At 41.6% G+C, this 209,874-nt stretch overlaps 1 protein-coding gene and 1 non-coding gene across 7 annotated transcripts; one reads left to right on the top strand and one right to left on the bottom strand.

Annotated features, from left to right (window-relative positions):
* Positions 1–23,232: 23,232 nt before the first annotated feature.
* adck1 (aarF domain containing kinase 1) lies at positions 23,233–188,477 on the bottom strand. Of its 6 annotated transcripts, XM_088087142.1 has the most exons (12): positions 188,349–188,462; positions 182,944–183,083; positions 170,424–170,507; positions 119,609–119,812; positions 93,092–93,250; positions 86,560–86,718; positions 68,159–68,275; positions 65,637–65,786; positions 56,733–56,930; positions 44,343–44,536; positions 40,166–40,242; positions 23,233–23,930 (listed from the first exon to the last, which is right to left on the bottom strand). In XM_088087142.1, the coding sequence occupies exons 2-12, from the start codon at positions 183,073–183,075 to the stop codon at positions 23,824–23,826; spliced, it is 1,581 nt and encodes a 526-aa protein (XP_087943268.1). In that variant the 5' UTR covers positions 183,076–183,083; positions 188,349–188,462; the 3' UTR covers positions 23,233–23,823. The 6 variants fall into 6 exon arrangements, with proteins under 6 accessions (XP_087943268.1, XP_042357431.1, XP_042357434.1 ...); XM_042501497.2 differs by lacking the exon at positions 40,166–40,242 and having other exon boundaries at positions 188,353–188,477; XM_042501500.2 differs by lacking the exon at positions 40,166–40,242.
* LOC121954168 (5.8S ribosomal RNA) lies at positions 117,596–117,749 on the top strand. Its single transcript, XR_006106544.1, has one exon. It is a non-coding gene; the product is annotated as a 5.8S ribosomal RNA (ribosomal RNA).
* Positions 188,478–209,874: the final 21,397 nt, after the last annotated feature.

The raw sequence follows: 209,874 nt of genomic DNA on the forward strand, positions 1-209,874 counted from the left end.
AACTATTCTTTGAAAAGTACATTTTTCCATCCTCCAAAAAGATCCACTCAGGGTTCTAAGTTCATGTAACGGCTTAGTTTATTACTGTAGCTGCATCAGCATGTACATGTGCAGATAATTGAAATGGAAGATAGGGTTAGAAAGAGAATGAGAGGAAGAAGATCTGTGTGAAGATATTAGATAGATGTCAAAAAAATATCTGATAACCCATCCTTTCCCTAAATTAAGTATTTCCTATTAAATTACGGCGGTAATTTGTGGTACACCTTAGAATTGTGCAACCACTTTTGTGTTTTTTTTAAAAATATAATTAGCTGGACAGTAATTTTCTGTTATTTACATAGCCTAATATTATTTGTACAGTATTTTATTTTTCATGTATATTATGGAGGAAAGTATTAAGTGTTACCAGCACCCAGGTGGAACATTGGTTATGGGAGCGTTGCACCCCATTTTGTCATGTGGGGGGAAGCTTCCGTCCACACCCCAGATGCGATCGGTTGATGCTAGAATGGATCGTCCAGAGGAAGGGGGTACGGGAACTCCGCTGCATGTCATCAAATGCTCACAGCGGAGTCAACCAATCACTGCAGCGTGTAGTTTCTGGCAGATTTTTTAACATGGAGGATGTTATCAGAGTCAGATAGCTCAGTAGTTCTGCGTGCACACCCAGTGCTAGTCAGTCTTGGTCGTGACTGGAACTCTGCATGAGGAGAAAAACTTTATTAATACTTCCCACACACAAGCATCACATGACACTTACAGTGCATCCTATTGGCTTTCATCATTGTCCATCACAAAATATCTGTATGAACTTCAAATTTTGCCTGGCAACATAAAACAAGGCTCATCTTTCACAGCTGAGAGCACGTTTTTCCATATATGTTAACAGAGGACTTTGACTTTATCTGACTGCACTGATTCATACAGTAACTACATAGACTGCACTTGCACAAATCAAATGTTTAAATATTCACCCTGAATGTCTAGACCTCCTTTTAAATCAGCTCAAATGTGGTTACAACATCAACGTTTCACAAAACATACATTTGTTTAACCACTTCAGTCATTTGTTCAGTTGAAGTTGAGTTAGTTACAATTTGAGATAGCTTTACTGGGGTTATTCCATTGGAATGACCCCAGTAAAGCTACATTATACTTCTACTCCATTATACTTCTACTTCATTACATTTCAGTGGGAAATATTGTACTTTCTACAACAGATTTATTTGACATTAATTTAGCTACTTTTCATGGAGATTTAAGTCGGCAGAGTAATCAAATTTCTAAAAAGAGAGTGCAGTCAGATAACCTAAAGTTAACCAAAAACACTGTAGCTGACATGACGTTTCCTGGCTTATATCTAATGTTAGCTATCAATAAATAATTTTTTCACTGTTAATTTCTTTCCTTTGTCACTGTAATGCCGCTACATACTGTGAGTAATAAACTCTTTCTCCACTTCTTTAATGAAAGAATCTAACTCTGCGAAGTTATCACACTTATGAATGGGAATGATGCAGACAGATTATAGACTGTATGTAAGAGACAGATATTGTGTACAGTCTATAAGACTGATAAACCGAAAAATCAGAAACTACACACTGCTGTGATTGGTTGATTCTGCTGTGAGCATTTTATGACATACAGCGAAGATCCCGCCCCCCTCCCTCCGGATGATCCATTCTAGGATCAACCGATGTGATCTGGATGATGAACTGAACATACTGTATCTTCATTGCTGCTGCATCCTGCCTGTATTTCACAGGTCAATAGTTGATGTAAGTACCAATTTAAACTTCAAAATGTGTAACTTCAATTTTGCAAATGTTACTGAGGTGTTTTGAGATAGTTTTAAGCATTTTTGTCGAACTTTAGAAACTGTGAAATACGGCCATTGTGTGAGGTCAGCAGGTTCACAGGTGAAGTAATGTGTCCTAAAACTTGGAAGTCTGTTAGCCTTTCTGCACTTCTGGTTCCCTTGTGTCAAAGTCTATGGGTTTTTTGAATAGGTTTTTGGTAAAGTGTGTTAAATAAGGTCTGTGGTTTACCTAGGCTAAAGATACTTAGATGTTTTGTTCTGCAACATAAAATACGTTCGTACAACCCCAATTTTTGAACTTTTAAGGTTTTATGCATCTTAAAAAGAGGTGGTGCCCCCGTTTTTATCGGGGATCCCAGCTCACCTTTGCCGCGCCCTAGCTCCACCTCACCGGCGTAAGCGGTGAGGTGGAGCTAGGGCGCGGCCAACTGGTGAGGCTGAAGGCCTGCATGGCGCGTTCTTCTACGGCTTCCTGGACCCCGTTTGGAGCATTGCCTCGCGTCTTTGCTTCTTGGCGCCTGCTGGACTCTGGCGACTCCTGGCTGGTACCTGTTGTCGGCCCGGATGAGGTGTTCCAGTCCCGCGCCCCCTGCTCTCCCCGTCCCCGCCGGTGCGGAGTGAATCTGTGTAACCTGCGGCCTCTGAGTCGGGCTCCCCGGACAGCTGACGCCGCGGAGCCGCCGGTTCCTGTCAGGATTGGCCTGGTAAACGCTAGATCGCTAGCGAATAAAACTTTTGTTCTTCAAGATTTCTTCACGTCCCGAGGATTGGACTTTCTCTGTGTGACTGAGACCTGGCTGAGTGTTGGTGAGTCCAGCGCTTTCACTGAACTTTTACCCCAGAACTGCTGCTATTTTAACTCCCCGCGGACGTCGGGCCGAGGTGGAAGGAACTGCCACTGTTTTTAAGAATCACTATAAATGTAAGCAGCTATCGTTTCCATCCTCGTTCACCAGCTTTGAACTGAGCCTGTTTGAAGTTTGTCGCTCTCACACTGTGTTGTGTGCAGTGGTCTATCGGCCTCCCAAATACAATAAGGACTTTTTAACTGAGTTCCCTGATTTCCTGGCTGAAATCATGCTTAAATATGACCGTGTCCTTATTGTTGGGGATTTTAATGTTCATGTGTGTTGTCCTGATAAGCCAATGGCAAAGGACTTTTTAATCCTCATTGAGTCTTTTAATCTTGTGCAGTCTGTGTCTGGTCCGACACAAGAACGCGGACACACACTTGATCTTGTTTTATCTTTTGGTTTACCTGTTTTTAACTTAGAGGTTTGTGACGCAGTGTTTTCTGATCATATGCCTGTAGTATTTGAGGTTGCTCTTGCCTGTAATACAGTTAAACCTCGCGCTGCTGCCCGACGCTGTCGCATTATTAACCCTTCCACTGCTGTTCAGTTCTCTGCCGTTTTTAGTCAGACTCATAACTGTGTCACTGAGTGTCTGGACAACGATACGGAGGAGCTCAGCTCATGGTTTCATTCCACCTGCCAATCCGTTTTAGACACCGTGGCTCCGTTAAAAAACAGGCAGTCTAGGATTAAATCTGAACCCTGGCTGAATGACACAACCCGTGCTGTCAGACGCGTGTGCCGTAGAGCTGAACGAAAGTGGAAAAGGGACAAACTGCAGGTGTCATTTCAAATTTTAAGAGACTGCTGGCGTCATTATCAAACAACTGTGAAAGATGCTGAAAGAAATCATTTTTCTGATATTATTCTGTCAAACTGTCATAAGCCTCGTGTCTTGTTTAAGACCATTGACTCTGTTCTTAATGCCACACTGACTGTCTGTATGGAGTCCTCCCCTGCTGTGTGTGAAAACTTTCTTCACTTTTTCATTGATAAGGTTGCCTCCACTAGGGCTTTAATCTCATCCTCTGCGTATGACACTTCAGTCTCTGTATCCTGCTCTGCTGTCTTTGACAGGTTTGAACCCATGACTCTGTCCTTGTTACAGAAGACTGTTGGTCAGTTGAAGCCCTCAGGTTCTCCAAATGATGTGGTCCCACCTCGACTTTTTAAAGAGGCTCTCCCCACAATAGGGTCCTCTGTCCTGACACTTATCAATAGTAGTTTGTCCTCAGGGGTGGTCCCTAAAAATTTCAAACATGCAGTAGTACAACCTTTGATTAAAAAACCACGACTAGATACTTATGTTCTTTCAAATTACAGGCCTATCTCTAAATTGCCTTTTATGTCAAAAATCCTTGAGAAGATAGTTTGCAGCCAATTAATGGTTTTTCTGGAAGAGCACAAAATACTTGAGGTCTTCCAATCTGGTTTTAAAACCTTGCACAGCACCGAATCAGCTCTTTTAAGAGTTTTTAATGATATCTTTTTAGCCACTGACTCTGGTGACTGTGTTATTCTTGTGCTTTTAGATTTAACTGCTGCATTTGACACAGTGGACCATGAGGTTTTGATCTCTCGTTTGAAACAGTGGGTGGGTATCAGGAGCGTAGCACTGGACTGGTTCAGGTCATACTTGGCTGATCGAACCTTTTGTGTCAGCATTGGTGACTCTGTGTCCCCCTCTCCTCGTCTCTCATGTGGGGTCCCACAGGGCTCAGTTTTAGGGCCTCTTCTCTTCTCGCTCTACTTGCTTCCACTTGGTTCCATACTGAGGAAGCATGGTATTTCCTTCCACTGTTACGCGGATGACAGTCAGATTTATGTCCCTCTCAAAAAGAAAGATTCCTATTCTGTCAAACCGCTACTCAGGTGTCTTGATGACATAAAGGCATGGATGGCTTTAAACTTTTTAAATTTTAATGAGAAAAAGACAGAGGTGATGGTTTTTGGTGGCACCACTGGGCCCCCCCCCCTGTAGATCTGGGTTCCTTGGCCCATTTCATTAAGCCAACCGTCACAAATCTTGGGTTTAAAGTGGATGCTGATCTCAAGCTTGATTGTCAAATCAGTTCGGTTGTTAAGTCGAGCTTCTTCCAGTTGAGGCAACTTGCCAAAATTAAACCAATTCTTTCAAGGCAGCACTTTGAAACAGTAATCCACGCCTTTGTGACCACTAGGCTGGATTACTGTAATGCACTTTATGTGGGGGTTAGTGGGTCCTCTGTTGCTAGTCTTCAGATGGTGCAAAATGCTGCGGCACGTCTTTTAACTGGCACACTTAAGCACGAGCACATTTCCCCCATTTTAGCCTTACTTCACTGGTTGCCCATACATTTTAGGATCAGCTTTAAAATTCTTTTATTTACTTTTAAATCCCTAAATGGTCTCGCTCCCCCTACCTCTCCGAACTGCTGCAGCCTTACACACCCCTCCGCTCTCTCAGGTCAGCTGATCAGCTGCTCCTGAGTGTACCTAAAACTAAGCGTAAGCTCAGAGGTGACCGTGCTTTTGCTGTAGCAGCTCCTAAACTATGGAATGATCTGCCTCTACACATCAGACAGGCCTCCTCTCTGTCTGTTTTTAAATCCCATCTCTTCACCCTGGCTTTTTAACATCATGTGAGATGTTGAATGTATTGTTATTTTTTTTTTTTTTTTTTTGCTCATTTTATTTATTTATATGTATGTATATATGTATGTATATGTATATGTATGTGTATGTATGTGCACGTGTGTATAGATATATTTGTTCTTGTTTTATGTCTTTTAATCTGTCTTGTATTTTACTTCTGTACAGCACTTTGGCCCACTGTGGTTGTTTTAAAGTGCTTTATAAATAAAGTTGGTATGGTATGGTAACCCACTCACCTGCCTTTACAGCTTTATAGCAACAGTCACACTTGAACTAGTAGATTTTTGTTTAAAATCTTTTTACAGTGAAGTTGAATGATTCCGGGTGGTGACGTTTAAGACGTGCAACCACGATGTAATTCGTTTATAGCCTAACAATAGCTTTTTGCTTCTGGCTATTTCATTTATGTTTCAAAACATACGAAAGTTGTGTTCATCTGTGAAGATTGTCATGCCGAACAAATGTGCAAGTATCATAAAGTTGTGTTTGTCACAGAGCTTATTTTTGGCGATAATCGAAAATACCAAAAGGTTTTTGACGAGGGAACCAGTGTGATGCTATCTTTCTGGTTGGCCTACAAAAATACGTCACCACTTCACCACTCTTTTAATAAAATATTTTATTTGGGCTCTGACACAAAGTAGAAAAAAATGTTTTGAAGTAAATGTGGTTAATAATAATAATTCCCTTAAAGTTTGAAATAGTTTATTGTTTAAGAGGTACACATGTTTATAGAAAATGTTAATATTGTCATTTGTACATTTTAAAGGCACAGTATGTGTTGATGATGAGTAGTGCCTTATCGGTTTTATATTAAAAGTATTTTGTATTCTCCTGTGATAGTTATTTTCAAAGTGTCTATGTCCAGAGTAATTGCATGATGCATGTGATTAGTACAGTGGAGTATTGCTGTAATTTACACTGTTGTATTATAGTGGCTGTGGTTCTCTGATACAAAGGTGATAATAACTATTAGGATTTTTTTTGAAGTAGAATACTGAAATGAGATGTTTAAGACAACTGGATTTATGGACTGTTTTATGCACTTGAAATATGGACTGAAGCAGACACTGACATTCAGGGAAAATGTTTTGATTGATCAGCCGAGAATCAACACTGTGCCACAGCTCAGTCCAGTGCCCAGGACTGAGCTGTGGCTGCTTTAACTACTGTGCATATTGTTTTTCACACATTATCAGACTATAATCAAATGTAATAAAAGGATGTTTCACAGCCTCTAGTGGCAGCTGTAGACTGAGAAAAAAATATAATTTAATTAACTGGGCTGACTGTCTGCAACTTTTAAGTTGGAACATTTACTTGTAATGTTACTCAATGCATGAGATGGCAACCTGAATCCCTCAGCACACCTTGAATTTAAATATGACTTTCACCATTCCATCTGTTTTGTCTCTCTTGGATGACATACACTTTCAGTTAGGTAGAAGAAGGTAGAAGGTAGAATGAAACAATATTTTATATAATTATGTAGTAGTAGTAGTAGTAGTAGTTATGATTAAATTCTAATCCTCACTTGGAGAAAATAATGTGTTGGACTGTTGGAGCTTTGTTCAGTGTGCTCCTGCAAAACTAAACCCCCACTCCTTCTTGACATGGAGTCAATGCACAAACCTGCATATATCCATATCCATATCCATATCCATATCCATATTGCATAGCCCACTGAGAGAGACTATCACTGCAGCCTGCAGCCCTGTTCTATGGACGATAACAGTCCAAGCCGGGTCAGCCTCACCCTGATGCCGGCTCTGCTCCCTCTCTTCATCTGGGGTCCGTTTCACAAAGCAGGTTCAACAAACTCTGAGTGTAACCCTGAACTCTGAGTTGATCTACTTTGAGATAGGAAACTCTGAGTTTCCGGTTCCAGAACAGCTGATTTGAGTTGGTTTAATCAACTCGGAGTAGTTTCACCTGGAGTTAAGCGCGTGCACCACAACTATAAAAAGCAATCAATGGAGCCCTGATTCGACGAGTCACCATGGCAACGGGGAAGCAGAGGGCTGCATTCTTCACCCCACTCGAATTTGAAATTTAATGCGCTCATATGCGGAGTTTGAACACGTTTTTAGAAAGAAGTGCAACACCGCTGCAGCTGCAAAAGAGAGGGAGATGGCGTGGGAGAACATTGCTGCCCGGGTCTGTCACGATCCCTGCCTTCTCCTCCCTCCAGTATTTTTCCACTCACTCTCCCTCTGCTCACTCTACCTGCTGGCCACACCCACCTACTCTGCCTGCTCTGCTCTCTCACCTCACAGCTGCAGCTCATCAGTAATCAACCCAGGATATAAGCCTCCTCCACACACACACTCATCGCCAGATTGTTCTTCAGTGACATGCAAGACTTTCCAGCGTTTTCCTGTCTGATCTTCCAAAGCCGACCCTGCCTGTCCCCGACCTGCTCTCTTCGCCTGATCCCCGGAAAACCTACCTGCCTTCTGTCCCAGACCACGTGTTCTGATTCGGCGTTCCTGATCTGCTCCGCTGGTAAAGACTTCTCCGCCTGGCTCCGACGATTCTGCTGTTTAATCCCCACTGGTACCGCTGCATTCTCGGACTGCTCCTCTGGCTTCGAAACCTCCGCCTGTCCCCGACCACTCTTCCGCCATCTCCTCGACGGTACCTCCACACGTGCTGTCAAGCCGTCGGACAACGGGGTTTCCTCCTCACCCACGCCGAGTGCAGTAAGCTTCGTCTCTTCGCATCGTTCGCCCTCCATAGACTTTGTTTGGGGTTCCGACCCGAAGAACGAACTTTGTGCCGAACTGCTTCTCCTTGCTGCCTGTTTGATTTGTGCTGGGTTTAATAAACGTCATTACCAACTACTCCAGTTTACCGGTGTACTGCATCTGGGTCCACACAGCACCCGTTACAGTACAATCTGGCCAAACATGGACCCAGCAGATAACGCCGCTCTCCATTCCCGTCTTGCCCGCGTTGAGGGGATGCTACAGCAGCATGAAGCTCAGCTCACCTCCAACGCAGCTGAGGCTCGCCAATCGGCTTCGGCGCTGGAACAAGCGCTAACTCTGTTAGCCACCCAAGTGCAGCAGATGGCTTCCTCACTGACCCAGCACGCTTCGCCGCCACCGGCCCAGATGCCAACGCCTGGTCCGGTATCCGAACCCCGGGTGGGGGTTCCAGAACGATACGCCGGGGATCCTGAGGGCTGTAATCCATTTTTGACGAACTGTTCAATCCTGTTTGCCCTGCAGCCCCAAACCTTCGCCACAGAGGGAGCCAGAGTCGCCTTCACCATAAACCACCTCACCGGCAGGGCACGTTTATGGGGGACAGCGGAGTGGGAGAGAGGCACGCCTGCTTGCGCCTCCTTCCAGACCTTCGCGGAGGAGCTACGAAAGGTTTTCGGACCCGTTCCAGCAGGACCTGACGCCACTGGGGGTCTCCTGAGCCAAAGACAGGGGAACCGGACGGTAGCCGACTTCGCCATAGACTTCAGAACCCGGGCCCGGCTGAGCGATTGGAACATGGCAGCTCAGTGTGACGCCTTCCTCAATGGGCTGGCCCCGTACATTAAAGACGAGTTGGTCTCGTTCGACCTTCCCAGTTCTTTGGATGGGCTCATTGAACTGACTTCAAGATTGGACAGACGAATTCAGGCCAGAAGGAGAGAGCAACGGTTGGAGGGAACTGATCTTCGGACCTCCATCCGTCGGAATGGGCCGCCTGCTACTCCTGGTCCTCATTCCGATGCCACCCCGGGAGCGGAGCCGATGCAGGTGGGTCGCACTGGTCTGTCCCCCGAGGAACGAGAGAGAAGGCGTCGAGGTAATCTTTGCCTCTACTGTGGCCAGGCCGGCCATTTTGTATCACGGTGTCCAGCAAAAGGGAGGGCTCAGCGGTAGACGGGGGCATCCTGCTGAGCCAATCACTGAACTCTGTCCCCAATCAAAGACCACTGTTTCACGTCCAGCTTCTGTTGGCAGAGGGGTCCCACACCCTCGCCACCTTTATAGACTCTGGAGCCGATGTTAATCTCATCGATGAGGAACTCGCCCGGCAGCTGGAGATCGAGCTGGATCCTCTGCCCCGTCCCATTCCGGCCAGCGCATTAGACGGTCACCTCCTGGGAAGAGTCACCCACCAGACCACGCCCATCTCCATGCTCCTGTCGGGCACGCATCTCGAGACCATCAGCTTTTTTGTGTTGAGATCTCCTAACCTCCCCCTGATCCTTGGTTATCCCTGGCTGCGCCGTCATAATCCCCACATTGACTGGTCCACGGGGTCCATTTTGGGTTGGAGCCCCTCCTGTCACCAGATCTGCCTTCAACAGACTGTCACGCCCTTGTCACCTGCCAGTTCCTGCTCTACTCCAGATCTCTCCAAGGTACCTCCTGAATATCATGACTTCCGGGAGGTGTTCAACAAGACAAGGGCCACGTCACTGCCTCCACATCGACCCTACGACTGCGCCATTGACCTCCTTCCCGGCTCTGTTCCGCCTAAGGGGCGCCTTTACTCCCTGTCTGCACCTGAGAGGGAGGCGATGGACATGTACATTAAGGACGCCCTGGCATCCGGCATCATTAAATCCCTCCTCGTCTCCCTTGGTGAGGTTTTTCTTCGTTGGTAAAAAGGATGGTTCCCTGAGGCCCTGCATTGATTATCGGGGTCTTAATGACATCACCATCAAGAACCGCTACCCCCTGCCTCTCATGGCTTCAGCCTTTGAACTGCTCCAAGGGTCCACCATCTATACTAAACTGGATCTTCGCAACGCCTACCACCTGGTCCGGATCCGGGAGGGGGACGAATGGAAGACGGCTTTCAACACGCCTACAGGACACTACGAATACTTGGTGATGCCTTTCGGGCTAACCAATGCTCCAGCCGTGTTCCAGGCCCTCATCAATGACGTGCTCAGAGACTTGCTTAACAAATACGTGTTCGTGTACCTGGATGATATATTGATCTTCTCCCGCTCGAAGCAAGAGCACGTACACCACGTCCAGACTGTCCTGCAACGCCTGCTAAAGAACTCTCTCTTCGTCAAGGCAGAGAAATGCGAGTTCCATGCCTCATCTGTATCCTTCCTGGGCTACATCATCGGCCATAATCATATGGAGATGGACCCTGCCAAAGTTTCAGCGGTTACCTCATGGCCCGTTCCTGACTCCCGCAAGCAGCTGCAACGCTTCCTGGGCTTCGCTAATTTCTACAGGCGATTCATCCGGGGTTACAGTGCGGTGGCGGCACCTCTCACGGCTCTCACCTCCTGCAAGATCCCCTTCCGATGGTCCCCGGCAGCAGAGGAGGCGTTCCAACTCCTCAAACGACGCTTCAGTTCGGCCCCCATCCTCCTGATCCCGGACCCTGAAAGACAATTCGTGGTGGAGGTGGATGCCTCCGATGTTGGGGTGGGGGCTGTCCTCTCTCAACGCTCCGCTGAGGACCAGAAGCTTCATCCCTGTGCCTTCTTCTCTCGACGCCTTTCTCCAGCTGAGAGAAACTATGATATTGGCAACCGCGAACTGTTGGCGGTTAAATTGGCGTTGGAGGAATGGAGGCACTGGTTAGAGGGAACCAAAACCCCCTTCCTCGTCTGGACAGATCATAAAAACCTCGAGTACATCCGCTCAGCCAAGAGACTCAACTCCCGTCAAGCCCGGTGGGCCCTGTTTTTTGCAAGATTCACATTCACCCTGTCATACCGACCTGGTTCCCGCAACATCAAACCTGACGCTCTGTCCCGTCAGTTTCTGGTTGGGGAAGAGGACTCCTCCAACCAGGACAGTATAGTTCCTGCCTCTCGTCTCCTGGCCGCCCTCACCTGGGAGATTGAGGAACGGGTTAAGGCAGCAGCGGAGGATCAGCCGGGCCCCAGCTCATGCCCTCCGAACCGGCTCTTCGTTCCTCAAGGACTAAGATCCGAGGTCCTACAGTGGGCTCACAGTTCTCGTCTCTCCTGTCATCCAGGAATCGCCCGGACCAAGGAGGTGGTGCAACGGCGGTTTTGGTGGGCCACCATGGACGAAGACATCACTGGCTTTGTCAACGCCTGCCCAGTCTGCAGCCAAAACAAGACTCCACGGGGGGCTCCTGCCGGATATCTTCAGCCACTACCAGTACCTCATCGCCCCTGGTCCCACATCTCCTTGGACTTTGTAACCGGTCTGCCACTGTCAGGAGGCAACACCACAATCCTGACAGTGGTAGATCGGTTCAGTAAGATGGCTCACTTCGTGCCACTGCCCAAACTCCCGTCTGCCAAAGAGACTGCTGAGTTGCTCCTGGAGCATGTGTTCCGACTCCATGGCCTTCCTTCTGATGTGGTCTCGGACCGGGGTCCTCAGTTCACCTCATCATTTTGGAGGGAATTCTGCCGTCTCCTGGGTGCTTCCACCAGCCTGTCCTCCGGGTACCATCCTCAGTCCAACGGTCAGACAGAGAGGAAGAACCAGCAGATGGAGACGGTACTTCGATGTATGGCTTCTAAACACCCTGCCTCCTGGTCCTCACAACTGTTGTGGGTGGAATACGCTCACAACACTCTCACCAGCTCAGCTACTGGCCTGTCCCCATTTCAGTGTGCTTATGGGTTTCAACCCCCCCTGTTCCCGGACCAAGAAAAAGAGACTGCCTATCCTTCGGTGGAGGCCTTCATCCGTCGCTGTCGTCAGACTTGGACCCAGGCCAGGTCCGCACTACTGGGGTCCGCCGAAAGATACGCTGCAGCTGCTAACCGTCGCCGTTCCCGAGCCCCCGTCTACCAGGTGGGGCAGAAGGTATGGCTGTCGACCCGGGACCTTCCCCTGCGGGAGGACTCCAAGAAATTGGCCCCCAAGTTCGTCGGACCGTTCCCCATCGACAAGGTGATCAACCCGGTGGCGGTCCGCCTACGACTGCCCCGAACCATGCGGGTCCACCCCACCTTTCACGTCTCACGACTCAAGCCATTCCGAGAGAGCCCTCTGCAACCTCCGTCCCGACCTCCTCCTCCTCCCCGCATCATAGATGGGACCCCGGCCTATACGGTGCATCGCCTGCTGCGCTCTCGTCGCCGTGGGAGGGGCCTTCAATACCTCGTTGATTGGGAGGGGTACGGTCCGGAGGAGCGGTCCTGGGTCCCGGCGCGCCAGATCCTGGATGGCGACCTCGTGGCGGAGTTCCATCGGCGGCATCCCGACCAACCCTCCGGACCCGCCTCGGCACGTGGGGGATCCGGTTCTGCTTCCCGTCCTGTTCCTGTGTCCACGCCGCCCGGGGATGACGACGTGGGTTCTGCCTCGGAGTCCGGTGGTGCCCTCTCGGACGACGGGGGGAGTGTGTCTGGGGTCTCCGAGGAGTTCTGACCCTCCTCCGGGCCCCGCCGCCCGCCCTGCTTCGGTGGTTCGTTGTGGGACGTCGTGGGCCGTCCCTTGGGGGGGGGGTTCTGTCACGATCCCTGCCTTCTCCTCCCTCCAGTATTTTTCCACTCACTCTCCCTCTGCTCACTCTACCTGCTGGCCACACCCACCTACTCTGCCTGCTCTGCTCTCTCACCTCTCAGCTGCAGCTCATCAGTAATCAACCCAGGATATAAGCCTCCTCCACACACACACTCATCGCCAGATTGTTCTTCAGTGACATGCAAGACTTTCCAGCGTTTTCCTGTCTGATCTTCCAAAGCCGACCCTGCCTGTCCCCGACCTGCTCTCTTTTCGCCTGATCCCCGGAAAACCTACCTGCCTTCTGTCCCAGACCACGTGTTCTGATTCGGCGTTCCTGATCTGCTCCGCTGGTAAAGACTTCTCCGCCTGGCTCCGACGATTCTGCTGTTTAATCCCCACTGGTACCGCTGCATTCTCGGACTGCTCCTCTGGCTTCGAAACCTCCGCCTGTCCCCGACCACTCTTCCGCCATCTCCTCGACGGTACCTCCACACGTGCTGTCAAGCCGTCGGACAACGGGGTTTCCTCCTCACCCACGCCGAGTGCAGTAAGCTTCGTCTCTTCGCATCGTTCGCCCTCCATAGACTTTGTTTGGGGTTCCGACCCGAAGAACAAACTTTGTGCCGAACTGCTTCTCCTTGCTGCATGTTTGATTTGTGCTGGGTTTAATAAACGTCATTACCAACTACTCCAGTTTACCGGTGTACTGCATCTGGGTCCACACAGCACCCGTTACAGGGTCAATGCGTAAGTTTAAATGTAGTCCTTTGCAATCACAATACTATTACAGGGGAAAACTGTTCGAATGGTAGCGTATTAATTTATTTCATTTTATTTCATTTAGGTGCAGTCCCGCGGGGGAGAAGCGCACGTGGCAGCAGCTTAAAAGAAATATAAAAACATTGCTCAAACAGGTAAGACCTCGGCACAATCTCATGGAGGTACCTCATTTTGATCATGTTTTACATTGTAAAGTAGCCTAAATATTAAGTGGCTGTAATCCCACACATAGCCTAAATGTCTTCATCCATATAATGTTTTGTTAAATAATTAAGTCTATTTTAACTAACACAGACTTCTACTCAGCCAACAGAAAGAAAGCAGATGCTCGTAAAACGGGTGGTGGCCCAGCACCTCCACCTCTAACAGAGGCAGAGGAGCTGGCCCTAAGCCAGAATTTTGGAAGGCCAGTGGCTGAGGGAATCCCTGGAGGGAGTTCCTCCTCTGAGACCACCCCTTGTCTTTCATGTCTTTTTTTTTCTTTTGGCCCAACAGATTCTGATGGTGCTATCTGCCTGGTGGAGCCCCTTCACGCCACAACTGGCCTTGTAACTGTAAGTAGGCAATACTCCAAAGATTTTGCCAAATGGTAGTTTAAGTATACTGAAACATATCACTCATCTAGGATGAAGAGGATGAAACTGTGTCTGCTGCCTTTACACAGGGGGATTCAGAAAGGCATACAGAGGTATGTTACTAATAGTTCTCTTCCCATTCACATTTCTTAACATTCTGGTGGAATATAGAGTGTGACATTTAGCCTACACTGAAGTATTGCACATTCTCATCCTTTTTAACAGAGCATCGCTGGGCAACAGCAGGACGGTCCCTCAACTTCCACTGCACAGATGGACACAGTGAGATGGATGTTCAGTAAACACCAGAGGTTCATTCTGTGGAATTCATGTGCAACTGTATAATTTAATGTTGTCTATGTATTTCCAGTTACCAGTAAAAGAGATATACAAAATACACTTGCTGAAAAAAATCCAGAAAACAGATAAAGAAATACAATACTTGGACCGCCAGATTAGGAGGGCCGATCTGGAAATTGAAATACTGGAGCACAAGTTAGAGGTGGGTGCATGGTCACAGATGAATTATGTTAACTATTGGAACATTAACTAAAGTAGCTCTTTTATTAGCAAGAAATAAAGAAGACCAAATTAAATGTGTATCATGTCTTTATTTGACTGCTGTGGTGGTGATGATGGTGACTTAAACTCTGAAGTGATTATGGCATATGGTGTCTCTGACTGCTCCGCCGTCCTGGATAGCTAGCAGGTGGATGGGGTCATCATCTGGGTCTTCAATTTGTAGGGCAGGGTGTTGCTCTCCTCGAATAGTGGCAATATTATGAAGAACAACACATGCCACAATAATATCACAGGCCCTCTCAGGGGTCACCCTGAGGTGATGCAGGCACTGGAAACGGGCTTTCAGCAGGCCTATGGTCATCTCCACCCGGGCTCTTGTCCTGTAGTGAGCCCAGTTGAAGTTCTGTTGGGGGCCTGGTTCAGGGTCAGGGTATGGGGTCATCAGCCTAGGTTGGCATGGGTAACCCCTGTCACCCAGCAGAAGGCCATCAAACTCTCCTGTAACATATAGTGGATACATTAGAGTATATTAAAGGAGGGAGACAAGTGAATTATATTTTGAAAATCTTTAGGCTGCTTACCACGTTGCAGTCTGTTGCTCAGGTTAGACTCACGATAAATCCTTGAGTCATGAACAGATCCAGGCCACTTGGCCTCCACATTGGAAATGATATGTGCAGCATCACATACGATCTTGACAGTGCAGAGAATGACAGATGTTGAACTATGATGCAGTCTTTAACATTTTGAAACAGTAGTCAATCTACCTGTAGCCTACCTGCACATTTATGCTGTGAATGGACTTTCTATTCACATAATCGGCTTCATTGTGTGAGGGAGCTGTGATGGGGATGTGTGTGCCATCTATGCAGCCAATCACACTGGGAAAGCCTAAAAGAAATTAAAATTACTAATCCCAGTCAGAGGTTGCAGCACAATGTCATTAACGGAATATGATTCAAAATTAATTTAACAGATCTCTACATCATTCACCTGCAATCCTGTGGAACTCCTCCTTGATGGCTCTGACAGGTTTATGTCCAGGGAAAACGACAAAGATGTGTAGAAGTCGTTTCAGGGCCAGGCACACTTTTCTGACCGCCCTTCATACAGTTGCCTTGCTTAAATGCTCTGCATCTCCGACATTATACAAGAAACTGCCATTTGCAAAGAACCGCAGCGCAACACACAATATCTGATGGGATATGAGAGCATGACTGCAGTTGGTAATGTTGCAAATGTAAGGACTGATTAGGTTGTGTATGTATAATATGGATTGTGATGTGAAACGGTACCGCTCAAAAAGATAACTGTCCGGAAATGCGAGATCATCTATCCGCAGTCTGAAAACAATCTCCCGACGAATATTTAGGCCTAATTCTCTGCGCAGTAATGCTGCTCCTTCATCCACTGGATCATTAATGAAAAGGCATGCCATTTTGACAGACGGCAGAACTATACTCCGACACTCGCGTGCTGACTGAATGAATGAATGAGGAAATCAAATAGCGTATGTGGCTGAAAGAGGGCGGAGACTGAGAGAAACTTGAGGTTCATTGACAAAAACCTGGTCCCGACCAGGTTAGGTTCATAGAGTCTGTTACTATGGTAACTGACCGAGAGCTTAAGTTACCCCTCTCTGTGAAACAGGCTAGAGTTACACTTCTTTCTCCGGTTTGAGTTACCTCCCTTTTTGAAACGGAAAACTCAGAGTTTCCCTCATTTCAGGGTTAACAGACTCAGAGTTTTCACTAAACCTGCTTTGTGAAATGGACCTCTGGTGCTTTCAGCTGAGTGGTCTGCTGCATTCAGTCCAAAACCCACACAACTTTTCCGACGTTGATAGTGCTTCTCTATTGTCGAAAAGCCATGCTTCAGCAGAAGGGGCCATGGAGTTGAAAAATTAGAAAAATAAAGCAAAAAAGTAGCAAGGAGCTACTGCTGCATCTATATGTGCTGCCATTGTCATAGGAAAAAGAACATATAACTTTTTTATGAGTCAAAAGAGAATCATCTATGAGTCAAAGAGAACTTTCTGGGAGTCAGTTGTACCAGGCAGGCTAAAAACATTGACATCCTATAGAATCTGTTTCTAAGTCTTTCATTTAAGACTTTAAAACATTTAATAACACCAGCCCCTTGAGTTTCAAGCCATTCTGCAACAAATTCCAGGCTGAGGGTGCAGAATACCCAAAAGCCCTTTTTGTGATGATTGGTGCAACAGCTCCGAAGTTATGTCCATGTTGAGCCATGCCCCCTCTAAAGTTTATTGGTCATCAACTTCAAAAGGCCTGCTTTTTTTTTTTACTAAATAATTTCTGTAGCACTGATTATTACTTATCAGTGCATTTAAAAGTGTATATTGTTGACGATGAAATAGAATGATGAATATTTGGTTTGTGTTGGACCAGGAGAGGTATTATGGATAGGGTCGCTAAAATTTCAGGAGCATAGACAGAGCTGTTAGTTGTGTGTACAGAGCCGTGCTGATGTGGCCTCCTGACCTCTCCAGTACTGTTTAGTTTTTCCTTCTGATGTATATATTGACAGTTTAGCTTCTCCTCTGAGAAAATGTAGTAGCTGCAACTTCATTAATTTTTTTTTTGTACAACCTACTCTCAAAATACTATGCATACTACATGTGCAGTTATGTAAAACTGACATTGACAGAAAATGTTTAAAAGAATGCAATACATAAAAACAAAATACATATCAACAATAATAACAAAACAATAATAATATCAGTGGGCGGGAATTGTGTGTGTGTCTACGGAAGCCCTAAGCTACGGAAGCCCTAAGCGGACGTGTGTTTTTTTTTTTTTTACAAGCCGTTTTCTCAATATAACGAGATATTATCTCGTTATAACAAGATATTATCTCGTTATCTCGAGAAAACGAACTTTGTTTTCCTGAGACATTATCTCGTTATCTCGAGAAAACGGAGTTTGTTTTCCTGAGATATTATCTCGTTATCTCGAGAAAACGAACTTTGTTTTCCTGAGATATTAAGTCGTTATCTCGAGAAAACGAACTTTGTTTTTTGGATTGTTTTTTTAAACTTTATTGAATGAACGTCAGAAGAAGAAGTGGCGAGTGGATGATGTGACAGCAGGTGCCGTGCGGTGTTCAGCGCGGACAAATGCGCAAGGTAAGATGATTATTACAGGAACACATCACCCCAAATTCATCAGTAATCATAACTAGATTATTATACTGTTGCTCCGGTGCTTTTTGGTACGTGCAGACGAACTGTCTAACTGGCTAAGTTGTGCAGGGCTGTCGGTCCACCCTCAAAACGGTGAAGCGGTGGAAAGTTCACAAAACTGTGCATGGAATAGATGGCAGAGATGTGTCTCGACTCTGTCACGTAGCCTCGTTTTAACCTGTGGCAGTTTTAGGCACAGATGAAGCGGCCAGCCGGGGGGGCTGCATGAAGCTAGGAAAAGTTGGTCGGATGTTTAATATCCAATAAGCGTTGTAGCCTATTGACTGCCCGTCCCAGGCAGACCTCCAGCGGCTCTTTGTCTCTCCCCACAGACGGGAGCTCCACATCTCCGCAGACTGCCTCCACACCCCCACTTTCATAGATTCGCAAGCGGTGGCGGCTCGGCCACGGGGAAGGCGAGCACCGCCTCCTGCTAGTCCGGTAGTGGCAAATGCCTCGGTTTGAGGCAATATAGCCATGGCAAATGTCGGTCGCTAGTGTTTTTTCCCCTATACATTTAGAGATGTGATGTGATTGGGCTAATTAATTAATGATTAATGCTGTCACACGCACACGTGCACCCACACAGACACACATACACAAATGTTTATAATAGCCCTCAAGACCCTCAGAAGCTGGGAAGGTGATCCTGATGAGGATTCTCCAGCGGAACTTTTCACTTTTTTTTCTAAAAAAATGGACTATGAGAAGTTCTGCACAGCACTTATGGATGAGAGAAATTACAAAGTTTTTGCCAGATTTGAGGAGTAAGACTGATTAATCACTGTGGACCCATGCAGCGGTCTTAACAAAATCTTGCTGTGAAGATAAATTTAAGTGCAAAGCTTAACAGTAAACTGGGTTTGAAATTATTTATACTTTGAATATTTTATTATTTGGGTTTAAAGAGAGAACATGCAACATTGTTTGTGGCCTGTAATAAAGGTTACATAAAGGTTAATAAAAAACCACCACCACCATGCCTTGCTCCTTCAGATCACCGATAAAATATGAAACGTGCATTTCTTCAGATTGATGGTTGATGGATGGATGGAGACAGACAGACAGACAGATAGATAGATAGATAGATAGATAGATAGATAGATAGACTTGATAAAGGAATAGCTGATGTCGGTTTTGGTGATGGTCACAGCCACAGGTGCTTTGTACAGCTATTTCAGAAACAGAGAAACAATCACACTGGTTAAATTATATTTACTTGGCCCTAGTACAATAGGCTGAAGCCACGAAAAGGGAAAGAGATAAACAAGAATATGGCTCCTTCTTCAGAGTGAGAAGCAAATAACATAACGTTTCATCAATTGTTCATTTTTTACCCTGATAGTGCTTAGTGTATTCTGTGTCGTATTTACATCATGCTAGTGGTTCAGAACAATGTGTGTCAATTGTCAACTTAAAGCAGATGTGGCTATTAAATATACTGGTATATTAGTTAAACTATGACAACCCTTTTGTTTTTCCAGTTAATGAAGAGCCAGCAGTTTAAAGGTGACAGCTTTTTACAGCTGCTAAGAAGTATGATTTATAACTTGGTTTTTGAAAATCTACAGATGGACCAGTTTCTGTCAGCCTTGAGAGAAAGGGGAGTTCCAGAGGAATGCCTAAAACAAATGGCAGAGGACAAGGTAAACAACAAAAAAATGAGTATATTTAAAGACATTGCATGCTGATATGATTATTCAGAAATACCTTTCACACACACTACTGAAATGTTGTGCTCTCCCACACACTACTGAAACGGTCTCATACACACTACTAAGATTTCAGTGTAACAGGAACATGTGCAAAGAATAATGAAACATTATCTGACATTAAACCTTTTTTGTGTTTTAGATTGATCAAAATGTTGTGAAGTTCCTTGAAGAAGATAAGCTCTCTATGTATATTCCACGATATGGAGACCGTGTTTTTGCCAAAAACTGGAAGGAGTTATCCTCAAGTGAATCGGAGGATACAGAGCAAAGGAAAAGAAAGTTAATCAATAACTTAAGAGAGAAGATGAAACTTCCATCAGCCGCCTCAGTCACTGCAACCACCAGCAGTCAATCAAGGTTTGCACTCTGTGGAAACAGGAATGCTTCAAAAAAGACAAGGAAAGTTGAATTTGGCTGGTTGAACTACCAAGACACTGTGTATAAACAAGTAAGAAGGGCTACTGGGGGTGGAACATGAGAAATTATTGTAAATAAAGATGAGAGGGTATCCACTATTCTGGAAAGAGGAAAGACACTTTTTTTCCCTGGTGGCACATCAGTTAAAGGGAAATTAGAGGACTCAATCAGCAATCTCCTGTTCTCCTGACATTGTGTGGTGAGTCTCTCCTATCCTTTCAAAGGCACCTCAGAAGGACTGAAAATCCCACAACCTGTGGATCTCTTGTTGACCAAATGGAGCTAAAATAGAAGAAAGGAAGCAGGACAAAGGACAGTTCATGATTAATGCTGCCAGACTAAAATAATTGTAAACAAAAATGTTGGGCACTTGAGATTGCAATAAATATGTTTGATCTTGAGAAAGCACTTTGTAAAAAATAAAAATGGTATCAGCAAATTTTGACCTGTAGTAGGCAGAAGCCTACCATTGCAAACTAAAGCAAACAGAATGAGAAAAGGTGTTATTATTGAGCATTTTTGACAATTGATTTTATCCAATTTCCCCAAAATGCAAGATATTAACACATTTTGACCTGTTGCCAACTACTACAGCAACCAGAATGAAAAAAAAAAACATCTTTTATTTAATTTATGCTTATTTGTCATACATTTGTCACCCTGGGGTGTATAACTTGTAGACGATCCCCAACATAGACTGTACTAGGGAAATCAAGCGTCGTTATAACCGTAATGGGAGGCCCGGTTTACAGTGAAATGGTTCGGAATGAAGCCGCATCATCTAGATAAACATTGAGCTCCACCAGAACTGTTTAAAAATCGGATTTCAGAAGCTAAAACTTTATTTTGGAAATTAATCAGAACACACAATTAAAGAAATCACCAGCGCGCTCGCTCTCGACATAATTTAAAAAGCAATAGGAGACGATTGAAGCCCACAGTACTCAGTTTCCACCGCTTCACCGTTTTGAGGGTGGACCGACAGCCCTGCACAACTTAGCCAGTTAGATAGTTCGTCTGCATGTACCAAAAAGCACTGGAGCAACAGTTTTCTCGAGATAACGAGATAATATCTCAGGAAAACAAACTCCGTTTTCTCGAGATAACGAGATAATATCTCAGGAAAACAAACTCCGTTTTCTCGAGATAACGAGATAATATCTTGTTATAACGAGATAATATCTCGTTATATCGAGAAAACGGCTTGTAAAAAAAAAAAAAACACGTCCGCTTAGGGCTTCCGTAGTGTGTGGCAAAAGGTTGAGGGCGAAGAAGAATTCCCTGTCTTAAAGGAGCCACCCCGACATAAAAGTGTGCATCCTTTATACAACGTGGAGTCATACGGCGACTGGAGACCATCGTCATGTCAGCGCTGGCTGTCCCGAAGAAGAAGCTGAGTGATCTGCAGATGCAGCTGAGCCATGAGATCCAGAGCGACCTGCTCACCATCAACCCAGGAAGAAAGAGCTGGCCCAGATGCTGCTGCAGAGGCTGCTGGCCTATAAGGGAGCAGGAGAGTCGTAACTGGGGGGAGCCGGTAGCCTTCAGAGTAGGTGTGTGGTTTTAGTTAGAGTGACTGGTGTTTTTTTTTTTATATAGCTGGGCATGTAAACACCTAAGAAACTGTACAGAGATGGTGAGCTAAATGCCTGGCTGAACCGCTTCATGCATGCATAGCATATGTGACGTTTTGCAGGTAGCACATCGGTTCAGCACGTGGAGATCCAAAATGTGTCAGAACTCGTCCATCTTGGGAATCAGGAAGCATGCAGAATAAAACCACTTCTGTCTCTCATGAGCAGGATGACAGACACAGCCTGTTACAGGTCCTGGATCTCTGTTAAGAGGTCATCTATCTCCTCCTGCCAGGATAAATTTATCTCCTTGATGCCCATGAACAGAGTGGCAAGGCAAAACTGGAGAAAACAGCTCAGTCTCAGCATCTTGTCCACACATTCTATTAATGCATAATCGCAACATCATTCTGTGTAAAACTTGGTCAGAAGACGAGCAGCCAGTTGCAAGGCAGCAGCTAAAAAGCTTATTGTTTCTGTCTGGAAGTCAGGCAATAATTAGGATTTTTCACTCATTCTGTGAGCAACTCGGATCTGATTTTACGCTGTACATGGCATGATTCTGCAGAGAAAAAGGCACAGTAAAAAGAACTGGTTTCCTCACTAAGTAGGTATGCATCCTGTCTGTAACAACTCACTGTGGCTGCTGCTGACAAGTTCCATTACTCATTATTCATTATTTTGAGCTGATCTGCTGTAAAAAAAAAAAAAAATAATAAAAAATGCTGAAAATGACTGTGAAAGTAGCAGTAGAACTAATCTCACCAACAAACACATTGCATTTCCTGTGACTACCTCATAATAAAAGTCAACCCATGTTTTACCAGTTAAATACTTTCAATGTGAAGTTGCAACTACAAGAAATGTTTGTATGCATCAGCAGTAAACTTACTGCTATGCAAGAGTTCCCCCGACACAGTTCATAAAACTGCAAATATATCTAAAAGGCAGTACTTTAATCAGTGGTCGTCGTGGGCTATCACGTTTGTGTTAACTCATCTGTGGGCAGATAGTATCTTAACAAGCATTTATTGAAATGAAAATGTTTGAGATGTATACTTTATGTCCTATCATCTGGATGGAAATTGAGAGAAAAATCTTTAATGTTTGCCAGCTGCGGGGCAACAGCTAAAAAGCTTTGACATGCTGTCTCAACCCTCTCCATCATCGTAACTTCCACAAATGGAAGGCTGTCCGATAGGTCATTAGCTACTTTTCCACTCTTTACTTTGCACTCTTTACTTTGGTAGCAGACCAAAGACATCACAGAAAGTGTTTTTATGTGAAATATTCATATTACTGTTTCATGTCATACCATGGGATGTATTTGAGTTCATAACCAGCTTCATAGTACCGGCTATGCAGAGCCAGCGTCAGTGAATTCTTTTGACATTATGCCCAACTACCCTTAACACTGCTTTCTAATGTGGCCAACCTTGAAATAATATTGCAGGTAGGCCTATAGCTAATGGACACTTTTTTTAAGTGACTGACAGGATGATTCCAGGCAGCGCCGACCAAACAAGCACACTTATATAACATGCCCTCTAATTTGTCACTTTGCTATTCTGTACTCATCCCTTTTTGAAAGCAACACGACATGCTATCAAGCAACAGACTTTTGACTACAAGTATCAAGTTAAACCTCCAATGGTAATGAAAGGGCTAATTAGCTGCCCACTATAAATGCAAAATAAAAAAATAAGAGACTTAGCCAGAGAGTGGTGACAATTTCTGATCAGTGCTTAAGTGAATAATACATATCACGAATAATATGACAGGAACACAAACAATTAGTTATGACAATAAACAGACTTAAACCATTTGTGTTCAGTGCATTCTGCATCACCAAATTCTGTGACTTGATGCAAAGGTCATTCTGAGGTATTTTGTTGAGTCCAACATCAGCTCTAGCTATAACACAGGTTGTCAGGTATGGCAAGTGAGCACAGTAACTGTATACAGTAAATAAGAAAATTATTCCAGACAATTTAAAGTTTATGGGAAAAATCATCGGGAAATAATGGCCTTGAATTAGGCAAGAGTAAAATAAAAAATAAAGAGTTATCAACACTGCTGACTGGACAGTACAGTTAATTTTAAAAAAATTGTGAGAACTGTGTGTGTGTGTGTGTGCATGCGTGCGTGTGTGCGCATGCGTGTTAACACATATTCAAAATGTGTCAACATGCAATGTATTTTAAACCTATTGAGGGCCAGTAGTTGCAGCCTGTTATTAATGTCCTCCTGTGATGTCCAGATTTGGCAAAAATGCCAGCAGAGCAGTGAGCCAGTGTCCCAACATGGAGCTCCTCACCCACAGAAACAGCTGGTACATATTGAGTCTCCACAGGTTGAGAGATTCTGCCAGTGTGATCTGCAGTTGCTTCCTCCTGGATTGAGCCTTACTTCTCTTGTGCCTGTCGGACAGAGTAACACAGAAAGGAAAGGCTCAAAGGTTGGGAAAACAACAATTTTCTAATGATCCCTAGGTCAAGACACACTCCACAACTTCAGTATGACAAGGATGCATGGTCATCAGTTTGAACAAATCAATTTTTCCAAATTGAAAAAGCTGAGAAGGCGTGGATAAGACTTTTGGAGTGTGAAATAAATACATCTTAAGATGTTATAGAAAATGCATTTTGAAAATGCAGACACAGAATTGATCAAGAGCAAAAATTCCCAAAGGTGTGTATTATTTAAATCCTTTGTACTTAGGCGTGGAAGCATCAATAGGATATTCTGCAACTATTACAATCAATCCAATGTTTGTCTTCTATAGATAAGATGTTTATAAAAATACTCACTGATAAAAGGGGGACTGCAAACTGCAGAGGGTTTGTCCTCTGGGAACACAGATATGTTCTGTATATTTCAGTAGAGCAAAAGTCAGCGAGCCGCTGAAATAGTAGGATTCATCCTCTCAGGAACAAGAACACCAATAGTAATTCTATGCCTATATAGCTATCAGTTTAAAACCATGCTGAGAGCATGTGTCTAGACATGGCCATGTCAGTCTAACCCTTTTGAAATGTTATACTGGCATTCACAGTGCCAAGGGGATATGGCCCTCTGACTTTGGTGATCCTTGAGTTTTCCTCTAGCACCAACCACAGGTTCATATATATATACATCTGAATGCTTTGGGGCGCCTGGTGGCTCAGTGGATAGAGTGGTGCCCCATGTGCAGAGGCTGTGTCCTCGCTGCAGATGCCACAGGTTCAAATTTGGCCTCGGCCCTTTGCTGCATGTCTCCCCCTTTCTCTCTCTCCCCCTTTAACGCTCACACTGTCCTGTAAATTAAATGCAATAAAAGTCAAAAAAATTATCTTTAAAAAAATATAAAAAATAAAAATACACCTGAATGCTGTTTGTTCACTTCAGCTCAGCATTCAGCACAATCTCTCCCATGAAGCTGACTGAAAAATTGAACACTCTGGACTTCAGTGTGTGCTCAGCCCCCTCCTGTTCACACCGTACACCCATGACTGCACTCCCAGACAACAGGAGAACTGTATTGTGAAGTATGCGGATGACACTACCATCATCATGCTACAACAAGGAGAGTTCATACTGGGAGGAAATCAACAATCTTGCAGAGTGGTGCGCAAAGAACAACCTACTGCTCAATATCAGTAAAACCAAGGACATGATTGTTGACACACACCCCTGTCTATATCAGTGGAGCTGAGGTGGAGCAGGTGAACAGCTATAGGTTCCTTGGAATTACTATCACTGAGACTCTATCTTGGTCATCACACATCACCACTCAGGTTAAAAAAGCACAGAAAAAAGGCTCTACTTTCTACAGAAACTTAGGAAGGCTAAATTCAAGAGCAAGATCTAGTTAACTTCTACAGAGGAGCAACAGAAAGCATATTGACTGGAAACATCATGAACTGGCATGGTTTGTGCATGGCCCAGGACAGGAAGGCTCCACAGCAGATGATTAAAACTGCCCAGAACATCACTGGTTCCCATCTACAGAGCATCAGTGACCTCGGTGAAGTGAGGCGTCTGCACAGAGCCCAACGGATACTGAAAGACAGCAGCCATCCCAGCCACAGTCTATTGACCCTGCTGCCATCTAGAAAAAGATACAGAAGTATCCACTGCCGAACCACCAGACTAAGGAGCAGCTTCTTTCCTCAGGCTGTGAGACTCCTCAACTCCTCCTTTGACACCAAAAAGATGTAGCAGGATTTAGGGTCAACTTTGATTTAATGTCTTCTTAAACCAATTTAATAAAAATGACAAATAAATCTACCTTTTACCTTGTACCTTGTATTTTTGGTTTGCAGTGAAAGTCTCAGTAAATAATAATTTGCCACAAAATTGGGTTTAAAGACATGGAGGGTCCTTTCTGGATACGTTGTAATTACATACCACCATCATCAGGTCAAGCTTTTTTTGATGTGGTGAGGATGATCCAACAATGTAAAGTGATGTGGTTCACTGAAGAAAAAAACAACAACACACAAGTTTCTTATATTTTTTTTGTATATTTTTTCTAAAATTTGTGTTTTTTTCTCGCAAATGTATGACTTAAAAATCTCACAGAATATCCAGGTTGTTATCTCGTGAATTTGCAACTTTATTCATAGAAATTCTGTGGGTTTTTTCTTTTTCCCTGTCCCCAAGCTCTGTATTTTATTTATTTATTTTTACCTACAATGGTCCTGATACACCAGCATATGATACAGACTGAGTCAATGAGGAAACAAACAATATGTCCTGCTCTGTAAGAGGGATGAAGAGAAACTCCGGATTTGTGGAAGAAAATCTGCCAGCAAGCAGGTTAGGTTTGAATGCCACATTTTTTTTCATAGAATAGCATACAGGTAGATTAATGGTTATAATGTGGGAAATAAGAACATAAATAAATCTACTTTGAAGAATATTTGTTTAATATTATTAATTGTTGACACTGAATCTCCAGTTTTTCCTAATAAACAAATGCATATGGCGAATTATGCAGGATGACATTAAACGTTCCTGTGCGACTAAGTAGGCTAGGCTGTCAGAAACTGGTGGTCGAATAGGCTTACTTAATCTATCACTCTCTTTCACTTTTCATTTTTCCTCCTGTATAGTCCCATGTATTGTAACATCCCATGCAGTATCACAGTATCGCAGACCATTCTCAATAACAGCAGGATCTTGCATTGTCTTGACATAAGGATGAAGTACAGCTTAATCATGTCCATCATGAAATTAAAACTGTGTGACTGCCATAGGCAAATTTGCAAATCCCAGGAAAGTGAAGAAATGACCCACCATACTCTCCCTGTAAATCTCTCCTATGTAAGAGGACATTAATATCTGTTAGATTTCTGAACAACTTGTCTAAAAATGTTGCATTTCACTGGTAAAATGTATGAAACATATCAAATGCAGTATAATTATCTCTCCTGTTACACAAAATAGTGGGCACATGAAATTCCCTATGGTAATTCTTGACCTAAATCTGCTCTTTTTGTTTTTCCACACAAGGTTGTATGAAGAATGAATCAAGAGCCAAGTCCTCCATCATGCATGACTGACCATCCTGGCCTCAAACCAAATTGAATGTCCACAAAACATCCACAGCACACACAGAGCAGACTGTGGATGTGTGAGGAGAACAGAGGAAGAGTATGTTTTTCTTGTCATAAAGGTTGTGTGGTACTACGTGGAATAATTCATTTTCCTGTACAAACACATGATCCCCAATGTCAATACAAAAAAAATCACACCAATCAAGAAAAAAAAAATTATTTATGATATAATGTGCACTTTATCCATAAGAACAATGAAAAAGAAAAAAAAATAAACAAATGTGGTCAATAGTTGTGTTCTTTTGAACTTTCTCAAGCAGTGGTGAGCAAGTAAATTTTGAAATGTAATGCATTACATATTACTGTTAATTGTCATTTTAAAGGGAAATTTCTTTGCAATATTACTTCCTGTGCAGAGTAATGCATAACATTACTTTTGCATTACTTTCACCAAAACAACAGCAGAAGTCCACCAAGGTGTAAAAAAATGTCACAGGGTCAAAAAATGCTGAGAAAATATCAATACTTTCTATCAGGTGGTAATGCGTTACTGGATGCAGTAGTATTACCACAAATCTGTTCTACAGTTAAATTACTCAATTACTGCTTAAAAGTAATGTATTACTCTAACACGTCAATTTTAATGCCCCCCCAAAAAAAAAAACAAACAAAAAACACTGTTCATAGGTCATACTTGTCTTTATCTGTGAATTGGATTGAACTGGATTCAGCAAAATCCATAGAACAGAAGACTTATTGTTTTGTATAATGATGATGTCCTCTCTGTGTTGTATGCCAGATATGATGTCTTGTCTTGAAATGACCTCTTCCTTTTTTTAACTAATGGGATTGTCCCTTAGTTAAAAAATATATGTACTGTCTTCTACTAAATTAACAAAGATGCAATTTTTCATGTTTTTTGTTCACAAAACTGTTAGAACTGTTAAAATTCTGTCCTGCTAAAACTGTGGAGGAGGATATATCCCTGTTTTCCATATGCAAACCTATGCAGCTTTTTGTGTTACAGATCATGGAGAGCTAAAGCATACGTACAATCTTTGGACTATGGGTGGAAATGAACGAAGCCACAAGAACAACAAACTGCACACAGACAGGCTCTGGTAGGCTGACATATAATCACCTTTATCAACTTTATCTTGCATTCAGAAACATCAGGAACATAAGATATAAAAGTGCTACATGCCTATCAGGGGTTTGTGTTGACTGCTGACAGCATATGAGCATAGTAGAAAAGGTCCTCCTGGCTGCCAGTTCCACTTTATCAGCTGAAACTGCAAGGGCCTTAACCAGGCTGTAAAAAGTTATCTCCCACCATCAGAACCTCAACGTGAATATTGCATTTCTCCAGGAAAGGCATTTAAAGATCTCAGACAACCTAAAACTTAAAACTCAGTGGATGGGTGAGGTGTATTATTCCCAATTCAACGAAAAGGTTTGGGGTGCAGTCATACTTATTTACAGATCTACAAACTTTGTTGTTTGTCAGGTTAGTGCAGACCGCAATGGTTGATACAATATGGTATCTGGCTCACTGTATAATGCTCCTTTAACTCTTGTCAACATTTATGCACCGAACTGGTCTGACTGTAAATTTTTAATGAACTTTTCTTATCTTTACCTTGTATTGAGGGTTACCACTTGATAATAGGAAGGAGACATGAATTGCGTTTTAGACTCTAAGTTCGACCCCAGCTGCCAAAATGTGCTCTGGCACTCCAGTCACATTTGGAAACACTTGGAGCAGTGGATGTATGGCGACTCCTCTTGCCATTAACCAGGCAGTACTCTTTCTTTTCCCCTGTGCCGCAGTCCTACTCTGCATTGATTACTTTTTATATTCATCTGTTCAGTCAGTTTATTATATTGACAAACGTCTTCTCCTGATGGTTAAAACTTGCACATACACTTCTATAGTCATATTAGATCATTGCCCTGTGCTCTTTGAGCTGCATCTTAAAACTCATCTTTCTTCAATTATCTACTGTCAGATGAAGCCTTTGCTAAATATATTTAATCTAAAATTGATTTATTCCTGGAAATTAATGTACATAAAGATGTAAGATGGAGTACTATTTGGCAAAGTCTGAAAGCACATATTCGTGGAAAAATAATCTCTTACAGCTCCTTCAAGAACAAACAAAGAAGAACACGCTTGCTAGAGTTGTCTGATATGATTTTAAACCTAGATCAGCAACACTGACAGAATTGAATCTTATTTCTAAAAAACTGACTGAACAGATGATTTTGAAATCTAAAAGGCTGAGTTGTGAGCATGGCGAAAGAGCATCTAGAATCCTTGCTCACCAGTTGCAGCACTCAGAAAATTTGCAATTAATATCCCAAATTAGAAATGAATCTGGCCACCTGACTCATGACTGGGGATGAGTGAGTACACCACTATCAATATCTGTATCTCGTGGATGTAGGCAGGGCCTCATTCATTCCTAAGAGAGCTGCTCAGTGGCGCATGAAGCAGAAAAAACTCTTTTTCTGGGTTTAGAAAAGTGTAAAATACCCGGATCTACTGGCCCAAAGAGCATGCGTAGAAGTGCTTAACGACAGCCGAAAGCGGTCGAGTGCGGCCGAGTGTACCCGAGCATTGACTCCGACTCACTGGCTCGCTCACACAAGTTACCTGAGTCGAGTGCTCGAAGCGAACAGCGTTCATTCACGAGCATTCCTCTCGTAGTAGCTTAGCTTATTAGCAACAGCCGCTAGTCGGCGATATAACGACAGCGGTGCTGTCAGTTTTAATATTTACGTGATAATCAAATAATGGTATATTTATCTCTCTCTCTCTCTACACACACACACACACACACACACACACATACACAAATATACATACAACTTATCAGGGAATCATATTGTAATCACGAGTGGAGAAATAAAAAAAAAAATCCATCAAAATCAAAAAGTGTTGTGCCCACAAAAATATAATACAAGGCGGTGCCTTGTAATATTGCCCCGTGTATTAATACACAGCTAAACTTTAAGTAAATATTACGTTCAGTACCTTTTAGTAACTGTCACTAGTGCTCCGCACTGCTCACTGATAATCGGTAGTTTGAATACAGACCGTAGACTGTATATACGGTCTCTGATACAGACACGGTAAGACGTCCATATTACAGCTTTACAGCCAACAGCATATGGATGTGTTGTAAAATGGTAAAAATTATGAATTATGATTCAAAAATATCCATTACTACGGCCGGCACAGGGACTCTGAGAGTTACATGCGCGTTCACGTGGTAGAGTCCCACGGGGCCCATGTGCATTCATTTTATGACTGGAGAAATACCGAATTCCAAATCTTGATTCGGAAAATTGCACATTTTACATCTTTAGGACTTCATATTTTTAATAATGGCTATAAAAAAATGCATTCTGAAAAGTCAACATGTCTTAAGAATAATTATCCAGTGATTTAAGGAGGTCTCTTTCCCAATATTAAGCAAATGGGGAAAAGTCTTTCTGGGCCAGTGTGCATCACGTGACGCTGTACTTCCACTTTTTTCAGAGGGTGGCGCACTTCCTGGAGGCTTGCTGTATCTGTATCTGAGTGGGAGGGGGTTATACCGGAATTTGGTGCTACTTAATCGGAAATGGGCGGGGCTTGGCCGGAAGATGTTATTTTAAGCCTGAAATTGATAAAGGTTGATCAGAAATTGCCATATTTATTGTTTATTAGAAAACAATATACAGAACAGCCTAAGAATTGAGCTTCAGATCAATGTTTTTGATCACAATGGCAAGAACTATTTACAGAACAAGTTTTTATAAACATAGAACATGAATAAACTTAAGTGCAGAGTGGTGAGGTAATGAGTCCTAAAACACGGAAATCCGTTAGCCTTTAGCACCTCCGGTTCCCTCGTCTTAAAGTCGATTGGTTTTGTGAATGGGCTATCAGTAAAATACCTTAAATAAGGTCTGTGGTTAACACAGGCTAATTATATTTAGACATTTTGTTCTGCAATATAAAATACAGCCGCTTAAACCTGATTTTTGAACTTTTAAGGTTTTACTCGTCTTAAAAAAAGGCAATTGCTAACAATTGGATAATTGGGACTACAATGTTTGTTGGAGATGTTATGTCATCACACCGGGTACAGAAACTCATTAAACCCACTTGTCCGCCTTTACAGCTTTACAGACTCGCACTCAAACTTGTAGATTTATCTGTTTATAATATCTTTCGATCGTGTTTTAACGTTTTTTTTACATTGTTTGTAGTTGTGACATTTAGTTGTGTGACTGCAATGTAGTTCATGTATAGCCTAACAATAGCTTTTTGCTTCTGGCGATTTCATTCACTATTCAAAACACACAAAAGTAGTGTTCATCTGTGAAGATTCTCATGCTAAACAAAATGTGTAAGTCTTACAAACTTGTGTTCGTCACAGAGCTTATTTTTGCTGATAACCAAAAATCCCATTCAAAAATCCCATAAGGTTTTTGACAAGGGAACCAGTGCGTTGCTTACTTCCTGGTTGGCCAACAAAAATACGTCATCCCTTCACCACTCTATAAATACAACACATACAGTAGGCAATTATGAACTACTAAGTAAAATGTATGATCAAGAGTTTTCATACTCAACAAAACTTTTTTTTTTTTTTTGTTGTTTTTTTTAATTTATTTATTTATTTATTTTTAATACCAAGTGCTCTTGTCAGGTTTTTTTTGTATTTCCACACAAAGTTAAACATAACTGATTGTAGTTGATTATGGTTTGTGTGTGTGTGTGTGTGTGTGTGTGTGTGTGTGTGTGTGTGTGTGTGTGTTTGTGCGTGAGTGAGAGAGAGAGAAAGAGGGAAGGGGAAAGACAGTGTGTGTGTGTGTGCGTGTGTGTGTCTGTGTGTGTGGTCTAACACGTAGGCTATGTAAAGCTTAGGTATAAAAATGCCTCTATATATTCAAAGCTTAATTTGTAATATATATACCACCAAGGTAAGAGCAAGCAGATGATACAAAAACCCGACTGGTGTAAAGGCAGCGAGCGACGTGACGCGAGCCGCATTCAGCCCTGTCTTGTCAAAAGCACCGCGTCCGTTACGAATCAAGTTTTTTTCACCAAGTAACTCTACTGACAATAAATACCGAGGTAGGAGCGTGCTGAAGAAAACCTAATGGGATTCTATAGTCATATTAGAGACGTTGTCTCTGTGTTGTGTGTGTAAGTAGAGCAGTGAAGGAAGAATGGAGGAGTGCAGTGAGTAGGGGAGGGGCGCTGTGTGTGACTGGCCTATCATAGAACGTGGACACAGTCAGCTACCCAATGAGGATTGTCCTTCATCACAAGCACAGATATCGATTCAATTTACTCGTATGATACTCGTGCTCATCAAAAATGCTTTATCCACCGGTTGAAACGAGTATCCGGCTCAACCCTACTCCTGTCTTTGGTGAAATCGACAAAACATTTTGTAATTTTTATTGTAAACTATGAATCCGAAGGCTGTCAGAATACAGAGCTACTTGATAATTTTTTGATGGAATTTATATCCCTAACATCAGTAATGAGGCTAGGAAACAACTACACAACAACAAACAAATTTCAGCAACTGAAATTGAAAATGCAATTAAAATAATGCAAGTAGGCAAATTTCCAGAGCCAGATGGCCTCCCAGTTGAGTTTTATAGAACCTTCAGCAAAAATCTCACTCCTGTTCTAAAAGTAATGTATGATGAATCCTTAATTTCCAGTGCGCTGCCTCCGACCCGAAATGAAGCTACGGTATCCTTGTTACTGAAGCCAAACAAAGAACCATTAGAACCTTCATCATACTGCCAAATCTCGGTATTAAATGTAGATTTCGAAATATTATCCAAATGCCTTGCTAAACGCCTAGAAAAACTGTTACCCATATTAATATCACAAGATCAAACTGGATTTCTTAAAAGTAGGTTTTTTTTTTTATGTACAAAGACTGTTTCACATTTTATATACTCCCACCCCCTCCCAGCCTGAAATCATGTTTCCCTTGATGCTGAAAAAGCTTTTGACTGGGTAGAATGGAATTACTTACACTACACTCTTACTAAATTAGGATTAGGTGAAAACTACACATCACAGATAAAATTATTATACTTGTCCCCAACGACACAAGTGCAGACCAACAAGGACAAGTCTAATAATTTCCCACTTCACTGCAGTACAGTTTTGACCAGGGTCCACTCATCTATTTGCGCTTGACACGGACTCATATAGTTTAAAATTCACCATCAACTTCACCACAGTGTAATTATCCAAGATCTCTACTAATGTAAATCTCATGTGTGTTAGATGAAAAAATCAAATAGTGTCTCTTGTCCACACTTTTTGGACCTGCCCTCGACTTAGCAAATACTGGGGAGATCTGTTCAAAACCTAACCTAACCTTCCAAAGTATAAATTAAAGGCTACCGCCTTTGCATATCTGATTGCTAGATGTTTAATTCTTCTTTAGTGGAAGCATGAGACACCACCTACCCACACTCACTGGATCAGAGATGTAATGCAGCTTTTGCAACTTGAGAAAGTCAGGTCCACTTTGAGAGGATCTTCTGACAAATGCTATAAGACCTGATTCATCTCGCATGTTGAGAACTGTAAACTGGATGTGACACAATAACCAAGTATGGACTTGAGTGTTGTTGGACTGTGCAACAAAATGTTTCTGTTTCACTTTGCTTCTCCTGCTCCTTTTATTTCATATTATTAAGGTAATTTAATTTATCCTACGGAAGCCCTAAGCCTACGGAAGCCCTAAGCAGACGTGTTTTTTTTTTTTTTTACAAGCCGTTTTCTCGATATAACGAGATATTATCTCGTTATAACGAGATATTATCTCGTTGTCTCGAGAAAACGAACTTTGTTTTCCTGAGATATTAAGTCGTTATCTCGAGAAAACGAACTTTGTTTTTTGGTTTGTTTTTTTAAACTTTATTGAATGAACGTCAGAAGAAGAAGTGGTGGGTGGATGATGTGACAGCAGGTGCCGTGCGGTGTTCAGCGCGGACAAATGCGTGCAGGTTCTCGCCCCTGCATGTACCAAAAAGCACCGGAGCAACAGTATAATAATCTAGTTATGATTACTGATGAATTTGGGTGATGTGTTCCTGTAATAATCATCTTACCACAAGAGAGGGGACAGCACACATGTGCACAGCACAGCACACAGGAACTGATCTGATCTCATCTGATCCTGCTCCTGCTCCTGCTATTCTTTTAAAAGTGTTTTAATTTAACTCAAGATCTTAAAAATTTTTAAACAACTTAATTTAAGACGCTACTTTTTACGTTACATCAAGTGAAAAGAGGTGGATGACCTTCTGATGCAGTGATTTTTGGTGGATCTCCTCTCGGCCTACTACACTTGCTGAATCTCAAGCCTGTGTTGTGGACCTCATTACACCATGCCACCTAAGGCCCAAAACAATGGAGAAGAGGCTGTGTCGCTTTCTCAGGTACGAGATCTACTGAATCAACAGAAGGATTGGTTCATGCAACTTTTACAGCAGCAGGAAAGTCATTTCAAGACGGTTGTGGATATACTGGTGAATAATGTGAACAAACGGATTGATCAACTGACCAAAGACACACAGGAACTGAAATGCAGCCTGCAATTTTCTCAGAGAGATATTGAAGATCTTATAAAGAATAATGAGAGGATTGAGTTGGAGAGTAAATCTGCCCGTACTGACATCAAGACTATGTGTGAGACCATGATAAAAATAACTGATAAAGCTGAATATCTGGAGGGTCAATCAAAAAGGAACAACGTTGTTGTGGACGGCATTCCTGAGACACAAAATGAGAGCTGGAAGGAGACTGAGGACAAAGTCAGGAGTGTGATCACTGAGAAACTTCATCTGGACTGTAGTCGGATGGAGATTGAACGTGCACACAGGTCTGGCAATCCATCTGGCTACTCTGGTAAGAGGCCTAGGCCTATTGTGATTAAATTTCTCAGTCATAAAGATAAAATAGCTGTGCTGGGAAAAGCCAAGGAACTCAAAGGCACCAGTATCTACATGAATGAAGATTATTCTGAGGGTGTCAAACAAAAGCGCAGGGAACTTATCCCTGCCATGAAAGCGGCCAGAGAAAGAGGTGATATAGCCTATATTCGATATGACAAGCTCATTGTTCATCCCCCTACCCAGAAGCAAGGGAATGGAGTTAGAGCCTAGTTTTCTGTCCTGTTTGTTTGTTTGCTTGTTCATTTTTGACTGTTTTATTTTAGATTACTATGGATTGTACCAAACCATTGACAAGATAATCTCACTATGAACTTACCTAAAGGTTTAATTCTAGCTCATTTAAACATTTGCAGTTTGAGGAATAAAATACATGAACTTGAAACACTTCTAAAAAACAACTCGATTCATATTATGGCTGTAACTGAAACACATCTTGATGGTTCATTTGATGATTCTCTAATATCTATTGATGGTTTTTCTGCATTTCGCAAGGACAGAAACAGGTTCGGTGGAGGCATAGCAATTTACATACAGAATCACCTACCAGTAAAGCTTAGATATGACTTAATGAACAAAAATATTGAAGCTCTCTGGATACAAGTGCATTTACCACATATTAAACCAATAGTGGTTGGCTGCTGCTATAAGCCTCCGGATACCAACATGGAATATCTGAATGACATTTGCATAATGATTGATAGAGTGACTGATGAAAACAAAGAAACATACTTGTTGGGTGATTTTAATGTAAATTGGCTGTCAGACAATTGCTCCATGAAGAACAGATTACTGTTTATGTCCAGAACTTGCAATTTAACACAAATAGTGTCTGTACCTACAAGGGTGAGTGTTAGTAAGGAAGGTGTTTTATCAGCCTCTTGTATAGATCACATATATACTAATGTGCCTAACATATGTTCAAAAGCAGTGTCCTTCCCAGTTGGTTGTAGTGACCACAATCTGATAGGGGTGTCTAGAAGATCCAAAGTACCTAAAGCCAGAATGAAAATAATTAGTGCTAGGTCTTATAAAAATTTTTGTGAGGATGCCTTTCTGGAAGACATAAAAAAGGCGAAGTGGTCTAATGTTAGAGATGAATCTGACCCGGAAATTGCTTTGAAAATTTTCATGGAATATTTTGAGAACATAGCTAATACACATGCACCAATAAGGAAATTTACTGTAAGATCTAATGGTGCTCCCTGGATAGATAAGGATTTGACTATTTTAATGAAACAAAGAGACCAAGCAAAAAAGACTTATATGGCCTCTAGCTCAGTGAGTGACAAAAAAGAATATTGTACTCTACGAAATCGAGTTACTAAGATGAACAGAGAGAAAAAGAAGATGTACTATCAACAACGAATAAAGGGGGTCCAACATGATGGCAAAAAGCTGTGGAATGTGTTAAACAATATAATGGGTAGACAGTCCAAGGGGAATTTATCCTACATTCAATCTGATGGAGTGTTTATAACCAAACCATTGGAAATGGCCAATTATTTCAATAACTACTTTGTTGAAAAAGTTAATAAACTACAGCATAAAATGGATATGGAGTATAATTGTAAATCATGTACTTTAATTGATAATCACATTATGAGAAATAAAAATTGTAAGTTTGAGTTCAAATTGGTGAAAATAGAGGAGGTTGAGAATTTGTTAAGGACCATTTCTGTGGAAAATTGTGCTGGTACGGACTGTCTTGATGGTAAATTATTAAGAACAGCTGCCATTCACATATCTAATACTGTATGTCACTTATTCAATGTCTGTCTGTTGAGTGGAATTTGTCCAAATCTCTGGAAAGAAGGTAAAATACTGCCAATAATAAAAGACTCTAAATTCCCTATGGATGGTCAGAATAGCAGACCAATTACGATCTTATCAATTCTAAGTAAACTGCTTGAAAAGATTGTATTCAAACAGATTCAAGATTATTTTACGTCAAATAATTTGATGGATAATTCGCAACATGGCTATAGAGTTGGACATTCCACATGTACAGCACTAGTTAAAATGACTGATGACTGGCTTATGGGAATTGACAAGAGCTTGCTATCAGGTGCAATTTTATTGGATTTTACTTCTGCTTTTGATCTAATAGATCATGAATTGCTGATTGATAAACTGAGATGTTATGGTTTTGGTTTAATGGCTGTCTCATGGTTTGAAAGCTATTTAGATAACAGAAGTCAACGTGTATATTTAAATAGTACACTTTCCAACAGCAAAATCTTAAGCTGTGGGGTGCCGCAAGGCAGTTGTTTGGGTCCTCTTTTATTTTCTATTTTCATAAATGATCTTTCACTTGTAATTAAAAAATCCAATTTGGTATTATATGCTGATGACAGTACACTATATTTCTCTGCACCTACAATAAGTGAAGTCAATTCTGTCCTTTCAAGGGACTTGAATGCAGTGTCTGATTGGGTTACAAGTAATAGACTGGTTCTGAATATTTTAAAAACTAAAAGTATTGTTTTTGGTACACATCATAGTCTAGCTAAAAATCCTACACTTGACCTACAAATCTCAGGACAATCTATCAAACAAGATGATAAAGTCAGGCTTTTGGGAATTATCATTAGTAACACACTTTCGTGGTCTGACCATATTAATCAGATTGTCACCAAGATGGGTAGAAGTATTGCTGCTGTTAGGAAATGTGCTCATTATTTAACTCCTGAAATTCGTAGACAGGTAGTACAGACACTGGTGTTATGTCACCTTGATTATTGTTCAGTTATCTGGGTGTCTGCACCCAAGTCTGAGCTGATAAAATTACAAACTGCTCAAAATAGGGCAGCTAGACTTGTTCTTAATTGTTCTTATAGATGTAGCATTGACAGAATGCATTCTTGTCTTAGTTGGCTGAAGGTGAATCATAGGTTATCTACCAGTTTATTGTTATTTATTCGAAACATTATTCATAGTAGGCTCTCCACTGCCTTCTCAAATCAGATTGGTTATAATTCAGATGTTCATCATTACAGTACCAGAGCTTCAACTCAGCGTCAACTTACATTACCAAGACCTAGAACTAACTCAATGAAAAACACTGTTGTTTATAGAGCAATTTCATTATGGAACACTCTACCTTTAAATATTAGGACCATTACTAACAAAAAAGCATTCAAAAAACATGTAAATTCATTTTTTAGACTTGAGAGCTAATAGCATATCATTTTGGAAACGTTATATTTTCTTTTTTTTCTTTTTTTTTCTTCTTTTCTTCTCTTTTGATTGTATTTGAATCTGTGTATATATCGTATTTGGATTTGTATATTGTCGTGTATTGTTTGTATTGTACTTTTTAAATAGGACCCCAGGAAGACTAGCCTGGCGTTTGTGCGTCGGCTAATGGGGATCCTCAATAAACATAAACATAAACATAAACCTTGCGCATTTGTCCGCACTGAACACCGCACGGCACCTGCTGTCACATCATCCACCCGCCACTCGTACCTGAGAAAGCGACACAGCCTCTTCTCCATTGTTTTGGGCCTTAGGTGGCATGGTGTAATGAGGTCCACAACACAGGCTTGAGATTCAGCAAGTGTAGTAGGCCGAGAGGAGATCCACCAAAAATCACTGCATCAGAAGGTCATCCACCTCTTTTCACTTGATGTAACGTAAAAAGTAGCGTCTTAAATTAAGTTGTTTAAAAATTTTTAAGATCTTGAGTTAAATTAAAACACTTTTAAAAGAATAGCAGGAGCAGGAGCAGGATCAGATGAGATCAGATCAGTTCCTGTGTGCTGTGCTGTGCACATGTGTGCTGTCCCCTCTCTTGTGGTAAGATGATTATTACAGGAACACATCACCCAAATTCATCAGTAATCATAACTAGATTATTATACTGTTGCTCCGGTGCTTTTTGGTACATGCAGGGGCGAGAACCTGCACGCATTTGTCCGCGCTGAACACCGCACGGCACCTGCTGTCACATCATCCACCCACCACTTCTTCTTCTGACGTTCATTCAATAAAGTTTAAAAAAACAAACCAAAAAACAAAGTTCGTTTTCTCGAGATAACGACTTAATATCTCAGGAAAACAAAGTTCGTTTTCTCGAGATAACGAGATAATATCTCAGGAAAACAAACTCCGTTTTCTCGAGATAACGAGATAATATCTTGTTATAATGAGATAATATCTCGTTATATCGAGAAAACGGCTTGTAAAAAAAACAAAAAAAAAACACGTCCGCTTAGAGCTTCCGTATTATCCATTCATTTCATTCTTGTTTTATTTTTTGGTTTTGCTTATTTGCTTTTTCTTTGTTTTATTTATGTCCTTAATTTTCTTTTATGAGGGTAAGTGAGGGTGGTATGGGGGTATTTGATCTATTGTTTTGTTTTGTAAGTTTAGAAGATATGTTCATTGTTAGATCACTTGAGCACATTGCACTATTAAACTAAATATGTGTATCTGTTTCTTTTGTCTTAAGATAAAAAATCTGGGACATGAGGTGGGAATGAGGAGGCACTACAGTAGGTTAATATTGTATGAGAAATGCTTATCCAGACAAGCTCTACCACTGTAAGGAGTAAAGCATCAAGCAAAGCAGAGAGAGAGAGAGAGAGAGAGAGAGAGAGAGAGAGAGAGAGTGTATGTGTGTGCCCAAAGCCCTGTCCTTTAGCCATCCGCTGAGAGCTGAATGGCAGCCCACATTTCTCCTCTCTCAGTCTACAGTGGCACATTTCCCTTTTTCAAATTAGTTTTTCTTTGGAATGGCAGTTTTTTCCTGTGCACCATTTCGCTACGTATTAATCAGGTTCATAATGTCCCAGTGCAACCTCCATTCAAAATCTTTGAGGAGTTGATAAATTATACATTTTAGAAATCTAAAAACCAATCTTTCCATTTTTTCCCCCAAGTCTCTGTGCAGGACATCATGGACTTTCAAAATGGTGACCACCCATACCTTGTTTTTATCTGGATCCTGGGCTGCTCTCGAATACCTCTTTTTGCTTGAAAAGGTTCCTAAATGAGTGAGATGACCTGGAAGTATGTAAGTGGCTGCCATGATAAGAGCTTTCTCCTCATGTTAAGGAAAGGTGCATCATTGCTTCCTTCATAATCTCCTTTAGCATAGGATACACTGGAGCATACTTTACCAAAGGAAAGGAGAGAGTCTGTCCCACAATTCATTGCAGCAGCAACATTTGAAGTGACTCGCCACATTGGCTGCTCCCTGGGGAATCAGCAGTTTATTACACATTGATAGTTTGTATGAGCTGAAACAACTTTAAAACACAATCACGTCAACATGAAGCCATTTACTGATCTGTGTGCTGGTTCTTAAACTTGTATATATTCAAGCTTATAGTCAGATCTTTGCCCTGAATTTAGGCTATATATTTTTCAAAACATATTTGTTAGTGCTTCTTACATGCTCATTTTCTTATTATATTTTATTCTGTTTTATGGGTGTTTAATATTTACCATTAACAGTTTTCTTGTACATATCTTCTAGCAAAAAAATATTTCATGTGACTGTACTTCTGTAACTGGAGTGACAATAAATATCTTTATAAGATCGTAATCGAGAACAGGAGGGAATGTTTTAAGATAGACAATGTTTTTTATTCAACGTGCTTGACATATGAGAATGCTCATATGTACTGTAGTGGGTCTAACACATGGTACATATTTTACATTCTTTTATTCTTTTATTCTTTTCTTTCATAAAATCATATTTGGATTATTGTATATATATGTTGGGAATATGAGGGGAAAGGAGGGTGAGTGTGAGTGACCATCTCATGTGACAATATTACATTTAACTTCTGGGAGGTTGTATTACTTCTATTTTAATTCTCTGCTAGGTAATTATATATATATATACTGTTTAAAAATTTCTTGTCTCTCAGATTCCCCTTTGGGCATTTCTTCTTTCAAGCTTGGGTCCTCTACCAGAGGCCTGGGAGCTTGAGGGTCGCAGTATGTTTTCAGCTGTTCCTAGGACTGCACTATTCTGGACTGAGATCTCAGATGGTGTTCCTAGATTCTGTTGGAGCCACTGTCCCAGTTTTAGGGTTACTGCCTCGAGTGCTCTAATCACCACTGGTACCACTGCTGCCTTCACCTCCCACACCTTCTCTAGATCATCTTGGTATTTCTTGAGCTTCTCGTGTTCCTTCTTCCTCATGTGGCAATCATTCGGGATTGCCACATCTATCACTACTGCCTTCTTCTGTCCCATGTATATATTGATAGTGGAGGCATGACTCATAATAAAGCGGGTCGTCTTCTAATCGGAAGGTCAGCGGTTCGATTCCTGGCTCCTTCAGGCAACATGTCGAAGTGTCCCTGGGCAAGATACTGAACCCCACCAGTGATAAACCAAATGACTGTGGTGTCTTCGGAGCATTTTATAATGTTAGTATTGGTCTGGGAGGCCACACAGTAATATATGAAGAGTGTAAACAGAAGGGGGCTCCGCACACAGCCCTGGGGATCCCTGTGACAGTTCTTATGCCTGAGGTACAGTTTCCAACTCTGGCATTGTCAGATATGTCTTTGCACATTAAATGTGTGAGGGCTGTATGGATGGTGACACTGCATCATCAGTCAATCCCTCTATTGTATTTCCACAATAGAGGGAGGCTCGATGTTATATGTTATTTTTTGTGCTGTTTTTACGTTTGTTGTTTCTGTTTTCTTTTCTTTTTCTAGTTGGATATCAAAATGAGGCCATTTGTCCATTATATGGAAACATGTATTTATGTATGGATGCTTCACAATAAAGATATTTGAAACATCAGATGATAAACAAAGGGTCCAATGTGGCTTGGATGGCCTTTCTGATATGGGTCATGACTATCCTTCCAAAACACTTCATCACAGTTGGGGCAGATGTAACATGATGATAGTTGTTTAAGCAGGAAACATTTTTTTTCTTTGGGAGAGGCGCAGTGATGGTGGACTGGAAGCAGGCGGGCACAGAGGCCTTAGCGAGGGACAGATTACAAATGTTTGTAGACACACCAGTTCTCCTCAGAGTCGCAGGCACCTTTGGGGATGACACCGAGAGTGGTGTGTCCTGTGTGCCCTCTATGGCCAGAATCTCTCTCAGGTGGTTTGAGGGTTAGGATTAGCCTCAAAGCGAGTATAGAACTTGCTCAGCTCACGTGGCAGTGTGAATTGGTTACTTGAAACATTAGCTCTCATCAGCTCCTGTGCTGGTAATCTATGATGTGTTGCAGACCTTGCCACATCTTGCCACAGCTTTAGTCTGCACCGTCTCTTGGCCTGACTAATTGATTTACACTGGTCATATCTAGCCTTTTTGTAGTCCACAGCATCACCTGAGACAAATGCAGTGGAGCGAACATGTACCATGGATTGTACTTCACAGTTAATCATGGTATATATATATGTATATATATATATATATATATATAAAGATTCATTTGTATATGTCTTATTTATTAACGATTCCAAAAATGTTATCAATCCCCAAGAAATTTGAACAAAAGTATACCGCCCCAATTCCAAAAAAGTTGGGAATTTGGTAAAACCAAAATAAAAACAGAATGCATGATTCAACTATCCATTTTCTAACCATATTCAGTTGAATACACTACAACAATACATTACAATAAAAATTTATGAACTGATAAACTTATTGTTTTTTGTAAATATACACTTAAGCCAGATTCACATTGGACGCGGAAGCAGTGTGTGATGACAACCTCACTGAACTACAGCATGTTTTAATGCACGTTTGTGTCAACAACTGAAGGGATTCTCTCAACAGAGATGTTGTCAGAGGACGTTTATTTTGAAACGGAAACAGGGAAGTTTGAGTAAAACAGACATATTTGTATTTCCTCATCTCTGTGACAAATAAAGACATTAAATCTGTAATAGAAAGTAATAAAGAGTCAATATAATTATCAAAACACCATTTTCACTGTCTATTTCTGCTGACAACCGCGAGCGGCACGCAAAAAAAATCAGTAGGCCACTGTTTCTCTAGATGTGCCACGGCTGGCAGGCAGCTGAGATGTGGCTGACAATGCTCTTAGTTGTCAACATGAGCGCCAAAAAAAAAAAACCAACTGGTTCTGCGACACTCACACACTGTGTGAATCTGAAATTGATGCCTGAGACACATTCTAAAAAATTTGGGTCAGGAGAAACCAAAGACTGAGAAAGTTGTGGAATGCTCACAAAGCACCTGTTTGGAACATTCCACAGGTAAACAGGTTAATTAGTAGCAGTATCATGATTGGGTATGAAAAGGACATCCTCAAAAGGCTCCGTTATCGCAAGGACAGCTGAGATTCACCACTTTGTGAAAAACTGGGCAGGCAAACAGTCCAACAGTTTAAGAACATTTGTCATTGCACAGTTGCAAGGATTTTAGGGATTTCACCATCTACAATCCACAATAGCATCAAAAGATTACGAGAGCATACATGTAAAAACAGGTTTTGGAGCATCATAAGGTGCTATCCAGACCACGTCTTTTCAAGGATGTCCCTGCTTGTTTCTAAAATCTGCAACAGAATAATAACCAAATGATGTCAAAAAAATATGCTGAGAAAAAAACTACTGACCTTACTTGTCTGTCACAAGTTAGTAGTGTCTTATGTGTTAAAACTACCAGTCGTGCTAAAGTAAGATATTTCAAAAATTTAAAGAAACTGATGAAGAGGACTATGTAACTTAGAGTGGAAAAAAAATAATAGTTCATACTTTAATCTCTTCATTTTCCAACAAAGTGATTAAGCTTCTTTTTTGTTGGCTAATCTTGAACAATCTGCTACTGCTAGATTCCAAGCTATTTTTAACCTCTTAAATTGCCGTGCAGGTCCTACTAATTCCAACGTCCACAGTTTGAAATACATAAAAACCATTGTGAGACCTACATTTTCACTTTTTCTATTTTTTGTGAAATTCTGGTGGTAAAAAAACCCAAACAAACAAAAAACACAATACATTTAAAATAGTCTGTATTCACTCGTCTTTGTGTAGCTTACAGCACCCTGCTTTTGTTCACCATATGGTTTCAGTTATGCAAATTCCACTCCCAGACAAACAAAATGCAGACTCCAAAATATAAAGTTGTGAAGCAACAGAAGGATTAACCTGTCTTTGCTTCTACAAGGCTCGGTTTAGAAAATGCCACAATATTTGTAGACTGAATGGATGGCTCACTGCATAGTGTTTCAGTGTCACTCCTGGTGTGAATTTAAATTATTTAGATAAAATGTACAAAATGTCTCATGATTACAAAATAAACAACAACAACAAAAATACCTGTATGAGTATAATATTTCTTACCTGGCAAGGGCACGTATGCAGCAGCGCGACATGTTGATAAAAGATGATGAAGAGGCTCTGGTCTGTAGGGTGGTCTCAATGCCCCTCAGTAGGTCATTGGTCTTTAACAACAGCAGCATCTGTCGAGGCACTCGATTCAACAGCTCGCTGATCTGGGGCAGGTATAGAGCTGCATTGGTCCGTATCTCAATGTCCTGCCAAGGGAGAAAGACAGGAAGACAAGCTTTCTCTTTACTGGTTAGATTATGTACAAGTCAGAGACTCCATGCACCTTCACTGATGTTAAAAACTGATTTTTACTGAATAGATCTCTTCTGGGTGGATGCACAGGGCAGGACAACATACTGTTTGCCTTTATGCTTTTTGTTACTGTGTAGTGATCAGTGTGGGGCAGTGGCAGATGAAGTACCTGAAAGCAATGCTAAAGTAAAAGTAAAAGTCACCTATTAGAATAATAGTTTATATTGTTAATATTAATAGTATCTTAAATTTACTGTGCTTATGAATCAAAAGAAAATTATGAAATTAAAAGTAATTAATTATTGAAAGTAAAAGTACAGGTAAAGGCGGGGGCCCTTCTGTGCGGAGTTTGCATGTTCTCCCCGTGTGTGCGTGGGTTCTCTCCAGGGTCGCCGGCTCCCTCCCACAGTCCAAATGCAGGCAGGTCAGGTTGATTGGTGACTCTAAATTGCCCGTAGGTGTGACTGTGTGTGTGTAAGGTTGTCTGTCTGTATGTGTCGGCCCTGCGATAGTCTGGCAACTTGTCCAGGGTGTACCCTGCCTCCGCCCGATGACAGCTGGGATTGGCTCCAACCCCCCACGACCTTTACGAGGACAAGCGGTTATGGAAAATGAATGAATGAATGAATGAGTACAGGTAAAGTCTGGAAATAAAGCAGGCGGTCAGAATTCTGAGGAATATGAAGTTTATTCTTCCTAACATGTAGGCCTACACCACCTTAAAAATGGAGCGCATGTTGTATACTCTTTGTATCCATGGCAATGGGCTACATGAAAATGTTTGAGTACAGCCTGTAGTGTTAGCAACAAAGTTTACCACAGCTTATCTACACATACTACCTTTACTGATTTGATATAATGCTGGTTGATAATCAATAAAGTATCTCTGTAATTGTGAAAATGCACTAGTAACAGCAGCAGGAAGCTCTGCAGCAACACCACAGCAACAACACTGCCTGTGTGAACACTGCAAGCATGTGAGCTGTAGCAATTCAATGAGGTAGCCATTGTGTGTGTGTGTGTGTGTGTGTGTGTGTGTGTGTGTGTGTGTGTGCGCTTTAATGCATTCATTACCTTAATAGTAATATTCCAATTTGAAATGTGTGGACGTAAGACTTAAACATCTCTCCTCTGTCTCCCACTTTTGCTGAGATGAAAGCTTTCCCATCAATTTAGGACACACACACACACACACACACACAGCATTAGGCAGACAGAGTTAAGACATTTTGAGACATGTCTTTTGCCACAGCCATTTGTCTGCTTTTCTTTGTCTCTGTTATCTCTTGTGACATTTCCTCTTTTGGTTCTTCATTGTCCTCTCTCTCTTCTTTTCCCCTCCCTGTCCACTCTCTTCTGCATGAATCATTTTTAAGTCCTGCTTTTAACAACTGATGATGCATTCCATTAGTAATAATGCAATCACATGCACTAAGGAAAACTTGAGTGCTTTTAGAGCTTTGGCTTTTTGCTGCCATTTGTTCCACATTCAGGGATAGTTATGTTTATCTTTAATAAATCTTTCTCTACTAAACATTAAAAACAAAGCAATTAGTCAAAATGTAACCAGGTGGTGTTTTGACAACACCAGCATATTCTGTCATATGCTTTCTGATCTGCTTCTGTTACTGTTAATCCAAGCACCGTTAGTATGTATTTTTATGATTATGCATCCTCCATAGTTAGTTCAAGACTACTCTACCTTAAGGAAATACCTACCCATATATGGCAAAGTCTTGGTGCCTACAAGTTATGTTTGACCATGGATACCTGAACTGGACCAGTGCCAGTGAATTAAGCAACACAAATGCATGCCTCATTCCTTAAAGGAAGTCTAGTACCTGACATGTTAGTAATTGATATCTACCATCTATGTCACAGCATTGTATAAATACTACTGCCTTTCTATGTGATCAGTGTCAGTCAGCTTTCTGTGTTCTATGTCAGTTAGTCAGCGTTTAGTCTTGATTCTGTCTGGGCTGACCCGAGCGCTCGTCTTTATTGTACTTGTCCTCATTTGTAGTCTTCATTTTAGTTTGTCTTTGTACTCATCTTCATTTATGTTGTACTTGTTTATTGTACTCATGTTGTTGCAATTGTAATTATAATTGTATACTCATACTTAAACTCATATTAAATGTGTGCTGATTGAAGCTTTAACAGGTGTCTCCATCCTTCAGAAGTCATCAAAGAAAACTCATACTATCAAGCACGATACTTCCTCCATGTTTATTTGTTGTTGAAACATTAAGGATAAAATAATTCCCGTTTCTTATGAGTGTTTTGCATTCAAAGGTCCAGTTAGTAGGATTTAGGGGGATATAATATAATAAGTATGTTTTCTTAAGAGCATAATCACCTGAAAATAAGAGATGCTGTGTCACATTACCTTAGAATAAGCTGTTCATATCTATGTAGTGGGTCCTCGATTATGGAGATCACCTTGTTACACCGCCATGATTCTACAGTAGCCTAAAATAGACAAACCAAACACTGGCTCCAGTTAGCTCAATTTGTGGTCTTGCCTTGGCCACCTTAGTTAAAAATATATCGGCAATGAACAGCACTGGAGTTTTGTTGATTTTTTATGTGAAACTGCGTTATTCAGTGTTTTACTAGTTTTAATCACCTTTTTTCTTTGTTTTGGACAGGATGCCAGAGAATTTGGCTTCGGCCAAAAAACCCCTGGATCTTAAATTACCCAAGAAAAAAGTAATGCACACATTAGCAAGGTGGACGAGTGGCCCTCATCTACATGCCACACAGCATCAGAGCTACAGAGATTTCCAACATGAAACTGCTTAATACTGTGTTTTTTTCTGGTTTAAAACCCTGGATCTGTAAGTTTTGGAGAGGAGGAGACCTTTGTGGATAATGCAGCACATGGTGAAAACCTCCTGAACAATGAACACTGAAGGAATTCAAGCTGGGAGAAGTTTTAGCTGGTTGCAGTCTGCAGTTAATGACTAGATGCCACCGAATCTCATTACCTCTTACACACTTCAGTTTTAAAGCAAATTTCCAGCAGATCAAGTATATAATCCCTCTGTTTTTGATGGATTTTTAATATAAAACATCTGCAGAGAGTGCTGTGTTTCACCAGCAATAGCTTAACACTGATAAGAGACGAGCAAAGTAGAAGCAAGTAGAATTTAGTACTTACTGAAATAAGAAATTTTGATAAGAAACAAAACCTAAGTAGCACAGTTACTATAATTACCCATTTCCAACTACTGTAGCAAATACCATACCTGTCAACATCCAAGTCATAATTATATTGAAACAAACTTTTGTCTCAAGGCTCCAACAAATGTGGCTTGTCGAAACACAAAAAACATGGGCACTCCATATCAAGTCTGTCATGATCATGCACACTATTTTTTAACCCTCACTTAAACAGTTGTCTTGAGAGGTCCAATGATATGAACCCTTGCTAGTCATAAACCTAGGAATTTATCACCACCAGCCCATCCCATAAGACATGGAAGAAGTGAGTGCTGTGGAAATGTACATTATGATCAGTTTACATTAAGCCATGATAAAGGTAACACTGTCTTCTTAACAAATATTAGTCTATGCAATTTATGTGTCTCTCAGTCCCACAAGGCCGTGTAATAAATTTGGTGCTGATGAAGTGAAAATTAAGAGAGGTCTTTTCATTTTACTGTTTTTCCCATTATGCAAATTAGCAAAAACTCCATTATAATGAACTTTTATGGTCCAGAGGTTTTTTTGTAGATCACGTTGAGCTGGATATGTGTCCAAAATTAAAAGTCAATCACATCCACTGTGTTAGGGGGATGGCCCCTCAAAATTCGCAATTTGGGGCATTAATTACAGTGCCACTATATGGCCAATCTAAGTCATATTTCTTGAGAAGCATTTGCAAATCTTTTCTAGTTATTGGGCAAAGTTTCAAGTTTCCAGCTCATTTCATCACACAACACTTTGAGCAGAGGAGCAGGTCTTAACCCTAATAAACTGGCACAAAATCAATAAGGTTCTGCCCCTAGGAATCTGAGCCCACATGAGACTGCAAGACAGACATAGCACACTAATATCAAAGAACTAACAGCAACAGAGCCCCAACATTGACCGACGCGTGACCAATAGCTTTTCTGTGGCAAGGTCTTTTAATTTAATGTTCTTTTCTGAGAGACCTGCCCCATTAATTATCGAGCAGAACATTCTCCTTCACTCTCACCCCATAACCAAAAGAAACATTCACTTTACTGACATTACCTCACACATTTGTGAGAGAAGAATGTGAATTTGTTAAGCACATTCATTTACTGCCCTGACTACAGATGCATTTGCCTTATCTGCAGAGTAAAAATGGCACCAGTGATGGCTGTTCTTATACTATATCCTGAAATTCTTTTTTCTAATGTCCTCTATATGCAATCATCCTGCCAACTCTTTTATACATTGCATTGTCTTTGCCTTTTGCAATGGCCTATTATTGCACCACTCACAATACAATATGTCCTTATTGAAGCTTTCACATGCAAATGAGAGCACTGTTGCCTTCTATGTGCCCTGCTGACAGCTGTGAATCTGCTAACCAACCTCCTATAATTGCTGCTAATTATTATTCCCCAAGCAGGACATAGCAGAGCTTTTCAGAACACGCAGCCCCCTTTAATTTGAGGAGGGGGGTTGGGGTATTATGTTGTGGGTTTAGGTCTTTACTCTGGTAACATTTGTTTTTAGCTTGTTTGTTTTTCAGTTACATAAAAAAGGTGGAAAGTAACCATGGTAGCTGTTCTGCATTTGCTAGTTGTGTTTAAGGGTAATGCTCACACATATACAGGAGGTACTATCACATTCATATGGAGCATTTTACAGTAAGACCCACATTAAGGGTAAGGAGCACTACATTTGCTGGAGAATGAAGCCAGTGAGACATACTGTCCACTACTGTTGAAAGCTGATACATGGTAGCTTCAACAAATCCTGGCTCTAACTGACTCCCATCCAACGGCAACTCATCTCCATAAATGCTGAGCCGATAAATGTTTTCCTATGGTCTTAAACACAGGTGGTCCATTATTATTCTTTCAAGGCATACAATAGGCTTTTTTGTCTTCCAAATGGATGTTGTAACAGCAGTGATTGACAGTTAATTCACTGGATGCTCTCTGCAGCTTCAGGACTCACACTGGACTTTCTGACCATCTAGATGCTGTTTGTTTGCTGCATTAGTGTTGTTTGTACACATCACTTCCTGTTGGCATGATGCAGAGACAGGGAGCAGAGACAGTTTATCTGTGTCAGGACTAGCTGTCTGTCTCTCTCTGGGGCTGCAGCTTTCTATTTATCTGGTGTGACAGCTCTAACAATGCTGCTGTCACACAAACGTGCACATACTTGGAGTTAAGAGAAATTCATTCACAGGGTTATGAAAACGTTTGGACACATCTTGTTTCTTCACACATTGTTGCGTTATAAAATCACCTCAATATTAAAATATGGGACTTAAATAATAGATTATAAATATAATTGTTCTTGACAGATAATATATGACAGATAATATAGGGGCCCTATTATGCTCATTTCCGGGATCATATTTGTATTTTGGGGCTCAACTATAATAGGTCATCATGCTTTAATATTCAAAAAACACATCATGGTTTTCATACTGCTCTCTGCTGCAGCACGTCTGTCTGAAACTGTCTGTCTGAGTTTATGCCCTGCTTCCAGAGAAGCCCAGTCTGCTCTGATTGGTCAGCTGGCTCTCTCTATGCACATTCAAAGCACATTCTATTCTATTTGTTAAAATGCTACATAAAACAATAAAGAAAAAGGAAAAAAAAGATAAAAGGGAAGCTAAGGAAATCCACTTTAAAATTATTCATGATACATATCCTTCTGAAGAAATTCTGAGACGTTGTTTTAGTCTGGATCATGACAACTGTTCATTTTGTAATGAACACATTGAAACGGCAGAACATTTGTTTTATGACTGTAAAATTTAGCAAAACCTTTTGGGAAGACTTACATTACTGAATGTTTACAAAGTTTGAACATTTCTCTGAACCTAAGAAACATGATGTAATTTCTGGTTTGTTTTTTAAAAATGCATCACATGACTAGGCAATCAACACAAAATATTGTTCCTTATTTAATTTGATCTATTTTGGGTTATTTTATTTAATTTCTTTTCAATTTAGATCCCTCCCTGCTAACTGTATGTGTACTTTGTTTCTTGCTTGTCTGACATCTTGATATGAAGATTTGTCACTGTACAAGGCCACCTATGTTTGTACAAATTGATTTGTTTCAATCAATTTGAAAAGTTAAAAAAAAAATCTGTAAACCCTCTCTGATTGGTCAGATCTTGACCCTGTTGTGTTCACTGACAATGCAAAATTACAACACTGCCATTTTCTTAGGTGACAATATCGGCTCGAAGTGAAAATTATTCAGGGCTAAAGATGCCTGTGTTTGGCATTGGTAGGGCAGGATGCACATTTTGGTGGGCAGTCTATGGGAATGAAGTCCAACCTTCACCTGTTTGACTAACTATAGCTACCTCTATAATGAATGATCCTGCTGCTTCCTCTAATACTACTACTACTACTGATGCTACCAGTGCTACGTTGCACTACTTCTACCTTCCTATTACATATTACAACTGTATCCATTGGTATTTTTACAATTCAAGTCTGAAGGACTTTATACCCTATTGCAGGATTCAGCAGGTAAGTTTGGCCTTGGGCCAATTTTTTCTAAACAATTGGATGATGGGGCAGAACATTATCATAGGCTAATTTAAGAAATTGATTGATAAAAAAAAAAATCCAACTGAAATTTGCGATAGACCGCCTGATAGGCCACACGTGTGTGGGATATGCAGAGAATGGATAAAAATAACTCAAGAAGTAACAGAGGACATGGATAGACCCATTATGAAATTTAATCATGAATTCGTATATAGAATTGAGTCATTAAATGCTCTTGATGAGCTTGGTTTTATTTCCGCTTTTCATATGGCAATATAAAATAGTGAATAATAAATATGTATTATTTAATTTTGAAAATGACTGTATCTTTTTTACACACAAAACATCACCACTTGGACTAACCATGTAGCAGAGCCTAGCTCATTAGGGTGCCTGCAGGAACCTATAACTATTTGGCGCAACACCCCACAGTGCAGGCACATGCATTAGTACACACTAAACGCGTATACTAGTACCCCCAGACCGTCCCACTGCAGGGCCAATTGTGGTGCAGCAAAGTCAGCCGTCGTTATCTGTTATTCGTTATACTTATTTTCCTTATACTTATTAGTGTGGATGCTTCAGCAGCCACACTATTGTTCTTCTTTTCTTTATTAGTGTGGATGCTTATGCACCCTTCCTTTTGAGGTGCACTGAGCCAGCTGTGTTGGGTTGTCAGCTTTCAAACCTACCTTTTCAAGTAGGTTTTCCTATGTTCGGATGTACAAATTGTGTATGAAGACTTAAACTGTGGGCAGCAGAAGACTTTGTTTGAGAAATTTTTGTGAAAGAGCAGAGACAGAGATATCTAGAGTGCGGGAGCTCATTAGTGATGTCATGTGCTCTGACCTCCAACATTCTGTCTCCATTTAATTCCATTATAAACGCATAATCATCTGAAAAGAGCATTAAACTTAAATCAGCCAAACTCAAAACTGTAAAAGATACAAAAGAGCTGAATCATACCAGAAGAGCTGAAGGCCTTGTGACCCATTAAACGGTTAAATGGAGTCTCTAGCTGAAAGTATGCGGAAGCAGTAGACTTTGAAAGTGGAGAGGGTTGAAGAGAATTTGAAAAATTTACCCATTCATTTATATGGGGAAAAAGTTTTTAAAAGAAAAGAAATGAAATGAGAAAAGTCATAGCAATACTGTCCTGAACGAGCTAACCATTCTGATAGTTGAATGGTTTAAATGGCACAAAGTATGCAGAACTAGTTAGCGGACAAAAAACGTACAGAGGGTGAAATAAGAATAAAGATTTGGATAAGTATCCACACTAATAAAGAAAAGAAGAACAATAGATTGGCTGCTGAAGCATCCACACCAATAAGTATGACAAATAACAGGTAGCGACGGCTGTTGGCACATCAGTGCAAAAAAAATCATATCAAATATCACATTTTAGGACTTCTGATGTGTGTGCTAAGTTTGGTGAGTTTTGGTGCATGCCTTGCCTCTCAAAAAGTGCTTCCATTTTTATGGCGAATAATGCGTAACTTTGGCAACAGCGTTTGATGAAAACTCAAAAGTGTAATTTCTGTGCATCATGAAGGAATTTACAGTATTCTAATTAGATATGAGGTCAGTTAAGTTAACCTACAAGAGGGGGAAAATCAAAGACTAAAAAAAGTAACTTCCTGTTACCAATAGGTGGTGCTATGAGTAAGATTCAAAATTGCACTTCAGATGTCTTTAGGCCTGGACTCGAATCAAATCTGTGAAATATTGTAAAGATCTGACCATCTGGAGCCAAGTTACAACAGTTTCTGATGTCATGTCGAAACATTGAAATTGTCCACCCAACTTCTGTAATGCCTTTCAATGAAAACTCTCAATATTCATTTTCAAGCATCATCAATGTCTTAAAGATTTGTTGAGACCATTTTGAGATCCATTGAGTCAACCTGCTCGGAGCTGGACATCTTCCTGTAAAACTCTGCCTTTCTTGTGCCAATAGGTGGCGCTCTCATTGTCGCTTAAAATTGTCATATAGATGTGTTCAGGGCTGGACTCCTATCAAACATGAAGTTTGGGTCATATTGGACCATTTACAGCAGCGTTACATACCACTTCCTGTTTACTTACTGGTTCATGGCAGAACATGCAAATTAGATGCCTCATACAGATCACACGGTGTGATGAAAACTCATGATTTGAATAACTTTTGCTGTCAAAGGTCTTATGAAGGTAGCCATAACATTTGACATCAATCTGATGAAAGCTCTAGGACAAGTTCTCAAGTTTACGACCCCTGAAAATGGCCAAAAATACACCAAAATTACAACTTCAAATCAAAATGGCTGACTTCCTGTTGGATTTACGATATGGCCTCAAGAGACTTTTTTTGTGGGTATTGGGGTGTTGCACAGGCCTCCAAAGTTTCACAGCTCTCGGTAAAACATGCTGCGGGGTTGCTTTGAAAATCAGTAGGGGGCGCACCTGATACATTTCCTCCCACCCATGCACAAGACCATTAAAATATCACATTTTTCACCAGACCTGATAAGTCTGCAAAGATTCATGACTTTTTGAATATGTTAAAGCCCTCAAAAAGGCAATTCATTTGACAGAAAAAAAAAAATAAATAAATAAATAATAATAATAATAATTCCTTCAGTTTCAAGAGGGTCCTCGCACCGTTCGTTGCCCGGGCGGATGATTTGTGGCAAACCAATCGATTCTTTATTCCTGCCTCTACCTCTTGTCAAGTGGTCAGTGTAGCAGCCTTTTTTTCAAGTCATGTGATGCAAAATTTACATAGTGGCCAAAAGTGGAATTACACCATTTGAGTCACATGATGCACACTGGCCCAGAAAGACTTTTCCCCTAACATGCTAACATGGAGAAAGAGACATCTGTAAATCAGTAAATACATTTTGTGAGGATCAAAACCCCCTTTATCTTTTATCTTTTATCCCTGTCTAGATGTAAACCATCCAGTTTGATAACATTTAAAAAGTCTATAAAAGCCACAAGATTACATTTTTTAGCCATTCAAACTAGCCATTCAAACTAACCGAGGCGCTAATCTGGAAGTCAGTCGTTCCGCCAGCAGGAGTTAACTGCTCGGCCGCGCTCGTCTGCGCTCGGCAGCATTCAGCTTTTTTTCTAAACCTGAAAAAGAAACTTTCTCTGTTTTAATGCACCACTGAGCAGCTCTTATACGAATGAAGGAGGCCATGTCCTCACGGCTGTATCCAAATTTATAATAGAGCCATGTGGCAGTGCAGCACTCTAGGGGATCCATCTGGAAACAAATGCCACACGTATGTGTTCTGCCTTTCGCATCGGTGTGATATCGCAATTTTTATCATTGCATAATTTTTGTTCAGAGTGGGAGGGCCACAGGGGGATCCATGTTCAGTGTTACATGGGCACTGGCCTCTGTTAGTCCCTCACCAGAACCGCCATTGCTGCAGACAATCACTCCGCTACATAGTATAGTAGATAAAGCACATGCTATTTATCTGTATAACAATATTTATCTCACGGCTCACAAAGTTGATTGGATTATTGATTACACCAGCAGCAATGTGTTAATGATTTTACTTCTACTGACCAAGATGCTTGGCAGAACAATAAGTTAAGCACATGGCACATCTCAACATGACTTTTGGGAATTACAAGGTCAGCAGTTCCAATTATATGTTATATAATATGTTACGCATTTTAAAAAGCAGTCATCTTTTGTTGCCCAGTGGTTTAAATCTTGTCATTTATGTGTCATTTATGTATCCAAAGATACTGAGTCTGGTGGAGGCATGGTCACCAAATTTAGCAAAATTGTACAAATGAGGATGCTGAACATGTCTGTATTTGATACAATTTCACCTGTAGATGGTGCTTAAATCTTTAAAAAGTTGCTCTAGCAGCAACAGACTGCAGCTGGCAGCAGCTGGTAGCAGCTGCCAGCTGCTGGAGCTGAAAGAAGCAGCAGCTAACAGTTTCTAGCTTTAAACTGGCATTTTCTGTAGGAAATGCACACATTAGTCTCCACTCTTTGAGTCTATATTCTTCCAAATTGTGCACATATTGTAACTACATTGATTGTGCTGATTGCTACTTTTCACAGCACATCCAGTTTTGACAAGAATACCTTGTTAGTATTTTTTTAAACCATTCAAGACTTTATACATGGGATGAAAATTCATATATCTAGGTTTTTTTTTGTTCATCTTAGGGGCCGTCCACACCAAGAATGATATTATAGCTATAGCTATAACTTTAAAAAGATGGCGGTGGAGTACAAACTACAACTAAAAAGACAAAAAAAGTGTTGAAGTATTTCGTTTGGATCACTCCTACAGCAATTTCATGAACAATGAAATTGTAACAGTCAGTCAAAATCTGTGTTATTTAGAGGTCACATCCAACATAGATCCTAATATCTAAACTGCTTTTATGATGAAAAAGATGTATGACACTATGGACTATTTTACAGTTTTGTTTCTATTCCTTTGAATTTAGTCTTCAGTAACTGATTAGTCTCCCTGGCTATATCTGGCCAGTAGATAATGATGTATACTCAAAAAAATACCAAGTGTTGATTAAAAAACATGTGCTTGATATGATGATCCAAATCCTCTGAATTTTAAGTGTTTTTAAAGATATTGGATGTCTTCAGTACATTTTAAGGACATTTTTCTACAAAATAAAGTTTCAAGAGTGCTTACAACATCGGCTTCTTAACTGCAGCTTATCTCTCTTTAACATTTTTTAATGTTAAAGAGAAATTCATTAAATTGTTTAATGAATTACTCAGTCACGGCTATTAAATACTATATGACCTATTATCTGGCTGCAGATGAGAGAAAAGTAATTTTTCCTTGAAACATGACACCAAATGGTCTCTGGCACTGATGGGGGTCTCTGAAGTTGTTGTTTTGTTTTTTTTTTACTGATGTCCTCTTTCACCATCGCCACAATGTCAGCAAACTGAAGTTGACTCATACCAAAGGATGAATGAAACTCATCTTCAAAAGATGACGGCTTTCGTAATAGAGGGTTTGATTGTCCCAGTTCCTGTTGTCTTTGGAGAATATCATGAACTCATATCCTTCTAGTTTTCTGTTTGTTTCTCTTCAGTCTCCTTGCAGCATATGGTAGTAGCAGCTCATCAATATCTATTTTTGTGGAGTGTATAGTGCGTGGTCTGTGCTGCTGTTCACAGAACATTATCCTTAATGAGTGTGAAATGCTCATATCATTATCATTACAGTTATGGCTACAGTTAAAGTGCTTGGTTTGGACGGCCTTTCAACCTTGTTTATGTGTCTAATGTTTTGCTGTTAAAATGTTGTTTTGATTTAGATATTGGTGTTTAATATAGTGCCTGACTCTCTTTTTGAACCTCTGTGAAGCACTTTATAATCTAAACAAAGCTTGTAATTTAAATGCTGGGTAAATGTGAATGAACTCATACCTCAGAGTGTGTGACAGGTACAGAGCTGATGCCAGAGTTGATGGCAGTCCAGGAGCGAGCGGTGAGCACGCAGGCAAACAACGGGTAAAGATCTCCAGCACCCAGTCTGAGGCTGTAACGCTCTACCCCAGACATGTCACCTTTAATCAGAGCCTGCCACAGCCGACAGTAGTCCAACCTAAAGTCTGAATGTAGAACCTGGAGGGGAGAGGATGAGATGTCTTTTATTAGGATTTCATATACTTTCATATGCTAATTAAGGTTAATTTCAGTTATTAATTTACTTATTAATCAGACTTCCCAATTGATAATTTGGTATATTTATGAGACATTTATGATATTTTATTAATTGGCTTTAATTGGCTCGTTTTTCCCTTTTCAAGGAATGGTGCCCAACAAATTGATTTAATGTACATAACATCATATTATTTAAAAATAATTAGAAATAATCGATAATTATTAATAATTATTATTGATAGCCGTTTTGATACTTACTATGAACTATGAATTCAGAACAACTGGTGAATCGAAACATTTCCCTGTCCCTTTCTTGTAGTGTTAAATCACCTCATCAAGGTCTGAGCAAAAACAGAAATGCGGAGACTTCTAAAATAATACTATAATTATCTATACACATAAAGGACATTTCTACATCATCAGCAACATCTTGGGATGCTCAAAGAGAAGAGATCTCAACAATACAACTTAAGCATTTTTTACTTTTCATGGGTTTTTCAAGTGGTACGTCTATGTGCCATCTTTAAGTCCACTGGCAAAGCCTTAGCACTTTCATGCCCTGGATTCAGACACTCAGCAGATTCTGACTGAGTGGCCATCGCTTTCTGCCTGTTGTTGATTAGTACATCGCTCTTAAGCTCTTTTTGGGACCTCCTTCACACATACAAACACACACATACACACACACACACACACTATTTATGAAAATGTATGCTTCTTAAAGTGCAAAGTATTTTCAGCCTTTCAGTTAAAAACTTCTGGGGTCGTGGCAGAATTTTGATGAATACATCATGTATTTAGATAAATATCTTTACTTTAAGTTTTTGTAAAGTTTGAAAAAGCATGAAAATGTATTGACAGAAACCATAAAATTGTGTGTTCATTGCCAAAATATATGGGATTTTGTATAATAACATGATTTAGATACAATAGAAATGCTCTTTTAAATTAGTCATACAGTCATACCTGAGATGGAGCCCTGAGTACCCACCCTCCCTCCAACCCCAGCTATACACATGACATTTGGTCTCGCTCTTTTGGTTTTGATTGGTTTCATTTTTAAGGAAGTGTCATGTCAAGGAAGTTGTGTTGATTTGCTTTTTGTCTTGTGTCTATGTTGTCTTGTGATTTCCTGTTTTATTTTGAAACCCTAACTCTCCTCTCGTTTCAGGTCACTTACTTCCTCCCTTTGTGTGTTTTCCCGCCAGTGTGATTGTCCTTGCCCTTATTGTCTCCACCTGTTTCCCCTTACCTTGTGTATATATAGTCAGCGTCTCCCTTTGTCCTGTGCCAGTTTGTCTTGTCTTGTCAGTCAGAAAACCAGTGCCATTTCCATGCTCAAGTCATGTTTTGTTTGTTGCTCGCTCCTTCATATTGATCAGGTTAAGTACCTAGTTTTGTTTGATACTTTGTTGGACTCTTGTTTTATTCATACCTCGTCAGAGTGATTTTTTTTGTTGTTACTTTTGCTTCTTCATCAGAGGGATTTTTTGTTACTTTTGCTGCCTCTTCGGAGTGATTTTGATTTTGCCTTCTTGTGAAAGACTATTTTCTTTGCCTTTAATAAAATGTATATTTTTTTATACTTTTGATCTCGTGTGTCGTGCATTTGGGTTCATCTCCTAGTTCAGTCTTGTCAGGAAGCATGGTGATTAATGCCATCAATAATTAGTATTAGAATGTCCTGCAGGGTGAAGAATAACTCGCCTGTTTTGAGATTAACATTTTTCGAAAGATTACATGGCGGTAAAATTCACAAGGCTTGTTTCAGAGACGTGTTTCAAATGAAGGCAGTTCATGTGATTCAGAAGACAGTGACAATGTTTATCAGCCATCTCATTTAGGATCACCATAAGTGACCCAATGAACTTGAGCAGAATACAAAATATTCATGTGACTCTGAAAATACTGCTTACATTTATTCAAATTTTCCAGCATCAGAGTGCCAAAATTATTGCAGTCCCTGAGAACCCAGAGGGTTTTAATCAATTTCAGCTTCCACCTTTAGTACAGTTTAGCTTGTGTATATTCTTTCAGTGTCTTAGCTCAGTTCAGTTGCAGTTCAGCTTCTTACTCTGTCAGTTTTACAATTTAGATTCCACTTGTTTCAGGGGCTGGCTGAAGAGTGTCTGGTGGCAGGGCCTGGATTAGTCATTTGGGATCAGCCCAGAAAATCTACATGAAGCCACCACCCTGAGAACCCACCACACACAGGGATTAGGTATTTGTCACAGTCTGCTCTCCCCCTCTCCTGCTCTGCTGTTCAGCCACACCAAGCCAGTATATATGCAGCTTCACTCCGCTCACTCTTTGCCAGATTGTCTTCGCTCTCATGCCTGACTCTCCAGCACTTGTTCCTGGACTACTTACCTGGTATCGACCCAACTCGCCTCTGACCTTTGCTTCACGTCTCAGCCTCGACAAATCCACCAGCCTTCTGTCCCCAACTACGAGTTTTGCCTGCCTGCTTTCTGTTCCTCGTCTTCCTGTGGCTGGTTGGGACTCAGCCTGTTCCTGCTCAGCCCAAAGACCCACTGTGTCACCTCGCCAGCTCCTCTCCTCTGGTGCCGTCAGCCGCGCCAACTCCATCTCAAGGTCCGGATCCACTCCCTCACTCCTCATCTGAACCACTTTCCAGGAAAACTTCGATCTGCAGTGAGTTTGTGCTATTTCCCGTCCACCACACTCGTTGAGCCTATTGAGATCTTTTGGACAATTACCTGCTCACGAGTCCCACGCATTCCCTGCCTGCCCTGTTGGTCTTGTGGTAACTTGCCTGTCTGCAACATGGCAGACCCGGATTTGAATCCTGCCATACCCGCCTGCTCTACTCTGATGCATCTTGTGTTGATAGCTGTGTTCCTGCATTAACCTGCTGAATAAAGACTGTTAATTCAACAAACCTGGTTCATTTGTGCTGCAATTTACAGTTACAGTATTGGCGTAAGGTGCACTGTGTACCAGGCAGCAGACAGGAGCAGTGACCGGGGTGTGCTGGTCCCTGGCATTGCAGACTGGCTTAAGTGACATGAAACAACACCAACAAAAAACTCTTTTCCATGAGTGACCTGGCCAAGAGGGCAGCTTAAAACAAAGTTACAACAATAAATACAGACAGACAAATACAACTATCACACAATACAAAGAGTAAGCACAATCTCCAGTTAAAACGCCAAACATGCATTTATCAAATTTCAGTTGTCATTGGAGTAACAGTCACATTGACCAACAGTGCTATTTTCTCGACCTTAAAAGTGACTTAAATTCCCCATAGTGATCAGTTCAGCAGTTGTGGCGGTTGCCAAAGCAAAAGGAAAAACGGGATGTTGGAGGAGTTCGGGGAGGCTATGGAGAAGGCCTTTCGATTGACCTGAAAGAGGTTCAGCAAACTATTAGATGCCTTGGGGTGGGAAAGCAGTGCTTGTCTGGCTTGATCAGCAGTTGAGGAAAACTGCCAACCCAGATGAGGGATATTGCTTAGCGGTTGAAAAAAACACAGATAAACTCCTGAACACAGGCTTAAAATCCTTAGTGGAGGAATTTAGAGTCTGAATACTTGGGGAAACCCTCATCCATATCCCTGCCAAAGGTTGCTGAGATAATCAAAAAGTTCTTTGGCAGCAAGGGGCCGGGCGTGAATGAGTTACAGTGGTCGGTTACAGTGCTTGTGGAATGCTGGGCCAGGATGGTGGCTCCCATTTTTAAAAAAGGGGGGCGAAAGCCAAGTGTGCTCCAGTTATTGAGGTATCACACTGCTCAGCCTCCCTGGAAAAGTTTGTGCCAGGGTGCAGGAAAGGAAGCTCTGAGATACTGTCGAAGCTCAGACTCAGGAGGAGCAATGCAGATTCCATCCAAGCCCTTCACCCTTGCAGGGCTGCTGGAGGGGTCATTGAGTTTGCCTATCCAATCCACATCGCAAGTGTTATGTGGACTTGTGATCTTAAGGAGTACCGCTGCAATACTGGGCACTAGGGTTTTTGCTATAGGCCATCCAGTGCCTGTATAACCAAAGAGAGAGCTGTGTCCTATAGTGTGTTAGTTTGAGTTTGTAAAATTCCATGATCTCATTGCCTGGCTCTGAAAGTCCCAGAGTGTGTTTGGTTATGTTCATTTTAGATTTAATTATGGATTGTTGTAACGGGTGAGTGTTGGACCCAGATGCAGTACTCGGATGCTCAGGGACGGTTGGTAATAAACTTTATTTAACCCAACACAATCAAAGTCAATAATGCTCAGAGTCAATGGTGTGGAAAGTTCGTTCTTCGGGCTGGGAGCCCAAACACAGTCCTTGGGAATCCCACGAAGAGATGACACGAACCTTGCAGTTGCTGCAGCTGGAGAGCAGGAGACCCCGTAGCCCGTTGAGCCGACAACACGTGGTGACTGAGTGTCGTCGATTGAGCACAGGGATAGTCGAGGGCAGGCAGGAGTTCCGTAACCGTGAAGGCAGTCCGAGAAGGCAGCAGCACCGATGAGGAGAGAGCAAATGGATCGTCGAAGCCAGGCGGAGGAGACGTAACCAGGAGAGCAGTCAGGATTCCGAAGCGCCGAAACAGAGCACGTGGTCAGGGACGGAAGGCAGGTAGGTACACGAGGAGTCAGGCGAGGAGGGAATGTCGGGGACAGGCAGAGTCGGCGTCGGAAGATCTGGCAGAATATCGCTGGAGAGTCTCGCATAGTGCTGAAGAACAATCTGGCAGAGAGTGAGTGTGCTGGAGTGGCTTATATGCATGGTTGATTGGTGATCAGTTGCAGCTGTGTGGTGAGCAGGCTGAGGAGGTGGGCGTGGTTTGCAGGTGGAGTGAGCAGAGGGAGGGTGAGTGGAAAAATACTGGCAGCAGAGGAGGAGGAGAGGGCAGGCAGGCATACACCATGACAGATTGTAATCATTGGTAATAGATGAACTGGTCTCTCCAAAACCCATACTTCTGGATTAAATCGTTAAATTATACAAACTGGTTGTTTTGGAATAGTTGATGAAGATGAGCATTTCCCTTTTTTTTTTTTTTTTTACCATGATGCAGAGTTAACAGGGGCGTTCTGCAGTTGAAAGTCTGGGTCAGGTCAATTTGGGGTCTATCGACACGATACTAATGATAATTTAGTGATTTTGTTTGTTTTCCACCAGACTGTCAGAGTTGAGGAATTTGTGTTATTCTTACAGTAATTAAGTGTTCTGATTAATTTTGGGAAAAAGGAAAGGCCTGTAGTTATGGGGGATTTTATGGTGATTGTGTTGTAATGCTACCCATGAGTAGCTGAAATTGTGTCTTTGGGTCCATTTGAATTGGTTTTGTAGTTAATTTCACAAATACTTTTAGGATGCCTTGTGATGTTCCTTCTTTTTCAATGTTGAAAATAAGACCCTTTTGTTGTTTTTTTTTTTTCTACTTAAAATAACTTGTTAATGAATTAAGTGTTTTTAATCATTTGTCAGTGGGTGTGGTGGAATGCACTGTAAATAAAGAATTAATCTTTAGTTAAGTCTCTCATTTCTTTTCTTCTTAATTTTTTGTAGCCATTCATCAGGTGAGATTAAGGGAAGCTTGTTGGGATTTGAAATGATCCTCTATTTTGTTTGTCGGTTGTTGTTGTTGTTGTCATAGTTTTATTCAGGTCGAAGAGCTCTGATAGCCTTGAAAAAATATTAATGCCTAAATATTCTATCTTGCCAGTGTAAAGTGAAAGGGGGGAATCTTTGGTGTAGTTGATTTTTCTAGTTTTTAGTGTAGTGAAAGATTGTGGAAAAATTGTTGACGATATTGAATGTTTCCTGTAGCGTAAATAGTAATTTGATATTGTGAACTGCCGTCTATAATTCCTTTGATATTATCGTTCTGCGGTATTGCTCCTGCAAGTGGTTCTATGAAAATGGCAAACAGGAATCGTGAAAGTGGGTATCTTTGTCTAATACCCCAATAAAGTATAAAGCTCAGTGAGGTGACCCTGTTCGTGATTATTGTGCATGTGCATCCCCGTGTGTGAGTGTATATGCACTTCATGCTTGTGTTTCGATATGTCCACATTAATTGGATAATACTGGTCATCCTTATAACATAAACTACAAAATACACACATGTATTTGTTTTTTGTTTTTTTAATTCACGATGAATAATTTTAAAGTATACGAGGAGTTGTTTTTCTTGAAAAAGAAACAAGCATCCAAATAATTGCAGTTTGCTTTGACCTGGCTCAATGCTAGTCAAGGCACCAGTTGTGGATGAGATTTTCCCTGAGATGCTGAAGGTTTTGGACATCATTGGGATACGCCTTTTCAGAGTCGCGTGGAGGTCGGGTATGGTGCGTGTGAAGTGTCAGACCAGGGTGGTGGTTCCCATTTTCTAAAATGGGACTGTAGGGTGTTTTCCAATTATTGGGGTAATACACTGCTTTTCTCATTGGGAAAGTTTACTTCAGGGCGATTCGACCGATTGTCGAACCTTGGATTCAGGAGGAACAATGCGGGTTCTATCCCTAGTCGTGGAACAGCGGACCAGCTCTTGACGCTTGTGAGGCTGCTGGAGGGGTTGTGGGAGTTTGCCCATTTGGTTTACATGTGTTTTGTGGACTTGAAAAAGACCTGTGGGCACTGGGGTGGTTTGCAGCAGAGTGTGAAATGGTCGGGATAAGAGTCAGCACCTCCAAATCTGAGGCCATGGTTCTCTGCCAGAAAACGGCAAATTGTCTCCTCTGAGTGGGGAGAGAGTTGCTGCCCCAAGCAAAGGAGATCAAGTATCCCGGGGTCTTGTTCAAAAGTGAGGGTAGAATGGAGCGTGACAGGGACATGTGGTCTGGTATGGCATCTGCAGTGATACGGGCACTCTGCCAGACCATGGGGTCAAGAAGGAGCTGAGCCAGAAGGCAAAGCTCTCGATTTACCAGTCCATTAATGTTCCCACCTTCACCTCTCATGAGCTCTGGGTAGAGACCGAAAGAATGAGATTGCGGATGCAATGAGTTTCCTCTGTAGGGTGGCAGGGTTCAGTCTTAGAGATAGGGTGAGGAGCTCAGACATCCGGGGGGAGCTAGGAGTAGAGCTGCTGCTCCTTCATTTCGAAAGGGGCCAGCTGAGGTAGCCCAGGCATCTGAAAAGGATGCCTCCTGGGTGCCTACCATTCTGGGCACATTTAACTGGTAGGAGGCTTGGGGCAGACCCAGAACATGCTGTAGGGGTTACATATCTTGTCTGGCCTGGGAACACCTCAGGGTCCCCCAGGGGGAGCTTGAAATTGTGTCGCTGGGAAAAGGGATGTCTGGAGTGCTTTACTTAGCTTGCTGCCCCTGCAACCCAGCCCCGGATAAATGAAAGAAAATGGATGGATGAATATATATAACATACACATCCCAAATATCCCTGCCAAATTCTATACCTTTGTTCCCTCAATTAATGGTTATAAACACTACAACAACCTAGCTTCAACATTGCTGGATTAGTAGGTGATAGCTGGCAAAACAAAGTCACTGCAGATGACATGTCACTTCTCCCATATCTTCTCACACCCATTCTCTGATGGTAAAGGGATCTGCAGTTGTATGGTGCCTTTTTAGACGTTCGACCTTTGAGTCACACTACTTGTCACATTCACCCATTCACCTTGGAGGTTGAGGCTTCCATACAAGGTGCCACCTGCTACTTAATTGTTGTTTTTTCAATATTCATACACATTCACAAAACAGTTGAAAAACCATCAGGAGAAATTGGGGGGGTTAGTATTTTCCCTTAGGATACTTCAACATGCAAACTGGGATCAAACTGCCAGCCTTTAGATAGCAGACGAGTCTGTTCTACCTGCTGAGCCACAGCAGCCCAAAGGGATGACAATGAGAACGTCATAGTTCTCCCCTAACATCACTGGTCATGGCATTGGTTCATGGCAAAATAAGTGACGATCAACAAAATTGGCTGCCTTGCTAGCAAGGTCAAGTAAGCTTTAATAACCCTTCGTACACAAAAACAGGCATACTGAACTTCTGGTTAAAAATCACACAACCACATGCATCTTGTCCTGTATGACCGTTTTCAACCACCACAGTATGTATGTGTGTGTGTGTGTGTGTGCACATTAGGTGTGGATTCATATTATATTCCAAAATGACAGCTGAAATCAGAAATCATTAGGAATAATTGGTGCCATTATGGTCAGAGGGAAGTCTTGGTGTGTGTTGCATGTGTCAAAAATGAAGGAGTTCCATATTTTCACTAAATTCTCTTCATAAATATAGGAACAAGCAGTAAACAAACTTATGTTAGACCTCTGAATGTCCCTTGCAGCCTGACGGTGTTTGTAAGAGCAAGTGTGTTAACAATCAAAGATACTGTGTGTGTGTGTGTGTGTGTGTGTGTGTGTGTGTGTTCACCACGAGAGTGCACATGTACACCTGTATGATTAAGGCTGTGCTGCACCAATTCAAACACAGCATACTGCACTCTGCTAAGAACAACATCAAATGAGTTGTTTATCAAAAAGCTTTTATCCTGCTGTAGCAAATAAAGGTATGCGTCTGCCTGTGAAAGTGTGTGTGGGTTCCATGTTTTCATGTGCATCTTGACAGTGTATTTTATGCTCTACCCATGTACTAAAGGTTTAAGCCAGCAGCATAAAAATAACTGGAATGTTAGAACAAATGATGTTTTCTTTATGTGCAGGCAGTCTAGAGATTTCCCACCTGATAAAGACCATGATCAAGGAGGACGATCTCAGTCCTCTTGCTCTGGGCACACTTTCGGACCAACACGTTCCCTGGGTGCGGGTCACAGTGAACAAAGCCATGGACAAAGATCATTTCACTGTACATTTTACCCAGGTTCTCTGAGATCTGTTGAAGACGTAACAGAAAAGAAACAGGAAATTGAATGAAATTCAGAGGACAACAGAGCTTACAACTATATGTGCTATGGTGGTGATGTTTGATCTATTTGCTGTGGTCTCACCTTTAGTAAATGTGACATAAAGGGTTTATTATTGTTATCATTCGTAATGATTAATAAGCAGTGGTAGAAATATATTTGAACTGAAAGACTATGATTTGAGCATTGTCATGACTTTTTTAGTTCTTCCTGGGAGGAGGCTATGGGTGTATGGAGGTATGGTTAGACCTGACTCCCATGGTTAATATGGATGAGCGGTTTTGACCTAGGGTTACGTATTGTTTTGCCTCCTTCTTGGTGGCATGTTTATATATGATTCTGCATGATGTAAGACAAAATGTATAAAGCTGAGCAAATGTAATGTTACTTAAGATTTTTGGTATGTTTGTAGCTATGCACACTTTACCAGGATCTTCTGTCTTCTCATATTTTGATCTCACTTTCTCACATTGGGTCTCTGTTAGTGCCAGCAGGACATAGCGTGCTGGTTGACCTTAATCCTACATTTTGAGGTTGATAAAATCTATCCAAATTCAAGGATATATAGAATATTATTAGATATTATTATCCCTTATTATTATCTTACATTGCATTGTCTGCTGTGACAGCAGAGACTGTATTCATGTCAACGACAATGATGCTTTACCTTCCGGGGGATGCACCATGTTTGTTTATCCCCGACAATGTTACGTAGTACATAATGTGGGCTACTGATCAATACTGTATTGACTCATATTGATAATGACCCAATGATGTTTACTGTCCCCCTTGAAAACAGAGTGATGTTTGGTCTTAACATCTAAGACCTCTTTTCACCCTCTTCTAAACCAGGTAAAATGCAGTTGCAACATCAGCCTGTCACAATCACAAATTTGTTTAATGATACTGATAATTGTTCAGTTGTAGGTTAAAAGAGAGACAAGATTAGGAAAGGTCTGAAGATAATGTTCCAAAGTGGTATGCACTAGCAGGTAAAATGTGGTCTACAAGAAGATGTAATTTTAACGCATTTAATGTTTTATAAAAAATATCGGTCATTTTTTTACAGGTCTTTTCAAAGGAAAAATGCTCATTGGATTATATCTCATGCAAGACAAGTTTCTTTTTTATTTATAGTTTCAATAAGTAAAAGGAAAACATAATAACTCTACTCAGAAGGGAAAATTAACATATTTCTTTAACCATTAAATTTAAACAAATGCTTATTTAGGCTAATTCTTTTCTTATCGACAGACTAGTAAGGAGTTTTTTGTTTTTTTTTTGTTGTTGTTTTTTTACATTGACATGTTTCGACTGCTGTCTTCCTGCAGTCTTCCTCAGAAGAGTCACATGATTTTGTTGTGACGTGCCTTGTCCTGTCAGGTTTGACATTGCATTGCAATTTTCATTAGCAACGTCATTAGCATGTTGATTTTCATATGCAGCTGACAAAAAATAAAGAAAGGCACTGTGATTTTGCTGCTTGAAATATCACTGAGATAAAGTTGAAAATGTTTTATGTTTTGTCACAGATTTTAAAAAGGTCTGATTAATAGGTACAATCCCTTCAGGGCATGCAGTCATATTTTAAATCTTACCAACAGGGTTCAAAACAACAGCAAAACAAAGCACTATTCGATTCTGGTCACGTCCAAGTCCAGAATAAGGTGCATTTGGGCCCTCATCCATCTCGTGATTACAGACACAGGGTCCAGCATGCACCATTGCCACCTAATAACTCTATCTATCCTATTGCTTTGCTTTGCTTTTTGTGTGTGCGTATTTTATTATGCCCTCCAACCATGTTATAAGCTGTTATATAATGCTTATCATCCCTGCTTAATAGTCAGTGGTCACTCAGACAGTGGGCACTAAACTCTTTTTCGATCCTGTTATTTATATGTATTGCTTGCTTTGCAATGTCGTACATATGTCACTACCCCTTATAGTGTTTTTAACATTTGTATATCCTTTTCCAGTTTAAATTGCATGTCTTATCTCAGTATTTTTTTGTTTTGTTTTTCTCTGTGTTTAAAGAAGTATTTTAAACAGTATGCCTTTGTTCTTCTGCTTTTGCTCTTTATTCCTTGGCCATGGGCCTCCAGACTAAAATAGACGCCTGGCTAATTCTGTCTCTTTTTAAATAAACTAAACCTAGACCTATGTATGTGGATCTTGTCTATCATGACCGTTTTCAACCACCAGTGTGTGTGTGTGTGTGTGTGTGTGTGTGTGTGTGTGTGTGTGTGTGTGTGTGTGTGTGTTTGAATACGTGATAGCAAACAGACACACACACACACGTTGACTTTTGACAGACAGGAGGCAGGTCAATAGGCAGTACCTCATTGACACTGATGCCATGTTTCTTCATGTAATCCCTGTCATTCACCTGCCCCCCCTCAGCAAAGTCCATGGTCAGGATTCTCTTTGTAGACAGATCCCAATGGATCATAGGAATCTGTAGGGCAGGGCAAGGCAAGTTTATTTATATGGCAAATTTCAGCAACAAGGCAATTGAAAGTACATAAAAGTCTACATAAAACATCAAAAGCTCCTTCTTCCAGATATGTGGTACATAAAAACTTAACACTGATTAAGACACTCTGGAGACACAAAGCACACCTGTCCTAGATGACCAATGACGTTTACTGTATATCATACCAGAAGGTCAGAAATGTATAGGACATGAACTATTTAGTGCTTCAACAAACAGTAGCATTTTGAAATTGATTCTCTGACAGACTGGAAGAAAAACGTAAAGACTACAGGATTTGCATTCTGAATCTACTGCAGCTGCCTGATTGATCTTTTAGGGAGACCTGTGAAGACACCACTGTGTCACTACTGTGACATTAGTCCCTTTATTCTTGGTATGCAATGTTCTTAAGGCGATAGTAGGCTGACTTTGTATTTGTCTTAATGTAGCTGTTGAAATTCAGGTTTGAGTCCATGACTACATCGATATTTTTGGCTTGGTACTTGTTTTTAACATTGCAAAATTAAGTTGAGCACTGACTTCCTTCTGGCTCTGTATTAATATACATTGGTTTTGTCCTTTTTAACCGAAGAAAGTTTTGGCACATCCAGTCATTGATTTGTTCTAAGTGGATGAATGTAGATGTTAAACAGAAAAGGCCCCAGAATTGATCCTTTCACTTTCAGATGTATGTACCTGTAGACACAAATTAGTCCCAGTGCAAGGCGCTGTAAAAGATAAACATTTTTTTCTGTTTTTTCAGTAGGAAACTGATGTTTGGTGCATTTCATTTTGCCAGCCTACCAAGGTAAAAACAGTGCAAATATTTACATAAGTGAAAAAACGGTTAAAAAATGTGAAAAGCAAAAAAAAAAAACACTATGTACAAGATCACAAAAAACCCACAGCACTGAGTGAAGTTATCTTTATTATTATTTATTTTCTTTATTATTCTGGCCAAAAATTTAAATTTTACTATAATTTGAGAAGGACACATTCTTCCATATGTTTGGGTAGTATCCCACATAATTAATAATAACTCCAAAAATGTAATTATTTCTTACTTTAAGCAATGGCCTTCATTCTGACCACTCTATTATAAAGCACATCTCTGTGGAATGTTCGGTTGTTAGGAGAGCTCTTTGCTCTTCATGGTGCTATATGCTTGGTGGTAAACCTTATTTAGTGGTGCTCTACACTCTGCGACCTTTCAGAACAGGTGAAGAATGTGCAACACTTTTGCACACAGGTGGACTTTATTTAAAACTAGATATACCATCATGCAGTTGTATGCCTCCATACACCAGTTAAGTTGCATATATACAGTTTACATCCATGTCTGTGAAAACGTACATGCCCCCACAGCAGCACAGCCTATTGGTAAAGCTTTCTATGAAGCTCATGTCTATAATGTATTATAACTCCATTATAACACAATATAATTCATCTATTGTGCTGTATAATCACTGATATAAGCACTAATGATGATTTATAATGATGCGTGATAACACACATTATAGACATGGGCTTCATAGAAAGTGTTACCAGAATATCATTACAATCAGCAGCACAGTTTGGAGGTGGGCACCCAATGTTCTTGAGGTATGGGCAAAAACATTTTATGAGGTCATCATGACTTTGACCTTTTACATTCAACCACCAGATTCTAATCAGTTCATTCTTGAGTCCAAGTGGACATTTATACCAACTTTGAGGAAACTACCTTAAGGCCACATTGGTATATTGCTTTCACAAAAATGATACAGATACAAGGTCATAGTGACCTTGACCTTTGAACACCAAACTGGAGTCATGGCATCATTCAATTCCTGCAGTGCATTTTTTAAATTTGCATCAGAGTCCTGTATCCTGTTCTGTCCGAACATGGTCCGCCCATACAGTGCAATAGCCTGGTCCGGGATATTAGGGGTTAACCATCTCTCTTCGAAGGTGTGTGCAGAGCAATCTCTGATTTCTTGTTGCTGAGTGAGCCTCAATCGCATCTCATCCACTCTACTCTCATGCGACCGCACATTAGCCAGAAGAAGGCCTGGTGGAGGAACAGCTCTCGGTCCAAGACCGGTCAGCCTGCCCCGATGCCAGCTCTCCTCCCTCACTTTCGGTTTCATTTCTCCCCTCCAGTCTGAGTAGCCGCTCGGTGCACGCTGCTGGTGTGGATCCTCTTAGGGTCTGTTGCATTCAGTCCATACTGCACACAACTTTTCCCAATGTTGATGATAAGTGCTTCTCTATCATAGGCCGTGGAGTTGAAAAAACAGAAAAATGTAGCATAAAGGTAGCAAGAATTTGAGGAGCTACCGGCTGATGCATCTACATGTAGTGCCGTTTAATGCAATATCAGCATGACATTGACTTTTGGCAACCAAATTCTAATTGGCTCAGCAGGAGTGAATGTTTATGTCAAATTTGATTTTAAAAAAAAGAAGAAGAAGAAAAGAAAAACCATCAAGGTTTTCTAAAGATATTGCATTCTTAAGAATTAAACTAGGAGGTCTAGACTTTAATCTTAAAACTATGACCACAAAAATATAATCAACTGTTTTAAAACCATTTATTCAAAGATTTGACTGAAAAACAGGAGGTTTCATACGTGATGTGCCTAGAGTACTCTTTTGTAATAGTGGCTTGATGACTGCAGTTTTCAGGGACTGGGAAGACACCTGAGATTAGAGTGGTATATGTATATGTAGAATCTGAAGCCGTATATTTTAAAACACTTTTGAAGTCTGTTGGTAGAATATTAAGGCAGCAAGAGGACAGTTTCAGATGGCAAGGGTTTTTATTCAACAAAAATCTAGGTGCTGAGTGCATTTTGTTCATATTGGTGGTCAATTCACTGTGCATACTTAGTGTTTCGGGGTATCGCAAGGTTCTTTGCTTGGACCAGTCCTTTTCACTTTATATGTGCTTCCCCTAGGCAACATTATTAGAAATCACTCCATAAATTTCCATTGGTATGACGATGATACCAACTGTATTTGCCTTTGCCTAGCCCTTTTTGGATTTGTTTGCCGTGCGTCTGATCACTTGTGTACTGGACCTGTTTTTTTTCTGATTAAAAACCTTTTAATCACTCACCTGATCTGCCTCTGAGTCATGCATGTGGGTCTTTTCCCTGTGAACCTGATAGTATGAACTGGCCACAGCACAGACAAAGCTGACTCCACCTTGACGGAAGCCGCTCTCCCTTCTCAAGGCTTGCTTCTCAATCAGCATGAAGAACAGCTGAGCCTCATTTGCCTCGGCCTCCAGGAGATCATACCCATCATGAGGGACTCCAGACTTTGCTCTCAAACCAAGTGAGTGCTCTCACCAATGAGATGCAGCAGCTTTCAGTCCAGTTGCCTGTCCGTTAAAAGCTCTTCAATTTATCCTCATATTTTGGGCTGCCCTTGGTTATCTTTGCACAACTGTTAAGTTATCTGGTCAAAAGGGGAGACAATGGGCAAGGGTAGAAATGTTAGAATGATCGTTTCCCATCCATGTGCTCAGATTACCCAGACCTCTCTTGGGTTCCCCTGTGTTATTTTATCCTAAGAAGGTATTTAATAAGGCACACACCAGCTCTTATGCCTCACAAAGACTATGACTGTGCTGTTGACTTGCTCTCTGGAGCTTCTCCCCCGAAGTGTCTGCTGTATTTCCTGTCTGCTAAGGAACATGAGGCCACGGACACATATATTTCATCCTCCTTGTAGGCTGGGATCATCCAGTCCTCTTCATCTCCACAGCATTTGAATTCTACAGGGTGAACTCTACATATGATTGTTCATTTGGACTTGTGAGTTCCTTCTTCAAAATGGCTGATATTGTCTTCTTCTTCCTAACTATTTGAACTCAACTTCCCAGAGTGCCTCATGTTTTGACACCTAAGTGTTAGATTCTCCCCTAGGATGTCACCAAGCTGAGAAGAGAAGCACCTGCTATCATTTGGATCTCGCTCCCAAACCTCCTCCGAGGAAGGTTGCAGGTCTGGAGGACCTGCTCTGCCCTTCCACCGTCCACACCTAAGCTCACAGCAAGAGCTGCAGCCTTGCCTTGGCTCTACTTTCCATGTCTGAGAAGTCCTTCGAGAAGTAAGAAAACTGCAGCTAACTTCTCGAGCCACAAGGAGAACAGAACCAAAATAGCACTGAAATGCTATCTCCGGAAGGATGCCAGGACCGGCCAGCCTCCTCCTGGATCCTTGGAACTGTACAACGAGGACTGAACCGGGACCCCCTTTTTCATCAACTAGCAACCCAAAGAACTCTTCTCCCACTCCTGGATTGGCTAGTAGCATCTGGGCATAGCATTAGGACATGAGCAAAGGCTGAGCAAAACTGTTTACTTTGTCTTAAGTCACATCACGTGTATTGATGTAATGCTATTGATGAGTAACTGTTTTGATCTGTTTGTAATTAGGTTATTGGTTATTTCGGAATTTTGCTTTACACGGACATAAGGTCCAGCATGCAACTAAACATTCTTTTTACTAACCAAGACATCTTTTATACATATTAGATCCATACATACACTCAGGAATTGGCTCTCAATGGAACCACACAGAGAAGGAACTTAAAGTTCTCGCCTTTTCTTTGTTCTTTTGTCTGAACAACCACATGGTCAGCTAAGGCCTATATATACTTGTATATATTAGTAGTTAGGATATATTGTGTGTTTTGTTTGCTTTATTTCTTTTTGACTAAATGTATTTTGGAATCATACTTGCTGTCTGTTTGATGTTGTACAAAAGTGAGTAAATTGCCAACTACGATGTCAAGAGCTCCAAAATCCTTTACCATTTACTATCTATGTGGTAATTCTGGTTATAATTATTAATTTAATTATTAATCAGAGTTCCAAATTGATAGTTAAATGTATTTTGAGACTGATGTTATTGATCAGCCATTATTTTTCCCTTTCCGGGAATGGTGCCCCACAAAGGGAATTTAATGTAAATTAAGTCACATTCTTTCACATAATTAATTATTATTATCAATAATGATTAAATATGTCTGATAGCCATACTTTAACAATTTGTGATCCTTGCGTGAAGCCTAATCACATAAAGGGTTGCCCCTTGTTTAAGCCAAATCCCTAAACCAGGTTAGACCAAAGAAACGCTTAACACTTTAGAATTAGGGCGTGGAAACTGCCTTGAATACACTCAGTGGCCATTTTGAATATCTAATGATTCCCTTTGGCCCGACTAACGCCCCTTACTAGTTTGGTTTTGTTTTTTTGTTTCCCATTATAGGGTTTTTTGGTTTAGTCGATGTGAGGGTCTAAGGACAGAGGGATGTCCTATGCTGTAAAGGTCCAGGTCAGAAGTGAGCTCAGAAAGATCAGGACAAGGAAGGCCAGGGAGAGCGCTGCTGCTGTGGAAGACTTCCTGTTTGGTGCCAGTTCAGAGGAAAAGGTCAGCAAACCAGGAAGACTTCAACAACTACACTGGACACTGACCTCACATCTGATGAAGACCCTGAAGAAGCTGGTCCTTGTCCATCTTCGCCCCCAAGTCACCTCATCAATGGACCCACTCCAGTTTGCCTACCAACCTGGCATCGGAGTGGATGACAAAGTCGTCTTCCTCCTAGATAAAGCTCTTTCTCACCATGAGAATGTTGAAAGCACTGTGAGAATCATGTTCTTTGATTTCTCCAGTGCTTTCAACACCATACAGCCTGTGCTTCTGAGAGACTAAAGCTGGAGCACACAGGGCTGGACCCCCACCTCTCATCTTGGATACTGGACTACCTCACCAACCAACCACAGTACGTGAGGGCTCGGGACTGTGTGTCTCCTCCAGTGTTGAGCACTAATGTAAAGGAGGCGTGACTACCAATTACAACTCTCTGGGGTCTGCATATGAGGACGTCTAGAATCCAGTTGCAGAGTGTTATATTGAAGCCCAGAGTGTTAAGTTTTCCTATCAGCTTCATGGGAGAGATTGTGTTGAATGCTGAGCTGAAGTCAACAAACAGCATCCTGATATAGCTGTTCTTATTCTCCAGGTGAGTGAAGACTGAGTGAAGAGCAGTAGATATGGAATCCTCTGTAGATCTGTTGGTTCTGAAAGCATACTGGTGAGGGTCCAGGCTGGTAGGGATGTTGCCTTTGATGTGCTGAAGAACCAGTTTCTCAAAGCACTTCATCAGGATGGGGGCCAAAGGGTGGTAGTCATTAAGACTAGACACAGCAGATTTTTTAGGTACAGGGACGATGATGGCTGTCTTGAGGCAGGAGGGAACAGTCTCTTGTGAGAGTGGGATGTTAAAAATATCAGTTGTAACATCAACAAGCTGGTCAGCACAACTTTTTAGTACACATCCAGGAATGTTGCCGGGGCTGGTGGACTTGTTTATATTCACTCTCACCAGGAGTGACTGGTCCTCTGGACCTCTGGAGTAGACTTTACAGCTGAATCCTTATTGAGGAGGTCAAAGCGAGCATAGAATGTGTTGAGCTCGTCCGGCAGCATGGCCTCACATATGATGGGGGCGCTCCTGCTTTTGTAACCTGTGACATTTTGAATCGCCTGCCACACATCTTAAGTGCTGTCTGCTGTGTCTCCTCTTAGCCTCTTTGATGCTCTGGCGATGATCTATGCCTCCTTGTCCCCTGACTGAAAGGCAGCTTTTTTGCTATGAGAAGAGCCTTCACCTCCCCATTCATCCAGGCTTTCTGGTTGGGCAATGATCTCACCATCTTTGTGATCACGTTATCATTTGCTGATACATGATGTCACAGAAGATGCATATTCTTCAAGATTGATCTTGTTATATTGAGTGGCAGCATCTTTAAACATTTGCCAATCTGTGCACTCAAAACAGTCCTGTAGAGCTGCTGTGAGTTCATCTGTCCACACTTTAACAGTTTTAACTGTTGGCCTGAGCCTTTTTATCAGCTGACATTATGTCCACGGAAGGAGCAGAGAAATATGATCTCACAGGCCAAAGTGAGGGGGCGTTAGGGGGAAGGGGAAAGGTTTTTTGGCTGTCAGGAATATTATAAACATGGTCCAGGATATTTCTTCCTCTGGACATGCTGGTTTAGGTAAGACAGATCTGAGGTCTGTTTTATTATAGTCACCAGCTACTATTAAGATTCCATCCAGTTGCTTGGTGGTATTGCTGCTGATGGCATCATTTTATTCCTGCAGTGCAATTTTTGAATGTGCATCTGGGGGAATGTATACAGCAACAATAAAAACACTGGTAAATTCTCTGGGCAGATAATATGGATGACATCTTAGCACCAAAAACTCATCATCATCTGGTGAGCACAGTCCATCCACTTTAACTGCGTTTGAGCACCAAGCATAATTTATATAAACACAAAGCTCCCTCCTCCTCTCCTCTTTCCGGAGTCTCGCGACCTGTCTGCTCTGAACTAACCGTTAACCATGTCTCTGTGAAGATACGCGCAGAGCAATCTCTGATTTCTCGTTGCTGACTAAGCCTCAATTGCATCTCATCCATTTTATTCTCCTGCGACCGCACATTAGCCGGAAGAAGGCTTAGTAGAGGAACAGTTCTTGGTCCAAGGCGGGTCAGCCTCACCAGGCCGGCTCTCCTCCCTCTCTTTGTCCGGCGCTTTTGGTTTTATTTCTACCCTCTGGTCTGACTGGCAGCTCGGCAAATGCCGTTTGTGCAGATCCTCTCGCGGTCCGCTGCATTCAGTGTAGTGAAGCTAAAACTAATAATGTGATCTCCTATTCTGTCGGGTAGACAAAAAAAAAGTACATTGCAAAAGTCCTTATGTGAAAAGACAAATGCATGTGTCAATTTTTAGCATGCTCCAGGGAAAGGTAAGATCTAACTCTTGCAATGTTTCATAGGTGAAAGAAGGCAACCTTTGTAACATAGTTAATATGTGAAGTCCAGCTCAGAATCAATAATGATACTTTGGTTTTCTATTGCAGTCACTCTGTGTAGCCAGACTTCCCAGTCTACTTGAAATACTTTCTCTTTGTGCAGAGCTACCAATTATGAGAAATTCTGTCTTGTCTTCATTCAATTTTAGAAATTTTTCACCCATCCACAAGACAGACAATTTATCAAAGGAGTGAGAGCACTGGGCTCATTTGGTGCCACAGACAGATAAAACTGAGTCTCATCAGCAATAAAAAGGAAAACTAATACCATGCTCATGCATAATTTTTCCAAGTAGCAGCATGTACAGGCAGAATAGTAAAGGACCAAGGATGGAACCCTGTGGAATACCAGAAATTATGTCATGTTTGTTAGAGACGTGGTTAGCAAGAGTAACAAAATAACTTCTGCCAGAGAGATATGTATAAAGCCATGATAGGGCTGAGCCTGAAAGACCAATCCAGTTTTCAAGGTGGTCTAGAAGAATATTGTGATTGACTGTAATAAAAGCAGTCATTAGATCAAGGGGTTTAAGGATGGAAATGTTTTTATTATCTAAGCTCACTCTGAGATCGCTGACTACTTTTACAAGTGCTGTGGCCTATCCTGAAACCAGACTGAAATTTATCATGACTCTCATTCTCACAAAAAAACACAACCAGGTGTTTATATACTACCTTTTCCCAAATCTTACCAAGAAAAGGCAGGTTTGACAGCACTGAAGGGTCAAGATTATTCTTTTTCAGTAAGGGCTTGACTATAGCTGATGTGAATCAGGGAAAACACCTGATTCCAGAGAACAATTAACAATATATAATACATCATCAAGCAATCTATCTAAAGCCTCCTTAAAGAAGGCAGTGGGGATTGCATCCAGCGAGCAGGTCAATGACTTCATTTACAAGATGGTTTTACAAAGTTCGGCCTTACTAATTTTACAAAATGAAATTATATTTCTCTGAGAGTGATTAACAGTTAGGCTAATTTGATTAACAATGTTGTTCACAATACCAGCTCGGATATTAAGGATTTTGTTGTCAAAGAATGATGCAAAATCATATTTTGCATCATTTTTAAGGAACAATATTTAAGGAACAAATGAGGCTGTTTGCTTTGGAGGCCAATAAATAGTTTATCAGACATACAGAAGAATGACTTTACAGTAAAATAGCCTGATACTCAAAGGATGCAAAAGTGCCTAGAAGTAGCCCCTTACATTACATTTATCAGAGAAAAAAGCTGCCTCTCCTCCTCTCTTTCCTTCCCGTATCGTGTGGATAAAGCTGTAGTTTGAAGGAGAGGCTTCGGCTAGAAGGGTGGTGCCAGTGTTGGGAGGGGGCCACTGATAAAAACAGATTTCCCAAAGTTTTTTAAAAGGCTGAAAAGGTCATTAAAGTCCCTTTAAGTCAACTCAGACTGTGGATGGGATGTGTCATTGGACCCAATGTGAACTATAATCCTGTTAATGGAAGACAGGAGTGCAAACAGTAGACCAGGGAGATTTTGACAATGGCTCCCAGAAAACAGTGAGTGACTGCACTGAACAGGTGAATGTTCCTCATTATGGAATTGCCCACCAGTAATGTACTTGGAGAGAAGATGGGATGTGAAGATGGGGACTGTGCATTCCCACCATGTGTGTGGGTGTGCCAAACTGCAGGTCAGAGCACAGATGCTGCTGGGAGGCAGCAGAAGTGGAGCTGGGAGGAATCACTGCCGGCTCAGGGTGAGGGGAACCCCAGAGCATCATAGCACAACCTCCTGAAGAGGATGGATAATCGTGGCCGGTGACTTCTGCAGCAAAGAGGTGGCATCCACCTTAGCGGAGAGGGTCATCATCGTCTCTGTGGGTGGCTGCAGCGAGGAGGCGGTGTCCTGCATCAGTAAGGGATTCCCTGCTGTCACTGTTGAGATGACACCTCCTGAGATTCTCCTGTTTACAGCGTCCTGTTGTAACCTGCATCAGGAGGCAGATGAGTATGTAGCTGCTGGAAGGTGCTGTTCTGATTTACCATGCCAGCTTGGCAGATCTTCCGCTCTGTGTTGTGATGTGAAGAAGAAGAGACAGCAGTGGCAGAAGGTGAGACATCCTAGACAGGCGAGAGTGGAGCCACAAGAGCGTCTGATGGGTGAGCTGAAGCCTCAACAGGTAAAGCAGCATAGCGGTTTGAAAGTTTCAGGTGAGGCTGAGATGAAGCTGCCTCTGAGTAGCTCCTGCCACCACTCCACACCTCTGACCAGGAAGGATAAGCCCAAGTGTTGGTCCAGATTGGTGTTGAGGTTAGAGCTGGAGCCTTGGGTCCGGCTCCCGTTCAAGCCCACTCAGCAGCCGGCCACGGAAGTCGGCAGAAGGACAACTGTCATACTCGGCCCAGTCGCTCTGGCTCCAGCTTCATTCCCATCGCATGACCGTTTATTTACCAATGCCACAGGACTTCCTTCTTGGCCACCTGCTTCGATACCAGCTCTGGAACTGATTGAAGTCAGCCAGGGAAGAGTGGTGGCAGTGTCCAAAACCAGCAGTTGTAGAAGCTGGGAGAAGTGCGACGGTGAAAGGGAGGCCTGCATATAGGATATATGCTTGGACCGGGTTAAGGTGATCCATATAAGATCATCGATCAACTTTTCCTTATCCTGGATATCTTGCTCAAGGATTTTAGAAATAAAGGGGAGATTAGATATCAGTCTATAGTTAGCTAAAATCTCAGGATCGAGAGTGGGCTTCTTAAGAGGTTTAATGACAGCTACTTTAAAGGACTGTGGTACGTAGCCCGTTAATAAAGATGCATTGATTATATCTAATAAAGAATTGTCTAATAAGGGTAAAGCTTCCTTAAGTAGTCTAGTTGGGATGGGGTCTAGCAGGCATGTTGATGGCTTAGATGCAGAAATCAAAGTAGTGAGTCTGCAAAGGCCAATGGGGGAAAAACGGTCCAAATAAATTCCAGGCCTTGCTGCCACATCCAAGCTACCTGAGCCCGGGGTCAAGTCAGTTAAGTGTAAGAGCTGATGGATTCTATCTCGAAAAGTCATAAAGTTGTCACTACTTATGGCCGAATGAATACAAGGCTCTATGGAGCTGTGACTCTGAGTCAGCCTGTCTACAGTGTTGAAAAGACACCTGGGATTGTTTTTATTTTCCTCAATTAATGATGAGTAATAGTCCTTTCTCCTTGGGTCTTTAATGGCCTGATACCCTGAACACCAGCGACTAATTTTTTTTCTTCTTTCCTCCTTTTATTACATTTTATTTTTTGCTTGTTTTTTATTTACACTTATTTACTTTTTCAATGTATTTATTTTTCTCATTGTTTCTGCTTATTGTTGCCAGGTACCACCTTTACTAATATTCTACCTGAGATCATTATACTTTGTTTGGTTTTGTTGTTTTCTTATTTTTGCTGTGAGTTTCTGCTGTTTCATGAATCCACTGGCAACTGTGGGATGGGATGAGGTTGTGCTGAATGAGGTTTGTAGTTGGGGTTCTGTTAAGTCTTTCTCGAAAAATAAATAAAAATAAAATACATTACTTTGGTTCCCTTTCATTTGTTTAATTTAATTTATATGCCATATCCATTCCTCTATTTACTACTTTATTTATTATTTTATTAGCTTAAATAAAATATTTCATTTATCGCCAAGTCATTGTCTGTGGACATTATGTCATGAGAGAAACTAGATCCCCTCCCTGAGCTACCACCTTATCGTGGTGGAGGGGTTTGTGTATCCCAGTGATCCCAGGAGCTCAGTTGTCGGGGGCTTTATGCCCCTGGTAGAGTCACCCATGGCAAACAGGTCCTCGGGGAGGGACCAGACAAAGTGTAGCTCACCGGACCCCTTCTGATGAAAACGAAAAATGGTTCCCCCCCCGGCGTCAGGCCTGGGGGTGGGGCTCGATGGCAATCGCCTGGTGGCCCGGGCCAGGCACAGCCCGAAGAGTAATGTGGGACCTCCTTCCCGTGGGCTCACCACCCATAGGAGGGGCCAAAGGGGTCGGATGCTGTGTGAGTTGGGTGGCAGCCGAAGGCGGGGACTTTGGCGGTTCGATCCTTGGCTGCAGAAGCTAGCTCTGGGGACGTGGAATGTCACCTCTCTGGTGGGGAAGGAGCCTGAGTAGGTACGCGAGGTTGAGAAGTTCCGACTAGATATAGTCGGCCTCACCTGGACACACAGCATGGGCTCCGGAACCAGTCTTCTCGAGAGGGGTTGGACTCTCTTCCACTTTGGAGTTGCTACTGGTGAGAGGCACCGGGAAGGGGTGGCAATACTTATTGCCCCCCGGCGCGGTGCCTGTATGTTGGAGTTTACCCAACATAGTGCTTCTTCTGGGCACTCCATCGTTCTGCTGGGGGACTTCAACACTCACGTTGGCAACAACAGGGAGGAATGGCTCCCCCGATCTGAACCCGAGTGGTGTTTTGTTATTAGACTTCTGTGCTTGCCACAGATTGTCCATAACAAACACCATGTTCAAGCATAAGGGTGTCCATTTGCGCACTTGGCATCAGGACACCCTAGGCCGCAGTTCGATGATTGACTTTGTAGTCGTATCGTCGGATTTGCGAATGTATGTCTCGGGTGAAGAGAGGGGTGGAGCTGTCAACCGATCACCACCTGGTGGTGAGTTGGCTCCGATGGTGAGGGAGGACGCCAGTCAGACCAGGCAGACCCAAACACATTGTGAGGGTCTGCTGGGAATGTCTGCCAGAGTCTCCCATCAGAAGCAGCTTCAATTCCTACCTCCGGGAGAGCTTCAACCATGTCCCAGGGGAGGCGGGGGATATTGAGTCCGAGTGGGCCATGTTCCGTGCCTCCGTCACTGAGGCAGCCGACTGATGCTGTGGCCGTAAGGTGGTCGGTGGTCCCTCTTTTTAAGAAAGGGGACTGGAGGGTGTGTTCCAACTATAGGGGGATCACACTCCTCAGCCTCCCTGGTAAGGTCTATTCAGGGGTACTAGAGAGGAGGGTCTGCCGGACAGTCGAACCCCAGATTCAGGAGGAGCAATGCGGTTTTCGTCCTGGTCGTGGAACTGTGGACCAGCTCTGGACCCTTGGCAGGATCCTTGAGGGTGCATGGGAGGTTGCCCAACCAGTCCACATGTGCTTTGTGGACTTGGAGAAGGCATTCGAATGTGTCCCTCGGGGAGTCCTGTTGGGGGTTCTCCAGGAATATGGGGTATTGGACCCCCTGATACAGGCCGTCCGTTCCCTGTATGACTGTTGCCAGAGCTTGGTCCGCATTGCCGGCAGTAAGTCGGACTCGTTTCCAGTGAGGATTAGACTCTGCCAGGGCTTTGTCACCAATTCTGTTCATAACTTTTAAGGACAGAATTTCTAGGCGCAACCAGGGTGTTAAGGGTTCTGGTTTGGTGACCTCAGGATTGAGTCCCTGCTTTTTGCAGATGATGTGGTTTAACGAGTGCAAAATCCAAATTCTAATGTAGTTATTAATAACAAAACAAACCAAAAAAAAACTTTTGGTTTCATTCCTTTAATGATCATTGACAGTGATAATGATACTACTGACATGTTAAGCCACATATATTAAGTCGCTGGCTGTCGAAATGGTGTCCAGCAAACAATGAGGGCATCACATACAATTGGCAAACTTCCGGGGGAAATCTGGTCTTAATAGAGGTTGGCAACCGACGTCATCACGTAGTGCATTGTGGTTGCTGTTTGGGTTGGAACCGCCATATTGTGTGGCCACCCAGCAAATGAATAGCTAACAGGTAATAGGTAACAGATAGCGGCATTTGTGATATTATGCTCAGTTTTCACTCAGTGTGCTGAAAAAAGTAGTTCAAACGACAGTGGAATGTACAGGAAAAAAATTTTACCTGACACAAAAAAACTGCCAGATCAGCTGGAGTGGTGAGACCGAGGAGCTCCCGCAGTTATTTCAGAATCACGTGCTTTATATCAGTACAGAAGAAGTAATAACTTCAAGCAAAGGATCTTGTTCTGGAATTTAGCCTTCCTAAACTACGTTTAAGAAGAAATGACATTTTAAGGTGATCCTAAATCCTGCTAAATCTTTTGGCGCCGCAGGAGGAGTTGAGGAGTCTCACAGCCTGGGGAAAGAAGCTGCTCCGTGGTCTGGTGGTTCGGCAGCGGATACTTCTGAATCTTTTTCCAGATGGCAGCAGGGTGAACAGACTGTGCTGGGCTGGCTGCTGTCATCAGTATCCTTTGTGCTCTGTGCAAACACCTCACTTCACTGAGGTCACTCTGGGCAGTTTTAATCACCCACGGTAGAGCCTTCCTGTCCAAGGCCATGCGCGAACTATGCCAGTTCATGATGATTCAAGTCAGTATGCTTTCTATCGCTCCTCTTTAGAAGTTAACCAGGATCTTGTTCTGGAATTTAGCCTTCCTAAGTTACAGTGGGAAGTAGAGCCTTTTCTGTGCTTTTTCAACCTGGGTGGCAATGTGCGATGACCAAGATGGGTTCTTAGTGATAGTATTTCCAAGGAACCTATAGCTGTTCACCTGCTCCTCCTCAACTCTCCTCATTTTTAATACGGCCAATCATGGTAGTGTTGTTCGTATACTTCGCATACAAACAGGAGAGGGTTGAGCACACAGCCCTGGGGGGCTCTGGTGTTGAGCACTAATGTAGAGAAGATAAGACTGCAATTCCTATCTCTCTGGGGTCTGCATATAAGGAAGTCCAGTATCCAGTTGCATGTAATCACAGCTGTGATGATATACAGTGCAACATCACAACCTCGAGTGTGATGTTGCTTTTATACGACAGTTCTACAAGCGTGTTTTATTAACAGTAATAAGCGACACCAGATTATGATTTGTTTGTTTATTTACTGATTGTTTTGGCTCCACCAACACAAATAGTTACGCAACCACTGGAAGTGACAGTTGTTGCCTGGCAACACATAAACATTTTCTTTCACGCTGCTTGCTAATCTGTGGAAGCTTGGTCTTCATATTATGCACAGACCAGATGCTTGGTATCATGAACATTTATCTCTGTTTTCAGTGAAATAAGAGTCTATTAACAGACACAGGATGCCTGTGTGATTCAGATGAGATAGTTTGATCAAACAGTAGACACTCCAGTGTGTGTCCACTTACTGCCATGATCTCTGTCACTTCGAGTTCCGTAACAGACACTGTGTCTGTGTGTGTAGGTGTTAGACTGTGGGTGGTGTCAGACGAGTTTGTGCCTCACTGCACATCCATGTAACATCTGACAGCTGATTCACTCCCAGTACCAGTCAGACGGGATTTCCTCACTCTCAGGGACACAGCAGACTCTGATGGCGCGCACCTCTGCCCGCTGCATGGCTAGTGCTCTCTCGTGCACCGCACAAACAAATCCTCCTACGGCTGGGTCATCGGTATGCCCTGCATGCAGCCCTCGGTCATCACCTCCATCTAGCATCCGCCTTTTTAGTATCCTGCAACAATCCAGAGTGAGAGCTTTCATCTCCGAACCCGTCCCGACTCTCAGCTGAGGGAGCACGGTGCTGTTTTTATTAACAATTTAAATCTTTAATGGAAACAAAGGGAATCTGTGATGGCCTCCATCTGAATCTTCAGGGTGCATTGCTGCTTTCCTCCAACATAAACTTCACCATTTCACACCATACAAACAATCAGCATGCTGCAAACCACCTTTGCTTATCACCATTGTCATCATCCAGAGCAACCCATCACGTAATTGACTACCAACCTCACATGACCCAGGTACACTCTCTACTATCCTCAATAGCACCACCAACTCCCCCTGCAGTAAACCAACATCCAGTGACTGTTCAATAATCCCTGTCATAATCACCACCAGACAAAACACAAAAAGATTAAATGGAATGAATTTTAATCACCTCATACCTGTATATGCACACAAACCACCTGCTAAACCCCAACACAAGAAAACGTCACCACTGACAGTGAATATGGCACTTTTAAATATGAGATTACTTTTAAACAAATATTTTAATGTAAATGACTTAGACAATAATCTTGTATGTTTTTAACTGAGACATGGCTCAGCACAGATGGACCAACTACTCTCATAGAAACTTCACTGCAATATTACAGCTTTTCATTCTCCTCCAGGTCAGGCAGAAAAGAGGGAGGTACAGCAACCATCCTCTCAGCGTCACTTGGTTTTAAACACATTACATTTGATGATTACACATCTTTTGAATATCATTCCATTGTTTTAAGAAACCCCCCCAAAAATGTGTATGTGTGTCTATAGGCCGCCAAAACGATGCACTTCTTTTACTTTCTTTCAGATTTTTCAGATCTTCTATCAACTATCCACACCAATTACAACAGAGTGATTATTTTCGGTGATTTTAATTTGCATGTAAACAATCGATCAGACGTTTTAGCCTTGGAATTTTTAAATTCGCTTAATTGCATGAATTCTATCCAACACGTAACTCACCCCATACATAACAAAGGCCACACATTAGATCTCATAATAACTTCCGGCCTGTCTGCACAGATATCTTCAGTTGTCAACACCCACAATATTATCATAGAGTGCATTTAATAATTTCGCACCTCTTGTTAATGTAATATGACATGCATCTGTTTCCATTATTGCTGTGCATCTCTCCCCCTCTCTCCCTCTCTCTTTCTCTTTCCTTTTTGTCATGATTGTATTTCAACTGTTATTTACGACATCTATTGTTCATCTGTCCTCCTGGAAGAGGAATCCCTCATCATCCTCTGCCGCTCTTCCTGAGGTTTCTTCCGTGTTTTTTTTCCCCGTTACAGGGGTTCTTTTTTGGGAGTTCTTCCTTAGGTGATGTGAGGGTCTAAGGGTAGAGGGATGCCGTAAACTGTAAAGCCCTCTGAGGTAAACCTTGTTTTGTGAAAATGGGCTTTATAAATAAAATTTACTTGACTCCATCATGGGAAAGTGTCAGACCTAATATACATAGGTCTTGGTTAAAATATTTAAATGTGCTACAAAAAGTTTAAACTTTAAGACCTGTAGAATGACCAGCTCTCACTTTAGAAATAAATGAGTCATATAATAAGTAGATTATATTAACTTGTGCATTCACACAATTAGGAATTTTCTGCCCCCATTCCTCTCTTGCACTAACTGAAGCAACAGTGTAGCTTTTTACGGTAATACTTTTTAAATATCCTTCAAAGCATTATGCAATGGATCATTTTTAGAGTCAGATGACGCATTTTATGTGAACGTACATGCAGATGGAAGCAGAAAGCCTGGGTTAACAGAGTTTCTAACCAACTACGCGGTACCTGTTATCTCTGACTGAGGCTTTAGCCTTTGTTGAGCCAGTTCATAGAGTTTGGCTCTGTTGAACTGGCTTCTTGGGACAGCCCCCTGGCCCATTTTGGGCCAGTCACAACAATTCACAGTATCTATTGCGTGTCAGGTTTGATGAGATGACTGACCAGTTGAAAAAACCTTTGTGCTTAGTGCAAAATGCCTGATTAAGTCATTTTTGGCCAATGCACCCTCACACCATGGACACAACAGTGGGCATAAACCAAACTAAGTAAAGGTAACAAGTTCTCTTCCCAAATTGTCACATATTGCAGCTTTGTCAATGGACTTCCATGTCTAAATATTATGTTTTAGGTATCCTGCACCTGCTATTGACGTCCAGGGATGCTGCTATAGTGATGTCTACAAGCACATGGTGGGATGATGCTGCACATGGTTATGTTTAGGCAATCCCACCATGTGAAAACCAACGCTGGGATGTCAACAAATACACATGCTGGCATGGATGGTAAGGATTGCACAACAAAGCCACGGATGGTTAGGATGAGGGGAAGGAGGCGCATGTTAAGGTGTAGAAACAAAACATCACATTCTGACAGAAAGCGAACAACAGACTCTCGCATCAAAGTCTGGGTTCAACTTAACCACCTCCCCTCCCACCCCCCTACAGGCACCCTTGTGCTCCTTGTACTGCGTCATTACCAGCAGTGTTTCAGCCTGACACCATCCTGCTTTATTTCAAGCAAAAAGCATGAAATGCCAAAAGCACTGAAGAAGTGGCACTATTATAATAGTTTGGAATGAGAACAGGCTTAAAGAGGATCTGCACTGAGGCATTGTCAAAAAAAACCAAGATGGCTGCAGATGTTGTGAAACATTCTGTTGAAGTGCTATTGACAAATTCTGATAGCAAAAACAGCAACACTTGTTCACAGACATATTGATGATGCTTTACCATAACAGTTAATATCTGCACGTTGTAGCCTGTTTACATGCTCATCAATACATAATATGTTCCATTGCTTTAAATAGTTGTAGATCTATCCATCTGCAGCTGTTGGTAACACCCATTGGAATTAAAAGATTAAATGAGAAGTAGCTAATTTTCATTTTCATATTGGTCTGGTGATACATAACTATATGTTTACCTTGAGAAAGGGGAAGTGGGAAAGCATGTTGGCCGTCCTCTCAGCATTTTGTCCTTCATGAAGGAAGTCCAGCTCTAATGGCATGTTTTTCTTTGCCTCTTCCACCAGCCACATGAAGGAAAAGTCTGGGAAGAGCCAATGGACCATCCTCAACAGCACCTTCAAATCACAAATCAGAATTAGTCTCACTGTCAAGTACGATAAAAAAGGCATGTACATATGATGTTCTGTCAATGGCTAACATTGTATGCCATTTTATACCAGAATAATAGCAATGGATGGGTTTCTGTACTGAAAGGTAATTTCTGGGTAATTCAAGTCCAGTGTTGTAATTACATTACTTAACAAGTAACAAAGTAAGTAAGGCTTTACAATTTCCAAAACAGTAATTTTATTACAGTTACTTATCCAAATGTAATGTGTTTTTTCTTGTCAGATTACATTTATATGCAATCCTCAGCAGATTATGTCATCGACATGCATGCGCGAGCCGGCAGGTCAGAGCGAGGTCATGTTGGCTACTAGCCAAAAAGCATGGAGGGTGAGGATGAGAAGTACGCATTCAGTAGCTGGAGTTATTGTCATTATTTTGAGTTTGCCTCAGTCAAAGATGCACAGAACATTGCTGTCCGTTATAAACTACGTGGGGGGTGCAAAACATTTGCAACCGCAACAAATACAACATCTAATTTGATGAAGCTTCTGACATGGCAACATGACAATGTGGAACTTGTCCCAAAAAAAACAGCGCTATCAGGGAAGCCTCTGCCACTGCCAGTGATGGGTGTACTCTGCAAAACAACAAAAAACTGGATCTAAAATCAAGGAAAACATCCCCCGTGAGTGGAGAAGGTCTGAAGAAGCTTGTAGCTGGGTATATCGTCAAGGAGATGTTACCTATTTCCATGGTTGACTCTTCCTCATTTTCGATGTATCATAGAGAAATTACCCACAAAGAACAATGTCAAACTGCCACAGAGAAAGACATTTTCTGGCTACCTGGAGACAGAATATGCGATGATGGAAGCTAATTTGAAGGCCACACTTGGAGAGATAGACTTTGTTTCCACCACAGCTGACATCTCGACAGCTAACAACAGAAGCTATATGGGTGTCACAGTTCACTGGATTAGCAGATCCACTTTGGAGTTCAACAAGGCCACCTTAGCATGTAAGAGAATCAGAGGCAGGTACATCCCACCACACCCCCAGAGGTGTGCATCTCATACAATGAAATTATTTTCCACAGGTGACGCTGAAAAATACTTAACTTCCAGTGCAGACACCAAGGCTGTGTGTAGGAGGGGTATCGCAAAATGCACAGCTCTTTGGACAAAGGCAAGTTGATCTTCCACAAGGTGGAATTCCTTCTTTGAGGCTGTTTCCAGAATCACAGATTCCCATGAATGACCTGAATAGCATCTGTGTCAAACTGGGAATCAAGTGCCTCAGTGACAAGGAGCCTCAATGACAAGGAGCCCCAACTCCTGCGAGAGTACTGCATCATTATGAGGCCACTTACGGCAGCACTGGACATCTTACAAGGGGATAACTTTTTTTATGGGACTACTTTGTGAATAACAACGAAATATACAGCACAAAACCGACAACGTGGAACAGTACAAGTGCGGGAACAAGGGGATATTAGAAAGATAACCTGGTCCATAAGCATATGAGTGATATGTATGTGTGTGTGTGTGCGCGCGCGTGTTAGTGGGTAGAAGGACTATCCTTCGAACATATCTATGAAGGAGAACAAGTCAAGTCAAGTACATTTTATTTATAAAGCCCATTATCACAAAACATGATTTGCCTCAGAGGGCTTTACAGCATATGACATCCCTCTGCCCTTAGACCCTTACATTGCCCAAGGACCACAGCAACGGCAAAACCAAGACCACAATCAGGGCGAGCCGGTGGTACAGTATCAGTGCAACCACAGCAAGAGCACGACCAACAGCAGGGTCACAGCACCAGCACAGCTATCACCACTATCAGGCAAAGCCAAGATTGCAGCCAGGATTTGGGAAAACTAGGAAATAAGGGAGCAGGAATGCTCCAGAGAGGCGAAAACACTGTTGATGCTTGATTGTCTGACTGAGAAATGGGTGGTCTGATAAAAGTGTATTATTGCACGGTGATTGTTCTGTATCTAACCAGATGGTGTCAAGATTGGAGGGATTGAGCCATTTTAAAAGATATTTCAAGTGATTTGCCAAATGATAGAGCTCAAAATTTGGGGCTTCTAAACAATCTGTGTATCACTAGTTCAATTAATATTCAATTGAGAATTGAAAAAAAATGATAAATTAAATAATGGGTCGTTTTCTGTTTTTCCTTTTTGAAATGAAAACAAATAAATGAAAATTAGTATTTTTTTACATTATCCCATTTGTTAGTCAGAATCAAATAAAGGAAAGTTGAAATACGGGCCACGGCCGAATTTGATTTTATTATTTAATTTGTCTGATCTGCGTGACCCGGAAGTTCATATATTTTGTCGGCAAAGTTAGAAACTAAGAGGAGAAATGTGACTGGGCAGTTTAGTTTAACACCATGGCCACATTGGGGCCGCGCACATATATTATTAAGGAGCTGTTTGTAGCTGGCAAAACACACTCAGAAATTTCTTCCACACTGCAGCAGATGGGTATCCAGCGATGCCCCAAAATGAGCGTCAGAAGGTTCTGTGCTCAGCACGGACCCAAGCGAAAGGGGCACATATCGGACAGAGAGCTGGAGAGGGCAGTGTATGGCTCAATATGTGAGGTAAGTTTTCTTTTTTGTTTAAGTCTACAGTTAATCAGCTGGCCTGATGTGGCCTGATGTTTTGTCATTTCAAAAAGGAAAAAACGGAAAACGACCTGTTATTTAATTTATTGTTTTTTGATTCTCAATGGAATATTAATTGAATGAATGATACACAGATTCTAAACCCATGTGGAATATTGGTTTTTGGAGAGTGGTGAGTTTTATCCTTGCTGTTTTGTTTTGCCAGTAAAATTTTGAAATGGCTGAGTTTAGGGATATAAACTGGGAGGGGGTGGGAAAGATGGGCATCATTGAAAATAGTTTATTTTTGGTAGAACTGACAATTTGATAGTTGCTATTGTTTCAGAGAGAGAAAGGGAGATTATTCCAGTGAGTTAAATCGACTTGTATTGATTTGAGAAGTGGTGTGAAATTTAGGTTGAACAACTCTGTCAGCTTGGGAGATATATTGCTGTCTAAATATTTAATATTGCTTGTTGGGATGTGATAAGGGGACACTAGGGCTAGCACATCCCTTTCATTCATACCAGTGGGTAAGATGATAGATTTAGACCAGTTCACTGAGTAGCAGGAGATTTTTGAAAAACAATTCATGACTGAAAAGCATTCTAAGCAAACAAACGAATCAATAAATAGTGTAGTAGCTATACAACTATAATAAATGGATCAAATTGTATTTTTTCAGGCCATACAGATGTGTTTTACTGGTGTACTGGAAAGGAAAGATGCACTTCTTGCAGCTGCCAGTTGTCCGAAGATCAAACTCCAATGGCTAAGAGATGAGAATAGGAGAGAGCAAGTGAGAGAGCTTCTGATGGCAGTGTGGCACATTTGCACCTGCAGAGGCCCCTGCTGCCACTGCCAGTATGCCTGCTGCCACTGCCAGTATGCCTGCTACCACGACGGATGGTATTTCCTGCTTGGAATATGTGGCACTGGAAATGACCTATGGTGGTAATGCTAGAGAACACACACTTATTATACATTGGGCTGCTGCATATTGTTAAAACCAAAACATGTAAATTTCATGTTACAACAAATTAAAACAGCTTACTGTGTTATATCAAAACACTAAAATTTGCCGCCCCACCACTGAAACGCTGTTAACAGTCTTCGCAATAAAGCCTAATCAAATCTTAAGGCTTTTTGACATAAATGTGTGGTGGACTTGGTAGGAAAATTGAATAAAAGTATAAAAACTGTCATTTCCAATTGTCAGTAGATGGCACTAGTTTAACTACACATGGGCATGTTGACGTCATCAGGCCTGGGCTTTTATCCAGCATGTGAAATTTGGGGTAACAATCCTCAAAATAAAGGATCATCAAGGTCTTAAGGCTTCCTGTCCAAAAACAACATTTTTATAGCAATTATTGAGTCCCAAACATTTTGATCTATATAAGCAGTTGATTACAATCAGCTTTCACTGTACTTGCAGATGAGAATACAGTAAACTTTGTGAAAACCGCTGCATCTGGTAGTATGTTTTAGTTGTCCGTATTTTGAAAGTGACTGTATTTCGCCCCTAATTTATGAAGCCATGCAACCGTATTGTCAACAATACGGTTATGCAAATGTTTCACAATAAAAAGCATTGTGTTAACGACTTAGAAGGATTCTGTCGACAGAAAAATGAACAGGAAATGTTTAGCAAAACAAATATACAGTATGTGTATTTACTCATGCCTGCGACAGATATAGACATTGAATCTGCAGTAAGAGGTGGTGTAATGTCAATATGATTATTAAAAGACCATTTTACTGTACATTTTACTAAAGCTGTGCTGCAGCTGATCAGCAGTCTAGCCACTCCTGAACAGAGATTCTACTGCTCTTGACAGTTCACATGGATGCCGGAAAAAAATTAACAGGTTCCACAACCCACACACACTGCTCACACAAGCAGTGTACCGGGCCTCAGACTTCTCTGTTTCTCTGTGGGGCGACTGAATCCCCCAAATGAAATACAAATCTGCAGCTTTAAATGTAATAATCCCACAAATTTAATAACGTAATAGCAGTTGCTTACTGCAAACGTAATACAAAATTTCCCACAAATGTAATAACTATTACATTTGCAGGGATTTGTTACATTTGTGGAAAGTTGAAAATCTTTAACTTTCAAAATTGTAATAACTTCCCACAAATGTAATATGAAAATGAAAACTGATCTTTGTGGTCATTGTTGTTCGTTTATTAACTCATACACCTGCCAATGGGTTTGAGTCAGTTCATTAGGAAATATTACAGGTACGTGCAATATAGGCTGTGCATTAACAAGTCTACCTTCTACCTTCCCTTGGTTCTCTAGGTTCTTGAATGTTTAGACTGATTAAGCGTTGACGTAATGAAAGCCCATCACATCACCTGCTAACTTTTTTGCTAGCAATCTTCAATCAATCAAACAATTTTCAATCTGTAGAAAGAGTAAAAGATTATAATGTCTAGATGAGTGTATTGGTCCAAAAGAAAGTGATTTAATAATCTGTGAAACATTAAAGTAAAATGTCTCTATATTAAAAAGCAAAAACTTGAATATTTATTCATAACAGTCATTCTTTTTTTGAAATAATGAAAACAAAACATTTCTCGGGATTTAAGACAGTCTGACAACTGAAAATTAAAGGCTTGCAAACATTTAAGATTGACATGAAGCTAATCTAAACTGATGTCAATGAATGCAGGCCAGAATCTGATTTCCCCTTTACCTAACTGAAAAATTTTCCAGACAAAAGAAAATACTATATTATATATGTTACAATTACTTTTAATAAAAGTCTTTAAGTTAAGTGTCATCCAAATTCTCATCCTATAAAGCCTTTTAGCCTTTTAGTAGTGCATAGATGCTGAGCCGAGGGCACGTTGCAGTCTTCAACTGCTATGCTAGCTTTAGCCGCCATTGTCTAATTTGGCCCGCCATAATCTCAGTGGAGCGGGACTGTTAATAAAGAGCCTTATTAAATTACTGTTGGATTATTTTTAGTAGAGGCAGAGATATGCAGCAGAACATCAGACACAAAAAGTGAAACTGAACTATTCATTCTGCTGGGCCTAAAACTCTCTTTCACTTACAAAAATCTGCAAATACCTCCTCATCTATTGAGTGACACCACAAATACAGTGATACAAACCCCCGCCACAGATAAACTGGCAATCTGTGGGAAACACTGCTATTATATATATTGCTCCTATGAATTACACAACTAAAACATAAAACAAAGTCATGTATAACTCTTAAGTTTTGATGAATTAGCTGCATTGCCTCCCACTCAAGCTGCCATCGCTGCTACCCGCATCACATGACTCTCCATCTATCTTTATTTTTATCATATTATTTTTGACACTGAGAATTTTGTTGTTTTTGTTTATTATGGACAAACAACTTCTAACTCTTTTTTGGTCCTGGAAGTGGGATCCCTCCTCAGTTGCTCTCCCTGAGGTTTCTTTCATTTTTCCCCATTAAAGGGTTATTTAGGGGGAGTTTTTCCTTTTCTAAATCAAGGGTCTAAAGAGAGAGGATGTAATTTGCTGTAAGAATTGTAAAGCCACTTGAGGCAAATATGTGACTTGTGATATTGGGCTACATAAATAAAATAGATTTTTTTATGTCTTCATTTTTCTTGTGTTGCATTTTTGCCAGTTGCATGTTAGGTTATTGAGAGAGAATGACGTACATCATATCTGAGGCCAGTAAGTCACAAGTCTGTGTCTCAGACACAAAAACACTTATTTCTAAGTATTTTAACAGACACAGACTCACCTCCATCACCACTATGTCCCTGGAGCTCTGTCTCTGGACTTTGGGGTGTTGGACCTTGATTGCCACTGTCCTCCCATCAAGCAGCATTGCCTTGTGGACCTGGGCTAAGGAGGCTGCACCCTGAGGCTTCTCCTCAAAGGAGATAAATAACTCTGAAAGCTGCAGAAGAGACAGAGATGCAGAAGAGTGGGATAAATCATAGGGTAAACAGAATAAAAAATGTTAGGGAAAAGGATGTGGAGTTGGGAATTCAATCATCAATCTAACCATCTCTACTTACAAGCTCCTATAGGTTTCTACACAACTGAGGAAGGCTACCCATATTAGATCAATCAATCAATCAATCAATCAATCAATCAATCAATCAATCAATCAAGCAGTCAGTCAGTCAGTCAATCAATCAATAATGTATTCATTACATGGAATTATAAACTTTTGCATTGTAAGCTTTATTATAAGACTGCATTATCTCATCTATCAAATTCATCAAAGAGAATCACACAGCGGTGATGTCAGAGTTGTAACGGCATGGCTGCAAAATGAAAGGAACGTTTGATATTGAAGTCAACTGTCTACAGTCATATTGTGGCTGGTCTACCAATAGAAAATAAAACCTAAAAATTTGACAAGTTTTTATAGCGGGCCTGGGTAATGAGAATAAAACTGTTGATTCAGCACGTCTAATTAGGAGAGGAGGCTGGTAAAGGTGAAATGTGTAGAGACAAAATTGTCCTTTACCTTATAGTATATTAAAATGAATCACCTTATATGTCTCACTGGCACCAAAACTCCTGTCTACATCTCAACACTAAAAAAAACTGTATGCATGTTTTCTCTCAGCAGCCAGCAGAGGGCCAGCAACCATTTGTTTTAGTCAATGGAGAGAGACTGGATGTGGTGGAACAGTTTAAGTATCTTGGTGTAGTCTTTCATTCATATCTTAAATTTAAGGAACATGTACAAAAATTTTAGTTTAGTTTAGTTAAACCTGTCAAAGATAAAGTCTCTATTCAAGAATACACTCAAAATTTTAGATAGGAAACCTTTACATTTTCATTACTACAACATCCAAAGTAAGTATAACATTTTAGATATCGATAGTTATCAGACATTCTTGGATGTCTGATTTGTTTTTAAGGTTTTGAATGGGCTTGCCCCCCCACTATTAAATGATTTAATGTAGAAAAAAAAAGAATGAACACTAGGGCGCTAACTAGGGGAAACTGTAATATACTGAGGCGTAGGACTAAATTTAGTCAAGTGGTGGTGTCTGTTATAGGCGCACATTCATGAAATAAGATACCAGCACATATTAGGGACTGTGACAACTGACAAAAGTCTAGCCACTGTAACAAAAAACACAAAACCCCAAGACATAGGTTGAAAACAAACCGTTCATGTACCCATACATAATAGCTTTCTCCTCTGTTGCCTGTTCCCCAGGACTTTTTGTGGGGGGTGGGCAAATGTGTCCGTTTGTGATGTGTTGAGTGTGTTGACTGTTCTATGACCTGTCTGTGTAACTGTTTTTTGTGGTGGACTACGAATGAAATTTAGCAATTGCGCTAATTCCAGCGTATTTACATTGATGCTTACTGCTGATATGTTGATTAATGCGCACGGTCCTAACTCAGAGAACTTAATAAATAAAATAAAATATATAAATACATAGTAACAGACCATGATTTAAATTTGCAAAGTTGCAGTTACTTTCACATCAAGTGGGAATGACAATCCCCCACATTAAAACTACACCAGCTTGCTTCTCATTTTCAGTATCTGGTAGATTGGGTTTGAAAATATCCAGATTCTGTCTGGTTAGATATTTAAGCATTCAATCTGAGTAAACCTTGCTAGCTAGTCACCCTTTTATCCTTAATTGGAAAAAAAGATAGGTTAGACATAGATTCAACATGAATCATTCCAATACAAAAAAATCTTTTCTACCAGGGATGACAGATATATATAAAGATGCAGGTATTAAAATTTTTAATGTAGGGTGCATGTTATGACATTCTAAGGCTAGACAGGATGTAAATATGAAGATGCAACAGAAATCATTACATTCCCCTTACACCTTCAAGATGGAAGTCCCCAGCAGTGTTAATTTGGTTAACGAAAACTATGATGAAAATTATTCGTCAACAACCTTTTTTCCCATGACAAAAATGAGACGATGATGAGCTAAAAATAGATCTTAATAATAAAAACTATGACAAAATCTAAGTTTTATTGTCGTTGATGAGATGAAAATGTTAGTGGCTTATTGTCAGACATTCAAAATGAGAGGAGAGGAGAACAGAATGGCCAACAACAGCTGTGCGTGCAATTGTTTTCTGATGCAGCATGAGCAACAGTATGAATGGAGTGGTGGCGGGCTGGACACTCCAGTAAATAGTCAGCACCAGAAGGTTTGGTCAGGCTGCAAACACTCACACTGGACCAGCCAGCTGTTGGTGCTAGTTGTGAGGCTTAGTTCAGCAGTAAAAAAGTAGCCGTGTGTGTCTGACTACGGATGATGGAGCTGTTATCTGTATCTCTGGAGTTTGTTAGCTGTAGCAGAGGCTGTTAACATTTAGCGCCATTAGTTAGCCGGTGAACCCCTGCAGGGTGAGCAGCAGCCAGCCGCTGTCCTCTCTACATATCTGTTCTCTGCACATCGTCTGACAGGTAGGAGGCTCGTTATCTGAGAGTAGCTCTGCTGTATATAAACCATCGGAACTTTCTTTGACAGCTCCGAAGTTTCATTTTAATCAGCGATTCTGTGAGAGGACCTGAGTGTCAACATCCAAACTAACATTCTGCAGATTTAGAAAAAAAATCAGGCTGTAATAAAGTTACTTTTCTGCCTCTTAACAGTTACACCAATAAGTCAGAGTTTACAGTTAATCTGGGTAATCCCAGTTGTCTGAAATTAGTTATTTGTTCGTATCAAAATGTTTGAGGCCATAAATAATGATTTTGAGCTTTTCAAATGATGATCAGTGACTGGTGCCTGTAAATCATCCTTTAAACCTGTGAAAAACTCTGATGGAGAAATGCAAGTTGTGTAGAAATTATTTATAGTTGTATTTAAAAAAACAACATTTAAATGACATTTTTATACAACCTGTCACCTTGATTATTATTCATGGGACCTGTATTAGACTGGCTGGATAAGTTTAAATAGAAAAATGACACCTTGAATAAAACTTGACTAAAATGTCATTAATTTTTGTCGACTAAAATGTCATGAATTTTCATCGACTTAAACTAGACTAACACTATGAAGGATAAAAATGACTAAAACTAATAAGCATTTTCGTCACAAGACTAAAACTAAAACTAAATCTAAAATAGCCGCCAAAATTAACACTGGTCCCCAGGCAAATCATACCCAGCATCATTTCTTCCTGTTGAGCACATTGCGGGAAGATGTGTAGTAAACTGTGCATCTTTGCAAGAAAGTTGAAAAGATAACTGTAGTCATGCCACTTGCCTCATGCCACTACATGGTTTTTAAGAGTTAGGATAGTGTACTAAGCTCCTTATGGCCAAGACTGAAGAGGTGGTGTATGTATGAACAAAAGTGTATGAAAGAGTTGAAACAAAATTAAGACTGCAAGCAGCGATGAAAGTACCATCGCACCCCCATCCCCATGCATGTCGGGGCTCCTTGCGGTAAGGTATGATTATGCATGCAGAGAGTTTGGACCCTGGGGTGAAATATTTCACATGGTGTAGTATTTCCAGCGGCCACTAGGTGGCAGCAGAGGGGACACAATTTATAAGTCATCTTGGTGTCCATCGTTTATCAACCAAACCATATAAATATCATGTAAATCCAATGACAATTGTTCCTCAAGGCTTACTTCCTGTTGCGATTTGGTGGCGCTATTACAACTAATGAAAATTGTCATACAGATGTGTTCAGGGTGGGACGCTTATCAAACCTATGAAGTTTCAAGCAGATTGGACAACGTACACCAAAGTTACAACAATTTCCTGTTGTATGGCGAGATATCAAAATTGTACACCATGTAACGGAAAACCGTAAAAGTTTTGAACAGATTGCAATAACTCTTCATCACCAAGGGTTTGAGAATAAACACACCAATTCTTAAGTCAATCAGATTAATCCTGTAGGACAGGATGGCAAAAGAGGCCAAAAATTGCCAAAAATGAGCACATAATACAAGATGGCCGACTTCCTGTTGGGTTTGGGGGATGGGTCCAAGAGGCTTTTTTGTGCATTTTGGCATGATACATAAGTATACCAAATTTTGTTGATGTAGATATAACTTTATGTGAACTTACCATACACGTGAGGTGGTGCTGTGGAGCCTTTTGCCACACCCGTTTTCCGAAAACACCAAAATACGAAATTTTTCACCAGGCTGGAGGTGCGTACCAAGATTCAGGATTTTTTTGTGCATGTTTAGACCTCTAAATATGCAATTCTTTTGGCGGAAAAATAATAATAATAATTAAAGCTGCAAACAGCGATGAACCCCCACGAAAGTTGGGCTACTAGCAGGACTCAGAGTGACGCGATCGTTCATTCGGAGAACGAAGTCGGAGAAAGTACGCAGAGAGTTTGGACCCTTAAGTGAGATATTTCACATGGTGTAGTACTTCCTGTGGCCACTAGGTGGCGATGGATGCCACACAAAATCTACGTCAGCTTGGTCTACAAATGATGTAGACCAAGCTATGTAAATTTCATGTAAATCAAAGGATATTTATGTTACAAAGCTTACTTCCTGTTGCCAGCAGGTGGCGCAGTGAGTATCACAATGACATGTTGATGTGATCAGGGCTGCATCTTGATTGCACCTGTAAAATTTGGGACCAATCGGTTGATGCAAAATGAAGTTAGAACAACTTCCTGTTTGGTGGTGGAGACCATGTTGCCATGGCAACAATGTTCATGACAAACCTGTGACATTGCAAGGACGCATCATCAAGGTCTCAAAGCTTTTCTTACTAAGTTTGAGTTGAATAGGGTCAACCTGTAAGGAGGTGCACGTAAAAAAAAAACCAACATATAACTCCCTATCTTCAGTAGGTGGTGCTGTGATGATTACTCAATTGAGCCATGCAGCTTACTCCCATCAAGCGTGAGAAGTTTGGGGCAGATCGGATGATGTTTGGCTGAGTTACAACAACTTCCTGTTTCATGGAAACATCAAAATTAGAAAACCAAGCCACGCCCACATGGTGTGACGAAAAACTCAATTTTTTAAATCAGTTGTTATGTCACATGTCTTAAGGTCTTAGACACCACATTTGAAGTCAATTGGGTTAAATCTGTAGAAGATATACATCAAAGAAGAACACGTGATTTTCACGTCATTTCCTGTAACCAGCAGGAGGCACCATAAGAAATGGTAATGCTCATCATGTAGGTGTTCAGCTTCATCTAACAGGTGAGGTTTGGTGAAGATTGGACCATGTCCCTCAGAGTTATAAACTACTTCCTGTTTACTTCCTGGTTCATGGCAAGACATGAAATTGTTTGGCCCATTAACACCTACAGGGTGTGATGAAAGCTCACGGATGTAGTAATTTTTGATGTCCCAGGCCTTCTGAGAGGATGTTTAAATTTTGAAGTCAATCTGATTAAATCTGTAGAACTAGTTTAAAAGATTATGAGCCCTCTGAAAGGCCAAAAATACACCAAAATTCCAACTTTAAATTAAAATGGCCAACTTCCTGTTAGTTTTATGGTATGGCCCCAAGAGACTTTTTTGCAGGTATTGGGGTGTTGCACACACCTCCAAAGCTTCACAGCTCGAGGTAAAATGTGCTGCGCGGGCTGCTTCGTTGAAAATCAGTAGGGGGCGCAACTGAAATCCTCCCACCCACACCAAGACCAATAAAATATCAAATTTTTCACCAGACCTGATAAGTCTGCAAAGTTCCATGACTTTTTGAATAAATTAAGGCCCTCAAAAAGGCAATTCATTTGAGAAAATAAAATAATAATAATAATAATAATAATAATAATAATAATAACAACAACAATAATAATAATAATAACAGTAAGAAAAAGAAGAAGAATTCCTTCAGTTTCAAAAGGAGCCTTGTACCATTCAGTGCTTGGGCCAGAATAATAATAATAAGAAGAAGAATTCCCAAGATTTCAAGAGGGTCCTCGCACCATTCAGTGCTCGGGCCCTAATTAAAGCTGCAAGCAGCGGTGAATGGGCCCTCGCACCCCCACGCAACTCGGGGTAACTGGTGTGACTCCAACTGCCCCGATCTTTAACTGCAGTGAAAGTCAGAAAAGTATCACATGTTGATCTGTTTTGGGCCGCAACCTGTTAACACCTGTAAAATTTGGAGCCAATCGGTTATTGCAAACTGAAGTTAAAGAAGCTTCCTTTGGTGGTAAATACTGCATTGCCACAGCAAATGCGTCCATTTAAAACATATGATCTTCACAAGGAGGCATCATGAAGGTCTTACACCAGCTTTTGTTACCAAGTTTGAGTTGAATGTGGTCAACCTGTAAGGGTATGCAACTAAAAATGTAAATCATGTAAATTTCTGGTTCCAGTAGGTGGCGGTATGGCTACAAGTCAAGTGAGCCATGCGGATGTGTTCAACTCTGTACTCTTATCAAGCATGAAAAATTTGGGGAAGATTGGACAATGTCTGGCTGAGTTACAACAACTTCCTGTTTCATGGCAAAGTTAGATATTTCATGTGGAGTAATACTTCCTGTGGCCACAAGGTGGAGCTAGAGACCACACAAAATGTAAGTCATCTTGGTCTACATAATTTGCACACCAAACCATGTAAATGTCATGTAAATTAAAGTACAGTTGTGTTAAGAGGCTTACTTCCTTTTTCCAGTTGGTGGCGCTATGATTATCATACTTAATTGACATGTTGATGTTTTCAGGGCTGCACCTTGATCACACCTGTAAAATTTGGGGCCAATCGGTTGATGCAAAGTGAAGTTACAGCAACTTCCTGATTGGCGGCGAAGACCATGTTGCCATGGCAATGATGTTCATGACAAACCTTTGACGTGATTTTCATGTCATTTCCTGTGGCCAGTAGGAGGCGTTAAAAGAAATGGTAATGCTTATCATGTAGATGTGTTCAGGGTGGGACTGTCATCCAACAGGTGAGGTTTGGTGAAGATTGGACCATGTCCCTCAGAGTTACTTCCTGTTTACTTCCTGGTTCATGGTGAGACATGGAAATGTTTGGCATATAAACGCCCATACGGTGTGACAAAAACTCACGTATCTAACTTTTGATGTCCCAGGCCTTCTGAGAGGATGTTTAAATTTTGAAGTCAATCGGATGAAATCTGTAGGACTAGTTCGAAAAGTAATGACCCCTCTGAAAAGCCAAAACTGCACCAAAATTGCACTTTAAATTCAAAATGGCTGACTTCGTGTTGGGTTTACAATATGGCTCCAAGAGACTTTTTCATTTGTCTTGGCGTGTGCCGGCCAATTTTTGTAGTTGTAGATGAAATGGCCTTTGGGGGCTCCTCCGTAGAAAGTGTCTAGGGGGCGCTCATAAGCCATTTTTATAGGTCCAAGCCTGAGACCTATATAGACCTAAATATTGACAAGTTCATCACTTTTGACAAGGCTGCAAAGTTTCATGAGTTTTGGCGCATATTAAAGCCCTCTGAAAGCAAATTTATTTCAAGGAATAACAATAATAATAATTAATGCTGCAAGCAGCGGTGAACGGGCCCTTGCACCCCAATGCAAGTCGAGGCTACTGGCAGGACTCTGAGGACTCTGAGTGATGCAATCATCCATTTTAGTGAAAGTCTGAAAAAGTATACAGAAAGTTTGGACCCTTGAGTGAGATATTTTACATGGTAAATTACTTCCTTTGGACACACAAAATCGACGCCATCTTGGTCTACATCATTTGTAGACCAAACAATGTAAATTTCATGAAAATCAAAAGATACTTGTGGTACGAGGCATACTTCCTGTTGCCAGTAGGTGGCAACAGGTAGTGAGTATGATAATTCAATGACTTCTTGATGTGCTAAGGGCTGCAGCCTGACCACAACTGTGAAATCTGGGGCCAATCGGTCGATGCAAAGTGAAGTTATAACAACTTCCTCTTTGGCGGCAACCACTGGGTCTCCATGGCAACAACATTCATGGTAAACCTAAAGCATGTAATTTCCATGACATTTCATGTTGCCAGTAGGGGGCACTATAAATAATGGTAACAGTTGTCATGTAGATGTGTTCAGGGCAAGACTGTCATCATACGTGAAGTTTGGTGCAGATTGGACCATGTCCCTCAGTTATAAACTACTTCCTGGTTAATGGCGAGACATGGAAATGTTTGGCTCAGTGACGGCCACACAATGTGACGAAAACTTTTGATGTCCAGGGCCTTCTGAGAGGATGTATAGATTTTGAAGTCAATCGGATGAAATCTGTAGGAGAAGGTCCTAAAATTGTGACCCCTGAAAATGGCCAAAAATACATCAAAATTGCACATTCAGTTCAAAAGTGCGGACTTCCTGTTGGGTTTAGGGTATGTTTTTGTAGGTCTTGGGCTGTTACACATGCCTCCCAAGTTTTGTAGCTCTAGGTGAAATGTACCACAGGGGCTGCTTCGTTGAAATCTCTACGGTGCGCTACAAAACCATTTTAGCACACGTGCAAAAAGAATTACATCAGATATCACATTTTAGGACTTCTGAGTGTGTGTGCCACATTTGCCCCTTACAAAGTGCTTCCAGTTTTATGGCGATTAATGCGTAACTTTGGCAATGACGTTTGATGAAAACTCAAAAGTTTAATTTCTGTGCATCATGAAGGTCTTTACAGTATTCTAATTGAATATGAGGTTAATTGAGTTAACCTGCTACAGGGGAAAAATCAAAGAGTAATAAAAGTAACTTCCTGCTACCAATTGGTGGCACTATGACTAAGATTCAAAATTGCATTGCAGATGTCTTCAGGCATGGACTCTTATCAAATCTGTCAAATTTTGTAAAGATCTGACCATCTGGGGCGATGTTACAACAGTTTTTGACGTCATGTTGAAACATCGAAAATGTCCACCCCACCGTGGGAACGTCTTTCAATGAAAACTCATAATTTTCATTTTTAAGCACCATCAACATCTTAAGGAGTTTTTGAAAACATTTTAAGATCAATCGAGTCAACCTGCTAGGAGCTGGACGTCTTAGTGCAAAACCTTGTCTTTCCTGTACTAATAGGTGGCGCTCTCATTATTGCTTAAAATTGTTATATAGATGTGTTCAGGGACTCCTATCAAACGTGAAGTTTGGGTCATATTGGACCCTTTACAGCAAAGTTACATACCACTTCCTGTTTACTTCCTGGTTCATGGTAGAACATGCAAATTAGATGCCTCATACGGATCACACGGTGTGATGAAAACTCATGACTTGAACAACTTTTGCTGTCAAAGGTCTTATGAAGGTAGCCATAACATTTGAAGTCAATCTGATGAAAGCTCTAGGACAAGTTCTCAAGATAACGACCCCTGAAAATGGCCAAAAATACACCAACATTACAACTTCAAATCAAAATGGCTGATTTCCTGTTGGTTTTACAGTATGGTCCCAAGAGACTTTTTTTGTAGGTACTGGGGTGTTGCACTGGCCTCCAAAGTTTCACAGTACGGTGCTCGGGCCCTAATAATTCCTAATAACAATAATAATTAAAGCTGCAAGCAGCGATGAACAGGCCCTCGCCCCTCCGCACACATTGGGGCTACTTGCTAGACGACGACTGATGCGTCTGTGTCTCTCTGAGAAACGGCAACACTCGCACAGCAGTGATTTAGTGTTTCCTCCATGTAGTGCTAAGGCTGGAGATGAGCTAATTCACTTTAGCAGGTGTGTGTGTGTGTTGTGTGTGTATGCGTTGTGATTTGCCATTGCTGCTTTAATATAACGTCCCTAGGAGGGTCTGAAAAACTGCTAAATACAATAAAGTCAGCTGGTTGGTAGTGCTCTCCTGTACCCTAGAACCTGAAGTCATCTTGTACGTTTGCAGAAAGATGAGGCCATTGTTTTTAAACATAACAGTATGTATTTCAATGTTGCTTACTGTAAAAACACTCTGAGTGACTGCACCGCTGTCCACTATTCTGCAGCGCTCTCTGTCACAATGTCCTGAGAGTAGTATAACAATGGAGAGCGCACTCTGACTTTGTCTCTCTCTGACTCTTTCTCTCTCTGCCATAGGTGTAAAACAAAGAGGCAGACAGCCTGTGTGATTGAAGGAGGCTGAAGTTGCTCTAATCTGCTGCTTTCACAGAGCAGAGAGGAGGGTCAACAATTGAGTAAGAGCTCTATCTGCTGGACAACTTTAGAATGCAACTGTTTCTAAAACACTGCTGCCTTATATGGTCTGTGAAGTCTGTGAGTTTTCCTATCAGCGCATATGGGAAAAAATATTAGCCGAGGCTGATTTGCTGTATTTTGTCTGTATAAGGCCTATATCGGGGGTAATACTGGTACACTGAAAAATCAGTCGGGCTCTAGCAGAAATGGCAAAAAATTGCCCAAAATTTTTTAAAAAATTAAAATTGGTGGACTTTCTGTTGCGTTTAGGGCATGGCTCCAAGAGGCTTTTTTGTAGGTCTTGGGCTTTTACACATGTTTTCCAAGTTTTGTCGTTCTAGGTTAAACGGTTTGCAGGGGCTGCTTCATTGAAAATTAGTAGGTGGCGCTACAGAGCACATTTTGGCACATCACAGCCAAAAAGATCATATCAAATATCACAATTTAGGACTTTTGATATGTATTCCACATTTTGGTGAGTTTTTAACCATCCTTAGCACCTCAAACACAACTTCCTGTTTCATATAGAGACGGGGGAGAACGGTAACAGCGTTTGATGAAATCAAAAACTGGTCACAATATAACGTCACCAACTTTAGGAAGTACTATGGTCCGAATGTGAAGTCGATCAAAGGAAATCTGTAGGACTTGATCGTTTTTGAAAGGAGGCTAAAATTACAAAAAAAAATATCAAAATTTTAATTAAAATGGCGGACTTCATGTTGGGGTTAGGGCATGGCTCCAAGAGGCTTCTTTGTAGGTCTTGGTCTTGTACACATATTTCCCAAGTTTCATTGCTCTAGGTTTATCGGTCCACGGGTACGGCTTCATTTAAATTTTTGTAGGGGCCGCTGGAGAACCATTCTCAATGGAACTTCAATTAAAAAAAAATTAAAAAATCATATCAGATATCACATTTGAGGATTTCTGATGGATCTAAAAAAAATTGGTGTGTTTTCATGCATGCCTTGCCCTTCTTAAAGTGTTTTCTTTTTTACGGCGAATAGTATGTTACTATGGCAACAGCGTGTGATGAAATCACAAAAGTATTTTTTCACTGTATCATGAAAATCTTTGCAGTATTTTGAGATGAGGTCGCTGGGGGTAATCTGCTCTCGGGGAAACATCAAAGAACACAAATACATCAAAAAAGTAACTTCCTGTGACCACTCGGTGGTGCTATAACTGTGATTCATAATTCCACTGCAGGTGTCTTTAGGCTTGGACTCTCATAAAATGTGCGAAATTTTGTTAAGATCTGACCATCTGGGGTCAAGTTATGACAGTTTTTGATGACATGTTGCAACATCAAAATTTGCCATGGCACTGCAGTACGCCATTCAGTGAAAATGGACAATATTACTTTTACAACATCACCAACATCTTTATGATTTTTTGACACAATTTTGAGAGCAATCAAGTCAACCTGCTAGGAGCTGGACCTCTTCGTGTAAAACTTTGTCTTTTCTGTGCCAATAGGTGGCACTCTCATTGGGGCTGGCATTTAGGGGGCGCTACTAAGCTCATATTTTGAAAACTATACACGACACCTATAAAATACAAAAAATTTAATTAGTAAGCATGCCAAATTTCATGAGTTTTTGAGTATGATAAAGCCCTCAACAAAGCGATTCATTTGACGAAATAATAATAATAATAATAATAATAATAATAATAATAATAATAATAATAAACTAACCAATTACAATAGGGTCCTCACTCCATTTGATGCTCGGGCCCCAATAATAATTCCTTGCATTCCAAGAGAGTCCTCACATCGTTAAGTGCTTGAGCCCTAATAATAATTCCAAAAATTTCAATAGGGTGCTCCCACCCGTTCAGGGCTCGGGCCCTTATAATTCCTTCAGTTTCAAGAGGGCCTTCGTCTAATATTAATAATTAAAGCTGCAAGCAGCGATGAACAGGCCCTCGCACCCTAACGTATGTCGGGGTTCTGGTGGGACTCCAGCTAATGCGCTCGTTCATTTCTGTGAAAGTCGGACAATATATGCAAAGAGTTTGGACCCTAGAGTTAGCTACTTCACATGGTGTAGTACTTCCAACAGCCAGTAGGTGGCAGCGGAGGAGAGACAAATTCCACATCATCTTTGCCTACGTCATTTGCTGAAACCATGAAAATATCATGAAAATACAATGATAATTGTCTCTCAAGGCGTATTTCCTGACAGTAGGTGGCACTATGACTCGTAAGTATTGTCATATAGATGTGTTCAGGGCAGGACCCTAATAAATCTCTTGAGGTTTCAGGCAGATCGGACAATGTACACCAAAGTTACAACAACGTTCTGTTTTCTTGCGAAATATCAAAGTTTTACGCCAGATAACAGGAAAACCTTGCATGAACCACTGATAACTTTCAATCAAGAAGGTCTTGAGATCATACAGAAAAAACTTCAACTGGATCCCATTAATTGAGTAGGCCAACTTAATAAAAGTTTTAAAAAAAAAGTTATTTCCTGTGGCCACTAAGTGGTGCTATCACGACTAGTGAATATTGTTATACAGATCTGTTCAGGGCGGGACCCTCGTCAAACCTATGAAGTTTCAGGCAGATTGGACAATGTACACCAAAATTACAACAATTTCCTGTTGTATGGCGAGACATTAAAATTGTACGCCACATAACAGTAAAACAGTAGAAGTTTTGAGTGGACCTGTGATAACTTTTCATCACTAAGGGGTTGAGAATGGACAAACCAAATCTGAAGTCATTCAAATGAATGATGTAGGACAAGATACCAAAAGTACGAGGCCCGAAATCGCCAAAAATCAGCACATAATTCATAATGGCCGACTTCCTGTTGGGTTTAGGGGGTGGGTCCAACAGGCTTTTTTGTGCGTCTAGGCATGATACATACGTGTGCCAAATTTTGTAATTGTAGATGAAACCAGCCATTGGGGCTACATGTTAGGGGGCGCGGTGGAGCCATTTTGCCATGCCCATTTCTGAAACCACCAAAATATGAAAATTTTTGCTGGGCTGGATGAGCTGAATGTGGTTAACCTGTAAGGAGGTGCACATCAAAATATAAAACATATAACTCCCTGTCTCCAGTAGGTGGCGCTATAATGGTAACTCAATTGAGCCATTCATGACAAAACATCAAAGTTGGAAACTGAGCCACGCCCACATGGTGTAACGAAACTCAATTTTTTAAATCAGTTTTTATGTCACCCGTCTTCAGTCCTCACGGAAAGTCAATTGGGTGAAATTTGTAGGAGATATACATCAAAGAAGAACACATGATTTTCATGTAATTTCCTGTGGCCAGTAGGAGGTGCTATAAGAAATGGTAAGAGTTATCATGTAGTTCTGTTCAGGATGGGACTTTCATCCAACATGTGAAGTTTGGGGAAGATTGGACCATGTCCCTCAGAGTTATAAACTACTTCATATTTGAAACTGTATCATGTGGGGAATTCCCCTGCTGTTTGTAAAACATAAAAAGAGGCTAATTTGAACACGATGTTGACCCATCAGATAGAGGCTGAACATGAGCCCTGAAGAGGATGCCATGGGATAATAAATCATGGTGCACAGAATCCTGTGTGGGAACAGCTGAGCTATTCATTATGCAAATATGCTAAACGGAATGAAATTTCACCACTGTCTACCTACTGTGACGATGCACATCCAAGGGGATCTGACATGAGAAGTGCTTCCATGGGCTGAGGAAATGTGATTTATGAGATGGTCATGTTTAGCATACTAATTCACCTTAATTCCCCTTAAATGTCTCTCCAAGGGTTATCCAAATTAAATTGAAAGTTGTTCTTGTCTCATTTTTAATACACATAAATGCATTATCCTATTTTAAAGGTAAAATTCTTACAATTTTCCCCAACAGTCAGAATCACTGGAAGTGCTGTCATTGAGTTATATCAGTTTAAACACACTGAAACTGAATATTTCCTTTAAAAAAACATGCTGCGAATGACTAGAACTGGGAGGTATTATCTCGAAAAAATAATGGGGCCATAGTATGAAGCTGTTGCTGCAGCTCCTATTTTGTTGTTTTATTGAAATTTTTCTTTGTGGTGCTAATTGTCTGAATTACTGCCATGGTTTCCACCCACTTTTTTGACTTTTTTATGGTCCTGTTTTTTTCATCACTTTTTGTGACTGGGGGTCGTGCTGAACGGGGAGGACCAGGACTCAGGATGCCAATGCACTGCAGGACTGCTTTGAATGTATGGACTGTGAACCACATGGGGAAGATATCAACAGCACCACAGACTGCGTCACAGACTACATCAACTTCAGCAAGGATACCACTATTCCAACTGACACAAGCTGGAGAGCAAACTCAAGCAAAAACACACCGAGGAGTTGTGGAGGGGCATGAAGATGATAACTGGCTTTTATATCAAAGACCAATAGCAGGGGGGCAGCCTAGACAGGGCCGATGAGTTGAATGTTTTTTTTAACAGGTTCAGCACAGGACCCCCTGCTGGCCAATCAACCCCGGCCTTTGCCCCTCCCACCCCTGCTGAGCACCCTGGATCACTACCCACACTTCAACTCCAACCTCCTCAGGGACCACACCACCCCACATGATGGTCAGGTAAGGAGACAGCTGGATAGACTTCACCAGAGCAAGGCTGCAGGCTCTGATGGCATCAGTCCCACGGTCCTGAAGTCCTGCGCACCCCTGCTGTCTGGAATCCTGCAACATACTGTATCTACAACCTGAGTCTGTTGCAGGAAAGGGTACTAGTGCTATGAAAAATATCATGTATAGTACCGGTATCGAAGAAAGCCACCTCATCTGGCCTCAGTGACTTCGGCCCTGTCGCTTTCGCGTCACGTCATGAAGGTACTGGCCACCTCACAATGCCACCACTCACCTTGATGTGAGTGGTGGCATTGTGAGGATTATGTTTTTATATTTCTCTAGTGCCCTCAATACCATTCAACCGGACCTGTTGAGTGGGAAGCTGCTCAGGATGGGTGTCAGTTCATCTGCTGTCTCCTGCATCTCTGACTACCTGTCAGACAGACCCGCTTTGTGCGTCTGGGGAGCTTTCTGTCTGATGTGGTGAGTAGCACAGTTGCACCTCAGGGGACTGTTCTGTTGCCATTCCTGTTCAGTTTGTACACCTCTGATTTTCAGTAGAATTCTGAATCATGCCGCCTGCAAAAGTTCTCTAATGACAGGAATCATCTGCTCCTGAATGTTACAAAGACCAAGGAAATGGCGGTCGACTTCAGGGGGACCAGAACCACGATGACGCCCATCAAGATCCTGAATGAGGAGGTTGATCTCGTAGAGAACTACATGTACTTAGGTGTCCACTTGAACCACAGACTGGACTGGAGTATCCATACTGATGCTGAGTACAAGAAAGGGATGAGCCGACTCTATTTCCTAAGGAAGCTCAAATCTTTCAATGTATTCAGCAAGATGCTGGAGATCTTCTACCAGTCTGTTGTGGTGAGTGCCATCTTTTGTGCTGTAGTCTGCTGGGGGAGCAGCATCAGTGCCAGGGACGCCGGCAGGTTGAAAAAAACTGATCCGCAAGGCTGGATCTCTCATTGGCCACAACATGGACACCTTCCAGACAGTGACAAACAGGCGGTCTATCATGGACAATCCATCCCATCCCCTTCATGACACTATTCAGAGACAGTGGAGCTTGTTTTCAGACTCCTTCAGCTCCGCTGTCACAAAGAATGGTTGAAACAATCATTTATTGCTCTTTTTAATCTTTTTGGCTTGTTGTATGTTTGTTTGTTTGTTTGTTTGTTCTCTGTACATACTGTACATATCTTTATTATTATTATTATTATTTTATTTGATTTCATTCTATTCTATTTTATTCTATGTTAAGGGCCTTCCTTGTTATATATATATATTTGCATTTTTTGCCCTTTTTAAAAAATATTTCATTCAGCTGCTGCTCTCTTATTTGCTGCAGCAATAAAACAATTTCCCACACAGGACTAAGTATTTAAGTATAAGGATAAGTATTTCTATTCTATTCTCACATAGTCCAAATTCCAGAAAATAAACATTGGAAAAAGTTTTTTTCCAGGCGCTTTCTAAAAAGCGAGGGTAAAAAATGGGTTACAAAAATGTCTATTTAGCTTAAGCTTTACTTGTACAAGAGAATCTCATAAAAAATAATACATCTGCTGTCAAAGAGCATCAAAACAGGGAATTAAATGTGAACTTTTGAACATTATAGCCCTATCATCTAAAGCTCATTTAGTCACTGATTTAATATTGGATAACCATATTGATTTATTTTGCCTCACAAAGACCTGGCTGTGTCCTGATGAGTATAAAGGCTGAATGAATCCACTCCTCCTGGGCATATAAATAGTCACGTTGGTCGAGACACTGGCTGATTCAAACTTAGCAATTCATCCTAAAACTAAGCTACAGTATAGTTCATTTGAAAGCATTTTTCTTAGTCTTTCTTACCCATTCTGGAAAACTCTACAGCTCATTCTAGTTGTTATAGTTTACCGCACCCCCGGCCCATACTCTGAATTTTTATCCAACTTCTCAGAGTTTATATCAAGTTTAGTGCTTAACTCAAAGTAATTCAAAGTAATTATCGTAGGTGATTTTAACTTCCATGTGGATATTAATAATGGTAGTCTTAGTGCTGCATTCTCCACACTTTTGGATTTAATTGGCTTCAGTCAGTGTGTACATAAATCCACCCACCGCTACAACCAGACCCTAGATCTTGTCCTTGCATGCGGCATCGAAATTGAAGATTTAATAGTCTTCCCTGAGAATACCGCTCTGTCAGACCATTATTTAATAACTTTTTTTTAAATAACTAGATTTTTTTTTATTACCCGATTACACGCCTCTCAGCAAGAGTTACTATGCTAGATGTCTGTCGGATGGTGCGGAAGCTAAGTTTAGGGAACTGATTCTTTCTGCACTGACCATTACCATGTCTCACAGTGACTGAAAACGCTTTTACTAATTGAAGTCATTCTCAAATTGATTGTCTCGTTGATAGTGCTACTGGCTCACTGTGATCAGCTCTTGACCTTTCAAAAAGAAAATAATGAAACAAATAAACTTAGCTCCATGGTTTAACCCCCAGATCTGCAAATTTAACAAACGTCACGAAAATTTGAAAGAAATTGGCGTTCAACCAACCTTGAAGAGTCCCGTTTAGTCTGGCAGGACTATCTTAAAACGTATAGAAAGCCCCCGGCCATGCCAGAGCAAACTATTACTCTACTTATTGAGGAAAATAAAAACAATCCCAGGTTTCTTTCAACACTGTAGCCAGGCTGACTCACAGCTGTATAGAACCTTGTATTCCTTTGGCCCTCAGCAGTGATTACTTTATGAGTTTCTTTAATGATAAAATCATAACTATTAGAGACAAAATCCATCACCTCTTGCCCTTAACCGATCTGACCTCAGACACAGGTAGCTTGGATATTGCAGCATGGCCTGGAATTTATTTGGACCTTTTTCCCTCATTGACCTTTACCGACTCTCTACATTGATTTCTGTATCCAAGCCATCAACATACCTGTTAGACCCCATCCCAACCAGGCTACTTAAGGAAGTTTTACCCTTAATTTACTACTCTTTGTTAGATATAATCAATGAGTCTCTATTAACAGGCTATGTATCACAGTCCTTTAAAGTAGCTGTCATTAAACCCCTTCCAAAGACGCCCACTCTCGATCCAGAGGTTTTAGCAAACTATAGACTGATATCTAATATCCCTAATATCTATTTCTAAAATCCTTGAGAAAGTAGTTGCTAATCAATTTTGTGACTTTATCCATGATAATAGTTTATTCAACGACTTTCAGTCAGTTTTCAGAGTTCATCATAGCACAGAGACGACACTAGTAAAAATTACTAATGACTTATTGATTGCCTCCAATAAAGGTCTGGTCTCTGTTTTAATCCTATTAGCTCTCAGTGACCCATTTGACACCATTGACCATCAAATCTTACTGCACAGACTGGAACACTTAATTGGTCTTAAAGGAACGGCCCTAAGCTGGTTTAAATCATACTTACAAGATCGTTCCCAGTTTGTGCACATCAGTGATCAATTCTCCATGCATACTAAGGTCTGCTTCGGAGTGCCACAAGGTTCTGTGCTTGGACCAGTCCATGTTACTTTATATATGCTTCCTCTAGGCAACATAATTAGAAATCACTCTGTAAATTTGGGGCGGCTGTGGCTCAGAGGTAGAGCGGGTCGTCCTCTAATCAGAAGGTCAGCGGTTCGATCCCCAGCTCCTCTAGACACTAGACACACGCTTTGACACTGTTATAAGACTAGAAAAGCAAGTATACAAGTATAGTCCATTTACCATTATGTTATGCTGATGATATATACATCTACAATACAGAGTAATACAGATACACATATCTGTATTACTTTGGCCTCTAGCACAACTGTAAGGAACCTTAGAGTTTTATTCAATCAAGATCTATCTCTTGCCTCTCATACAAAACAAACTTCTAGGACTGCATTCTTTCACTTGTGTAACATTGCAAAAATTGGACATATCCTGTCCCAAACTAAAAGCTAAAAAATAAGTATACGCATTTGTTACTTCTAGGCTGGATTACTGTAACTCCCTATTATCCAGTTGCCCCAACAAATCTCTTAGGTCTCTCCAACTAGTGCAAATCGCTGCTGCACGCATTCAAGGGATCATATTTCTCTTGTTTTAGCTTCTTTGCACTGGCTCCCTGTAAAATCCAGAATTTGAATTTAAAATTCTCCTCCTTACTTACAAAACTCTAAATGGTCAGGCTCCATCCTATCTTTCACAGCTCATAGTTCCCTACCAACCTCAAGATCACTGCGCTATAAAAATGCAGGGTTACTTGTGGTTCCCAAAGTCTCCAAATATAGGATGGGAGCCAGAGCCTTTAGTTACAATGCTCCTCTTTTAAGCAACCATCTCCCAGTTTCGGTCAGGGAGGCAAACACTGTTTCCACTTTTAAGGGTAGACTTAAGACCTTCCTCTTTGATAAAGCTTATAATTAGGATTGGCTCACGTTGCCTGGACGTTTCTGTCTCTTGCTCCCTCCATTTTCAAACACTCATGTCTGTTTACTGCATTACGCTAACTCTGTTGCCTCTAGGGAGCATTACTGCTCCCTTGTTTCCTAGTTTTCCTGGATCCTGGCTGCAATATTGGCAGCGCCTGATTCTGTTGATAGCTGTGCTGGTACTGTGATCCTGCCTTTGGTCATGCTCATGCAGTGGCTGCACTGATACTATACCTCCGGCTTGCCCTGATCGTGGTCTTGGTTTTGCCATTACTGTGGTCCTGTCTAAAGCTACGCCTGTGTTGTGCTATGCCGTGATCCTGCTTGACGCGACCTTCAACTGCCTCACACCTCCACTATCAATATACGCATGGGACTTTTATCAACACCCACAATATTTGCACATAACATCCCATGCTATCATCAAGTGCATTTAGTAATTTTACATCTATCATTATTGTAATATGACGTGTTTGTTACCATTATTGCTGTGCATCTCTCCCTCTCTCTCGTCTCTCTTCCCCTCTCTCTTTCTCTTTCCTTTTTGTCATTATTGTAATTCACTTGTAATTTACAACATCTATCTATCCTACTGGAAGAGGGATCCCTCATCATCCTCGCTGTTCCTGAGGTTTTGAGGTTTCTTCAGCCTCCCTCACAACTTTTTATGAGTTTTTCCTTTGGCGATGTGAGGGTCTAAGGGCAAAGGGATATCATATGCTGTAAAGCCCTCTGAGGCAAAGTGTTTTGTGATAATGGGCTTTATTAATAAAATTGACTTAGATAGATAGATAAAACTTTATTGATCCCACATTGGGGAAATTTGTGCGTTACTGCAGCTCAGATACAGATGCCAGAAGGAAAACAGCAATTTAAAAAAGATATAAATAAGAAGAGTAGCATTATGTACAGCAATTTAAAAATAAAGATATCAAAGAAAAAAGACACAATATATACATCGTTAGCTTGACTTAGTGTATAGAAAGCACTTGAATAAGATAAATTTTCTTTCCTCTCAAAACAACATAGGAGACATTTGTTTATCATTTCTGTCCATGTGTAACAGTCTTTGGGGCCTGAAATGCCTTTCAAAGGTTTACTCAAGATCAGGAGTGTGGTGCGACGTGGTGGTGGTGGATGCATAATGCAATGATACATGATGTCCCAGGGGTGCTCGACTGGATTCAGGTCTTGTGAACAGGCGGGCCAGTCAATAGCATCTGCCTTCATCATCCAGGAACTGCTGACATACTCCAGCCACATGAGGCCAGGCATTGTCATGTACCAAAAGGAATCCAGGGCCCACTACACCACCATATGGTCTGACAGTGGGTCTGAGGATCTCATCCCGGTACCTAACAGCAGTCAGGGTACCTCTGGCTAGCACATGGAGGTCTGTGGGGCCCTCCAAGGATATGCCATCCCAGACCATCACCGACCCACCCTCAAACCGGTCATGCTGGAGAATGTCGTAGACAGCAGAATGTTCTCCGTGGCGTCTCCGGACTCTCTTATGTCTGTCACATGTGCTCAGTGTGAACTTGCCCTCATCTGTGAGGAGAACAGGGCACCAATGGCAAATCTGCCAAATCTGGTGTTCTCTGGCAAACTTGTGGATGTCAGGCCCTCATGCCACCCTCATGTATTCTGTTTCTGACAGTTTGGGCAGAAACATGCACACAAGTGGCCTGCTGTAGGTCATTTTGTAGGGCTCTGGCAGTGCTCCTCCTGTTCCTTTTTGCACAAAGGAGCAGATAGCGGTCCTGCTGCTGGGTTGTTGTCCTCCCATGGTCCCCTCCGCCTCTCCTGGTGTACTGGCCTGTCTCCTGATATCTCCTCCATGTTCTTGATACTGTGCTGGTAGACACAGCAAACCTTCTGGCCTTGGCGCATATGGCTGTGTCATCCTGGAGGAGCTGCACTACCTGAGCAACTTCTGTGGGCCGTGAGGGCACTGGAAAAATGCAAAACTAGCCAAGAATCAGCCAGAAAGGATGAGGAGAGGGGGACAGTCTGTGGCCACCACCTGCAAAAACGTTCCTTAATAGGAGTTGTAATTGCGTCTGCTTTCCACCCGTTGTCGGTCCCACTTGCACAACAGCAGGTGAACAGGTGATTGATTCACAATCATTATTGCTTCCTAGTTGGACAGGTTGATACCCCAGAAGTGTGATTGACTTGGAGTTACACTGTGATGATTATGTGTTCCCTTTATTTTTTTGTATTTTATTGTCATTGAAGCTACATTTTCAGTAAGATATCTTCAAATTTATATAGGGCCATTGTAAACACTGCTGCAGCTGCTGCTCAAAAAGCATTTATATCTGACACAGACATAAATTCTATATCGTCTGTGAATTCATCCTTTTTGAAACTATATTTTTCAAAAAACAATTATTCAGTATAAAAAGTATTAATAAGAGTATTGATATGATATTGCCTATTTCAAACTTGAACACTGCCTTTGGTTTTAGTCTTGACTCAGATTCAACTAGATTTGGTCTTTGATTTATATGGACTGGATTAAGTCAGTCTTGATTTACAGCCCTGCCCACCACCCAGTCACAGTTTATGTTAATCTCTGTTAATAGACATGGTAATGTATGAGCATGGGCCCTGCTCCCAGAAAGCAGACCTGCAGCGACATACGTTCCATGAAATGAGTTATGGCACAAACAAAATGGCCCCTGAGGCCTCACAGTTGGATGGCAACACATTGCTGTCCGTGTAAGCGTAGCAAGGTGGCCATTTGCTGCTGGCAGCTGGCCACAGCCCCAGCTGTATGAAGACACATGAATCGTTACCCCACAAAAGATAACAAATGAGAGAGATTGCTTTACTGAGGAGAAGAAATCAGTCTCCACTTTAACATCCCCATCCAACTGTCTTAATGGAGGGCACAGAGTCTGGTTAAAAAGGATGAATATGTGTATATACACACTGTAAATTGTCTAACTTTCATTGAACTCAACTTAACTAGACCTTAAGTTGAAACAGGCAACATTGCTGCTGCTGCTGTTGCTGCTCTAAAACTCTTTTGGGTTAGGGTAAACCATAGGTTTACGGAGGTGTTATCTCCATTTCCGTGGAAATACATGGACTCTGACTAATTACTGGAAATCATTCACTCATGTCAGTAGAATCCTATATGAAATGAAACACAGTTTACTACTTCAGCAAGTAGGTCAAACTTAGTAACGATCAGCAAACAGACACATTCTCTAGTCCCTCTTCAGTCCGCTGGCCAAATTGTGCTTACACTTTCAACTAAATAAATACACACAGATATAAATAGAAATGGTCAGCTTGCTCAGTCTTGTTATGACTAAGATATCTGCTGACAAAAAATAATCTTCCATATACAGATTTAGCTTACATCTGCAAACTGTACCTGTATTTAAGCTAGTAGGTCTGTGTCAAGGCACAGCTGATGGAGGATACCAGAAGATGGCAACATTTCCAAAAACTCAAGAGCAAGGTGAAGTCAAAATTATTGAACAAAGATAGAAGTATCTTCATATCTTCATTTCCTACATGTGTAACATGTGTAACAGTCCAAGACCTACAAAAAAGACTCTTAGACCTATACCCTAAACCCAACAGGAAGTTGGCCATTTTGAATTGAATGTGCAATTTTGGCGTTTTTTTTTTTTTCAGGGCTTGCAATTTTTCGATCTTCTCATACAGATTTCATCCGATTGACTTCAAAATGTAAAAATCCTGTCAGAAGGCCTGGGACATCAAAAGTTATTGCATTTGTTAGTTTTTGTCACACCATGTGGCTGTTACTGGGCCAAACATTTCCATGTATCACCATTAACCAGGAAGTAGTTTATAACTGAGGGACATGGTCAAATCTGCACCAAACTTTACATGTTTGATGACTGTCTTGCCCTGAACACATCTTCATGACAACTGTTACCATTATTTATAGCGCCCCCTACTGGCAACATGAAATGTCATGGAAATTGCATGCTTCCTTCTTTGATGGACTGCTCCTACAGATTTTATCCAATTGACATCAAAACTGGTGACAAAACCTTTAGGACCTTAATGATGCCTCCCTCTGAAGTATAGGTTTCCATGAACTCTGTTGCCATGGAGACCCAGTTGTGGCTGCCAAAATGGAAGTTGTTGTAACTTTACTTTACATCGACCAATTGGCCCAAGATTTCACAATTGTGGTCAGGCTGCAGCCCCTAACACATCAACATGTCCTTTAATATGATATTCACTGAGCCACCTACTGTCAAAAGGAAGGACGCCTCGCACCACAGCTATTCTTTAATTTTCATGAAGTTTACATGTTTTGTTCGACAAATGATGTAGACCAAGATGCCACAGATTTTGTGTGTCCAAAGGAAGTAATTCACCATGTGAAATATCTCCCTCAAGGGTCCAAAGTCTCTATATACTTTTTCCAAGTTTCACTGAAATGGATGATTGCATCATCCAGTCATTATTGTTATTGTTATAGGGGCTACCAGCGTTTATTCTAATGCAGGAAGTGCTGCCAATAACACAGAGCGATAGATACAGTAGGATTAGACCAATCACAGTGCAGTTTGCTTCAGATGACGTGTGGCTGTGAAGGTGGAAACAACGCGTCGGTCAGTCTTCCGATTGGACGACAAGACCTAAACAAACTTCTGACCTCTCCAAAGGAACTACGGGAAACCATTATGGTGTTTAGCATCGATGTTAATGTATTTTTATCATCAAAATATGATTAAAATATGGACGTAAGACACCCAATATTGGATCTATCATCACGGATTTATCGAACAACATCCCGTAAAAACACCCGATTTCCAGGGCTGAATAGAGAGGCTTCTAAAAGAGCTACGATGCATCAGAGACAGTAGCTTTCACTGCCCAAAAAAGTAAGACAATCCGACCTACGGTCGCAGTGTTAGACACTTTACATAAAGTGGAACACAGTTTAGTCGCCGGCAACTACGCCGGGCTCAGAGGGTTTAATCGCGGCGTGCGTCGCATGCCTCCGGGTACCCAACTCACCTCTCTCCACCAGAGGGAGGTGGGGGGTTCAATGTCTCCTTTAGCGTTCTTGCCCTCCGGGACCGTAACGGTGCGGAGAGCCCGGGGGTCAGAGTCAAACTTGTAAAAAATTCTGTGTCTGAGAACTCTGGCCTTTCCAAACAAATTAAAAATCTGACAACTCTTAGCGGTGGATCACTCGGCTCGTGCGTCAATGAAGAATGCGGCTAACTGCGAGAACTCATGTGAATTGCAGGACACACTGATCATTGACACTTCGAATGCACCTTGCGGCCCCGGGTTCCTCCTGGGGCGACACCTTTTGAAGTTTGCTTTGCCATCAATGAGAAACACACTGCGTTTCTATGGCTGGGGCAGTCGCAGGCTTCTCCCAGAGCCTTCGTCCCCCTAAGTGCAGACGGGGGGGTCACCTTGTCGGGCCTGCAGTGCGTGGGCGCAGCTGCCAGTGGACCCAGCGTCTCCATGCTGCCCGCATCTGTCGTGCCGTGGTATCGCTGGTGGGTAGAGCTCCAGCTGGGTTAGAGGGGTGCCGGCGGGGCTGCAGGGGCAGCCCACGAAGGGTGCAGCCTATCTGAAGCACGTGAGCCTCCTGCGGGGGAGCCACGAACAAAGCTCCTCTCTGGAGCTTAACCTCTTTCGACTACGACCTCAGATCAGACGAAACAACCCGCAAGTTATGTGAACTAATTATTTTTAGTAAAGACTACTAATGTTAACTTTGATATGTCTACTGCATCCACTTAAGGTTCTACGTCTAAACCTGTTTCGTTTTACCTTGTGTAAAAACTAAAACGGTTTAAGGCAATGGGTTTCCATGCGATTCTTTGGTAAATTCAACTAATTCAGCTAAGAGTGTGGCTCTGCCATGGGATCACCAGTGGCACCAAATGATGCCAATTTGTTTATGGGGAAATTTGAGTTGAATTTCATTTAAAATCATGATCCCTATTCTAAGATTATAAAAGCTTACTGGAGATATATTGATGATTTATTTTTTTATTTGAAGTGGTACAGCTGATTTAAAAGAGTTTAATGTCTTCATTAAATTCTAGGAAGGATAAAATTAAGTTCACATTATGCTTTGATTCTGAAACTATTTCTTATTTAGAGGTTTTGGTGAAAAAAGTCTCAACAGACTGGTGTATCACAAAGACATTGATAGAAACAATTTTTTTTACAGTATAGCAGTTATCAGTCACCAGCACTAAAAAGAAGTTTAGAGTACAGCCAGTTAGTCAGAATCAAACGCATTTGTAACGCTGACGTATCGAGGAACAAGCTAAAACAAATTGAATAAGGAGGTGGCCCAATTGGTTGACTGGGTGTGCTTAGTCCCCTTCCCAGCCCTGCCCATTTTTTAGACTTTTTTCACATTTCATGCAGGAGGTACTCAAGGCAAAACTGGGGGGTTTAGTTTCTCTTTAAGCCCCTATAGTAGCACACAGGGATACATTTAGACAGATATACCTCATTCCCAGCGCAATTAGCAGGTACACGCAGGTTTTTTAAACACGGGTAAACCCACTAAGTGGCTCTATTCCCACTGCCACTGAACGTACGTACCGCTGGAGAGCGAGTCGATCTGTAAGCTGGCGTGTGCGTGTGCATGCGTGCCTGCATGCGTATTGTTTATGTTTTGTTGATGTGTCCATGCAACATCACAGACAGGCAGGAGAACAGGTAAACAGTAGACAGCGGCAGAAGCAGAGGTCTTTGAAAACTTTTCAGTGGTTTCCTCTCTTTATTTTTCTCTTACTTATTAAGTGCCCCTTTCAAACTCAGCGCAGATGTATTTGGATCAGTGTTTAAGTGCTGCGTCAGAGGACGCAGACCATAATTACTGATGGTGCGTCATTGCATCTCGCCGGTTAAGGAGCTAAAATTAGCGCGTTCATCTGGGTATCACGTTCCTGTCAATGCTGATCGGAGCCAAGTGGTAAAACCCATGTCTACTGCAGAATTATTTGACCTGGATGTGAATGCCGATTGTCCGCATTCCCATTGCATTAAAAAGCCAGATGTTAGCGGGTGATTGTTGTGCAGTGGGAATGAGGTTATAATCACAATTATTTAGGGGGAAAGATTATCTAGAAACTGTTTTGTGTTCACCTGAATAATAAAAAATCCTTACCTTTACCATTATGTTGGAAACCCATTCAGTTTGGACTTACCTCCTTGCCGAGGTCTTCTCTGATGACCTGCTGAATCTCCTCTATGCTGCTCTGAGGGGCTTGGCTGTGGAGTACCTTCAGCGTGGATGTGTATTCCTCAGGCAGCAGGTAGTCAAGAGCACCAAGGTGCTGGCCCACCTTGATGAAAGTACCCCGGTTGGCACAGCACAAGTCTCGAAGACGCTCTGCTGACCGCAGATGCACCTATGGAAGAGAAAAAAAAGTCAGAAACAAGATACACAGTGCCAAGGACTGCTGGGGAATGGTGTGAGAGTCATATTTTCTTTTTTTTTTTTTTTTGAAGCATAAGTGCACAAAGCAGATGTCATGGCATTCTCACATAAAATATTTGATATGCAATTTTGATGTTTTGATCTGAGGATGGAGTGTCTATGCAAGGGTTTATCCTCTTGGACCATAAATGCTCTCAGGAATTTTCATTTAATCTGCCTAAGATAGCCCTCAAAGAAAAATAACGGCAATGGTAAATGGACTGCATTTAGATCACTCTTTTATAGTCTCAGCAACAACTCAAAGTGATTTACAATGCAAGCACCCATTCATATTCATACAAAGTGGAATCTGCTCATCAGATCAACATCCAGACAATGACATGTAGACTGCAGTGACCAGGGATCAAACCATTGACATTACAATTGGCAGATCACCTCCTAAGCCACAGCCCTCATAGTTATTTGTACAACCAGCTTACAGCAACTTATTATCACACATGCCTTGAAAGCAGATTGTCTGCTGTTCTGAAAAAGGTAAGTCCATCTGAAAATGCTCATGTCTGTTTACTGCTTTACGCTTGCTGAATTTTGCTAACTCTGTTGCCTCTCCAGAGCATTCCTGCTCCCTTGTCTCCTAGTTTTCCCGGATCCTGGAAGCAACCTTTGCTGCGCTTGATTGTGGTGAAAGCTGTGCTGGTGCTGTGATCCTGCCTTTGGTTGGGCTTGTGCTGTGGCTGCACTGATACTGTACCCCCTGGCTAGCCCTGACTGTGGCCTTGGTTTTGCCAGGTCTGAAGCTACGCCTGTGTTGTGGGTCCTGGTTGCGCCGATGCCGTAATCATGCTTGACGCAACCCTCTACTGCCTTCATTATGAGCCATGCCTCCACTATCAATATAGGCATGGGACTCTCAACACCCACAATATTATCATAGAGTGCATATAGTAATTTCACACCTTTCGTTAATGTAATATGACATGCATCTGTTTCCATTATTGCTGTTGCCCCCCCCCCCCTTTCTCTTTCCTTTTTGTCATGATTGTATTTCAACTGTTATTTATGACATCTATTGCTCGTCTGTCTGTCCTGGAAGAGGGATCCCTCATCATCATCTGCCGCTCTTCCTGAGGTTTCTTCCTCTTTTTTTTCCTCCATTACAGGGGTTCTTTTTCAGGAGTTTTTCCTTAGGTGATGTGAGGGTCTAGGGGTAAAGGGATGTCGTACGCTGTAAAGCCCTCTGAGGCAAACCATGTTTTGTGAAAATGGGCTTTATAAATAAAATTGACTTGACTTGACTTATTTTTCCTTACTCTAATATAGCAAAGATTTGAAATATATAGTCAGAAATTATGCAAACAGTATATTGTAGTCCTTCCATTAGGCTTGGGGGGGTATCAAGGTGTACCAGAATATTTAGAAATTCCTATGGTATGTTTTTCAATCCTGACATAAATACAGGGGCTCCGCTTTCTATTAATTTCTGTTTAACTGCTGAAGTTGTGTTCATTTATCTTCCTTAGTGCTATAATACAAGTTCCAGCACTAAGGAGGGAAGCTAAATCAAAAGACAATAATCTCCTTAACAGTGGGTGGTCCAGTAGTCCAAGAGCATTAAAAAAACCGGCCACTGAGAGGTATTTAAGTCTGGCATGCAGTCTGTAAAGTCAGGACACACAAACACTTAACCAAGTTGGAAAAGAAAACTATTGTCTAAAAGATCTTTGTATGCAGGACCATAAATGTTCATGTTAGAAATTACAAAGTTGTTGCAAAGAAAAATACAGCTACAATACTGACACAATACAATGTATATGTATGAAATACATGTAAATGAGCATGGAAAACAGACACAAAATCAAGTAAGAGACTATACTGATGAGGGGCCCTTGACAATGTCTCTGTGTGTGAGTGTGAGTCTGTGTGTGTGTGTGTTTGCAAGTGTAGTGGCCCCATCCCATCTGTCCCATTAGAACCGTCTGGAAGTGATAATGCTTATAGACAACTCCTCTCCTGAGACGAGTGCAAATAAAAAGCCGTGAAATTAGCTCCCCTTAACCCTTGTAACCCTAACTACACACATCATGAATAGCCCCAAGCACACACAGACACGCTGCACGTTCCCTATGGATCATTTGACATGAGTGCCATCTGGGCAATGATGACAAAGCAAAGACAGAAACAAGTCACCAGAGATTACCAGATGAGCCTTTTTTACTTAAAAATGCAGTTTTAGAAAAACAATCAACACCATCACAGCCATGTCCTTGTGTGTGACAGTATGGAACTGTAAAGGTAAAAGTTTTTACTGGCAGAATCATTGATGTGGTTTATCACACAAAAAACTGTTTAAATTATTTATATACACTAAATCATTGGGGTCAACCTTGAAATTCTACCAAAACTTTCTTTAAACCTTCTTTTAAACAAAACAACAGTGTCAACAAGAATAAGAATAATTCAAATAAGATTAGAATTAGAATACGGACAATTAAGTATGATTATTATTTTTTAGTTACAAGGTTAAAAAATTAAAAATGTTACTTTATAACTTCAGGGTTAGATGGGGAAAAGCAACTCCAGGTATTAGAAATTGCGAGAAAGTCATAATTTCAAATTTAATCTTGCAATGTTGGGAAAGATTGTATCACAAAATGTCAAAATCGTATGAACAGAGAAATAATTCTAACATTTAAAAACAATGGAACTTGGTCTCAGGAGTTTATATAATCAAAATTTACTTAATAAAATAGACTAATCTTTTATTCTAGTCTGACTGATTTTCATTCTGACAAAATAATCTATCTGATAATAGCTGGTTTGGGAGACTTCAGAGAATCAGAATCCGGTTTTATTGCAAAGTACATTGACATATACAACGAATTTGACTTGGTGGTCTGGTACAAAGCAATTAACATGGAGGAAGAATAAAAATAGTGAATTTAAATAGTATAAGACATTATATAAAAAATATAGAAGTAATTTAAATATATAAAATGAAAAAATAGAATTTAAATAACACAAAATGTATGTACGAAAGGTGCAATGGAAGGATTGTACAGATGTGCAGAAGTTGGAGTTACAGTGCACATATCTACAGTCTTAATAAATAAATTAACCTACAGTGTGCAGTGTAAACAGAGAAAGTCCAGTCCAGTGTATGTAAATGTAACACACAAAAATTGATTTAGCCTAACATTAATACAATGTTTTCAGACTCTGGGGCCGGATTAGAGCCTGTGTCATGTGGGTGTAGGGGGAGGGCCATAGTATTGTTCATGATGGTGAGAGTAGAGGGGAAGAAACTGTTCTTGAGGCGTGACGTTTTGGTCCTGATGGACCGTAGCCTCTTATCAGAGAGGAGGATCTTACTTAAGTAAGATTCGAGTTGCAAATTTGAGGACTTGAGATTTGCTTGACTATCATTAATATTAGCAACCTTGTCTTCTAAAAAATTTAAAATGATGTTTGTATGTTACTGAACTGCTTTCTTAATTACCTTGTTGTGGAAACCTAATCACTGCCTGGATTATGTTCAGAGACTACATTCATGTACCACAAAGGCTTCTCAAAGATGAGGACGGAGACAATGGCATGCATACAAAATGACTGTGACACCACATCCCCTGGATTCACATCTAGACTTCTGTTTTAGGTTTAGGCACCAAAAGCACTTAGGGTTAAGGTTCAAGTTAGGGAAAGTTAAATGTTAATTTAAAACAACTGAAAAATGTTGTAAGTGAACAATTTGCTGAAATGTTCTGTATCAACATTTTCGTGACTTGACGGGAATTTTTCTTTTTAAAGATTATTTTTGGGGGGATTTTATTGCCAAATGAGGGATGCTGATTAGAAAAAAAGAGCTGAAGTCTTGGTCAATCTTCATTTTGATAAATAATAAAATAAACTCAATGAACCACAGTTGATGTTACTTGAGTATGTGCTTAATACTAAACAGATCAGATCTGAGAAGCTTTTATAACTTTTTACATACTAACTATTTACTGAAACATATCTTTAGTGTTACTAATGAAAACACAAACTGTAGGCTTATGGTTCACTATAAACTTTTCAAATGGCATGATGCAACTGTTTTCTTGTTACTGTGGTGTTGCGAAAACTAAGCTAAGCTATAAAGTAAACTATACACAAACGCCACACGTGAAGATCATAAGACAGCAGCCTTATTCTGACTGCTGTCAGTTATGAGTTGCCTTTATTTATGACTGATGACCTTAAATTACGGTTGTATGAACAGTAGCAGACCAACTGAAATAATGTAGACCAGTACACCTTATTGTAACCACTTGGCATTACTCTTATGAGAATGGGCAAGATTAAAAGTTTGGAAACTTTGCTATATGCTTATATGAGGACGTTACACTTTTTGTTTTTTACGCATGTCATCATTACACTATCAAACAGTTTCATTACTGCAGTTAGTAAATCATGAAATTGTTGCTGCAGGTATGAACAAGAAACGGCTCAAGCTGTCAAGCAACACTAGTTCAGCACTGATGTTCATTTTATTCAAAATGTGTTCTCATCTTCATATTTTGTAAGAAAAAAGTGAATGAAATTGGTCTTTGAAAAAAGGCAAGATAATTTTAAACATCTCTCATACTTTAACATCATCTTTTAATCTAAAAATATACTCAAGGTAAAGCCCAAAGTCTTAACTTGATCTCACTGCTGGTCAGCATTCCTATCATACTGTGTTTAACACTTGTTTGTGATTCAAAATAATAGTTACCAACAAATTGTAATTAAAACCAAAAAAATGTTGTTTTTATTCTCTTTTTAGAGTTATATACATAGTGTTTTTATGTGATTTTGTGAACATTTGTCATTTTATTTAGTTGCAAAGCGGTCCAAGAGATAACAAAATTCATAATGAGACCAAACAGTATCTTGATAAAACTATTGCACCTTATCTTAACCTTAAAGTGGATGATACAACATTCTTGTAAAACTGTGTAGATAGATAAATTTAAGCAAACTCTGAACTTAGAAAGTGACTGCTTTTCTGCAGGGTTTTCTTCTTGAAAGTACCATTGTGATGATGAATATTATTAATAATATTATTACAACAATACTACTACTACTACTACTACTACTACTACTACTACTACTACTACTAATAATAATAATAATAATAATAATAATTATTATTATTATTATTATTATTATTATTATTGTTATTATTATTGTTAGATTGTTATTATTATTGTTGATTGGCTGGCCATTTTCAGCCTGTTGAATGTTATGTTTTTTAATTGAAGAGAAATTGTACAGTTGTTCCTTTATGCTCTCAGTCTTCAGGTTTTTGCACTTGTCCATAAGGCAAGTGAAAGGCTTCTTTGAGTATTGGTTTGTGAAGCGGTGGTTTTCTCAATAAATCTGTTTTTAAAATTATTCTAACTATGTCTAATCATCTCAGTCTGCTCAACAAATCAGTGATTTAAACTGAAAACAATAGCCTCTGACTTCAAACAGGCAGATGAACTGTAGTCATGTCAGAGCTGTTTGTGGCACAATGTGTTTGGATGCTGATTTGTGAGCTGATCAGAATGAATATCTTCAATCATCAGACTCATCATCACTCCTCTCCTCTCTTCCAGTAATCAGCATGCTTTGTCCGATGGAGGCGGGCTCACAGCTTGAGGATGACATCACTATGGCAGTGCTGCTCACTGACAGTCTGAGGGGCCCACTAGGCTGATGCTGGCCTCCACCCACCCACATTTGCCATCCAATCAAATCCACTAGCGAATTAGACACACAAGTTAATTTGTGGTGCAGCACAAAGGCAGAGAAGCTCAGTGCAGAATTCCTCTGGGTATCTCTGCACTCATCCTCTTCACACAGTTGACAAATACTGTACATAAAATGCTAGAGGAGTGTGTGTATGTGTGTGTGTGTGTGTGTGTGTGTGTGTGTGTGTGAAAGAATATGATAGAGATGAAAAGAAGGACTTGGAAAAGATAAAGCAAAATAGGAAGTGGGGAAAAGGAAATGGGGGTAAGGTGTAAGGGAAGCAAAACAGATGGGAAGGGGGGAAGGAAGGAACTATGACTGCATCAAGTATAGCCTTCATGCCAAAATAGCAATTTACTGTTAGATAGATATAGATAGATAGATTGATAGATAGATAGATAGATAGATAGATAGATAGATAGACTTTATTGATCTCAAAACTGAGAAATTGGGGTGTAGCAGCGCCATACAGTATGAACAAAGAGAATAAAGAGCAAACAATATTAGAAGAATATAAAAGGAATATGCTTAAAAAAAACTAAAAAACTAAGCTTGCAGAATTGCAGTTATGTGTTAACAGTGTGTTAACAAGTGGGTAAGAAAAACAGGCTTAATCACATGTGGTTTCAATGACTGGTAGGGCCGCAGCTAGCCATTATTTTTTTCTCCATTAATGTAACTATTTAATTTTTTTTCAAAATATAACTTTTTCTTTTAATTTAATGACTAATATATAGATTTCTTTTTTTTTTTAATTTTATTGCTCCATTAATATAACAATTAAAACTGCAGTTGGTAACATTCAAGAGAGAGAGACTGCTTGAAAATTTAAAAGGGAACAGCCTGCAGGTCCCTTCTCCTCGCTCTCTGCTGTTGCTCAGCCCTGCCTCCACACCGCCTCTATAGCATGGATCTATTATACAGCCATGAAGGGGGGGGGGGGCTCGTTCATTTCTATGAGAGCTGCTCAGTGGCGCATGAAGCAGAGAAAGCTATTTTTCCAGGTTTAGAAAAGTGTAAAATACCCGGATCTACTGGCCCATAGAGCATGCGTAGCAGTGGTTAACAACAGTCGAACGGGGCTGGGTGCAGCCGAGTGTACCCGAGCACTGACTCCAACTCATTGGCTCGCTCATACAAATGACACAGAGTGCTTGAAGCACCTCATCTGGCTCTTCTAAACGCGGAGGAGCAGTGGCTCTACTCCGAGCTCCTCTCGGATGACCAAATATCTCACCCTATCTCTAAGGGAGAGCCCAGCCATCCTATGGAGGAAGCTCATTTCAGCTGCTTGTACCCACAATCTTGTTTTTTCGGTCACTACCTTAAGCTTGTGACCATAGGTGAGGGTAGGAACGAAGATCGACCGGTAAATTGAGAGCTTTGCCTTACGGCTCAGCTCCCTCTTCACCACGACGGATCAGTGCAGAATCCACATTACGGCAGACGCAAATTAAATTAACAGAATCATAAAGTGTTGTGCCCACAAAAATATAATAAAAGGTGGTGTCTTGTAACATTGCCCTGTGTATTATTAAACAGCTCAACTTTAAGTAAATACTACGTTCAATACTGTTTAACAACTGTCACTAGTGCTCCCCGCTGCTTACTGAAAACCGGTTGTTTGAATTGGTACAGACACGGTAAGACATCCATATTACAGGCTTTACAGGCTTTATAGCCAACAGTGTATGGATGTGTTGTAAGATGATGAAAAATGATGAATTATGATTAAAAATGATGAATTACATTACTACAGCTGGCGCGATGCCTGTGTCAGGGACTCCAAGAGTTGCATATGCGCTTGCATGCGGTGCTCGATGCGCGTTCATTTTATGTCTGGATAAATACCTCTATATTCGGAAAATGACGCATTTTACGTGTTTAGGACTTAATGTTTTTTATAATGGCTATTTAAAAATTTGTTCTGAAAAGTTAATGTGTCTCAAAAAAATTATCCAGTGGTTTAAGGAGGTCTCTTTCCCACTATTAAGCAAATGGGGAAAAGTCTCTCTGGGCCAGTGTGCATCATGTGACAATGTAATTCCACTTTCGGCCACTATGTAAATTTTGCATCAGAATGTGATGCACTTCCTGGGGGCTTGCTTTACAGCCCCTCCCCTGCAGAGGAGGTAATCATGCACGCACAGGCATGTAACTACGCCAACCAATGCCACCAAAGAGACGACATGGCGAACACACCAGTAAGAGCGAAACACAAACAATAAAGCTAGAAATAACGTGTTTTAATATAACTGTTGCTGACTATATTTTAGCTAGAGACGTGCTCTTCATTACATGAGCTGTGTATTTATAAATAAACAGTCTGTGTGATGCCAGTAAAGTTACAGTGTTTCTGAAGTTGTGTCCCAATTCAGAGTCTGCATCCTTCAGAGGCTGCATTCGAAGGCGGATTATGCTGCGCGAAGGCTATCCCATTTGGTCACAGTTCGAAGGCTCCTTCTTATGCAGCCCACAAATGGGGCCTTCTTTTCCACCTATTTGGAGGACACATCGCTACTATCCTTCGCAGCCTTCCATTTCCCAAGATTCCTTGCGCGCCTGCAATCTTCAAAAAATAATTGTCATCATGGCGGCACAGAGCGGCGATCGTAGCGTTGATTTAACTTAATGTGGGTTTTTACTCATTTGAAAATAAAACACCAGATATGTTAAACTTAGAGGGACATTAAAATCTCATAATTTCCTTCATAATACGTGACGTTAGTAATGCTAACACGTAGCCACCTAGCATACTAGCTATGGGAAGGTAGAGCCAGCTTGGCACTGTAGCTACGCCTGCTGAGCAAGGCTCTACTGCCCGGAGATAAATCAGCTTCCGACACGGACAGAGGCACTTTTCTTCCTCCTCCAGCAAAACTGAAATAAAAATTTCCCTCTCCCCCTCTCTGTTAACAGTAAACAGCTTACATGTTGTCTTGATTATGATTTGGAGTTGATACAACTCATACAGACTGTGGATGTATAACATGACAAAATAGTTGATTTCCTGATGAATGGCCAATGTGGCACATTGCTTTAATTGTTGCCTGAGTAAGGAATTGTGGGACAGAATTCTTTCCTGGGTCATTCCCAGGGTCATTTCACTCAACAGAGTCATTTCACTCAACTGGGAACCTTCCTGAGAAAAAGGACCATTCAAAAGCACAGCCCCAGTCAGTCATCCCTCTCCTACGCATACAAAAGAACAAGAAAGAAACCAAGAGAGGCCCACACTTCAACAATGAACTAAGAGTGCGCTCTTGTGGACAGAATAGAACAATATCACATTACATAAGAAATGGCACATGTATTATAATGTCAGCACAGTTCATTCTGAGCTTTGAATGTCTGTTCTACTTACTGTAAAACCTAATTTAAAGGGTGATATAGCATACTCAGAGCATATGATTTAGAGTGTGAGCTGGGATTGCACACAGCTCGCAATGTGGAGGTGGCTGAGCCAGTTACCAGCAACTAATAGCGCTAACAGCACTAACAGCACTACTGGAACTGACCATGACAACAGTGCTGACAGAAATAACAGTAACATGAGGAAAACGTAGGGTTGGCGCTGTGCTTCCATGACATCACTGGGGGTCTAGACAGTGTTACCAGTTGTAATCATCACGTAAGCCGAGTGCAGAGTGGTAGAGACTAGTAAGTCAGTGGGATACACACACAGGGACTCACATGCACATTCATGCACTGCTGAAGGTCATCCATCACAAAAAACAGATACGTTTGTATTAGACCACACACATAGGCAGTGTGACTCAATTCTCTGCTCAGGATGCCATTACTCCACTATATCTTTGCAACCAGTAACTGGCTGCAATAGTAATGCTCTAATCTTAGTTTCACTGAGTGAAACACAATGCCTCATTATATAACTGATATCACAACGCCAGTGATATCAGTTATATAATGCAGTTAAATAAATAAATAACTTAAGATATTAATTTTATATGAGAGATGTCCAGTAAAACATTAGCCTAATAATGCGTATTCTCAGCCTACATGACTAAAATGATTTAAGGTCTGCTGCTGAGTTTATTTTATAACGGGAAGTTTTCTAATGTAGCAGAGTATATAGTCAGACAGGGGAAGACCAAGAAACAATTTTTTTTGTTGTTTTTGTTTTTGTTGTTTTCAAATATGAAGCTTATTTGGACAGACAGGGATATCATATGCTAATGTTAAGTGACAGATCTGTAATTGTGGGTGTCATTCTCTTTCACAAACTGATTTAATACTTCTCCACTCTCGAAACTTGAACAAAGCGTGTGAAAATGAAGTGTATGCACTAGAGCATGAAATAAGAGACAAATCACGTCCTGTTTTGATCCGATAAGGGGCCGTGCATTTTATGTCATTACAGGACAATCCGGTAATTAAACAGTATGGACTGCAGACATGGATTGTATATAGTCTGTGATGGTATCTTGTTCCTCTATGTAGGTAAACTGTACTGTTAGTTACAGAAACAATCTGCTTACGTTGCTTGTTCAACAATGTTGTTGAAGCTAAATGTTTAGCTTAGCCTGGTTGTTAGCATTGTTACAGACACGGACAGATGAACAGGAACTGGAGATCTGCAAGGACATTTTAGAACATGATAAATTAATGTTAGTTAAATATCTGTTAAAAAAAACAAAGTTGATTTGCTGAATTCAAGGTGAATTACTTTATTAAAGTACTGTCATTGGCATTAGCCACTGAGATGAGTATCCATAGAAAGTCAATGTGATGAACTAGCTTACTGTAAATAACGTTATTCCACTGGAAGTTGCACCCATAATCATTTCTACAGTAACGCCCTCAGGAATAAGGTGGACACAAGCAGTTATGTCTCGGACTGGTTTAATTTTTCATGGACATGATTTGCAAAAATATTTTTTTTTAATATTCAAACATGGTTCAAATTTATGTGTTTTTAAAAAGGATTGTTTTGACATATTTTTTGACCAATTTTGCTGCTCGACCACCCAGTAACATTCACCTCTATAATGATAAAGTGCTTTGAATGGCTGGTTAAGGATTTCATCTGCTATACACGAACCAGCACACTGGACCCACACAGGACATAACACCCTATCTCACCTGGTAAGGAAAGAGAGCTGTGTGAGATTGCTGTTCATTGACTACATTTCAGTGTTTGAAATCATAGTTCCCTCCAGGCTCGTCACAAAGCTCAGGGAGCTGCAATTAAACAACTCACTGTGCATGCAGATCCTTGACTTCCTAACAGGCAAAACCCAGGTGGTGAGAGTGGGCGGGGTTGTGACGATCCATCAATTTGCACTGATATAAGGCTAGAAAAGCGCTATACAAGTACAGTCCATTTACCATTTACCATATATTGATTAAATGAGCAAACATCACGTATCGTTGATGCAAAGTGTTAACATCGATAAATGTCATCCTCTTGGGAATAAATCATCAGTGGGGAAATGCTTTGTTTTCAGAGAAACTTCCAGTCAACAGAAAGAGCACATACCACATGTAAACAAAAGCCGCACTGAGGAAACAGCACTATTAGCTGTTCTGTTTCAACAATGTTAGACTGAAAAAACATGCATGCAGGCTGAAACTACTCCATGCTGTTCTGTCAGGAGATGTAGTAACTTAAAACAGTAAGAGAAAGCATAAATATGCTATGATGCTATGAATATGCCATGGCAAGGCATGTAGTGTAGTGTGCATGCTGAAGGTCACAGTGTGATGAAGCCAACAGAACCACATCATCTGCAAAAAGCAGAGATGCAATTCTGAGGTCCCAGTTCATCAGTTGACAGCTCCGCTCCTCTTTTCACCTGAGTGTCCAAGACATACGGCCGCAGATCAGAGGATATGATCACAAAGTCGATCATCAATCTTTAGCCTAGGGATCTTTGGTACCAGGGGCGGATCTAGAAAAATATTTATGGGGTGGCAAGAAGGGGGCAGGCATTTTTGAGGGGTGGCAACATATGACAGATGTGTATATACTGAATTTAATAGTTTGATGAGAAATAGTATGTACACACTTCATACGGACATGGGCTGACATTTACAAACTCATACAGACAAACTTAATCTCATATGAAGTTTAATGTGAAACAGTTTATATAGTACAGCACTTATTAGGAGATAGAAGTATGGTAACACTACTGTAGGTGGGGCATTATCGCAGGAAAGGCATTAAAGGAAGCAAACAGTTTTTGACTGTGTCAGAGTGGCAGTGTTGCAGGCAGCATTTGTACAAGAAGAAACTATTCAGAGAAAAACTTAACCATGAAGATCTACGGACTGAGCTGTCCTAAGGTGAGCATTAATACACTGTGTGGAAATAAATGTGTCCCAGCCCTCAAACAAGGTACTGGACACCACTTTCATTCTTTACTGAGAACACACATCCTCTCCATTTCTCCCTCTGTAGCTTGAACATTTTTTTTTTGTGTTTACTGATTATCTTGATGTTGTATTTACTTCACTGACAGTTTTCCAATGTATATACAAAAGAGGAGACATTAAAAAACAACAAAAACAACACTGCTTCCTGTTCAGCAGGATTTACACCATTTACACCAGTGTCACATTTTAAACTTTTTTTCCTCACACTAGGTTTCATTAAAGGTGATATCAGATTTTCACAGTTGCCAAAACAAAGAAATAAATACAGAAAAAAAAGAAAAAAGTTGAGTTCATCATTTTAACACCTTTGAAAAGGCTCACCAGTGAGCATAGCATGAAGTTGGCATGCCTATATCAGCTGAATGCGGCGATTTCCATGTTGCTCAGCAAAACCCTTCACAAATTTATCTAGATCTAATGCTTTCGTGCGTTTTGATTCAATGCTGAGTACAGCCAAACTCGATAGTCTCTTTTCTGTCATAGTAGACCGCAAATACGTCTTTATGAGCCGGAGAGATGAAAAACCTGCTCACAGGTAAAACAACCGCTATTTTACACAATCTGAACAACTCATAAAAAACATCCTGGTATGGGTCCAAAAACTGAGTGAACTCCATTAGAGTGGTAGGACTCTCCTTTTCCAGCTTTTTTCTGTCTAGTACTCTCCTCGTCTGATGTAACTCGTGTTTGAGATCCTCCATATTTGAGTCATAAGCTTTAGCCAATAACAGAACAGCTTCCTCTCTCAAAAAATTTGGACTTGATGGATTTAGTGCCTGGACACCCTGCATTATTTTACAATTTGTGTTAGAAAATCTTTTTCCTGTTTCTCCAATCATGTTGTTCAGAACTGGATAGTACACAGAGACGCAAAAAGTGTGTTTGCTGTCTGGAGCTACATGCTGTCCCAAGGTGGAGTGGATGACAGTATCCTGAAGCACCTTTGTTGTCTGTCTCGGCCTCTTTGGTTGTCTTTGAGTTGTATCAATGTTACTTTGTTGACATAAATCAAGAATTTCACTCCACATTTCCTCAAAAGAGGCTTGACTACGGAACTGGATCAGTGTCTCTTTAAGTGCTTCAATAAGTTCAACAGCCTTAGCATAGTCCACTGTTTTAGATTGGAGCATGTCTGATAAAAATTTGGAGTCACTCAGGACTTTTCTGAACAGAACAAGAGATCCAGCAAAATTCAGGTCAATCTGAGCCAGTATCCCTCTTGCTTCAACAGCTCTTTGTGGATGGTTCTCAGATGCGAGCTCCTCAAGCACCTGTACTATTGCAGGCAACCTGTCCATAACATTGCGACATGCTATGTGCCTACAGGCCCAGCGTGTATCACTCAGCTGTTGGAGCTCCCTTGGTGCACCATCAAACATCTCCCGCTGCACTTCCAGCCATTTGTTATGTACATATGACCCAGACATTAATACATACAGTCGTTCCAATAATGAGAAGAAGTTTCCTGCATCTGCCACACTTTTTACAGCGTCTACAATAACTAAGTTCAAGCAGTGTGCACTACAGTGAACACAGAAGGCATGTTTAGCTACTTCTTTTATCTTTGCTTGAACACCTGCATGTGCCCCACGCATCACTGCCGCACCATCATAGCCTTGGCCGACAAGGTTTTCCTTGTACTCCAGCCCATGCTTCTCAAGGAAGCATATAATCTTGTCACTTAAGGCAGCAGCATCCAGGTGTTCTGCCACATCAAACTCCAGAAAGCTCTCACGAACCACACCGTTGTAAAAATATCTCAGAACAAATGACATTTGTTCTTTTTTCTGAATATCCTTAGTTTCATCAACAATAACTGAAAACTGCTTGCTCATTTTTACTTCCTGGATAATTTCCTCTTTGACCATTTCAGCCAAGCACTTTAGTATTTCATTCTGTATTGTTTTACTGGTATATTTTGCATTTTTAACTTGTTGTTCAAGTCTTTTTTTAATGATGGGGTTATGGTTACCCAGCAAGTCTAACATAGACAGAAAAACACCCTTTTTTCTGAGCTGAGGGACTCCCTGTGACCCCGCTGTGCTATGTTTTCTGTGGCTGTTAGAACTAAAATTTCAGCTAATGTTCTAATGTAGTACTGATTTTCAGCCACCTGCTTTTTCTTTTGCTCATCCATTAGTCCAAACATTGAGGTGTTTTTATCCTGAATTTTCTTGTTCTCTGTCCATGCAAACATTGCATTTACATGTCCTTCAGATCTGGCATGAGAACAGAAACCACTGTCTTTCATTGTAGCCTTTTTCCAGTTGCAATAACCCTCAAATGAGGTGAAAACAGTCCTTGGAGCATCTGGGAGGGAAAAATGCCGACATGCAAAACAGTAAGCTGCATCTTTGATTGTGAGTATTCTAGCCAGGGATGAGCTTTGTACCAGTCGCCATGGAAGCTTCTTCTGGCTCCTCCCTGGAGGGTCTTAGGGAAACTGTCTCGCATTGGCTGCGCTGGCACCTCACACCTGGACTTGGATATGTCTAGAAGATGGAGGGGAGGAAAGATTCAAATTGCATTACATCTGAACTAATTATACAATACAACAACTAGCAAAAACAAAATCAATTATAACCCTCAGAATGTGTTAACATACACTAGGATTTTAGCCTGGGAGAGTATTTTTAGGTTAATTTGTTTAATTTTGGAATTTAACCTGGCCACTATATCTACAGCACATTGTACACAAATATTAAAACTCTGTCCCCGTCTCATTACATGTTCACAATTTTCCGACAAGCTTCTTCAATTCAATTCATATTTAAGCAAACATAAATATTTGTATTTATTTTAAGAAGTCTAAGCAATGTCTCTTAAATGCACCTTACATCAAAATGTCTGTTTATGTCATTTGTCGTTATAATATATATGTAACTTAGTATACTATACAGCAACAATTTCCATACCATGAGGACCAGCTCGACTAGAGATGGTTGGTGATGGATCAGGCACTCTCCTTTCCCTTTCACTGTCTGAACCCTGCACGTCGTCTTTCTCGCTTTCTGCCTCCTCATCTTGGTGAAGCTCTCCCTCCTCCATCTCTTCACCACTGTGGTGCTCTCCAACCTCCTCCTGTCCCTGGTCACCGAGGGCTTGTATTTCATCACTGTTCTGTTGCCTTGTTCTCTCTCCTTCAACCTCGTCTTTGTCTTTTCTCTCTCCTTCCACCTCATCTTCTCCATCACCCTTGCTCAATTGTTCATTTTCTATTTCTGTCGCCTTTCTCTTTGGTGAAAAAAAACTGCAAATGCTACCTTTCCTCTTCATGTCTGTAAGATTCAAAGTAATTTCACAGGCTATAGTTAGCAAAACAACGTTCTTCAACCTGATTTTATAATCTCAAAATCAGCACTGCAACTATACTAGCACTTTGCTTTCATCATAATTACGTTTCTTGATAGACAGACATATAGATATTTGCTCAGTTTTTACCTTTCTCCTCCTGTGTCTTCTTTCCTCCCGACTCCTGGCTCCCTCGCTTTTTCAAAACAAATCAGTGTCTTACTGCGCCGGCGCTGCAGCTGCTCGCTGTCGCTCTGACGTCATGTCGTGCTGCATTCACGGCAATCAGACATTGGAGTTCCTCGATCGAAAATGCCAAATTCGTCGCTTCAAATTGGGGTGGCAGCAGGGGTGGCAAGGCTTTCTTTTAGGGTGGCATGTGCCACCCTATGCCACCCCAGTAGATCCGCGCATGTTTGGTACCAAGTACACGAATGAATGAACATCCCTGTACTCGAACATGGTGTTTGTTATGGACATCCATGACTAGCATAGAAGTTGGGTTCAGATTGGGCAGCCCGTTCCTCCCATTCAAGCCACTCCAGAGCCATAAAGGACATTATATAACCACTCTTACAGACTGAGTTGTTCTAACCATGACAAATAAATTGCCCTTCATGTGTTTACAAGTGTGAGCTTTGAATTAAATAAAACTTTAGTTAAACTAATGTAGGCTGCACATGGAGCTGGTTTCTGATTTTCTGGTTTTCTAAATTGATTGACACTCCATATGTAGCAATGAAAAATGAAAAGCAAGGAATAGATAATGTTTTCTTGTGTAGTAGGAGTCAAAAGTGTGACTGTATTGTGTGTTGCTGCACAGCAGAGTCCAGGGAGCTATGCTGGAAGCCCAGCTGCAGTAATTGATTTCAGATGCCACACCAGGGCTAAATGAATGGGATTAGTGGACTATGAACAAAGCCTATTTATTATTGGGATGCTCGTGATTAGCTCGTTACTAAGCTTACTAACGCTCATCTAGCCTCCTGTCACAGGGGAGAGAAGGAACTGTCTGTGGATATGTGTGTCTGTGCAGATTTAAGCCTGTGTAGTCAATAGGCCTCATCGACAATGACACAGAATGTGGTATTTAAATACACAGAGACTGAGGCTGAGCCCCTCTGCTCCTTCACATATAAAACTGTCACTTTAACACAGCCCAAAATCAATACAACAAGGTGGGGAAAAGAAAAGCTTTTGGTTATCTCTTACAGCCCTTCCTGAGCATCTGTGATGGTGCTGTTTTCAGTCACTGTGATATGAGAGGAATAGCAAGAATGTGGGATTCAATGTTAAATGTAGAAAAAAAGATGAAAGGATGAAAGAATGAGAGAAAGACAGGTGGTTGTGGTAGTGTTGATGTTTCATTTGGAGCCCCAGTTATTTTCAAAAGTGATCAGCCAAGGGACTGTTCACTCAAGTGCATGCAAGAAAATGTGCTTGTGAAACAACAAATTATTTGGGTTATAAGGGGTGGTCGTAAACGTCTGATTTTACATCTCATTGCGTGGACTCATACAACGTATTTTGGTATAAATGTATTAAGTAGAGCACTCATGGCACAACACATGGCACTTGCACTTTTTTTAACCTATCAGTGGCTCTCTATCAAAATCAGCAGGGGGAGGCTTGTAGAAACAGCTGTTTGCAGAATCTCTCTCTCTCTCTCTCTCTCTCTCTCTCTCTGTATGTGTGTGTTCTGTCTGTCTGTCAAGATCTTCTACATGCTTTCAACACTACGGACGGCACCCCTGCCAACACCTACACACACACACACACACACACACACACACACACACATACACACACACAAAGTAAAGAGGACAAATTGTTTGACTGGGTGTTTAGGCTCTTTCGTCTGGTATGGAAAACATGTAAACTCCTGTGACAATGACAATATGGAACAACAAGAAAATGCATTTCTTGCAGAAAAGGTGTGTGAATGTTGACAAAGCGCTACTGAAAATGCAGGTATCCTAACACGTAAATGCATTTAACTTCACTGGTGGAAAACCTGGAAATTGATTTGTGACTGAGATGCAGGTCGACAGCACATGTCAAACTCAAGGTCTGCGGGCCAAATCATGCCCACCACGTCATTTTATGTGGCTCGCGAGAGCTTGAATGGCATATGACTGTCTTAAAATAAAAGTCTATGCTGCTTTACAGCGTACAGTGACCATAAACTACATCTCCCACGATGCACGTCGATTTTGTGTCCTGCGAAATTACAGCATCCTGCTGTTAGAGCGCAGTGATTCCATATCAGTGTTTAACTAAAGTGGTTTTCTAACTCTAAGTGATGAATTTGAAAAAGACCCACAAACAATCCCAAAATGTCAAGAAAAGAAAAGTTGATGCAAAGGAAAGGCAATATCATGAAAGATGGGGAAGCAAATACATGTTTGTGCTTCAAGGACAAAAACCAGTATGTCTTCTGTGTTACGAGGCAGAGTCGGTGATGAAGAACTACAATTTACGTCTGCATTTTGGCCCCCGGGATCTGAACCCGCATGGTGTTTTGTTGTTGGACTTTTGTGCTCACTACAGATTGTCCATAACAAACACCATGTTCAAGCATAAGGGTGTCCATATGCGCACTTGACATCAGGACACCCTAGGCCGCAGGTCAATGATCGAGTTTGTAGTTGTATCATCGGACTTGCGCCCGCATGTCTTGGACACTCGGGTGAAGAGAGGGGCGGAGCTGTCAACCGATCACCACATCGTAGTGAGTTGGCTCCGATGGTGGGGGAGGACGCCAGTCAGACCTGGCAGACCCAAACGCATTGTGAGGTTCTGCTGGGAACGTCTGGCAGAGTCTCCCGTCAGAAAGACCTTCAACTCCCACCTCTGGGAGAGCTTTGACCATGTCCCAGGGGAGGCGGGTGACATTGAGTCTGAGTGGGCCATGTTCCATGCCTCCATTGCTGAGGCAGCCGACTGATGATGTAGCCGTAAGGTGGTTGGTGCCTGTCGGGGCGGCAACACCCAAACTTGCTGGTGGACACCGGCGGTAAGGGATGCCGTTAAGCTGGAGAAGGAGTCCTATCGGGCCTTCTTGGCCTGTGGGACTCCGGAGGCAGCAGACGGGTACTGACAGACCAAGTGAAATGCAGCTACGGCAGTAGCCGAGGCGAAAGGGGAGGAGGAGTTCGGTGAGGCCATGGAGAACAACTTCCGGATGGCATCTTCTAGACTAGACTAGACAGAGGTTCTAAACTACCATCCGGCATCTCAGGAGAGGTAAACAGTGCTCTGTCAACACTGTGTAAAGTGGGTACAGGGCGCTGCTGACCTTGACTCGGGACGTTGTGGATCGGTGGAAGGAATACTTCAAAGACCTCCTCAATCCCACCGACATGCCTACCGGTGAGGAAGCAGGGCCTGGGGACTCGGGGGTGGGCTCCTCCATCTCTGGGGCTGAGGTTGCTGAGGTGGTCAAAAAACTCCTCGGTAGCAGGGCCCCCGGGGGTGGATGAGGTCCGCCTGGTTCCTTAAGGTCCTGGATGTTGTGGGGCTGTCGGGGTTAACACAACTCTGCAAAACTGCGTGGACATCGAGGGCAGTGCCTCTGGACTGGCAGACCGGGGTGGTGGTCCCTCTTTTTAAGAAGGGGAACTGGAGGGTGTGTTCCAACTACCGGGGGATCACACTCCTCAGCCTCCCTGGTAAGATCTATTCGGGGGTACTAGTGAGGAGTGTCCGCCGGACGGTTGAACCCCGGATTCAGGAGGAGCAATGCGGTTTTGGCCCTGGTCGTGGAACTGTGGACCAGCTCTGGACCCTTGGCAGGATCCTTGAGGGTGCTTGGGAGTTTACCCAACCATTCCACATGTGCTTTGTGGACTTGGAGAAGGCATTCGACCGTGTCACTCGGGGAGTCCTGTGGGGGTCAATATGGGGTTCCGGACCCCCTGTTACGGGCTGTTCATTCCCTGTATGACAGGTGCCAGAGGTTGCTCCACATTGCCGGCAGTAAGTCGAACTCGTTTCCGGTGAGGGTTGGACTCCGCCAGGGCTGCCCTTTGTCACCGATTCTGTACATAACTTTTATGGACAGAATTTCTCGGCGCAGCCAGGGTGTTGAGGGGGTCCGGTTTGGTGACCTCAGGATTGGGTCCCTGCTTTTTGCAGATGATGTGGTCCTGTTGGCTTCATCAGGCCGGGACCTCCAGCTCTCACTGGATCGGTTCGCAGCCGAGTGTGAAGCGGCCGGGATGAGAATCAGCACCTCCGAGCACAAGTCCGAGGCCATGGCTCTCAGTCAGAAAAGGGTGGAGTGCCCCCTCCAGATCAGGGATGAGATCCTGCCCCAAGTGAAGGAGTTTCAGTACCTCAGGATCTTGTTCACGGGTGAGGGAACGGGAGATCGCCAGGCGGATCGGTGCAGCATCTGCAGTAATGCGGACTCTGCACTGATCTGTCGTGGTGAAGAGGGAGCTGAGCTGAAAGGCAAAGCTCTCGATTTACCAGTCGATATTTGTTCCTACCCTCACCTATGGTCACGAGCTTTGAGTAGTAACCGAAAGAACAAGATCACGGGTACAAGCGGCCGAAATGAGCTTCCTCCGCAGGGTGGCTGGGCTCTCCCTTAGAGATAGGGTGAGAAGCACGGTCATCCGGGAGGAGCTCGGAGTAGAGCTGCTGCTCCTCTGTGTTGAGAAGAGCCAGATGAGGTGGCTTGGGCATCTAATTAGGATGCCTCCCGAACGCTGGTGAGGTGTTCAGGGCACGTCCCACCGGTAGGAGACCCTGAGGAAGACCTAGGACATGCTGGAGAGACTATCTCTCAGCTGGCCTGGGAACTCCTCGGGATCCCCCAGGAAGAGCTGGGCGAAGTGGCCGGGGAGAGGGAAGTCTGGGCTTCCCTGCTTAGGCTGCTACCCCCGCGACCCGACTCCAGATAAGTGGAAGAAAATGGATGGATGGATGGACTTATTGATTGCCGCTGATAAAGGACAGGTCTCTGTTTTAATCCTATTAGATCTCAGTGCAGCATTTGACACCATTGATCATCAAATCTTACTGCACAGACTAGAACACTTAATTGATCTTAAAGGCACAGCACTAAGCTGATTGTTCCCAGTTTGTTCATATTAATGATCAATCCTCCATGCACAGGTCTGCTTCGGAGTACCACAAGGTTCTGTGCTTGGACCAATCCTTTTCACTTTATATATGCTTCCCCTAGGCAACAATATTAGAAATCACTCTGCAAATTCTCATTGTTATGCGGATGATACGCAACTGTGTCTATCTATGAAGCCAGATGAAACATTATCTAGACTACAAGCATGCCTTCAGGACATAAAAGCCTGGATGAGCCGCAATTCCCTGATGTTAAATTCAGACAAAACTGAAGTTATTGTTCTTGGCCCCAAACGCCACAGAAACTCCTTTTAGTTATATTCGTTAAAGATTTATCTTTTGCCTCCCATATAAAACAAACTTCAAGGACTGCTTTCTTTTTCTTGAATAACATTGCAAAAATTAGACTCAAACAGACGTCAAAAAGTGCATGCATTTGTTACTTCTAAGCTGGATTACTGTAACTCATTATCCGGCTGCTCCGACAAATCTCTAAAGTCTCTCCAACTGGTGCAGTACCCTGCTGCATGTGTTCTAACGGGAACCAAGAAAAGGGATCATATTTCTCCTGTATTAGCTTCTTTGCACTGGCTCCCAGTAAAATCTAGAATTTAATTTGAAATCCTCCTCCTTACCTATAAAGCTCTGAATGGACAGGCTCTGTTTTATCTGTCACAGCTCATAGTTCCCTATCAACCCTCAAGAGCACAGCGCTCTGAAAACATAGGGTTACTTTGCTTCCCAAAGTCTTCAAATGTAGGATGGGAGCCAGAGCTTTTAGTTACCATACTCCTCTTTTATGGAACCATCTTCCCGTTTTGGTCAGGGAGGCAGACACCGTCTCTACTTTTAAGGATAGACTTAAGACCTTCCTCTTTGATAAAGCCTATGGCTAGCTCAGGTTGCCTGGACCAGCCTCTAGTTAGGCAGACATAGGTTTAGTCTGGGGACTTTCATAGAAAGTCCGGGGACTTTCTATGATACACTGAGCTCATTTTTCCTTCTCTTGCACTCTCCATCTGCAAAAGCTCATGTCTTTTACTACATTACACTAACTCAGTTCCTTCTCCAGAGCATTCATTCTCCCTTGTTTCGTAGTTTTCCCGGATCTTTGCTGCAATCTTGACTGCGCCTGGATCGTGGTGATGGCTGTGCTGATGCTGTGACCCTGCCTTTGGTCGTGCTTGTGCTGTGGCTGCAATGATGCTGTACCTCTGGCTCCTCTTGATTGTGCTGTTGCTGTGGTCCTGTCTGAAGCTGCGCCTGTGTCTCTTTCTCTCTCTCTTGCTCTGTCCTTTTTGTCATTTCTGTTATTTAATTGTTATTTACGACATCTATTGCACATCAGTCTGGAGGAGGGATCCCTCCTCAGTCGCTCTTACTAAGGTTTCTACCATTTTTCCCCCCTGTTAGAGGGGGTTTGTTTTGGAGAGAGGGAGTTTTTCCTTAAATGATGTGAGGGTCTAAGGGCAGAGGGATGTTGTATGCTGTAAAGCCCTCTGAGGCAAACTGTGTTTTGTGGTAATGGGCTTTATAAATAAAATTGAATTGAATTGAATCCATTTTTATAAGAGGCGTGAAGGCAGACTTCACTGCCAGTGAGGAGCTCTTGGATGTAGCTGCCATGCATGCCACGATGGGGAGGGACATTTTTGATGCGGTGATGAGGTCCGTAAGTAAAACGAAATTACCCTACGAAAAGTTGGTGGGGCTAACTACCTATGGCACGCCTGCAATGTGTGAAGAAAATCAGGCTTGGTTGGACTAGAGAAAGAGAAAATGCTAAAAAAGTAACTGCCACACACCTCTGATAACTTATAGCATTATTCACCAAGAAGCTCTGTGCGAAAAGGTTGTGGAACTGGATGATATAATGACCATGGTCATGAAAACAATAAATTTCATTCGGGCGTGTGGCCTGAAACACCATCAGTACCAGCAGTTTTTGAGGGAGGGCTCAGATCACAGAGATGTGCCATACCATACAGAAGTCAGGTGGCTAAGTAAGAGCACAGTCCTCAAATGATTTTTTGAGTTTCGGTAAGAAATTGCTCCGTTCAAAGTAAAGGAAAACCATTGCCTGAACTTTCAGATCCAAACTGGCTGTGTGATTTTGCTATGTTGTGTTACATAACGGAGCATCTCGCCCAGCTGAATCAGAGGCTGCAGGGATGCAAACAAGTCACAGATGTTTGACATGATCACAGCTTTCCAGCATAAACTGCACCTATGGAAGTCCCAACTGGAACAGGACAATCTTACCCACTTTCCTGTTTGTCGGAGCATCTCAACCTCAGTTCCCAGTGTTTTTTCATGCTCTCGGTTGGCTACCAAAGTGAACCAGTTAATTAATGATGTTGATCGGCGCTTCTCTGACTTTAGAACACAGCACTCGGGCTTTTCCATCTTTGCCAATCTTTTCACCGCTGATATCGACAGTGCCTCGACACCTACACGCTGTTTTACTGATTGCAACAGTGTCAGACATCTGGCCAGAGAACATATAGGTAAGCATTTTTAAAAACCTGAATTAAAAATATAATAAAATGTATTTAAACCAAGAATAAGCACAGTGTAATATATGTGCAACTTAATGGATGTGCTTGCATTTAGTTTTGTGTTTGTTGTTATTTTTTTAGAACATGATCAATGGATGAGGAAGGTGTGTGATATGTTGCCCTGGGGTGAGGAAGGCTCTGCGTGGTGTGTTCAAGGCCAAGCAGCATCGCCTCATCAACTTCACCCAGAACTTGACCAATATACATAGTTGTGAACTGAGACAACCCTTATTGTTATTTTGAGTTAATTATATTATTATTATTATTATTATTATTATTATTATATTACTTTGTATGCCTAGTTTGTTTACAGGTGTATGTATTCATGCAGCTAAATGTTTACTGTAATCAAAACCATCTCTCATTAGTTGGATGTATGCCCTCTGCAAGGCTGTCTGCAGCCGTTTGTTTTTGAAAAATGCCACATCTGTCACACATGTTCTTAGCAGCTCAGAATTATTTGTTGTACCATAGTTCTGTTCCTCTCAAATGTGACAAAAAAGTTTTGAACAAAGTAAATGTAATAACTTGTGTTTGATATTTGTCCTTGTTCACTTGAAAATTTGATCTTTGATTGATGGAGTAATATGGGTTTCTTAACCTGATAAATTAAAGGGATTTATGTTATAATAACACAAAGCAATGAGTTGACATACACTTTGTTTGTACACTTGAATAAATAATCAAATGCAGACAGTTATTTAACAATATGGTAAGTAGTTACATTTTTACAGTCTTACAATTACAACCGGCCCTTTGAGGGCAACCATAATGTTATGTGGCCCGGGATGAAAATGAGTTTGACACCCCTGGTGTACAGGGAGAGAAGCACAGGGAAAAGGACACTGCCATGAGGGGAACCAGTGCTGATGGTCTGACTGATGGTCATTTTAAGCCAATGTCAGTGAGCAACTCTACTGCAGCACAGTTATCATGGCAGTATTCGCCACAGCCATGATAAAACATGGTAACAAGCCATACAAGTGGGTGGCCGAAAAATAAAAGCTGCTCTCTGATGCATCTTCTGATGAGTTTCACCTGTTACATACAACATGCAGATGTCATGCTTTTTGACTCCTTTGCTGTGGGTGGCACAGCAGGAACATCTCTAACAGAGAAATAGAGTATTTATGCAGCTGCTGGGTATGGGCTTGTCAGCAATGATCTAACAACAACTGGCAGCTGGGAAGCAAATGTTAAACATTCCCTTCCCTCCATGTCCCTTCAGGATTTTCCTACCTAAGACTTGTTTGGCTGATAAACTGCAGCCATGAGCTTGTCAAGGTCAGCTGTTATCTAGCCCCACCCCAGTATTTACATAGTGTGTCCCTCAGAGGTGGCACAGCCCCAGGAGTGGTGCTGGCCACTTACCTGAGCAGAACACTCTAGCAGCATTGACTGAGGGATACAGTTCATGCTGCCATCTGCAGGTGGAAATGTGAAGTGCATCCTTGTCCAATACTGCAATCATATCAACGCTCATTATCACCCAGATAACTGGTTACTACAGTTGCAAAGTAAGTGCTTTTGCTACAACCACTCTACTTGGGTTAAGATATTTTATTATTATTTTCATTTTGGTAAACCTCTGCTACATTTTAGAGAGAATATTGTTCTTTTTAGTGCACTATGCTTTGTCACAGTAAAAGTTTACTCATCTGGTACACAACAGACATAGATGGTAGCAGACTAAAACGATAGCACAAAGCCATAACATACTTGCTGTGAGTCTGGCTAGAACTCAAAGCCTAGCCACCCTACAGGAATCTCATTTCAGCAGCTTGTATCCACAACCCCATTCTTTCGGTCACTGCCAAAAGCTCATGACCACGGGTGAGGGTGAGCTTTGCTTTCTGACCCATTCCCTTCACCACAACGGCCCCATTCAACACCCACATAACTGCTGACGCTGCACTAATCTGCATGTCAATCACATGCTCCATTTTGGTAATGGTAATGGGCTGCACTTACATAACGCTTTTCTAGTCATTTTGACCACTCAAAGCGCTTTCACACTAACAAGTCACATTCAACCATTCACACACACATTCACACATTAGCAGCCGTGGCTACCATACAGGGTGCCACCTACTACTCAGTTTTAACCATTCACACGCACACACATTGATGGAACAGCAACAACCTGCTCTACTTCTCTACCAAAATGAAGCTGCATGATAAAAATAATTAATTAATAATTAATTTGATAGGACAGAAATCATAGAGATAAAATGTGACAAAAAATGGGATGACACACAGCAAAGGGCTGCAGGTTGGAATCGATAGCCATTGTACATGGGCTGCCTGTTCTACCAGGCGAACTACTGGGCACCTGATAAAATAAATGAATCCCTATTCAAGTCATCATCAACAATCACCATCAGCAGAGTGTTAGGATTTCCTTCCCCACAGTGCCCCCATACCACTTTGACATCCTCAGACACATTCACTTTAGTAGAAACAACTCCTTCTCTAACCTTGTGGTGGTGTTGAAACAGAATTTGCATGATGCTATGCAGATGTGCCGAGGGAATCAGTGTTTTTTCTTTTACCATTTCATCAGAGCTCTAAAAGGCCACCTCAGAATGTCTGCTTTCCCAAATCAGTTTTCTGCTCCTGCTCTTTGCCCAGGCAGCTGAGGAAGCAAGGTGATCAATATACATCAGTATCAGTTGGTTCTCACTTGCACCATTTCATCATCTACTCCTCATCCATATCCATATCCTCCTCTGTCCAGCCAATCCCTGAAAATGTCCTTGTGACTTATAGTGCACTCTTCTCCTCATGAGCTCCTCAATGTCTCTTTGTCGGCCATCACATCCAGTGAGGGCAACATTTAGCAACATCACTGTTAAACTGGATTTTGTAGACACTTTTTTTAACTCACGAAAACTGCCTACAGTAATTATCCCATTGTGTAATTTATGTACAAATGCACACACTAGATGAGACAGCATGGTGGCTTGAGTGGGAGCAATGTGTAAATGATCACCGCAGAAGTAGTGGGAGAAAACAAAGAGTGGTTACTGAGTAAATTTTGAAAGTATTCTGAATGAGATTTCGGAGTTTTGTGTTTTGTTTTTTTTTGTTTTGTTTTTTCATTGTTGAAATCGTTCAGTGAAAATTAGGCAAATGTAGCTGCTGTTTTCAAGTTAGCATCATATAAAAAGAAGAAGAATACAAAGTCAATTGCTGTCCATTTTAATACTGCCAGTCAATTAGGCGCAGGTTGTAAAACAAGAAACAGCTTTTCAGCATTTACACCTGCCAGGGAGCTCCTCTTAGGTATTATAGGTAGGAATAGGTATTATGACAGGATGTACAATTTTGCCATTGGCATTTACAATGGCAATGTAAGTAATTATTAGGGCTTCCAAGTGGGTTGTAGGGGGAGAGAGACGTCAAAATGGAATGTGTCTTCCACCAATTAGGGCTTACATGGATGACATGACACTAGTAACTAGAACAGTGCCATGTAAAAAGAGGCTATTAGAGAAGGTAAATAAGAACGTCAAGTGGGCCAGCATGAGAATAAAGCCAAGTAAGTCTAGAAGTATTTCATTATGTAGAGGGAAATTAAATGATAGGAAATTTATCATAGATGATGAGGAAATTCCAACAATTAGGGAAAAGTCAGTGAATAGCCTAGGTAGGTGGTACAATGTGGATTTGAATGATGTTGAGCAGGCTGTGCAATTTAGAAAAGACGTCACTGAAGGACTGGATAGAATAGATGAGTCAGGGCTCCCAGGAAAGTTAAAGTTGTGGTGTTTGCAGTTTGGGTTATTTCCGAGGTTAATGTGGCCACTGTCAATCTATGAAGTCCCAGTATCTGTTGTGGAGAGAATGGAAAGGGTGATTAGCTCATATATTCGGAAGTGGTTAGGTGCTTCCAAGTGTCTAAGTAGTGTGGCATTGTATGGGAAAGGGATACTTCAGCTGTCAGTATCTAGCTTAACAGAGGAGTTAAAGTGCACCAAGGTCAGGGCAGAGTTGTTGTTAGCCGGGAGTAAGGATGTAATAGTTAGGAGCATGGTTCTAAATCCATCCAAGGGGAGAAAATGGAACCCAAGAGCAGCAGTTCAAGACACAGAGGCTTCTCTTAGGCATGCAGAGATAGTAAGTGATGTTCAGGTTGGCCACGGTGGCTTGGGGCTTAGGCCAGGAAAAGCAGTGTGTAATACAGCAGGCCCCAAGGATAGAAGAAAGCTGGTAGTGGAACAGGTAGGTAGGCAGGAGGAGACTGTAAGGGGTGCTCAGTGGCTCAGGCTAAGCAGGGTCAGTGGTTGAATTGGGAAAGTGTAGAAAGGAGGAAGCTTAGCTGGAGGGACCTGTGGAGTATGGAGGAGAGCCGCATTAGATTCCTGATAGGGGCTACATATGATGTGTTGCCAACCTCCCAGAACTTGAAGCTCTGGGTAAATGGTGACCCATCATGCCCATTGTGTTCAGGTACTGCGACCTTAAGATATATTTTGTCAAGCTGCAAAATTAGTTTAGAACAGAGCCGATATACATGGAGACATAATCAGGTGTTGAGAAGCTTAGCTGCAGGTATTGAGGGGAGAAGAGGACAAGTGAATTCAGGAGGTTTTAAAAAAGTGAGTCTAGCTGTCCAGTTTGTGCGTGAGGGGGAGAAACATAGTGGCAGTAAGTAAGGGAGGAGGCAGGGGTGTGGTCGCCTGGAAGGAGCTTTTGATTGGGAAATGCAGGTAGATTTAGGAGGAAAGCTTGTTATACCCCAGGAAATAGTCTGTACCAATTTGAGGCCTGACATAGTGCTGTGGTCAGTGAGTCAATGGATCGTTTATTTCACTGAGCCAACAGTCCCTTGGGAAGCCTCAGTGGAAGAAGCCTATGAAAGGAAGAAATTTAGGTACACAGACTTACAGGCAGAAGCTGAGCAGAAAGGATGGAAAGCTAGGGTTGCCTAGTTGAAGTGGAGAGAGGTAGCTGGATCAGCTAGGGGGACAGAGCTTGAGGACGACAGTGAGGGAAATGTCAGATGAGGCAGTTAAATTCAGTCAATGTTAACAATGGTAGTTGGGGACCAGCAGGAGGACCCACTGAACAGACAACTCCTTGAGATTAGGTGAAGAGATCCACCAATCAGTCCTCTCAGGAGAAAATCCAGGAAGTGTGAGGGTATTTCAGAGAGGGAGTAGCCTGTTTGAGTCTCTTTGTGTGAGACCATGGTGCCATCCAAGTAAGTGTGTTGGTTGATCCAATTCATCCTTATTTCCCTTAGCTTGAGTCTTGTATGTGAGTTGTGGTATATTGGCAATTGTGATGCACGTACTAGGGAAGGTAGCATTGGCACAGTCGCTACCTGGAGTCTGCATAAATGGAGCCTGGGTCTTTTGAAGGTGGCACTGCTGTTTGGTCCGTGATAGCCATGTGATAGCCAGCCTAGCTAGCTTAGCTAGCTCAGCTTAGCCTCCTGGGGGATGGCCATCTGTTAGCTTAGCTTAGCTTTGTATCTGGGTTGCCATGCGGTACTGTCACTACCTGAAGCTTGCACAAACTCAAACTGTAAGGCAAGTGGGATGTATGTGCTAGGGAAGGTAGCATCGGCACATTCACTACTGGGAGCTCGCATAAACGCTGACCCACTTAATGTAATGACATTGGTAGACAACACAGAGCTTTCAGCACAAGGAGTGGGACCACATTTTTTGTTTTAGCAAAGAGCGTGCATAACTAGAGTTTATGATGTCTTCGATAATGGGAGATTTAAAACATCTGAATCACTGAAAACTGCAATATACCAAATAAAGATTTCTATAAATACGCACAAGTCAGGCATTATGTGTTTAAGAAGGCCAACTCCATAGAATTTTCAAATGACTCTCACCTGCTAGAGATGTTTTTTTTCTGGATCACAAAGGGCAAAAGCACTTTACATCTAAATTATATTCTGAGGCATTAAATTTGAACATGGATAAACATGCGGTTGCCTTCCAGAATTTCAATCTGCAATAGATACAAAGTTACAATACAATATATTTTATTTTATTTTTATTTTTATTTTATTTGTTTATTTGACAGGGACTGTGCACAACACAGCTGTTGAGCCAGAGTTAGCTATAAAGCTAATTTACATCTGTGGTCCCTGGGCAGGAAGATCTACTACATAATATCTATATATCACCATATATTTATAGTAAGTATAAAGCAGGAATTTCGCCAAAATTGTCTCAAATGTAAAAATCATGTAGGCACTAGGTTGCATTGCTTGTGGGAATGCATCTCTCAAATAATATGGTGAAGTGGTTCAAGCGCTTGTAATGCTTGCATGGAAAGCCATTATGGTGGCGGAGTGGGTGGGGACGACCTTCCTTCTGTTTCCATATGGAAATCTCTGATTTCTGAGGTTGTGACTCTGGAAAGAATTGGACATTATGTCTATGGAGGGACTCATCTGTCGTAAAAGAAACTGCTGAAATGTCAGGGACTTCAATATAATTTGGACTTACAAAGATAACTCTTGATAAATGTCTGAACACTGGGGACACTGGACTGGATATAAATCTGATTGATGTGTAATATAGTCATTATTTGACCTTATCACATCATGCCTTTTTTTTCCTTTCTTTTCTCTCTTTTGCTTTGGTGTACCAGTTACGTGATGTGCAGCGCTGCTGTATGTATACATTTCTGGAAAAAATGAATGAAAAGCTGAATAAAATAAAAGTTAAAATTTAAAAAAGAAAAAAAAGAAAGCCGCAAGCAGCAGAGGCTAAGCAATCGGCCCATTTAGAACAAGCCTGTTTGGAATGGGCACTGCACTAGATGTATGTATGTAGATGTATGGGAGGCTAGCTAAGATGGCTAGCGGCCTATAACTGGTCAGTGTATTTCCATTTAAGTTAGGCTTCTTCAGTAACAATGTAATATTTTGTTGTTTTGAACAACAATGTAAGTTCTTCACAATTTGATGCAGAGAGCTGCAGATGGGTAGGTAGATTTCCCAGCATTCTCTGAAATGATCTTGGAAAAGAAATTCTCTCTTGCCAGGTGTATTGCTTTGTTATGGGCAGTCATGGCTTCTTTGTATACATCACAGTGAACTTCGTTTTCTTTGAGCTGTATGCTTTGTGTCTCCAGATACTGAGTCGCGTGGACTGCATAATTGGGAACACCTGGCCAGTGCTCTTATGTTATTATTTAAGCCGTGCTGTGGATGGTCCCATTGTTGCTTCTGCCTTACCATCAGCCAGGCTCACCGCCATGCACCACTTTTTCCTTTTATCTTCTTCGCACCCACAACATGCATCACACATTATCACAGCATCCACTCACCTGCAGACACCACTGATGCACATGTCCACACCCCATTACCTTTTTCTTAATTTATATTCTACAATTCTACAATTCTACAATTTCATTTAGCAGACGCTTTTATCCAAAGCGACGTACAACACAAGCAAGAATTTAGACTTAGGGAAAAAACCCTTAGTAAGTGCAAAAAGTGCTTCAGGTGTGATTGGTCACAGGTATTGCCGTCTAGTGGCAGAAGAAGTGCCGCACAGCCCCCTTTTTTTTTTTTTTTGAAACCAAAGTAATAACCAGTAGCGATCTCAGCATCTGACATTCAACAATCTCAGTATCACTACTTACGATGACAGTCAACATACAACATCACACAACTTTGTCAGTGCTAGATAATCATTAGGTGCTGGGTTTTGGACCTTCTGACTTAATTTACCCCAAAGGGCAAAGCGGAGAAGAGTCAGGTTAAGTGCCTAGGTGTTCTCGGAACAATTGAGTTTTCAACTGTCTCTTAAAAGTAGAAAGGGACTCAGCAGAACGCACAGAGTTTGGAAGTTTGTTCCACCATTTGGGAACAACAGAAGAGAAGAGTCTGGCTAGAGATTTAGAGCCGTGCTGGGCTGGAAGCACCAGGCGTGGAATAAACATTGGTTGGTTTGCCAAATTGGTTGGTTTAAAATCCATTTGTAGGATACATATTTATCTGTAAAGCATAACATAGGAATTTTAAAAATGTAATATGCTTCTCTCTGTAAAAAACAGAAAATAACCTACAGTAATCTGTAAATTCTATTCTATTCTATTATTCATTATTTCAACATATTTTTACTTAAAATTAACAGTTTTGTTTGGTTCAGTGCTTAACATTACTGTAAACTGACCACTGTTTCATTGTTTTTCTAATTTACAGTTTTATGATTTCATGATTTCACAGCACTTCACTGTTAATTTAACGGATGTAGTGGACTGCCTTGGTGTGGTCTTTTCATTTAATAGAGGGTTCTCCCTGAGCTACCACCTTACCGTGGTGGAGGGGTTTGCGTGTCCCAGTGATCCTAGGAGCTCAGTTGTCGGGGGCTTCATGCCCCTGGTAGGGTCACCCATGGCAAACAGGTCCTAGGGGAGGGACCAGACAAAGTGTAGCTCACAAGACCCCTATGATGATGTCGATCAATGGCTCAGAGTTCCCCTCGCCCGGACACGGGTCACCGGGGCCCCCCCCTGGAGCCAGGCCTGGGGGTGGGGCTCGATGGCGAGCGCCTGGTGGCTGGGCCTTTACCCATGGGGCCCGGCCGGGCACAGCCCGAAGAGGCGACATGGGACCTCCTTCCCGTGGGCTCACCACCCGTAGGAGGGGCCGTAGGGGTCGGGTGCAGTGTGAGCTGGGCGGCAGCCGAAGGCGGGGACCTTGGCGGTCCGATCCTCGGCTGCAGAAGCTAGCTCTGGGGACGTGGAATGTCACCTCTCTGGTGGGGAAGGAGCCTGAGCTGGTGCGCGAGGTTGAGAAGTTCCGACTAGATATAGTCGGCCTCACCTCGACGCATGGCTTGGGCTCCGGAACCAGTCTTCTTGAGAGGGGATGGACTCTCTTCCACTCTGGAGTTGCCACTGGTGAGAGGCGCCGGGCAGGGGTGGCAATACTTATTGCCCCCCGGCTCGGTGCCTGTACGTTGGAGTTTACGCCGGTGAATGAGAGGGTAGCCTCCCTCCGCCTTTGGGTTGGGGGACGGATCCTGACTGTTGTTTGTGCCTATGGTCCAAACAGCAGTTCAGAGTATCCACCCTTTTGGAGTCCTTAGAGGGGTGCTGGAGAGTGCTCCTTCTGGGGACTCCCTCGTTCTGCTGGGGGACTTCAACGCTCACGTTATAGCGACAGTGAGACCTGGAGGGGTGTGATCGGGAGGAATGGCCCCCCCGATCTGAACCCGAGTGGTGTTTTGTTATTGGACTTCTGTGCTCGCCACAGATTGTCCATAACAAACACCATATTCAAGCATAAGGGTGTCCATATTCGCACTTGGCATCAGGACACCCTAAGCCGCAGTTCAATGATCGACTTTGTAGTCATATCGTTGGACTTGCAGCTGTATGTCTTGGACACTCGGGTGAAGAGAGGGGCGGAGCTGTCAACCGATCACCACCTGGTGGTGAGTTGGCTCCGATGGTGGGGGAGGACGCCGGTCAGACCTGGCAGACCCAAACGCATTGTGAGGGTCTGCTGGGAACGTCTGGCAGAGTCTCCCGTCAGAAGGAGCTTCAACTCCCACCTCCGGAAGAGCTTTGACCATGTCCCGGGGGAGGCTGGGGACATTGAGTCCGAGTGGGCCGTGTTCCGTGCCTCCATTGCTGAGGCGGCCGACCGGTGCTGTGGCCGTAAGGTGGTTGGTGCCTGTCGGGCGGCAACACCCGAACCCGCTGGTGGACACCGGGCGGTAAGGTGCCGTCAAGCTGAAGAAGGAGTCCTATCGGGCCTTCTTGGCCTGTGGGACTCCGGAGGCAGCAGACAGGTATCGACAGGCCAAGCGGAGTGCGGCGGCGGCGGTCGCCGAGGCGAAAACCCGGGCATGGGAGGAGTTCGGCGAGGCCATGGAAAACGACTTCCGGACGGCTTCGAAGAGGTTCTGGACCACCATCCGGCGTCTCAGGAGGGGGAAACAGTACTCCGTCAACACTGTGTATGGTGGCGACGGGGCGCTGCTGACCTCGACTCGGGACGTTGTGGATCGGTGGAAGGAATACTTCGAAGACCTCCTCAATCCCACCGACACGCCTTCTGTTGGAGAAGCAGGGCCTGGGGACCCCCGGGGGTGGACTCCTCTATCTCTGGGGCTGAGGTTACCGAGGTGGTCAAAAAGCTCCTCGGTGGCAGGGCCCCGGGGGTGGACGAGGTCCGCCCGGAGTTCTTCAAGGCCCTGGATGTCGTGGGGCTGTGTTGGCTGACACGACTCTGCAACATTGCGTGGACATCGGGGGCAGTGCCCTTGGACTGGCAGACTGGGGTGGTGGTCCCTCTTTTCAAGAAGGGGGACCGGAGGGTGTGTTCCAACTACAGGGGGATCATACTCCTCAGCCTCCCTGGTAAGGTCTATTCAGGGGTACTAGAGAGGAGGGTCTGCCGGATAGTCGAACACCGGATTCAGGAGGAGCAATGCGGCTTTCGCCCCGGTCGTGGAACTGTGGACCAGCTCTGGACCCTTGGCAGAATCCTTGAGGGTGCTTGGGAGTTTGCCCAACCAGTCCACATGTGCTTTGTGGACTTGGAGAAGGCATTCGACCGTGTCCCTCGGGGAGTCCTCTGGGGGGTTCTCCGGGAATATGGGGTTTCGGACTCCCTGATACGGGCTGTCCGTTCCCTGTATGACCGGTGCCGGAGCTTGGTCCGCATTGCCGGCAGTAAGTCGAACTCGTTTCCGGTGAGGGTTGGACTCCGCCAGGGCTGCCCTTTGTCACCGATTCTGTTCATAACTTTTATGGACAGAATTTCTAGGCGCAGCCAGGGCGTTGAGGGGGTCCGGTTTGGTGACCTCAGGATTAGGTCTCTGCTCTTTGCAGAAGATGTGGTCCTGTTGGCTTCATCGGGCCGCGACCTTCAGCTCTCACTGGATCGGTTCGCCGAGTGTGAAGCGGCTGGAATGAGAATCAGCACCTCCAAATCCGAGACCATGGTTCTCGGCCGGAAAAGGGTGGCGTGCCCCCTCCGGATCGGGGATGAAGTCCTGCCCCAAGTGGAGGAGTTTCAGTACCTCGGGGTCTTGTTCACCAGCGAGGGAAGGATGGAACGGGAGATCGACAGGCGGATCGGTGCAGCGTCTGCAGTAATGCGGACTCTGCACCGGTCTGTCTTGGTGAAGAGGGAGCTGAGCCGAAAGGCAAAGCTCTCGATTTACCAGTCGATCTTCGTACCCTCACCTATGGTCGTGAGCTTTGGGTAGTGACCGAAAGAACAAGATCGCGGGTACAAGCGGCCGAAATGAGTTTCCTCCGTAGGGTGGCTGGGCTCTCCCTTAGAGATAGGGTGAGAAGCTCGGTCATCCGGGAGGAGCTCGGAGTAGAGCCGCTGCTCCTCCGCATTGAGAAGAGCCAGATGAGGTGGCTTGGGCATCTAATTAGGATGCCTCCAGGACGCCTCCCTGGTGAGGTGTTCAGGGCACGTCCCACCGGTAGGAGGCCCCGGGGAAGACCCAGGACACGCTGGAGAGACTACGTCTCACAGCTGGCCTGGGAACGTCTCGGGGTCCCCCGGGAGGAGCTGGACGAAGTGGCCGGGGAGAGGGAAGTCTGGGTTTCCCTGCTTAGGCTGCTGCCCCCGCGACCCGACCCCGCATAAGCGGAAGAAAATGGATGGATGGATGGTTCTAAATTAACTTGATTGAGACTCCCTGCTGACATCTGCAAACAGGTTCTGCTTTTAAGCCACAAACACTTGACACTTTGCAGCTCAAGATGCCATGACAGATAGGGGTTCTTGGAGGCCTCACAGGATGTAAGACATCCAAATGACCTCCTGGGGTCACTCAGACATGCAAAGAACAGTTGTTTATCACCTTTCTTTGTCACAAGGACTGAAGTTTGGTGTAGAGGACTGGAAACACATTTCTACCAACAATTTGTGAAGGACAACAAGATTAAATGAGGGTCCTCATTCTGAAATTTAATCCTCTATCTACACCTCTCACTCTCTCTCCCTCTGTCTCTCTCACTCTTCGTCTTTCTGTCTCTCCCGTGCTGTCCCAATCCACACACAAATTGATAAACAAACAGATCTCCTCCACTCTCATGTCTTCGTTCCCCCTGCTGAGATGACAAAAGGCAGGACATGTTGTAAACTCATTAGCTCATTCTTTTGTTGAGACCAATATTTGACAGGACCACTTGGACCAAAGTTGTGAATTAAGGTTAACATAATTCCCCAATCTTTCTCCTAGTAGGTAAAAGTTTGTCTCTGTGTTTTGATGAGTAAGTAGAACCAGCTCCCATCTCTTCATCATTTAATTTGAGTGAGTTAGGTAAAAACATGTTTTATTCCCTTTCTGTGCTGGAGCTATACTGCCATTTAGTGGCCTCAGTTATTCGTAACCAACTTTATAGTTCTATCTTATTTTGCATTCATTTTATAATGTTAAATGCTTAGCCTATATCCAAGTAATTACCAAGTTCTTTATAATCCACTGGATAATTTTTATATTATGTGTGGTCACTTAACAGGATTGAACCAAGGATCTTCAAAGTTGTGTGTTACATTATAAATTGCCTTTAGGTCTCCTACAATATGTCAAAAATTACTGTGATGAGATACATGAATTTACACATAGTAGGTCAAATTGCGTAATTCGTCAGAAAGTACAGAGAAATAAATGTTTCCTAAATTACATTAGGTCGTCTAGAAACTAAATGCTAGATGTGTGGTCGTTTGGCGCGAAGGTTCACTACCCTGCCTCCCATTCGCACCCCAAAATTCATAGATTAAAAACTTAGTGAGCTCTCAGCTCAGTGGTTCTTTTTACTTTCCTTTTCATCACGGTGCTTCTCGTGTATCCTCGCTTGCACCCTTTTTCTTTGTTCTTCAATTTTACAAGAGGAGCCGCTCATCAGAGCTGTGCTGTACTTAAAGTTTTTCGGAGTCGTTTCTTTTAAATCTCTGTGATGTTTTTCTTAATACCAGTTTTCAGTCAGCAAAGACATTTTTGTATCTCATTTCAAGTAGGCTCAAGATAATAATTTAAAGTGACTCCCTCAGACCAATGGGACTGCTTTTAATTATTTCTGCAAGTTTTAATTGAAAAAGGACACTCCACCGTCAACTCTGCCACGGATCTAGAAGCAACACCTGCTGCACAGACTATCAGCATCCATCGCCTGCCCTTAAAGACTTTGTTCAAAGACTTTTACTGGTTTGCTAAGGCGAAACCCAAGGACAGTTTAAGACCACTGCACACCGACTTCACCTGTCCAGCTGCCACCACCTTTCAGCAGGTCACCTCGTCTGTAAGACGCGCAGCAGCCCTCTGCTGGAGCAAAGCGACAACCTGGACCTCCCTGGAGAAGTCTATTCAAGTCGGCAAAAGTAGGCAAAATAACATGTTCTAGTGATCAGAGTTGATGTCGTATAGCGAAGTTTTTATGCCAAATTTCTAAATTTCCTTTTACCGTTCAGTGCGCATCCATGCTCTATATGGTCACATATTTCACCCACTATTATCCATAATTAATCATTTACATCACCTGAATATACATTACCTTGGTTCCCTTTCACTTGTTTAACTTCATTTATATGTCATATCCCTTCCTCTATGTAATCACCATTTTATAAAAAGGTGATAATAAAAAGGTTTCATTTATCGCCAAGTCATTGTCTGTGGATATTATTTCATGAGAGAAACAAGATCAATGTGTACAGGATAAATGGTACAGATTGTGAGATTGATTATTGTGATAATATGTTTTGAAACTGTTTTAATTTAAAGTGGAGAATGGTGCCCCTTTTACTTTAACGAGTGCAAATTCCAAATTCTAACATAGTTATTAATAACCGCTACACTAACATGTTTTTACCAACGGAGTTACTGAGCGCCCCACAGGTGTGACAGTTTGACAACGTGTAAATGTGTGCAACCCACCACAGGACATTTAAAAATCACCTGTTAGCATAGTGGCTAACTCCAAGAGGAAGAGCAGTGGTCGTAAATGAAATTTATGAAATTTACGTGGAGCTCCTTACTCCCTGAGCAGAGGACAAGTTAAGCCCCCATATAACAGACAGTAAATCATTGTGCTTGACATATTAATGCCATTGTTATTGTTTAGAAAGTGCAGATGATGCATAACTTATATGTCATACTAGAGGCAGGCACTTGTGTGTTACACATCATGTTTGGGAGATTTTGTCGGTCATCCTCTTTTTAACCTTTAGTGTAGCAATGGTATTGAAAGTGAGTTTAAGGTACTGTTGAAATTTTCAACCATGACATTTACACAGTAGCCATAGCTGCATGGCACACAAGATCTCATGATATTCGAGAACTCTGCTTTAGCTCAATGTTTCCTTTGTTGAAGAACAAGATTTTTGTTGCATCAAGGGGAAAATATATGTGGAAAACAACAGCAGTGGGATGGATTCTCTTTGAAGTAACAGGGGACAGAATTGACATGTCCAATATTACATCTGAAGAGCTAATATATTGTCTAATATTAATATAATTGTCTAATTTAATATAAGTCTCATCTCTACATCTTTCTCTGATTAAGTTTTACTACATGTTTACATAAGACGCTTCAAATTATCCAATCCCTCAACCATCCCCATTCCTCCTTATTAAAAAGCTTTAGCCAGGGCCATTGTGCATTATTCATGCAAGTTAAGTAAGCTGCATTTAATTTCCCAATTGTCTCTTGGCATGGCTTGTAATGAGATGCTAATAGTGGAAAAGCCTGAAAGGAGGAGAGACAAACAGAAAGAAGAGGCATAATGGACTGCATTATCAGTCCAGAGATAAGAACCTATCTCCACCAACCAGCACTCGCTCATGTTTATGCTCTTGTTTGTTTCTATTTATGTGCATTTTAATTCTTCTCATTCTTTAGTCTATTAATCTGTCCCATCAGCCGTGGACTAAAGAGTGCATCTACACAAAAAAGAGGAATAAAAAAAGGAAGAAGATGACAGACAGATAACCAGTGTGCATGTCTGTGAGTAATAGTAACAGTATGGAACAGAATGTTCACTGTTTTTGTTAGTTTGAGCCAGAAGGGAAACAACAGAAAAGCCTAACATAAACTATACAGTCTGTCCACCAGTGAACACTGACAAGTTTATTTGTCGACTATGGTACATATGATGGTCACACTTCTTTCATAACTAAAACTGAATGATCTTTCCCAAAAATCTTTATGTGATCTATTACCGTTAAAATAGAAGAATTTACTTTCATATGTTTATTTGTTCCGGACCAAATACATAGAGCGAAGTACATAGTTTGGACTAAATCCACATAACACAACATTTATAGCCTCAGCTAGTCTGCAGCACTTAGCCCTTGATGGGCTTTTACAAAAAAAGTAAGGCCCAGTGACAAATAAGGTTTTCAAGTTGATCAGAAAATTAAAATAGGTTAGAACTGCATATGAAAGGTTTGTTGGGTTTTTTTGGCTTTATTAGGGTCTAATTTACTTACTTCAAAAAACTTATTTTAAAACAATGCATTTTAAGTATTTTAATTGAGGCGACACCAGGAAACAATTCCATAATGGATAACATCAATGTATTCTCAAAATATTATTACATTAAAATGTTTGAAATCAATAATACTTACTAAATATATAAAGTGAGACAGTAATTGCTGTTATTACCAAGTGCTTAGACAATAAAACTTGCACAGTCACTTTAACTTATTTTTATGTGTTTGCTCTAGACGTGATCCTAACTGTTCAAGGTTCTTACCCATATTTTAACTTACAAAGCAATTTAAGCAGCTAAATATCTGAAAATCTTTTACAGTATTTGGCATCATGCTGTTATTGTTTTCTCAACTCCATAAAATGACATTATGACTTTTAAGGGAAAAAAATCTGCGTGACAGACATTGTTATTCAATGTGACCTCTCGTTTCCAAATGAATTGTCAGATTAACACATGGTAAACACAACTGATGTTCATAAATAATCTATGTTTATGTTGTGCTAATGGAATTTTTTTTTTTCAAGAAAATACTTAAACTACACTGTACAGAATTCACTACAGACCCCCCCAAAAAATCATTCAGTATTGTCTCTCTCCTAGATATAGCAGGTAAGAAAACATTTAACATTACCCAATATTCTTTTTTATTATTTATAATATTGAAGGTTTCCTATACAATATCCAGAGTATTAATGTAGCAACAAAAGACTATTTGATGTGTAAAGATACAGTGGAGTAATGATGTCCTGAGCAAAGAATCACACTCCCTGTGTGTGAAGTAATCCGAGCTTCTTGTTGGTTTGTTGTGGTTAGACTGGCCAGTCACATGTGCATGTGGGCAAATGACCTGGCATGCAAGTTTATCGTTCAAAGCCCTTTATGAGGTAAAAACAGATCCTCCATGTGGACTCTAAAGAGCCAAGTAATACCTTTTTTAAGAACAAATCAAACTATTAATATTGAAACAGGAGTTTCATTTTTTTAGCAATGCTCATAAAAATTTATTAATATCCCAATAAGTGGAAATAAAGTAAAAGTTAAAACTGTAATAAAAGAAAATTATAGGGTAACAGAAACTATTTCTTAACATCTACAGCATGACAAAAGTGTTAGCTGGTATGACAAAACTCTCAATCAATCAATTTAAACCTTAATCAGGCAGTTGTGTGGATGACCACAAGATATCTGCCATATTGAACTTCAACTTCAAGGTAAATGTACGCATAAAATCCAAATTATATATTTTTTTTCAGCATTATCCCAAATGACACAGGATTTTATCTTCCAGTGTACCAGTGAGTGAAAACGGTAAACACACCAAGAGAAACTTTTTTACCTGTCACCATTGTCTGGTTATCTTTCAGGGTCTTCCTGATTGTGTAACATCCTGACAGATAACATACATTTGGCCATTGGCCAACTGACAGTTTTGGAACAAAATGCTCCTGCGAATAACAATTAAGTGCATGTCATTTTTTTGTAAAATTTAAATATATCATTGGAAACACTCATACAATAGTATTTGTGGCAGAGATTTGGGGTTTTATTTGATTTTTAAAACTTTGTATAGCTTTTTTGCAATACCATAAGGCGCTGACATAAGGTTGCTCTGTGTCACAGCACAGCTGATGGAGGATGCTAGAGGATGAAAAATATATCCAATAACACAAGAGCAAGGTAAAGTCCAAAACTCAAAATTGATGAAAAAAGACGCAGGTATCATCATTTCCAAAATTCATAAAATAAATATTCTGCTTCTTGATGCCGTTAAGCCTTTCATGTTTCACTGTGGTCCCAATTACTTAGCCTGTATTTCCCATGATGCCTCGATCTGGACTGAGTGGTTTTTAGTTTGCAGATATGTTTGCTGTTTTCTGGTCATACACACAAATGTCACTTTTTTTCAGTGTTTGTACATATTTGTGCAGAACACGGTAGTTTATGCTGATTAATGTCGTCTTTGTGTTAGTTTATAGTTTACACCATTAGTGAGGTGGCTGTTAGTTTTAGCTGGGTCAGCTGGATTTACAAACACACTGTTTTAGTTATTAATATAGTGGTAATGATATTATACATGCTGCTGCCCCCTACTTGTATTATTTGTGGTAATAATTTACCACATTTTGTGTCCGAGAGCTCTGATTCAGAAATGGCAGAGTAATCTTCTTAGTGTTGAGGCAGGTATGCCGATGTTATGCTATGCTATGTAATGCATATTTGAGCATGTTCTAAAAGTCTTGTGGACCAATCAGATTGCTTGGTTGGAACTACTTGTTGTAATGTAAAACTAAACAAGCTCACTACAATAACATAACGTCAATACTTAAGCATCTCAACAGAGAGTAGTCCATGGAGTGACCCAAAGCAAGGTTACATGAATGTTAGCCTCCCTCCAGGTTGCCTGCAACTGGAGCTCCCCGCTCATCAGCTGGCAAAAGTCCACCATTGAAAAACTCAAGGACCCCAACCTGCAATGGGCAGGCAGCTCCTTGCGACACGGAGGGAAGCCAAACATGGTTAATCTGCATAAACTGCCCACAAAGTGATGACACAAAGCTGTTTAAAAATTGGCAAAATTTCCCTTTTAGGAACATCAATCAATATGGTGACTGCTTAGAACTTTGCAAACTGACTGCAGCATTTTATACTCTGTTTTTATTTTCTTGAGCAAGACTTAATATTAGCCTATTTAGGGACATCACCACAGAAGATAAAATGATGCAGTCAATTTATGAAAGCCTAAAAAGCCTCATTTAAGAGCACACATATACACATACAGTTCTCAGTGATGCACCAAAGAAAAATCAGGTGGTGTAAAAAAGAGTAGTAGCCTATAATTAGGCTCTTGAAACTGAAGGAATTATTATTAGGGCCTGAGCACCAAATGGTGCGAGGACCCTCTTGAACTGAAGGAATTATTATTATTATTATTATTATTATTATTCTCTCAAATGAATTGCCTTTTTGAGGGCTTTAACATATTCAAAGAGTCATGAAACTTTGCAGATATATCAGGTCTGGTGAAAAATTTGATATTTTAATGGTCTCGTGCGTGGGTGAAGGAAATTTATCAGTTGCGCCTCCTACTGATTTTCAACGAAGCAGCCCACGCAGCATGTTTGACCATGGGGCTGTGAAACATTGGAGGCCTGTGCAACACCCCAGTACCTACAAAAAACTCTCTTGGGGCCATACTGTAAAACCAACAGGAAGTCAGCCATTTTGATTTGAAGTTGTAATGTTGGTGTATTTTTGGCCATTTTCAGGGATCGTAATCTTGAGAACTTGTCCTAGAGCTTTCATCAGATTGACTGTTAAATGACTGTCAAATGTTATGACTACCTTCATAAGACCTTTGACAGCAACGGTTATTCAAATCATAAGTTTTCATCACACCATGTGATCTGTATCTAATTTGCATGTTCTGCCATGAACCAGGAAGTAAACAGGAAGTGGTATGTAACTTTGCTGTAAAGGGTCCAATATGACCCAAACTTCACATGTTTGATTGGAGTCCCGCCCTGAACACATCTATATGACAATTTTAAGCAATAATGAGAGTTCCACCTAATGGCACAAGAAAGGCAAAGTTTTACAGTAAGATGTCCAGCTCCTAGCAGGTTGACTCGATTGATCTCAAAATGGTCTCAAAAAATCTTTAAGACATCGATGCTTGAAAATGAATATTGAGAGTTTTCATTAAAAGGCGTTACTGAAGTTGGGTGGACAATTTCGATGTTTCGACATGACATAAAAAACTGTTGTAACTTCGCCCCACATGGTCAGATCTGTTTGACTCGATTCTGTAAGTTTTTTTAAGAAATCTTTAAGATGTTGATGATGCTTAAAAATGAATATTGTGAGTTTTCGTCGAAAGGCATGACCAAAATGGCTGTGTAGTGCCCCCTAGAAATTTTCAACGAAGCAGCCCCCGCTGACCATTTCAACTATGGCTACAAAACTTGGGTGACATGTGTAACATACCAAGACCTTTAAAAAAAGCCTCTTGGAGCCATGCCCTTAACCCAACAGGAAGCCGATCATTTTTTATTTTATTGAAATTTTTGGGAAAATTTTTGCCAATTCTAGTTGAGCCCTCCTGATTTTTTAATTCACTGATATTATCAGCAGATATGATTCTTTTACAGACCTCATGGAGCATTTTGGCAACAGCATTTATTTTTTTTCCACTATTGCTGATAAAACTTTGTTCAATGGCCATATAATGCAGAAAATGATGGCTGGTGGTTTAGAAATTGTGTCTACAGTTTGTCCAGCAGAGTGCGCTCTTACTCCATTTTTAAACTACTCTCAGCACTCACGCATCTTGTGACAGAGAGCGTTGCAGAAAAGTGGACGGTGGTGCAGTCAGTCAGTGTTCTCACGGTAAGCAACATTAAAATACATACTGTGAAGTTAATAAACAATGGCCTCATTATTCTGCAAACGTACAAGACGATCTAAGGTCCCAGGGTGACAGGAGGAGAGGACTTTTAACGTGCCGACTTTATCCCTAATTAGCGATTTTTCTGACCCTCTCATCGGCGTTGTATTTAAAAAGCAATAAGAGACACATTTAGACTTATTTAGATCATCAGGGGACAAAGAGGAAATATATTGTCATTTACTTACTCCATTGTTAAACTACTCTCATCACAGAGTGCGCAGCAGAGCGAAGGGGAGCAGCATGTTTTCACGGTAAGCCACATTAAAATACCAGTGATAACTGCGGTGACATTCCACAAGGGTTAGTAATACCTTTCATATTTTAATCATCATGATAACTGCGTGATCGCAGTGCTTTGAAATAATGGTAAAAACTGACGGCGGGGTCCCAAATAAACACCCGCCAAGCACCAAATGTGATCTTATCTCTGAAGGTTATTCGCCACACTGGCAGATATATATTTATGCCAAAATAGTCATGTATTAAATTCTGCTGAGAATCTCCGATGCGTTTTTACGGGCACATGGCATTGCTGCTCTGTGCCGCCGCTCCTGTACCTGTCTCTGTGTCACCTGCGCGGTGTGCCAAGCCGTCTCGAGCACTACTCGGGTCTGCGGCTCTGTTTACAGCACGAGACATCAGCTGATCACTAAACTATCGCCAGCAGCCTGTCTGCTGGCAGCTAACGTTGCGTGCATACTGATGGAGGTTATGAGATATTAAGACAGAGACCCCGTAATATGAACCATCACAGCAAACTCTTTTTGGCTCTCACATTGACAGCGTCAGTGCAGTAGCTGCACTTCTTCCCTAGACAAATACACAGTATCACAGCTTTCCAGATGGAATTCATTTATTACACAGATGTTGTGGTAATGAGATGTTCATAATATTTAATACTTTTACTTCAGATTTTGCTCTGACCTCTTCTTTCAGTTTGCATATTATCTCAGTTATATTTACTGATGACTCAAAAAGTTAATTGTGGACACTGACTGTCAGCTGTAGCAGGCAGGAAATTTCAATATTCCATAATAACACAGGGAGCTGCTGTCATTTGACTTTGCATGGTCCAATCTGTCTCAAACTTCACATCCTGCTTAAGTGTCACAGCCTGACGACATCTACATGCCAATATTTGGTTATAGCTCCATCATTCTACAACAAAAAAACAGGCATCTCCAGCCTCAACACGACATGGAGAAAACACTAATTCACTGCTGCGTGGAGTGTTCCCCATTCTCTGATAGACACGGTAGCATTAGTCAGCATCCTGCCAGAAACCTCGACGTGCACGGAGGTGCGAGGGCCCGTTCATCGCTACTTGCAGCTTTAATTATTGTTTGCAATTTAAGCAATAAAAATGTTGATCTTTCTATAAAGAAAACCAATTAGCTATTGAAGAGACCTACCTTATTTCTCTTTTGTATATTTACTATTGTTCTTTAATAAAGTAGAATTATTTCATAACCAATTACTTACTTTATTGATGGATTAATCAATAGAATACTTGATTACCTGAACAGTCGATTGTTGCAATCCCACAAGGATTTTGGAACTGTCAAACCTCAAACATCCTGTATTTATCAGGCTCAATAATCTTCATTTACACAAATGAAGCACCACACAATTTCACAGTGTTTCAGTGAATCATTAGCGTAATAGGCCAATAGACTTTATGGGAAAAAAGGAGAAGGTGGCTTAATTGTAGTTTATTGACAGTCTGAAACCCATGACATCAAAGAAAGCATCCTGACGGGGGCAACTTTAATCTTTCAACCACCTTACATACCCTTGTAGGACAAGATGACAGCTGAAATTGCATTCTTAATCTCAATGTGTGTGATTTTATCAAAATTATGCATATACACCACCAATACTGTTCATCATGAGGCCTCACGGAAAGTTTAAAGATAAATAATAATAATAGTAATAACACAAATGCAAAAGTTTGTGGTTCCTCAAGTATGTGACCATGTCTGTCAACATATTGCTGAATTTGCAAATCGTCTTTCAATATCCCTGAGTGATAAAGATAAAACATCAAAGCTAACATGAAGATAAAGCAACTATTTCTCATGCCTTCAGTGCCAATAGTGAGCACTATTACAGTTGACAGTTGCTAAATAGAGGCCATCAGACGTGGAGTAAAGGATTAGAAAAGAGGTGTCAGAATCAATGTAGTTCTGGGGCCACTATTTGATGCATTCTACTGGACAGACAGACAGATCGATCGATAGATCGATAGATAGATCAATAGATAGTAAAAGTGCTTGATGTGAGATATGGGTGTAGTGTGAGATATCCTGCTCTCAAATATTTCAGTTATTGTCAGCAATATTTTTTATAGCACCTCAAGTTTAAGATTTGAAGTCATTTTAAGGTAAGGTAGTTTTAGTTTGGAATATTTCTATATTTATTCACAATTTTTTTGTGTCCCTGAGTAGACAGAGATGTCCTCAAATGACATGTATCAATCAAGGTCAGGAAATATCCATTTCATTTTTATTTCCAGCATGTCAAAAAGTAAAGAAAGCATTTCCCTTATAATTTATTGGCATTTAGTGGCAGTTGTCAAGATGGCAGATGGCTGCACTGGCTCTCGATAGCATCGGACATTCTGTGGCAAATAAGCCTTTTGGACTGATGAGTTCTGGTGTTAACGTTCAGGGTAGCAAGATTAAACTAGTATACTATCATCAATCAGTACTAAAATTATGTACATTCAGCAGTTTAGAATCCGCTGACACAACCACTCTGAAAGTCTACGTAGCCTCAGACTGCTGCGCCTGCCAAACCCCGCAGGCCACGAAGCAACGGAGTCTCCTACCAGCACTGGGCGCCCTAAGAGGAAACGATGCGACTGGAAGCACAAGCGTGGTACTCAAGGAGGTCTAAGAGCCAAGCTAAAAGTTAACCAATGCAGAATGCCGCTTCCATCCATTTTGCTCACCAAGGTTCACTCCTTGGAAAATAAACTGGACTACTTGATGCTGGAAGTAACGACCAAACGGGAGATGAGACACTGCTGGGCCTTAATTCTGACTGAGACATGTCTTAATCTATCTATTCCTGAGAGCGCAGCTCCTGTCCGACTGGAATGGAGCTGCGCTCTCAGTGGTAAGTCCCAGGGTGGTGGTTTATGCATTTACACTAATAACCACTAGTTTAATAATGCTTAAGTTATCTCAAGTCATTGCTCTGTGGACAGAGTTTCTGACAACAAAATGTAGACCTTTATATCTGCCCTGGGAATTTACTACTATCACCATCACCACAGTGTACACCCCCCACCCACAAGAAGGTCCTGGATGTTCTTTTTAGTTCCGTTAGTGACTTGCAAACTACACATCAGCAGGGAGTTTTCATTGTTGTAGGAGATCTTAATCAGGCCAACATGAAAACAGTTCTCCCTCATTTCCATCAGTAAGTGGACTTGCAACTATGGGTGCAAACACACTGGACCTGGTCTATTCAAACCTAAAAATGGCATTTAAGGCAGTCCCCTGCCCCCACCTTGTCTCCTCAGACCATCTCTGTTATGCCAATTCCTGCATATAGGCCCCTGCTCAGAGAAAAACCCACTGCAAGCAGGTGAGGGTCTGGCCTGAGAGAGCTATGTCAGCATTACAGGACTATTTTGAGTGCACTTCCTGGGACATATTCAAGGTAGCTGCAACTGACAATGGACAGATCAATGTGGAGGAGTATGCTGTAGCTTTGTTTACATACATCCAGAAGTATGTGGAGGATGTCTGCGTCACAAAGAACACCACACACCACACAGGCCAACCAGAAACACTGGCTTACAGATGAGGTGCATGCAATGCTCAAGGTATGATGATAAACAGATGTTTAATTTCCAGTTTCTGCTCAAGGAGTAAAGTGCTAAATCGCACAGTAGTTAAATAGTCAACATGATTTATTATTACATAAATACATATCTGTCCCTGCTTTGCTTAAGTAAGCTAGCAGGAAGTGCATGGTTCCTTACCCTGTGCACCTGGTAAATAAACCAATGGATCTGGGGCCCTAGCCATCAGCCAATATATATACATTGTAAATAAAAGTATCTTTTTTGTGTTTGGGAAATGTTCAGATGTGCCATCTCTGGTTGATTTTTTGTTTTTGTTGTTGCAGTATTTTGATTTTACACAGAATCTGAGTATTACTCTGAGTTACTGTTATTTGCTTACTAAAGAACTGAGAGATAAGTTTTGCTTAATTTTAACTGAACATGTGAAGGGAAACTGTGTTGTATAACAATTTGTTGAAATTGCCTGTTCTTGAAATTAATGCAGATATTTTTTAAGCATTTGCAATATCTTCAGGAGTATCATTATCAAAAAAATACTCTTAGTATAATTTAGTATAATTGTTCTGACCATGGATAATGCTGCACAGAATTTGCCACATATCATTAACAACAGTAACGTTAGCTGTATGGTGGACTCATCAAATGTTTATGGTAAGTTAGCAAGATAACATGAACGACTAACTAGCTATTTCATATAATGGTATGACATAACGTGACTAAAGGTAACATAAATTAAACTTTTATACATTTCCTCATCTGTAAGCATGACTTCTGCCTCAGTCACATCAGACCTTCATCGCTACTTTATGACATCATCAAAGTCTTGCTTTGATTGAGAAACGGCAGAAATTATATTCTGTGCATGTAAAACTTGTTCAGAAATACTGAGAGAGTTGAGATTGTATTTTGTCTATTTATGCTGTTTACATTGTCAACTAAAACACTTACTAAATGTTTGAAACCATCCGTCCAAAAAGTTTGACGAGCAACAATCAACATTTCATTGTCTATTTATTGTTTTATTTATTGAAATTTTTGCATTACAATTGTTTTGAATCTAATTCAGATTTTGTGTAAAGTTCAGCATTTTGTGGAAAAAAAATTAATAGTTAAAACCACAATTAACCGTCTGGTTTCTTAAATTTTCACTTAGGAGCAAAAATCAGCCTTAAAACTTTAAAGAAATCTGGATCCACAGTTTCCTCAGTGATCGACCCCAGGCTGTCAGGGTGGGAACCACCAAATTCCTCACCATCACTGTTAACACTGGTGCCCCCAAGGATGTGTTCTGAGTCCCTTTCTGTACACACTTTACACCAATGACTGTCTTAGCCCCTCTTTCACTACAAAATATTTAAAATACTCTGACAACACAGCCATACTCGCCCTCCTCACAGATAGGGACTCACAAACTACCAACAATCCGTTGCTCACTTCACACAGTGTTGCACAAACAACTATCTCCTCCTCAATATCTCCAAGAAGAAGGAGCTCATATTCAACATCTGCAATACACTCTCCGCCCCTCACTGCCCCACTTTCATTACCAGCCAACCAGTAAAGATGGTTGAGAGTTTAAGGTATCTCTGCCTCATCCTGGACAATAAATTGGGCTTTGATCACCACACCACAGGCATCCATAAATGCTGCCAACAAAGCCTATCTGCCATCTGCAAAATCAGGTCTCTCTAAGTCAGACCCCACCTACTGCTCCTACTGTCCATCCTCCTGTACTGTATCCCCTGTTATTTCACAATGCTCACCCTTAGCAATAGAAACAAGCTACTGAAAATCACCAACATTTCCGGCCGGACACTGAAACAAATGGCAGAAACCCATTGGTAGATAGGCAAGGAGTTTAACAACCCAAGATTTATCTTTTACTTATCTATTTTCTTATCTACTGGAGGTGTTCCGGGCACGTTCTACTGGTAGGAGGACCTGGGGCAGACCCAGAACACACTGGAGGGATTACCCTCGTCTGGCCTGGGAACGCCTTGGGGTCCCCCAGAACAAGCTGGAAAGCGTTGCTGGAGAGAGGGACGTCTGGAATGTTCTGCTCCACATGTTGCCCCCGCGACCTGGCCCCGGGTAAGCGGAAGAAAATTCTTTCTATCTTGTTTCACTTTATTTTATGAATCATTATGTGTTTTTCGATTTCAAGCTTCAGGTTTTTTTCTTCATGTCGGTCTTTTTTCAGTGACAGTTTTTTTTCACTATTTTTTTCAGTCTTGTGGTTTTGAGATTCAACTTACTGTCAATGTTATGGTATGGAGGAGGGATTTCAGGGGGAGGACACTGCATTATTTGCATATAATCAGCATAGCACTCAATGTTAGCAGTTACTATTGAATTAGCTGCTAGCTAGCTAGCTGCTACCCCGCGGTTCATCTATCTCTCCTGGTCCAAGAGACAGACCTGCTGCAGTAACCTGAACCCAGTGCTGTGTGTCACAGCGGGCTGATGGGGCTGCTGTCTGCTGTACCCCCTGCTAAGGTGTCTCACCAGCAGGTGGGAGGTGGAAGGACCACTGAGTGTAGTGCGGTCCTTCTCTGTGAAACTTGAGCTACAGTAGCTTGGAAATAGCGGACAACTATTATGAACATTTTCCATATCAAAAAGAAACCTGAACCAAAATGTATAATTCTTAGTATAACACCAACTGAACTCCTAATTTTTCCCCATGAGTTACAAGAGAAAGTATGCGCTACAAACTCTTAACAGCTTTTTCTGAGCGTCTCATCCTGATTTTGCATGAAAAGAATACTCTGATTAATAAATCTATAAATATTGCTCTGTTTGTGAAGACAGTGTTGTTAAGGTTTTAGTTATAATACACTGTGGATTTTTTGATGCGTTCGGTGACACAGCCCCCCCGCTGGTCGCCAGAACATCCCCCTCTCTATGTCCCAGGACCTCCCTCTTTACAAATTAAGCACTGTCGCTGCTCCAGCTTCTGCTGTCCGTATCCAGCAAAACTAGACTTGTGCATATTTAACGCAGAGCAGAGCACCAAGCCACATCTGGGACGCTGCTGAGATGTACCGAGGTGCCCCCAGGGTAATCACTAGCATTGTCTTGAACATCCGTGATCTGCTTTGGAGGCCATGCGGTGACCGGAACATGCCATTGACGGACCTGGTGGACTTCAGGGGTTAGACTAGAGCCCTGTGGGGCAATAGATGTACTCCATCCGCTTTTTTTTTTGGCTTTGATCTGAAATTGTACAGTTTGGGATAAATGTTCATTCTGGGTTATGATATACCAAAGTCATGTTTAGTACTGCACTTTGGCAATATGATGAAAGATTGTCTTAAAAGAAGACGTATCTCCTGAAAATGTTGTTGGTAGCTTGTAAATCGACCATTACAAAGATATGGTACAAGGCAGAACCACCAGCACAAGATGGATGGCTGAACATTGTAAATGAAATATATGATATTGAACAGTTTAGATAAGAGTTCCAGAGGAGCAATGTCCAGAGAAATGGGAGAAATTGACAATGTTTACATTGTTACCGAAATTAAAAGGCTGTGAGACAGTGTAATAGAAGGAACAAGAAAGAGCAAGATGGGGGTTTTTTTGTTGTTGATGTTGTTGATGTGGTTTCATTTTCCCTTTTATATGTATATGTTTTTTTTTAAGTGTTTGAAACAACATATAGACATTCTGCGCTATTTGATAAACAGGGAGAATGGAATAAGAATAAACAGTCACAGGCAGCTGTTAGAACTGCTGTTTGTGCACTCCATGCACCCGTATGGAAAAAGGTAAACCTACCTTGGACTTGAGGGCCCAGTACTCCTCTGTGCCGTATTCCACATGTCTGAAAGCAGTCAGATAGTCAAAGCTGATGACCGCAGTCTGCAGACAAACAAAGTAGTGACATGTAAAGAGCTGGGGATTCAGCAGGTACACTTTGCTTTGAAAACCACTATACAAAATCACATATAACTTTGGAGCATCACTAAAGAATAATACTGACATTATTAGCTATAAAGTGGAGCAACATATATGAATGGGTATGACTGAAAGACTGAAATGGCTTAGCAACAGGATGGGGGATTAGCTAAACTAAACACTAATAAAAAGCAGACCAACTCACAGCAGGGAAGATGTATAGTCACCAGGGCGTTCAAATGATAATTTTTTTGAATTGTGATTAATTGCAGAATTTCAATAGTTGATCACCATAAATTAAATTAATAAATAAAGTGTTCATGTCTGTAAAGGGGAGACTCATGGGTACCCAGAATCCATTTTTATTCAGATATCTTGAGGTCAAGGAACCCCTATGAAATGGCCATGCCAATTTTCCATTCCCAAACTTTAGCCTAACTTTGGAGTATCATTCAGCCCTCTTGAGAAGCATTCCTCAGGTCCTCTAGTTTCACATGATACCACTAAAATCACTCTAGCTTTAAAACTCAGCCTGATACAGCCTCTTAAAGACAGGTATGTCTGCCAGCGATTAACGCCATTTTAAAAAAAACGCATTAGGTACTGAGCTTAACCCATTTACATCCTTATACTTTATTTAGTATGTTAAGTAAAAGCCCTATAGATATCTTTCTGTTAGAGATAGAAATATGAAATTTTCTGTGTTAAGTGTCAAGACATGTGGCTACACATGTCAAAATCAAAATTTTCAAAATCTGAAATTTGTCATGCCTTTATTGATAGACAAATGTGAAAGATGAAAAAAATCACAAAAATAATTTTAGCAACAAATTATTGTTCTGAGTCCAATGGTACCAAAAATGTGATATAGGTCCTTATAGTTTTTGAGATACAGCCATCTCTGGAACATACTATTTTTAGTAGTTAGTCACATTTTATCACTTTTCTGATAAACCCTGGTGGAAATAAAGGTTCACATGATAGCATGTTCAAAAGAAATCATGCACTTAATAACCAGATAGACTGAAGTAAGAATAAATTATGTTTTTAGGGAGAAATTATAAGAAATATGGTTCTATGACCATGGATTCCTATGGATTTCTATGGGGTATACTACCCCGTTAGAATACATGGGAACTACTGACCTTTGTTTTAAAACACATCCAAAACAATAGGTTAGGAGTATCAGATCTTAATACTTTTTCATACTCACATTGTCCAGACTCTTATAATGCAGATTTAAAAAGAAAAATGATAATTCATTAATGATAATTCAGTGTGACATTGTGCACGGTATAGAGGCATTTTATATTGTATTTCTATAACAACTAAAACAAGTCATGATGGACACTGGATTCTGTGTGTTATATCTAGAAGAAACATTACTAATTCTTGGAAACATGTATGGCTATTGCAACCAAACACAAAAAACTCCTTATAGATATTAAAGATAACATAATACATCTTAAAGAAAGATATGCTACTATAAATATATTACTTGGTGGTGATTGGAACATGGTTCTGGATGAATGGATTGACAGATCCCCTTCCAACTTCACAGAACCACATCCTAATGCCATGCTAGTCAACTTTTGTAGTGTTTTAAGTCCCCATGACCCCTGGAGAGAAAAGCATCCAAATCATAAACAGTACTCCTGGTTCAAGTCTGATGCCTCAGTTAAATGCAGAATAGACTTCTGGTTAGTGACAGATACAATACTTAATCAAGTATCTAACTATGAGATATCCCCTGTACCACTTACTGATCATTGTAGCATTTTTCTACAAATATCACCTACGATACATTCTGCCAGAAAAAAGGGATAGTGGATATTTAACGCCAGTCTTCTGAAGCATGATGAGTTTTGTAATATTATCGAAAACCTTATTAATTAAATCCTGCAGGATAACTCCATAATTTCATACACCCAAAAATGGAAGTTTTTCAAATACAAAATCCATCTGGATTCCATCTCTTTTGGTAAACACATTAAACAACTTGGAATGAGAAGACATAGCAAAAGAAATTACCATCAGCCCAATATTAACAGAGGATGAAAAAATTAAACTTAGCTCCCTGCAACCCAGACTTGATACAATTTATGAAAGGAAAGCCAGAGGTGCATATTAGGTGCAGATCCAAGTGGATTGAGGAGGGAGAGAAAAATTCAGCTTATTTTTGCAGACTAGATAAAAACGTCAGGAAAGAAATTCAATAGGATCTCTTAAGATTAATGGTATCGAATGCACTGACCCAACACTAATTGCTAAAGAAGTGCATTTTATCAAAATCTGTACAGCTCATAATTCCTTTGTTGACCACATCAAAGAATTTATTCCTCAGATTAACAGTGATTTCAAAAAAGAATGTGATGCAGACTTCACTATATAGGAACTAGATAGAGCTGTCACTTGTCTAAAACTAGATAAATCTCTTGGCCCAGATGGGCTGACAGCCAACTTTTATAAGCACTTTTGGGATTTGCTCAGAAATCTTCTCTTTCAAGTCTTAAGAGAGGCTACAACTAATGTATCACCACCAAATAGCATGAAACAAGGTATGATTACACTGATACCAAAACAAGGGAAAGATGATAAGCTTTTAGGTAACTATCGTCCAATTTCACTTTAACAATGACTATAAATTATATACTAACCAATTAAAAAGAGGACTTAATCAATTAGTCAGTGAAACACAAACAGGATTTGTAAGCAATAGGTCCACACATAACAATATAAGACTAGTACAAGACCTTCTACATTACAGCTATCTAATATAAAATACAGGATTTATTTTATTCCATTACTTTTATAAGGCTTTCAATTAGGGCTGGGTATTGTCAAGAACTTCACAATTCAATTCAATTTCGATCGATTTGATATTGATCCCATTGCTTCAGTATCGATTCAGTAATGTATGTCGATGTCAGAAATACCCAGATAATTTATTAAAATACCTTCTGTGAATTGTTAAATAAAATGTGCATTATTTGTATTGGTTTAGAGCAAATTGACTAAAGCATGTTTTACTATGACATTATTCTTTATTTAACAAAGAATAAAATAGCTGAAGTACAGTAAAGTTCACAGTTTTGCCTGAGCTGAACCTGCAGCACTAAAGTAACAAACAACTGTGCTGTAATTAAATGGAAAAAAAATTAAGTGTACACTTAAAATACAAATCTCTAAACAGAGGCAGGAGGCACGCACTGTGCTTATTTTCTGGAAAAAAAAGTGCAACTATAGTTAGGCATATAAAGTGCCTTAGTTTTGGTCAACACAGTAACTCACATAGGACTGCTGGACATAATAACGGACCAGTGAGACCTTTAACATATCACCAACACAAATACAGACCTTGTATTGTTATCACTCATGAGGCACTGAACATTAAATGAACATCTGAACTGAGCCCTCCATTTGTAGTTGGATACTAGACATGCACATGTAGATTTTGTGTATGAAAAGCACCTGGTCTGCGTGTTCTGGCTTTAGTGTACTTCTCTGAGCAGTGTCAATATCACCAGCTGTTGAGAAGACCCTTTCTCAGCAGGAACACTAGTTCCTGGGATACAGAGGTACTGTTGAGCTGGGCGAGACAACAGGGGGTATTCTCCCTCATGCTCTTTCCACCAGCTGAGTGGATTGGTGGAGAGTAGCACTGGTTTTACCTCTTTGTACCTTGTCACCTCATCTAATGCCTTGTCATTTGTGTTTCTGGGCACTGCAACTTGAGTATATGTTTTGCCAAGAAGATCAGTCTCTTGGTTTCTTTGATGGAGGGACAGGATCATCCTCTTGTTCTTCCTGCTGCTCCTCAACCAAAATATTCTGTGTGTGTACACTCAGTCAGTATCTTTATTCTCTATGTATTTGGACTTGCATAATTTCCATCAGTTCTGGATACCGCGGTGAGTAGACGAGTGGAGGTCATTGCGTACAGCAGACTTCATCTCCCTCACCATCATAGAGTCATTGGAGGCAGTTTGCATCTCCTGCATGAGTCTTGCTTGAAGGGGCGATATGACAGATAGAGTTGGGGTGGCTTCCTGAGACATTAGGGTAGCTGTGTTCATTGGCCTCAGAGCCTGCACAACATCTTCTGCTGCTGTGGTGTCTGTCTCTGTGAGAGTGCACAGTTCCTTCTCAGTTTTCCATACTTCAGGTGCGAGTAGCGCAGCTGAAACAGCTGGCTGCCGCTCCAGGAATCGTTCCACCATGTCCAGTGCACTGTTCCAAGGTGTCACTTCATCAGTCAATAGTCTGTGCTGTGGGAGGTCCAGTAGCTTTTGTTTCTTCTTCAGCACAGAATCGATATTGAATTGGGAAAAAAATAATTGCAATGCATTGATGAATGGATTTGTTTACCCAGCCCTACTTTCAATATGCTTGAACACCAATTTTTGTTTACAGTCTTGAAAATGTATGGATCTGGACCTTACTTGTATAATATAATAGAGTCTTTTTACAATGGCACAACCAGTTCAGTAGCACTCCCCGAGGGTACCCCTCCTCATTTCACCATCATTAGAGGGGTCAAACAAGGTTGTAACATTTCCCCATTCTTATTCATTCTGGCAGCAGAAATGTTAACAGTGCTAATCAAAAATTCAAACAGAGAAATTGAACATGTGTGGAAAACAGGTAGTAATAAGCCAACTAGCTGATGACACCACAATCTTTATGAAAAATTTAGAACAAATCCCTAAAGTGTGTGAGTTAGTTGATAAGTTCTCTAAAGCATCAGGCTTGAAACTCAGTGAAATACCTTGGAATCCATGTAACTAAATAAAATGGAATCTTTAGAAGGATGCATTTATCCTGCATACTCAATAGCCATACCTAATAAGTTCATAAAAATAATAAATCAATTAAACTTTAATTTCATCTGGAAAAACAAAGTCCACTACATCAAAAATTCAGAACTTGTAAATTATAAAGATGGTGGTTACAAGCAATTGATTTTGAATGCTTAAATTATGTATTAAAATTGAAATGGTTAAAAACCTTCTTGATGAACACAAACTCCATGTGGTACTGTCTCCCCAGAGGTTTGTTTAAAAAGATAGGAGGTATAGAGTTTATTCAAAAAATGTGATTGTTAGATTGAAAAACTACCAGTCAAACTGTCCTCATTTCACAAGCTGGTACTGTTGTGCTGGAAACGCATGTACTGTATACACACAACTTTACTCCTCACCAAACTCCTATTTGGAATAACAGATACATGTTATGTAATGGAAAATCTCTGTTCTTACAGCACTGGATGGATAGAAATATCTGGTCAATAACCCATCTAATGGATGACCAGGGAGTCTGGTTATCTTATGAACACTTTTGCTTGAAATATAATTAACATGCACACAAAATCAGTTTGATAAAGTTCTCAAACCAATTCCCAATCCAGTGAGATTGTTAGCACAAAACATAGATAAACACACATGTTTTAAATGTACCCACACTTCAATTTAATGGTCATGACTTCTGGACTGAAGGAAAAACAGTCACTTGAATCATATACTGGTCCCAACAGGTCCAAATAGAAATTCCATCATGCAGTTGTTTTCAGTTACAAACATTAAAAAATGGAGAACAGGCTATATTAAATATCCCGTAAGCCCCGAAACAAAAGACATTCATTTAAAAATTATGAACAATATTTACCCATCCATTGAACTGTTAAGGAAATGATTTAATATCAACCATAACAACTGCAGCTTTTGTGAAATTGAAATCGAAACAACAGATTGATCTGTTTTTCCACTGTATGTGCTCTATGACTTTTTGGGAGGATTTCAAGGACTGGTTATCAACATAAATCTCTCAACAGGACGCTCTCACAAGAAATAACATTGTATTTGCTTTAAACATAAAGGACAGTAAAAGTGACTTGATAATGAACAATCTGACACTACTGGCAAACTCTTTCATTCAAACATGTAAATGGAGGAAAATGAAACCCCTCTTCACCGTCTCCAGAAGAAATGTTGTGGACAACCACCTCAGTGCCTTAAACATAATGAAAGGAAAAAATGCAAAGTCTCTTCTCAGAGCATACTATGAACAGAAAATATATGATGATCTCTAGTGGACTGTTGTTATCCTTTTTATTGCATTTTTTTGGGCCCGAGCACCCAACGGGTGCAAGGACCCTATTGAAATCCAAAGAATTATTAGGGCTGAAGCAACGAACGGTGCAAGGACCCTCTTGAAATCCTCTGAATTATTATTATAACTATTAGGGCCTGAGCACCGAACGGTGTGAGGACTCTCTTGAAATCCTCTATTCATCCTCTATTTATCCTATTGTAATTGCTTCGTTTATTATTTTCGTCGAATGAATCGCTTTTTTGAGGGCTTTATCATACTCGAAAACTCATGAAACTTGGCATGCTTATGGGGACTGGTGACAATTTTTGTATTTTATAGGTCTCGTGTATAGGTGTCAAAAAATGAGGTCAGTAGTGCCCCCTAAATGTCAGGTATGAAAATTTGGAGGTACAAAAAACATTCTAAGACAAACAAAAAATCCTCTTAGAGCCATACTCGTAACCCAACAGGAATTCTGCCATTTTGATTTGAAATGTCATTTTTTGCAATTTCATAGTGTTTGTCCTACAGAATTCAATGGATTGACTTCAAAATTTGGAAATCCCACCTTCAGATGTGAGCCTAAATGCGACCAGTTTTCATTTTTGTGAAACGGTGTGGAAGTTATGGGGCCAAGAAGTAACATGTTTCGCCACAAAACAGGAAGTAGTTTTTAAATATTTGCACATGATCTAAAATGCCCCAAACTTCACATGCTTGATGACAGTCCTGCCCTGAACACATCTATGACAATTGTCATCGATACTGAGAGCGGCACCTATTGACACAGGACAGACAAAGTTCTACACTAAGAGGTCCAGCCCCTAGCAGGTTGACTTGATTGATCTCAAAATTGTGTCAAAAAATCATTAAGATGTTGGAGATGATGGAAAATGAATATTGTCCGTTTAAAGTTTGTGATGTTGTATTGCAAGTCGTTTTTGATTTCATCAAACGCTGTTGCCGTTCTTTGCTATTAGACAGGAAGTTGTGTTTGAGGGGCTAAGGATGCATAAAAGCTCACGAAACTTGGCAGACACATCAATAGTCCTATGATGTTTTATTTGATATGATTTTTTTTGCTGTGATCTCCCAAAATGTGCTCTGGAGTGCCACCTAGAAAACTTCTACGAAGCAGTCGTGCAGGCTGTTTGACCTAGAGCTACAAAACTTGGGAAACGTGTAAAAGCCCAAGACCTACAAAAAAGCCTCTTGTAGCCATGCCCTATTACCAACAGAAAGTCCACCAAATTTAATTTTATTTAAATTTTTAGGTAAATTTTTGCAATTTCTGCTAAAGCCCAACTGATTTTTCAATATACCTATATCACCTGGTATAAGCCTTATAGAGATAAAATGGAGCAAATCAGCCTTGGTTCATATTTTTTCTCATATGCTTCACATGCTTGATGAGAGTCCCGCCCTGAACACATCTATATGACAATTTTCATTCATACTGAGAGCGCCACCTATTGACACAAGAAAGACAAGGTTTTACACTAAGAGGTGCAGCTCCTAGCAGGTTGACTTGATTGATCTCAAATTTATGTCAAAAAATCATTAAAATGTTAGTGATGATGGAAAATGGATATTGTCCGTTTTTGTTGACCCGTGTTCCTGTGACGCCATGGCGAATTTTGATGTTGTGACATGACATCAAAAACTGTCATAACTTGACCCCAGATGGTCAGATTACAAACAAAATTTCACACATTTGATGACAGTCCAGGCCTGAAGACATCTGCAGCACAATTTTGAATCACAGTCATAGCGCCACCTAGTGGTAACAGGAAGTTAGTTTTTTTTTTACACTTTAATGTGTCTCCTGTAGCAGATACACCCAAACAACCTCAAATGCTCTCATAATACTGCAAAGACTTTCATGATGCACAGAAAAAATACTTTTGAGTTTTCATCAAACACTGTCACCATGGTAATGCACTATTCACCATAAAACAGAGAGCACTTTTTTTAGGGACAAGGTATGCACAAAAACGCACCAAATGTGGCTAAATCCATCAGAAATCCTAAATTGTGATATCTGATATGATTTTTTTTGCTTTGATGTGCCAAAATATGCTCTTTAGCGCCACCTACAAAATTAAAGTAGGCAGCCCCCCAAACCGTTTAACCTAGAGCTGTGAAAGTTTTGAGGCATGTGTAACACCCCAAAACCTACAAAAAAACCTCTTGGTGCCATGTCCTAAACCCAACAGGAAGCCCACAATTTTTTTTGTTATTTTAATTTTCAGGCAAATTTATAGCAAGTTTGTCCAGCAGGGCGCCCCTACTCCATTGTTTACATTCTCTACATGCAGAGGGCAGGAGAATATACCGGATGCTGATGCTGTCAGTCAAGGATTGTTTTCACGGTAAGCCACATTGAAATCCATACTGTTAAGTTGTTAAACAATGGCTCCATCATTTATGCACGGACAAGACGATCTATGGTGCCAGGGTGATTCAGTGATTATTCGGACCCTCTCGGCGGCATTATGTTTAAAACGCACCAAGACACACATTTAGCAACGTATTTATATAAGCAGGGAATAAGGAGGAAATATACTATCGTTTATTCCCGTGCCTGCTTCGCTCACTGACCGCGGAGCTGCTCTGTAAGAGGCAGATCATAACAGAGCCATTGTGCTTACTAAGGGACTGTTCTGTATTTATGGCGCAACTGACATTTTAGGTAAGGTCTGTAGTTACCCTATAAATAAAACAGAATACTCCTCCACCCTTCTCTGCTCCCACTGAGAGGGTTAGTAACACATACCAATTTTTTTCTCATGATAAATGTGCGTGATCACTGTGTGTTGAAATCACCGTGAAAACTGACAGCGGGGTCTAAGAAAAACACCCGCTGCGCACCAAATGTGATAAAATCTCTGGACGTTATTCACCACACTGGCGAGTAAATATTTGTGCCAATATCACCAGGGAATAAGGAGGAAATACACTCGTTTATGTCCGTGCGTGCCGCGCTCACTAAACGCGGAACATCTCTGCATGAAGTAGATCATAACAAAGCCATTCGGCTTATTAAAGGACTGTTCTGTAGCTGTCGCTCTACGGACATTTTGGGTAACGTTCCAGTCTGTAGTTACACTATAAATCAAACAGAATCCCCCTCCACCCTTATCTGTCCCCACTGAGAGGGTTAGTAACCCATACCGATTTTATTTTTTATGATAAGTGTGCGTGATCACCCTGCGTTGAAACCACGGTAAAAACTGATGGCGGGGTCTGAAGAAAAAAAGGCACACCCGGCGCGTATCAAATGTGATAAAATCTCTGGAAGTTATTCACCACACTGGCGAATATTTTTTTGTGCCACAATAGTCACACATTAAACTCTGCTGAGAGTCGACAGTGCGTTTTTAGGGGCGCGTGGCATCCTTGCTCTGTACCGGTGTCCTGCTCTCTCTCTGTCACCTGCGCTTGTGCGGCGAAGCCGTCTCGAGCGCTAATCGCTCTGCGCCTCTGTTTCCAGCACGAGACATTAGCTGATCTGTAAACTATCACCATCAGCTGTCTACTGGGAGCTAACGCTGCGTGCATACTGATAAAAGTTATGAGATATTAACACAGGCGCCGTAGTTTCAGCTAACACTGCAAACTCTGCCTGCCTCTCACATTGACAGTCAGTGCAGGAGCTGCACTTCTTCCGTTCCTATTTTACACAATAAAAGCCCTGGACGGATACACAGTGTCACAGCAAAAAAAAGCTATTTATTATTATATAGATGGCTGGTCGATTTTTTTTCTACCAGCCAAATTGGATGGTTAATCAAAAAGTAAATTGTGGACTCTGTCAGCTGTAGCGGGCAGCAATTTATAATATTCCAAAATAACACAGGAAGCTTATGTCATTTGACTTTGCATGGTCCAATCAGTCTCAAAGTTCACATGCTGCATAAGTGTCACAGCCTGAAGACATCTACAAGTCAATACTTTGTTATAGCTCCACCTACATACAACAGGAAAAAGGCATCTCCAGTCTCAGCCCTACAGTGACAAAACACTAATTCACTGCTGCCTGCAGTGTTGCCCTTTCTCAGAGAAACGTGGTCACGTCAGTCAGCATCCAGCGAATAGCCCTGATGCGAGGTGCGAGGGCCCGTTCATCGCTACTTGCAGCTTTAATTATTATTATTATTATTATTATTATCATTATTATCATTATTTCGTCAAATGAATCGCTTTTTTCAGGGCTTTATCATATTCCAAAACTCATGAAACTTGGCATGATTATGCGGACTGGTGAAAATTTTTGTATTTTGGAGGTGTCGTTTATAGGTGTCAAAAAATGAGCTCAGTAGTGCCCCTAAATGCCTGCCCCAGCAAACCATTTCATGTAAAGGTTTGAAAATTTGGAGGTACACAGAACATGTCAGGACGGACAAAAAATCCTCTTGGCTTGGAGGTTTGGGGGGCCTCTGGCAACAGGAAGTATACCTTGTAACACATTTATCCTTTGATTTACATGGAATTAACATGCTTTAGTCTACAAATGATGTAGACCAGAATGACTTAGATTTTGTGTTCTCCAGCGCCACCTAGTGGTCATAGGATAATACTACAATGTGAAATATCTCACTCAATTGTCCAAACTCTCTGCATGCATTTTCTGACTTTCACTAAAAATTAAAGTTCGGGACAGTCTGAGTCACAACAGTAACCCCGACTTGCATATGGGTGCAAGGGCCTTTCATTGCTGCTTGCAGCTTTAATGTACTTTAAATCTCATGTCATTCCCCTTATTTATTTTATTTGTTTGTTTTTTTATTTTTTACTTTGACTTCGAATTTTATGATTTATTGCATTTGTGTGCCTTGTTAAAAAGTTGTTCACTTTTTGTTTCTATGCCATAACATTTGTAAATGAAATATTTTCAATTAAAAAAAAAAAACTGTATAGAGAAAAGGGGGTGTGGCAGTATGCTAACTACAGACAGCGGGCACGAGCCTGCCAGTTTAGAATAATTCTGATTCAGCAACATACGCACAGAGATAAGAATAAAATCAGCTGGTACGCACGTGTCATGAATCCGACGGTAATTTTGTGGGCGTACTTATTTTATGCGCAGAGTAAGAATGTTTCTACGCACATTTTTAGTGAATGAGGCCCACTGAGTATAAATTGTCAGGTAATTTTAATAAGGCACCAGCATTTCAGTTCTCTCGCTCTCTGCCTCTCTAACACACACAGACACACACGCACCCAAAGTAGTGCTTTCGCATAGCTTCAGGTCATGACTATTTAGTCACATTTTGCCACCATGGAGCACTTCTATGATTTGCAGACACTATTAATATATGAACTGAGGAGCTGTTATATATCATGTATCGTGACATAGCCTAAAAATATCACCATAATATTTTAAAGCCATATTGCCCAGCCCTAAGACAAGGTCATTAGAAACATTTAAAACATTAAGTCAGTTCATGTCACTGTCTGTGATTTAAAACTCATCAGTCTGTTGAGTAGAGAGGAAGAGAGATGGCAGTTCGGATGAAGAACTTCTTGAATACATTTTTAGTTCTGCAGCGCCTCCCGGGGCTAAGGAGCTCAAATTGGCTGAAGTAAGGATGGGACCTGTCTGCCAAGATATGCCTCGCTTTTGGCCTTTTGTGGGTTGCCAGCTATTTTACTTGCCATCGACACAATCCTAGAAAGTTTACTCTTACGTGTACAGTTCAGGTGAGCATACCAAGGAGGAGGGTAAAAAGTTAAAAAGCTCTCAAACATAGTTTTATACAGTAATTCTAAAATCTGCTGACTAACACCCAAGCCACTTAGTTTCCTGAGAAAACAAACTCTGTATTTCCAGAGAAGCTCACCTGGGAGTCAGGAACTGTACTGAGATATTAGTCACAATTTCAACATGTGAAACTGGCTCAGTTTTCAGATCTTGTTTTGTGCAGATAATCAGGTTTGTTTTTTGTTTTTGTTTTTATTTCTGTCCCTGCCGGGATCCTCTAGGAATGATAACTTTTCTTCCCAGTGATTTGATTGGTCAGCAGTCAGGCTGCTGAATGGTTTTTATGCTCTGAAATTAACCTTTTCTGGAGCAGGTGAGCTTTGCAGCACAGATTTCCACGATGATCCATCCCAGTTAAAGCTGAAAATCTAAATTAAGGCCAGAGAAAGCTGGTTTAACCCACTAAGCTTGCTAATGCATGAAACTGACAAAATGTCAGCTATGAGAGCATCAAGACAAAAACATAAAACATCTTGACTTTGGAGGTGCATCAAATCCACAACCTCCAAATAAAGAGTGTTGGGGCAGAGGTGTGCAGTAACTCACTGTGGCAGCTGCTCGGCCAAAGCGGAAGACACTTAGGTCATTGAGGTCCAGCTGTCTGCTGTAGAGGTAAAACCCAGATGAGGCAAACACTGCTGTGGCCAGAGAGGAGACTTTAAGAAGGTGACCAGCCATCAGAGGCACTATGGGAGGAAGAATGAACATGAGGAATGAGTCCTCATAAACTGCCAGTTCACACAGTGCAGAGATAATATGAAAACCTAATGTGCAGAAAACATGTAAAAGCAAGTGAGAAAAGATAAAAATGTTTGACAAATTAGTTTCAGAACACAGTCATGGGTTCAGCCTTTGGTTATCACCATTCATAGAGACATAGCACTGCACCTGTGATTTTACACATCATACATAAATCAGCATTCCACAGCTCGGACAGATATATGCCCTATAAGAGGAGCAAGATTTTTGTCTGGTGAAAGCATCATAACTACAGTACTCACCAGACTGTCACACAGACTCCTGGAGCTCAGATCACAGATTCTTAATAAGTAAAGTTTTAAATGCAGGACTTGTTGGGGAATATTTTCACATTGAGGTGTTAGTACTTTCAATGAAGTAAAAGACCGAAATACTCCTTTCACCACTTGTGCTTCTACAAAGATGGGAGATTTGCAAGATATAAAGTGAAAGAAGAATGGTGAAAGTCGAAGCCGCAGTGGCAATAGGCTCATTGGAGGTGAACTTCACCGAACCTGCAAAGCAGACGAGATCAGACGGTTGCAGCAGGAGGCGCTGACAAAAAGCTGCAATCAAGTCAGTTTTCTGACCTTTCCAGCCTTCAGTCTGTACAGGAAGTCAAAAAAACACTCACATCCTGTTAGATTTTATTCTGATTCATTAAAATCTTATCACATCAGATATATCACTTTGTCCACAGTCTCCAGTTGTTTTAATTATGACACAGTAACAAGCTTTTAAAATATTATGCAGGCAATCTGTGATTTCTGTTCATGGTTCAACCTGCATTTACATGAATTCTCGTGTAAATCAGCATCATGTCAGTTTGCTGCTGGATATAAATCAGCTGAGTGCATCTGTCACTACGTAGCCTATCCCAAAAACAACAGCCACAGAAGAGCTTTCAGTGCAGATCAGTCAGACTGCCTACAGTCAGGGCTTCACATCTGTACAGATGCTTTTTCAAGAATCTTCACATACAGTACCGCTCAAGCTATTTCCCACAAGTCTTTGTTGTTTAAGAGTCCTACATGAAATAATTGAAGCAGTCCAATATTAATATACAAAAGACTCTGTATAGTTTATGATGAATGTATTTAGTCTCTTAACAGAATAAACCTTCAAATCAGACAAATAAATTCCAAATCTATGAAATCATGTGAAAAGCTACACTGTTGAGTCAAAATCTAAACCAATCAGCTTTTGCATGATGTCAGAGCGAGTTGTAATAAGGTCTGACACAAACCTAACCTAAAAGCATGCGTGTTGATTGCCATTGATCAATTCTGTGCAGGACTGGCTCAGCTTGAATAAGCCTAATGACATTCCAAAACCGGATCCTTCCCAATCCCACTCCATCTCAGAGTATCCCTCTGTTTGTAGTCAACCATAACAGCTGAATGAAACTCCTCCATCAGGATGTAGGGTCTAAACACAGCAGCAAGCTTTGGGACAAACTTCCCACTCTGCGGCAGAAGAAGAAGCTGTCATATTTCCTAACCATGGAGAAAAATAAAGGTTACTACTATTTAATAGTCTCCATGTGGATTTGTATCACTTTTATTTGATCTGTGCTGCTGTTTACCATAATTTTGGTAGCCTATATTATCCTTTTGCCATTAAAAGTAATAAATTCAATAAATAAATAATACATAAAAGGGAACGAAACTTATTCCTGAGATTTACTGATGACATTTTTTTCTCTCTTTTGTAAACATCTTTTTTTCACTCAGATGTGTATAAGTTGCTTGTTTTTTGCAACATTCCCTGTAAATATACAACACTTTTCAAGGAAGTAATCACGGCTCCAATTTTATAGAGAGTAGAGAAGGTTATATTCTATCCTAAATGCAGTGTAGCATTTAAGATGTTAACGTCTGTATAACAATATTAAATGTCTCTTAGTCTGAGCAGCTTACAGTCGCACAGAACTATATTTATACCAAGCATCTTTCTGACAAACACAATAAGGCTTTGCACGTGGTGAATAAGTCGGCATTGATTCAGGGTTGCTTATGAAGGGTTTAATTACTCACTTTCACTCCCTGCTAGTTGGTTTGAGATGGCACTTAATCTGATGGACCATCCACATGAACGTGGAAACAGAGTGTAAGTGGGTAGGTGGTTTGGGAAAGGCCCAAAGTCTGTAGCTGAAACAAACATACTGATTGCTACACTTCTTTAGATCCTCCCTCCCTATCTTCCTAACGCCATGCTTTCTGGGATAAATCCTGATGAAATCAGGTCCGTTTGAGCTGAGCCAGTCCTGTGCAGAATCATGGATTTATTATGAGACCTGGGGGTCCCAATTCATTCGTCTTTTACACTTTCCAAATGTTATCAGACTGAATGGATTAAACTTGACAGTGAAAAAGTCATTCGCAAGGTTGTGACACTCAATAAAATTTAATCCCTGATTTACAGACGTCGCTTTCCCAGCATAAGGCAATGGGAAGAAGTCTTTCTGCATCACGTGAAGGACCCCCAGAAATTGCAGTACCTCTATTTGGTCACTATGTAAAATTTCCATCATGCCTGGGGCACTTCCTGGAGGCCTGGCAAAATCGATCACCAGCGATCTACACACAGTGTATGCCGGTTAGGTCTGATTTGGAAGTTTTTTTTTTCTGTTAACAGAGTAGCCTACATGTTGTAATTGATGGTGAAGTTTTGCAGTCATAGAGACTAAAGACTTTCATCAAAGTATACGTAGTCTATTGCATATTATTTGTTTTGGTCTCATCTGTCTCTCATTGTGCTGTATTCTATACTGTGATGTATTGAAACTTAACTAATTAATTAATTGACTAATTTATTTCAAGTGTGTGTACATGTGTTTGTGAGGCACTTTGTAAATGCATGTTTTAAAAGTTCAGCCCTGCGATAGTCTGGCGACCTGTCCAGGGTGTACCCCACCTCTCACCCAATGACAGTTGGGATAGGCTCAGGACCCCCCGCGAGCCTTACGAGGACAAGCAGTTATGGACAATGAATGAATAAATGAATGTTTTTAAAAGTACTATATAAATAACGCTTTACTTACTTATTTACTGTTGTAGGACTGTTAAAACTGAAAGCTGTTGTGTGTTTGACTGTTGATTTTGACTGCTGATGTTTTTTAAATAGGTTACATAGTTTTTTTAGGGTCACAGGTTCTCTCAGCTGATATATATCCAGCAGTAAACTGATATGATGCTGAATTACATGAGAATTCATGTTACATGAAGGTTAAGCCATGGACAGAAATCCCAGATTGGACATACGGTATTTTAATAGGTTACTCATAATTACAATAGTTGAGACTGTGAACACACAACGTGAGTTTCCATTACAGATTTGCGCAACGAATTTGCAAAACGAATGCAATATTTTTGAAATTCCAATAAAAACAATTGCAAGATGACTGCGTTTCCACTGAGTGATGTTATGTGACTTCTCCTGCGATAACAATCCAAGAAGCACTGGATGTCCAAAACACTGGTAGGTTTATTACTATTGCAAGAGTTAAGAAGATCTCGGTCTGTTCCTCTGTCTATACATACCAAGCCACGTTTTGTAAAACATCATGTGACTTTGTTTTACTTTTTCCTTCTTCTTTGGGTTCAACAGTGGTTTGCATCCATTAAGTCGCATTACCGCCACCCAGTGCTGCAAATCATATGAGCTATAAAAGCAGAAAAAAAAAGTGTTTCCATTGCAGATTTGTGACACAAGGCTTTTTTGGAATCGCCTGAACTACAACCTCATGCAAGCGGAAACACTTTTTTGCAATAAATGGGAGTTTTTCAAAACTGACTTGTTTCCATTAGGCATATTTTGTATTCACAATTTCAATTTGCGCAATGTGAGGATTAATGGAAACCTGCCTACTGACATAAGGATCTGATCGCTTCTGTGACTTTCTGTACAGACTGAAGGCTACTGGAAAAGTCAGGCTACATCCAAATTTCCACCCTCCGGACTTGCGGACTGAGCCCTCTGTGGCAAAAGAAAGAAGAGTATTACTTATATTGGAAGACCTTCTTTTGTTTTTTCTCAGCCATGTTTTAGCCTTCACTTGGCATGTATATCACACAGCTGTTAAACAGGCTACCATCAATTAAAACTAAGATAATACAATGCAGTTTTATTGCCTCTATAGCTTATCTTTCTACATATTTCTGTATCACGATGTGGCTGTACATGATTGAAGAAAACTTTGATAAAATTAATTAGACTGCTTTGTAGAGTACAATATTTTTATGGCCAGTAATTCAAGAAACTACAACATGGGGTCCGAATTGCAAGGAATTGTGGGTAATTATATCACGGAAGTCTGTTGAAGTCTGCAGCTCAAGCAGACTCTGTTGGAGTCTACAGAATATCCGCTTGAGCGCCCTTGTGGACTTTATTAATTGTGAGTTTGAACAGCCCTCGAACTCGCGGACTTCCGCGAACGCGCCTGCAAAGTCGAGTCTGCAAGTGTGGTGAATTCCGGACATTTGGACGCAGCCTCAGAAAACTGTCCGACTTGATCGCAGCTTTTTGTCACCGCCTCCCACTGCGGCCACCTGCTATCGTTCAGCTCCAATGAGCCAAATGTTAGTGTTTGTTTCTTATGTTGTATGTAGTAGCCTTAGCAGTACTGACCCTGACAAGTCTGAGAAACAAGTTTTTACACTGCGACCCTGACAATCTGTAGAAATTGGTGGAATTTCCTTTTAAACAAGGTAGTCTATTGCATTCATAAATATGACAATTAACGTGATCAAGTGAGCATTCATCTCAAACACCTGACGTTAATGACAGGAGCCAGGAGACGGACAGGCTTTGGTAGTGTCACTTAAGCTTCCTTTCTGAAGGTGTCTCACGTTGGCTCATTTGTAAAAGAGTATGTAAGTGCACGGTCACTTCATATGAGGGCTCTTACCTAACCACCACAGCCTGGCTGGCTGCGTCTCACAACACGTTTGTAGTAGTATTTGACAAAGCTACCAAAGACTGTTACAGAACAGCCAAATGGAACCGTCAACTATCAAAAAGAAGACTGTGTGGGCTGCAAATCACTAACGTTACCTCACCACGCGCGTTCTGTTAAACGCCTATCCTTGCATTTTGACCTCTTCGCTAGTTTTCGACGTGAGCGCGAAGAATTCTGGTTAACGTAGTACTACAAAAGATGATGGTTGATACATTACGAGTCGTTACTGAACTCAGACAGAGAAAGTGATTACCTGCCTTTCTGTTGCCGATCAGTACGATCCGGGTGTATCCGTCAGAGTAACAAGACAGAATGCCTTTGCTGCTGCTGTTTATAAAAATCCACACTTCGGTCGACCACGGTGACGTGTTTCACACGCGTCACACTCGGTAGTCAGCTGGTCCAAGCTTTTCTCTCTCTCTCTCTCTCTCTCTCTCTCTCTCTCTCTCTTTAAGCAAAGTAAGAGTACATATTGTCGGAGAGAAGTGAGAAAATGACAACAGGTATAACGAAACAGATGCCAGGGGATGAGAGATATGCAGTTACAAAGCCAAAAAGGGAATATCAATTTAAATAAAAATGCCAAAGGATGTACACATAATTACTGTTTTAGTTGCCTTTCCCTTCTGGGAGGAGAGAATTGATGTAATTTAGCCTTTGTTTAGTTTCATGTTCAAATAATGAAAAAGGGGCCTAGTAAACTACTACTACTACTACTACTACTAAACATTTTAATAATATAATATTCGTGTGATTTACCTTTATGACAATCAAACAAAATATTTTCTATATGTATATTGAAATCAGGGTCAATATTATCAATAGCATACCTGCTCAAGTCCTCCCATTGCATTCTGGTATGATCACAGTACTAAAATAAGTGAAAGAGAGTCTCCAGGTAAACTTCACAGAATGAACAATGTTTATTTATTTTTATTTTTTAAATTTAATAATATTACAATTCTTTTTTTTCTGCATGGTTGTTCCAATAATTGACAACATAAGTCGTGCAAACAATTTCATTCTGAAATAAGCAGTGTATACCTTTGTTATTGTTTTTGATAGACAGAAAACATATTTTACCCACAGGGATGTCCACTGGAGCATCCGCACAGAAAGTCACAGAAGCACCCACATCCTATGAGAACCCCTGAAAACACGCCCACTACAGGAACTGAGCAGCAGCAGCCTTTTCCCCCCTCAAACTTTATTTAAAACGTTTAACACTCATACATTCGATAATTTCATTATTTATCTTGTATTAAAAAAAAATACTTCACAGGCCTAACTAGAAAAATATTTAATTTCACTATCAAATTCACATCTAAAAGTTTAGATAAAATAGCAAAGAATAAATGTAACAAAAATTAAACCTCTAGGGTCTAAAAGATGAAATAAAACTGAAATGTTTGAAAAAGAGTTTCATTTCATTTCGTTAGTTTTACATTTTCAGTAGTTGTGAAGTATGTGTTAAAATCAGTGTTTTAAATAATATAAAAGGAGGGTAGCCTTTACAGCCTAATCATTTTATATCTGTAATTTTTTTTTAAATCGTAGTTTTAGTGGGAATTTTAAAAATGAGCAATATATCTATCTTTGTTGGTGTGACTTTTTTGTCATAATATTTTGAAAAGTATTTGTAAATCAAACCAATAAACAAATGTTAAAACAAATAACAGCTAATAACATCTTAACAACACATCTTAATTTGGGTAATACCTGTGTACAATCTTTATAAACATATGAGGTTACAGAAAGATATAGTTGTTTTCCATGAAAGTATAACCATCTTTATTTACATTCAGAAGTAGTAATCTGCTAAATGACTTTGAATAAAAGCCTCAGTGCACTTTCTATTAGATTAAGAGATCCCATTCATTGTTAATAATTTTACACTTCAAAATATTTATGTCCTCCATGTAAACCAGTTGTAAGTCAGATGAGTTTTTCTAGATAAACACATTAAAAAAGGACACTATGGATTTTGTCAGCCAGTTTTGGATGTTGGAGCTTGAATTAAAAAGCTTTTTTTAAATTTATTTTAATTCTTCTAACTTCAAGGCTCTTCTGAGTTTGTCCTTATTGCTCAAGCTTTGGTTGTTGTTATTCACGGAGATTCTTCACCATGTAGTGCTTCAATAGTTGCCTCTCGTCAGTCACCTGTGGCATCAATAAACAGTCCATTATTGTGACAGTATGGGGGCAGTTGTAATGGTCTGTAAGAGAATAACATATTATTTACATTTTAGTGAAATTTGATAGGCCTATTCAAAATTCATAATTCCTCAAAAAAGTGGTGATGGTTAAGGTATCAATGTTTAAATGTACACATCACTTAGATCAACTCCTAAATCACATGACACTGTCAGTAATTCAAAAGAAATTTCAACTATTTATACTTAAACTTTCTATATTACTTAAAATTAATAGTATTCAGTTTATTATCTGTATGTTACTTGTTATGTTAATGTTAGATAAAGCACATCATATGTGGAATTGGTAAGGTGGTTGCTCGAAATGGCATAGGACTACCACTACACAAGCCTAAGTTTGGGATTAAAATACGCAAAAAAGAACACCATTTCCACTGTGCAAACACCAAAGTCCTGAAAATGTTCAAAAAGCTAAATACATTGCTAAATAGTCATATACCCTGCGTTCCATGCTACCATATTATTCAGTATGCCAGAAAAAGATTTAGTTTGTCCCAATACAAAGTATGTGAAATGCTGTATGTCAAAAATACCAGGATGTCCTACTACACCCAGCCGCATTTTGCAGTATGCAAGCCAGCATGCTTTTCTGGCTATTCTGACCCCCAATCCTCTGCGCAGTGATATGTTACATACGTCACAGTGTGTCGCATGAATATAAACAAAGTTGAGAGAGCACAAACATTTGACAGCACACTGACAAATGACAGTTGGTTTGTCGGAATGACAGACACAGAAATGACAGATGAACGTGCATTCAAGTGTCAGTACTAATCATTTTTTGCAACTTGTGTGTACAATTAATATCTTAATATACTCTTGCTGCACAAAGCTAAATAGACAAATGAGTGAAAAAAGTCAACCAATATTTGAACAAATGTTACCTTAGAATGGCTTAGTATGTCCCAATTGTATGCATACTGCATTAAACAGTATGTACTTTGTAAGGGCAGCTGCAGTACGTACTAAAAGTAAAAAGAAAAGTATGCAATTCAGAATGCAGCAATAATGTTCGGCATTCTTAACACAGTATTTCCGGGGACGTGTTTCCAGCAAACCCCCAGGAAGTGCGCCACCCTCTGAAGCAAAGTTTACATAGTGGCCAAAAGTGGAACTACAGCATCACGTGATGCACACTGGCCCAGAAAGACTTTTCCCTGTTTGTTAACATTGGGAAAGAGACCTCCTTAAATCACTGGATAAAATTTTTTGAGACATGTTGACTTTTCAGAATGCATTTTTTTATAGCCATTATTAAAAACATTAAGTCCTAAAGATGTAAAATGCGCTATTTTCCGAGTCAAGATTTGGAATTCAGTCTTTCTCCAGACATAAAATGAACACGCATCAGACCCGCGGGACACATGAATGCTGTAATTCATCATTTTTTAATCACAATTCATAATTTTAACAATTTTACAACACATCCATACACTGCTGGCTGTAAAGCTGTAATATGGACGTCTACCGTGTCTGTATCAGAGACCGTATATACAGTCTACGGTCTGTATTCAAACTACCGGTTACAAGCACCACCTTTTAGTGAAGCTTTATAGCAGAGTTTCAGGAGCAGGACCACACCTCTACCGCACCTCAACCGCGCCTCTTCCGGCTTAAATATGTTCCTAACCCGATCTCCCCCTTTCGTTCTCGTTATTCTGCACGAGCGTGTACCGACACACCACATAGCGTTTCGCTCTCAGTCGGCTGCGGTTCGCTCACTCACCCCTATTATGGATTCTGTCTCTCTGTCCCCATCGGATGACAATCTTCGGTCGAAGCCGTGACGATGGCCCTCGCCGTCTCCATCTGGCCATGCAGGCGTCCTCAGGGTCCGACGCCGACGCCGACAACTTCTCTGTCGCATCCGTGCCGGAGACGACGACTTCGGCAGTGCAACCGGCCGCCGGCCCCTCGGTTGCCTCCATGGTCCATGTTCCACCCGGCTCCTCTCTGCTCACCATCCAGATGTATGGCTCGGCCGATGGTTCCTCTGCATCTCCTGGTCCGCCACCCTCATCGGAAAGAAGAGGACGCGGTCACCCCCGTGCAGCCCTGCGCCGCTGCGGTTCTCCTACTCCATCGCAGCAGAGGATGGTGACGGCCTCCCGCCATTGTCTCGACTCTGCCGGCTCGGCGGCCTGATGTCAAGCGACGAGCGCTGGAGCACCGTGTGGAGCGCGGCGTCACCACGCTCCAGCGAGGTCTCCCGATTGCCGGCCGCCTTTGCAGACCGGGGAATACCGTTTCGCAGAACTGACAACAAGCTTTTTGATATCCTGACATCTGAGTGCTGCTCTGTCAACATCGGCGCTCTTCCGGGTGACGTCATCGCGGCAGCTCCCGTCGTGCGCCATGATGTCAGCACCTCGGTTAAAGGGCCGGTTCGTCTTCAACCACTTCCGGCAGCCCGTGCCAAATAGGAAGCGGGGACATGCTGCCTCGGGCAAGTCAAGTCAAGTCTAGTCAAGTAAATTTATTCGTTGAGCCCATTATCACAAAACATGGTTCACCTCAGTGGGCTGTAGAGTTTACGACATCCCTCTGCCCTTAGACCCTCCCATCACCCGAAAACAAACAAAAAAAAAAAAAAAAAAAAGTCGCTTTACCTCGGTCCCACCGGCCGCGGAGGTCAGGTTTGCCTGAGGCGTCTGATGTGTCGTGGCGCCCTCCCACTCCCACCAGCTCACCTGACCTGGGATTCTCGACGCTGTGTTGCCTTGACTGTTCTCCCTCCTCAATTTGAGCAGCCCGCTCATGTTGGACCGCCTGGCACTGGGATGTCAGCGCCATTTCCTGCTCTTCCTGGCCATCCACAGCAGCTCTGTCCCCTTGGGGCACCTGGCACCGGGCTGCCGGTGCCCTCTACTGCTCAACCTCAGCAATTGCAGCATTTGTTTCTTGATGGAATTTCTGGCACCGGGGTATCGGTGCCCTCGGCCACGTATGCTCGACAATCGCACCACTTCGCTCTTGCTGGGGCACCCTGCACCGGGATGCAGTTGTCCCCAGTTGTACACCCACAGCTTCCTGGTCTGTTGGGTTGTCGGCGCCCCCAGCCGTGCAATCCCAGCCACTGCACCAGTTCGCTCTTGCTGGGGCATCTGGCACCGGGTTGTCAGTGCCCCTCACCGTGCCTCCGCACGACCTGCAGCAGCCGGCCTTGGTTGAGACTCCCGCCTACGCCTCCCAACCCGTCTGGGCCGGGGTTGTTGGCACCGGGCTGCCACTGAATTTTCCCTCTCATCCTGTGCACCATGTCGTTTCGTCCACGGTTCTGGTCTCCTTTCCAATCGTTTTCCGTTGTGGCGGCCTTTGCTTACTTTCACCCTGGCCACAGCCGATCCTCCCTTCCGCCCTCCTGGCGCTTTCATCTCTTGTCCATCTCCGGTTCCCTCCGATCTTCGTACCCATATTCTTGACTGCACCGGGCCGCCAGTGCCTTCTACTGCTTAACATCGATGCCTGCAGCGGATTGCTTTGCTGGGGAGTCCGGCATTGGGATGCCATTGCCCCCGGCTGTACACGCTTGGCAGCCACACCACTTCGCTCTCGCTGGGGCATCTGGCACCGGGTTGCCTCTGCCCCCAGTCGTACATCCACAGTGACTTCGACAGTTCGCTCTTGTTGGAGCTCCTGGCACCGAGAGGCCGTACCCCTGGCCGTCCAACCTCGCCTACTGCACCTTTTCTCTCTTCTTGAGGCATCTGGCACCAGGCTGCCGGTGCAGCGGTTCGCTTTTGCTGGGGAGTCTGGCATTGGGATACCATTGCCCCCAGCTGTGCACGCTCGGCAACCAAACCACTTCGCTCTCGCTGGGGCATCTGGCACCAGGGTGCCGCTGCCCCCAGTTGACGTTCACAGTGACTTCGACAGTTCGCTCTCGTTGGAGCTTCTGGCACCGAGAGGCCGTGCCCCCGGCCGTACGACCTCGCCTACTGCGCCGTTTGTTTCTTTTTGAGGCATCTGGCACCAGGCTGCCAGTGCCCTCTACTGCTTAACATCGACGCCTGCAGCGGTTCGCTTTTGCTTGGGAGTCTGGCTTTGGGATGCCATTGCCCCCAGCTGTGCACGCCTGGCAACCAATCCACTTCGCTCTCGCTGGGGCTTCTGGCACCGGGGTGCCGCTGCCCCCAGTTGTACGTCCATAGTGACTTTGACAGTTCGCTCTCATTGGAGCTTCTGGCACCGAGATGCCGTGCCCCCGGCCATACGACCTCGCTCACTGCACCGTTTCCCTCTTCTTGCGGTATCTGGCACCAGGCTGTCAGTGCCCTCCACTGCTAAACATCGATGCCTGCAGCGGTTCGCTTTTGCTGGGGAGTCTGGCATTGGGATACTATTGCCCCCGGCTGTGCACGCTCGGCAACCAAACCACTTCGCTCTCGCTGGGGAGTCTGGCATTGGGATACTATTGCCCCCGGCCGTGCACGCTCGGCAACCAAACCACTTTGCTCTCGCTGGGGCATCTGGCACCGGGGTGCCGCTGCCCCCAGTCGTACGTTCACAGTGACTTCGACAGTTCACTCTCGTTGGAGCTTCTGGCACCGAGATGCTGTGCCCCCGGCCGTATGACCTCTCCTACTGCACCGTTTCACTCTTCTTAAGGCATCTGGCACCGGGCTGCCGGTGCCCTCTACTGCTTAACATCGATGCCTGCAGCGGTTCGCTTTTGCTGGCGAGTCTGGCATTGGGATGCCATTGCCCCCGGCCGTGCACGCTCGGCAACCAAACCACTTCGCTCTCGCCGGGGCATCTGGCACCGGGGTGCTGCTGCCCCCGGTTGTACATTCACAGTGACTTTGACAGTTCGCTCTCGTTGGAGCCTCTGGCACCAAGATGCCGTGCCCCCGGCCATACGACCTCGCCTACTGCGCCGTTTCACTCTTCTTGAGGCATCTGGCACCGGGCTGCCGGTGCCCTCTACTGCTTAACATCGACGCCTGCAGCGGTTCGCTTTTGCTGGGGAGTCTGGCATTGGGATGCCATTGCCCCCGGCCGTGCACGCCCGGCAACCGTACCACTTAACTCTCGCTGGGGCATCTGGCACCGGGGTGCTGCTGCCCCCAGTTCTACGTCCAGTGACTTTGACAGTTCGCTCTCCTTGGGGCATCTGGCACCGAGATGTCGGGGGCCCCCAGACGTACGACATCGGCTACTGCAACAGTTCACTCTCCTTGGGGCTTTTGGCACCGGGCTGCCAGTGCCCTCTACTACTTACCCTCGAAGCCTGCATCCGCATTGTTCCCCGGGGGGGGCTTCCTTTCTCATCCGTTGCCTGTCGCTTCTTCCGTCCCTTCGCTCATGGCCTCCGTCTCTCTCGTTGCGCCCAGCCGCGCCGAGCTCTGGTTCTGGCTCCGTCTGCTCGGCGATTGGAACGATTCTCCTTCTTTATGACGATCACATCATCCTCACATCATCCATCATCCTCAGGACGTCAACTTTTTCGATGACGCGGCTCTGTCTGCCGGTTTTGGGGTTTTTTTCCGATGAAAGTTGGTTCATAGGCAAATGGCCCCAAGAGTTGGAAGGAGACTGCCAGGTCACTTTATCTGCTCTCTTTGAGATCTACCCCATCATCGTCGCCACCACGTTATGGGGCCGTGAATGGAGTCGCCTATCTGTTCTCATCTACTCAGACAATCTTGCAGTAGTTTGACATCATAAATAAAGAAGTTCAGAAGCTTGGCTCCTCATGTAGACGCACACCCGACTCCGGTTCCTCCATATTCGACCTTGTCTTTCAACATCTAAACCCAGCTTTCATGCCCCTGATCTGGAATCTCAGAACACCATCATCAATAGCCCGTCCCCTACAACTCTCTCTCCATATCGGTTGGCTTGGAATTGTTTCCACAACTTTCACGACATGCATAACATCACTTTTCCTTCATTTGATCTCATCACCTTAACCTGCTTCATCACCCACGCCCATTCTGTCTTGGGAAATTAAAACCCAGACAATCAAAGTCTACCTCAGCGGCGTTTCGTTCATCTCTAAACTCCTAACCGGTAGTCATGGCCAGCTCATGGTCATCCCCAGATCACCTCACTGCTCAGAGGCCTCTCACGCTAAGAACCAGTCCAAAATCCTCGTAGACTCCCATTAACCACGGATCTGCTGTCACGCTGTATCCACACCATCCGCTCCAGATATAGCATACCTCACGTCAACCAAACTCAAGAGGCAATGTTCATTCTCACCTTCTTCCGTTTCCTCAGGTGCTCAGAATTCACTGCTTCGACCCTTCGATATGATCCACGTCGGCACGCCTGCCTCTCGGACCTTTTTTCTCTAACGACACCATAGTTATTTTTAAAAAGAACCAAAACCAACTAATCTAGCCAACCCACTCCCGTCTTCTACTTTAACATTCAATCAGTTCTAAACGCCTTCCTTATTCTCTCCAATTACTTACATTTCCGGACGTCACAAAGCAAATCCCAAGATGCCCCTCTGTTTGCATCTGAATCCGGCCAGGTGGTTACCGGCTTCTGGTTCCACCAACACTTCCGTCAGGTCCCGTCATTGTCAGGCATCTCTCCCATGAATTACTCCAGACATTCTTTCAGAATCGGAGCTGCCACCTCGGCTTCCCGCAGCGGTATACCGGAACACTTTATTCAGATCATGGGCAGATGGTCCTCCCAAGCTTATTACCGTTACGTCCATTCTGACGTAAGAGATCTCAAATCGGCTTTTTCCTCTCTCATATAATGCACGCTTTTGGGGATCTGTCGTGCCCGGGAGCCACGGCGGATTCCCACCGAAGTTTCCCCACACCACACTCAACCATCCATTCCAATAATCCAACATCAATGTTTATACCAAATCTACATTCACGTCAATAAATTGTTAAAATTAATTCCGATTGAGGTGTGGTCCTTGCTAGTGAAGTGAAGCTTTATAGCAGAGTTTCAGGAGCAGGACCACACCTCTACCGCACCTCAACCGCGCCTCTTCCGGCTTAAATATCCTCCTAACCCGATCTCCCCCTTTCGTTCTCATTACTCTGCACCCCTCCCTCCCTCCCTCAATCTCTTTCCTTTTCCTCCTTCTGTCCGTAGGGTCCTAGGGGATCTGTCGTGCCCGGGAGCCACGGCGGATTCCCACTGAAGCTTCCCCACACCGCACTCAACCATCCATTCCAATAATCCAACATCAATGTTTATACCAAATCTACATTCACGTCAATAAATTGTTAAAATTAATTCCGATTGAGGTGTGGTCCTTGCTAGTGAATTACCTTTTTATGGGCACAACACGTTCCGATTCTGTTAATTTGATTTCTCCGGTCGAGATTACGATATGATTCCCTGATGAGTTGTATGTATATGTGTGTGTATGAGTGTGTGTAGAGAGAGAGAGATAAATATACCATTATCTGATAATCACGTAAATATTAAAACCGACAGCGCTGTCATTATACCGCCGATTAGCTGCTGTTGCTAATAAGCTAAGCTACTATGAGAGGAATGCTCGTGCACCAGCGCTGTTCGCTTCGAGCACTCGGGTCATCTGTGTGAGCGAGCCAGTGAGTCGGAGTCAATGCTCGGGTACAATCGGCCGCATTCAGCTGTTGTTAATCACTTCCACGCATGCTCTATGGGCCAGTAGATCCGGGTATTTTACACTTTTCTAAACCTGGAAAAAGAGTTTTCTCTGCTTCATGCATGGATGTTTTTTTTTGTTTGTTTTTTTTTTATTCAACATGAACAGTGATATAGTCAATGTATACAACAGTACAAGGAATTGAGAAAACAGTCACAGCTCCAGTTCACATAAAATTACATATAGGAGGAAAAAAAAAAAAGATGAAATAAATAAATCAATGAAAAATTAAAATAAAAAATATAAAATGAAGGAGATAACATTGACAAACACAAAGGGTTTAGGATACATTAACTGATGTAATCACAGTGTACAATTTGCTTGCATGAGGATTATTTATTTGTTTAAGACACCGCTGAAATAAGGAAATTTCATTTTTAAGAGCAGGCCATGAAGGGGGGGATTTAGCGTAACGACACGTGAATATAGTACTTTGTAAAAATGATCAAATTATTCACCAAAAATTCTTTTTTTTTATCCTCCAGGAAAACACCAACTTGAATATCTTGAAAAGACCAGAAATCCATGTTAACAGAACTGGACGACAAAGAGTTATGGAGAGATTTCCACATATTTTGAACAATCTCACATTCAAAGAACAGGTGCTCTGTCGTTTCTACATTCGTTTTGCAAATATAACAATTATCTACAGCTAATTTAAATCTTTTGTTAATGAATTCATTCGAGGGATAAATGTTGTTTTTGGTCTTAAAATGTATTTCTTTGCATTTGGGAGGAATTGGAAATTTAAGGTATTTAGTGCGAATAGCTGATAATTTAGATTTATTATAAACTTTAAGAGTGAGTGTGCTTTTTGCTATACTTGGAAAGAAGGTGTTTACTAAGTACTGCCATAAAAATTTATTGTTACATTTTTCATTAACAAGGTCCATATCCTCTATTTTAATTTTGTGTAGATTAGGAGTTGGTGTGTTTAATATGTTGTTCTTTATTGAAAGAAAAAGTACTTTTGGGATATTTTGTGTGACTTTCTTGTAGATCTCCAATGAGCAATTAGTGTTATATTTAGTATTAAAATCATCCAATAAAAGTATTTCTCCATTCTCATCCATTAAATGTGTAATAGACCAAATTTGTTTTGCCATCCAGTCTTCCATGAACATAGATCTCCTCCTGCTCAGTATTGCTCTATTGTTCCACAGTGGGACATTATGGGGGCTGAAGTTGTGTTTGAATATCATTTTCCAATATAACAGAACCTGCTGGTGAAATTTAGAAAGTTTGATGGGTAGTTTGAATATTTCAGAATCACATACTAACAGAAAACCAATACCTCCGATTTTATTGAAAATAAGACGAGGTAAGGAGAACCATATTTCATCCCCATTTCTTAAAAAGGAACGGAGCCAATTAATTTTTAATATTCCATCCATAATCTCAAAATCAATTTCTTTTAAGCCACCATCCTCATAGTTCTTCACCAAGTCTCCATTTTTAATATAGTGATGTTTATTCTTCCAAATGAAATTAAAGTTTATTCTATTGATTTCTTTTATAATTCTTGGTGGGATTGCTAGAGAGTAAACTGGATAGATTAACCTGGATAATGATTCAATTTTGATTAACATTGTTCTACCAAACAACGTTAAGTCTCTCTGTAACCAATTATTTAAAGTTTTTTTTACATTTATCAATAGTATTATGGATATTCTCTTTTTCACTAGTGTCAGAGCATTTGGTTACCAAAATTCCTAAATATTTTATTTTTAACAGGTATATCATACAGTGATGAGTCAGAACAGTTATGTATATTCATGAGTTCACATTTGTCCAAATTCAGAAGCAGACCTGAGGCTTTGGAAAACAGTTTAATTGTTTCTAAGGCCAATGGAATTTGTTCTTTATTTTTAAGGAAGATTGTTGTGTCATCAGCAAGGTGACTTATAATTAATTTGTGGTTGTTTATGTCTAATCCTTTAATGTTTGAATTTACAACAGATATAGCCAGTAATTCTGTGGCGACAATAAACAAAAGAGGTGAAATGCTGCATCCTTGCGTAATGCCTCTTTCTACCCTGAATCTGGGACATGTGCCTTCGGAAAGGGAAACACAGCTGTTGATATCAGTATATAACATAGCAATCATGTCAAGAAATGTGTCACCAAACCCAATGTTTAAATGTATTAATGATAAAAGCATGTTCAATTGAGTCAAATGCTTTGTGGAAGTCCAGAAACAACATGAAACCATCATCTTCAATTAAGTAATTATAGTCAATAAGATCCAGAACCAGGCAGATATTATTATGAACTGATCTTCTTTTAAGAAATCCTGATTGTGATGAACTAATTATCTTAGAGATGCCAATTTTTAATCTTGTTGCCATCACTGATGGCGCATGCGTCAGCGTTTTGCGTGTTTTGAGCGTACGGCCAGTTACTCTGTCATGAACTAACGTTTTTATCTACTTTTAAAGCGACTTCTTATACTTCTTACTTTTAGACTGTGGTTGTTTTACCTTCATCTTTTAACGAGGTCGAAGATTTTAACCATCGCACGTTTGGGTCTTTAGTTTATCCGGCCTACCGGACTCTATGGACTAGCTTAGCAGGTTTGTTTTTAGCCTGGTGGCTAGGCTAATCGCTCGCTCCTGTGTAAACTTTTAAGCTTTTAAACTCACACAACTTCTGCGGACAAACTAACTGCCCTGGTGGCACAAACGCAGACGAACACAGACGACAAACTAAACAGAAGTGACCTGGAAAAATCCGGTTTTGTCCCTCTGTTTATCGCGACCTTCTTAGCTAACCTAAGCTATGCTACATGGCTACCGCCATGTCCCCTGAAGACCATCATCTCCAACTAAGGAAAGCGGAAAAAAAGATCGCTGACCTGTTGAATGATGTCCGCCGGCTCTCCGAGGAACTGAGGAGTAAGGAAGCCCAGCTGGACCAGTGTATGACCATCGCCCACGAGCAATGTCTCCGGATCTCCTCGTATTCAGCGGCCCTCCAGGACACGGTGCCCTGGGATCCCACCGGTCCGCGGCCATCCTTCTGCTCCACCCCCCGCCTCCAGCGCTCATGGGCTGAGGTGGTTACCCGTGGCCGATCTAGGACCTTGGCTGGAACCACCTCGCCTCCACTCCTACTCTCCAACCGCTTTGAGGCTCTGTCGCAGTATGCTGGTGCTCCAGGCGATGGTCAGGGTCTGAGCTCCCCTCCAGAGGCTGCTGCACCGTCCCCGCCTCGGACCGACGCGGTGACCGCAGCTCACCACCCAGGAGACACTCCTCCCACCGGTCCCACAGGTCCCTCCTTATCGGCGGGCACCAAGGCAGCGGCGCCCCGCTGCCGCACCGGTCTGTCATCTCCGCTGCAGCCTCCGGGTGGGCCCCACCGCTGCGCCGCTGGAGTCCGGGACCGACAGCTGCCATCCCGGGCCACGTCTTCGGCCACGCGTCTGAGGCTGCTGAAGAACGCTGTCCGAAGACATCCCGCGACCACCCATAGCAGCCGGGTTCCGGATACCCTCAACGGGGCAGTGGCTGCCCCCGGCTCCCGCGACCGACACCACCCGGGTCCTAACGGGTCTGATTTGACCAGTGTTCGTGCTGCCGCACAACAACAGCGCTCCTCCGCTGGGGCTCACCTGGGGAATTCCTCCGTGAGGCACGGAGCCACACGGCCCCGCTCTCCACCATCCATGGCCCAGTCACAAGTACGCACTCGGGAGAGGCGCACCTGCCCCTCTGTGCTGGTGGTTGGGACCTCCATGGTCAGGCACGTGGCAGTGCATGGCGGCCGGACCTTCTGCCACCCTGGCGCACGGGTCAAGGACGTTGCATCCTCCGCTCTGCAGCTGAGTGCTCAGCATAGCTCAGCCTCTACGCTGGTCCTGGAGGCCGGCATCAACGACCTAAAATACCAGCAGTCGGAGCTTCTTAAACGGGACTTCGCCACCCTAATTGACCACCTGCTGGACACGGGGAAGCAGTTAATTATCTCAGGCCCGCTCCCCCCCCCTCGTTACGGTGACGTCACCACCTCCCGCCTTCGTCAGCTGCACGTGTGGTTGAAGGGATACTGCCTGGGAAAAGGTATCCCATTTGTTGACAACTTTGCAGCTTTTTTAAACAGGCCCCACCTTTTCAAACACGACGGCCTCCACCCAAACAAGAATGGTTCACATCTTTTATCTGTGAACATTGACTTGACTATCCGTTCATGCTCCACACCCTCCTCCTGACTCACTAATGACACACGCACTTACAGACCCCCTGCCTCCCAATTACCTTCACCTCCACCGTCACCCTCCACTATACAGGCGCAGGATAATATTCAGACAATCAAAACCAGAATTACAAACAACAGACAGGTAAGACCAGGGTCTGTTCATAGAAATAACTGTATTTTAAAAATCCCCCGAGTTGGAGGTGACAAGCACACGTCCAGTGCAGACACTAAAATAGCTGTCCTGAACGTGCGCTCCCTTTTAAACAAATCATTTATTATAAATGACATTATTGTAGACAACGACTTAGACATCATTCTACTGACAGAGACATGGCTTGGCACTGATGCACCTGTCGTTCTCACTGAGGCTTCCCCACCAAATTTTAACTTTTTATTTTCAACTCGAGAGGGCAAAAAAGGAGGCGGAACTGCTTCAATTACAAAGATTACCATGTGCTCAAATGAAGTATTTTTTAACAACTTCGTATCATTTGAGTATCATGCCTTTGTTTTTAGCAACCCCCCCATTCTTTGCTTAACCGTCTACAGACCACCCAGGTACTCATCATCTTTTATCAATGAGTTTTCCGAACTTTTATCAATTATCTATAGTAAATACAATAGAATTTTAATAACTGGTGATTTTAACTTGCACATGGACAACTCCTCAGACACAGTGTCCAGAGAATTTTTAAACCTTTTACACTGCCTAGATTTTAGACAGCATGTCACACAGCCAACTCACAGCAGGGGGCGCACCCTGGACCTGGTCATAACTTATGGCCTGTCCATTGGTGTGCCATCTGTTGTGGATCTGGCTGTGTCTGACCACTTTTGTGTGTTTTTTACAGTCACCAGTTTTAATCAACGGGAGGCCCTGGTGAGATCAGTGAGGAAACGCTACCTAACTTCTGAAGTGGCTGCAAAGTTTATCCGGATTTTACAGAGCACTCCAGCAGATATTTTACCAGCACCATGTGATTTCATTGTTGACAGTTTTAACAATAAATTAAAGACAACACTGGACTCAGTGGCCCCACTTCAATTGAAGACTGTTAAAACAAAACCTACACCGCCCTGGAGAAATATGAACATCAAAAAGCTGAAGAGAAACTGCAGGAGTGCTGAGAGGAGATGGCGAAAGTCAAAGTTAACAGTTCACTACGAAATATTCCATGAACACCTCAAAACCTACAATAACACTGTCAAACAGGCAAGAATTTCTCACTTTCAAAAATTAATCAACGACCATAAAACCAACCCAAAATTCCTCTTCTCCACAATCGACCTTTTAACAAACGCAAATTTTAATAGACCCTCCAAGATACCAAGTGACGCCCTTTGTGAGGATTTTGCAGACCACTTCAGAAGTAAAATCAATGACATCAGATCGAGTCTTTTACCGCATCAGATTTTAAGTGTTTACTCACCCGAATCATTGATTTTACCGGAGGAAACACTGGAGAGTTTTGCCCTGGTAGATGCGAGGACACTTGGTCGAGTTTTCTCCCAAGTAAAGCCCACAACCTGCCTCTTAGACCCAATTCCCACTCCATTTTTTAAAACGTTTCATGCATTCTTTGAGGAACAATTGTTATACATGGTGAATTGCTCTCTTCAGACGGGTGTCTTCCCCACCTCCTTTAAAACGGCGGTGGTGAAACCCCTTCTGAAGAAGAGCAATTTAGATCCCAACATTTTTAATAATTATCGGCCTGTATCGAACTTACCATTCTTAAGTAAAATCTTGGAAAAACTTGTGTTTAACCAAGTAAATGACTTTTAACCACAAATAACATTTTAGAGAGGTGTCAGTCTGGTTTTAGGATGAATCACAGTACCGAGACGGCCCTTGTAAAGATTTTAAATGACATCAGGCTCAACTTAGATAACCATAAACTCACTGTCTTGGTACTACTGGATCTAACCGCCGCCTTCGATACAGTAGACCATCACATTTTATTAAATAGACTGAGGAACCTGGTCGGCCTCTCTGGTACTGTTCTGAACTGGTTTGACTCCTACCTCACAGACCGACACTTCTTTGTAAGTATGGATACATGTTCCTCAGGAATCCATGACATAAAGTGTGGGGTTCCCCAAGGGTCAATTTTAGGCCCAACTCTTTTAATCTGTACATGCTTCCCTTGGGGAAGTCATCAGGAGTCACGGCATCAGCTTTCATAGTTATGCTGACGATACTCAACTGTACATCGCTGTGTCTCCTGATGACACAGGGCCTATTGATGCCCTTTTTAACTGCATTTCAGACATAAATTCATGGATGGCAGCAAATTTCCTACAGCTCAACCAGGACAAAACAGAGGTTTTAGTCATCGGTCCTGAAGGCCAGAAAGAGAGACTTTTACCAAAGTTACAGGCTTTTAGAACATCACAATCTGTAACAAATCTGGGTGTGATTTTTGACTCTGAGCTTACTTTTATCCCACACATCAAAAACACAACAAAAATTGGTTTTTATCATCTAAAGAACATAGCCAGAGTCCGCCTGCTTTCTCTCTCAGGCCAGCACGGAGGTACTGATGCATGCTTTTATCTCTTGTCGTCTAGATTATTGTAATGCCCTGCTCTCTGGTCTTCCCAAAAGAGCATTTCCAATTTACAACTATTGCAGAACTTCGGCCGCACGAGTGCTGACGAGGACCAGAGGGCGGGAGCATATTACACGGTTTTAAAATCGCTTCATTGGCTCCAGTGCGTTTCAGGATTGATTTTAAGGTTCTTTTACTTGTTTTAAGTGTCTCAAAGGTCTTGGGCCTTCTTACCTAACTGAGCTGCTTTTACCTTATCAACCCTCGCGGACCCTGAGGTCCTCCGGCACTGGCCTTTTAACCATACCACAAGTTAGCTCTAAAAGAAATGGGGAGGCGGCTTTCAGTTACTATGGCCCCCGTCTGTGGAACAGCCTCCCGAGAACCTCAGGATCACAGACAGTGTTGAGGTTTTTAAAAGAGGCTCAAGACCCATCTTTTCAATCAGGCTTTTAACTAACTAACTAACTATTTATTTATTTATTCTACTTTTTTATTTTATCTTATCCCACTGTTTTAGTCTCCCATTTATTTATTTATCTAATTATTAGCGGTTATAACCTTTAAACTATTTTACTGTGCACTTGTATTCTTTGTCTTATTTTACTGTTTCAGTCCCTTACGTTCTTAGCTTTTATGTTCTTTACCTTATTTTATTGTGTTAGTTTTTAGCTCCAGTGTTTCCTCATCGGGGCCTCCCGGACTGGGAGTGGTCTCTGGTCCACCACTGGGGGTGCTGTACCGTGGACTGTTTCGGCCCGGGTGGCTAGAGGGCTCGGCATCTTGGTGCGGGCACTCCTGTCCGCCCGGGTTGGGATGGTCTCTGTGGCGGCGCCCCAGCGGTGCTGGACCGTGACCTCTCTCAGTGAGGTTGGCCCCCAAAGGTAGCTTCTCCCTCGCCTCAGGTCTCAGTGCCTAGCCATGTCTCTTTAGTAACAATTGGTGTGTGTTGGTGTATGTGTGTGTGTGTGTGGGTGGTAAGGGTGGATGTTCGGGTGCCTTTGCGAATATGTGTGGGAATATCTACATGATTGTGTGTGTGTTGTTGCGTACGTTTATGTGGGGGTGGGAGGGTCAGGCTGTCTGTATTTTTCTTGATTTTCATTGATGTTTTTCATTTCTGTTATTGTTTTTAATCTCTGTGAGGCACTTTGTGTTACTCTTTGTATGAAAAGTGCCATACAAATAAAGATTTGATTGATTGATTTGATTGAGGACTTTTGTAAAGATCTTGTAGTCTGTGTTTAAAAGAGTTATAGGTCTAAGGTTGCTGAGAATTTTCTTATCTTTTCCAGGTTTTGGTGTCAATTTTATTACACCTTGTTTCATTGTTTCCGTTAGTTCTTTTTGATTAATACATTCGATTAAAGCTTGGAACAACAGGAGTTTTATATCTTCCCAAAAATGTTTGTAGAAATTTGCTGTTAAACCATCAGGCCCTGGTGAGCGATCAGATGCCATGTTTTTAACTGCACAATCAAATTCTGCAATTATTAACTCTTCGTCACAAGCATCTTTAAAATCATCATCAATTATCGGAATCAAGTTACTGATTTTGTCAAAGAAGGCTGTGACATTTTGTTCTGAATATGAAGATTTATATAGGTTACTGTAGAAGTCAAAGACTTCTTTTTTTTTATACGCTTGGGATCTGTGCATTCTTCACCATTAATTGAGAGACTACATATTGAGTTAAATTCTAGTCTACGTTTTTCCAAGTTGCCAATCCACCTGGCTCTGGACCTCACATATGCACCCTTGGCTTTATTCAAATACATCACATCCAGTCTAGATTGCAGGTTATTAATTCTTTCTCTTTCTTCCTCAGACCAATTCAACTTCCTATAAAGATCCATGAGTTCTTCAACTACATTTGTTTCTTCTGCTCTTCTTTCCTTTACCATCTTTTTACCAAATGCTATTGCGTATTTTCAAACACTAAATTTGAGAAATTCCCATTTTAATATCAGTGTACTTATTGTGTTGTCCTTTTTAATATCCAAAATTAATTCTTTTATAGAGTTACAGTATTCCACATTCTTTAATAATTGAGAGTTAAATTTCCAATAATCTTTAAAATTAGTGTTTTTATCCCCTTTTTTAGTTTTAAATTAATGGTACAATGATCACTCAAGGGAGAATTAGAGATTGTTGTTTCCGCAACGTGTTCTGAGATTGATCTTGATAACCAATAATCAATACGTGATCTGATTTGGCCATTAGGTTTGTACCAAGTAAATTGTTTAACATCTTTGTTCAAAGATCTCCAGATATCAAGTAATTTGTCGTTGTTAATAAAATTTTCCATTAGTGGGTTTCTGTATTCCCTTGAGAGTCTTGAAGGCCATCGATCCATCCACTCATCAGGAGTTAAGTTGAAATCACCACCTATCACCATATAATCGGTGGGAAATTTTACCTGTAGTTCTTTTATAACCAAAGAAATTTGATGTAACATGCTCCTATTTTTTTGATCATTGTTATAACCATAAACATTGATCAAAATAATAACAATGTTATCCATATCCAAAGCACAAGCAACCCAGTGTCCATCTTTATCTGCCTTATTACATAAAATCTTACCAGGACATCTATTGAAACAGATGGCAACTCCAGCCGAACGATTTGTCCCATGACTGAAAAGAACTTTGTCCCCCCATTGCTGTGACCAAAACTTAACATCAGATTCATCAGAATGGGTTTCTTGAAGAAAGGTGCAATGTGCTTGTTGTCCCTTGCAAAACAGAAAAACAGCTTTGCGCTTAACTGAGTCTTTAAGTCCCCTTGTGTTAAAAGAAAGAAAAGAAAGGTCAGTTTTTAACTGGAACATAGAACACATAGAATACAGTTAAATCAGTCAGAACTTCCACTAAGTGAAGAGAAGTGGAAAATAAGAAAAGCCCACAAAGACAACTTTAGGCCATGTCCCTTCAATATCAAAATATTATCGATCGATGTAACCAGCCCCTCCCCTGTAGTAAGCACGTTTACCAGCTGCCCGTGCTTGTTGTATCTTCGGCCACAGTGCCATCCGAGCCTCCCTGTCAGCCTTGCAGAGATCTTCACTAAAGCCGATCCCAAGATCTTTGCAGGTGGAGGATTCCTCCACCTGCAAAGATCTTGGGTCATCTTCCAGATCGCATCCCGGTGTATTCTCTGTGTAAACTGGACGATGACCTGCCTGGTCTCATCCTCACGTCTGCCGGGCCGATGAGCGGAGTCCACAATGTAGTTAATGTTGGGAGCCCAGGTGGGGGAAATCTTTATCAGCAGGTCAGCCACCACTTCTCGTGTGTTTTCTCCTTCTTTCTCCTTTATCCCTCGAATTCTCAGATTCCACCGGCGCTCGTATCGTTCCATCTCCAAGACCCTGTCCATTAACTCAGCGTTGTCTTTTTTAATCGCTAACACCTCCCGCTCTGTGTCTTGTAACTGGGATTTACAGTCCTTTATTTCCTCCGCGTTAAACTCAACAGCTTTAGCCATGCTGGCTAGCATAACTGAATTCTGTTGTATTTGGGCACTGAGACTATCCACTTTGTCAGTGAGTTGTTTTATTGCTTCCAGGACGACTTTCATACCTTCATCAGTGGACGAATCTTTCATTTTGGCGGGCGGTCGGTTTTTTGTTGGAGAGAATGGGTCTTTTCTTTTTAGGCTCTCGGTCACTATTTCCATCTTAGCCGCGTAGTTATGATGAGTAGCAGCCGTATTCCCACAGGCTGGAATGGTAGGTTTCATGACTCAATTCTTGGCAATATTGAATGACGAGACAAAATAAAAATGTTCAAGAGTCAGGAAAAGGTAGTTAGACGGTGAAGTTATTAAAATTTGGGACAAACAGACAGCTCTCAAAAGTTATGCTGCATCCGGTCTGCCATCTTGCCGGACTCCGCCCCGTATATACAGTCTAGGGTCTGTATTCAAACTACCGGTTATCAGTGAGCAGCGAAGCACTAGAGACAGTTACTGAAAGGTACTGAACGTAGTATTTTTAAAAGTTGAGCTGTGTGATAAAACATGGGGCAATATTACAAGCAGCACCTTTTATTACCTTTTTATGAGCAGAACACATTCCGATTCTGTTAATTTGATTTCTCCGGTCGAGATTACAATATGATTCCCTGATGAGTTGTATGTATATGTGTGTTTGTAGAGAGAGAGAGATATATAAATATACCATTATCTGATAATCACGTAAATATTAAAACCGACAGCACTGTCGTTATACCGCCAATTTGCTGCTGTTGCTAATAAGCTAAGTTACTACGAGAGGAATGCTTGTGCACCGGTGCTGTTCGCTCCGAGCACTCGGGTCATCTGTGTGAGCGAGCCAGTCAATGTTCGGGTTTTCTCTGCTTCATGCGCCACTGAGCAGCTCTCATAGAAATGAATGAGGCCCTGCCCCCACGGCTGTATCCAGACTTCCTTATAATACATCCATGGTTTCCAGAAGCGTATTTCCGGGGGGCGTGTTTTTGTGCTCGAAACCCTCCCCTCATTCACTCACTCACTATTGACGATGTAGTGTGTATCAAATAATGCACTAGATAGGGAATAACGAACAAGATTTCGGAACACTCCATTAAAATGTTTTTCCCCTGGAAATACATGGCTGCATTGCATTGTGATATACGGGAGTCAGCTGTAGGGTACATCATATGTACATTCAAATTTGCTGTGCATTGTGGTTATTTTATAGTGCACTATATAGTGGATGAAATTACCCACTGAGAAGTCGAACACCACTACAAAATGGCAAGCACACTATATAGTGGACTATATCTATGAAGCTATAAATGTTTTTTCCTAACTAACGCACATCTTTACAGAAACATGGTTGACTCCTGGCATCTTGGATCAGGCTGCAGTACTTGATGAACGGACCTTGTTGGGAGCCATGAGGACACAAGACTCTGATGCAAATTCAAAAAATGCACCGCAGGAATTGAATGATTCCACCAGCAGCAACATGCCCGAGCAACCAGATGGTGGTGATTTTAATCAACTCATTCTTTAATTTCAAATATGTGGCAGGATCAAGGACCTAAGTAATTTAGTTTTGTTTTTTTTTTAACTTTGTTTTAAAAAATGGCAAATAAATCTGTCTTCTACCTTCTTTTACCTTATAATAGATGAGTACAGTTGCTTAGCGGCTGTGGAGATGGTCCATCAGTTAGTGGCAGTAGCAGCTAGAATTCAGCC

This window comes from Plectropomus leopardus, chromosome 14, assembly GCF_026936395.1.
Source record: "Plectropomus leopardus strain MGB_pleo_1.0 chromosome 14, ASM2693639v1, whole genome shotgun sequence".
In the NCBI taxonomy this organism is placed as follows: Eukaryota; Metazoa; Chordata; class Actinopteri; order Perciformes; family Serranidae; genus Plectropomus; species Plectropomus leopardus.

Coding starts and splice junctions, on each gene's coding strand:
- adck1 (XM_042501497.2), bottom strand. CDS start 183,075: ATGGCTGGTCACCTTCTTAAAGTCTCCTCTCTGGCCACAGCAGTGTTT. Junction 65,787..68,158: donor ATGGCATCAGTGTCAATGAG/GTACTGCCTATT, acceptor CGTCTTCAACAG/ATCTCAGAGAACCTGGGTAA. Junction 44,537..56,732: donor TACCTGTCACACACTCTGAG/GTATGAGTTCAT, acceptor CTCCCTTGGCAG/GACATTGAGATACGGACCAA.